Source organism: Chiloscyllium punctatum, chromosome 40, assembly GCF_047496795.1.
Source record: "Chiloscyllium punctatum isolate Juve2018m chromosome 40, sChiPun1.3, whole genome shotgun sequence".
Taxonomy (NCBI): Eukaryota; Metazoa; Chordata; class Chondrichthyes; order Orectolobiformes; family Hemiscylliidae; genus Chiloscyllium; species Chiloscyllium punctatum.
This window is the reverse complement of record NC_092778.1, coordinates 55,349,676-55,638,033: the sequence shown is the minus strand read 5'-3', so window position 1 is coordinate 55,638,033 and position 288,358 is coordinate 55,349,676. Positions and strand designations below refer to the sequence as shown.

Here is a 288,358-nt window from a genome sequence, read left to right as displayed (position 1 = left end):
CACCCTGGGGACTGAAATGCCACCATTCACACCCTTGTTACAGTGAAGTAATTTCTCCACACCTCTCCTTGTTCAGATTTTAGTTCGCAAACACAGAAGAAGAACATTTACAAGTAATTGCAAATCAGGTTAGTGTAATCAAAATGCTACAAACTGTGCAGAAACAGGAATAGGTCAGTGAATCCCTTGGGTTTGTTCAATGGGTGACAACTGCATTTTAGTTTCTCTAAGTATCCAGACAATACGAACTGTAAATTCCTCAATTGACCTTGTATAATGAATATTGCTGTATCTTGAGTCACAATCGCCTTCTACCTGCACCCACCTATCACCATTTCACCCTAGCCCTACACCCCCTCCCCTATTCATTTCTCAGCCCCCTTCACCCTTCCCAGTCTTGATGAAAGGTTATGCCTGAAACGTCAACTCTCCTGCTCCTCGGATACTGCCTGACCTGCTGTGCTTTTTCCAATGCCACACTTTCTCAAAATTGTCCATATGCCCATGCTGTTTTTTTAAGGTAAGTTAGAATGTTCATTGTCATCATGCATTCACAGGCACGAGAGTGAAGTGATTAAAGGATTTGTTAGGGTAGACAGAGAGCCAATTCTTCCTCTGGAATGCCGGCTGGATGGACATAACCTTCAAATTAGAGGTATCTGTTTTGAGTTGACACCAAGAAGCATAAGCAGCTATACCCCAAATAAGTGCGGGGGCTGCAGGAGGAGAGGTCAATTGAGAAATCCAAAACCGAGATTGATTGATATCTCTTGGGTCAGGGTATGAAGGAATATGGAGCCAAGGTAAATGGAGTTAAGATCCTATCAACAGGTAAAATTATCATAGTCCCAGAGTGCTGCCTAAGGGTTGGTGACCCTCAAGTTAACCCCACTACCATCTTGTCTCTCTCTCTCTCTCTCTCTCTCTCTGATTTGATGTATTATCACATGTGCCTATATACAGTGAAAAGTTTTGTTTATGAGCATTACAGGCAGATCATAATAAGCAAGGACATACAGATCTTAGGGTCAAAAATAAATCTTGGACAGAAGCATACTGATTACCTCAAACAACGCGTGCGCTAGGCAAGATCAACATTAACAAGTGGGCGGCACGGTGGCACAGTGGTTAGCACTGCTGCCTCACAGCGCCGGAGACCCGGGTTCAATTCCCGCCTCAGGCGACTGACTGTGTGGAGTTTGCACATTCTCCCCGTGTCTGCGTGGGTTTTCTCCGGGTGCTCCGGTTTCCTCCCACAATCCAAAGATGTGCCGGCCAGGTGAATTGGTCATGCTAAATTGCCCGTAGTGTTAGCTAAGGGGTAGATGTAGATGTAGATGTAGACTTAAGGGTATGGGTGGGTTACGCTTCAGCGGGGCGGTGTGGACTTGTTGGGCCGAAGGGCCTGTTTCCACACTGTAAGTAATCTAAATCTAAGATCAGCATGATTTGAAGTTAGTGAATTCATTCATCAGTCTGATAATGGCAGGGAAGAAGCTGTTCTTGAACCTGCTGGTGTATGCATTCTAGCTTCAGTATCTTCTCGAAAGGTGTGGTGCTGGAAAATCACAGCAGGTCAGGCAGCTTCTGAGGAGCAGGAGAGTCGACACTTCACACATAAGCTCTTTATCAGGAATGTGAGGAAGGTGTGGGGGCTGGGGAGGGAGCTGAGAGTTAAATCGAAGGGTGGGGTTGGGGCTGGGGGAAGGCGATAGGTCAATGCAGGTGGGGGGAGACAGTGATAGGTCGGAGAGGACAGTGGAGTGGATAGATGGGATAGAAGATAGACAGGTAGGACAGTTCAAGAGGACGGTGCTGTGTTGGAGGGTTGGTTCTGGGATGAGGTGGAGGCAGGGGAGAAAAGGAAACTGGACAAATCAACATTGATGTCATGTGGTTGGAGGGCCCCAAGGCAGAAGATGAGGCGTTCTTCCTCCAGGCGTTCTTCTGCTTCTTCTTGATGAAGGGCTTTTGCGCAAAACATCGATTTTCTTGCTCCTCGGATGCTGCCTGACCAGCTGTGCTTTTCCAGCGCCACACTCTCGACTCTAATCTCCAGCATTTACAGTCCTCACTTTCACCTAGTTCTTCCTCCAGGCGTCAGGTGGGTTGGATTTGGCGTTGGAGAAGGCCCAGGTCTTGTTTAACCTGGGCAGATTGGGAGGGGGGGGGTTGAAATGGTGGGTGGGGTTGTTTGGTGTGTGTGTCCCAGAAAGGTTCCCTGAAACATTCCGTGAGTTGGCGTCCTGTCTCCTCAATGAAGAGGAGATTACATTGACAGTAATGGACACAGTAGATGAGGTATTTGAATATGCAGGAAAATCTCTGCTGATATGAAAAGATCCTTAGGAGCTTTGGACGGAGGTGAGGGGGGAGGTGTGGATGTATGGTGCCAACTTTTGGAATGTTTCAGGGAACATCTCTGGGACACACACACCAAACAAACCCTCTGCCCTGTAGCTGACCACTTCAATTCTCCCTCCCTCTCTGCCAAGGACATGCAAGTCCTGGGCCTCCTCCGCCATCAAATCCAAGCCACTTGATGACTGGACCTGTCCTACCTGTCCATCTTCCTTTCGATCTATCAGCTCCACCATCCCATCTAAGCCATCACTACACATGCACCACCTTCATCTACCTATCACCTTCCTGCCTACCTTCCCTTCAACCCCACCCCTTAACCCCTCCCCCACTCCTATTTATCTCTCATCCCCCTTTCCCCTCCCCATATTCCTGATGAAGGGCTTATGCCCAAAACTGGGAGAAAGTGAGCACTGCAGATCAGAGTCGAAGAGTGTGGTGCTGAAAAATCACAACAGGTCAAGCAGCATCCGAGGAGTAGGAGAATCAACATTTCGAGCATAACCTCCTAATTCCTGATGAAGAGCTTCAGCTTGAAACGTTGAACTCCTGCTCCTCAGATGCTGCCTGACCTGTTATGCTTTTCCAGCACCGCACTCTTTGACTTATGTCCAAAACATCGACTCGCCTGGTCTTCAGATGCTGCCTGATCTGCTGTGTTTTTCCAGTGCCGCACTTTTCGACTCTGATCTCCAACATCTGCAGTCCTCAATTTCTTCAGTGCTTTCTGCCTGACGGCTTAGGTTAGGGGAGTTCATTGAAAAGGGTGAAACGGCACAGCGTTTCATGCCGTCTTTAGCCAGTCCAGGAGTTGAACCCATGCTGTTGGTGTTATTCAGCGTTGCAAAGCAGGACTGGGCTAATGGAACAGTTGAATGAGTTCAAGGAGGTAAAAACAATGACTGCAGATGCTGGAAACCAGAGTTTAGATTAGAGTGGTGCTGGAAAAGCACAGCAGTTCAGGCAGCATCCAAAGAGCAGTAAAATCGACGTTTCGGGCAAAAGCCCTTCATCAGGAATACAGGGAGTTGATTGTCATTATCATTGATGAGCCTACTCCTGTTTTCTGTACTATTTTGATTTAACTAAACTGATTCACAATTACTTGTGCATCACCACAGGAAATGACATCACCAATCCAAAGAAACCCAAACATGTAAATATGAAGCAGGAATCAACAGTGCTCTACCTAGTATAGTGACGAAACGTCTAGAAATGAACCTTCCAGCTCAGCGAGCAAACCTACATTCAGAACCTCAAGCTGAGCTACAAATCTTCTCAAAACTTGCTACTTGTGCATTTTCCACTCATGATCAACCCAGAGAAGGTGCCCAATAGGAGAAGTCAAATGACATTTGTGTTAATGAGAAAAACGTTAAAATAATTAAGCTGCTATTCGAATTACAAATATTAGATTAAATTGAAGTGAAATCTGTGTATTTGCAGTCACCATTTATAATGTTTCAAGTTCGGGTATCAACAAATAATGCTCATGCCTTTGAGAGGTCAGTTCGGCCACCAAAGGGAGTAACTCGTGTTAAGTTTTTCAGTGCTGTGTCTGACTTGGGTTACACTGAGAGCAGAGCCACATGACTCAGGAAGATTCCAGATTTTATCCTTGTCCTAGTGAATTACCTGATCCCAGTTGATGTGACAATTGGCTTTAGTGGCCTACTCATAGGAAAGTGTTAACTGCTGAAGACTGTCTGAAATTTGCACTTCTTCACAATCACTGTAAATTTATTCGCAGTGAGGATACTACTAACTGTAATGATTGGATGATCTTTTAAATGTATTTATTCCTAGAATGTGGGCATCACTCTCTACAAAAACATTTATTGCCCATTCCCACTTGCCCTTAGAGAAACTAGTAGTGAACTGCTTTCTTCAACTATCTTGGTCCATGTGGGCTAGACAAACCAGGGTTTTGACTCAGTGATGGTGAAGGAACAATGATATGTTGCAGGTCAAGATGGTGTCTGTGACTTGAAGAGGTATTTGCAGGATATTGGTCCAGCTGCCCATTAATACACCTCTCCTGATCATTTTGATTTGATAGCAGCTGCTTACAGCTGAAATGACCCCCTTCACTAACTCCTTATCTGTCAAAAATAGAAATGCTTTTAAAGACTGGGTTCAAATCCATTGACAATCTTTCTTAAAGTGTCAGCTTGGCATTTTCTTACGAGTATTTACGAATCTGACGTGTGTCCAGTGGGATGTGAATCAATATTAACCAATGCTGCATTTAATCGCTGAATCTAAGATGTGACAGTCCTGCTCTGTACTGCTAAAAACCTTCTCAACAACCTAGTTCTTAAAAAGATCAAGTAATGTTTCTGGAAAAAAAGTGGTTTATTCTACATTCAGACAGGACTTGTTGTTCAAATGTTGAAATTTCACAAAGACTCAAATACATTGCAGCATTAACTTTGGTCAGAACTGCCCATTGGTCAGATTTAAAAACATGTCTGTAATTTTGTGATCAGCGGTCTCATCTTTTGATCACAACTCATTTCAGGTTATCAGAAGACCTGGTAAAACGTGACTGCAGAACCAGTTGGAACTGTCAGTGGCTGCTGCTTTTTGAAGATTTGCAGTGAGGCTTTGTACTATTTTTACATTGTTTTCACACTTCACTGTCTCAGTGGTCGCATACAGCTGCCAGTACAAAGCTTGTCTTTCCATTGCCTGTTATAATGTGCAATCAGCAAAGCAAGAGAAACTGCTGTGAAGATGACACGTTTGTTATAATCTTTAAATTAATGGACCACTGTAATTGGGAACTTCCTGCTCGCCGTCGTGAATATCCTGACAGGTACAGCTGAGCAGACAATCTGTTAACAACATGGTGGCAGGTTCCTAATGTCACACAACCTTCTCAATAAGTCGCTTAGAGTATTTGGACTGGCAGCATTTATTAACATGGAAAGTATCGTGAAGTAAAAACCCCTTTAAAAGAGAATTGCAACAGTCAGGCAGACCAATCTCTTGCCAGATAGTGTGGTTGTTATTGGTGATGACTAAGTGGTGGCTGCTGCAGTGGTTCATGGCTGTGGTAGGCCCGGAACAGGGACTCCTAGTGATTTCGGCAAGGCCGCACAGTGGACCCAGATTGGGACTCCTGACAATGTTGGCAAGACAGCAATAGTGGAGCTGGGTGTTCATGGGTCATTGGCTAAACTTAAAATGGGGATTCATTGCGGCCTGGAAGACCTTATGAAAACCTGGAGCCATGCTTGACTGTCGATTTGAATATTATTTCTTATTTTTCTGACTCCATATTTTTCTGTCAATTGAAAAATGATTCCCTTTTATTTATTTTGTAATCCAAAATGGTGCCAGATTGTGACGGCGAAACCCGTTTCACTATATTTTCCCAAATACATGTGACCATTTATTAAGACGTCAACATACCAACAATGACGTAAATCATTCACAAACAAGTCCTTGTTTTCAGAGAAGTAGCTAAGTCCACATTTCCAGTTGAAGTTGAGTTGAAGCACGCTTGTTTTCATTTTAAGTTCCCTCAATTCTCAGAGAGGTCATCAATTTTGCTTCCTTTTTGGAAGATTGGACATCTCGAGCAGAGAGAGAGTTTGCTTCAGAGAGAGTGTGTGACAGCTATTTCCATTGGTCCTCTTGCTCTGAGATAGCAAGCTTGTAGTTTTGAGGCTCCCCCTCAACAACCAGTATGTTGCAACAGTGCGATGGGTGATTTAGATATTGAATGGGCCTGGGAACTTATTACCATTAGCTCCAAGTTGGATGCTGGGGCACTATCGAAACATGCTCAGTAGTAGTTATTGTAGCTCAACATGTTGAGGCATTTTCAATGTTTGGTATTGTTCCCACGTGCATGAGGTTATGAGGGCCATTGGTTGCGTTTTTGCTAATCCAGCAGTTCAGTGTTTTGCATTTTTGCTACCAGGCTTATATGGATGGTCAATTTGTACCAGTTCTTGTTGGAATTACTTACTCAGATAGAGATATCTGATGATAAATGTGGTGGAAAGATCACAGTGACAGTGAATCATTAATTCAAACAAACTGTGAATGGATTTGTCTGGCTGAGCACAGGGATATCCAATCATGGAAAGTGATTACAAAATTATCACAATGGCATTGATTTTTTAAAAAATGTCACATTGCACTGTGACTGGAATTCCCACTTTGGACTTAATATCACAGTATTATTATCTCGCCTGTTTTGAAGAATGAGACTAGTGCCTTTATAATCCCAGTCCACATGTCAAAGCTAGGGAATACGCCAAGTTTCCCACTATTGGTGCAATTATACTCACACTTCTTCATTGCTCTGCATGGAGTTCAATTTACAGAGAGATTAAAAAGAGAGTATAGCAATATTTGAACTCATTCAAACCCACAGACCTATAGTTAGTTCTTTTATCATGCAATGGTTGTGTTCTTGTGCAACACTGCATAATAGAAAACCCGTGCTTTAGAAACAGTGCTTAAAGCATTGGCGATGTAATCACGTTACAGCCAACATGCATTTTAAAAGTTCACGCTTTGGCAACAGTGACCCCAATTTCTCAATCACGTTGTAGCAAATCTGTGTTAATGAAATGCGTGTTATAGCAGAACAACCTGTTATCTACAGAATTGCAATGCAAGCTGACTATGGAGAACTGCATAACTCCCTCTCCCCTTACTTAAGTATCAACTTGGGCTCGACATTGTATGGCATGTGACTCCAGTCTGATGGGAAGCCGGCTCAGAAAGCGCTCGGTACTCCATTGAAGCTCTTCATAAATGGAAACAGACATTTCTTTGCAATGCTTGAGGAAGCAGAGCCCCACTGCCTACACTCACCCTCCTTCATAGTGTTTGTGACGACATAATCAAAATCCCCTCTTTGAAACTCACAGTCTAAAGTATATAACTTACGGTTATAATATAAGCATGCGATGCCAACCACTGTGGTTGAGTTGAGAGCTGCCACCATCCTCATTTTCTGAGCGGGTCTACAGTACCTAATTTGTCTTGTCTGGTACAGAAACTTGCTAAATAATCTAACAAGAAGAGACTTCTGTTGTAAACAAGATGCAACTTATTGCAGGATAGAAAATCAGACACAAATTATATTGATAACAATAGATATTATTACTCAGGCTATTGGGAGAAACCTCTGAGATCCCAAGGTCCTCTACCTTTCCCAAGCAGAGACTTGATGATATTGCCAGATTAGGTGAAATTTAATGCAGTCTTCAGAATCCTTTCAGAATCGTAATCATATACAGCAGAATTTCCCCCACAAACGTTCTTCCCCATGATTAATATTTATACATTAATGCATTTAATTATGTTCATCAATGTCCTTGTTCCAAGTTTCAAATCAGTTCCAAATTTCAGTTGGCTGGAGGTTTGACTCTCTTTCCAAAATACATTCTCTTCAGACTTGGGAACTTGGTAGCTCTTTGGCTTGAGGACTGTGATCTGGAGCCTGTGCGTCATGTAAAGCGTCCCACCATTGGAGATTCTTTCATTCTTGGATGTCCTTTGTGGATCACATCATTCCTGCGGAACCAGGTAATTGGTTCATTACTTCAACAGGAAGACCCTTACCTGCTTCACTTGTCCCCGCTGAAATAGATTATTGGCCTCCAACACAATCTGCAGAACTGTAAATCTCCCAAACTATATTCACAGAAGAATGGCTGCCCTGATGAAAGTTTTTTTTCCCTCCTTTTTTTGAGGTATCCTGGATTTCTGTGCCAGGTAGTTTGTTCTTGACCATGTCTTGAATCTGTGTTACTCCCATGAAGTCTTATGCAACCCATCTTCAATCTGTGCAAATGGATGACACCAAAATTGACAGAGTTACAGATCGTGAGGAGGATTGTCAATGTATACAAATAGATTGCAGATTTGGGCAGAGAAATGGCAGGTGGAATTTAATCCTGACAAATGTGAGGTGATGCATTTTGGAAGATCAAATTCAGGTGCAAATTGTAAAATAAGTGGTAGAGTTTAGAACATTACAGCACAGTACAGATCCTTTGGCTCTCGATGTTGTGCCAACCTGTGAAACCAATTTGAAGTCCATCTAACCTACACTATTCCATTATCATCCATATGTTAATCCAATGATCATTTAAATGCCCTTAAAGTTGGCGACTCTACTACTGTTGCAGGCAGGTCATTCCATGCCCCTATTCTCTGAGTAAAGGAACTACCTCCGACATCTATCCAATATCTATCACCCCTCAATTTAAACCTATATCCCCTCATGCTAGCCATCACGATCCAAAGAAAAAGGCTCTCACCATCCACTCTATCCAATCCTTTGGTCATCTTGTACATCTCCATTATGTCATCTCTCAACCTTCTCTCTAATGAAAGCAGTCTCAAGTCCCTCAGCCTTTCCTCATAAGACGTTCCCTCCATACCAGGCAACAAACGGGCATATCTTCTCTGCACCCTTTCCAATGGTTCCACATTCTTCCTGTAATGTGATGACCGGAACTGTACACAATACTCCAACAGTGGCTGAATCAGAGTTTTGTACAGCTGCAACATAACCTCATGGCTCCAAAACTCAGTCCTTCTACCAATAAAAGCTAACACACCCTATGCCTTCTTAACAACCCTATCAACCTGGGTGGCAACTTTCAGGGATCTATGCACATGGACACTGAAAGTTCTCTGCGAATCCACACTACCAAGAATCTTACCATTAGCCCAGTACTCTGTATTCCTGTTACTCCTTCCACAGTGAATCACCTCACATTTTTCTGCATTAAACTCCATTTGCCACTTCTCACCCCAACTCTGTAGCTTATCAATGTCCCTCTGTAACCGGCAACATCCTTCCGCACTGTCCACAACTCCACCAACCTTAGTGTCATCAAATTTACTTAACCCATCCTTCTACTCCCTCATCCAGGTTATTTATAAAAATGACAAACAGCAGTAGCCTCAAAACAGATCCTTGTGGTTCCTCACTAGTAACCCAACTCCAGGATAAAACTTTCCTGTCAACCACCACCCTCTGTCTTCTTACAACGAGCCAATTTCTGATCCAAAACTGCTAAATCACCCTCAATCCCATGCCTCCATATTTTGTGCAATAGCCTACCCTTTGGAACCTTATTAAACACCTTCCTGAAACCCATATGCACCATATTAACCGTTTTACCCTCATCTACCCATTTGGTCACCTTCTCAAAGAACTCAATAAATTTTGTGAGGCACAAAACCATGTTGACTATCCCTAATCAACTTATTTCTTTCTAGATGATTATAAATCCTCTCTCTCATAATCCTTTCCAAGAACCAAAGTAAGGCTTACCAGTCCACAATTACCAGGGTTGTCTCTATTACTCTTCTTGAACAAGGGGATGTTTGCTATCCTCCAGTCTTCTGGCACTATTCTTGTAAACAATAACATAAAGATCAAAGCCAAAGGCTCTGCAATCTCCTCCCTAGCTTCCCAGAGAATCCTAGGATAAATTCCATCCGGCCCAGGGGACTTATCTATTTTCACGCTTTCTAGAACTGTTAAGATCTCCTCCTTATGAGCCTCAATCCCACCTCGTCTAATAGCCTGTATCTCAGTATTCTCCTTGACAACATTGTCTTTTTCCTGTGTGAATACTGACAAAAAATATTCATTTAACACCTCTCCTATCTCCTCGGACTCCACGCACAACTTCCCATGACTGTCCTTGACTGGCCCCAATTATTTTATTATTTTATTCCTGACATTCCTATGGAAAGCTTTAGGGTTTTCCTTGATCCTACCTGCCAAAGACATCTCATGTCCTCTCCTGGCTCTTCTTAGCTCTCTCTTTTTAGCAGGGGGATGGGACCCCCAGTTGTAGCTCCAGAGTCCAGGAGGTTGAGAGTAGTGAGGTCAGAAATAAGGTTTCAACATCGCAGGAGTGTACCAGGAGGCAGGAAGATGGTTGGAACTGTGTCTACTTTAACGGCAGGAGCATCCGGAATGGGGTGGGTGAACTTGCAGCATGGGTTGGTACCTGGGACTTCCATGTTGTGGCCATTTCATCCTTCCTGTCTAACTTGTAAATCTCAAGCACCCGAACTGAACCTTCATTTCTCATCTTTACATAAGCCTCCTTCTTCCTCTTAGCAAGAGGTTCAACTTCTTTTGTAAACCACGGTTCCCTCCCTCGCCCACTTCCTTCCTGCCTGCTAGGTACATACTTATCAAGGACACACTGTAGCTGTTCCTTGAACAACCTGCACATTTCAATCATACCCATCCCCTGCTGTTTCCTTCCCCATTCTATGCGTCCAAAATCTTGTCTAATTGCATCAGAATTGCCTTTTCCCCAGCTATAACACTTGCCCTGCAGTTTATACCTGTCCTTTTCCATCGCTAAAGTAAATGTAACCGAATTGCAGTCATCACCAAAGTGTTCATCTACCTCCAAATCTAACACCTGGCCTGGCTCATTACCTAGTACCAAATCCAATGTGGCTTCATCTCTTGTTGGTCTATATACATACTGTGTCAGGAAACCCTCCTGCACACATTGGACAAAAACTGACCCATCTAAAATACTCGAACTAAAGAATTTCCAGTCAATGTTTGGAAAGTTAAAGACTCCATAACAACTATCCTGTTACTTTCACTCCTATCCAGAATCATCTCTGCGATCCTATCCTCTACATCTCTGGAACTTTTTGGAGGCCTATAGAAAACTCCCAACAGGGTGACCTCTCCTTTCCTGTTTCTAACCTCAGTCCATATTACCTCAGTAGATGAGTCCTCATCAAACATAATTTCTGCCACTGTAATACTGTTCTTGATAAACAATGGCACATTTCCTCCTCTTTTACCACCTTCCCAGTTCTTACTGAAACATCTAAACCCCAGAACGTGCAACAACCATTCCTGTCCCTGTTCTATCCATGTCTCCGAAATTGCCACAACATCAAAGTCTCATGCTGCAAGTTCACCCACCCTATTCCGGATGCTCCTAGTGTTGAAGTAGACACACTTCAAACCACCTTCCTGCCTGCTGGTACACTCCTGCAACCTTGAAACCTTATTTCTGCCCTCACTACTCTCAACCTCCTGGACTCCAGAGCTACAATTTGGATTCCCATCCCCCTGCTGAATTAGTTTGGGTCCTTAGGAACATTGACATACAGAGGGATTTGGGCGCATAGGTCCACAGATCCCTGAAAGTGGCAATATAGGTGGATACAGTGTTCAAGAAGGCATACAATACAGCACACTTCATTGACTGGGGCATCAAATATAAACATCAGCAAATTATGTTACAATTGTACATTTGGAATATTGCGTACAGTTCTGATTGCCACATTATCAGAAGGATGTGGATAGGGTGGGAGAGAAGGTTTATCAGGATGTTGCCTGCTTGGAGAGCTTTAGGTATGTGGACAGATTAATTCAACTTGGATTGTTTTCACTGGAAAGACTGAGGCTGAGGGGCGACCTGATAGAGATCTACAAAATTATGAGAGGCATAGATAAGTTGGATAGTCAGAGGCTTTTTCCCAGGGTGGAAAGGCCAACTACAAGAGGGCACAGGTTCAAGGTGAGAGGGGGCAAGTTTAGGGGAGTAGTGCAGGGAAAGGTTTTCTCACAAAGGATAGTGCGGGCATGGAACACACTGCCAGTGGAGATGGTGGAAGCAGGCATGTTAGCAATGTATAAGAGGTATCTTGATAGATACATGAACATGAGGGGAATAGAGGTATAAATACCACTCACTGGTAGCAGGTCTAGATAAGAACTAGGTATTGGCACAGATTTGGCTGAAGAGCCTATTCCTGTACTGTATTGTGTTGCATTATTGTATTAAATCTTCATTGTCAATCTGTCAACCAATCTGTGCTAAAATATGTGTACTGTACTTCAGCTTCTGGGTGGCACTGTGGCTCAGGGGTTAGCACTGCTGCCCCACAGCGCTAGGGACTCAGGTTCAATTCCAGTGTTGGGCGACTGTCTGTGTAGAGTTTGCACATTCTCGTCATGTCTGGATTTCCTCCGGGTGTTCCTGTTTCCTCCCACAATCCAAAGATGTGCAGGTTAGGTGAATTGGCCATGCTAAATTGTCAGTAGTGTTCAGGGATGTGTAGGTTAGGTGCATTAGTCAGGGAGAAATGTAGAATAATAGGGGAATGGGCCTGGATTGCTTACACTCTGGAGAGAGTTGGTGTGGACTTGCTGGGCCGGAAGGCCTATTTCCACACTGTAGGAATTCTAATTCTAATTCTTGTTGATGAGGTTGGTTGCCTGCATTTGCTTCCAACATAGACATAGATTACCTGCAGTGTGAAAGCAGGCCATTCAGCCTATCAAGTCCACTCCAACCCTCCAAACAGCATCTCACCCACAGTCCCTACCCTATCCCTGCAACCCCACATTTACCATGGCTAATCCACCTTCCATGACTGCTTTACTGGTGAACTCAAAATGTTCACCTCCTTCATTATTCCACTTGAGGATTTCTGCTTACTTATTTTCTCTGTCACTGGCATTAATGATTCTTCCTTGGGAAATGAAGGATTAAAATGTTCTTCAGAGACTTACATCATCTCAGTATCAAGTATGGATCTTCTCTATCTGTTTGATGTCATGTTGCTTTGTAGCACTGACATAATTCTGCACAAGTTCTGGAAGTGACCAATTGTTTTACAGATATAGAAATCTTTTTTATTAGCTGTGCACTGTTTGAGCCTACTTGAGGTTTTCTTGCTGTGCAGCAATAATTTCTGACTTCTGCTACCTGGCCTATTCTCTGGACTGGTTTTTCACATGTGTCTTTAGGATTTTAACTTATTGTAAACCGAGTGGATTCTGCAGATTTCCTGTTATAAGACTGATCTTCTCCTCTTAGGATTGGTCTGTGTTACTTCCGTATTTCACTTATATTCCGAATTGCTGTTTCCAAAGTCAAATCTTCTTTGGACTGTAATAAATCTGAGAAAGATTCTTCAGTTATTACAGCAACTATTCTGACACTCATGCATTCTGATGTCAAAGCTTCATGGACATAGTAACCATTCTCCACTAACCTCCATTCCCCTAGACAATGAACTTGACGATTAAATCTTGATGTTTCAAGAATTTTATTTCTTCGCAGTTCAAAATAATTGTCAAAAACTTCTTCATTGAATGTATCTGGGCACTGTACTTTGTCTTGGCAAGACATAACATCATCAGTTATTGTCCCATTTAAGTAAAAAAAACTTGTTTATTCGTTCACCTTCCAAATTTAGCATCTAGTTTGGAAGCGATGTCCGATTCTGTTCTGAAGAAGGGTTCTGGACCTGGAATGTTAACTCCGCTTTTTCTCTGCAGATGCTGCCAGATCTGCTGAGTTTCTCCATCAATTTCTGCATTTGCTCCGATCCTGTGTTCTATTTGGCACATCTCTGAAAGTAAATCTTCCCAGCAATATTATTTCTGCTTTTCTTCTTCCTCCTAATGCGATAGTTTCTCCTTTTTGCTTTGAGTGTTTTCAGTTCTGCAGGGTGTCGGTGGTGCTCCACTGTCTTTGTTTCAAAGTTTCTCAATCCTGCAATACATCAATGCTGCTTTGTTCTCTTTGTCCAGAACGTTCTCCCCGTGTCTGCGTGGGTTTCCTCCGGGTGCTCCGGTTTCCTCCCACAATCCAAAGATGTGCAGGTCAGGTGAATTGGCCATCCTAAATTGTCCGTAGTGTAGGTAAGGGGTAGGGGTATGGGTGGGTTGCGCTTCGGCGGGGCGGTGTGGACTTGTTGGGCCGAAGGGCCTGTTTCCACACTGTAAGTAATCTAATCTAATCTAATATGAGGGTTGCCTAAAAGATTCGAGAGTAAGTTGTCTGAGTAAAAACAGAGAATGCAAGATAAGACAAAAAAACTTTAAAATGCGTTTGTCTGAAATCTTTGATTTCCCTCTTTGAGTTGTGCATTTGTACACCACAGGAGGAAGCAATATGACCTAATGCCTAGTTGTGCCTTTTCGAAAGAACCATCCATTTAGTCTCACTTCCCCTGCTGCATCTCTACGAAACAACAAAGATATATTTTTCTGCTGTCTATCCAATTCCTTTTGAATTATTGTTACTTGAAGCTGCTTCTGTTGCTCTTTCAGCCTGAGCAATTGAGGACAGAACAACCTTTTGTGTAAAAAATGAATACTTTCCCCCCATCCAACCCCACCATCTTGCCTCTGCATACTTTCTCAATTTCTTTACCCGTGTCCTCACTGTCATGGAGACAGTTTCCTCCTTTGGATTCCATCAATGCCGCATCCAAGTTTGGCCAGTTTACTTGGTGAGCGATTGTACAGATCCTGAGAAAGGTTCTGAAAGGAATGACTGGAATAATGCCTTCCTAAAGTGCTCTAAATGTTTCTAATAGAGAATGGGAAATTTGTGCTCAAGAAAACAAATTTGATTGAGATAGTAAAAGCAATGACTGGACTAGATTGTGTCACTGCTGGTAGTCTGTTTGAATGTCATGTTTAATGGGGGGATATTTAAATCAGTGACCCAGTCATGAAAGTGATTTTCTTGCCATGAATGCTCACCCTTGGTTGGCAGCTCATGCACTAAACACAAACTCTCATCAAATTTTCAAAATAAAGATGAGCAAGTTCTTGGGTAGAAATTAATGCCCTCCCCCTGTAGTAATTGGAATCATGGCCAGGTGGGTCTCACTGACGATGAGGTCCTTGATTGCGGTTGTTAACCTTGGCCAACCAGGGAGCCCTGCCTGACAGACATAAACAGGCGACAGGTGGTGCGCCCTGGCGACGTATTTTTTCCGCCCGGTGCGTAACCTCAACTACGACACGCAGCTCCTGTTCGTCGACCGTGACGGTTTGGAGGTCTCCCTCAAGGTGCTGCCTGTCTTTTACCAGGACCTGATCACTGTCTGGAACATGGTCGAATCGCGTCGCGCCTACCCTCCGGCTGGAGTAGCAGCTGTCGTCAGGGAGCCGTTGCTCAGGAATCCGCACCTCCGTACTCGCGGGTTCGAGTGGCTGTCGGAGGGGAGGGCCGTGGCGGCGAGGGCGACCAGGGTCGGGGACGTGCTGGGTGCCGGGGGCCTGGGCTGGACGCTGCCGCAGGACATAGCTAGCAGGGCAGCGGTAGACGTCCGGTACGTGGCCACCGCCATCCGACGCCTTAAAACGGCGGTGCTCGGACCCGGCGTAGTGCACCGGTTGGAGGACGCTCAGGTGTGCGGTGGGATCCCGTCCGCGCTCACCCCGGCCCGGACGGAATTTCACATTGGCCCCAAGGTCCCGTACTTCCCGCGGGAGCCTGTGCCCCACAACCTGAGCCGCCTCCGGAATTTTAATTTTGTTGCTTTTAGGGACATAAAAAGGAGGGCCCTGTATCGACTGCTGCTGCACACCGTCCACCTCTTCTCCCTCATCCACCGTCCGGACACGCCTTGGCGTGCCCATTTGCTACCGGGCGGCGGAGATCCCCAGTGGAGGGCTCTCTACGCGGGAGTCCTCCCCCTTTCTCTCGGGGATCTGGGGTGGAGGGTGCTGCACGCAGCAGTCCCCTGCAACCGCAGGTTGCGGTGGTTCACGGACTCCCAGCCCAACTGCTTGTTCTGTGGCGCTGTGGAGTCCGTGGACCATGTATACATTGGGTGTGGGGCGTTTGCACTCCCTTTTTGATTTCCTCAAAAACCTTCTCCTCTGTTTCTGGCTGCACTTCAGTCCCACGCTCCTGATCTTCGGGCACCCGGTACGGAGGAGGGAGGGCAGGTCCGAGGACCTCCTCGTGGGTCTGCTCCTGGGCCTGGCCAAACTGGCCATCAACAGGTCCAGGCAGCGGGCCGTGGAGGGGGTCGTTAGGGCCGACTGCCTGCCCCTCTTCCGGGGTTACGTTAGAGCCCGGGTGTCCTTGGAGAAGGAGCACGCGGTGTCCACCGACACCCTGGAGTCGTTCAGGGAGAGGTGGGCGCCGCAGGGAGTGGAGTGCATCATTTCTCCCTCCAACTCTATTTTGATTTAGTCCCGACCCTCCCCTTCACTGTTTTGCTCACACAGCATTGCCCTGTGGTTTGAAGGGCAGTGCTTGTCACTGGCCACTCGGGTGTCTTTCCTATCTTCCTGGTGGTGGAAATTGAATAAAGATTCGTGCACTTTGTGTCTTTTCACTGTGTCTCACACCTGCACACACACACCATGGGTGCTGGGGGAAAAAATAAGCACTACCGCACTTAGGCGGTAGTGTGGGGGTTAAATAAAAAAAAAAGAAAAAAAAAAGAAAAAAAAAATAAAATAAACAGGCGACAGGTGGTGCGCCCTGGCGACGTATTTTTTCCGCCAGGTGCGTAACCTCAACTACGACACGCAGCTCCTGTTCGTCGACCGTGACGGTTTGGAGGTCGCCCTCAAGGTGCTGCCTGTCTTTTACCAGGACCTGATCACTGTTTGGAACATGGTCGAATCGCGTCGCGCCTACCCTCCGGCTGGAGTAGCGGCTGTCGTCAGGGAGCCGTTGCTCAGGAATCCGCACCTCCGTACTCGCGGGTTCGAGTGGCTGTCAGAGGGGAGGGCCGTGGCGGCGAGGGCGACCAGGGTCGGGGACGTGCTGGGTGCCGGGGGCCTGGGCTGGACGCTGCCGCAGGACATAGCGAGCAGGGCAGCGGTAGACGTCCGGTACGTGGCCACCGCCATCCGACGCCTTAAAACGGCGGTGCTCGGACCCGACGTAGTGCACCGGTTGGAGGACGCTCAGGTGTGCGGTGGGATCCCGTCCGCGCTCACCCCGGCCCGGACGGAATTTCACATTGGCCCCAAGGTCCCGTACTTCCCGCGGGAGCCTGTGCCCCACAACCTGAGCCGCCTCCGGAATTTTAATTTTGTTACTTTTAGGGACATAAAAAGGAGGGCCCTGTATCGACTGCTGCTGCACACCGTCCACCTCTTCTCCCTCATCCACCGTCCGGACACGCCTTGGCGTGCCCATTTGCTACCGGGCGGCGGAGATCCCCAGTGGAGGGCTCTCTACGCGGGAGTCCTCCCCCTTTCTCTCGGGGATCTGGGGTGGAGGGTGCTGCACGCAGCAGTCCCCTGCAACTGCAGATTGTGGTGGTTCACGGACTCCCAGCCCAACTGCTTGTTCTGTGGCGCTGTGGAGTCCGTGGACCATGTATATATTGGGTGGGGGCGTTTGCACTCCCTTTTTGATTTTCTTAAGAACCTTCTCCTCTGTTTCTGGCTGCACTTCAGTCCCACGCTCCTGATCTTCGGACACCCGGTACGGAGGAGGGAGGGCAGGTCCGAAGACCTCCTCGTGGGTCTGCTCCTGGGCCTGGCCAAACTGGACATCAACAGGTCCAGGCAGCGGGCCGTGGAGGGGGTCGTTAGGGCCGACTGCCTGCCCCTCTTCCGGGGTTACGTTAGAGCCCGGGTGTCCTTGGAGAAGGAGCACGCGGTGTCCACCAACACCCTGGAGTCGTTCAGGGAGAGGTGGGCGCCGCAGGGAGTGGAGTGCATCATTTCTCCCTCCAACTCTATTTTGATTTAGTCCCTACCCTCCCCTTCACTGTTTTGCTCACACAGCATTGCCCTGTGGTTTGAAGGGCAGTGCTTGTCACTGGCCACTCGGGTGTTTTTCATATCTTCCTGGTGGTGGAAATTGAACAAAGATTCGTGCACTTTGTGTCTTTCACTGTGTTTCACACCTGCGCACACACACACACCATGGGTGCTGGGGAAAAAATAAGCACTACCGCACTTAGGCGGTAGTGTGGGGGTTAAATTAAAAAAAAAGAAAAAAAAAGAACAGGCATGTAGAGCCTGGGTGTCCTTGGAGAAGGAGCACGCGGGTGTCCACTGACACCCTGGAGTCGTGACAAAAAAGAAAAAAAAAGAGAAAAGAAAAAAAAAAAAATTAAACAGGCGACAGGTGGTGCGCCCTGGCGACGTATTTTTTCCGCCAGGTGTGTAACCGCAATTACGACACGCAGCTCCTGTTCGTCGACCGTGACGGTTTGGAAGTCGCTCTCAAGGTGCTGCCTGTCTTTTTACCAGGACCTGATCACTGTTTGGAACATGGTCGAATCGCGTCGCGCCTACCCTCCGGCTGGAGTAGCGGCTGTCGTCAGGGAGCCGTTGCTCAGGAATCCGCACCTCCGTACTCGCGGGTTCGAGTGGCTGTCGGAGGGGAGGGCCGTGGCGGCGAGGGCGACCAGGGTCGGGGACGTGCTGGGTGCCGGGGGCCTGGGCTGGACGCTGCCGCAGGACATAGCGAGCAGGGCAGCGGTAGACGTCCGGTACGTGGCCACCGCCATCCGACGCCTTAAAACGGCGGTGCTCGGACCCGACGTAGTGCACCGGTTGGAGGACGCTCAGGTGTGCGGTGGGATCCCGTCCGCGCTCACCCCGGCCTGGACGGAATTTCACATTGGCCCCAAGGTCCCGTACTTCCCGCGGGAGCCTGTGCCCCACAACCTGAGCCGCCTCCGGAATTTTAATTTTGTTTCTTTCAGGGACATAAAAAGGAAGGCCCTGTATCGACTGCTGCTGCACACCGTCCACCTCTTCTCCCTCATCCACCGTCCGGACACGCCTTGGCGTGCCCATTTGCCACCGGGCGGTGGGGATCCCCAGTGGAGGGCTCTCTACGCGGGAGTCCTCCCCCTTTCTCTAGGGGATCTGGGGTGGAGGGTGCTGCACGCAGCAGTCCCCTGCAACCGCAGATTGCGGTGGTTCACGGACTCCCAGCCCAACTGCTTGTTCTGTGGCGCTGTGGAGTCCGTGGAACATGTATATATTGGGTGGGGGCATTTGCACTCCCTTTTTGATTTTCTGAAAAACCTCCTCCTCTGCTTTTGGTTGCACTTCAGTCCCACGCTCCTGATCTTCGGGCACCCGGTACGGAGGAGGGAGGGCAGGTCCGAAGACCTCCTCGTGGGTCTGCTCCTGGGCCTGGCCAAACTGGCCATCAACAGGTCCAGGCAGCGGGCCGTGGAGGGGGTCGTTAGGGCCGACTGCCTGCCCCTCTTCCGGGGTTACGTTAGAGCCCGGGTGTCCTTGGAGAAGGAGCACGCGGTGTCCACCAACACCCTGGAGTCGTTCAGGGAGAGGTGGGCGCCGCAGGGAGTGGAGTGTATCATTTCCCTGTCCAACTCTATTTTGATTTAGTCCCTACCCTCCCCGTCACTGTTTTGATCACACAGCATTGCCCTTTGATGTGAAGGGCAGTTCTTGTCACTGGCCACTCGGGTGTTCTCCTATCTTCCTGGTGGTGGAAATCGAATAAAGATTCGTGCACTTTGTGTCTTTCACTATGTCTCACACCTGCACACACACACCATGGGTGCTGGGGAAAAAAATAAGCACTACCACAGTTAGGTCGTAGTGTGGGGGTTTAACAAAAAGAAAAAAATAAAAGAAAAAAAAGGATAAACAGGCGATTCAGAAGGTCTTCTCACTCAAGGGATTAGCTCTGAGCTTGCTGGTAAGAGCCCATGTACTGTGTATGTGTAAATGAAGAGTGGCTTAGTGATGAGATACTGGCCTCTGTAGTTATGTCAACTCCTATGGTGAGTTTAGTGATTGGGGCTGTTTAAGCAGGGGGAAGGGTTACAAATGAGAGCCCCTTGTTCAGTATCTATTAAGATACTTTGCCTCAGGAAAAGGGAGGCCCACTGAAAGCCAGCCACCTGTCCTTGGTGCTAACCCTCCTTCCGTGATGCCCACTCCATCCTGTGACTCCCCTCCCACCATTGCTCACCTGTGGCCTGAAATCAGCTCTATAACAGTTTGGGTGGGTGGGGTAGCAGCAAACACCACCAACCCTTGGTGACATTGCTGTTCAACAGAGCTACTGGCATCTGTTTGGCCTGCAGCTCTCCAATGGTAGGACTTACATCCCCAAGGAAGACCTATGATTGACAAGTTGAGTGCCTATGTGGCGCTTAACATAGTAGGTTTTCCACAAAATAGATAATATAGTGTTCTTTAGCCAGCGGCTGAGACCCTTCGCCTCCATTAAATGCTGCAAAGTGAATCATTCCTGCTTGCCAAACGTGGGCTGGTGAAGAATGGGATTTTTGCTCCAGTCTGTTCTGCCTTGCAACATCAACTTAAAAGGATGAAAAGCCAAACGTGAAATAATGACAGTCTTCGTGCTGGCTGCAATAGGTTTTCTCAATGTTCTGGTGTCTCTCACCTTGCAATGTGGTCTCACTAATGTTTCAGCAGTAGCTTTTCATCTATTAAAGAGAATCAGATTCAGAAACGTAATGCCAAAGAGCCAGGTCTGTAGAGAATGCCAAGCCGGGGGTTGGGGGTGGGAGGGGGGGTGGGATGGGGGCGCTGGCAGGGGGATGAAAGCAGGGCAGTGCAGATGCTGCAGAATCAGTTGAGAAAAACCTCATGTGGGCATGCAGATGAATGAATGAATTGTAGTGCAGATGAGTTTTAAGGGCTGTGCGTGGGAAAGGAAGATGAGTGTCTTATGACTGTATAAATGGTACTAAAATAGCTAAAGATAAAGTTGAACAAAACCTTGTAGTGTCAGCCGACCAGAGATTCAACATGCTCAATCAATGCATAGTAACAGTCAATAAGACCGCTAAATATTAAACCACACTGACAAATCACTAAGAGTATAAGTCAAAGGGAGTCACGATCAAAATACAATTGGCTATGCTCAGACCACGGTGTGAATTCTGTGCCCAGAACCGGTTGCCAGGAAACACAAGTGCTTTTTGAGTGCTGGAGACAGTGTAGAGGAGAGCAGTTAAACTGGTCCATAATGCAAAATGCACTGGAAAATCTGAGCTTTCCAATTTGGAACAAAGCCACTTGAGAGGTGATCTGGCATAGGTAACTCAGCTCCTGGGAAAGGCAGATCTACAATATTCCTTTCAGTTAAACTGTGATTGTAGAGGAAGGGTCACTAGGTTAAACAAGTAAAAGGAAATCTGAAGACTGCTCATAGCAGATGCATCTTCACTGTAAGTAATAAACACATAGAATGAATTTCTAAATGCATAAAAGAACATTTGGAATTGCTTAACCAATTATAGATACCACAATAGTGGTAGTGTGTGCTCTGTTGGATAAATAACTAATAGTTAACTGCTTTGACAACAAATGAAGTACAAGAGGTTCAGGAGTTTTGCTACTAGACAAATATTGATCCATATCTGTACCAGGTGTCTCTATCCTTTACTCAAGTCACTGTGACAATATTATCTGCCATTATTTCTGAAGGAATTTGCTGTGAAACAGAGCTAACATTCACTTCTGCCACTCCAAATCTGTCATTTCTGCAGAGTTTCTGAATATAGAAACCTCCTTCATTATTACATCTGCTTGATCTCCAGGCAATCTCAATGGCTGCATCTGAGTTTGAAACCCAAAACCATTGGCAAAGACTCCATTCGTGTAGAAAAGTGAGGTCTACACTCTAATGCGTGAACACTAATACCTTTATTGAACATAAATATGAGGCATGGGGAAGGAGGGCCTGTTGCTGCAGCCTTACTGAATCATGCTCCAATTCCATGGGACTGTTGCACATGCTCTGTGGCCGTTTCTAGAGTAAAGATGCAATTAACCCTTTGCTCCACATCCCTCCAAAGTCTTTATCCTCACTGAGTCTATGCACTGTTTACGATATTTTCACAACACCCCAACCTATGCCAAATTCTCTGGGTTTATAGTAAAATTCCATATGAAAGGGACGGAAATAGTTAATAATGAGTTTAGTAAGGACCATCCATGAAACGGACATCACATGCAAAAAGAGGAGCTTAAGATCTCAAAGGAGTAGCTCGTAATAACTGACCGTCCTCAAGTCCCTGTAACAATGTCTATCATATCCAGGAACCTGTAATGAGTTGCTAATGTACAATAATTTATATCTTGCTAACTATAAGAAATGCTTCTAGTTAGATCAGGGATGGTTTTACTTTTCCCGATGAGACCCTGTAGCTTCCTGCACTTAAAGAAGATGGTGGCAATAATCTTCATCACAAGCAGCAGCTCATATAGTGTCATGAGTCAGAGTACCCCCTACAATATGGTGAGCAGCGATGTGAGATCTTCAGACTTGGCTTTAAGTTGCTTGCTCATAGGACATAGTCAGCAGCAGGGAACAGCTGAAGTGATTTTCCTCCACCACAGTAAACCAAGTAGTTTCTGTACCTTCCTACTCAGGATGGTGGCATCAGCAGCAGCACATGTAACATTATGAACTGTTATGAGCGTACAACAGTCTGCGCAATGGTTTCATCAATTTCCCTGAAATGTGCACAGATTTCTATTGAGATTGCAGGGAGTCTGTGTACTTCAATCCTCTCCTCGTGTGACTTTAGATAAATGAACAATAAACCGCCTAGAGAGATAATTGTGAGAGTGTGTGCTCATCCAAGTGTTACAGAGACAGAAGAATGTGCATTCTGATGGAAACAGGGTCTCTCCAAGGGAACAGCTTCATAACATCAGAGGAGCTGTTGTTAACAATCCAAGCAATCATGGTTGGTAGAAGCATCTAGAGTTGCCAGGAAGAAAGCCAGACATGGAAGACTACAGGAGGTGCCAGAAGGAAAGACTAAGTTGTTGAAGATACGAAGTTAAGGAAACCCATGTTAACTAGAAAGTGAGCTGAGTTAGCAGCTTGTTTAAGCGTATTAGGAAGAGACATTAAATGGAGAATATAGCATCAGGTGAATGCAGACATTTGATGAAAAAGAAACCACTTTCATTCATGCTCCCAGCAGAACAAAATTTGAGTGTCTATACATTTTTGCTGGAGTCAGACTATTGAACTTTCCCTTTTAATATTAGTGATGAGACTATTCCAAATAGATCTTAAACAGTGTAACGTAGTTTGTGTGCTTCCTTGGTAGAATAAAATTTTATGCTCTTTCATGAAAAGTATATTTGCAGCCACTTCTGATTATGTTCAGACACTGATCACCACAGTCAACAAAAAGAAAAACAAAGCTTGTGATCTATCAAGCCATATCTCATTCTATCCACCAACTGGGAGCAAGTATCAATGATGATGAAGAGCTTTTGTCCGAAATGTCAATTTTCCTGCTCTTCGGATGCAGCCTGACCTGCTGTGCTTTTCCAGCACCACGCTGATCTAAACTCAAATATCAATGATTTTTAATTGATCTCCATCTGCATGGAATTGAATTGTTGACGTTGTAGACATTTTTTTGAAAAATAAACTGTAGCTTGTGGAAAATTGATTTATTTCTTCATAATCCCTTTGCCTGTCTTGACAGCTATTACACAATTTTCACTTCAACCTTTCTTGTTAAATCGTCAATGACTTTTCTTTTTGCCAGGGTAACGTGTCAGTGTACACCTTAGTAACTACTATTCAGCTTCTTCCTATTTACATGTGTGTCTGATCTTCCTTTAAGACCCACCTTTGTGGCTTTGCCTTGATCTCTCTCTCAATTGAGTAAATTTTGCTGAGACTCTTGACAGACCCTTGAGTACTTCAAACATTTCCTTCAGTACTTTTTCAGTCACTCTTTGCCAGGCTTTTAACTGAATTTGCTTTTGAAGCTTTTGATTTAATCATTACGCATTTGGATTCTTCTAAAAGTTTAAGATCATGACCCTTCGGTTAGCTCTGAATTTAATCAAATCATCTACACTTTAGCTTCTGTTGCGTATCTTTTGCTCCTTATTGCTTGATACAGTTCCAAAACAAGATGGCATGGGAGCTTGGTGGTCAGCACTACTGCCTTATAGTGCTAGGGACCTGGGTTCGATTCTACTCTTGGATGACTGTCTCAATGGAGTTTGGACATTCACATTCTCCCTGTGTCTGTGTGCTCTTGTTCCGGGTGCTCTGTTTTCCTCCCATAGTCCAAAGATGTGTGGGTTAGGTGGATAGGCCATGCTAAATAGCTCTTAGGGTTCTGGGACATGTAACCTAGGTGGATTAGCCGTGGGAAGTGTAGCGTTACAGGCTGGCTCTGGGTAGGATGCTCTTCAGAGGATTGGTGTGGACCTGATCGGCTGATGGCAAAAGTGAGGACTGCAGATGCTGGAAATCAGAGTCTAGGCTAGAGTGGTGCTGGAAAAGCACAGCCGATCAGGCAGCATCCAAGGAGCAGGAAAATCAGGACTAAGCTGATGGCCTGCTTCTATACTGTAGGGATTCTATGAAGTTATTGTGGCACTTGACTCCATCACCCACAGTGACTTCTACATTTCCTGCAAAATGTTTTCTGCCATTCTTCAACAAATTCCAAAACTCCCACAGGCGGGTAAACAGATATAGGTTTTTTTTTTAGATTACTTACAGTTAAGTGGCTCAGCAATTGCTTGAAGAAATTTGAGATTCTATTGCACCACGTTGTGAATGGTTCTTTTCATCTTTATTTCAATGAACAAAATTTTATTCTTTGGTATCACAAATTTCCATGAATTTCTCACAAATTTGATGCTGAAGTACTGCAGAGAGGCAGGCACCTTTCTTGTGTTTCGCACGGCAGGGAAATATGAGCTCTCAGTTAATTAGAGAAAAAACAAATTGGTTGTTGTGCCAGTAGGAGAGTTGATATCTCAGGGTGTAAGTCATTTGGAAAGAGATCACAGTTAGTAAGTGCTGCGCTGCTGTTAATCAAGAAACATCTGGTACTATATATTAGCAAAAAAAAACTTTTTTTGACTTTACAAAAATATGAAGTTATGGAAAATATAACTAATACCAGAATAATAAAAAAAATGCAAATTACAATACAGCTACCATCTACTAACTACTAACCCACCCTATAAAACAAAACAAAACCAAACACTGTGCAAAACAGCACCAATAAACAAGTAAGTGACTGAACAAAATCAAAATAACACACAAGAACACAAAATAACAATGCTTGTTGCAGAGCTCCCAAACAAAAAAAATGGGAGTGTTGCATATGTATATGGTGGCACAGTGGTTAGCACTGCTGCCTCACAGCGCCAGAGTCCCGGTTCAATTCCCGCCTCAGGCAACTCTCTGTGTGGAGTTTGCATATTGTCCCTGTGTCTGCGTGGGTTTCCTCCCACAATCCAAAAATGTGCAGGTTAGGTGAATTGGCCATGCTAAATTGCCCATAGTGTTAGGTGAAGGGTTTAAATGTAGGGGAATGGGTCTGGGTGGGTTGTGCTTTGGTGGGTCGGTGTGGACTTGTTGGGCTGAAGGGCCTGTTTCCACACTGTAAGTAATCTAATCTAATACCATTATTACCTCAGGGGTCCCCCTTCCAGTTGCTTAACAACCCTGGTTAAACAAACACCCTAGTTAAGATAGCAGACAAATCTGTGTCCAAATAACTCAAAAAAGGGCTGCCATGTCTTGTAAAAATGGACTGTTGTGTGATGCACCATGTTTGTTCAAAAATCCAAAGGAAGGTGCTCCATAATTAATTTCCACCATCCCAGCAAGCTAGGTGGGTTATCAGACACCCAATTCATCAGAATATTCTTCCATGCACAGTAAGTAAGAATATTGAATAGTTTCTTCCCATGCCTGATATTAAATTCGGCAGACCTAGAAAGAGAGATGTCGGGTCGACTGTAGCTTCGGTCCTCAATACTCTCCCGCCACAGTGCTCCAATAAACACGGAGCCTGTGGCATGTCCACAAGCAATGGGTAAGAGTACCTACACTTATTTTACATTGGAGATGCGCCTTTTCTAAACTTCGCCAGACAGTCCAGTGCCAAATGAACCCTGTGCAGAAGCGTATGTCCTATTACAGATTGAGATCTTTCACGCATTCTCCCATATGTCCACCCACATTTCAGAAGAGATCTCCACTCCTAACTTTCGCTCCCAAACTTCACATAACCGGTTAATATCCTACAAGGCCCTGCCACCAGTAGGTTATAGAGGGCACTAACCAAAAGGGTGCTTGTGGCATGTAACAACAACCTCTCTGTATCGGGCTAATAGGGCTCAGTGAGAAGTGTAGTCTTCATCTGGATGGAATCCCTAACCTGAAAAAAATAGAAAAGATCTGTACTGGGAAGCCCGTATCTGCAGCTCACTTGCTCGAGAGATATCATAACCTCCCCCTCAAACAAGTCTCCCAAATTAGAAACTCCCCTCGCTGCCCATAGTTTGAACCCTGAATCCATCATTCCTGGTCGGAACCCTAGCATACCAACTATGGGGGTGAGTGGCGAAGTCTTGGAAAAGCAACCCTCACTCTGACACATCGCCCTCCATGCCTTGACTGTACTAATGACAATGGGGTTCCAGCAGTGGTCCAAAACTGTCCTCATCTTATGAACAACAGGTTAATAAGAGGGCACTTTGCCTGGGAGGCCTCAATATCCAGCCATATTGAGCCTGGACCGTTACCTGCCCAATCACAGACAAAGGACAGCAGGGAGCTCAATTGATACCTTCTGATGTCTGGGAAATCAACTCCTCCCCCCGTCCTTGAGGCAACTGCAAGTTGTAAGTTTGATGAGGGGCCGCCCTCGACACCAGACGAAAGAACTAAACCCACCCGTAAGTTTCCGCAGCGTTGACCTGGGAAACATTATAGGGAGCATACGCATGGGATAAAGCAAATGAGGAAGAACATTCATCTTAATAAGCGCTATTCGGCCCAACCTCGAAATTGGAAGAGCCTCCCATCTCTGGAGATCCCACCTAATATTGTCGAGCAAGTGAGCAATGTTAGTTCGAAATAATCGATCAAACACAGGGGTAATAAAGATACCAAGGTATCAGAAACTCACCCACGACCACTCAAAGGGGAAACTAGGGCCACCTGCAACCGCTGGCCCTTCCTATAGGTCCCCCAAAGGCATAGCCTCCGACTTTGCAAAGTTGATCTCATATCCTAAAATAGCCCCAAATGAATTAATACATTGTATCAGCTGGGGTACGGAGGTCATCCAGTCTGATAAAAACCGAAAGACATCATCCGCCTACAGTGTAATCTTGTGTACCCTCAATCCCACTTGCGGAGCAGTTATGTGGATGTTCTGACGAATGGCCTCTGCCAGCGGTTCTATCACCAACGTAAACAACAGTGAGAGGAAGCAGCCTTGAACACTACCCCTGTGAATCCTAAAGTTCCCAGACTTCGCCCCGTTGGTGATGACAGCGTCCAGAGGGTGACGATATAAAACCTCCACCCACCTAGCAAAGACTCCACCCAACCCAAACTGCTCTAAGACATAAAAGAGATGCGGCCATTCCACCCGGTCAAATGCTTTCTCTGCATCTAAAGAAATCACCAACCCCTGAATCGATCGTTGCTGACATACTTGGACCATATTCAGCAACCTTCTAATATTATTAGAGGACCTACGGCCCCTTATAAAGCCTGTCTGGTCCTCTTTGACAATATAGGGCAACACCTCCTCTAATCTCAGCATTAAAATCTTAGACAGAATCTTTAAATCTAAATTTAATAGAGAGATGGGCCTGTATGAGACACAATCCTCAGGAACCTTTCCCTTCTTAAGAATGAGGGAAATATTAGCTTCTCTCAAAGATGGTAGTAGGCATTCATACATATAGGGGTGATTGTACATCTCCAGCATTGGCCCTGACAGAATCCCTATAAACTCCTAATAAAACTTACCCGGAAGACCATCAGGGCCAGGCGCTTTCCCACTCTGAAGTTGCCTAGCCGCCTCCTGCATTTCCTGAATTGTCCTGAATTGAGGAGAGAGGCCTGTTCCAAGGTTACCCCTGGGAGGTCCAGGCTCTTAAAAAAGGTTTCCATTTTGGCCCACCCGTCCTCGCAACCTTCAGACTGATACAATTCAGAGTTAAAAACTCGGAAAGCCTCATTAATCCTTTGGGCATTGTATGTAAGGACACCAGTGCTGTCTCTAACTGCAATAATGGATTGAGGATCATGCTTTTTCCTAGTCAGGTACGCCAAATACTTGCTTGACCTATCCCCATACTCAAACAGCCTTTGTCGAGCAAAAGCGAGTTCTTTCTTTGAGGTTTGTGTAAGTATTCACAATTCAGGTAGCCCGGAGAGCCATGATCCGCTGTAGCTTGGTCACCGAAGGCCTCGCAAAATATGCCGCCTCAGTGGCTTTCAGCCACGTCTCAAGTAGACGCTGCTGTTCCCCCTTCTGTCGTTTCCAGCTAGCCGAATAGGAAATACTAATCCCCTAGCAAATAATCTCCCATAGCATAGACGGACTACTAGCTGTGCCTGAGTAGATAGTCAAAAACTCCTGAAATTCCCTCAAAAGGTATTCCACAAATTTGGAATCCTTGAGGATAAAAGGATCCAGCCGCCAATGTCGTGAACATAACCCCTCACTCTTGGCCTTAGCCTCCAAATATAACGCTGCGTGTTCAGAAATAACTATGTTCCCAATTTTACAGCCTGTAATCAAATTCAGAAGGGTCGAGGGAGCCAGAGAAAGATCAATTCTCATGTGACATTCATGACGGTTTGAAAAAAAGGTGAAGTGCCTGCTGGTAGGGTGAAGACATCTCGAAATGTCCACCAGCCCCAACTCCTCGCATTAGTCAGCCACCTGCTTGGCCTGCGAAGAAATAGTTGGGAGCCCACAAGGCATCCTGTCCACTGTCAGAACCTAAAGGTAATTGGAATCCTCCTGTATAATAATGTGCCCTGTTCCAAAGGCAATCAGCTTAGAGAAGGCACTAATCAAAAAATTGAAGGGATGAGCTGGGGGACAGTAGACATTTAAGATGCCACATTCCTCCTCATGTATCAGGGCCTTAAGTATCACAAATCGTCCCTGCTCGTCTTTCACCTGCTCTAATAATGTGAATAGAAGATTTTTCCGGATAAGTATAGCCACTTCCCTACTTTTAGTAGTAAAGGATGAAAAGAATACCCAAGTCATAACCCCCCTGTTGTAGCTTCAGGTGTTCCCCATCGTCAAGATGGGTTTCCTGCAACAAAGCGATATCAACCCTTTCCCTCTTAAAGGCTAGAAAGCACTTTTTTCCTTTTAACAAGCAAATGACTTCCCTTGATGTTCCAGCTGCACCATTTAACAAGACACTTAGCCATATCCCCTTTCAGACAACCTTGAATCCCAGGGAGGGAGAACTTTGCAATGCGCCACGCACAAGTAAATGAAGACTCAGAGTCGTAAAATTGTGTATACAAAAACTACTCTAACATAACTACAAACAACTATTGGTACCAAAAAACTACAAAGAAAACCAACTATAAAACCTTGAACGGGAGACTTTCCCCACTGCCCATAGGGGGCACTCGCCTTATTAACCCCCACCTCACAACTCCTTCTGGACTGGACTGTGCCCCAGCCTGATGCAAAAATGAATAAGTAAACAAGGAGATGATCCTTAAATCAACAAAAGACAAAGTCAGGATAAGCACTTTGCCCATTCACTGCTCTCTGTCAACCCCAATTACAACGAAAAGAGAAAAAGAACAAAAAAAAGAGGAAAACAACAAAGGGCACCCATAAACTTTCCCATGATAAAATCCACTCTTAAAAGTATAATAAGAACAACATATTCCAAGACTTTTCTTTAATAAAAAGAAAATTATGACAGAAAGAGAAAAAAAAGGGAAAGGGGAAAACACAGGGAAAGAAGGAAAAGAGGACGATCATTAATCGTATTCTTTAGATCAGTCAGACTATTTAAAAATGTCTACAAAGTTCTTGGCTTTATCCGCTAAGTCAAATGTATAAATTGAATCCTTGTGGCTGAAACGGAGCACTGTGGGGTACCTCATGGAGTACTGGATGCCTAAGTACCTCAGGCTCTTCTTAACTTCATCAAAGGACTTCCTCTTTACAGAATTACAGCTGCCAAGAAATCTTGAAAAAACATGAGCTGTGACCCCTTGTGCAGCAGTGCCTGTGTATCTTTCCCCAGTGATCTGGAAGCTTCTATCACTCTTTGTTTGTCCTTGTATGTGTGGAAGTGCACTAGGACCATACAGGGCCCTGTACCAGCCTGGACCTGCGCACCGCCACTCGCTAGGCCCTTTCGATCTGCAGCCGGCTGGACTCGATTTGAAGGCCCAGGAACTGCAGCAGCCAGTGTTCAAAGAAGCTGACTGGTTGACCACCTTCTTCACCCTCCGGGAGTCCGACAATCCGTAGATTCATCCTCGGACCTTGATTTTCGAGATGGTCGACCTGAGCTCACAAGGCCCGTACTTGCTGTTCCAGGGTCTGGTTCAACCCTCCACCCCCTCCACCTGTGCCCCGAGCCCCTGGAGATTCCTGTTCATGCTTTCGCAGCATGGGCACGATGGGTTGGATCTGGGCACGGGTCTCCTCGATCGCAGCCTCAACCTTCACGGTAAGTCTCACCATCACCACAGCCAATTCCTGCTGGTCCCTGCAGTCCCCTGGGGGTTTGGGAGAGGCTGCTGCTGTGGTCTCTGGCGTGCCCGGTGCTGTAGGGGAGTGTCCTCCCTGCTTATATTTGCTCACTCCTTTTCCCTTTGGCATTCTTCCCACTCCCAAATATTAACAAATATGCATTCCCAAGGCTTGAAATGAGCAACTCTCTCATAGGAGTTAGTCAGGGATGGCAAAAGACACCAATATGCCTTGGCTGCAAGGCAGAGCTGTCCACGGCAGTGCGACTGAATCACTGCCATCTTGCCGAGTCCCCATCAGGTACTCTTTAAAAGTTCTGCTTGTTGTTCTAGCAAAATTAGACCTTGCTAAAACTAATTATAGAGACTTCCTTGAGACAACTTCACATCTAAAACAAAAAGTCCCAAGCAGTAAATGGAAGAAATGACCATGCTATTATCATCTGACCCTTTGCAAAGCAGTGTCCAAATGTCGTATCCAATGATACATTGTCATAAAATATCTCTGATGCCAGCAGTAAAATCTATTTTGTGCTTGTATATAGGTTTTGGAGCAGTTTCGTCCAGTGGTACTGCTCTCTGCTTTTGAGCTGGAAAATTATAGGTTTAAAATCAAACAACTAATTTGAGAACATAATCTAGTTTGACATGTTTCCACATCCTCTGGAAATTCTTCCTTCTCAGGCACCTTTTAGGTGAGATGCCCTTTAGGTGAGATGCCTGAAACTTCACACTGTACAGTTCAACAAAAGACAGCGAGTTTCCCTATTGTCTAGGCTAACATTCCCTCCTCAATGAACACCAGTAAAACAGGAGAGCTGGTCTTTTATCACATTGCCATTGCTGGGATCCTGCTGTATGGAGGTTGACTGCTGCACTTTCCTACATAACAAGAATAACTGCACTTCAATAATAATTCAGTTGGCATTGAAGAGCTCCAAAATTCACTAAAGATATGATTGACATTCTGTAAATCCGAACATTTAAAATATCATAGTCAGGAAAAAAATTAATTAGCCCATGCAGCTTGTCCCATACAATATTAATACCTCATATAATTCTTTTCCTTTCATGAGACATGTACTGCCCTACATACCAGGACCTCATGCTCCCCGACCACATGGTGGGACAATGTGAGCTCCCCTTGTCTGCCATTGAGTTCACCAAACTGTGTGGGCTACACAGGAGAGTTCCAGGGCTTGCCTGGGTGCACAGTAACCTTTTGAATGTGCCCCCGGCACCAAGGATGCCGATGTATCCCAGGATACCTCAGCGGTGGTGAGTACATCCAGAGCCGGTGAGCTAGCATCAGACAAGAGGATTGCCTGTTGGGTGTGTTCAGTAGTTCATGAGGTCGGTTTGGCTCAATCACACAAGAAAACCTTCTGGGCGTTACGGAGAGAAAGCTTACATGAAACACAATTAAAATAGCACAGCAAAAGTATGAGAAGATTCAACCCTGTGGGATTCCCCTTTATTTTGGCTGCCAGTCTTTTGACACTTTTTCTTTTTTATTTTAATTTCTATCTTCATCTTCTTGATTGATTTGCTCTTTCCCCCAAGATCCCTTCCCCTTTACTCGATACCTGAACCATCTTTCTGTTCAGTTCCAGCTTCTCCTGTCAACCTTTGGTTTTGGGCTATTTGGCCCAGCTCAGATCTTTCCCCTTTTGTGTCAGCGCTTGTCCACTCGAGATAGCCTATTGTCTTTTTCTGTGATCAACCTTAGCCTCATAATACAACAATACTGTCACCTAAATGTTTCCCTACTGATACTTGATCAGTATGATCCACACCATACGCAAGAATGAGGTACAACAGTGCTTCCTTTCTGACCAGACTGAGCACATAGTGTTGTAGGAAATTATCCTGAACACAGATTTGTCCCTTCTGCCCTTAAAACTAATGTCATTGCAGTGTACATTCTGGCAGTTAGGGTCACCAATTATAACCATTCTATAATGTTGGCATCATAAGACCAGACCTTAGAGTGAAGGCACAACCTTTTGGAACTGATATGAGGAGGAACATCTTTAGGTGGGCAATTAATCTGTGGAACTCATTGCCACAGATTCCTGATGAAGGGCTTTTTGCCTGCAATGTCGATTTACCTGCTGCTTGGATGCTGCCTGAACTGCTGTGCCTCTCCAGCACCACTCTAATCTTGACTCTGATCGTAAGACCAAAGGCTATAGGAGCAAAATTAGGCCATTCAGCCCATCAAGTCTGCTCCACCATGAGCTGAGATATTTCTCCACCCATTCTCCTGCCTTGATTCCCTTAGTAATCAAGAAATTATTTACTTGTTTCAAATATATTCAATGTCTTGGTCTCCACAGCCCTCTGTGGCAATGAGTTCCACAGATTCACCACCCACGAGCTAGAGATGTTCCTCCTCATCTCAGTTCCAAAAGGTTGTACCTTCACTCGAAGGTGGTGCCTCAGGTTCTAGAATCTCCTGATGGTGGAAACATTTTCTCCATATCCTGTCTATCCAGGCCCCTCAGTATTTTGTAAGTTTCAATGAGACCCTACACTAATCCTAACCCTGACACTAACCCTAACCCTAACCCTGACCCTGACCATAACCCTGACCCAAAACCTAACCTAGTTAGATTCCCCCTTATTCTTCTTAACTCAGAGTACAGACTCAGAGTCTTCAATTGCTCCTCATATGATAAGCCCTTCAATCCAGGGATCATTATAGCAATACTCGTCTTGACGTCTCCAAGGCCAGTACATCCTTCCTTAGGTATGGGGCCCAAAACTACTCACAATGTTCCAAATGCAGTCTGACCAGAGCTTTATATAGCCTCAGTAGTGCACATCTGCTCCTGAGCTCTAGCCCTATCAGAATGAATGCTATTATTGCATTTGCCTTCCTGACTGCCGACTGGACATGCATGTTAACTTTGAGAGAATCCTGCATGAGGACTCCTAAGTCCCTTTGTGCTTCAGATTTCCAAAGTCTTTCTCCACTTAGAAAATACCCCTATTCTTCCCACCACTTGCATACCCACATTGCATTCCATCTGCCACTTCTCTGCCCACTTTCCCAGCCTGTCAAAGTCCACTGCAACCTTCCTGCTTCCTAAAACCATCTGTCCCTCCACCTATCTTTGTGTCGTCTGCAAATTTGGCAACAATGCTACCAGTTCCTTTGTCCAGATTGCTAATCTATGATGTGAATAGGTGTTGTCTCAACACTGACCTCTGTGGACCTCTTCTAGTCACCAACTCCCAACCTGAAGAAGACCCATTATCCCCAGTCTCTGCCTTCTGCCCGTCAGCCAATCCTCTATCCATACCAGTACTTTGACCCTAACACCATGGATTCTTATCTGATTTGGCAGTCTCCTGTGTGACACCTTGTCAAAGGCCATTTGGATGTACAAATATATCACATCCACTGGTTCTCCTTTGTCTAACTTAATTGTTACCTCCTCAAAAATTTCTAACAGATTTGTCAGGCATGACCTCCCCTTAAAAAAGCCGTGCTGACTCAACCCTGTTTTACCATGCACTTACACGCACTCTGCAATCTCATCCTGAATAACAGACTGTAAAATCTTAGTGAAGACTGAGGTAAGGCTAACTAGTCTACTGCTTCCTTCCCTTCTTAAACAGGGATGTTACATTAGCCATTTTCCAATCCTTTGGGACTGTCCCTGACTCCAGTGATTCCTGTGAAAATCACCACCAAAACCTCTATAATCTCCTCAGCTAGCTCCTTCAGAACTCTGAGATGTAGCCCTTCTGGTCTGGGTGATTTATTCATCTTCAAACTTTTCAGCTTCCCCAGCATCTTCACCTTATTGATGACCACGACACTCACCTCTTTCCCCTGACTTTCTTGTATCTTATATCTCCCTCTAATTACCTGTTCACTTACATCCTTCCCATTTAGTGGGTGATCTATAGACTGCACCACCCACTATCTACTCTTCACAAACTACCCAGAGACATTTTTAAAAAAATGTTTGGCTTGTTCTACATTCACTTGTCATTTCTAATCTGCACATATGCATGTAGCACCATTATTTCTTCTTGTAACTAGTAAAATAATAACTAAGTCGCTCCTAAAATCACTTCTTTATTGACTCAAGAAAGTCTGATTGAATTGGCTTTTTTTAAAGCATAAGTTTGCTTGATCTGGGCGAAAACAAGTAATCCTTTGCAAACTAACTTTATTGTGGGCAACTGAGGGGGTGGGTGAATAAAGAAAGGGAGTCAGTTCATCCCTCCTTATCAGAGAGCTTCACAATTTGGGATGTCCTTTCTGAAACCAGAACAAACTGGGGAACCTCTCCCGTGGTCATCGAGGTCTGCAGTAGAGGGAAAGGCCCTTCAGCCTATCGACTAGGAAGAATTGAGGACTGCAGATGCTGGAGATCTGATGAAGGGCTCTTGCCCGAAATGTTGATTCTCCTGCTCCTCAGATGCTGCCTGACTTGCTGTGCCTCTCCAGCACCCCACTGTTGACTACCGCCTACCAAGTCTGTATCAGTCAAAAGCAGCAACCTGTCTATTCTAATCCCATTTTCCAACATTTAGAGTCACAGAGTCAGAGTTGTACAGCACAGAACAAACTTTTCGGTCTAACTCATCTTGGTAGAGCTGCTTTTTTGGTGATTAGCTTGTATCTACTGGCTTGATGTTACTTGGTACTCTACCCTCTGACTACTGCCCTCCATAACCTCATAGGGGCATAGAATATCAGGGCAGGACAAGGCCATTCGGCCCTTGCAGCCTTCTCCAGATCAGAGTTAATCTGGTCGCGATCATTTCTGTCTGACTTCTGTAATGGTGACTTCCCTCTCTGGTCAAACTGAACCCAGAAGAGAAGGGTGACCTGATATTAACAGCAGACTGTCAGTGGAGATCTGACAGCAGGTGTGAACATTGGCTGTAGACTGGAGAGAATGGAATTCTTTTTTGTCTGCCTCACGTATCTCCGGGCACGGCAGGTACGAAGTCAAAGTCTATGTAGGTAAGGGCCCAAAATCGGACGAGGAGATTAATGTACTGATGCAACATGCTGTTTGATTCAGGGATGAATGCTAACTAGGACATCGGGAAGATATCCCTGCTCCCTTCTTCATGTAGTCCATCCAATGGTTCACGTTTGAATGAAAACACCTCCAACAGTGCAGCACCAATATGTTCGCCATGACTATGGATTTAAGATGTGCAGCATCTCCAATAAGAGACAATCCAACTGCTACCCTCTGACAGTCAATGACATGACCATCACTGAGACTCCCACTGTCAACATTCTAAGGAATACCATTGACCAAGAACTGAATTGAACTAGCCATATAAATACTGTGTCTACAAGAGCAGGTCAGAGGCGAGGAATACAGCAGTGAGTAATTTATCTCCTGACTCAGAGCTATACAGCATGGAAACAGACCCTTTAGTCCAACCAATCCACGCCAACCATTATCCCAAACTAAACTTGTCCAACCTGGCAGTGTTTGACCCACATCCCTCTAAATATTTCTTATGCATGTATTTATCTAAATGATTTAAATGTTGTAACTGAACCTGCATCCACCGCTTCCTCTGGAAGCTCATTCCACACACGAACCACAAAATTGCCCCTCATGTCTTTTTAAAGTCTTCCTCCTTTTACCTTAAAAAGATGCTGCTACTCAAAAATATTCCTCAAAACCTGTCCACCATCAGGAGTGTGATTGAATACGGCCCACTTGGCCTGGATGCATGCTGTTACAACCATCTCAAGAACCTTGACACCAAAGCAGCCGGCTTGATTGACACCACATCCACAAACACCCACTCTCTTAGAAGCAGTAGTGTGTCCAATCTAAAAGATGTGTTACAGAAATTCATCAAGTTCCTAAATCCAATTCCACCTAGAATGATAGGGGCTGCAGATACATGGGAACATTAGCAAGGTCACCTCCAATCCACTCATTATTGGTGAATTTAGCCTGACGGTCTCCATACTTCAGGAGATGGGCGAGGTTGAGAAGACAAAACCTTTCTGGTGACCTCAGCCAGAGTGGGATTGTCACTTTGTATCACAAACCTGCCGTCCAGCTAACTGAGCTAACTGAAGCCCTGTAACTGTGTGAATGGAGGAAAGCAGTCAGTACTTTGCAAAACCAATGTATAGTGCACAAAAATGGACACAACATCATGCATTTGTCCTCCTGAAGTGATAGTTCATGAGTGGCACATTGGCTAGCACTGCTGCCTCACAGCATCAGGGATCTGGGTTCAATTCTGGCCTCGGGTAACTGTCTGTGTGCCGTTTGCACATTCTCCTTGTAAGTGCATGGGTTTCATTTCAGTTCTCCAGTTTCCTCCCACAATCCAAAGATGTGCAGTTCACGTGAATTGGCCATGTTAAATTGCCCATAGTGTTAGGTGCATTAGTCAGAGGAAATGGGTTTGGATGGATTATTCTTTGGAGGGTCGGTGTGGTGTTGTTGGGCCGAAGGGCCTATTTCCACACTATAGGGAATCTAATCATAATCATGTGCAGGTTAGGTGGATTGGCCATGCTAAATTGCAACGTAGTGTGCAGGCTAGTTGGATTAACCAACGAGAAAAGCAAGATTTCAGGAATAGGGTGTGTCTGTATGGAATCCCCTTTGGAGGGTTGTTGGGATTCCTGATGAAGGGCTTTTGCTCGAAACGTCGATTTTCCTGCCCCTCGGATGCTTTTCCAGCACAGCTCTAATTTAGACTCTGGTTTCCAGCATCTGCAGTCCTTGTTTTTGGCCACCTGATGAGACCTGCAGTTTACAGGATGCTTAATGGTTTAGCTAGTGGATTTCCATCAATCTTGACGTAACTCCCAGAGACACTATTGGACACTTGATAAATTACAGTGCGCCCCTTTCTCACTTCCCCAGGGGCAGATAAATCAAGCCTGTTGATTGCTCAACCTTATGTCCTTCACTTTATTTTTAACACATGGATCTGAGCTGCTCTATTAAAGAGCTTGACGTTTATCACTGTCACACTATATTCACCTCGCTCAAAATAGCGCAAGCTAAAATTAACCAAGGTATAAATCAGAGGTGCAAACATAAATAATGGCAATTCTGACCAGGAAGCGTTCATTTTGTTTTCGAAAAATTTCAGTGTTTTTTTGAACAGGACAATATTTTGACAAACCCAAACTGACATCACTGAATTTCATCGATGTTTAAATGAGTGCATTTTTTTACCAGCTCCCAGTTTATGAAATGATCTTGGATCCACCTGTCATTTTTGCATATTGTGTACTCGATGTCACTGGTTTGTTTCAGACCTGTTTTCCCTCAATATTAGCATCACCTTCGTTCTATTGTCACCTGCTCACTGAACAAGCTGGGGCTATTTTCCCTGGAGCATCAGAGGCTGAGGGGTGACCTTATAGAGGTTTGTAAAATCATGAGGGGCATGGATAGGGTAAATAGACAACATATTTTACCTGGGGTGGGGGATTCCAGAACTAGAGGGCATAGGTTTAGAGTGAGTGGGCAGAGAGTGGTGTGTGTATGGAATGAGCTGCCAGAGGAAGTGGTGGAGGCTGGTACAATTTCAATATTCTACAGGTATCTGATTGGGTATATGAATAGGAAGGGTTTAGAGGGCCAAGTGCTGGCAAATGGGATGGACAAGTTGGACCAAAGGGTCTATTTCTGTGCTGTAGATTTCTGTGTCTCTATGACAGGAATGAAGGGAGTAACGAAACCTGCAAATTGTTAGGAGGGATAAAACAAACAAATGCAGACAACACACAAGAACAGAAAGCGCTGGATAAACTCAGTCGGTCTGGCAGCACCTCTGGAGAGAGAAAGAGTTAATATTTTAAGTCCAGTGACTGTTCTTCAGAACATTGTTCAGTTCTAAATAAGTTCAGAAGACCATTAGGAGGGGTTTTAGAGATGCCTGTTTATCAGTGTAATCCACCCTGAACATTTATTTTCCTGCTTAGGGATAAGTGCAGACTGCCAGGGCAGCACAGTGGCTCAGTGGTTAACACTGATGTCTCACAGCACCAGGGACACAGGTTCGATTCCACCCTTTGACGATTGCCTGTGTGGAGTTTGCACATTCTTCCTGTGCCTGTGTGGGTTTTCTCTGGGTGCTCTGGTTTCCTCCTACAGTCCAAAGATGTGCAGGTTCCGTGGATTGGCCAGGCTAGATTGTCCATAGTCTTGGGGCATGTGTAAGGTAAAGTCAATGTGGGTTGGGTCTGAATGGGATGCTACTTGGAGAGTCAGTGCAGATTTCAATGGGTCAAATGACCTCTTTGCATACTGCAGGGATTCTATGATTTCATTTATTCTTTCAGGTCAAGATCTGATAAAATGATTTCCTTCCCTTCATCGTGTCTTCTACAGCAACATCCAGCATTGGCGTGGAACTGGATTTTTGGGAATCGAATGAGAGTGGACTTGGGCTTCATCTGTTTCTGCTGTTCTTTCTCTCCTGTGGAGCCTGGCCTCTTCCCAGCATCTATTTACAGTGACATTGAGGGGGTTGGTTAGCTCAGTTGGCTGGATGGGGTTGGTTTGCGATGCAGAGTGATACCAACAGTGTGGGTCCAATCTCCCCCCAACTCTGGCTGAGCTCACCATAAAGGTTCTGCCTACTCAATCCACCTGTCACATGATGGTGCGGTAGTCCTCAGATTAAGTTCACCAACGGTCATGTCTCTCTAATGAGAGAGCAGCCTTTTGGGACTAGGGTGACTTTACAGTGGCATTACCAAGTCTTGGAATTCATCGCAGGAGGACAATGGCACTTCTATTGTTGTGTTCATCGACTGCTTGCTTCCATTCGCACAGTTACTTTCTGGTCAACATGGATGCTTCAACAACAACTTGCCCTTCAGTAGCAACCTGAACGTAGTAAACGGCCCCAAGGCTCTTCAAACGGGCAGGATCCAACAACACATTGACACCAAAAAGGGAGCACTCGGACAGATGACCGATTGTTTAATCAATGCGGTAGTTTTAAATGACTGTCTTAAAGGAGGAGAGGGTGGTGGAGATGTTTTAGAAGAGAATTCCATCAATTAGGACAAAGGTAATATTTCCATAGACCCAGAGCACTACTCTCTCATTAGACAGAGACAATCAGTGGTAGTTTAACTTGAGGGTCAGGTGAAGAGAGAGGTGCAGAAGGCAGAATCTGCACAATGACTTTGGCTGGTGCAGGAATTGAGCCCATGCTGTTGATATCGGCCTGCATTACAAACCAGCAGTCTAGCCAACTGAAGTAACCAGTTCCCTTCATTCCACAGATTAGGGTGCGGCGACTGAGGTAAGGCAGCCACTGATGTAGTGGAGGAAGCTGGAATGAACAAGAGGACAAAACTGGAAGGGCTTAGACTTCTTGAAGGGTTTGTTTAAAATTTGTACACAAGATGTAGGTTAGGCCAGCATTGTTTGCCTACCCATAATTGTCCAAAGGGCAGCCTAGAGTCAACTACATTGCTGTGGATCTGGAGGCACATATTAGAAAAAAGGAGATGGGGGGGACATGATTGAGGTCTACAAAATCATGAAGGGTATAGACGGGGTAGATAGAGATAAGCTTTTTCCAAGGGTGAAGGATTCAATAACGAGAGCTCACGCATTCAAGGTGAGAGGAGAAAAATGTAAGGGGGAATATATGAGGCAAACACTTTACACAGAAGGTGGTAGATGCCTGGAATGCGTTGCCAGCAGAGGTGGTAGAGGCAGGCACGGTAGATTCACTTAAGGTGTGTCTGGACAGATGTATGAGTAGGTGGGGAGCAGAGAGATATAGATGCTTAGGAATTGGGTGATAGGTTTAGACAGTGGATTTGGATCAGCTCAGGCTTGGAAGGATGACAGGTCTGTTCCTTTGTTCTTTTATATTCACTGGACCAGGTAATAAAGTCATAGAGTCATACAGCACGGAACATAGCCTTCGGCCCAACTCGTCCATGCAGACCAGGTTTCCTGAACTGAACTACTCCCATTTGCCTGCGTTTGACCCATATCCCCCTAAACCTTTCCTATCCATGTACCTGTCCAAATGTCTTTTAAATGTTGTAATTGTACTCACCTGTGGCAGCTCATTTCATACATGCACCACCCTCTGTGTGAAAAAATTGTCCCTCAGGATCCTTTTAAAACTTTCCCCTCTCACCTTAAACCTTTGCCCTCTAGTTTCCCCTACTTTGGGAGAAAGGCCTTGGTTGGCTATTCACCCTTTCTATGCCCCTCATGACTTTGTAGGACTGTACACTCAGCCCCCTACGCTCCAGGGAAACAAAGTCCCAACCTCAAACCCTCCAGTCTTGGTAACATCCTTCTAAATCTTTTTTGCACCCTTTCCAATTTAATAACATTCCCCCCCCCCCCCCAAAAGCAGTGCAACCAGTAACTTTACCTGACAAAGGAGCAGCACTAAGAAAGCTTGTGATTTTAAATATACCTATTGGACTATAACCTCGCGTTGTGTGACTTCTGACTTCATTTAACGTTGCAACAAATTAGCATAGAAAGAAAGAGAGCTTAGCAAACCTTTACTTCTGAAAGAAGACTAAGTTCACAAGTTTGCATCATGTTTGATTTTAAACAAGGTCCAAAGAGGTCAGGCTTTAAAATGTGGAAGAAGCAGTTACACTGTGAAAGCTTTTTAAGCTGTGATGATATGTTAGTTTCACACCAAGGGAAAGAGTCAAATGGAATTCAATGGAAATTCACCAGCATTTGTGTAATTTGTTCTACCTTTGAGTTTCCAAAATGGTTTAATATTCTCACTTTGTACAATGCTGTAATTTGCACCAAGAATCACTATCACATCACAATAGAATGGGATTGTGACCAAACAGAAGTGAATCTCTTTGGGTGTGTATCTCCTCACAAACAAGTGACATGCCGAATTCTGTATCCTCATGATAAAGACCATCTAGTGAAATAATCAGTTGGCCACAATACCTCAAACATCCACCTGTATAAAGTATGTTGCAAGAAAAATACAATATTACACTCCATCATCTTGGACAGTGTGTTCAAAGCTCAAAGTTACTTAGCACCCACTTAAGTGAGTTACAACAATTAATTTAAAATGGTCTGAATTACAGTAAATACATTAACTTTAGTTAGGTTTAGATTAGGTTTACATTTAGTTTTAAATTTAGATTTAACAGTCGTTGTTTTGCTGGGAACAGATCCCAGTTATTTTTATTAATGTTGACGAGATGTCTGATAGGCCACCGGAGAGGCCAGCATTTATTGCCTATCTTTAATTGCTTTGGAGAAGGAGATGGTGAGCTTTCCTCTTCAACTGCTGCAGTCATGGAGGGAGACCTACAGTGGATTCCACGATCTTGATCCTGTGACAGTGAATGAACAGTGATATACTTCCAAGTCAGGATGGTGAGTGGCTTGAAGGGGAACTTGCAAGTGGTAATGTTCCCATGTATCTGTTGTTCTTGTCCTTTTAGATGGCAGAGGCCACATATTTGAAAGGTGCCGTGGAAATAACCTTGGTAAGATATTGCTGTGCATCTTTTAGATGGTACGTACTGTTGTCAGTGGTGAAGACAGTGAATATTGAAGATGAAAGATGGGGAGTCAATCAAATGGGCTGCTTTGTCCCGGATGGTGTCAAGCTTCTTGAGTGTTGTTGGAACTGCACCCATGCAGACAAGTGGGGAGGATTCCATCACACTCCTGACATGAGCTTTGTAAGTGGTGGACATACTTTGGGAGACAGGATGTGGCTTCAGATGATAATAAAGCAACTTACACTTGCATTGCCTTTTTCGCTAAAATTATCAACAGGAGGAATTTCCCATCCATTATGTTATAAATATGTTGTAATGACCTAGTGGTAATATTGCTGGACATAATTTTGGACAGAATGTACCAGTTAGGCCTCAGGGATCCAAGGGTTAAAAAAAAATGCTCCATTCTAGAAATTTGATTTGTGTTCTGTTGGATGACGGTTGTGTGTACTGGAGTAGGATTTGAGGAATTAAAAATCACACAACACCAGGTTATAGTCCAACAGGTTTATTTGGAAGCACTAGCTTTCGGAGCGCTGCTCCTTCATTAGGTGGTTGTCTGAACAGCGCTCCAAAAGTTAGTGCTTCCAAATAAACCTGTTGGACTATAACTTGGTGTTGAGTGATTTAATCCAGAGAGGTGAAAGTGAGGACTGCAGATACTGGAGATTAGAGTCGAGAGTGTGGTGCTGGAAAAGCACAGCAGGTCAGGCAGCATCCAAGGAGCAGGAGAATTGATGTTTTGGGAAAAAGCCCTTCATCAGGAATGAGGCTAATTCCTGATGAATGGCTCTTGCCCGAAACGTCGATTTTCCTGCTCCTCGGATGCTGCCTGTCCTGCTGTGCTTTTCCAGCAACACACTCTCGACTTTAATCCAGAGGCCTAGGTCATGTTCTGGAGACCTGAGTTAAAAGCCCACTGTGAGAGATAGTAGAATTTGAAATCGATAAAAATATGGAATTAAGAATCTAACAATGGCAATTGTCATTTTTTCAAAAAGCAGAACCATCTGGTTCATTAGTGTCCTTTAAGAAAGGAAACTGCCATCCTTACCTGGTCTGTCCACATGTGACTCCAGATCCACAGAAATGTGGTTGACTCTTAATTGCCCTCTGGGAATTCAAGTCAAGTCACCACAGCCATCTTTACCAGGCCACAGGGCAAATCTCTCATCAGTGAGAGACAACTGGTGACAACTTAACCTGAGGGCCTCCACATCTCAGGCAAGGGGAGATGTTGAGAAGGAGAGTCCTTCATGGCAACCTAAGCTGGTGTGGGAACTGAACCCATGCTATCAGCATCTCACTGCTTTGAAAACCAACCATCCAGCCAACTAAGCTGAACCAAAACCCTCCTCCCTGAGCGATAAATGCTGGCTGAATGAGTGACGGTCTTATCCCATGAATGAATTAAAAATAAATAAATGACAGACTATGTGCTATGGATGTAATTTTGGGCAGAATGTACCAGTTAGGCCTCAGGGATCCAAGGGTTAAAAAAAATGCTCCATTCTAGAAACTTGAATTGTGTCTGTTGGATGACGGTTCTATGCACTGGAGTTGGATTTGAGGAATTAAAAATCACACAACACCAGGTGATAGTCCAATAAGTTTATTTGGGGACAGTAGCTTTCGGAGCACTGCTCCTTCATCAGGTGCTTGTCTGAACAGTGCTCCAAAAGCTACTGCTTCCAAGTAAACCTGTTGGACTATAGCCTGGTGTTGTGTGATTTTTAACTTTGTATACTCCAGTCCAACACCAGCATCTCCGAATTTGAGGCGATGATTGTTGCAAATCACCATAGCCATTTAACCTACAGTTTGGGGGTTTTCCTGAGCCAACGTAGCAGCAAGTCAACCTTCCTTACCTTCTCATTTCGACCATTACAATTGACGTAAGTGAGTACATTTCTGTGGATTCCTACAGATTTCCCCAGGGAGTGCTGAGTGGAAATGGCAGAAGTGTCAGAGAAAAAAAATGGAGTAATCAAACGGACTTGGCAGCTCAGTAAAATTCTGAAAAGTGATCGGTGATGCTATTCCCAAGAGCATCATGACTACCTGGAATAATGGCAAGGCAGCTTTATACAAGGTTTGGGCACCAAATGAGCCTTCCTTGTAACAACAGACCTGTTTGAAGCTTGCATCTGTAGAATGGAATTAAATAACAGCTGTGAAATTGTATTATTCTAATGTTAAAAGAGAGCAACAAGGAATTAATTCATTTTGGAGTCTGTTTTAGTGGTGGTGTGCCTACAGAATCCATTCCACTTCATTCTGCAATGTTATTTGTCTAGGACAGTTAATGAATGTGGTGTATGGCCGCCAATTCATCAAAAAAATTAATCTGTGTCAGATGAATTTAATGTCCAGTGTAAATGTTATATTAGCTAATATGTCAGCAATGATGGATTGGAACATAGGCATTACAAGCCAGGGAAAGGTCAAAGCGCAGCATTGTTCTAATTCTACCATTCTGGGGACTGAAGCAGAGTTTTCATGTAATAGCAATCCAGAGGCAGACCGAGAGCTCCTGAGACATGAGTTCAAACCCCACCTCAGCCAAATTCCCAAATAAAATTGCTAGTTTCTTAATAATTTGAGCTGGATTTCACCACGTGCCAGGACCCCTGCTGACCTGAAGACAACATTCCAGCAATTTGTGCCGCCATCATTTAACATTCCCATGAGCGTTAATCAGCTTTAGTTGGAACATTCTTCCCCACCCCCTGGGTCAGAGAGTTGCTGGCCTCTGGTCCCAGCAGCATCACCAGGAGCAGTGGTCACAGATAGGACTGCAATAGACTGGTTGACTCTCCAAAGCCCTCCTGATCAACTGGGGGCCTTGTCCCAAAATTGGAAGAGCTATATACAGATTGGTCAAACAAGAGCTTGACAAAGTCACACTCATGGAATCAAACCTATAGCATACACCGCTATCACTCTCCCTGGATATGTGCTTTCCCAATGGCCAAACAGACCCAGCAGAAGTGGCAGAACAGTAGTAAACAGATAAGAAGCAGCCCTCAGCATTGATTCGAAGCTCCATGAAGGCTCATAGCATCACATCAAACATGAGCAAGAAAACCTACTGATTATTATGTACATAACAGCCCCACTTCTTCCTTTGCTGAGGAATCAGTTCTCCTCCATCTTGAACACCACCTGGAAGAAGCAGTATGGGTGGCAAGGGCACAGAGTGTATACTGGGTAGGCGATTTCAATGTCCACCACCAAGCGTGGCTCAGCGGCACCAATACTGCCCATCCTAATCAAGTCCTAAAGGGCACAGGTGCCAGACTTGGACTGTGGCAGGTAGTGAGAGAAAAACATATTTGATCTTATTCTCACCAATCTGCCTGTCACAGATGTCCACAAAAGCATTGATAAAGATGACTGCCCATGACATTAAGGCAACATTCAATCATGTATGGTATCAAGGAGTCCTAACAAAACTGGAATCAATGGGAATCAGGAGTGGGGGGTGGGGGGGGGGGGGGGGGGGGGTGGGGGGGGGGGGCGCGGGGTTGAATTCTCCACTTACATTCTTACCTTACTCAAAAGAAAATAGATGTTGTTATTGGTCAGTCATCTCAGCTCCAAGACATCTCGGCAGGAGTTCCCCAAGGTAGTGTCCTAGGCCCAACCATCTTCAGCTGCTTCATCAATGACTTTCCCTCCAACATAAAATTGGAAGCGGGGATGTTCACTGATGGTTTCATAATATTCAGCACTATTTACGACACCTCAGATACTGAAGCAGTCCATGTCCTTAAGCAGAAAGATCTGGATAATATCCAGGCTTGGACTGAAGCACCAAAACAATATTCACAACTTACAAGTGCCAGGCAATGACCAAGAGAGAATCTAAACATTGCCCCTTGACATTCAATTGGCATCACCATCACTGGGATCCCCCATTATCAACATCATGAGTGTTACCATTGACCAGACACTGAGTGAACCAGCCACTTAAACATAGTGGCTATAAGAGAAAGTCAGAGGCTAGGAATACTGCAACGAGTAACTCACTTCCTGATTCCCGAAAGCCTGTCCACCATCAACAAGGCACAAGTCAGGAGTGTATTGGAATACTCCCCACTTGGCTGGATGGGTGCAGCTCCAACAACACTGTAGAAGCTTGACACCAATCCAGGACAAAGCTGCCTGCATGATTTGCAAATTGTGCCAAAGTTGCACAGGGTGGACAGCATTTGGTTCCTGAGCGTGGGGCTCATGTGGTGGGTTCTGCCACTTCCACGCTGCTACATTGGTATCTTTGGCCATGTGTTTTTGTTTTGGTTGCCCTAGGGCCTCCTCCTGATGTTCTCCTGTGGGACCCTAGGGCCCCGTGTATCTCCATCCTCGCTCTATCTCAGCTGGCAGCATCGGAAGACCAGCCAGGACCCCACTGGTCAACCCAGAACCAGGAACCGTCAGTCAATGCCCAGCGTCAGAGGAGGTTGTGGGACCAGGGCGAGACTGGAGGGAGCAGACAAGGAAGCAATGGTGTCAGAGGCAACAGGAAAGGAGCACATTGCTGGGAACAATGTTGGACAGTGGTGACTGGAGGTGCAGAGAGGGTGAAGTCTACGGAGCGGGAGAGATGAACTTCTGAAGCTGTTTCAGTCTTAATATTAATATTAATAATTTTAATGTTAATTTATTCTGTATGTTACCATTTATGCAATTCATTCAGTAACTTATTCTGTAATCCAAGGTGGTGCCAGAATGTGTCAAAATTATCCACTTCTCATAGTACCTAGGTATATGTGACAATATTAAATAAATCAAAATCTGAATCAAAGCATCACCCATCAACTTAAACATTCGCTGCCCACATTGCTGACAGACATTGACCGCACTATGTAAAAGATAAGTGGCATCAAAGAACTGAGGCCCCTTTGACAGCACCTTCCAAATCTGGCACCTGGGAGGACAAGGGCTGTAGATGTATGCTAACACCATCTCCTACACCTTCCCTCCAAGTCCCACTTCCCTCCTGTCTCGTTGGTCCTTCATTGTCACTCGCCTAAAATCTGAGAACAGCATGTAGGAATCCCTACACCCCAAGGACTGCAACAGTTCATGAAGGCTACTCACCACAATACTCCCCAGGGTAATTAGCGATGGGCTGAAAATACTGGCTTAGCTGGCAATGATCAACATTGCCTTAAATGAATAAAACAAACTTCCCATCTAGGCAGAGCTGAAGAGGAAAGACAGTGATGATGAGCTTTCCCATGGTGTCAAGGTACCTTGAGGAAGCGACCCATTTACTTCCCTTCATCTGGCCAGTGCATTGAGAGCTATTGGCCTGGATACTTGGCATGGACTTCTCATACTGTTTGTTATAAATCCAACTGACTCTGGATTGGGGCCATTAATTGGTTTGTAGCTAGTAAAATTGCAGTGAGGTAGATGTTGCAATCAGGGAATTATGTCATGGCTTAAAACTGATTAGCTCAGTTGGCTGGATGATAATACAGAGTAAAGCCAACAGCGTGAATCAACTAACTCCTGTACTGGCAGAAGCTACCATGAAGGAGTCTGCTTCTCAACCTTTTGCCTTCCTGAGGCATTCTGACCTTCACCACCAGTTGTTTCTCTCTCATGAGAGAGAAGTCATCTGTTCTGTAAAGGCAGATGACTTCATTATCATTCTCTTCAATGGTGACTTCACCATCACTGCCTCCAATGGGAGGTTAGGCTCAATTGGCTGGATAGTTGACTTGTAAAGCAGAGTGGTACTAATGGTGTGGGTTCAATTCCCATCACGAGCTGAGGTTACCATGAAGGACTCTCCTCCTCAACCCCTCCCCCTTGCCTGAGGTGTGGTGACCCTCAGGTCAAATTACCACCAGGTATCACTTTCTCTCTCCCTAATGCGAGAGCAGCCCCATGGTCTGATAGGACGATAACAACTTACACAATCTCCTGCCAAGCCATGTAACATTAACAATATAGAGAAGGACCTGGAATGAATGTACATTTTAACACCAATAATTGTGGCAATCCATGAATTTGTTTGGTGGGGAAGAGTCTCAGCTACTGGAGGGGTCAGCCTAGCGTGAGCACTGCAGCTCTGCAGTAGGCATTTGAACAGCAAGCCCCTGACTGTGAAACAAGGGAGTTAGCTGTGAGTGGACACTGAGAGCTGCAATTGCTTGCATGTGAAATTAGGGTGTGGGTGAAATCCTGGACCTGTGTCCACTCCCTTCAATGTTAACCTCCGATCCTCCCTCCCACTGCTTTGAGTTTGCAAAAGACTGCAGAAACTAATGAAAATCTGCATAAGCACATCCCACGAAGTCTCTTCAAAGCATAGTAAGGTGCCCTTAGCACTGTGTATGGCTCAGATAGAACCTAAATCAACAGATTGTCTGGAATTTTTAAATCTTTCTAAAGTTGCATACTGCATCCTCTAACCAGCTCAAGGTAACAAGCAACACGAGAGATTCGTGCATTCAGGATTTGCAAATTGTACCAAAGCAAAAGCACAGATTAGATGGGCCGATTGATCTTTTCCTTCCCATTTTCTTAAGACTTTACTGTTGCTATTTGCTTTGCTTGTGACAGTTTTACAATGTACAGGGAACCTGGCAGGCCAAACTATGGTATTTGGACAAAAAGACAAGCCAATGTTTCACTCAAGAAATCTCATATTCTGAGACTGAGCAGTTCCAACTATAAGAGATATGGTGAGCAGATATATGGACTCTCTCTGGCATGGAAACATTAGTGAATAGCTTCACACAGACATCTTGACATTCAGAATGATGGATAAGAAAATAAAACCTCCAGCACTGACAATCCAAACATCTGACAAAATAAAACTCCTTTTATCTCTTTCTGTTTTGCACTTTTGCCAAAATTCTGGGACGATTTTAGAGAAATTTCTGTTTCTCAGTTTTGAGAACAGATCACAGCGTGTACGCTGCCAATAATCCACCTCTTTCATATCTTTGCGAATGCTTTCTTGTCACAAATAAAAGAGACCCTTGCACTGTGCACTGACAACAAAGTACCGGGATTACTTCTTAACTCATCCTTGGTTAACCAGTCAGCAGGGAACAGATTGGATGATCAGGGATGTGAAATAATGTTTCAAACATTTTCCTGCTGCCCTTGCTCACTGCAGACATGCACTGGCTATTCCCAAATGTCATCTTGTCCAAAGCATGTTATAACAACAAGAGCACCTTGCATTTCCATAGTCTCTTTAATACAGTAAATGGTTGCAATGTGTAATGGACAAATGTGTAAAATTTGATCGAGCAACATTTAGGAATTAATGGGGAAGCTTGGTCAGAGAGGTAGGTTTAAGGGGCATCTTAAGTTTGCAAGTGTTGCTTTCAAGGTAAAAAATAAACTAGATGATATGAGCACCTTCCTCTACTATTGCCTCATTTCCTTGTGGCTTTGTTCGACAGTATGGAAAAGGTCAGAGAATCAACAGCCATCTGCCTCCATTTTTATTTCCATCAGAGTGAATGGGCTGAATCTTATGTTTCTTTTGGCTAAATATCAGTTTTGTCAAGTTTCATACAAGGTTTCTCTCTGTGAGACGTCGTGAGATCTTTCAGCATGTATTACCAGAAAGCAGGAGAATGGGATTGAGAAACATATCAGCCATGATCAAATGACAGAGTCGACTTGATGGACCGACTGGCCAAATTCAGCTCCTATATCTACCAAATTTGCTTCACCAAATTACCTACCCTGCTCCTGTGATGTTACTTTCATCATCTACTAACCCCAGTCAACCATTTGCACAACCCATCGTGACCAGGATATCCTGGAACAGACCAACTTCCCTGGCACCAGTGCCATCTTTAAAAGACTTGTGCGCCTGGCCAAACCTTTTTTGCGCAAAGCTGCCCTCGCCACAGTCTGCCCCAGACATGACAGAGGAGGTGAATTGGTGCCATCTTTGCAGGCAGAGAGCCAGGGGGGTATTGAGGCCCCATGTCCTCTTCCCTGGAGCAGTAGAAAGGGTAACAATGCCACAGCATGCCAACCTGGTCCAACGTTATTACCCAGGTCAGTGCAGTCTCAGCACGGCCCTGTAGGAAGAAGGTCAATGACCTCCACTCTGCCAAGGTGACTGCCACCATCTTCTCTTCTCTCTGATACTTCACACTCACTCTATCTCTGCCAATGTACCCACCTCCCACCAGGTGATGCACTCCTACACTCACTATTGCCTGCACCATCTTCCCTCACTCACCTTCACCCATCTCAACATCTGGTGCCACTAATCCTGCATATCCACTGTGCTGCCACATCATTCACTCAGGGCACCTCCCCACCTGCAGCAAAAATAACAGTTGAACCATTCACATTCATCCTCCTAAATACCTACAGCTTTCATTCCAGGAGGTTAACAGTCCCCAGCAGAATCATGATGGGTGTTGGGTAGCGTGACATTCAGCTCCTCGCCTTAATGAGGAGAGGATCCTGACTATGATGGCGGGAGCAAGCCCTTGATTGAATGAGTTGGGATCCCCTGTATGAAGGATGCCTCTCTTGACTTAACTGAGGACTCCTGACAAGCTTCCTGGCTTTGTGACTGTGCTAAATTGCAAAATAATACAACAGGTTTGTGAGCCTGAAATCTCTGCCTAAGGGCAAAGGCAATGCATGGCAGGGTTGCTGTGAGTATCTAGGTAGCCTCAGTGTGAGTGAACATGAAGAGAGCAAGTGTATGGGGCTAGAGATGCAGCTTGGTCCAGTCTATGAGCTGGGTGTGAATCCCTGAACACAAAGTGATCTTGCTGCGCCATTACAATGATAGTTGCCATTGCACCATGAGGTGCATCATTTAAGTACAGAACCATCCTGTAATCCAACCCGGCCAATTTCTAGCCCATCGGCCCACTCTTGATCATTAGTAGAGTGATGGAAGGTGTCATCGATAGTGCTGTAAAGCAGCACCTGCTCAGCAATAACCTGCTGATGCCCTAGTTTGAGCTCCACTCAGCTCCTGACATCATTACAGCCATGGATTAAACATGGATAAAAGAGTTAAATTGCAGAATTGCGGTAAGAGCCTTTGTTTTCAAGGCTGCATTCGACCGAGTGTGGCAGCAAGGAGTCCAAGCAAAACTGAAATCAACGGGAATGGGGGGAAAACTCTCCATTGGTTGGAGTCATACCTGGCACATAGGAAGATGGTTGTGATTGTTGGAGGTTAATCATCACAGCTCAAGGACATCTCTGTAGGAGTTCCTCAGTGTAGTTTCCTAGGCCCAACCATCTTTAGCTGCTTAATTAATGAACTTCCCTCTATAATAAGGTCAGAAGTCAGGATGTTCACCGATGATTACGCAATATTCAACAGCATTCACAATTCCTCAGGTACAGGTTGACATTCAGTCCCTTACCTATCTGGTACACTGGGCTTGAGCAAGTCATTGCTGAGCAGATGCTGCTTGATAGCACGATTGATGGCACCTTCCATCACTTTATTGCTGATTGAGTGTAGACTGATGGGGTGGGAATTGGCTCAGTTGGATTGTCACTGACAGGATGCTTCTGTACTTAAATGATGCACCTCATGGTGCAATGGCAACTATCATTGTAATGGTGCAGCAAGATCACTGTGTGTCCAGGGATTCACACCCACCTCATAGACTAGACCAAGCTGTATCACCAGCCCCATGCACTTGCTCTCCCGTACTGCTTTCTAGGTGTAATTGTTCTTTAATTGTGGATCAAAAACACCCTCCAAATTAACCTGACATCACACATCACTACAGAAAGCAGCAAAGGGGTTTGATTAGCTCAGTTGGCTGGATAACAGCCAAGTCATACCCACAGCATGGGTTTATTCCCACACTGGCTGGGGTTTTTAGATTAGATTACTAAAAGTGTGGAAACAGGCCCTTCGGCCCAACAAGTCCACACCGCCCCGCCGAAGCACAACCCACCCATACCCCTACATTTATCCCTTACCTAACACTACGGGCAATTTAGAATGGCCAATTCACCTGACCTGCACATCTTTGGACTGTGGGAGGAAACCGGAGCACCTGGAGGAAACCCACACAGACACGGGGAGAACGTGCAAACTCCACACAGTCAGTCGCCTGAGGTGGGAATTGAACCCAGGTCTCTGGCTCTGTGAGGCAGCAGTGCTAACCACTGTGCCACCGTGCCACCCCTATTGTTATCATGAAGGTTTCTCTTTCTCAATCTCATCCCTCCCCTGAGGTGTGGCGACCCTCAGGCTAAACCACCACCCGTCATCTCTCTCGAAAGAGGGTGTGGTATTAAGGTGGCTCTATTTTTACCTTTGAAAACAACTGTCATCATATATAAGAAGGACAAATTAGCACTTTAAATCTTTCTGTGGAGAATTGCTCGGATTTGACTCCTGCAGTTCATTGAGGAGGCCCAGAACTGTGAGGATTGATGTATTTATGCTGCATGCCCACCTCCACACAGAGCCTGTGTGAGTCAGGGCAAACTCGGTTAATAACTTCATTTTGACAAAATGTTGGCAGTAGGTAGGACGAGTCTGGTAACAACGTTAGAACACTTGTGTTCCTTTGAGCCCCTCTGTTCGATGCTATGTTTAGCTGACAATCATTACTGGGAAAAAGATTACAATGGCTTCAGTTGTCAAGGAGAACAGGAGCTTTCTAATTATGGCTGATTTTAATGATTACAAGACCGAGTGGAGTACTTGTGATGATCTTTCAAGGGACAAGGAGCGAACCCATCAATATCACGCAGAATATTAGTGCAACGTGTTTCAAGATGTACAAAGGAAGATGGAACGCTGTTCTGGAATTCAGTTAGGTTGAGGGAAATGCAGAGATTAGACAGCACTGGCGAAACAGCAATCAGAATGGTGTCAGGTTTGACCTCACAACGTTGGATGAAAAAAGGAATAATTACAAAATGTGTCTCAGCAACAGGGAGGCTGACATGAAGCTGTGAAGATGGAAAATGTGGAGAGAGAAAAACCTGAAACTACTTGAATGCGTAGTGAATATGTAGAAAAGATATATTGAGTTAAATGCAGATATGTTTGATATAAATAAAAGGATGGTATTAAATCCCAAGATTAAGCAATGATGTTTTATAATCATTAAGTTGAAATATTAATTAAAATGGACAGTTTCAGAATGTGAAAATAATGTGCAAAAAAGGTTCCTTTATCAGAAAAGGGATACCAAATGCTCAGATTTTTCTGAGAAAAGTTTTTTTAAATGTGCAAATGGATAAATAACGCTGACGAATAATGCATAAATCTTATAGTCTTAAGAAGGGGGATACCATTCTAACAAACCCGATGCTGCAGAGAGCTTTCTTGTAAGTGGTACACAGGACAGAAAGAAGCCATTTGGCTGACGATATATTCGATGGCTCTTTGGTAGAAGAAGTAAAGAAAGCCTTCCATTTGTGTAAGACTTCTCACAGTTTTAGGATGTGCCAAAGCAGCTTACAGCACGGTGAAGTATTTTACCAAGTGTAGTCATGGTTGTAGTGTGGGAAAGATGGCAGTCAACCTCCTGCACACAGCAAAATGATGGCCACATAGCTTATTGTAGTGATGAACATTCCTGATGAAGGGCTTATGCCCGAAACATCAACTCTCCTGCTCCTCAGGTGCTGCCTGACGTGCTGTGCTTTTCCAGCACCACACTCTCAACTCCGATCTCCAGCATCTGCAGTCCTCACTTTCTTTCTTGCTGTGGTGAAGTTTGTTTGAGAAATCCAGGGAATCATAGGAATAGGAGTAGGCCATTCAGCCCCTGGACAGAAGTGGGGACTGCAGATGCTGGGATCAGAGTCAAGGTTAGAGTGGTGCTGGAAAAGCACAGCAGTTCAGGCAGCATCCGAGGAGCAGGAGAATCAACATTTCGGGCAAAAGCCTTCATCAGGGCCTCATTCCTGATGAAGGGCATTTACCCGAAACGTCGATTCCCATTCAGCCCCGAGCCTGTTCCACCAATCAATGAGATCATGGCTGATCTGTGGCCTAACTCCTTACACCTGCCTTTGGCCCACGCCCTTCAATACGTTTGCTTAACAAAAGATATCTTTCTTGGATTTACAACTATCAATTCACCTAGCGGTAACTGCTGCTTATGAAAGAGATTTCCAAATATCCATGAGCCTTTGTATGTAGAAGTTTCTCCTGAACTGTCTGGCCCTAATTCTCAGACTATGCCCCACAGTTCTGAAATCTTCAACCAATTGAAATAGTTTATCTTTATCTACCATGTCTTTTCCTGTTAATATCTTGAAGACTTCGATCAGATCACCCTTCTATATTCTGAAAGAAACAGGCTAATTTGTGGCAATTTCTCCCCATAAATTAACCCGTGAAGTCCAGGTATCATTCTTGGAAACCTACATTGTATTCTCTCCAAGGCAAATAATATCCTTTCTCATGTCCCCAGACTGACTCACAAGGCTCCAAGTGTAACTGTATCAAAACATTTGTGTCGCTATGCTCCAGTTCTCTGGATATGAAGACCAGCACTCCATTAGCTTTCTTGATTATTTTCTGTACCACGTACATTCAGGACACCACCCACACCCTCTTCCTCCTCCATGACTTTCGTTTCCCTTGCTCTCAACGCCTCATCTTCACCATGGACATCCAGTCCCTGTACACATCCATCCGCCATGACGAAGGCCTCCAAGCCCTCCGTTTCTTCCTCTCTCTCCGTCCCAACCAGTACTCCTCCAGCGACACATGCATTCGATTGGCTGAACTGGTCCTCACCCTCAACAACTTCTCTTTCAAATCCTCCCATTTCTCCAGACCAAAAGGGTAACCATGGGCACCCACATGGGCCCCAGCTATGCCTGCCTCTTCATTGGATACATGGCACAATCCATCCTCTGCAGTTACACTGACACCATTCCCCACCTTTTCTCCGCTACATTGATGACTGTATTGACATCACCTCATGCTCCCACAAGGAAGTTGAACAGTTCATCAACTTCACAAACACCTTCTATCCTGACCTTGAGTTCACGTGCACCAATTCGGACACCACCCTCCCCTCTTCCTGCACCACTCCGACTCCATCTTCGACAACTGACTCAGCATGGACATCTACTTCAAACCCACCTCACCTGCTGTGTCCATTGCTCTTGATGTGGTCTCCTCTACAGGAGACAGGATGCCAACTCGCGGGATGTTTCAGGGAACATTGCCGAGACACACAGACCACACAACCCCATCGTCCTGTGGCCGACCACTTCAAACCCTCCTCCAACTCTGGCAAGGACATACAAGTCCTGGGTCTCCACCACCACCAAATCCATGCCACCCAATTCCTGGACAAAAAATGCCTCATCTTCTGCCTTGGGATTCTCCAACCACACAAGATCAAAATCGACTTCACCAGTTTCCTCATGTCCCTCCCTCCACCTCATCCTAGATCTAACCCTCCAACTCTGCACCGCCCTCTTGAACTGTCCTACCTGTCCATCTACCTTTCCACCTATCCGCTTCACCCTGCCCTCCAACCTATCGCCATCGCCCTCCACCTGCATCTACCTATCGCCTTCCCAGCTACCTCATCTCCAGCCTCACCCCCACCCTCCTATTTATCGCACAGCCCCCTTCCCTCCACCCAAATTCCCAATGAAGGGCTTATGCCCGAAACATTGAAGTTTATGCCTGAAACATTGAAGTTTGTTTGAGTAATCCAGGGAATCATAGGAATAGGAGTAGGCCATTCAGAGAGTACATTTTCTTGCTGAATGCATTGACAAATACATCCTACTAATTATTGCCCCCATCAATTGCTACACTTCCTTCATTGCTGGAGTTGATGCATAACTAATTAAAACAGATTAAGGAAGGGGTTCCCAAACATTCTCATTACTTGCATTCAGCTCCCAGCTAAAGACCACTGAACTTTGTGCTAGGTGAAAGTGGGTACTGCAGATGCTGGAGACTAGAGTCAAGATGAAAGTGGTGCTTGGAAAAGCACAGCAAGGCAGTATCTGAGGAGCAGGAAAATGATGAAGGGCTTTTGCCCGAAATGTCGGTTTTCTTGCTCCTCGGATACTTCCTGACCTGCTGGGCTTTTCCAGCACTACTCTGACCTGAGCTTAGTGTTGGCTAACTCAATGTTGGAGGACATAGAGTCATACAGCACAGAAACAGACCCTTCGGTCCAACCAGTCCATGCTGACCATAATCCCAAACTAAACTAGTCCCACCTGCCTGCTTCTGGCCCATATCCCTCCAAACCTTTCTTATCTTATAGAATCCCTACATAATGGAACATGTACTCATCTAAATGTCTTTTAAACATTGTTATTGCACTCACATCCATCACTTCCTCTGGATGTTCATTCCAAGTGCGAACTACCTTCTGTATAAAAGAAGTTACCTCTCATGTCTTTTTTAAAGCTCCCCCTCCCACCTTAAAAATGTGCCCCCTAGGGAAATCCTCCATTCTATGGAAAAGAAAACCACCATTACTCTATCTATACCTCTCATTATTTTAGAAACTTCTATAAGGTCACCTCTCAACTTCTGTGTTCCAGTAAAAAACGTCCCAGACTATCCAGCCTTTCTTTATAACTCAAACCTTCCATACCAACGTCCTGGTAAATCTCTTCTGAACCCTCTCTAACTTAATAATATCTTTCCTATAACTGAGTGACCAGAACCGGACACAGTATTCCAGAGGAGGCCTCACCAATGTCCTGTACAACCTCAACATGACTTCCCAGCTCCTATATTCAAAGGACTGAGCAATGAGGATAAGTGTGCCAAATGTCTTTTTAACCACCCTGTCTATAGTGACACAAACTTCAAAGAACTTTGAATATGCACCCCTAGGTAATGTTCCACAACATTACCCAATGCCCTATCATTAATTGTATCAGCCCTAACCTTGTTTGTTGTACAAAAATGCAATACCTCACATTTATCGAGATTGAACTCCATCTGCCATTTTTCAGTAAATTGACCCATTTGATCAAGATCCTTTTGTTAACTTAGAAAACCTTCACTGTCTACTTTATCACCAATTTTGGTGTCATCTGCAAACTTAGTAACAATGCCTGCTATATTTGCACCCAAATCAATTACAGAAATTTCAAACAAAAGAGGACCCAGAACCGATCTCTGTCAAACACTGTTGGTGACAGGTCGCCAGTCTGAAAAGCATCCCTCCACCACTACTCTCTGTCTCCCACCATTAAGCCAATTCTGTATCCAATTGGCAAGCTCAGCCTGAATCCCATGTGACCTAACTTTACTAATTAGACTACTATGCGGAACCTTAGCAAACACTTTACTAAAATCCAAATAAACAATGTCAACTGCTCTGCAATTATGAATCCTTTTCGTAACTTCCTTACAAAAACTCTATCAAACTTGTGAGCCATGATTTTCCTCACACAAATTCATACAAGGACAAAGCGTGTCTGATGGGAAACATGTTTGACAAATTTATCAGCCTTATCACCTAACCTTTGAAGAAATTCTGTAATACTAGTGACGATGATGTTAAAGGTGATATAAAGCAAACATGTGGAAGAGGGAACAAAAGAACAATAGTATTTAAATGGAGAGAAATTGCAGAAAGGTACATCACAACGGGACTTGCACGGAACACAGAAAGCTAGCACACAAGTTTGCAACAGGAAATCAAGAAGGCTAATGAAATTTTGGCCCTGATTTTAAGGGAGAGTGAGGAATGGAGATACTAGAGAGTCGGAGTCAAAGCGTTTGGCGCAGGAAAAGCACAGCATCCGAGGAGTGGGAGAGTCAACGTTTCGGGAACTCTTGATGCTGCCTGACCTGCTGTGCTTTTTCTCCAGCACCATACGTTGCAAACTTTATTTCAAGGGAGTTGGTGTATACAATTAGGGAACTCTTATCACACTGTACAAGGTGCTGGTGAGACCACATCTGGAGTGCTGTGAGCAGTTTTGACCCTCTTACTTAAGAAAAGATATCATTTCATTGGGAGCAGTTCAGACGCAGCTCACTAGAATGATTCCTGGCATAAAGAGATTGTCTTCTGGTCAAAGGCTAAATAGATTAGGACTCCACTCACTGGAGTTTAGAGAAATGAGAGGTGACCTCATTGAGTTATAGAGGATTGTTAAGGGGCTTCACAGGGTAAATGCAGAGAGGATTTCTCCCTACATGGAAGAGTCCAGGACCAGCGGGTATAGTCTCAGAATTAAAGGGTGTCAATTTAAGACTGAGATGAGGAGGAATTTCCTTTCTCAGAGGGTTCAGATTCTTTAGAGCTCCTTGCCAATTAGGCAGGAGAGTCCTTGTGTATATTTAAATCTGAGATAGATAGATTCTTGATCAGTACACGAATTAAGGGTTAAGCAGAAAGGGCAGGAAATGGACGTGAGAAATCTCGGTTCAGCCATGATCCTATTGAATAGTGGAGCAGGTATGTGGGGCCGAACAACCTACTCCTGTTTCTATTTATATTTTCCTTATCTGTTGACCAAGATTTTCATTTACCACGGATAATGAATTCCTGATGATATTCATTCTCAATAGAGTATGATCTTTTCATCATACCATAGAGTCATAGAGATGTACAGCACGGAAACAGACCCTTAGGTCCAACCCGTCCATGCCGAACAGATATCTCAATCCAATCTAGTCCCACCTGCCAGCACCTGGCCCATATCCCTCCAAACCCTTCCTATTCATATTCCCATCCAGATGCCTTTTAAATGTTGCAATTATACTCACCTCCACCACTTCCTCTGGCACCTCATTCCAAACACATACCACCCTCTGCCTGAAAAAGTTGCCCCTTAGGTCTCTTTTATATCTTTCCCCTCTCACCCTAAACCTATGCCCTCTAGTTCTGGACTCCCCAACCCCAGGGAAAAGACCTTGTCTATTTATTCTATCCATCCCCCTCATGATTTTATAAACATCTATAAGGTCACCCCTCAGCCTCTGATGCTCCAGGGAAAACAGCCCCAGCCTGTTCAGTCTTTCCCTATAGCTCAAATCCTCCAACTCTGGCAACAATCTTGTAAATCTTTTCTGAACCCTTTCAAGTTTCACAACACCTTTCCGAAAGGGAGGAGACCAGAATTGCACCCAGTATTCCAAATGTGGCCTAACCAATGTCTTGTACAGCTGCAACATGACCTCCCAATTCCTGTACTCAGTATTCTGACTAATAAAGGAAAGCATTCCAAACGCCTTCTTCACTGTCCTATCTACCTGTGACTCCACTTTCAAGGAGCTATGACCCTGCACTCTACTCAGCTTGCTTAAATGTTTAGGTCCATCCTTCCTACAATACATTGATATTTATAATCAACCTATTAGGATCCACCTCTGGAACAAGTGGGCTTAAACCTTAGCCTTCTTGTTCAGAGACTGGGACACTGCCATTGTGCCACAATAACCCTTCGCTACAATATATAACCGGTTGCATATACATTTCCTATATTCTGTGTACTCTTACATGGGATGTGAGGTAAGGCCTGTATTAGCCGTCCACCCAATTTGCCTTTGATCTGAATTGTTTGCTGGGACAAAAACAGAGGGCAGTTTAGAATCAATCATGTTATGCTGGTCTGGAGTCATATGGAGGTAAAGATGGCAGATTTTCTTCCCCAAAGGACATTCGGGAAACAGACAGGCTTTTCATCACAATTGGTAGAGTCATAGAGATGTACAACACAGAAACAAACCCTTCGATCGAACTCATTCATGCCAACCAGATATCCGAAATAAATCTAGTTTCATTTGCCAGCATTTAGCCCATATCTCTTTAAACCTTTCCTATTCATATACACATCCAGATACATTTTCCATGTTGAAATTGTACCAGCCTCCATCATTTCTTCTGGTGGCTCATTCCATACACGCACCACCAACTGCATAAAAAGGTTGCCCCTGAAGTCCCATTTTTATCTTTCCCCATCTCCTTAAACCTATGCCTTTTAGTTTTGGACTCCCCCATCTCAGGGAAAAGTCCTTGCCTATTTACCCTATCCATGCCTGTCATGATGATATAAACCACTATAAGGTCACCCTCCAGCCTTCGACGCCCCAGGGAAGTTAGCTCCAGCCTATTCAATCTCTTCCCTATAGCTCAAAACCTCCAACCCTGGCAACATCCTCATAACTTTTTTCTGAAGTTTCTAGTTTCACAACATCATTCCTAAGGGAGGGAGACCAGAATTGCAATACTCCAAAAGTGGCAGAACCAATATCCTCTATAGCCACAACATGATCTCCCACCTCAAAATTCCGATATGATTAGCCTGATGGTTACCGTTACTCAGACTGGCTTTCAATTCCAGAATTTTCTTTTAAATCTAAGTTCTATCAGTTGTTGAAGTGGAATGAAGGTAACAGTGCACTGGTGAAGTTCCACCCACATACTTATGCAAGAGATATCATCAATACCGATTCTTTCTCTCACCAGACTGAGGGATGCTCTTAATTCAAGAGAGGATTGGATAATAAACAAATTAAGAGTCTAATAATAACCACGAAACAATTATTGATTGTTGGAAAACTACCTGGTTCATTAATGTCCTTTAGAGAATGAAATTGCTGTCTTTACCTGGTCTGGCCTGTATGTGACTCCAGACCCACAGCAATTAGGGATGGGCAGTAAATGCTGGCTGAGACAACAATGTCCACATCCTATGAATGAATGACAAAAAAACACAGGAACAATGCATCTTAGAATAATAACCGTGTAAAGGACATCCTGCTTTATCCTTGCTGTAGAAACATGACATTTTGAATTAAAGGGTGTGCATCAAGTTTTACAGCCATCTGAAAAAAGTTATGGGCTTGTCACAAGAAAATGAATTAAAGAAAACAAATGCTTCCATCTCTAACTCCTTTTTAGGACCTCAGTGTGCAACAAGGCATTTTTCAAACAATCAAGTCCCTCTGAAGTGTAGATGGTGTAATGAGAGAAATGCAGCAACCAAATTGGGCATGGCAAATTCCATGCCAAACATTATGATTGTAGCATGATCATGATTTGAATTTACCGATTAAATAAAAGATAAGCATGTAGCTGTTCTTCACAAGATTTAAAGGACATGTAATCGTGATTCAACATCACAATCTCTAAACCTATTGAAAGACTGATCTTCCACAGCCCTCTGGTGTACAGAACTCCAACGATTCGCCACCCTCTTAGTAACATAAAATTGTCCTCATCTGCACGGCATCCTGTTTAGTTATAAATTGTGTCCCTGGGTTCTGCATTCCCGAACCAGGGGAAACATCTTATCTGCATCTACCCTGTCCAGCCCTTTAAATATTTTGTAGGTTTCAGGAGATCACCTCTCATTCTTCGAAGTTCTAGAGAATACAAGTGCAGCTTGTCTAATTCTTCTTCTTAGGAAAGTCCTGCCATCCTGGGAATGAACCTGGTGAAGCTTTGTGGCATTCCCTCTATGGCAATATTATCTTCCTTGAGATAAAACCGTGAAACCATAAGATGTAGGAGTAGAAGTTGGCTATTCAATGTCTGCTCCACCATTTAATGAGATCATAGCCCCATTCAATGTGGTGGCACGGTGGCTCAGTGGTTAGCACTGCTGCCTCACAGCGCCAGGGACCCGGGTTCAATTCCTACCTTGGGCGACTCTCTGTGTGGAGTTTGTACATTCTCCTCGTGTCTGCTCTGGTTTCCTCCCACAGTCTAAAGATGTGCAGGTCAGGTGAATTGGCCATACTAAATTACCCATAGTGTTAGGTGCATTAGTCAGGGGTAAACGTAGGGGAATGGAGCTGGGTGGGTTGCTCTTCGGAGGGTCGGTGTGGACTTGTTGGGTCGAAGGGCCTGTTTCTACACTGTAGGGAATCTAATCTGTCTGCCTCCTTCACCTCATCGAAACACAACTCGTGGATATGGGGTCACCCTGTAGTTATTTGTTGCAATTCATGTTCCAGAACTCTCTGCAATCTTTCTCTGTTTAAATAATATTCAGTTCCTCCATTCTTTCTCCCAAACTGCATAACCTCACATAAATTCCATCTGACAAGTTTTTTGCCCATTCACTTAATCTGTCTATATCCCTCTGCAGACTCTTTGTGTCATCCTCCCACCTGGCTACTGTACATTCACTTTCATACCCTAAATCATTAAATAAATTTTGTAAACATCTGCTATCCCCGCCTTTATTCAAATTAACACACTTGACTGAGCTACCTCACTTGCTAGTCTCCCTAGCAACTTTGTAGTTCCAGTTGCCAACTTAAATGCCTTCAAATTTCAGTTGCCCCTCAGGTACTCATCCTGGACCAACTAGTTTATTCCAGGATGTTGATTTAATCTCATGTGTGTTTGGAAACATGTAATGATCATTCAGTAGGAGGCCATTCAGCCAATCAGCAATTGGAGGATCTCGCTTATGTGCAAACTATTTACCTATATTACAAAAGTAAATCCTTTCTCAATGTAATTAACTAGCATCGAAGTAGGCCCGAATCGCCGATTCTCCTGCTCCTTGGATGCTGCCTGACCTGCTGCGCTTTTCCAGCAACACATTTTTCAGCTCTGATCTCCAGCATCTGCAGTCCTCACTTTCTCCTAGCGAAGTAGTTTGATATGAATGATGATCTCTGAAGGAGATGCCCATGTGTGCTCTGATGTCCTCCCACAGCCTAATGATGTGAGGTTAGGTGGATTGGACATGCTAAATTACTCATAGTGTCCAGGGATTTGCAGGCTAGGTGGGTTAGCCATGGGAAATGCAAGGTTACAGGGATAAGGTGGGCATTGGGATGAGTCATCTTTGGAGGGTTGGTGTGGACTCAACGGGGTGAATGGCCTGATTAGACACTGTCAGATTCTATGACTTTTATGATTTGGCAATTTTGTATGTATTGTCTGTATACAGTTTGATGACACATTAAGGGCAGTACTCAGAGTGAACTCACAGCCAATAGAATGAGGTGGCTTTCACAGCTGGTAGTCAAAGGCGATGCTAAAAACATCATGGGATGTGGGAATACGCGGGAAAGTTGAAGATCAGCTGTGATCCCACTAGATAACAGAACAGGCATGAGTGGCTGAATAGCCGATTCCTGCTCCTACTTCATATGCTCACCTCAGCAGGGGGATTGGAACACACACCCCAAAGGCAAGAGATAAAGCAACTGCATGCTCACCATCCCACCTCATTTGCATCTGTTAATGTTTCATGAAACAATAGCTTTCCCTATCTCCTCCTTCACCTGAAAGCATTGACCCAGCAATGACTTATGATCCCACTGGTTAAAGCACAGACAAATGCTCTTTGGCCCAGTGCATCCACATCAGTCAAGAACAACCATAAGACATAGAATCAGAAATTAGGCCATTCAGCCCATCAAGTCTGCTCCACCATTCAATCATGGCTGATAACTTTATCAAGGAGGAGAAAGTGAGGACTGCAGATGTTGGAGATCAGAGCTGAAAATGTGTTGCTGGAAAAGTGCAGCAGGTCAGGCAGCATCCAAGGAGCAGGAGAATCGACGTTTCGGGCATGAGCCCTTCTTCAGGAATGCTCACTCTTGAAGAAGGGCTCATGCCCGAAACGTCGATTCTCCTGCTCCTTGGATGCTGCTTGACCTGCTGCGCTTTTCCAGCAACACATTTTCAGCTCTGATAACTTTATCAACCCCATTCTCCTGCTTTCTCCTCATAACCCTTGAACCCCTTTACAATCAGGAACCTATCTATCTCCGTCTTAATTATACTCACTGACCTGGCCTCCACAGCCTTCTGTGACAGTAAATTCCATAGATTCACCATTCTCTGGCAAGAAGTTTCTCCTTATCTCCATTCTAAATGATCTTCCCTTTACTCTAAGGCTGTGCCCTTGGGTCCTAGTCTCACCTACCAATGGAAACATCTTCCCAACATCCACTCTGCCCAGGCCATTCAATATTCTGTAAGTTTCAATTAGATCCCCCCTCCCATCCTTCTAAACTCCATCGAGTATAAACCCAGAGTCCTCAAACATTCCTCATAAGTTAAGCTGTTCATTCCTGGCACCATTCTCGTGAACTTCCTCTGAATCCGCTCAGGGGCCAGTACATTCTTCCTGAGGCATGGGACCCAAAACTGTGCACAATACTCCAAATGTGGCCAGACCAGACCATTATACAGCCTCAGAAGTACATCCCTGCTTCTATATTCAACAACCTCTCGAAATAAATGCCATCATAATATTTGCCTTTCTAACTACTGACTCAACCTGCAAGTTTACCTTGAGAGAATCCTGGACTAGAACTCCCAAGTCTCTTTGCTGTTCAGATTTCTGAATTTTCTCCCCATTTAGAAAATAGTCCAAGCCTCTATTACCAAAGTACATGACCTCACACTTTCTCATGTTGTACTCCATCTCCCACTCTCCTAACCTGTCCAAATCCTTCTGCAGCCTCCCCACCTCCTCAATGCTACCTGTCCCTCTATCTATCTTTGTATCATCTGCAAATGTAGCCAGAATGCCCTCAGTTCCTTCATCTGATCGTTAATGTATAAAGTGAAAAGTTGTGGTCCCACCACTGAGCCTTGCGGAACAGGCTGCCATCTTGAGAAGGAACCTTTTATCCCCACTCTCTGCTTTCTGCCAGACACCCAAGTTTCTATCCATGCTAGCACCTTGTCTCTAACACCATGGGCTCTTATTTTACTTAGCAGCCTCCTGTGTGGCACCCTGTCAAAGGTCTTCTTGAAGTCCAGGTAGATAAATCCACTGACTCTCCTTGGTCTAACCTGCTCATTATGTCCTCAAAGAATTCTAGCAGGTTTGTCAGACATGACCTCCCCTTGATGAAACCATGCTGACTTTGCCCTAATTTACCATACACCTCCAAGTATTCATAAATCTCATCCTTCACAATTTTCCAGGATCTTACCCACGACCGAGGTTAGGCTAACTGGTCTGTAATTTTCCATCTTTGCCTTACTACCTTTCTAATCCCATTTTTCAGCACTGGGCCCATGGACTTAACACAACAAGTGCACATCTAAATACTGTTTGTGGGGGTTTCTGCCTCTCCAGCCTTACAGGTAGCAAGTTCCAGATTCCCACCAGCCTCTGAGGGAAAAAAAATATTCCTCACATCTTAAATCCACGTTGGTGGCCCTGCAGAATTTAATCCAACTGATCACCCTTCTTCCGGCACCTGGAACACTGTGCTATTCCACTGTGGAGGCCATCACAGTGGAGGCAGATCTGTCCTCAACTGACAGCCACATAGATGCATTTGCTATTGGAGTCCCTGCTTAATGAGCAGAAGCAGAGATCTGGATTTTTTTTATCGAGTTATCATTGACTCATAGAGATGTACAGCATGGAAACAGACCCTCCAGTCCAACTCGTCCATGCAGACCAGATAGCCTAACCTAATTTAGTCCTGTTTACTTGAATTCAGTTTCACTGCTCCTGAAACAAAGCCAAGTCAGTAAAGATGATGAGTTTAGTTTGGTTCTTTTCTGTCTGATATCACATCTGGCAAAGTCTTTCCCCACTAGTCACTGAACAGCTCATCGTTTATTTCCCAATGGCTGTAAAACTAAGCACCATCTATCATTACCCACATCCATTGACTGAAAAGATTATAAAAATGTCCGGTGGTGTGAAAAATGCTTTATAAATGCAATGATTTGGAGGTGCTGGCGTTGGACTGGGATGTACAAGTCTTTCTATTTTTATTAAAATTATTTCAGAAAAATGTCCAGCTATAGGACAGAGCGTATATTGCAAAGATAGTGGCCAATTCTTGAGACTGCAGTATGTCTGAAAGACTAATAGAAGCTGCTTTTCCGAGTTATCTTCACCTATTTACTAATCATGGACTCCCTACAGCGTGGAAGCAAGCTATTTGGTCTATCAAGTCCACACCAACTCTCCAAAGACCATCCACCCAGACCCACCCCCACCCTTTCCCTGTAGCCCTGCACTTCCCGTGGCTAACCCACCTAACCTGCACATGTATAGACTGCAGGAGGAAACTGGAGCACCCAGAAAAAACACACACAGACACGGGGAGAATGTGCAAATTCCACACAGACAGTCGCCCGAGGCTGGAATCGAACCTGGATCCCTGGTGCCATGACGCAGCAGTGCTAACTACTGAGGACCTGGAAACAATCATTATCACAAACAAAGTAGTGTTGGGCAAGTTAATGGAGCTAAGGGTAGACAAGTCTCCTAGCCTCGATGGAATGCATCCCAGAGTACTAAAAGAAATGGCAGGAGAAATAACAAAAGCACTTGTGCAAATTTTCAAAAATTCAATGCACTCTGGGGCAGTTCCAGTAGATTGAAAAACAGCAAATGTGATGCCACTGTTTTAAAAAGGAGGTAGACAAAAGATGGGGAATTATAGGCCAGTTTGTAGTGGGGAAAATGCTAGAATCCATTATCAAGAAAGAAATAGCAAGACATCTAGATAGCAATTGTCCCATTGGGCAGATGCAGCATGGGTTAATGAAAGGCAGGTCATGCTTAACTGGAATTCTATGAAGACATTAAGACCTCAGTGGACAATAGGGACTCAGTTGATGTGGTGTATCTAGGCATGTGGCTGTGTTGTCCCTGTCAAAGTGGTGTCCTTCCTCATCTGTATGGAAGGATACTAGTGAGAGTGAGTCATGTCATTTTGTGGCTAGTTGGTGTTCATGTATCCTGGAGGCTAGTTTTCTGCCTGTTTATCCAATGTAGAGATGACTTTGATGTAGGGGAGCTGAAATTGCATCAGAATATTATTTCAGCGAGCCAACACACACTGCAGCACAGAAGAACTGCACAGAGCAGAGGAAAATCACCTTTACCGTGTATTCAAAAGATATGGGGACCCAATGCATACAGTCTGCCGATTTCTCAGCAACAAACCCAAACAAGCAGACAAAACACGTCCAAAAACCTTAGCCACTCTCCCCTACATCAAAGACAACTTGGAAATGACTGCCAGACTACTCAGACCCCTTGGCATCATTGTAGCCCACAAACCCACCCAGCTAATAAACTTGAAAGACCCAATGCAGTCAACAAGCAAAACTAATGCCATTTACAAAATATCGTGCAAGGACTGTAACTAACACTACATTGGACAACCAGGCAGAAAACTAGCCACCAGGATACATGAACACCAACTAGCTACAAAACAACTAGTATCCTCACATACAGATGAGGACGGACACCACTTTGACTGGGACAACACATCCATCCTAGGACAAGCCAAACAAAGACACACACAAGAATTCCTAGATCATAAGACCATAAGACATAGGAGTGGACGTAAGACCATTCAGCCCATCGGGTCCACTCTGCCTTTCAATCATGGCTGATGGGCATTTCAACACCACTTACCCGCACTTTCCTCATATCCCTTAATTCCTTGCGAGATTAAGAATTTATCAATCTCTGCCTTGAAGACATTTAATGTCCCGGCCTCCACTGTGCTCCATGGCAGTGAAATCCACAGGCCCATCACTCTTTGGCTGAAGAAAATGTCTCCTCGTTTCGATCTTAAATTGATCCCCTCTAATTCTAAGGCTGTGCCCACGGGTCCTGGTATCCCTGCATGATGGAAATAAATTCCCAGCGTCCACCCTTTCTAAGACATGCATTACCTTGTAAGTTTCAATTAGATTTCCCCTCAACCTTCAAAACTCTAATTAGTACAATCCCCGGATCCTCAGCTGTTCATCGTATGTTAGGTCTACCATTCCAGGGATCGTCTGTATGAATCTCCGCTGGACACACTCCATTGTCAGTATGTCCTTCCTGAGATGTGGGGCCCAAAACTGGACACAGTATTCTAAATGACCCCTAACCAGAGCTTTATAAAGTCTCAGTAGCACATTGTTGCTTTTACATTCCAACCCTCTTGAGACGAATGACAACATTACATTTGCTTTCTTAACCACGGACTCAACCTGCAAGTCAACCTTTAGAGAACTCTGGACTAGAACTCCCGGATCCCTCTGTACTTTGGCTTTATGAATTTTCTCACCGGTTAGAAAATGGTCCATGCCTGTATTCTATTTTCCAAAGTGCAAGACCTCGCATTTGCGTGCATTGAATTTCATCAGCAATTTCCTGGACCACTCTCCTAAACTGTCTAGGTTGAGTCGAAGTTGAGAGGGTCGACTTATAAGGAGGGATTGAGTCAACTGGGATTATATTTGTTGGAATTTAGACGAATGAGGGGGAAATTTTATAGAAACATATAACATTATGAAGGGAATAGGTAAGCTAGAAATACAGAGGATGTTTCTACTGGCAGGTGAAACCACGGCAAGAGGGCATAGCCTCAAAATTAGGGGGAGCAGATTTAGGACTGAGTTGAGAAGGAACCTCTTCACCCAGAGAGTTCTGAATCTAAGGAATTCCCTGCCCAGTGAATTCATCGTTTAATTTTTTAAAAGCTAATATAGATAATTTTTGAACAGTAAAGGAATTAAGGGCTATGGTGGGAGGGCGGGTAAGAGGAGCTGAGGCCACAAAAAGGTCAACGGTGGTCTCATTGAATGGCGGAGCAGGCTCAAAGGGCCAGACGGCCTACTCCTGCTCCTGGTTCTTGAGTTATGAGCCGCCTCATGCACTAGTCCAATGTACAATCTGGTCTTCAATCTGGGAAAAGAAATGAGCATCTGGAGCCAAAATTCTTGATTATGACCCTTAATCTGATGTTTCCATTTTTATACAGTGGTGCCTTGAGGAATGGTTGTTTTCAGTCACATCCCTCAGGGTAGTTACATGATGAATGTGAGGAATGTGGGTTAAGTGAAGAGCTCTGATAAATCTGATACTGCATTGGTTTGGGGCATTTTCCTGACTGTATCCTTTCTGTCATCATTCCTACTGTTGCATTTTTCTGGAATTGACAGTATGCTTACTGACCTGAGAACATACTCTTGAGAAGTTTTGGACTTGAAAGGGAGATATTAACTGCTAAATGCTGGTAAGATGAGTTGGAATGCTGCTGTGACTGTATACCTGATTTCATTCCTGATTTCATAGTTTTCTTTTTATGAGGAGGCTTACATAATTGTTTTTTGAGACCTCATGCCTAAAAGATTGATTCATTTGGAGCAGAGAGGAGATAGCTGGACAAGTTTTTTTTAAGGTCGTTGTGGAAGATACTTACTGGAAAGCAAATTACTTCAGTAACTGCCTGACCAACTGGAAGTCACATGTCTGAGTTTATGACTGCCAAGAGTGTGGCTACTTGAATAAATAAAACAAAGAACTGTGGATGCTGGAGATCTGAAACTTCTAAAAAACCCAGAAACTCATCAGCACACGTGCATCAGAAAAAACAGTTCACTTTTTCACCTCGTGCTCCCGCGAGGAGGTTGAGCAATTCATCAACTTCACCAACACATTCCACCCTGACCTTAAATTTACCTGGACTATCTCTGACACCTCGCTCCCCTTCCTGGACCTCTCCATCTCCATTAGTGACGACCGACTTGACACTGACATTTTTTTACAAACCCACTGACTCCCATAGCTATCTGGATTACACCTCTTCCCACCCTATCTCTTGCAAAAATGCCATCCCATATTCCCAATTTCTCCGCCTCCGCCGTATCTGCTCCCAGGAGGACCAGTTCCACCATAGGACACACCAGATGGCCTCCTTCTTTAGAGACCGCAATTTCCCTTCCCACGTGGTTAAAGATGCCCTCCAACGCATCTCGTCCACATCCCGCACCTCCGCCCTCAGACCCCACCCCTCCAACCGTAACAAGGACAGAACGCCCCTAGTGCTCACCTTCCACCCTACAAACCTTCGCATCAACCAAATCATCCACCGACATTTCCGCCACCTCCAAAAAGACCCCACCACCAGGGATATATTTCCCTCCCCACCCCTTTCCGCCTTCCGCAAAGACCGTTCCCTCCGTGACTACCTGGTCAGGTCCACACCCCCCTACGACCCACCCTCCCATTCTGGCACTTTCCCCTGCCACCGCAGGAACTGTAAAACCTGTGCCCACACCTCCTCCCTCACCTCTATCCAAGGCCCTAAAGGAGCCTTCCACATCCATCAAAGTTTCACCTGCACATCCACCAATATCATTTATTGTATCCGTTGCTCCCGATGTGGTCTCCTCTATATTGGGGAGACTGGGCGCCTCCTAGCAGAGCGCTTTAGGGAACATCTCCGAGACACCCGCACCAATCAACCAAACCGCCCCGTGGCCCAACATTTCAACTCCCCCTCCCACTCTGCCGAGGACATGGAGGTTCTGGGCCTCCTTCACCGCCGCTCCCTCACCACCCGACGCCTGGAGGAAGAACGCCTCATCTTCCGCCTCGGAACACTTCAACCCCAGGGCATCAATGTGGACTTCAACAGCTTCCTCATTTCCCCTTCCCCCACCTCATCCTAGTTTCAAACTTCCAGCTCAGTTACTGACTCCTTGACTTGTCTGACCTGCCTATCCTCTTTTCCACCTATCCACTCCACCCTCTCCTCCTTGACCTATCACCTTCATCCCCTCCCCCACTCACCCATTGTACTCTGTGCTACTCTCTCCCCACCCCCACCCTCCTCTAGCTTATCTCTCCACGCTTCAGGCTCACTGCCTTTATTCCTGATGAAGGGCTTTTGCCCGAAACGTTGATTTCGCTGCTCGTTGGATGCTGCCTGAACTGCTGTGCTCTTCCAGCACCACTAATCCAGTAGTTCACTTTTTCAGTCTACTGAGTCTTTGTCAGAGCGGAAGGCAGCTGGGAAATGATAATATTTCTGCTGATTACGGGATGGGGGTTGAGGAATTGGGTTGGGGAGGAGGAGTGAGACAGATAGATGGAGACAGTGCCCTGAGACAGAGAGAGAGTAAAAGGGGTTAGACAAAAGGGTTGTTGATGGTAATGCAGGGAAGTAGAAGTGACAATGGGGATCGTGGATGGTGGAAAATGGGTTGTCTGTGCCCAGAGCAACACATACAGGACAGGGATCTGGTGATATGGGGGTGGTAACATTACTGGAATGAAATTGAGGACAGATATGTAGGAAATAGAACAGACATGGCTGAGGGCACTGTCATTCATGGTAGTGGGGAATCCTCCATTGAGGAGAAAGGTGGACATGTCTGAGTCCTCCCTTTTCCCTCACACAACAACAAATGTCCTCACTTTCCACCCCATCAGCCTCCACATTCAAAGCTGCCATTTCTTCCACCTCCAGGGGGATGACACATATTCCCCTCCCCTCCCTTCTCAGCTTTCCACAAGGGCTGCTTATTCTGGGACACCCTGGTCCACTTTTTCTCCAATCCAATCAACTCCCCGTACCCCCGAGGTACCTTACTATGCAATTGCAGAAGGTGCAACATTTGTTACATTTCTCCCCTTCCTTCTCCTTTCAAGGTCCCAGACACAACTTCCAGGTGAAGCAACAACTTACTCACACTTCACTCAATCTTTTCTGCTGCAATCGCTGCTCACAATACAGCCTCATCAATATTGGGGATTACAGATGGAGCGACAGCCTTGCAGAACACCTACGTTCTGTCTGTAATAACCACCCCAAGCTTCCAGTCACCTGCCAGTTCAACACTTTCCATGCTAACATTTCTGTCTCAGGCCTACTGCAGTGCTCCCCACAAAACTCAATGCAAGTTGAAGGAACAACACCATGTCTTCCACCTAGGTACCTTCCAGCTTTCAAGACTCAACGTTGAGTTTAACAATTTCGGAGCTTGAATATGTCTGTCTGCTTCCCTTTTCTTCGTCTGTCTCCAGATATTTAAACATCTATCTGTCTCACCTCCCCCACACCTCCAGTCATCGGAATAAATACCACCATTTCCGAGCTGGTTTCAGTTCTGATGAAGGGTCACTGAACTCGAAACCATAACCTTTTTCCTATCCACAGATGCTGCCAGACCTACTACCTTTTTCCTGCTTTTTCTGCTTTTGTTGTGGCTCTTTAAGACTGTTTTGGGTTCACTTGTGGTGCGGTCTGTGAAGAGATAAGGTGTCCAGCTCAGCCTTTTCCACTTCCTGAAAGACCTCTTGAGGATCCTATGTGAGTAATGAAAAAGCAAAAACAGTTATTCTCCCTAAACAGCAGCCTGAACAAAGTATATCTGAAGAGATCCCAGAGAGACGCTGTATGTGTATCGTGACAATGGTGAGTGAGCAATCTGCATGTTTATTCTCTGAGAATTAACAACTACTCAGGCCAAAGCTTTTGCTTTCCAGAGCTAATCTCTGCAGAGAAAGCTTCCTTGTTCTTTTTTTTTATCTTGTGAATGTGTGTGTCTATGTGTGTGTGGGGGAGGTGGGGGTCGGTGGGGGGGGGGGGTTGCCTGGGTGTGTGAGTGTGTGTGTTTGCATGAGTGTACAGGTTTGTGTACGTGTGTGAATGTGTACATGTCTGTGTGTGTGTATGTCATAAAGTCATAGAGATGTACAGCATGGAAACAGACCCTTCAGTCCAACTTGTCCATGCTGACCAGATATCCCAACCCAATCTAGTCCCACCTGCCAGCACATTGCCCATATCCCTCCAAATCCTTCCTATTCATATACCCATCCAGATGCCTTTTAAGTGTTGCAATTGTACCAGCCTCTACTACTTCCTCTAGCAGCTCATTCCATACACATATCACCCTCTGTGTGAAAAAGTTACCCCTTGATTCTCTTTTATATCTTTCCCCTCTCACCCTAAACTAATGCCCTCTAGTTCTGGACTCCCCCATCCCAAGGAAAAGACTTTGTCTATTTATCCTATCCATGCCCCTCATGATTTTGTAAACCTCTATAAGGTCACCCCTCAGCCTCTGACGCTCCAGGGAAAACAGCCCTAGCCTATTCAAACTCTTCCTATAGCTCAAATCCTCCAACCCTGGCAACATCCTTGTAAGTCTTTTCTGAACCCTTTCAAGTTTCACAACATCCTTCCGATAGGAAGGAGACAGAATTGCATACAATATTCCAATAGTGGCCTGACCAATGTCCTGTACAGCCACAACATGACCTTCCAACTCCTGTACTCAATACTATGACCAATAAAGGAAAGCATATCAAATGCTGCCTTTACTATCCTATCTACCTGTGACTCCACTTTCAAGGAGCTATGAAACTGCACTTCAAGGTCTCTTTGTTCAGCAACACTCCCTAGGACCTTACCATTAAGTGAATAAGTCCTGCTAAGATTTGCTTTCCTAAAATGCAGCACCTTACATTTATCTGAATTAAACTCCATCTATCACTTCTCAGCCCATTGGCCCATCTGGTCCAGATCCTGTTGTAATCTGAGGTAACCTTCTTCACTGTCCACTACACCTCCAATTTTGGTGTCATCTGCAAACTTACTAACTGTACCTCTTATGCTCACATCCAAATCATTTATATAAATGATGAAAAGTAGTGGACCCAGCACCGATTCTTGTGACACTCCACTGGTCACAGGTCTCCAGTCTGAAAAACAACCCTCCATCACCACCCTCTGTCTTCTACCTTTGAGCCAGTTCTGTATCCAAATGGTTAGTTCTCTCTGTATTCCATGAGATCTAACCTTGCTAACCAGTCTCCCATGGGGAATCTTGTCGAACACCTTACTGGAATCCATATAGATCATGTCCACCATTTTGCCCTCATCAACCCTCTTTGTTACTTCTTCAAAAAACTTGAGTGTGTGTACGTTGGGGTTATTCACAAACGTACTTCTTTACATTTTAATATTTCAAACTGCATGTTCATCAGTTTTGATTCTTTGGTGGCTAATTATAATCAATCAATAATTTTGTTTAATTAAGAAGCTTTGTTGATGGACTTAATACAGATAAGTTAAATAATCTGCCATGTCAGTTACTGTGTAAAACATTTAAATATATTTGATGGCCAATGGAGTAGTGGGTTTAAAAGGAGACAGGACCCTCCTCTAGCTTGATCATAGCAATAGATTAAAGTTTCGTGAATCAAACCACGAGTCTATTGCAAAACCTTTACAAATCATTGTGGTCAGTACTGGCTTCCATTAATTAGGAAGGATTTCAGAGTCCTAGACAATATGCAGAGGGAGTTTTCTACAGCTGTACTAAGGATGAAAGATTTTGGTTTGTATGGAGAGTTTAGTGAAACTGGGGCTAGCAGGGAGATTTAACAGTATTACTCCACAATCTAAACGGTTTTGAAGATCAGACTATTCCAAAAAGGTCCGTAAGCAGAAGGCACAGATGTACCTTAATTGGCAAAAGAGCAGGAAGGCGATGAAAATGACTTTGTTTTAGCAGCATTTTATGATAAATTTTGGGGGCACACCCAGAAGGTTGGTGGATTTAGATTCAACCATGACATTGGAAAGGAAATCGAGTAAAGGTTTGAAAAGGCTTGTCAATGGGAAAATGTTCAAATCAATATTAAAGACATTATAGCAGGGCACTGGGCAAAGTTGAAGATAATCAGGCAAAGTTAACATGGCTTTGTGTAAAAGTAGTCATGTTTAATTAGACAATTGGAGTTCTTCAGAGAAGTAATGCGCTGTGCATGAAGGAGAAATGTTGGATGTACACTACTTGGATTTCCAGAAGACATTTAATACGGTGCTGCGTCAGATGCTCTTGCAGAAAAAAAGTTTCTAGTGTCGGGGATATAATTTTGGCAGAAGACAGAAGATTGGCTAGCTAATGGGAAACAGAGGGTAGCCATAGATGTATTATTTTCTTGTTAGAGACAAATATTATGCCAAAGGAATTGGTGCTCAGGTCTCAACTTATTACAATGTATGTAAGTAACAAAGATAAAAACATCAACTGTATGGTGGTTAAATTTTCTGATGATACAAAGACAGTGAATTGTGCATGGAACGATAGGAAGCTTCAAAGTAAAATAGATAGGTAAGTAAGTGAATAAAGACCTGGCAAAAGGATTATAAAGTGGGATAATGTGAAATTGTCTAATTTGCCAGGAAGATTAAAAAGAAGCATATTATTTGAATGGTGAGAGTTTGCAGAGTTCTGATTTGCAGAGGGACCAGGATGTACTGGTGCATGAATTACAAATGGCCAGGGTGCAGGTACAGCAAGTAATTAGAAAGGTTAATGGAATGTTATGTTTATTGCAAAGATAATTGAATACAAAATTCCTGTCAGGATGAAAGGGAAAGCTGGTAGGTTTGGGGAATGCTGGATGACTAAAGAAATTTAGGGTTTGGTTAAGAAAAAGAAGGAAGCATACATCAGGTATAGACAGGATAGATCGAGTGAATCCTTAGAAGAGTATAAAGGAAGTAGGAGTATACTTAAAAGGGAAATCAGGAGGGAAAAACAGGGACATGAGATAGCTTTGGCAAATAGAATTAAGGAGAATCCAAAGGGGTTTTGCAAACACATTAAGGACAAAAGGGTAACTAGGGAGAGTATAGGGCTCCTCAAAGATCAGCAAGGTGGCCTTTGTGTGGAGCCACAGAAAATGGGGAAGGTACTAAATGAATATTTTGCATCAGTATTTACTGTGGAAAAGGATATGGAAGATATAGACTGTAGGGAAATAGATGGTGATATCTTGCAAAATGTCCAGATTACAGAGGAGGCAGTGCTGGATGTCTTGAAATGGTTAAAAGTCGATAAATCCCCAGGACCTGATCAGGTGTGCTCGAGAACTCTGTGGGAAGATAGAAAAGTGATTGCTGGGCCTCTTGCTGAGATATTTGTACCATCGATAGTCACAGGTGCAGTGCCGGAAGACTGGAGGTTGGCAAACGTGGTGCCACTGTTTAAGAAGGGCAGTAAAGACAAGCCAGGGAACTATAGACCAGTGAGCCTGACCTCTGTGGTGGGCAAGTTGTTAGAGGGAATCCTGAGGGACAGGATGTACATGTATTTGGAAAAGCAAGGACTGATTTGGGATAGTCAACATGGCTTTGTGCATGGGAAATCATGTCTCACAAACTTGATTGAGATTTTTGATGAAGTAACAAAGAAGATTGATGAGGGCAGAGCAGTAGATGTGATCTCTATGGACCTCAGTAAGGCGTTCAACAAGGTTCCCCATGGGAGACTGAATAGCAAGGTTAGATCTCATGGAATACAGGGAGAACTAGCCATTTGGATACAGGACTGTCTCAAAGGTAGAAGACAGAGGGTGGTGGTGGAGGGTTATTTTCAGACTGGAGGCCTGTGACCAATGGAGTGCCACAAGGATCGGTGCTGGGTCCTCTACTTTTTGTCATTTACATAAATGATTTGGATGCGAGCATAATAAGTACAGTTAGTAAGTTTGCAGATGACACCAAAATTGGAGGTGTAGTGGACAGCAAAGATTACAACAGGATCTGGACCAGATAGGCCAATGGGCTGAGAAGTGGCAGATGGAGTTTAATTCAGATAAATGTAAGGTGCTGCATTTTGGGAAAGCAAATCTTAGCAGGACTTATACACTTAATGGTAAGGTCCTAGGGAGTGTTGCTGAACAAAGAGATCTTGGAGTGCAGGTTCATAGCTCCTTGAAAGTGGAATCGCAGGTAGATACGATAGTGAAGAAGGTGTTTGGTATGCTTTCCTTTATTGGTCATAGTATTGAGTACAGGAGTTGGGAGGTCATGTTGCGGCTGCACAGGACATTGGTTAGGCCACTGTTGGAATATTGAGTGCAATTCTGGTCTCCTTCCTATCGGAAAGATGTTGTGAAACTTGAAAGAGTTCAGAAAAGATTTACAAAGATGTTGCCAGGGTTGGAGGATCTGAGCTACAGGGAGAGGCTGAACAGGCTGGGGCAGTTTCCCTGGAGCATTGGACGCTGAGGGGTACCTTATAGAGATTTGCAAAATTATGAGTGGCATGGATAGGATAAATAGACAAAGTATTTTCCCTGGCGTCAGAGAGTCCAGAACTAGAGGGCATAGGTTTAGGGTGAGAGGGGACCGAAGGGGCAACTTTTTCACACAGAGGGTGGTACGTGTATGGAATGAGATGCCAGAGGATGTGGTGGAGGCTGATACAATTACAACATTTAAGAGGCATTTGGATGGGTATATGAATAGGAAGAGTATGGAGGGATATGTGCCGGGTGCTGGCAGGTGGGATTAGATTGTGTTGGGATATCTGGTCGGCATGGACGGGTTGGATCGAAGGGTCTGTTTCCACGCTGTACATCTCTATGACTCTCTGACTCAAAAAGTAAGGAGGTTATACTTTATCGAGTCATAGAGATGTACAGCATGGAAACAGACCCTTCAGTCCAACCCGTCCATGCTGATCAGATATCCCAACCTAATCTAGTCCCACATGCCAGCACCTGGCCCACATCCCTCAAAACCCTTCCTATTCATACACCCATCCAAATGCCTCTTAAATGTTGCAATTGTACCAGCCTCCACCACATCCTTTGGCAGCTCATTCCATACACGTACCACCCTCTGCATGAAAGCGTTGCCCCTTAGGTCTCTTTTATATCTTTCCCCTTTCACCCTAAACCTATGCCCTCTAGTTCTGGACTCCCCGACATCAGGAAAAGACTTTGCCTATTTATCCTATCCATGCCACTCATAATTTTGTAAACCTCTATAAGGTCACCCCTCAGCCTCCGACGCTCCAAGGAAAACAGCCCCAGCCTGTTCAGCCTCTCTCTGTAGCTCAGATCCTCCAACCCTGGCAACATCCTCGGAAATCTTTTCTGAACACTTTCAAGTTTCACAACATCTTTCCGATAGGAAGGAGACCAGAATTGCATGCAATATTCCAACAATGGCCTAACTAATGTCCTGTACAGCCGCAACATGACCTCCCAACTCCTGTACTCAATACTCTGCCCAATAAAGGAAAGCATATCAAACACCTTCTTCACTATCCTATCTACCTGTGACTCCACTTTCAAGGAGCTATGAACCTGCACTCCAAGATCTCTTTGTTCGGCAACACTCCCTAGGATCTTACCATTAAGTGTATAAGTCATGCTAAGATTTTCTTTCCCAAAACACAGCACCTCACATTTATCTGAATTAAACTCCATCTGCCACTTCTCAGCCCATTGGCCTATCTGGTCCAGATCCTGTTGTAATCTGAGGTAACCCTCTTCGCTGTCCACTACACCTCCAATTTTGGTGTCATCTGCAAACTTACTAACTGTACTTATTCTGCTCGCATCCAAATCATTTATGTAAATGACAAAAGGTAGAGGGCCTAGCAACGATCCTTGTGGCACTCCACTGGTCACAGGCCTCCAGTCTGAAAAACAACCCTCCACCACCACCCTCTGTCTTCTACCTTTGAGACAGTTATGCATGCAAATGCCACTTCTCTCTGTATTCCATGAGATCTAATCTTGCTAATCAGTCTCCCATGGGGAACCTTGTCGAATGCCTTACTGAAGTCTGTATAGATCACATCTACTGCTCTGCCCCCATCAATCTTCTTTGTTACTTCATCAAAAATCTCAATCAAGTTTGTGAGACATGATTTCCCAAGTACAAAGCCATGTTGACTAACCCGAACCAGTCCTTGCCTTTCCAAATACATGTACATCCTGTCCCTCAGGATTCCCTCCAACAACTTGCCCACCACAGAGGTCAGGCTCACTGGTCTATAGTTCCCTGACTTGTCTTTAACACTCTTCTTAAACAGTGACACCATGTTTGCCAACCTCCAGTCTTCCAGCACCTCACCTGTGACTATCGATGGTACAAATATCTCAGCAAGAGGCCCAGCAATCACTTCTCTAGCTTCCCACAGAGTTCTCGGGTACATCTGATCAGGTCCTGGGGATTTATCGACTTTTAACCATTTCAAGACATCCAGCACTTCCTCCTCTGTAATCTGGACATTTTGCAAGATGTCACCATCTATTTCCCTACAGTCTATATCTTCCATATCCTTTTCCACAGTAAATACTGATGCAAAATATTCATTTAGAGTCTCCCCCATTTTCTGTTGCTCCACACAAAGGCCGCCTTGCTGATCTTTGAGGAGCCCTATTCTCTCCCTAGTTACCCTTTTGTCCTTAATGTGTTTGCAAAACCCCTTTGGATTCTCCTTAATTCTATTTGCCAAAGCAATCTCATGTCCCTGTTTTGCCCTCCTGATTTCCCTCTTAAGTATATTCCTACTTTCTTTATACTCTTCTAAGGATTCACTCGATCTATCCTGTCTATACCTGACATATGCTTCCTTCTTTTTCTTAACCAGACCCTAAATTTCTTTCGTCATCCAGCATTCCCTGTAGTTACCAGCCTTCCTTTTCACCCTGTCAGGAATATACTTTCTCTGGATTCTTGTTACCTCATTTCTGAAGGCTTCCCATTGTCCTGCTGTCCCTTTACCTGTGAACATCTGCCTCCAATCAGTTTTTGAAAGTTCTTGCCTAATACTGTCAAAATTGGCCTTTCTCCAATTTAGAACTTCAACTTTTAGATCTGGTCTATCCTTTTCCATCACTATTTTAAAACGAATAGAATTATGGTCACTGGCCCCATAGTGGTCCCCCACTGACACCTCAGTCACCTGCCCTGCCTTATTTCCCAAGAGTAGGTCAAGTTTTGCACCTTCTCTAGTAGGTACATCCACATACTGAATCAGAAAATTGTACTTGTACACACTTAAGAAATTCCTCTCCATCTAAACCCTGGCAACATCCTTGTAAATCTTTTCTGAACACTTTCAAGTTTCACAACATCTTTCCAATAGGAAGGAGACCAGAATTGCATGCAATATTCCAACAGTGGCCTGGCAACATCCTTGCAAATCTTTTCTGAACACTATGGCTTTGGAAAGTTAAAATCCCCTACCATAACCACCCTATGATTTAGTTACATAAGGCACTGGTTAGACCATAGTGTTCCAGTATTGTGTCTCATTGTGGACCCTGTATGTAGGCGAAAAACTGAATACATTGGAAGCAGTTCAGAGAAGGTTTAGTGGACTAATACTTGGAACGGGTGCGTTGTCTTACAAGGAAAGGCTTGACTGGCTCGGCTCATACCTGCTGAGGCTTAAAAAGGAAAGCGGTGATTTGAATGAAACAAATGAGATCCTGGGGGGTGCTGACAGGATAAATATGGAAAGGTTGTTTCCTCATGTCGGACAATTTAGAAACAGGTGTCACTGTTTTGAAAATAAGGATTCACCCATTTGAGAGAGATGCAAAGTTTTTTTTCTCACATGGGATTGTGAGTCTTTGACACTCGATTCCTCAAAAGTTGGTAGAACAGAGTCTCTCAATCTCTTTAAGACAGAGTTATATATATTTTTGAATCTTTGAGACTTGATTCCTGAAAAGTTAGGATCCTGGGGACTGTTGCTGAACAGAGATATGTAGGTTTACAGTTCCTTCAAGATGGAGTCAGGGTAATGAAGAAGTTATTTGGTACGCTTTCTTCATTGGTTCGGCATGATATGGAGGTGCCAGTGTTGGACTAGTGAGCCAAGACCTTCCCTACAACTCCACTTCTCGCCTCCACACTCACACCCATGCACACACCCTCTTACAGGTTTATACTCTGTCATACTCATGCACACACTCTACCAAATATGCACACAGGGAAACACACACACACACACTTTCTCTCATTCTCTCTGCCAATCACACACACACACAGACACACACACACACACTTTCTCTCATTCTCTCTGCCCATCACATACACACACACACACACACACACATGCACACACACACACACACACACACAAACTTATAAGTCTATGAGGTGAATTTGCATTTGCAGAATTGTAATTGCAGACACAGTCTATTTTGTTCAAAACACACAATCTGCAGGCAGTCAATGCAGGCTGTCAATCCATGTAACATTTTGTAAATTCCTACTTTGAAAATAGAACCAGTCTGACTCAGACAGACTCTAACCTCACACCTTTATTGCATTGTCTGAGCTGACTTTTTTTTATAAAGCCTTAAGTTATTTCGAGAATATGACTTGAAAGAAGTTCTGGGATTTACATATTAATGAACTGAAACCTGCAATCTATTCTGAAAAATGAAAGACTTAACAGCAATTTAGGTCTGTTCAATATATTGTATCAGTTGCATTACACTGTGATCTTTTGCTTTAAGTTCTGTGTCTTATGATCCTGCTCCACAGCTACCTGTTGAAGGAGCAGCGCTTTGAAAGCTAGTACTTCCAAATAAACCTGTTGGACTATAACTTGGTGTTGTGTGATTTTTAAATTCATTGGTGGTTTCATTGAGTACAGGAATTGGGAGATCATGTGGCTGTACAGTATACTGGTTCGGCCACTTTTGAATACTGCATTCAGTACTGGTCTCCCTGCTTTAGGAAGAATGTTGTTAAACTTGAAAGGGTTCAGAAAAGATTTACAAGGGTGTTGCCAGGTTTGGAGGCTTTGAGCTATAGGGAGAGGCTGAACAGGCTGAGGCTATCTTCCCTGGAGTGTTGGAAGCTGAGGTGTGATTTTGTAGAGGTTTATAAAATCATAGGGACATGGATAGGGTGAATAGCCAAAGTCATTTTCCCAGGGTAGGGAAGTCCAAAACTAAAGGACATAGGTTTAAGGCAAGAGGGGAAAGATTTCAAAGGGACCTAAGGGATAACTTTTTCATGCAAATGGTGGTACATGTACAGAATGAGCTGCTAGAGGAAGTGGTGGAGGCTGGTACAATTACAACATTTAACAGGTATCTGGTACATGAATAGGAAGGGTTTAGAGGGGAATGGGCCAAATGCTGGTAAATAGGACTAGATTAGGGTAGGATAGCTGGTCAGCATGGTTGAGTTGGACCGTGTTGTACAAGTCTAATATTCTATGACTCTATGAGGTGGTCAAGTAGAGTCTTTGAATCTCTTTAAGACAGAGGTATGTATATTTTTTGAAAAGTAAGGGGGAGTGATAGCCAGGAATATGGAAGCATCAGATCAGCTATATTCTGAGCCTAGAGAGCAGGATTGATGGTGTGAGTGTCTCAGGGCAGGAAAACCCAGCCACACATTGAGGATAGGGGCTCGACGGGCACTGATGCATTTACTATACCTTTTATTTTCCTTTATTCTTATGTAGTGTGACAAGGCCAGCCCTGCCTTAATTAGAGTCGAGAGTGTGGTGCTGGAAAAGCACAACAGGTCAGACAGCATCTGAGGAGCAGGGAAATTGACATTTCAGGCTAAAGCCCTTCATCATTTCAGAGGGCAGTTAAGAAACGTTAGGCAAAAGTGAGGACTGCAGATTCTGGAAACCAGAATGTAGATTAGAGTGGTGCTGGAAAAGCACAGCAGGTCAGGCAGCATCAGTGAAGCAGGAAAATTGACGTTTCGGGCAAAAGCCCTTATGAGACGTTGCTGTAGGATTGGAGTCACATGATGGCAGATTTCCTTCCCTAAAGAGTGAACCAGTTTTGTTTTAATGAGAATCATTACATCATTCCAGATGTTCTGTTTTCATTCAAATTTCACCATCTGTGATTTGAACTCATTCCTTGTCCACTGGCATTATTACTAAGGCCACCCACACTGTAAGTAATCTAATCCTTCAAGGAGGAACCCATGTCAGGCCCGACAGTGGTGGGTTCACTTTGAGTTAGGCATCTGGAAGTTTATGCCCAACTCTGTACAATAATGTGACTTGTTATGTAATATTACAAGCGCAGCTGCCTGGAAGACTTACTGAGTGTCAGGCTGACTGTCAACTGAATCTACAGAGAGTCTAATCTTTTACACGAGAGCATCACATCTCATGGTTTCATCGAGCTGCTGTCTTAAAGGTATTGTGCCTTTCTGCGATCTGTGCAGAAATGTTACAGGAACACCATCAGGTGCCCCACCCGGTGAAAACAGCCTCCCCAGCTTCCCGGCCCACCGTCCACATTGACATATCGAGATAATGACACCCCGCTCAGAACTTGGTCAAAAGTCTAAGTTGCTTTGAAAACCAACAGTGGTCCTTGAAAACAACTTGATCGTTAAAAATGCCAACGCAGTAAGTGAGTGAGGCGTCGCCCATTAACCTCCCTGATATATTTCAGATGTACAAAGCTCCCAGTGAAAGGCAGTAGATTTTTCACGCTTTTGGTCGCTTTTGCAACTTGTCGTGCAGACTGTAGAATGGAACCCTCAAGTACGTTGAGGACACGGTAATAACTGATCACTCACAGGGGGGTCAGACTGATGTCGATTGTCCCAAGCATCCTGCTGTGTGTGTGTGTCAGCAGTTGCTGAGATTATCCTGCAGGAGGCGGTGCGCCGCCTGCAATGTGAAAGAAGCGTTTCCAGTGCAATACTCTTTCTTTAGTTTCTTTTTCCACCCCGTCTCTCTTTCCTTTTATTTTGAGCAGGCTGTTCTCTGACGTTTCACGACCAACACCGAGTGTGAAGAAACACACCGTCGATGAACTAGTCGGGAAGAGAGAGATAGGAAAAAAAAGGCAGAGGAAGAGTTAAAGATACGGGAGCAGCGCGTAGACCTGAACTGGAGGGGGGGAAGCTGGTCAGTCTCTGCTTCGCTGAAACCTCCAAACGGCTCAGAATTCAGGGAAAAAAAGAATGCAAACTGATCGCCCCTGCCAGACAGCAGAATCAGGAAAGTTTGTGCTGTTTTCTGCAAACCAGAACATGCATCTTTAAGAAGCAACTGAAGGCATCCTTATTTATCCATTTATTTATTGTCTTCCCAAATCTGCTGGGCTCGGGACTGAGTATTGGGAAACTCCCCTTCCACAAGCTGGCGGCAAGATCGAAGGAAAACCCAGCGGCAGAACAACGTTGAACTTTTTCCCAATGCGGAGGATTCATCCGAATGGGAGACTCTGTCTGGTGAATTGAGTGGAAGAGGGTGAGTCTTGCTTTCTTTGAAACATGTGCGGTATTTAGACTGCTTGCTTTGTGTGTGTGTGTTTGCAGTCAAAAGTATAGTGTTTTTGAGTCAGGATACAAACCATGATTGCAGCTCGTGTGGGTTTTCATAACTGACGGGTTTTTTTTATGAGTAACGTGTGCACAGATAACCTAGCTGCCCCTAATTTGGGATGCAAAGTGTTGTTTATCTGAGTTTAATGTACAACAGCCCAGTGCGCTAGTTGGGGTGATTAAATTAAAGTACAGGACAAAAATATGTATTAACTCTACACAGTGTTCTGGCATGGGGCTGCTGCGATATCAGATTGAAATTGTTTTTCAAAGGGTTAACTCTGCACGTTGTGAAACATGATCGATTATATAAATTTGGTGAGTTTTAGTCATTTCGAAAACTCTACAGTGTTGGGTTATTTTGTTTGCAGCTTGGAATGTATTTTGGCAAATTGACTGTTCAGGAAGGAAGCTACTTGGGTTGAATGTTGACAGAATCCACTGCACGGTGAATATGCGTTGGTCACTATAGCAGGAGGTGAAATTCCCTTTCTCAGTGAAAAGTGGTAGTTTGCCTTTTTTTTTAAAAGGAATTGCGTGGTTAGTGCATCTCAGAGCTGCAGATTCCTGTAAATATTAGCGGTTTAGAAAAGAAAGCAGTTCTTTTGGAGAAAATAGACAGCCTTGTCTTTTGCATTCTTCACTGATTGGATTTTTTTTATTGCAAGTCATAGAACTACAGGAATTTTTAATCGGGAAAACAAACTTGGGTATAGTTGGTGATAAAGAAAAACTTAAGGACAGTTAGGTTGAATCGGAATGTGTTCAGCAGCTTGTTATTAGCTTGCTCAATTGGCTTTTAAGTATATTTTCATTAAGTTTTATGTTGTGTACAACATGGGGATTTTTGAAATGATTAAGGTGACAGGAAAATGCAAATGAGGGAGCAAGGGATAGGAGGCTACACTGATTGGGTTGTTGAAGGTGTTGTGTGGAGTATAAGTACCAGCATACATCCATTAGTTGGGCCAAATGGCCTGTTTCAACACATTTTATGAAAATCCACACCAAGTAGCCCAAACATGTACAAAATCCAGTGCTTAACTAATAACCTCCTTGCAGCACACTTTATAACTGTGAACACCGGCATACTGAAAGTATGGAGCTACTTAAATCCTCAGCATTGTGCAAGAATTACACCAAAGCAGGGTGATTCCCAAATTATTCAACCTTTGCAGAGGGCCTGACCATGAATGTGAACTACATTTACGGACAAGAGCAATAAAATTCTGGTGCACATCATTTATTGCAAAAGGTTATTTAGTAAGCATTATTACTGCTTTTCCTTAATAAATATCCTGGACATTTTGAAATAGCTCTAGTGCACAGGGAACACAACATTGAGCTGGAATGACTATACTGAATGCTCAAGGGACAGGCTGAGTTTTCAATGGAGTATCACTGTTGATGTGCTTTTAAATCAATATTGATTTTTTTTCTCTTTTGAGCTATTGATAACTAATATGTCACATTTGCCGAAGTATTGCAATTCTGCAATCCATTTAGTAATATAGTAATTGTGTGTAATTACATGCAGGTTGAGGAAACTAATTGAGGTCTTATTTGAGCAGAGAGAGAGACAGGCATGGAAGCTGGTTGAGTTTGGAGGTGTATGCTTGTAATGCTCCACACCGTAAATTAATGTTGCCCTCTGTAAAGATTAGCACCAGTACTATCCTTCACCAACTGGCTTTCTTGAATTTAGCTTACTTGAGACAATTTGAGCTAATTTTCACTGTAGCTAGTCTTGTGAAGTGAGACAGAATGATAGTGAGTTCAGTGGTAATGAATGACACTATTGTACCAGTCTGAGAGCTGGTCTTAATCACACCATCTAACCCTTTCTGCCAACAAGGCATATTTATATCTGTAACAGCATTATAGTTAAGTATTACTATATTAATTTTTCATTAAATATCTTTAACACACAATGGAATGGTATTTTTTCTTAATTTCAGCACTTGCCTATTTAAATTAAGTTTGCATTTTCCCTTTTTCCCCACCCAGAAAATAAAGTAGATCTTTGAATCCTGAATTTGCGGACCTTGCCACACGAGATTTGGTGATTGTGGTGTTTTGCTGCAGTACTTCAGGCCAACAGATCGTGGTGTGGACAGGACTGTTTTTGTACCTTCAGCTGGTGAGAGGACTAATGTATGACCTCAGTTAACCATCAGTGGTTTCAGAAGTGATCCTCTCCAAGTGCCTTCAATACGTTAGTACTTCATCCAAGCTGAAGCATCATTATGTTGATGAAAGAGTACAGGATCTGCATGCCTCTCACTGTGGAAGAGGTGAGTGGTTTCCTTTGTTCATTGTTTAGTCACCAATTTCTTTGAGAGCGCTAGAACAAGTCCTTAAAGTTCCTCTGTGGTTCAAATTAAAAACATGAATTTGGGACGTAAAAATCTTCAGAACACTCCAGTTCCTTTGGAGTTGAAAATGCTCAATTCTTGAAGTGGGTTGTTTGAAAATACATGACGTGCCTCGTTACAATGTGACCCTTGGGAAAGTGACTACTGAACATTGTGTAAAGTGCACACTGCTCTACCAAGTGCAGTTACTTATCAACAGCAGCAGTACTATAATTAGTTGCATTTTCATGCGTGTGGAAAGATAATTTTGTGCTATTCTGTTATTGGTAGTAAAACGTAGAAAACAGCCCATCTGTCTCTGTCCATCTATGAGATGGTCACGAGTAAATACAAGTTGGATAATGACCCATTTTTGTCCTGTAAATTGCATGTAATTTTATCTAATATTTTCACTTTTAAAAAAATTTTTGTGTCACTTTATTTTTAAAACGTTTTAGTTTTGGTTCTGTGACTGAAAGCTAGAGAGCGTAATAAATGACTGAGCATCTGAGGGCTTCTCATTTCAAGAAATCTGTACTTTGTCCTGTAACCTCCCAGTTTTAAAAGGAAATGTTTAACGTCAGGAAGAAGCAAGTAATGGTGAGAATGTATGCATGAGTTTCAAGAATTATACTTGCAGTGTTGTCAGTTTTTGTTTAATGTTCTTCCACCTACACATCAGGCGATGTGAAGTCCAGTTTTGTGCCAGTGACAGTTGCCATTTGTTCCCATGCACTTGTTGGATGAGTGAACCTTGTAGTTAGGCTGCAAATAGACTTAATCCTGCATTTGGTGAAGTAAATGTAACGCAGTGCAAGGCAGGCAGTGTGCCTTGGTAAGGATTGCTTTTGACTCGTTGCTGAACTTAACCGTGTTTCAAAATCTCCATAGCAAGCTGATAAGAATTATGTACCTTCTGCAGCTGCTTGGTAGGGTACAAATGATCTTGTAGAATGGCGCCAAGGCACTGAATGGCCTCCTTCTGTTCCAGGAGAGTAGACCCGTTCCCTGGAGGATCACATCTCGCGGTGATAAATCTTTAGAGGTCAAGAGAATTTGAGTTTCCCTGAGAGTGGGCTGGAAGTTGATCTATTCAACTTGGGTGGTGGCAATTTCCAGCTTGTGGCAGTTTTCCTGTTAAGGATTTGGTGAGAGTACTCTAGAGCTGAGCAGAAAGGAGCCCAGTATTGATGGAGCTCCTTATCCAGGTTTATAAGAATGAGTCAAGCTGCCTGGTTGGTCCTTAGCGAAGGTTGCAGACCTGCCTGTGGATTGCAGCTTTGAACATTCACGGACGGTGTCAAGGGTAATTTGGCCCCTCACTAGATGTGCAGCATATATCAGGGGATGACACAACTGTGTTAAAGAGCAGAGCTACATGCTGTAAAATGACTCTGTGCCTTTGAAGTTCCTCGGGATATTTTGCTATCTCACATGCACTATATAAAATTGTATTGGAATTGTTGTTTTAATGGGAGAATAGGTGGCAGTTTCACCTATTTCTCTAACTCGGACCTAGACGCATGTCATTTTGTCGAGTGCTAACCCCACCAGGTGAAGGGTCCAAGCTGGCCTTTCTGAAATCCAATTCTAGTTGGCAAAGAGTCCTCTGTACGTGTGAGAATTTACTTTTTATGTAACCTACAGCCCAAACCTCCCTCCAGCTATCATCCCAAGTATTACTGGTAAAGCTGACATAATGTCTTCAGAGTGTTGAAAATGCCTGCACAGAGCATTTTGCAATGTGCCAACAGTTGTAATATTATGAGCATCAAAGTTTATTTCATTGTTATATACAATCCTTAATGATCCAAACTGGGGATGACCAATGGCAGGCCAGCATGGAGAGACTTAAGGATTGAAGTATCCCTGGCCTTGCACCCTATCAGACTCCATCCAGAGGATGTGGAGGCAAGCTTCTTGTGGGCAGCAATGGAGACTTTGTTCGCTCCAATTCCACAAAATAATAAAAACATTCACAACTTTTTGGGGTGGCCTTTGTGGGACCTCCAGCAGTTGATTTTCAGCATCTCTGGCCTGGTTGCTCCATACACCAGGTATTATAATTTCCAATGTGGAGCTGATGGATTTGATCTGGGTGAATTGAAGCCTGCATTCATTTCCAGAGAGCCTGCTGTGGTTCGCAGTCCCTCGATGCCTTACTTTTAAATCAACCTCAATATCAAATCCCTCCACAACCCTTGCCCTCTCCCTTTCTCTCCTCCATCCTCACAAATCTCCCCAATCTCAGTGCTCCTCCAACTCTGGCGTTCTCAGAGTTCCCACTTTTCATCACATTGTGCCTTTTGCTGCCTAATCTTAAAGCTTTGGCTTAAAGTTTTGCTATCTCAAACCCCTCATTTATGTATCTCCTTCAAACCTATTTCCTTCACCATATTTGAAGCTGCTTTATGTAGCTTCACGTTGAATTTTGTTTGACAGTGCCTCAAGCCAACTTGACTTTGTTCATATATTTACATGTTACTTTTATCTTCATCTTGGGATTAGAATATAAAGCAGTCTAGAAATTCCCACTAGCACCCTGGGGGGTTAGTGCATTGATAAACTGTCTCCTGTACTAACCATCGGGACTCCAATGGTGCCTTGTGTAGGATAGCATCCTGGTAGTTATCATTGACCATAAAATGACTGGGAGCTGCCATATAAATACTCTGAATCTAAGGACAGGCCAGGGACTGGGATTTTGCAGTAAGTAACTCCCTTCACATCCACAGGATATAAGTCAGGAGTGTGACGGAACACCACCCACTTACTTGCATTGGTGCAGCTCCTACAACACTCAGGAAGCTCAACACTATCCAGGTCAAAGCAGTCTGCTTGACTGGTATTCCATCCATCACCTTCAACCTTTGCTCCCTCCACCATTGGCTGCAGTGTGTGCCATCTTCTAAGATGAGCTGTAGCAATGCACCAAGGCTCCTTCAACTGCACCTTGCAAATCTCCCAACCTCTACCATCTAAGAATGGCAAGGACAGTAAATGTATGGGTTACACCAATACCAACAAGATCACCTTCAAATCTCACACTATCCTGTTCCTTCAGCATTATTTCATAAAAATCTCCACCCCCCCACCCTCCCCCCACACCACACGGACTGTGGCAATTCAAGAAGACAGCTCACCACCACCACTCAAGGGGCATTAAGTGTGAGCAATCAATACTGGCCCAGCCAGCGCATCTCACACGCCATGGAAACTTTTTAAAATTCCAGTTGTTTCCTATCTGGGGGACGCTACTACTCACTTCCTGCTTGAGTTTTGGAAGGAACTGGAAAGTGAGTGAATCCCGCAAGGGAGTTTCAGAGTTGTCCTAGCGATGGTTGATTCTGTGATGTGTCCAGCAAAAGATGAACGTTAATAATCATAAAGCATGAATGCAATTCGTGTGACATTTGTGAAATCTAATTTTCATCAAAAAAGAATAGAATTAAAATGAATGTGACCTGTGCGTGAGATTGAGACTTGAGCCATGTAATTACAATGGCACAATTAAATTTACATCACAAAATATCACTTTGAGAGAGCTATTTATATAATCGCTGTATCAGTCTGTTGACAATTTATTTACAATATCCAGTAAATCACTGAACTTGTTATGCAATATGATTTGAATAACTGGTTACATTTTAATCTTATATGGGATGATATACCCCTCTTCTATTTCATGTTGCAAGCATTATTCTAATTTTTAAAATGTGCATAATTAAAATTTGACACCTCTGCTGAGTTGTTTTATTAAAATGGTTCTCTGGTTTTTTATAACTCTTAATAGCATTTTTTTCCCTTTCTCTCCCTTAATTATGCACATAATATCATCATGAAAATGATTGGAAGAAAAAGTTGCATGTATATGGATTAGTGTCTCAGATCAGTCACCTTTTCACCTGTCCCAATGGAGGGTCATTACCCCGAAATGTTTGTTTCTCTCCACAAATGACTTGCTGAGTTTTTTCCTTATTTTAGATTTTCATTTATGTTGTGTCTTACACATCAGAACATCATAAAGTAGTAGGAGTAGACCATTCAGTCTCTCTATCCTGTCCTGCTGTTTCAGTGCAGTCATGGCTGATTTGATTTGTTGCCTTTGCTTCACCTTCTTGCCAACCATGGCTTCCTTGCCAATCAAAGATTTGTCTTGCTCATCCTCCACCCATCTGCTCAAACGGTGGCTCAGTGTTAAGGGTGGCATCCCTGGATGCTATGAGCAATTCAGCGCGGCCAATCCACCTAACCTGCACATCTTTGCACTGTGGGAGAAAGCCGGAGCATCCAGAGGAAATCCATGCAGACTCTGGGGAAGCTTAGGGCTAAGGGTGACACAGTGGCTGTGGGGTTAGCACTGTTGCCTCGCTCTGCCAGGGACTTGGGTTCAATTCCATTGTTGGTTGTCTCTGTTGGGTTTGTACATTCTCCCTTGTGTCTTTGTGGGTTTCCCGTGGGTGCTCTCGTTTCCTCCTACAGTCCAAAGATGTGCAGGTTAAGGTGGATTGGCCATGGGAAATGCAGGGTTATGAGGGTGGGATGTTGTTTTAGAAGGTTGGTGTGTTCCAAATGGTGTGCTCCTGCACTGTAGGGATTCTATAATTTCAGTATTTTCAATTACCCCGCCCTCTCTGATCACTGGAGAGGAGAATCGCGAAGAATATCCACTTTTCGAGAAAGGGGGAAAAAAATGTCTTCCTAATCTCAGTCTGAAGTGAAGGACCCCTCATTTTTTAATGATAACTCTTAGTTCTGGACTGTTTTATGAAAGAAATCATCTTCTCACCTACTCTAATAGATCCCCTCAGAATATTTCATGTTTCAAAATGATTACATCCTACTCCAAATGATTATAGGCCCAATCCTTCAACCTTGCCTGATATATCAAACCCATTACCACCAGAATAAAGTCAGAAACTGCTGTGAAAGCTCAGTGGGTCTGGCAACATCTGTGGAGAGAAAATCGAGTTCTCATTTCAGGTCCAGTGACCCTTCTTCAAAAGGGTCTGTTCTGAAGGTTCATGTACAAAGACACCCACATCTCTCTGTACCTCTGCACTCTGCAATCCGCCTTCATTTTAAGTAATATATTGCTTTTCTGCAATGACATTTCAAAGCACTTTACAACAAATATTTTCTGGTCTTGTCACTGTTATAATGGAGGGAATGTCAGCTATCTCGGCTTCCTCCAGTGGTCCCCAGCATTATAGATAACAGTCTTCAGCCAATCTGATTCACTTCTCATGATACCAAGAAATGGTTGGAGGCACTGGATGCTGCAAAGGCTACGGACCCTGACAACATTTCAACAATAGTACTGAAGAATTGTGCTCCAGAACTTGCTGCTCCCTGAGCCAAGCTGTTCCAGTACAGTTCCCACACTGGTATCTACTTAACAATGTGGAAATTTGCCCAAGTATGTCCTGTACATAGAAAGCAGGACAAATCCAACCTGGCCAGTTACCACCCAGTCAGTCTACTCTCGATCATCAGTAAAGTGACGGAAGCTGTCGCCGACTGTGCGATCAAGCAGAACCTGACTTGAAAATATATTGCCATTCCTTCACTGTGGCTAAGTCAAAATCCTGGAATTCCCTCCCTTACGGGCATTGTGGGTCAACCCACAGCAGGTGGACTGCAGCGGTTCAAGAATGCAGCTCACCCCCACCTTCTCAAGGGTAACTTGGGACAGGCAATAAATTCTGGCCCAACCAGTGACGCCCACATCCCACAAATGAATAAGGAAAGATGTGCCAACCCATCTACATATAGCAAGGTTTCAGGTACAGCAATGATCAGACAACCTGTTTTATTGATGTTGCGGAATTAATATTGTCCTGAACAATCCTGCTTTTCTTCAGAAGGGCAACATGGTGCCTTTTCCATCATTCTAAGATGGCGGCAGAGTAGGACTCCAGAACCTGAACTCGTTAGCTCCATCCATTTCTTTTGTTTTCTCCTCTCTTTCTTTTCGTTTTTTTTCTTTCTCTTTTGACCTTCTGTCCTCAGGTGGTAATGTCTAAGGTGAAAGCCAGTGTGGAGTCCCAGCCTCAGCATGGATTTGACTCCCAGCCTCAAGGTGAGGCCCAGCGTGGTTTGGGTCTGAAGGACTGATATTTTGAACTCTTATTTCTCTTTTTTTACTAATTTATTGCTGGACTTCTTATTTCTTTATTTTTCTGTCTTTTTTTTCCCCTAAGAATTTGGACTTCAGAATCTGTACCTGGCTACCTTGATACCTAACATGGCACCATAAGTGGCAACTTGTAAACTTTACTCATGTGAGTACATGAGACAATAAAGCTAATTCAATTCAAACCATTGAGCATTGGTTCGGCTATTGTCTTAAAATTGCATTTGACAAGCAGTTCTTCCTCAGTATTGTGTTGGCAAGCCTGACCATAGATTTGATAACATTTCTGCAGGTGAACCTCTTATCCCCTGTGACTCAAGTAAGATTGCTAAGAGCTGAGCCAGAGCTATATAGCACCAGAGTGACCAGGACGAGGAAGGATCTACAGCAATGTTGCACAGTGGCTCAGTGGTTAGCACTGCTGCCTCACAGCATCAGGGACCTGGGTTCAATTCTATCCTTGGGTGACTGACTGTGTGAAGGTTTTACATTCTCCCTCTGTCTGTGTGGGTTTTCTCTGGGTGCTCAGGTTTCCTCCTACAGTCCAAAGATGTGCAGGTTAGGTGAATTGGCCACGCTAAATTGCCCAGGGATGTACAGGCTAAGTGCATTGGCCATGGTAAAAAAGAAACCCATGCAGGGTTATGGAGTGGATGTGTGTTATTAAGATGCTGTTTTGGGGGGTTGGTGTAGACTTGATGAGCTGAATGGCCTCTCTCTGTATTCTAGAAGTCTAGTATAAGACCACGAACTAATTAAGATGTGAATGTACAAGATGGACAGACAGCAAAGTGGAAGTTAGGAGAGTTGAAAGGGAATAGTCTGGCAGACCAGAAAGGTGTACAAGTATTGACAAATTGGTGACTTAGCGTGTGGGAGAGACAAAGGGTTAATGGGGCCAGAGTTTGGTGAGCACTTGGAGAAATGGGTGATGAGAGAATTTGTGGTGAGAGGGCCTCCATGTGGAGCATCAAGCTCTGGGGAGCAGCAATGAAAACATTGACTTTGGCACATGCAGGGTGGGCGAATTGGCCTCCTTCTGTGTGGCCTATGACAGCAACGATACAAAGTGTTTCTGCACAAACCATTATACCACAACAGTCATTGTGAAAACACATTCTGATACGGCGACATTGGGCAACTCCTCAGTCATGTTACATTAATAACAAAAGCAAAATGCTGAGTAAAGTAGTCCATTAGACAAGGCCTCTTGCCTTAAACTTGAATATCTTCTGCATGTCTGAGAATGACAGCATAATTATTCATCTGGCCTTGTCTGCGTTTCAGTTCTGCTGCTTGGCTGATTTGATTTGTTTTGTGTGTTGCATTCAGTGCTAAGTTGCTTCACACTGGCTAAAAACCAACTGGTTTACTGCCAGTGCGCCATCTCCTGCCCTCTTGTATTTCTCAGGCATTTGGATTCCTACTTCACCTCTTAAACATGAGACTTTCTCTTGAAGCTTTGCAGCGTCTGAAAGTGTGATAATGTCCTAGCACACCATGAGGAAGCTCCCTGTTCTTCAAGGGGAGGACTGGTGCACGAAGAATGGAAACGATGAGGCAGGCAAGGGGAGAGAACTGCTGTGATGTGGTGGCAGTAATGTCTCTTGCCAGAGTATGGAATGTTCCCAGGTAACTACTCCTGGTACCTTGTGGAATTTGTGCTACAGTTATGTGATGCCATTCTTGGTAATTTGCCGCTACAAATCCTTCTTTGTCTTGGGTCAATCTGGTGATTAATGGTCGAGCATATACTACCATGTTCCTCTTGTCTTTTGTTCTGGGCACCCTCACAGTCTGTTCAAATCATGACGCCATCTCCTTCTGTGAAGAGCAAAAAGAAAATTTCAGTTTGAAAGAAGAATCGTACTGCACTCAAAACATTAACTCAGCTTCTTTTTCTACAGATGTTGCCAGACTTGCTGAGTTTCTCCAGCATTCTCTGATTTCATTTCCGATTTCCAGCATGTGCAGTATTTTGCTTTCAATTGCCGTTTTGTTTGTCTTTCTCTTTTGGGCAATGGTTCTGTCTGTTTATGTGATTTGAGGAAACACTCATGCTCTCTATACTAACAATTGTGTTGTGATTCTGTTTCTCATTCATTCATGGGATGTGGGCAATGCTGCCCAGACCATCTTTTATTACCCATCTTAAATTACCCAGCAGAGTCAACCACATTGCTGTAGGAAGGAGTCACGTGAAGGTCAAACCAGATGAGGACGGTGGTTTCCTTCCTAAATAACAAGTGGATATTTCCCCTGACAATCGGCAACTGTTTCATGATCGTCATTAGCTTCTTAATTCCATCATCTGCTATGGGCAGGACTCAAACCCAGAAACCTCCAGATTACAAGCATAATGGTAATACCACCATGTTCCTCTTGTCTTTTGTTCTGGGCACCCTCACGGTCTGTTCAAATCATGACGCCATCTCCTTCATGTGCCATCGTGACGCATTGGACTTCCTAAATATTGTCAGGACTGGATAGAATCCACCATGGAGACCCTATGGCCAATGCAGGCACTGGCCTCTCACTCACTGGCCCCCAAGAGGAATTAATGAATGGAAGAATGAATGAAAGCTGGTCGATGGCTTTTGAAAAAGATAGCTCACTGGAGACTCGTCAAAATCACCATAGCATTGATATGAAATTGCAGTATTGATTTTTTTTCTTTTGCTGCCACCAGCTTCAGTTGATGCAAGTACATTTCGGTGGAGTTATAGCAGATTTGAACTTGCCTCAGCAGAATTCACTTGGTTAATTTTTTTTCTTTTGGTCTGAAGGGTAGATTGACTTGCGGTCTGCAAGTGTGAGATTCTGCCTTTCTCTGGGTGGAGGCAAATTATCTCTCTGGCCTGTTGCTTTATGTCGGCAAAACAGCTTCTGTTCTACTGATTAGCTTTTTCTTCAGTGGCTAAACCCAGTGGCCTCTAGTTCGCTGGAAACTTAAAACAGTTTACACAGCAAAAGAGCAGCATGAGGAAGCCAATCTGTTAGCAAATAGTGCCTGTAGTTACATACGTCATAAACAGGCAAAGTAGTGGGGGATGTCTGAGGTTTTGTAAATGCCTAACTGTGTGTACAGAACTATTAGGAGAAAGTGAGGACTGAAGATGCTGGAGATCAGAGCTGAAAATGTGTTACTGGAAAAGCGCAGCAGGTCAGGCAGCATCAGAGGAGCAAGAGAATCAACGTTTCCTGAAGAAGGGCTCATGCCCGAAACGTCGATTCTCCTGCTCCTTGGATGCTGCCTGACCTGCTGCGCTTTTCCAGCAACACATTTTCAGCTCTGTACAGAACTATTGTCTAGTATGGTAAGCTTGGCTTATTACTGATATTTTCAGTTCCTCCCTGATGCTTACTCTGAACCGAAGCGATCAACTCTCAACCCTTGGTTAAAACTGTTTGCATTAACCTGTCACCTGTTTAACACTTGCACTATACTTTTGTCCTGGAAACTTTTTTGTTGCAAAAAAAAGCACTTTGTCCTACTTTAATAAAACCAAATGTGAAGACACGATATGGAAAGGATCTTCATTTCAGCCTCATCTTTGCGAAGAACCTACACAAGAGAAAGGGGGAATGTTAATTCTGCTCCCTGTTGCATTGATAAACAGAGATGGAAAGGTAAAGAGTTGGGGCAGGGGGTCATTACATTGTCCTTTTACTTCAGTATGTATCCAGGCTGGGTCAATGGGATGAGCATTTGGCCTCTTCACTGGTTAGGAAGTATTTTAGGAGAACATAAAATATAGAACAGGACCTTCAGCCCATCATGGTCTGTGCCAACCATGATGCCGTTTTAAACTAATCCCATCTGCCTGGATTTGGTCTGTTTCCCTCTATTCCCTGGCTGTTAATCTGTCTGTCTAGAATCATAGAATCCCTACGGTGTGAAAGCAGGCTGTTCAGCCCATCGAGTCCAGACTGATCCTCCCAAGAGCATCCCACCCAGACCAACCCCATCCCTGTAGCTCTGCATTTCCCAAAACCAGTCCACTGATTTTTAGACTGGGAGGAAACCAGAGCACCCAGAAGTTAACCAGAGGGGACATGCAAACTCCACACAGGTAATCACCTGAGGTAGGAATCGTTCCCAGGTCCCCACTACCTTGAGGCAGCTGTGCTAAGCACTGAGCCACCCTGCCTATCCAGGCATGCCTTTTAAACATTGCTATTGTATCTGCTTCTACAACTGTTCCAGGCAGCATGTTCCAGATACTGGATTAGTGGTGCTGGAAGAGCACAGCAGTTCAGGCAGCATCCAACGAGCAGCGAAATCTTCCAGCACCACTAATTGGATGCTGCCTGAACTGCTGTGCTCTTCCAGCACCACTAATCCAGTATTTGGTTTTCAGCATCTGCAGTCATTGTTTTTACCTAGCATGTTCCAGATACCTATTGTGTTTAAAAAAAGGTTACCTCCCACATCTCTTTTAAACTTTGCTTCTCTTGCTTTAAATCTATGCCCCTGTAGTATTTGACATTTCCACTCTGAGCAAAAGACTCCAACTATCCACGCACCTCATAATATTATATCCCTCTAACAGGCCACACTTTCACCTTTGACACCCTAACAAAACTGAACTCATTTTCTTCTGGCATAGAATGGGGTTAGGGTGGCTTGAACATGTGACCCTTTGACACCCAAGGTGTGTATGACACCCATGGCTGGCACACCTATTTGTACAAGCACTGAATGCAAGGTTTGAGAATAGTGGAATGCTGGAAATGGCGAGTGGGAGCTGCCCATGTTTTGATACGCATTTAGCAACGTTGACTATTGGTCACATTTTACATTCGGTTTCGGCTCTGCGGGAGCCTGAGTTTTAAAGTCTGGTCGCCTATCCCGAACCTGCACTTCCAAAGGGATTTGTGTTCTCAAATGTACTGGAGATGGTACTGAACACAACGTGACGCCAATGATAGAATATCTGTGTAGGGGGATGATCTGTTTGCATTCCCTCCCAGTTAATGAATGAGGAAGTTTTAGCAATGAGGAACCCAGAGGTTTAAATACTAAGAGTTTCAGTGCTGAGAGATAGTTATCATTGTCTTTTTCAGTGTGAAATTGCTTTTGAAAGTGGCAGCAGCAGCAGAACCAACTGAGTCACTTTGAAATCTTGTTCACTTGGGTCAACACTTCTGTGACATCTCTCTTTGTAAGGGCTCCCCTCTGTCATGCCGACTTGGCTACGCTGTACCCCACTGCCTGAATGCACCGAGCTCAGCATGTCATTTATTTTACGCCTCTTCAGACGAAGGGTTTATCTGAGCCGATGAAAGTTTTAACCCTTGTTGCAACACCAGCAGCTCTTGGGGTTGGACGTGAAAGGGTCTCCTCTACATTGGGGAGACTGGGCGCCTCCTAGCAGAGCGCTTTAGGGAACATCTCCGAGACACCCGCACCTATCAACCAAACCGCCCCGTGGCCCAACATTTCAACTCCCCCTCCCACTCTGCCGAGGACATGGAGGTCCTGGGCCTCCTTCACCACCGCTCCCTCACCACCAGACGCCTGGAGGAAGAACGCCTCATCTTCCGCCTCGGAACACTTCAACCCCAGGGCCTCAATGTGGACTTCAACAACTTCCTCATTTCCCCTTCCCCCTCCTCATCCTTGTTTCAAACTTCCAGCTCAGTAACTGTCTCCTTGACTTGCCCGGACTTGTCTGACCCGCCTATCTTCTTTTCCACCTATCCACTCCACCCTCTCCTCCTTAACCTATCACCTTCATCTCCTCCCCCACTCACCCATTGTACTCTATGCTACTCTCTCCCCACCCCCACCCTCTAGCTTATCTCTCCACGCTTCAGGCTCACTGCCTTTATTCCTGATGAAGGGCTTTTGCCCGAAACGTCGATTTCGCTGCTCGTTGGATGCTGCCTGAACTGCTGTGCTCTTCCAGCACCACTAATCCAGTATTTGGTTTTCAGCATCTGCAGTCATTGTTTTTACTGTGAAAGGGTTCTGTTAGGGTGGGATCAGAAGCCATTTCTGCTGGTGAGTGAAATCGAATCTTAAAACTGGACTGTAATCAGTGAGAATCTTTTCTGCATGCAGAATAATAGAACTGAGAATCTTCCTCCCCAGCACACATGTGATTGTTCAGTGTTAATGCCGATAGGGATGACTGGCTCTGGAGGATTAATTTTGAGGTCAAACACCAATTGAATCAAATGATGAAGCTGATGGTGTAGTGGTAATATCATTGAATTAGTGATGCAGAGTCCCAGACCAATGTTCTGGGAGCTATGTTTCATATCCCACTAGGGTAGATGGTGAAATTTGAATTCAATAAGATATAGAAAGGATATTGTTAAGCTAGAGAGGGTTCAGAAGAGATCTACCAGGATGTTGCTGGGTGTGGATAGTTTGACTTTTAAAGTACTTTTCTTCACTGAAGGTGACCTTTTATAGAGGTTTATAAAACCATGAGGGGTATAGGTAAGGTAAATGATAGTATCTTTTCCCTGGGGTGGGGAATTTCAAGTCTGGGGGGCATATTTTTAAGATGAAAGGAGAAAGATTTAAAAAAGACATGAGGGGCAATTTTTTACACAGTGTAGAATGAACTTCCAGAGGAAGTGGTGGATGTGAGTTCAATTACAACATTTAAAAGACATTTGGATAAGTACATGAAGAGAAAAGGTTTACAGGGATATGGGTCAGGAGCAGGCAGCTGGGATTAGTTTAGTTTGGGATTATGTTCGGCATGGATTGATTGGACTAAAGGATCTGTTTCTGTGCTGTATGGCTCTATGAAAAAGAGCGTTTTACTCCAAACGAATGCCAGTGAATTGGTAACCATGTAGCCAGTGCCAATTATGTTGTTTAAAACCTCCAATTGGTTCAGTAATGTCCTTTTTAGGGAAAAAAATCTGCCATCCTTGCCTGGTCTAGCCTATATGTGACTCCAGACCCACAGCAAATGTGATTTCCTCTCCAGTTGCTCCCTGGGGAATTATGAATGAACAATAAATGTCAGTCTGCACTTCCTTTTTTAGAAAGATTTTTTAAAAACCCGAATGTTCTACATTGTCAGATTTTGGTCAGGCCACTGATAGTGACCAACAAGGGTTGAGGTTTACACTCTCCCACTCCTCGGCAGCTTTGAATGTGGTGGGGTTGGGGATGTGTGTGGGGGAAAGAAAGGAGAAACTTCTTAAAAAATCCTTTTGAAGAGTCTTCTAGCCACCTAATTTCAAAATGTCTGGAATTTTAGGTGGGGGAAGGGTCAGGGCTGGCTTCAGGAGTCTTTCCCTCCCCGAGTTCCTAAAGTGGCCAGTTAATTGCCCTATCTCCAAGGGGTGATATCTACTTGTTTGCAGATGCAGAGCCAGTGGCTAGGCCTGCAGGTATGTAACAGTGTAAGGGTAGGAGTGGAAGTAAGGGGAAGGGTTTGACCCTTTGAGAGAGGCTGGATCAGATGGGGCTATTTTCCATGGAGGGTCAGAGGCTGAGGGTTGACTTTGTAGAGGTTTATAAAATCATGGGGAGTGTGAATAGGGTGAATAGCCAGTGTCCTTTTCCCAGGGTAGGGGAGTGCAAAACTAGAGGATATAGATTTAAGGTGAGAGGAAAAAGGGACCTAAAGGAGAAACGTTTTAACACAGAGGGTGGTGCATGTGTGGAATGAGCTGCCAGAGGAAGTGGTGGAGACTAGTACAATTACAACATTTAAAAGGCACCTGGATGGTTATATGAATAGGAAGGGTGTAGTGGGATATGAGCCAAATGCAGGCAAGTGGATGGAGATTAATTTAGGACGAATTGGGCCAAAGGGTCTGTTTCTGTGCTGTACATCTCTGACTTTGAGTGGCTGTGCACTGTGGAGATAAGCAGACCTATCTCCCTTTATCTCCTTCTGTCATCCAGCAAAACTTGGTCTGTGATATGTTAGTGGATTGTTGCTGATAGCAACCCCAGCATTCATTTTAATTTGACTTTACCCCTGCCAAAGGATGTTTTACTTTCACATTCTGCTGGTCTCCCATGGAGATTTGGATTGCCAAAGCTCACTTTTTCAGGCATCCTTTGTTTGCTCCATTGCTTTTTCTGCACTCCTGAAATTTTTAGAGTGATTTATTCAGCACCCACTTTCTGATGATGTTCAATGGTATTTTGGATTCCACATTATCCACTTGCACAGCTCAGAATCCTATCTATATGCAGAAGTTCGTGGATGGACAGGTTTTTCATTATAAAGACAAAAATAAATGACAGATGCTGTGTGGAAAGTCTACTGTGAAACTAGGTGCCGGAGAATTGTCCAATTACAAATCAAGGCCACAAACGGGTCTAGTGAAATTGACGAGCACTGGTTTATTTCTCCCAAGATAGTGGGGAGGAGAAATTGACTGGACTGGTACAAAATGTACACTTAGCACAGTTAAGTCAAGGATTCTCCTCCCTGAGCTTCAGATACAGACAGTTCTTCTAGGGTTACAGTCGTGAAATGTTAATTACAAGACAATGCTGTTTCAATTACAGCTAATAGAAAACAATTGCTTGTCCAGCAGTATCCATCAGTTAACAATTGTAACAGGAGGTTTAGCTAATTTGCAGAAATGGGTGCCAATGGCTAGCATCCTGGCTTCATTAGGTCCCTAGTGTAGTGTTCATTCCCGTCCGGTATCTTGGTGCCACCTAGTCTGCATGGTGCTTTGTGGGGATTGCAAAGTTAAAAATCACACAACACCAGATTATAGTCCAACAGGTTTAATTGGAAACACTAGCTTTCGGAGCGCCACTCCTTCATCAGGTGGTTGTGGGGATTGAGTACCAGGGGAGATGGGGAATGCCCTCGGGGTGTCAGGGTTTCTGTCGTGAGGGAGGGAAAGCAGTTAGCAGATCATCTAGGTATTCCTTCAGTCAGGGAAACTGCCTACCTAATGTCTCATTTCACTGTTAGCTCCTGAGCTGAGTGGAGTCAAGTTGAGGTGCCAGTGGCATTATGGGTAGGCTCTGTTTGGCAGAGAACAGACATGGTTTCCATGAGCAAGGCAGAGTGGATTGTCTTCTCCCACACTTGAAAAGGTGAAACATTCATGAACATTCGAGAGCTCTGAATGTCCAAGAGTCCACATCTCAGAGCTACCCCAAGTCCACTTTAATCTACATTTCAATCAGTATTATCAGTTGGATGAAATAATAGCTCACTTTTTTTGTTGTGGGATCGTTTTCAGTTGGTCCAAATGACTGCACTCAGAACTGAAGGGGCACAGATCCAGTAATATGATGGATCGAGGTGAGATATCTTAAGTCTTTAATCATGGCATTGACAATCAAAGTTACAAGTGAAAGGCACCTGAAGCATTTTGTTTTCATTCAGCGTTTTGGTGAAGAGTGCATTAAATTGCGCATTGATTTGCTTACCCCTAATGGCATTTGTTTCAACCAGAAGAATTTTCCCATTTCTGTAGCAGAGAGAGAGTGTTCAGCTCTTGCAAAGACTTTTCTAAATCTTCACGCCCACCATATCAAACAGGAGTAATAAACTCCTTAGCAAATGGAAGCTTGCCAAACTATTTTTCATAAAACCCACTTTTGGGTAGCTTACAGTGAGATGGTTGGATCCTCTTGTGGTGTGATGGTAGTGCCTGTACCCCTGAGCCAGGAGGTCTGGGTTTAGGTCCCACCGGCCCCAGAGATATGTAAAAATATCTCAGTGCTGATTAGAACATTTCTACATTAGGTAGTTGGGAGTTCATGTAGTGCAGTGATAATGTCCATCATCTCAGAGCCAGAGTACCTGGGTTCAAGTCCCTCCCGCTTCAGAGGTGAGCTTTAACCCATGTGAAGAATCATAGAATCCCTACAGTGTGGAAGCAGGTCTTTCAGCCCATTGAGACCACACTGACCCTCCAAAGACCATCCCACCCAGTCCCATCCCCTTCTCTGTAACCCTGCATTTCCCATGGTCCATCCACCTAACCTGCACATCTTTGGACTGGTGGGAGGAAACCCACATAGACACGGGGAGAATGTGCAAACTCCAAACAGACAGTCACCTGAGGATGGAATCGAACTGGGGTCCCTGGTGCTGTGAGGCAGCACTGAGCCATCATGAAATTAATTGTTATAGAAAAAGTATACAATTAGGTAGTTCAGTGTGCTATAAAATCCCTACACTTGGATTAAAATCTATTGCATAAACTGCACCTTTTCGATCAGGATTTCCTATCAAGTAATTTTTGCACACACTTACTGTTTGTGAGAGAATCATGGGGATTAATTACTTTTACATCAGGCTAACATTTGTACTGGTTGTCATAGCAATACTTATAATATACGTTTGTAAAGCTGAGATTTATTCACCGTGCCTTGTAGGATTTAACATTTATATTTTATCTGACTGCCTGAACATTTTAAGATTTCCTTTAGGATGGAGAATTTGGCACTGGAAATTTTTTTCGAGGGTAGTTTTTTAAAAAGCTCATTTCATTTCAAGTTGCCACTGTCCTTTTTATGATGTATGAGTGTGAGGTAATATTTAAAATTGCCAAGATTTAGTACGCTGATGTTATTTTTCCGCTGACTCATCATTTTCTGTGCTAATTGCCTATTGTGTTCTGCATACTCAAACTGCCTTGAGTTTGCTGTGAATTGTAGGCAACAATTACCTTGACAACGGAGGGAGAAAGCAAAGGATCGCAGATGCTGGAGGTCAGAATCGAGAGTGTGATGCTGGAAAAGCACAACAGAAACGTCAATTCTCCTGCTCCTCTGATGTTGCCTGATCTGCTGGGCTTCTCTAGCACCAGACTCTCTACGACTACCTTCACAACAGAGTCTCTTCTAAAAACTGCTTAATATTAGAATCTTTAACTGCAAGCAAGGGAGCAAAGCAATCTGATGGACTGAATAGCAGTCTGCCCAGTAGGAGTATTGGTGATAGGTTTTGAGTTGCAATTTTGAAGGAAGGTGTTGCTTTCACACCGTTAAACGTTTAACATGCTTCTAATGGACTGTGACAATGGTGGCTTCCAGTTAATAGTGAGCATCATTTTTGATTTTCATTTATTGTTCATTGGACATCGGCATCAATGGCAAGACCAATATTTATTGCATGCTTCTGATTGCCCTAGAGAAGGTTGTGATGAGCTGCCATCTCAAACTGCTTGGGGTATATGGACAAGCTGTATTACTATAGGGAAGGGATTTTCAGGGCACTTGATCTGCTGATAGTGAAAGAACAGTGATATTTCCAAGTTAAGATGATGTGTGGCTTGGAGGGGGACTTCTAGGAGGTGGTGTTCCCATGCATCTGCTGCCCTTCTCCTTCATAAATGAAGCCAATTACTAATTGTTCAAAATTTGTTTGTGTGTGAGAGAGAGAGAGGAGGAGAGGAAAAAAATGTAAGACTACATATAAAAAATAGACCTTTTATGGTCTACATTTGTAGATGTAAAGTTTGTCTGTTGCTGTGGATCTTAATTAAGGTGGTCTGTACTTACCAAAAGTAGTCAATTATAATGTCTATGGTAGTTGCTCATGAAGGAATCTGAATGGTATGGGTTCATACTGCACTGTTCAAGGCTTTTGAACAAACTCTCAGCTGACCTTCTGGTGTAATGCTGTGAGAGTGCTGCACTGTCAGGGGTGCTAACTTTCAGATAAGATGTTAAACTCGGTATGCCCTCTGCAACAGACTGACTAGATCCCATTGTGTTGTTCCAAGAAGAGCAGGGAGTTCTCTGGGGTCAAAACCCCTGAAACGTCCTTTCTAACACCACTGTCGGTGTAACCACACCTTAAGGAATTGTAAAGTGCTGGAAAGTGAGATCAGTGCAGGTTGAGAATGGTGTGCCAGTGAAGATTGAATGGGCCAAAGGGCCTCTTCCATCATACAAGATTCTATGACTGCAGCTCACCTTGTCAGGGGTAATTAGGAATGGGCTATTAATTGTTGACCTAGCGAGCAATACACATATGCCATGAAAAGACATAAAAGATGCCATTTTGCCAGCAGTGAGTTCAATCTCAGCTTGAATTCCATTGATCTTGATGTAATTGATATAATCATAGAAGCCTTACAGTGTGGAAACAGGCCCTTCAGCCCAACAAGTCCACACCAACCCTCTGAAGACTAACCCACTCAGACCAACTCCCCGACCATGTTATCCTATATTTACTGCAGACTAATGTACCTAACCTACACATCCCTGAACAATTCACCCTAACCTGCACATCTTTGGACTGTGGGAGGAAACCGGAGCACCCGGAGGAAATCCACGCAGACAGGGGGGAAATGTGCAAACTCCACACAGACAGTTGCCCGAGACTAGAATTGAACCCGGGTCCCTGGCGCTGTGAGGCAAGGGATGATCTGGTCATTTAATTCATTGCTGTTTGTGGAAGCTTGAATATAAATTGGATGTTTCCCTGCATTGTATCAGAACAGTTACTGTTGTAATGTAAATTCCTTTGGGGTCATATTTTAAAATGCTACGCATCACCATCCAGTTTGAGACGGAATGTGATGGAAAATCCCATGACTTTGTTGGTAGAATACAGCAGCTGCCCTACAGGTCAGATGTGTCAACATAGTCTCCTGCTTAATGTTATCTGTATCTGGTCTCATTTTCAAATAAAGAAGCGACATCAGTGCTTTGCCAGTTGCTACAAGCAGACACTGGGTGAGGTTACCCCATTTTGTTCTGGTTTCAAATCAGTTACCGAAAACTGTTATACCCCCGTTGAGGAAGGATGAACCGGGGCTTCTCTACTTTATTCTTTTAACCCATACCTTCAATTAGTTGCCAGAAGGATTATTTGAAATGAATCTATTTCCTTTTCAATTCCTTTCCCCATGACAACATGAAATGTGTGTTTCAAAAAGAGCCAATTTAACCAATCTCTCTTGAATTAACAAAAACAGTGAGTTTATTAATTAGTAAAAGATAAAATATTAATCCCTTGTTCTCTCCTCTTCCACCCTTTTAAAGCCCTTCCCCACCTTCGTCCCCTCTTTCCTGCACTTTTCCTACCTCCTACCTCCCCACCCAGTCTTTCTGGACCTCTTCCCCACCTATTCCCCCCCTTTTGCCCCCACGCACACCTCTGTCACTGTCTCTCTATTGCTCTGTCACTCTGTCGCGCTCTCTCTCTGTCATATACACATGCATTTGAAATAAGTGGTGGGTCAATAAAGATAAAAGTAAAAGAAATCACACAGATCAGTTTGAGTTCTTTATGAAAGCAGGTAGGACAATATTATGAGCATTATTAAGTTGGATCAGGGTTATTCATGTTGATATTTGAACAGGCAGATATTGAGATTCTTAGTTTTGCAGGTAGATTGAAATCCCTTTGTCCTAATTCCTTTTTTAACATGTTTGTAACAGTTGGAGCATAGGTTGTTACTTACTTTTACCTGTGGTGCAAGGGTGCTTACTGGCTGTTCTCAAACTGTGGCTTCCACAGCAGCCTAATAACAACACACAGCCCAACTAGTATTGAAATTTTATTTTACTGCCTCTTTTGTTTATTCTTGGAAGAAGACATCTCAAAATTGTCTGCAAGAGGTTACTATCTGTTGAGAAGGGTGGGTGCAAGGAGAATGATATTTAGCTCCTCATTTGGTCAAGTCACACATGCTCTCTCTTTTCAAAGTTTCTTTGACACCTCACATTCAATTGGTCCCCTACACACATTTTGCCAGCCTATCGCCGAATTTATACTTGCTGTCATTTTTGTCCCTGTAGCAGACCTCTTTCTGAAAATAGCACATTTTGAAACTAAGGAATAAAAGTGGCCATGGTGCTTTGGGATTCTGACCTGTCATTGTAATCCTTAGATGGTCTGTTTGCAACAAATTGAACATAATAGTGATAGACGTAACACATTAGATATCCTGAGGTTTAAATAGATGCCAAATAATAACAGGTCTATATTTCATAAATGTTAGTGAAAGAGCTGAGAATATTCTAACCGTTTGTAGCAGAGGTCCGTCATGTTTAAAACATTCTCACCTAACAAAAGTCTATTAAACTTCATTTCAAAACTTTCAGTTCATCCTGAACTTCTTCAGTAGCCTGCAGAGTGTTCCAGATTTCAGCTATCCTTGTTGGGTCAAGGTGTCACATCCGAATGGTCTAGCTCGGATTTTAAGGCTGTACCCACTTGTTCTGGACTCTACCCAGAGGCAATAGTTTCTCTGTATCCATCCTGTTGCATACTTCAATAATTTTAAACATCTCAATGAGATCTTCACCGAATCTTCTAAACTCGAGGGAATACAAGCCCACTGCTTGCAAGCAGTGCTCAAACACTTTCGTCTTTGTACCTTCCTGGTTGAGCTATTTGCAAAACCGCTAATGTTGTTAACTTAGCTAACCACTGAACTGATTAATAGGAGTCGTTAGACTCGGAAAGCCATATGATACTAGACACCAGGATCGACAGAAATGAAAAAAAGCAATCTGCACTTTCCCTCTGCCCACCTTTGGAAACCAGATTGCTCAATTCAAACAAGATATTTTGACCTGAAAAGGCTTGTAATTCAAAAATGCATTGGGAGTAACCAGGCAATCAACTTTGTTTTTCTTAAGTGTTTGAGGAATACTTCCTGTTTTTGGGAAAATTCCACTGCTGCTAATATCAATAATGGAGCAGACTGCAAGTCTTTGTACACAATGGCTCTGGAATTTTTTTTTCCCTTAATTTGCATTCTTTGTGGTTTTATCTGATCCTGGCATCTCACTATTGGCTTTACTCTTTCGGATGTAATTCTCAAGTGCTTCCTGCAATTTTCCAATGCAGTTTTTCCTGGGTGTATTTGCTGATTACTATTCTAGTCCATTGGATTGATGCACAGGGATGCTTTCAGAGTTGGGAAATGAATTGTTCAAGGTTGAATTGAGAAAACATTTTCCTAGAATAGCACACGAAAACAAACCCTTTGGTCCAACCAGTCCATGCTGACCATAATCCCAAATCAAGCTAGTCCCATCTGCCTGCACTTGGCCCATATTCCTCCAAATGTTTCCTATTCCTGTACTTATCTAAATGTTTTTTGAAATATTGTAACTGTACCTGTAATCACCACTTCCTCTGGAAGTTCATGCCACATACTCTGTGTTTTAAAAAAAAAATGCTCCTCACGTCTTTCTCCTCTCACCTTTAAAAATATGCCCCCTAGTCTTGAAATTCCTCATTCTAGGGAAAAGATACCTCCCATTAACCCTATCTATACCCCCTCATGATTTAATAAACCTCTATACGTTAACCTTCAGTGAAAAATGTCCCAGCCTTTATAGCTCAAACCTTTCATTCCCAGCAGCATCCTGCTAAGTCTTTTCTGAACCCTCTCCAGCTTAAGAATATCCTTCCTGTGTCCTTTCCCTTAGGCTTGTTGGTATTGACCTTGAGATTATATTAACCCAATGGGAAATCCATGGCATTGATGAGATGCATCCTGTTCCGTATCGACACCAACAGACTGCAAATCAGGGAGGGGAGGAAGCGGGATGTAAAATAATTGTTGTACCAACTCCTGCCAATTTTGCATTTAGCACATTTCGTTTAAAAGAATCCCTGTTTTCTCTATGTGAATGAAACTGTGGACGCTCTGAACTTCCTTTGAAAAGTAGCATGCTTGGGAATATCACCACAATGCAGCAAATGACCTAGCACATGAGATCCCACAGTTGTCACTCAGAACATTTCAAACAAGCAGTCATCCTTTCAACAGGGCACTGAGGGCTCTGTGTTCCGCAGGAGTCAAGCGGAACCTGCCTAGAGTGGGTTTCCTCCCAATAATGTACTTCCCCTGATATGCCAATGTTTGTTATCTCCGTAATGTAAGGAACTGGGTATGAATATCATTCTTGAATAATACAATGGATAAGTATTATTACTGACTATTATGTGGTTGAGGAATGTAATGTTTGTGTGAGTGTGTGACTGTGCTTTAATTATATTAAACTGTGACGTAGAAGTATGCTTTCACTAGAGTGTCATGCTTCAATATGAGACCTTTATGCCTTTATGTCACATGGTGTTTTACAGTGGTGACATGAGCATTTTTCTTAAAGGAACATTGACATACTGATCATGAAACATTAATACAATAACATGAACCAGTTCTGTCTCAAAGATTGAACAGCTAGATAGATTGAAAGCTGTTTTTGTGTTGCCACCTTTTAGTTGCTCAGAATTCATTCTTTTCCTTAGTCAATGTGGGAAGGAGAATCGAAAACTAGCGACCATTGTTTAAAAACAAAAAGAAAGTGTTAACCATTTAAGATAGAGGTTTTGATTTAGATTAGATTCCTTCGGCCCAACAAGTTCATACCAACCCTCTGAAGAGTAACCCACCCAGACCCATTTCCTTCTGACTAATGCACCTAACACTATGGGCAATTTAGCATGGCCAATTCACTCTAACCTGCACGTCTTTGTGACTGTGGGAGGTACCGAAGCACTCAGAGGAAACCCACGCAGACACTGGGAGAATGTGCAAACTCCACATAGACAGTCACCTGAGGCGGGAATTGAACTCTGGTCCCTGGTGCTGTGAGGCAGCAGTGCTAACCACTGAGCCTTGAGATTTTTTTCTGAGTTGCGACCTTTTGGAACTCTCTTGCTCAACTGATGTTGGAAGCAGAATCTTTGACTAGTGCAGAGGTGGGTAGAGTGCTGATAGGTGAGTGGTGAAAGGCTTTCAGGGGTAGCTGGCAATGTGGCATGATCGGATCTGCCATGATCTTATTGAATCATAAAATCTCTACAGTGCGAAAGCAAGCCATTCAGCCCATTGAGTCCACACTGACCCTCTGAAGAGCATCCCAACCAGACCGGCCCCATTCCTGTGGGATCCACTACGACAGAAAGTGGTTGAGGCCAAAACATTGGTGGATGTTTTCAAGAGGGTGATAAATATCATTGTTCGGGCTAAAGGGATCATCAAATGGCATGGAGAGAAAATGGGAACAGGTTACTGAGTTAGATGATAGGCTATGATTATACTGAATGATGAAGCAGGTTCAAAGGGCCGAATGGCCCACTCCTGTTCTTATTTTTAATATTTCTATGACTCCATGTGGTTGTCCCTTTTTATTTTCCATGTGTTATTTAATTCTGGTAGTACTTCAACAGGATTTAATTTCCTCATCACACCCACATCCTGCTCCTAATTCTTTCTTACCCGTTGGCCCCAGTGATAATCAGTTCATTGCCATACAGGGGGACGAAAGACAATCACTGAGTACAGACAATCTGAATTGACTAAAAACCCCACCATGGACTGGAATCCCTATCAGACTTGGAAATCTATTATCCATCCTCGGGGGATGATTGACAGGAAACCGTGTTTCAATCTTCTTTGATGAGTCAGAACAGTTGAAAGTTTTGCCAATATGTTATTTTTTGCTACTGCTTTCCCTGGCTTAAGTGGCACTCTGGGAGTTGTGTTCCGGATCCTGTCCTCCCTCTCCGGCTCTGTGTAACATTGGCGTAAGCTGTTGATCTGACGTCCCAGATTTTCATTGTTTCAACATTTTAATGGCCAGGCCTTCAGCTGTGTAGATGTGGTACCCTGGAATTCTGTCTTTAAACGGCACTTCTACCCCGCGTCAGTAAATTACGAGTTTGTTTGTAATATCCGCAAATCATCACCATCACAATTACACCACACCTTAACATGAAACAATAAAGAACAATGTTAAGCATTCAGTTCCCATCTCCTGTTACAAACCAAGGCTGGTCAGAATACAATAAGTAAAGGCCAATTGTTTCAGATCTGACTAGGACCCATGTTACACCTTTTGGGCTCTCTTCTGATGACACTGTCTTAATGGTGGATTTCAGCTGGAATTTCCTTGTTCTGAACTACTCGAATCACTGTCTCTTATTTTTATTTCCCTGATTGGGCGATGCCGGTGTTGGACTGGGGTGTACAAAGTTAAAAATCACACAACACCAAGTTATAGTCCAACAGGTTTATTTGGAAGCACTAGCTTTCGGAGCGACGCTCCTTCATCAGGTGGTTGTGAAGGAGCGTCGCTCCGAAAGCTAGTGCTTCCAAATAAACCTGTTGGACTGTAACCTGGTGTTGTGTGATTTTTAACGTTTTATTTTCCTGGAGAACATGATGACCTGTGACCTCTCTGTCACAGCAACTTTACACAAATTTTAATGCTGTGAGGTAAACTGTGGGATTTATATATTGCGTAATATATTTAATATTGCTAATTTGTAAATTTTGAGTTTCTGGATCTTGGGTTAATAACCTGTGTGCTTTCTGTGTTTTCAAAGTTATTGATTAACTTTATAAGTTTTTTTTAAAAAGTTTTAACATCTTGTGGCCGTCATGATTTAAAACCGATTTTGTGGCCTGGGTGTGAAGTGAATGGGTTTTTGTGCATTCTTTTTTTGTTTATTTTTGGATTGCTTTGCAGCCCAGCAAGATAAATAATATTAGGTCTTAAACTCTGAAACTTCAGCTTTTATTAAAGCTTAAGGGAAACACCCATCTTTTGGAGAGGGAGATTTTTCTTTTTCAGTTTTACTTTTGGCAGTCTTGTGAAGTCCCTGGAATAAGACTTAGGCCACAGTTCAGCCCCACTCTCAATGAATGGTGGAGCGGACCCAAGGGGCTGAATGGCCTCCTTCTGACAGGAGAAAGTGCATATGTTGGAGATCAGCACTGATGAAGGACTTATGTCCAAACCGTCTCCTCTCCTGCTCCTCGGTTGCTGCCATGAGCTGCTGTGCTTTTCCAGTGCCACACCTTTTTGGCCTACTTCTGATCCTATCTTCTGTGTCTTAAAGAGGGAGAGGCTTTCATCTTGCACAAGATGTTGTTTGGTATGTGATGGCAATTGTAACATTGTAGCTACATTGTAACTCAGCCTGTGAGGAGGCCTAGATGACAGGCCTGTTCTTGTCAAGATACGACGCTGTTCTGTCTTTTCCCCACCTATGTCCCCTTAATGACATCATGTTGGGTGGAGGTAGAGGCAGTCTCCAACGCTACCCTTTTCGGAACCATTACAGTATACTTGATAATGAGATCGGGGCAGGGGAAGCAGAGGGCGAGCTTGACTCAGGTGAAGGGAACAACGAAATGAAGCGCAAGTCGGTGTGAAGGCTGTGGTGCCTTGAGACAGAAAACAAAGGCGGGGGGGGGGGGCGGCAGCATTGACTCTGGTCTGTGTGGAGGAGGAACCTGGAGTAGACTTGTGTTCAAAGGTTCCCTTGCATTGACAGTGCGTTACTCAGAATGAGTAGTGGTAGTGAACTGAACTGATAGGTGTGTGGGCTTGTCATTGTGACTGGTTCTTGTTTGGTGAGAATCACAATGTGAACCCAGGCATTGAGAACAGCTGCAACAACAGCTGCCTGATGTTTCAGCCTGCCAACCACAGAACATTTCGAGCTGCTCACAAACGCGTAGGTCAGAGCTCACTCGCACAAGACCTGGCTGGGTTGGAACATTCAAGAGAAGTGTACCAAGTGCAAGTTTCCTTAGTAGCAGTTCTTTTGGCTTCGAGTCCTGAGGGTAGCGCTGCTTAATAATAGGTCAGTGATTCCTTTTTAAGAAGGCCTTCCTCTGGAAAGGAAAATGCCTCCTCTGAAAACCTTTCACATTAGTGGCCGAGCTGGCTTCCATCCATTGAGTGTTGTTTTTCCTCAGCTGAAGATGACTACAATCTGATGAAACAGTGACCATCATTTTACTTCCTTTTGTCATTTTTGACGGGTGGTTGGTGAGGTGAGCAGCCAACTCATGCACAGATGAGGAAGTGAGTTCGCAGCATGGGCTGTGTTGCTCTGTCGACAGTTCATTTCCTGCCAACTCTTGGATGAAAATGGGGTAGGCTGTGGTCTTCCACGGAGTGGGATTCCCAGCCTCTTCCCTTAGAGGCAAATGGGGGTAGGGTTTGGGAGGAAATACACAGCATTGAAGAACACAGTTTCCTTCGTGAAGCCCAGGTGAGCAGTCCAGGTGGAAAGTGGAGGAACCCTGATGGGGAAGGTGTACCTCCAGGTGTTGGACGAAAACTGCAGGCTTTAGGACCTGATTTACACACAGATAAAGTCAGGCCCAATCGAATTGGGTGAGGATTACTTGCTGCCTGTTTTGTAAATCCTGCTTTACTCCTGGATGGGTGAGTGACTCTCTGTTTTTCCCTACCTGCCTGTGTTCTAGCAAGAATGTATGGGTCAAATCTTTCCTCATTATCTTTGACCAGTGTTTTGGGCTTGCTCATTCAGTTTGACTATACCCTAATTATGGAAATGGTGATTCCACCTCAACTGTGCTCGGCTCTGGATCAATGTGAAGGCGTTTGCAAAGGTACAGAAAAGATCCACGTTCGAGGGAAGAGGAACTTCAGCCACGTGGATAGATTGGAGAAGCTGCAGCTATTCCCTGTGGAGAAGAGGGGAGTTGATGGAAATGCTCAGATTAAAATGGAAGAAAACATTCCAGTTGGCAGGAGATTAGCAAATTAGACAGTCCCATTTCAGGTGATGGACAAAGAAAGCAGCAGCTTGTTTTTGAAAGTGGTGAGTGATTAGGACCCTGAAGACACTGGCTGAGACTAGTGGAGGCAGACTCAATATAACATTGCAAAAGGGACTTGGATATTTATCTGAAGAGAAGAAATAATCAAGGCTGCAGGAAAAGGCAGGTAAATGAGACTGGGTGAGTTGCTTGCAGAAACACCAATGAGCTGAACGTCTTCCTTCTGTGCAGTGACCGTTCTCTGATCAGAGATCACATGGCTCAGTAAGCAGCACATCTACCTTTGCGCCAAAGCCTCCAGCTTCAATTCCCACTCCAGGACTTGCTGTTCACTATGGGAGTTAGCTGGCGAGGTTCATTATGCTAATCCTTCTAACATGTCCCCGGTATTTTTCCCATGGGAGAAGATTGTCTGTGAAGCTACCAAACAAACACATTCTGTGAAGTGGTAATACATCCATTAAAAATTCTCTCAACCTACGAAAGCTGTTCATTCTAGTGCACCTGAAGTGGCATGCCTGTGAGAGTTGGCTGGTCAGAAGTCCATTTACACTGTGCAAAATCAAATGTAACACTTTTGAAAGAAAATAACTTTAACCTATTACTAAAGTGTAAAACTTAGCGTTGTTATCCTCTACTTGTTAAAAGCCCAGAGACACTTCAAATGCATCGCAACAATAACAAACACTTCATTATCTGTGGTGCACTTTGGAATGGTTTGTAGTCATGAAAAGTGCTATTTAAATAGTGGCGCTCAATCCCTCCAAGAAACTTTTGCTTTGCACGGTGGGTGGGGAGGGTAATTATTTAAGATGTCTTTCTTGAAGTTTGAGGGGCTGTGATTTGAGAAAGTCTGCTCCCCTCCATGATATTAATCTTTTTTAATCATGACCACGTGCGTAAAAGGGAGTAAAGCAAAGCCTGCAGATGCTTGGCAACCTGTAACAACAAAAGCCGAAGATGCTGGAAGCGCTCTGCAGGTGAATTGAAGATGAATTGATGTGTCATCATTCCTGACGTAAGTGAGATCAGAACTCACCATGGCACTAATCTTGGCGAGTTTGCCTGGCATGCTGTCTCCTGGGTTGTTGCAATGTAAATGCACCAAAAAGGAGAGGAGATCTAATTGCAGTCTGTAACGACCTATAAAGGATTTACACTGTCGACATGGAAAGGATGTTTGCAGGGCTATGTAGAATGAGAGATTGTAATTTTAGGATAAGCGATGGTAAATTTTAAACAGAGATGAAAAGGAATTATTTCTCTCAAAGGGTCATGAATCTGTGGAATTCACTACCTCCAGAGTGGGACATTGAGCAAACTTAATATGGAGATGGACAGATTTTAATTAGTACTGGGTTAAAGGGTTATGAAGAGTGGGCAGGAAAATGGAGTCGAGGCTGAGATGAGATCAGCCACGGTTGTGTTAAATGTTGGAGCTGGCTCCAGGGGCTGAATTGTCAACTCCTGCTCATAGTTCTTTGTATTGTTCAATAGGCAAGTCCAGCAGTGAAGAACTGTACCAAGAGCCCTGAATCCCAGTAGATTTCAACCAGTGGATTCACTGGTCTGTATGTGCCACACTATCCTTTCTGGAGCTCAGTGTCAAACTGTTGTCTAGTTGTTGCTTCTGTTAAAAGTACTCTACAAATGCAAGTTGTTGTTGTTATCATCAAAAAGACCAGGATTTTCAGTGGAATCCCATGCCTTCCTTTTAAATGATAACACCGGTTCGTTGATTGTTCTTGTGAACAAGCGAACACGGTTCGGCTTTATTGTCTCGTCACGTGGAGATGATACAGCACTGCCCTGAAGTGCCATCTAAAGCAATGGGCCCTGCGACCTTTCAACCCTCGACCTCAGGTTTTACTTCCTTAGGAGAAAATGGGCAGGACCTGATTCCAACGACTGATTCTTGAGTTTGGGGTAAATCCTGTCAAATTCCAGCACTGATCATCACCAACTTCTTAATAATCTTCCAAGGGGCTGTTAGAAACCAAAAGAACTGCAGATGCTGGAAATCAGAAACAAAAACAGAAATTGCTGGAAGAGCTCAGCATGTCTGGTAGCATCTTTAGAGAGAAATCAGAGTTAATGTTTCGGGCCTAGTGACCTCTTTAGGAATTAGTAATTTCTGTTTTTGTACAATGTTAACCTGCCTGGTTCAGTACTTTTGTGATATTGCTGTGAAACACATTGGGTCATTTTCCAAGATGGAAAGTATGTTGTAAAAGCAAATAGCCATTATGGTTGATCGCTCCACTGTAGAATCGACAGAGTAAAAAGTAAAGATTTCATTGCCGAACTCCATCAGAGAGAGAGAGAGAGAGATGGCTGATTGTTGGTTTAACTTGAGGTCACCACACTTTAGGTGAGGAGAGAGCTCGAGTCCTTCATGATAACCTCAGCTGTTGCAAGAATTAGACCCTCGCTGTTGGCATGACTCTGCATAGCAATCAACTATCCAGCCACCTGTGCTAACTAACCTCACTGCCTTGCTAGTTATACTGTTTCTCCGATGATACATAAAATGTCAGTCAGGCCTGCCCTCATAAAGGGCATGAGATTTTCAATTACATTGGTTTGAAGATGATCTGGAGTTCTTCTCAGTCTCCTTGGTAGCACGGTTGCTCAATAGCTGCACCAGGGACCCAGGTTCAACTCTAGCCTCTGGTGACTGTCTGGGTGCAGTTTGCATATCCTCCCTGGGTTTCTTCCCATAGGACAAAGAATGTGCAGGTTAGGTGGATTGGCAGTGCTAATTTACCCATAGTGCCCAGAGATGTGCAGTACCTTGTATGGCTTGGCTTTGCAAGAGCAGGTCTACATACTAGATTAGATTAGATTAGATTCCCTACAGTGTGGAAACAGGCCCTTTGGTCCAACAAGTCCACACTGACCCTCCAAAGAGTAACCCACCTAGTCCCATTTCCCTCTGACTAATGCACCTAACACAGTGGGCAATTTAACATGGCCAATTACTACTTCAATGTTGTGAGAGTTACTGCCTCTGTCACCTTTTACAGGTGGATTAACATAGGCAGTGCAGGGCTACAGGGATAGGGTAGGCGGGTGGGATGCTCTTTGGAGGGTTGGTGTAGAATCAATGGGCCAAATGTCTGCTTCCGCACTATAGGGGTTCTATGATTCAGTGATCCTGGGTAATTCTAATCCCTCAATCAGCATTATGAAGGCAGATCATATGGCCACGTGGTATTGCTGTTTATTTGAAAATTATCTGTTGTGTGGGCTACATTGCAATAGCGGCACTACATTTCACGATATGCTTCGCTGGCTGAGAAGGGCTTTGAGACAGTCAGACAGCCGCAATAGGAGCGCAGTCTTTTTTTTTTTCCTTTTTGTCTGTTCTTTGTTTGAAGCAGTTACCCTCATTTAAAGGGCACATTTCCAGAACCAGAAAACATAGTAACCAGCAAGGGAAATGTAGCAGCAGACTTTACAAGGACACAGGCAAGGATATCGAAATAGCTGGGCTGATGGAATTCAGCACAAACAAGTGTGAGGTGAGACTCTTTTGTTGTGGGATGAATGAGGAGTAGCAGTACCTTGTATGACTTGGCATTGCAAATGCAGGTCTAAATACTACCTCAGTGCTGTGAGGGTTTATGCCTCTGCCACTTTTTATCGGCAATGAGTTCCAGATTCCCACCACCTGTATGCAGCTGAGCTGATGCAAAGTTATGGGCATGGCACTGTTTGCTAGAAATAAGACATTGGGAGCAATGATGTGCTTTGGCAACTCGGGGGACCCTTGTGTGGAGACCCTGGAATCTGCTGCTGCATCCCATTCTCAGCTATAGCATTTTGATTGTTAGTGAGAGCTTATTTTGATCTGCGCATTGGAGCTGGCAGATTCATGAGCAGTAGTTGCAAGGTCTCGTATGTGCAGCAAGTCAATTTTCAAATTAACCCTCTGTGGCATCACTCCTCCTTATCTCTGTCACCTCCTTCAGTCCTGTAGGTGTTGGAGAGCCAAGAATATCTCCTCTGCGTCCAACTTTAGTCATCTGTTTACACATGCCCTTCAGGAAGGGAAATCTGCTATCCTTGGCTGATCTGGCCTCCATATCACGCCAGATCCACAGCAGCATGGTTGACTCTTAATTCCCCTCTGCAATGGTCCTAGCAAGCCGCTCAGTTCGAGGGTAATTAGGGATGGAAAACTGGCTTTGCTAATGACGCCCACACCCTATGAAAGAAAAAGTTGGGGAGAAAGATCTAAAATACTTGTCATCTCTGGTTTAAAAAAAGTACCTTTTGTGTTTAGGATTGCAACAGTGGACAGATGTGTAAGGAAAGGGATTTAAAGAGACAGTAACAGTTGGGGAGGGGGGAGCTGAGATGCAGGAAGACCAGATTATAGCCTTAAAAGGCACACTGTCATGTTGACACCGTGTAGCTCAAATAACCTTGAAGAGCAAGCTAAAGGATGTATAACAACATGCGGTACTATTAACACATGGATGTTACATTGTCACTGACTGTGTGCCTTGGGCTCAGTGCATTACTAAAGGGTTATAGCTATTCCTTCTGCCTGCTGACTCTCGAGATGAATGAGGCATACAGAGCATCTGTCAGTGTTCAATATGGACAAGTCAGCTTTTCACCCCATCTGCCAAGATGCAAATGTTTCACGGCAAAACCCAAAAGAACCGTGGATGCTGGAAACTAGACACAAAAACAGAAAATGTTGGAAAATCTCATTCTGTGTGACAGCATCTGTGGGAGAGATATCTAAGTTAACATTACGGGTCCAGTGACCCTTCTTCAGAACTGATGGCAACTAGGAAAAGGATGGTGTTAATGCAGAAGATAGGGAGGAGGTAAGGAGTAAATGCTAAGTTGAGATGGAGCTCAAAGAGGGAGATGGACAGTTGGACGGACAAAGGAGTGGGTAACAGTCTGATGGAAGAACAAATAGCTGCTAAGGGGGATGTTAGTGGTGAGTGATGAAACTGTAAATGCTCCACCAAGCAGTTCAATGGTCTGCATTTGAATCAGAGGTTCCTGGTGTCAACCAACTGAACTCAGTTGTTGGGCAGGACCCATCTGAGGCCATCAAATGGACATTCGTATGGTCAGTGAGAGAAAATACTCTCATTCGCAGAAGATGTGAAGGATGTTCCACTTGAAGTTTACTAAACCCTGTGAAGTATCTAGGGTCACATCACATGGCTTCCAGCCGGAATATATGACAGACAGAACCTAGATTAAAGATGCTGAAAATGCAAAGCAGGTTGGGCAGCATCTATGGAGAGAGAAAGCAAGGTCAGATTTGAGATGGAGATCGAAGACAGCTAATATCAGCTCTAGCAAAAGGCGTGGCAGGATCTTGACTTTTGGCAAAGTGACAATGATTTAACAGGAGCAGCTGGAGGAGATTCCTGGCATTGTTGCTAGTTCGCATACTAGGAAGTGAAATGAGCACCTTTTTGATTACAAATCTCTTGACGGCCCCCTTCCCCCATGTATATCTCAACAAAAACAGAAATTACTGGAAAAGCTCAGCTGGTTGGGCAGCATTTGTGAAGAGAAATCAGAGTTAATGTTTCCTTAGAATCCTATCTCTTAATCCTGTTCAATGTTCCACCCCTCTGGATCCCTCCCTGTTCTAATCTTCACAAACAAGCCTAGGCCCTGCAGCTCACTGCCTTTATTCCCGATGAAGGGCTTTTGCCCGAAACGTTGATTTCGAAGCTACTTGGATGCTGCCTGAACTGCTGTGCTCTTCCAGCACCACGAATCCAGAATCTGGTTTCCAGCGTCTGCAGTCATTGTTTTTACCTTCCTGAGTTCCTGAAACCAATTCTCAATGTCTCTCCTACTCTTTCCTCTTTTCAAGACACTCTGTAAAACCTACCTCTTTGACCAAACTCTGGTTCACCTGCTCTTGCATCTCTTTATATGGATTGTGACACATCTTGTGTGATCTCAAGGATGCCATCTCAATGTGGGTCGTGGTTATTCACCTCTTCTGTGCAACATCTTCCACTGTCACAGAAAAGCAGTGGCTCAAACAGAAATGCCTTCTTGCTGTAGGAAGTGAAGGTAATGGAATCCTTTCTGGCATTTTACATGTACTGCAGCGTGTTGGCCTTGGCAAAAAAGAAGTTGAGGCACCAGATTTGAATGAATTGGAGACAGATGGTTTTTGATTGTCTGTCATCCCTGTGTTCACTGATCCACATTGGCACTTGGTCAAGTGACATCTTTTTAACATTTTCGTCCTGGCTTTCAAATTCCTTTGTGGCCTTACCTCTCCTAATCTCTGAGATATCCATTGTGTTCCTTTTAACTCTGGCCTTTTGTCCATTCCTGGCTGTGATTGCTCTGTCATTGGTGTCTACACTCTGGGTTTATCTCCTTGGAAGTCTCTACTTAATTTTCTTTCTTTTAAGACGCTTCTTAGACCTTATTTGATGCAGCGTTTAGTCATTTGACTGAATAGCTCCGGATGTTTCTGAGCATTCTGTTTTAGAGTCATAGTGATGTGCAACACGGAAACAGACCCTTCGGTCCATCTCGTCCATGCTGATCAGATATCCTAAATTAATCTAGTCCCATTTGCCAGCATTTGGCTAATATCCCTCCAAACCCTTCCCATTCATATACCCATCCAAATGCCTTTTTAAATGCTGTAATTGTACCTGCCTCCACAACTTCCTCTGACAGCTCATTCCATACACGTACCACCCTCTGCATGAAAAAGTTGCCCCTTAAGTCCCTTTTAAGTCTTGCCCCTCTCACCCTAAACCTATGCCCTCTAGTTCTGGACTCCCCCACCCCAGGGAAAAGACCTTGTCTATTTACCCTATGCATGCCAGATTTCTCAAGTTGTTATGAAACCACCTTAGGCTGTTTCACTACCTTATAGACCTCTTGCACAACTCCAGTTAGTTGCTCTAATCACAACAAACCTTTCTGGGTGGGGCACGTGGAATGGGCTTTGTGAACTCACACTCTCATGATGTTGTGAGAAATGAAAGAATGGGTGGCACTGAGTATGGCATTCCAGTATGAAGACAGCACTGTAGTGTTTAGGAAGAATTTTCTTCAAACGTTTTGTAAAACCCACAACATGAAAACCCAGCAGGAGGGATATTGATTTTGCTTTGGACATATAACGTGGGTGAGAGAAATGGGCACAGATCTGAAAGACATTCATTGGAAGTGCACAGCACATTGAGTAGTTTCCCCAGGTTCAACAGTGCTTCCTTTACCCTATAACATTTTGTTCATAATTATGTCAAGATGCAGTGCTACGTTAGCTGATTTCTCCCCTGGGATAGTTTCTATTGGCAGGTTAGCTGGCACCCAGAGACACTGATTTTAAATTAATTGGCAAAACAAATGACGTTACTATCCGCTAATCTGGAATGCTCTGCCTGAGGGAGTAATGGAAGCAGATTTGCTGGTAACTACCAACAGAGAATTGAAGCCTAAAAATAACAACATCTGCTTGTGTGTGGGGTAAAGAGCAGAATTGCAGGATGCTGTTCAGAGGATCGTTAGAGACTCAGTGGGCTGAATGGCCACGTTCTGCACTATTGGGATTGTATTCTATGAAGTTTGCCTTTCGTCCACTCCATCTGGGTGAAGTAACTTGTCCTAGTCCATATTTATCAACTAATCCACTGGCATCATGGCTGCTCTGACCCTCAATTCCACTTATTTGCCTTGAGTTCGTGCCCTTGCCAATCAAAACTCTGTCCATTGGTGCAGTTTTCTATTGCCATCTCAGTTTGAATTTAGCACAGGTTCAAATCTCTCTATATCATGCCGTGTGCTGCTTTTATTGTCTGAATTAGAATAAATGTAGGACAGTCTATCTTCTATTGTGAAAAGTATACTTTTTTTTAACATAAATTTCAACACTCTGTCATGAGATCACACTGACCCCTTCAAGAAATGGTAAAATTGACACATAATTGATGTGATTTTTGTATCACTTGCATCCAGCTTCAGCATGAGATATTGTGTGGCATAAGACACAGTACATCCTGGTCTCTGAGCCCACTTACTGATAGGTCAGCGCAATATCAGGAGAAACTTATGAAGGGCTTTTGCCCGAAATGTCGATTTCGCTGCTCGTTGGATGCTGCCTGAACTGCTGTGCTCTTCCAGCACCACTAATCCAGTATTTGGTTTTCAGCATCTGCAGTCATTGTTTTTACCATGTAGCTTTAAAGGTTCCAATTCAGACTTACAAATGCATCGTTCCAGCTGCCTTTGAAACTTCACCCTCATTGTGCTTCAGGAAACACCTTTGACACCATATCCTGTTCAGAAGCAATCTTCAATGTCGTGACTGTGCATCATGGAAACCCACGTCAACCAGTGGCTCAGTCGAGTCATGTGATCTACAAATGGATTGGATGGTTACGCAAATTGATTTAACTAAAGGTGATGTGGTACATTGACCACACAGTATGTGCAGCTTGATTTCACACAGCCCCATAACAATTGCATGATGTAGAGCCAGGAACTAATGCTCGTTTCTAATGTGTAGTCCCATGGGCTGTTTGTCATCTACACAGTGTACTTGATAATGTTGGGGGAGGCAGTGTTGTAGGGGTAATATGACTGGACTAAAGCCTGGGTTAGTTCTCTGGGGACATCAGTTCAAATCCCATGACAACTGGTGGAATTTAACTTCCATTAATAAAAACATTGATTCTTTTTCAGAAAAACCTATGTGGTTCAACTCCTCCCCCTTTTTAGGAAGGAAAATCAACCATCCTTACCTGGGTTGACCTGATAGATCTGACACCATATATATGTGGTCTACTCTTGACTGCCACTCAGTTCAATGGGGATTGAGAATGGACAATAAATGACGACCCAACCAGGGAGCCCACATTCCATTTACAAGTAAAGTTTAAAGAAATGGTTCCCACATTTCAATATCCATTGTAGTACGGAGAGGCCATTCAGCCCACTTTAGCCTGTTGAGCCAGAAAGGTAGACTGTGGCTGGTACTGCTCTCAACTCCATCTATCCACTTTGGTTCTGTAATCTCTAATAACTTTGTGGAGGTGCCGGTGTTGGAGTGAGGTGGACAAGGTCAGAAATCACACAATACAAGGTTATACTCCAACAGGTTTATTTGAATTCAGCTTTAGGAGAAACTTCTTCTGCCAGTGAGTGGGGAATCTGTGGAATTCACTGCCACAGAAGGCTGTGGATACCAGTTATTAAGTATATTTAAGATAGGTCATTGATTGCCAAGAGGATCAAGGGTTACGTGGAGAAAGCAGGAGAATGGGGTTGAGAAACTTATCAGCCATGATTGAATGGTGGAGCAGACTCAACAGGCTGAATGGCCTAATTTCTGCTCCTATGTCTTATGGTCTTCTGGTCTGTTGGGCTATAACTTGGTGTCATGTGACTTCTGATTTAATATTCTTGCCTAACTTTAAAAAACTATCAGTCTTTGTTTTTGATATTTTCAATTCACATTGCCCACAGCAGGGTGAGGGAGTTACTGATATTTGCCATTCACTGGGCAGAGGAATTGGGAACAGTTTCTCCATAAACAATAATGAATCTCAGCTGGTTCTTCTTTTTAGGAGGCAAGAGCTGATGGTAATCCTAAATAAGTGAGCATTGTGTCCTGTCTGGATGAATGTTTAAGACAATTAATTGAATTGAGACCTCCATGGACAGTGATTGATAAAGCCTATGACATAGTGTTGGGAATCTTAATAATGGAATTAACATTCATTTAAAACAAATACAAAGCTGTAGAGTTTTATGGTTCACATCCATTACTGTATTATTTCCACAGATAGGTCAGCCTGAACCAGACCAGGGGTTTTAGATGCTGGTTAAGTTGCTGTATGAATATGTCAGACCATATTCAAAGGGGACCCAGAGGGAAGGCATGCCCCTTGGATCTGAGCAGCTTAAGACCCCAAAGATCCAAAGACTTTGAGCATGTGTGTTGCTTACCATGTGGACCATGCATGACGTCTTTATTGTCAATTGAGGAACCACTGTCAGAGAAAAGAGGCTTTGCCAAAAACAGCAACTGGTGCTGGTTCTGATGAAGGGTCACTGGATTCCTGATGAAGGGTTTTGCCCAAAATGTCGATTTTCCTGCTTCTAGGATGCTGCCTGCCCTGATGTGCTTTTCCAGCACGACACTCTTGATTGTAATTTCCAGCATCTGCAATGCTCACTTTAGCCAACTGGATTCAAGCCATTAACTCTGCTTTCTCTCTTCATAGATGCTGCTAGACTTACTGAGTTTCGCCAGCACTTTCTGTTTTTGTGTCCGATTTTCAACATCTGCAGTTCTTTATTTTTATTGGAGTTTTGGGAACTGATCTTTAAAAGTCATTGCAGAAAACAATTCGATGGAAGAATTATAAATAGGTAAAGGATTGGCAGATGCCAATTCAAGCTCCATTCATTCATGTTACCCAGTTCTGCTTACTTAGTGTCCTCCTTGTTGTAGAGTACATTATGAAACCTATGTTGGCATTCGTGTGGAAACCAACAACTTTAAAAGAAGTTCTAACTTTCAATTGAAATCTTGTTTCAAATAAAATCTCCCTTTTTTAGTTATCAACTTTATGAATTTCACTGTAATAAACAGACTCAAAGCATGATTGACTAAACACTTCTTTTTGTGGGAGCAACTTGTCATTTGGCTGAGATAACTTTCCCATTTTTTAACTTCTAACATCAGAGACTTCCAGCTCAAGCTTCTCTCACGCTCTCTCACTTATTCTCTTTTCTCTGTCTCCTCTCTCTTTCTCCTCTTCTCTGCCTCCCTCTCCTTCTCTCCAGCCTGACGTTGGAGGGAATCCTGAGGGACAGGATGTACATGTATTTGGAAAGGCAAGGACTGACCAGGGATAGTCAACACGGCCTTGTGTGTGGGAAATCATTGATTTGAGTTTTTTAAAGAATTAACAAAGAGGACTGATGAGGGCAGAGTGGTGGATGTGATCTATATGGACTTCAGTAAGGCATTCAACAAGATTCTCCATGGGAGACTGGTCAGCAAGGTTAGATCTCATGGAATATAGTGAAAACTAGCCATTTGGCTACAGAACTGGCTCAAAGGTAAAAGACAGAGGGTGGTGGTGGAGGGTTGTTTTTCAGACTGGAGGCCTGTGACCAGTGGAGTGCCACAACGATCACTGCTGGGTCCATTACTTTTTGTCATTTATATAAATGATTTGGATGTGAGCATAAGTGGTATAGTGAATAAGTTTGCAGATGGCACCAAAATTGGAGGTGTAGTGGACAGCAAAGAAGATTACCTCAGATTACAACGGGATCTTGATCAGATGGGCCAATGGGCTGAGAAGTGGCAGATGGAGTTTAATTCAGATAAATGCAAGGTGCTGCATTTTGTGAAAGCAAAGCTTAGCAGGACTTATACACTTAATAGTAGGGTCCTAGGGAGTATTGGTGAACAAAGAGTCCTTGGAGTGCAGGTTCATAGCTCCTTGAAAGTGGAGTCGCAGGTAGATAGGATAGTGAAGAAGGCGTTTGGTATGCTTTCCTTTATTGGTCAGCTTATTGAGTACAGGAGTTGGGAGGTCATGTTGGGGCTGTACAGGACATTGGTTAGGCCACTGTTGGAATATTGCGTGCAATTCTGGTCTCCTTCCTATCAGAAGGATGTTGTGAAACTTGAAAGGGTTCAGAAAAGATTTACAAGGATGTTGCCAGGGTTGAAGGATTTGAGCTGGAAGGAGAGGTTGTACAGGTTGGGGCTGTTTTCCCTGGAGCATCAGAGGCTGAGGGGTGACCTTATAGAGGTTTATAAAATCATGAGGATCATGGATAGGGTAAATAGACAAGGTCTTTTCCCTGGGGTTGGGGAGTCCAGAACTAGAGGGCATAGACTTAGGATGAGAGGGGAAAGATATAAAAGAGACCTAAGGGGCAACTTTTTTTATGCAGAGGATGGTACGTGTATGGGATGAGCTGCCAGAGGATGTGGTGGAGGCTGGTACAATTACCATATTTAAAAGGCATCTGGATGGGTATATGAATAAGAAGGGTTTGGAGGGCTATGGGCCGGGTGCTGGCAGGTGGGACTCGACTGGGTTGGTATATCTGGTTGGCATGGACAAGTTAGACCGAAGGGTCTGTTTCCATGCATCTCTATGCCTCTAAGACTCTCTCTCCTCTATGCCTCTCTCGCTCTTTCTCTCTCTCTGTCTCTTTTCTTTCTCTCTTTTCTCTCTCCTCTCTGTCCAAATGGCATCCCAGGGAAGACTACACATCAAGCATGGGACAGGCTGGTACAATTACCATATTTAAAAGGCATCTGGATAGGTATATAACTAGGAAGGGTTTGGAGGGATATGGGCTGGGTGCTGGCAGGCGGGACTAGATTGGGTTGGGATATCTGGTTGGCATGGATGGGTTGGACCGAAGGATCTGTTTCAGTGCTATACATCTCTATGATTCTATCTCCCAATAAATATAGAGTTTGGTTAGTTACCTTGCCTTAAGTAGATGTCAGTCCCACCCTCGGGCTGTTCATCAGCTCACTCCAGGGAACTCAGGGGTGAGTGTCTGTTCCTGACTTGGTGATCCCTGGGAGTCTAGCGTTTGGGTTCAGAGACCTATGGGATAAAATCTTGCCCCTCCTTCAGATCTACTCCAAAGAAGGGCTTTCAGCAAAGGAGCGAGAAAATACTTAACAGAAGGTACAAATAGGAATAGCCCCAAATGAAGGCTCTGATTAACGTTCCATTCTGTTTAGCTATACTTTATAGGCTAGTTTGAATCTAATCGTCTTATGAGGATTCCAGCATTACTGTGATTAAAGCATCATATCTAATGACTTGTGTTTTGTGCATTGGACCAGAGTTAAAAATGTACCCATTTTATTACAGTCTGCATTTCAATTAGTCTGAAGTGGTGATTAATAAGTTATAATTAAGTCATTTATTTTATTAACATATGGTGTTCGTAGGAGGCATCCCAATAAGTAAAACTAAATAACCTAATTACTTGGTAATTTTAACAATTTCAGGCATGGTGGGAAACTGCTGATTTTAATGTGATTAAGTTTTGCAAACCATTAAGATAACCAAATAAATCTTGGCACTTTGAGCAAGTTCAGTGTCTTTCGAAGCTGTTCAAACTCCCTCACAAACTGTCCATGCTGGTTTTGTTGTTACAATAATGTCCTGACTTTGAATGGCTACCTGTTTTTTTTTCGGGGAAGCGGGATTTCGGTGACGTGCTCTGTCGTGTTTTATTTTTCCTGCTGTGGTTGCAGGATTGACTCAGAATTGGAGCAAGGGCACCTCTTCGGTGCCATCGGCTGCCTATGGGGTAAGGGCACCAACTGCACATTGCGAAGACCGGGAACCAGAGGTTACAGTCTGAGGGTACGGCACAAGCCGTTTAGGATTGTCATGAGGATAAAGTTAATCGCCCAGGGAGTGGTGAGCCTGTGGAATTCTCAGCCATGGCATACATGTTGAGGCCAAAATATTTGGAAAATGTAGATACACTGCATAGGATTAAAGGCATCAAAGGGTAAAGCAGGAACAGGGTGCGATGATCAGCTGTGATCATAATGAATGACAGAGCAGTCTCGAAGGGCCACATGGCCTACGCCTGCTCCTATATTCTATGCTTCTATCACCATTTAGGTGAGGTGATGGCCTAGTGATATTATCACTGGACTGTTAATCCAAGCATCCTAATGTTCTGGTTACCTAAGTTCAAATCCCACCATAGCAGATGGTGGAATTAGAATTCAATTTTTAAAAATCTGGTTGTAAGAGTCTAATGATGACCACGAATCTATTGCCAATTGTTGGGAAAAAAACCATCTGGTTCAATAATGCCCTTTAGGGCAAGAAACTGCCATCCTTACCTGGTCTGGCCTACATGTGACTCCAGACCCACAACAATGTCACTGCCCCTCTGGGCAATTAGAGATGGGTAATAAATACTGGCCTAGCTAGATGCACTCATCCTGTGATGAATGAATAAAAGAAAGCTACCAGAAGGATGCAGCCTGGGCAGATGGTGGCACTAACCATGTATAATACTATTTGGCATCAGAGCGGCCATTTTGATCACCCATCTGTGTCTGTTCTTCATTTCGCACAACTCGACTCCTGCGGGCAGTAGCAGTGAACACTCCCCATCGGTGAGATTTAAAGGGATTGTCTAAGTAATTGCTGAGGTCTGTAGGAAGTGGAGCAGTATGTTCAGGAGGACTTTGCTCTTATTTGAAGAATTCTGCACTAACCACCTGCTCCCACATGTATGCACTACAACCCTGGACTAATTACATGGACTCAGACAATGCACAGGGCTAACACTGGGCCCTTATTCCCCTTCAGGGCAGAATCAAAAACTCTGGTCAAAATTTAAAAATAAAAAGGTCACCCATGCAATACAGAGACAAGGAATTTCTATTTTTATTTCCAAGAACTGTTCATCTTTGGAATTCTTTACCCCGCAGACCAGCAGAGGATGAGCCATTGAATCTGTTTAAGACTGAGTTAATGTTTCTGGTCCAGTGACTCTTCCTCAGAACTTGAACTGAAATATTTGCTCTGATTTCTCTCAACAAATGCGGCCAGACCTGCTGAGCCTTTCCAGCAATTACTGTTTTTGTTTCTGATTTCCAGCATTCACAATTCTTTCGTTTTTTTTTAAATTTAGTGAGTTTGAGTTTTTCCAATAATTCTCAATGCTCTTGTGGTCATTGGCCTCAATGTAGTCTCTTAATTCCAGATTTCCTTTTTAATTGAATTCAAGACCTGCCTTGAGAGAATTCAAACCCAGGTGAAAGGATGAGTAGAGAATCCTAATGAAGGCTTTTGCCTGAAACATCGATTTTCCTGCTCCTTGGATGCTGCCTGACCTGCTGTGCTTTTCCAGCACCACACTAATTTTGACTCTGATTTCCAGCATCTGCAATCCTCACTTTCACCCTGAAAGGATGAATAGTTGAGCGATAATTCCGCTAGGGCATCGCTTCCCCGGGTTAACATTGCCAATGGGGTGCTGAGGAAAAAGAAGCCCTCCTGATGAAGGGCGTATGCCCAAAACGTCGACTCTCCTGCTCCTCGGATGCTGCGAGACCTGCTGTGCTTTTCCAGCACCACACTTTTCGACTCTGATCTCCAGCATCTGCAGTCCTCACTTTTGCCTAGTACTGAGGGGGGGGCCGTATGGTTGGAGGTCTTTCAGATTTGCAACTCAGATTTTAGAATGTTAATTGTGTGGGCAGGTAGCAAAGGTCAAGCGATACATGGTGAACTCCTCTGTGGTCTGGGCAGTACATACCCATTTAAAAGCTTCACCAAAACCAATCCTCACATTGTGGATTGGGGAAGCTTGCTGTGCAGATTGACAAATGTATTCCCTGTACTACTGCACCTCAGATATATCCCAGTGACTGTAAGATGCTTCCGGAAGCCCCGAGTTTGTGGAATTTGCTGTATAAACAGCAAGGCTTTCTTGTATAATACCAAGCTATCAAAGACACAGATTGTTGTGATTTAAGCTATGATTCTGGCTTGTTGCAAGGATGGTCAGTCCTAGTTTTTTTTACACCTTAAAAAGCACTAGTTATTGTTTCTGCATATGGATTGCTGTTCGGGTTAGGAAGCCGCCGACCCCACTCCCATCCAAGGACAAACCAGTAGCTATCAGGTCTGATTCCCCATTTCTCACTACCTTACAATGCCCCATTGGCACTGTGACTGCCCGAGCCGCTTTGAACAGTTCTGATCTGAAATGTTTAAATTCTGGTGTTTCTCCAAAGCTACTGCCTCACCTGCTGAGTATTTCCAGCTTTTACTTAAGCCAGTTTGAACAAGCCTGGCAGAGAGAAACTCAATAGCTGTAAACTGATTTTGACAGATGGATCAACTAAAATATAACATTTTACTCCATCAGAATGTTTAGTCCACTTGAACAAGATGCTCAAAGTGTTTGTCTGTAGTAATGGTTTGAAATGTGGACAGATGCAATGGTATTAGGTAAAAACAATGACTGCAGATGCTGGAAACCAGATTCTGGATTAGTGGTGCTGGAAGAGCACAGCAGTTCAGGCAGCATCCAACGAGCGTTGGATGCTGCCTGAACTTCTGTGGTCTTCCAGCACCACTAATCCAGAAGATGCAATGGTATTGACAGCTGATGTTTCTCTAAGTGCAGTATCATTTCACTTTCCATCCTACTTTAGCCTGTGAAGCGCTGCACATTGAAATCATGAAGGTATCAATCTCTGAACTATGAGGGTAAGTAACCAAACATGCAGTGTCCTAACACTTTTTCCATTTTGGATGTTAAAAGTTCCCTTCATTTTTGCCCCCCTTTTAACATGCAATGTTAATGATGGAATGTGCTCAAACAAACTGCGTTATTAAGTTAGTGTGGTTAATGCCAGTACTAAAATCAAGCCAATTAAATCTCAAGGCTGTTTCCTTTCAAAGGATTTTTTCCAAATCTGCCATGAGATGTTCTTTCTAAAATAAAGGCCCATTATTTCAATTGGAGGCTTGAAATGCAGTGGTGTCTTGTGCTTTGATGGCTTGCAGTCGTCACGAGTCAAGTGTTGGACTGGTTTAAATTCTGGCTGCGATTAGCCTTCAAGTAAAATGTTACATTTTAGTTGATCCATCTGTCAAAATCAGTTTACAGCTATTGAGTTTCTCTCTGCCAGGCTTGTTCAAACTGGCTTAAGTAAAAGCTGGAAATACTCAGCAGGTGAGGCAGTAGCTTTGGAGAAACACCAGAATTTAAACATTTCAGATCAGAACTGTTCAAAGCGGCTCGGGCAGTCACAGTGCCAATGGGGCATTGTAAGGTAGTGAGAAATGGGGAATCAGACCTGATAGCTACTGGTTTGTCCTTGGATGGGAGTGGGGTCGGCGGCTTCCTAACCCGAACAGCAATCCATATGCAGGACAGCAAATTGTTAAGACTGAAACAACATTTGCTTCCTATCGTACAGCGTGGGGCAAGCTGATACCAGGTGTGGCAATGTCAAAGCTCTTGGCCTTTGACCTCTTGCTTACTGGGGTGATGTGTTGCCAGCTTTGTATTGGTCTTTTAACTTGCCCCAGTCCTCTGTCAACACTCCAAATATTTAGGGCTGCTGTGAGTAAAATATCGTTGGCTAAACTAGTTAAACTAATAATAACCCAACAAACAATGAAAGGCAAATGGCAGCTTTGGAAAATCAAGACCCAAAGTTGTTTTTAAAAAGGATCTCTCATTGCAGCTCCAGCAGGAGAACATTAGGATTGTGCACATTTAACTCAAATAGACAAGGAGTTATATGAAAGCTAATAGAATGGTGGTCCCTATATCTACAAGACCTGGAGTACAAGGATGCAGACATTATGCTATAGTTACCTGAAACCCTGGTCAGACCCCACTTGGTGTACTGAGAGCAGATTTGGGCATCATACCTTAGGAAGAATAGATTGGCCTTGGAAGGGGCCCAAAGTAAGTATACAAGAATGATGACTTAACCCCTGACATCCAGGTATAAGGTGAGATTACACAACTTTGACCTGTTTCCTGTGGAATTTAGAAGGTCAGGGAATCATCTGATCAAAGTCTTTTAATATTTTAACAGGAAAAGACAGGGTAGTTAAAGGTAAACAATTTCCACTGGTTGAAGGTTCTAGAACTAGGAGACAGAGTCTGAGAATTAGAGCCAGACCATCCAGAAGAAACGGTAGGAATCACTTTTACACACAAAAGATGGTAGAGGTTTGGGATTCTCCTCCACAAGTGGCAGTGGATCCTGGATCAGTTGTTTAATTTTAAGTCTGAGATGGATAATTTTTTTGTTCAGCATACGTTTAAGGGATATGGGCCAAAGGCAGGAGTGTGGGATTAGGGCGTGGATCAGCCATGATCTCATTGAATGGAGGAATAGGCTGGAGGGGCTGAATTGCCGACTCCTGTACCTATATTCCGCTGAAAGTGCAGTGGAATGTGTGTTTGTCATCACAAAATGTGTCCGGTATAACTGACGTTCGCCATTTTGTTTCACGGAGGACTGTTTGCCTCAATAGTTGCTGAGATTTTCTGGTCCATGGTATCACTTTGTTGATATCACTACATCCTTGATGGACCTTATTATTGAATCATTCCCAGATAATTTTGTCATCTGTCACAAAATGTTATGAAGTTACTTTCTCTTCAACCAGGTAGTTTTGCTCCCCCCCCCCCCCCCCCCCCCCCCGCTCTCTTTTCAGTGAATTGTGCTGCTGCATAGCTAAGGTGATTTCTCTGCCCTAAAGCAGCTCTGATCCATGATATTCCCAGAGATTTCCAATCCTGTTCCCCAGACCCAGTGGGTCATTTACCACAACCGCTAGTGAACCTTGCTGCTTTTGGGTATAATGTTTTGCACCACAGCTTAATGTCACTGCACGAACAAGTGAATTACTGTGAAGCAGGCCAGCACTTTTTGCCCTGTTAATTATTTTGATTAACAGCAAGTTGAGCACCAGAACAATACCTTCATTTAATCAAACCAAGGCAGAATAATTGGCTGTCATCACTCGCTCTGGCAAACTGCCGCTGATTCAGTAGCGTGACCATAGTTCGTTTTTCCTTAGAAGAATTCTCCTAGCTCTCTCTGAAATACTAAATGGCAAAATTTGAAGATTTGTTTATTGCTGTTAACTTGAGGGTAAGAAAATGGTCAACCAGATTTGTGCTATTTGTCCATCAGGTTTACTGCAGCTTTATCTCTGCCAAGCTACCAGGCTCGAAAACAGCATCTGAATAATGCCTGGTTACTCGGGGGGGATTGAAAGGTGATGATATTTGTTAAGTGTGGTTTTATATTTAAAAGACGTGCTCCCTGATTGGAGGTAGATTTATTGCTACTTCCTATTCCATAAGCAGCGTAGGAGTAGAAGTGCATCACTGAGATTTTTCCATGACAATAGCAGAGTATTATAGTGCAGTGAATGTCTAGCTGCAGAACCCACTTGGCAGTGTATTCCCGGAGGTAGTTGCAAGGACAAAAATGTGTTCCTGGCGATGGGGCCAGCAATGCTTTTTAAAACCTCTTTCTCAAGAAGTTGTCACTGAACAAGTGCTGCCCATTCCTGGTTTGCACCAGTGGAGTCATTGTGCGCTGGAATTGCTATCTGGGAAGAGTCAGTCTCATAGACCAGACTGGGTAACCTGTCCCCGTGGTACTGTGGATCTAAAAAAAAATTAAATCTAACTGCTTCATGATACCAATTTGTTTAATTTGTTTTCATTTTTAACTGAATTCACATTCTCTTACCGATAAGATATGAACCTTCTCCGGATTGTTACCAGCAGAGTAACGTTGACTCTATTCCTTGGCCTTGCTGCCTGAGAGGGAAAGGGCAAATGAGTTACTAGCATCCCCTCATGAATTGCAAACCAATCTGTAAATTCATGTGGTGTTTTAAAGCAAGGTTAGAAAATAGAAGTACTGACTTCTCCGTGGAGGGTAAGCAGCCAGCAGTCATGTTCCAAGTTGATCTGAACCACATAGCATTGAGGACCTGCAAAAGGTTTCAGGGAGTGAGGGAGGAAGTTGAAAAGCATAATCTCTAGGTTGTATTTACTTCCTGTGTCATGTACTATTGAGGTGAGAAATAGGAAAATAATGCAGTTGAATGTGTGGCTATAGACCTGGTGTAGGAGAGAGCTATAAGTAATCTAATCTAATGTAATCAGGGCTTCAGATAATTGGATCATTGGATTGGGCAGGAGTGGCCTGTACAACAAGAACATTCTGGGTCATGTCAATATTAAGAAAGAGGATGTGTTGGGTATCTTGAAAAGCAATAAGGTCATTAAGTCTCCAGGGCCTGATGAAATCAATCCCAGGATACTGAGGGAGGTGAACGAGAAGATTGCTGGGGCCTTGATGTGGTCTTTGCATTGTCTTTGCAACCACAGGTGGATCCCAGAAGACTGGAGAATAGCCAGTGTTGTTCCTTTGTTCAATAAGGGCAACTGGAATAATCCAGGAAATTATAGGCCAGTAAACCTGACATCAGTGGTAGACATTATTGGAAAAGATTCTGAGGTGCAGAATTTACTTGCATGTGAAAAAGAATGGACTTATTAAGGGTAGTCAATATGGGTTTGTGCAGGGGAGGTCTTGTCTTACAAACATGATTTTTTTTGAGGAAATAACAAAGGTGTTTAAGGGTGGGGCAGTGGATGGTGTTTACATGGACCAAAGCATTTGGCAAGATCTGGATGTAAGTTTGCTCACTGAGCTGGAAGGTTTGTTTTCAGATGTTTCCATACTAGGTAACATCAGTGAGCCTCCGGTGAAGCACTGGAATTAGTGACCCGCTTTTTATTTGTGTGTTTAGGCTTCCTTGGATTGGTGATGTCATTTCCTGTTCCTTTTCTCAGAGGGTGGTAAATGGGGTCCAAGTTGATGTGTTTTGTTATTGAGTTCTGGTTAGAATGCCATTTCCAGGATTTCTTCTCTATTTGACTTGCCCTAGGGTGGATGTGTTGTCCATTTGAAGTGGTGTCCTTCCTCATCTGTATGTAAGGATACTAGTGAGAGTTGGTCATGTCTTTTTGTGGCTAGTTGATATTCATGTATTTTGGTGGCTAGTTTTCTACCTGTTTGTCCAATGTCATGTTTGTTACAGTTCTTGCGAGTTCTTTTGTAAATGACATTAGTTTTGCTTATTGTCTGTATATAGGGTCTTTCAAGTTCATTAGCTGCTGTTTTAGTGTGTTGATAGGTTTGTGGGTTACCATGATGCCAAGGGGTCTGAGTAGTCTGGCAGTCATTTCCGAGATGTCTTTGATGTAGGGGAGAGTGGTTAGGGTTTCTGGATGTGCTTTTGTCTGCTTGTTTGGGTATGTTGCTGAGAAATCAGCGGACTGTGTTCATTGGGTAACCGTTCCTTTTGAATGCACTGTATATGTGATTTTCCTCTGCCCTGCGTAGTTCCTCAGTGCTGTAGTGTGTGGTGGCTTGTTGAAATAATGTTCTGATCCAGCTTCATTTGTGGGTGTTGGAATGATTGCTTCTGTAGTTCAGTATTTGGTCAGTATGTGTTGTTTTCCTGTAGATGTTGGTTTGAATAAATGAAACCAGATAGATCCAACACACCACGCTTCTAAGGATTACCCAAAATTCACAAACCAGGAGCCCCCCTCAGACCCATAGTCTCGCTATCTGGAACAACAATGGACAGATTAACCAAGGAGCAACATCAAAACACTTAGTAGAAGACTCACACCACTCCATCCACTCCACCCAAGAATTCCTGAACACCAAAGACACCAAGATAGAAGAGGATGAAATAATGGTCTCCTTTGACATAACAGCCCTGTTCACATCAATCAATATCAACCTGGCCAAGGAAACACTGACTACACTATTAGAAGAACCAAAGACACAATCACCAAACACCACCAACTTCATCAACAAGGACAGTATCGTCAAGCTGGTGGACCTATGCCTTACCACCCACTTCACCTTCAACAACAAAACCTACAGACAAACCAACGGCACACCCATGGGATCTCTGATATCAGGGTTTTAGTAGAGGCAGTAATGTAGAGACTCGAACAAGCAGCTCTGCCAGCCAACCATCCAACTCAAACTTTGGGTCCGCTATATGGATGACACCTTTGTCATCATTAAATGAAACAAATTGGATGAAACCTTCAAGGCCATCACTAATACCCTTACTGGCATAAAATTCACTAAATAAGAAGAAAACAATAACAATATTGTTGTAATAGAGCGAACAGCCTGAGGATGACCTGACCAAAGTATATAAAATTGAGATAAGGTGGCTAGTTGGAGTCTTTTTCCCAGGGTGGGAATGTGAAATTCCGGGGGGATTGGTCTAGGGTGTTTAAAGGAGATGTGCAAGGCAAGGTTTTTTTACACAGTGCAAGTTAAGTGCCTGGCATGTGCTGCCAGGGGAAGTGGTAAAGAAGTACAATTGCCAGTTCCTTGGATGCTGCCTGACCTGCTGTGCTTTTCCAGCAACACACACTCAACTCTGATCTGCAAACCTCACTGTCTCCCAGACAGATGTACAGGCAGGGAATAGAGGGAAGTAGGCTATGTGCAGGTAGATGGATTTAGTTTAGAATGGCATCATGGTTCGGTCAGACATCAAAGCATGTTTCTGTGCTGTACTGTTCCGATGTTCTATGACTGTGTTTTTAAAGGAAGAACAATTTTTTTGAAGCTGTGAAGTTTGGGCCACTGTTGAAATATTCTTTTGTCTGTGGTTGTTCGGTTTTGCTGTTGAATTGATGTATAGTCAAAATCTTGCTGAAACGTTCCCGCAGTTCTGACCCTTGAGTGCTGGTGTCTTTTAGACAGTCAGTCACTCTATTCAAATGGTTCTAATGTAGACTGTGGACTGAGTGGCATCTAGGAAAGATCACTGTGTGATTTGTGAGCATTGTGTGTGGTGAATGGCTTGCTTTTGGAGTCAGGGCTTCTTTAAGGACCAAGTTAAAAATCACACACCAGGTTATAGTCCAACAGGTTTATTTGGAAGTACAAGCTTTCAGAACACTGCTACTTCATGACGTAGCTGGTAGGCAGGATCATAGAACGCAAAATTTAGACTAAACAATTATAGTGTCGTACAACTGATGTGATGTATTGAACAAACCCAGATTGCTGTTAAATCTTTATTGCTTAGAATGGGGTTGCAGGTTTCGATTCATTAATATGTAAATCCCAGTACTACTTTTAAGTCACATTCCTGAGATAACTTAAGGTTTTAAAAAGGAAAAAGTTGACATCTCAGCTCAGACAATTCATTAAAGGAATGAGGTCCGAGTCTCTGTATCCCAATCTTGAGTCAGACTGATTGTATTTCCAAAGTAGGAATTTATAAAATGTCACGTGGTGCTGTGTGATTTTTAACTTTGTTCACCCCAGTCCAACACTGGCATCTCCATATCATCATCTTGAAGGACTAGCAAATGGTGTGTCAGTGTGTGTCTGTGTGTGTCTGTGTGTGTCTGTGTGTGTCTGTGTGTGTCTGTGTGTGTCTGTGTGTGTCTGTGTGTGTCTGTGTGTGTCTGTGTTGTGTGTGTGTTTGATATGCACAGGTTGAGTATAGGCTGTACATTCCTACAAAGGGGGGTTTGGAGTCCACAGCCCTTCAGTCTGTCCACACACAAAATCTTGCTTTTCTCTGCACCTCCCTCCTCATGACGCCATCAGAGTAAATGGGCCTTATTTACCTCCAAGTATTGACCCTCTCCGATCCCTCTGGACTGGCCTGGCTGTTTCTGAATGAACTCAGCAAAGTCTTGTTTGTAGACTGCACACTTATTGAAGTGGAATTAGAGGTATGAAAGCACAATGATTAATCAAGCCCCCTTTTTGGAGAACGGAAGATGACTGCTGCGGTTTTAATGTGAAGTAACTTTCCTTGATGAGTTTGTAAAATACTGTAGATGGCTTCATCCATTTCACAATGAGGGCATGCTATCACCAAAATTTCTCAGGCTGTAAAGGAGAACATTTATATCTTGAAATTTAGAATCTTCTGAAATAAATATGTGTGGTTTTCAAAGACCATATGTGCACCTCATAATTTTCAATGTCTTCTCAACCTTGTTCCCTTTCCACTTGAAGGTTATTTTCTGGGAGTATGTTCACAACTTGGGAGGTGAACAGTCACCTCATATTAACAGAACACCCTGGCAACCATTGTTGTTTCAGTACGGAACCACAGATAAATGGGTGGCGCGGTGGCTCACAATGCCATGTACCCAGGTTCGATTCCAACATCAGGTGACTGTGTGTGGAGTTTGCACATTCTCCCTGAGTCTGCGTGGGTTTCCTACTACAGCCCCAATGATGGGTTGCCCATGGGGATATGCAGGGTTACAGGGATGGAGTGGGTCTGGGAGGGCTGCTCTTTAGAGGGTCAGTGTTCGATGGGCCAAGCAGCGAGCTTCCACGCTAGGATTCTATGATGCTTTGTTCTCAAATATCCCTTGGAACATTGCAACAGGAGTAGGCCATTCAGCCCATCAAGCCTGTTCTGCTATGCTGCTAGCTCGCGGCTGATCTGTATCTTTACTCTACATACCTCATTGGTTCCAAAACATCTCAAATCGATTGCTCCTTGATCATCTAGCCGGTACAGACACGATGGGATGAATGGCCTCCTCCTCTCTGTGAAATGAAGAAATGCAGGGGGCTCTGATGGCACAGTGGTAGTGTCTTTATTTCTGAACCAGGAGGCCCACGTTCACATCTAGAGGTGTGTAAAAGCATGTCTGAACAGGTTGATCTGAAAATACCTACACGCCCAGTTAATGCAACCCATACAGTGTTAGATTTCAGGACATCATTAAGTTACATTTTGCACACATCCTAAACTGTAATGATTGCGATTGCTGCCTCTGTGGCAAATTCTGTATTTTATAATTAACAAAGATATTAAGCTGTCAATTACTGATTAATTAGGCACCATTCCCTTGGCACGATATTCTAATTGGCCCAAACTGCAGAAGCACGTACAGTACTGGCGAACCGAAGCTTGCAATGTCTTCAGCATATCTTGTGTGATCGCTCTCTAATGATATTGTGTTAACGTGAATTGTTAGGTCAGTCACCTCTCAGTCTCCATATAGGTCCAGTAAAAAGTCCAAATGATCATGAAACCCCACAACATCGTTTGGCATCTTCACAGCTCAATTTAGCAACTGCCATAGAATCATAGAATCCCTCCAGTGTGGAAAAGGCCATTAGGCCCAACAGGTCCACACCGACCCTCTGAAGAGTAACCCACCCTGACCCATTCTCCTACCCTATTAGTCTACATATACCCTTAACTAATGCACCTAACTGACACATCCCTGAACACTGTGGGCAACCTAGCATGGTCAATTCACCTAATCTGCTCATCTTTGGATTGTGGGAGCCATGTTTTGTGGTAGAGCTGTAGGCTGTGAACTCACCACCTTATTTATAAAGAAATGCTTCAGCATGGAAGTTTGGAGCCTACGCTTGAAGGGACGGCAACTTGCATGTGAGGCAACCCCCTCCATTTCTTACAACTTGAAAGAAATGCAGGCGGTACCAATCAATTGCTGTGACTCCACTGAACACGTGGAATCTGACTCCATGGAATCGCTGTTGCACAGGGGCAAGGAGTGGGTAAGTAGCGAGACCAGGACTGTGGGGATGGAGAGAGTTGAACCCTTGCCAGAAGAGAGAAATGCCGAGAATGTGGGAAATCGAATGCAAAATCTTGGAAAATGCACAGCAAGTCAGGCAGAAACAAAGCCAGGAATTGCTGGGGAAACTCAAGCAGCGTCTGTGGAGTGAAAGCAAAGTTAACATTTCAGGTCTGGTGACTGGTCTTCCGAGCTGGTCAGGCAGAGTGAGTCAAGTAGCTTCTGTGGAGAGATGATTTGGAGATGCCGGTGTTGGACTGGGGTGTATAAAAGTTAAAAATCACACAACCACCTGATGAAGGAGCGGCGCTCCGAAAGCTAGTGTGCTTCCAATTAAACCTGTTGGACTGCAACCTGGTGCTCTGTGATTTTTAACTCTGTGGAGAGAGAACTTCTCAGGTCAATGACACTTCTTCAAAACTGATGAACCATTGGGTTAAATCTACCTTGAACATTCCAATACGACTACTGTGGTAAAGTGCTCAATGCAGAACCTTGATGTTGCTCTTTTAATTAGCCATCACTATGCCCCCAAATGGCTGCAAAAACTGATCGTTCTAAAAGTGGAATGGTTTGGAGAGCTACTCTCTAATCAGGGAACACTTTTTTTTTGCCTTATCTCCAAATACAATCGCTCTTGAAAAAAAACGATGATTTACTAAGACAACAGCCTGCTGTATCCCAGATGGTTGTCACACAGGTTTGTAAGTCTTTATTCAGCTTTGGTTTATTTATGGTGCAAACACTAAATAAATACGCCTACAATTACCACTCAGAGAAACCATCAACTTTAATCTGATACACTTCAAAAGGAACTGATTTATTTTCAAAAGATAATCTCGTTCTAATGCTGATTTGCATATGAGTACAGAAATGTTGGACTTGAGGACCTCCTAGATAAAAACAATGACTGCAGATGCTGGAAACCAGATTCCGGATTAGTGGTGCTGCATCCAAGGAGCAGTAAAATCAACGTTTCGGGCAAAAGAAATCAGGCAACTTGTATTCATCTTGTATTCCTTCATCAGGAATACAAGATGAAGGGCTTTTGCCCGAAACGTCAATTTTACTGCTCCTCAGATGCTGCCTGAACTGCTGTGCTTTTCCAGCGCCACTAATTCAGGATCTTGATGACCTCCAGTTCCATTCTTGACATGATCACTTATTTGGTAAAAACAAACCCCTATGACAGAAATTGTTGATTCTTTCCTTCTTATGAAACACAGACAAAACAGCATGTGGGTGAAGTTCTGATGGCTTGCAGGATGATGGGGCCAGTTGGTAATTCTTTATTCCTCCCCCTTTTGTCCTTGTTCAAAGGTTTCCCTCACTCTTGATCTCATCACTTCATTCTTTAGCTTCCACATTCAAAGCCCCAACACATCCGCAACATGAAAACCATTGAACAATATTCTTCCCCTCCTCCACCCCCCCCCCCCACCCCCCCCCCCCCCCCACGACCTCAGCATCCCGCTGGTATTGAGTTAGTTACCTCAGCTGCTCAATGATAACTGTTAGAGAAATGTCATTTAAACTGTTAGTGCACATGTTTCTGCTGATTGGAAATGCCCCCAAAGGAATTTTAATCACCAGTGTCAGATCCCAATGAGGTGCTTCTATCTCCGAAAGGCTTTATCTCTGTAACTGAATACACTCAGCGAGTGCTTTAATGGAAACCCAGATGCGCAGGAACAGTGAGAATTTATTTTTGATTCTCCTTTTATATGAATGTACAAAGGCTTTGTACAGGATTTGATCAGGCCAGAGTCCCCTAATGCAGAGAAAGGAAGATGGTTTTTTTTTAAAGTTTCTGTTCTTAAATTACAAACAAATTTATTATCCTGTGGAAGATGTGATTCACCCGAGGAAAGCATTAACAGTAACATGCGATCTGATTGAATTTCGTGTCTCATAGCTGCTCCACTGTGTGTACATCCAAGCTGATTGCAGCTGCCTCAATATCCTGCTCAAGCACAGATAATTAATGTTTCCCCAGTGCTGATCAGATATTAAAGGTTGCTTTGAGCGACATTAATAGTATAATTTACTATTATCAACAATGATCACTTTCATTGCACACACACAATGCAGGAAGTGGCAATTAGGGCAGTAGAAAAGGAAGATTCATGTTCCTTTTCTATTGAGTGACTGCAAGGAATTAAGTGTTTTCTTCAAGGTGCTGGTAAGTCACTGATGACACAGGGCTACATCTGACATCTATTGCTGCTCAATGTCTGTCCCCCACCCCAGTTAATGAAAATCAGACTAGTCTAAATGGATGGGCGATCTGCTTTGTCAAAGTAATGGCCACTGAGTGCAAAAGATAACTTCCGCCCGTTTCATAATGTCTTTCTTTGATACAAGATCTTACTCCGTGAAATTGGCCTTGCAAGTAGATAGAGTGGTAAAGAGGGCAGGGCAAAAGTGAGGACTGCAGATGCCGGAAGCTAGAGTTTAGATTAGAGCGGTGCTGGAAAAGCACAGCAGGTCAGGCAGCATCCGAGGAGCGGGAAAATCAACGTTTCAGCAAAAGCCCTTCAACAGGAATGGAAGCAGGGAGCCTCCAGGGTGGAGAGATAAATGGGAGGTGGGGGGGCTGCTGGGGAGAAGGTAGCAAAGAGTACAATAGGTGAATGGGGGGGTGGGAATGGAGGTGATAGGTCAGAGGAGAGGGTGAAGCGGAGAGATGGGAAGGGAGATTGGACAGGTCATGAGGATGGTGCTGAGCTGGAAGGTTGGAACTGAGGTAAGGTGGGGGGAGGGGAAATGAGGAAACAGATGAAGTTCGCATTGATGCCATGGCGTTGAAGGGTCCCAAGGCGGAAGATGAGGCGTTCTTCCTCCGGGCGTCTGGTGGCGAGGGAATGACAATGGAGGAGGCCCAGGACCTGCATGTCCTCGGCAGAGTGGGAGGGGGAGTTGAAATGTTGGGGCACAGAGCAGTGGGGTTGATTGGTGCGGTTGTCCCAGAGATATTCCCTGAAGCGCTGTGCAAGGAGGCGTCCAGTCTCCCCAGTGTGGAGGAGACCACATCGGAAGTAACGGATAAATGACATTGGTGGATGTGCAGGTGAAACTTTGATGGATGTGGAAGGCTCCTTTGGGGTCTTGGATGGTGGTGAGGGAGGAGGTGTGGGCGCAGGTTTTGCAATTCCTGCGGTGGCAGGGGAGGGTGCCAGGATGGGAGGGTGGGTTGTGGGTGGGTGGGGGGGGGTGGTGGGGGGGGGGGGGGGGGGGGGGGTGTGGACCTGACCAGGTAGTCACGGAAGGAATGTTCTTTGCGGAAGGCAGAAAGGGGTGGGGAGGGAAATATATCCCTGGTAGTGGGGTCCGTTTGGATGTGGCGGAAATGTCGGCGGATGATTTGGTTTACGCGAAGGTTGGTAGGCTGGAAAGTGAGGACTGGGAGGGGGGGGGTGGTTCTGTCCTTGTTACGGTTGGAAGGGTGGGGTTTGAGGGCAGAGGTGCAGGATGTGGATGAGATGCGTTGGAGGGTATCTTTAACCACGTGGGAAGGGAAATTACGATCTCTAAAGAAGGCATATGGCATGCTTGCTTTTATTGTTGGGGAATAGAGAACAAGAGTCAGGATGAACTGTTGCAGTTTTATAAGACTTTGGTTAGGACACACCTAGAATATTGCATTCAATTCTGATTGACACATTACAGGAAGAACGTGGAAGCTTTGGAGAGGATGCAAAAGAGATTTACCAGGACGCTGCCTAGGTTGAAAGATGTGAGCTATAAGGAGAGGCTAGAAAAACTCTCACGTTATTTTCCTGGAGCGGCAGAGGCTGAGGGGAGACTTGGTAGAAGTGTATAAAGGTATGAGATACATAGATAGGGTTGGCGGTCAAAGTCTTTCCCCAGAAATATCTAAAACTAGGGGGCTTGAGTTTAAGGTGAGAGGGGAAAGTTCAAAGATGATGTGAGGGGCAAGTTCTTTTTTTAACCCAGAGGGTGGTAGGATTCTGGAACATGCTGCCAGGGGTGGTTGTGGAGACAGATACAATAGGGGTGTTTAAGAGGCTTTGAGCTAAGCACATGAATATGCAAGGAATGGAGGGATATGGACCAAGGGCAGGCAGAAGGGATTAGTTTAATTTGATGTCAGGTATGGCACAACATCTAAAAATCGGAATTCCTTGTGTTCTTCACTTTCTCTGGGTTAGAATTGTTATGGGACAGAAGGAGGCCATTCAACCTACTGTTTCTGTACTAGCCCCCTTCAGATGAACATTACTGCCTTTTTCCCCATGATCCTGCACATAGTTTCTGGTCAAACAATCATCTAATGCATCCCTCAAGTGGCTTGATTGAACCTACCCACTAGCTCACTTCTGGGGAGTGCACATCAGAACTGAACTACTTACTATGTAAAAGGTATTTCTCATCCTGCGTGCTCCTTCCTGCAAATTGACATTTAAAACCATGCCCTCTCATTCTCAATCCTTTTACGAGGAGGAGCAGCTTATCTACTCCGTCCAGGCTCCTCATGCTTTTGAAAACTTCTATCCAAGCTTCCTCTGTACTTTCTCCTTTCCAAGGTAATCAGTCCAGACCGCATCCAATCTATCTTCAAAACTGAAGCTTCCACTGGCAGAATACAAGTTTGAAATGGGAATTGTATCGGTTAACTCAGCTGGCTAGCTGGATAGAGCACCATGCCGAAACATCGATTTTACTACTCCTTGGATGCTGCCTGAACTTCTGTGCTCTTCCAGCACCACTAATCCAGAATCTGGTTTCCAGCAGTCATTGTTTTTACCACCATGTGGAATGATGCCAAGCGTGTAGGTTAGATTCCCTTTCCAGCTTTATGGTGGTTAGCTCTGGTGCCTCACAGCACCAGGGACCCGGGTTCAATTCCACCCTCAGGCAACTGTCTGTGTGGAGTTTGCATGTTCTTCCCATGTCTGCATGGGTTTCCTCTGGGTACTCCGGTTTCCTCCCTGGGTTAGGTTGATTGGCCATGCTAAATGTGGGGTTACAGGAATAGGGTGGGGGAATGGGTCTGGTGGAATGCCCTTTTGGAGGGTCAATGCAGATTCGATGGGCCAAATGGCCTCTTTCCACACTGTAGGGATTCTATGATTCTCGTGGAGCGTTCCTCTGGAAGATGTTTCTTGCATCTCAACCATAGTCAATACATAACCACTTGTTCCCCTCCAAAGCGGAGGCACCTGCTGTCTCTTGTGGACTGTGGTTAATGAGGCAGGAGCATGAAAGAAATCTCTCCTTTTTAATACCTTTTCTAAGGAATTTTCCTTGCATGATAGAGTTTCTGCCAGATTGTTTTGATGCAGTTCATCAAAATTCAAGAAAATTATGCAAAGGATTGATGAATTTCAGTTGCATGCTAAGTTCAGTGTTCTCATCACCTTTTACACAGGTTTTAAAAAATGCTTTGAAATTGCCCAACCCCAAACATTGCTAATATCTTCCTTTTCTTCTCCTTAGTTCAACTCTTCGCTATTGAGCAAATCTCCAAACTGCGCCCATTTGCAGATCTTAAATGTTAAAACTTTTTTAGGTACTTTTAGAATATTGTAAATATTAAGCAAAGTTAGTTTACTCAGAAACATATTACTAAATGCCAGTGAAACTAAATATTCTTTTAAAGTTGTTTTCAGTATTTAAAATCAATAAATTCACAGGAAATGGGCTGGAGTCTCCTTTTCTGATATAATCTTAGAATTAGCTTTTTTGTCACACGTACTCAAATGAGTACAATGAAAAGTATACAAGTCGCCACTTGCGTCTTAGATTCAAAGTTTCCCAGGTACAGATTCTTAAGGACAAATCTGAGGGGAAACAAAATTTAGATAAATCTAGAAATAGTGAGTCCAGTGTTACAGGTTGTAGGAGTATATTCTAAAAATAAAGAAATAAAAAGTTCCGAATAACAATCCTTTTAACCCACACCATCTGGCACCTAGCCTCTAGTCCATGCTGGGCCTTGACTCCAAATCGCATTGGGCTTCACCTCGAGGCTTTCGAGGCCAGGCGATTGCTTCCAGAATCTTCTCAAGGCCAGAAGTCCATGCTGAGGCCTACTCTGCCGCCATCTTGGATCTGACAGCAACCCCTTTCACAGTCGCATTCAATACATGGCATCAGGTTACCAGGTGAATTTAATATTGAAGGATTTTTAATGCAAAAGGAAAGAATGCTTACCCTGCTGGATTTGGCTGGTTGATGGGATATCTTCTGTTGTATGTGAATATATTTAAATGAGAACTGGCACCATAACTCGAAAAAGTAACACAATTCTGAGCAGTCTGCACCCAGAATGTTGTTTGCACCCAAAATGGGCATGTGATTTGGACAGGAAGTAAATCCCTAATTGCTAAAAATAAACAAAAATATAAGACAAACCAGACCCTCTGTGCAGTCAACCTCCACTACAGAAGCCTCAATACGAACCCCTTGTGCACTTGTGGAGAGATGCAACCAATGCAGAGTAAGTGGTGGATTAATCTCCTTCAACTCAGCAAATGAGGAGGTGGTCACTTGACTGTGGCGATCTGTATTTGCTGAATAAATATGTGCAGCACAACTGTGATGCCACATCCCCTGAGACCAATGTTACAGCTAGATACATGTGTATTCTCAGACGGGATAGAAGGTGCCAGGCTGCTACCTTCCGACCTGGGGAGCAGAATCTCCCTCCTGTGAGATTTCTGCAGTGCCTTGGCAAGCACCCTGGTGCCTTTACACAGTCAACCTTCACTTGTGACATTCCTGGCCTCTGTCCTGACGATTCCTGATTCGTTCTGATCCTTGCGTGAGGTCCCTGAAACTGAAATAGACTGATCGCTTTCACTGCTGCGTTGCCTCAAGTGGGTGTGAAAGTTACAATTTACCCTTTTCTATAGTCTGAGATCAGGTCTTAAATATTTTTGCATTCTCTCCCAAACTGTGTTGCTTTACATAAACTTTAACATAAACTTTTACATAAATCTTTAACATAAAGAACAATCCACACTTTAAAAAAAAATCCACAGGAAATTTTCCTTATCTACAATGTGATTCAAATGTGAAACCATATGGATATAATTTATATATGAGCAGTACAAGTGTGGTTAAAGAGAGGAAATAACAAAAGGTTAGTGATATGGTTGTGGAGCTTAACCACTGGTGCAAATCAAATGGGCTGAATAGCCTGTTTCTGTACTGTGAATTTTACGTAAAATTTACCTGTTCTTCAATGGCAAGCCAGCATTGCAGCTAAACTGCTTCTATCTCCGTCTCAGTGTGGATAATGGTTATTGATGCCTTTTATGTTATCTTCTCTCAGACTGTAATACTGAGACATGGAACTTTTTTTTTTGGTTTCTCAAGTTCCGAACCAAGCTATATACATTAGCAACTCAATACATCTTGTGGCATTCATTTTGAATATCTAGTCATCAATAAAAGAATTCAGTGTGGAGGTTTGCTAGCGCTGCTCGGGAGGATTTAAACCAGTAAGGTGATGTTGGGGGTGGGATTGGGACCCAGGGACATATTGAGGAAAGAGATCAATCTGAGACTGGTACAGTTGAGAACAAAGGCGAGTCAAACAGTCAGGGCAGGCAGGGACAAAGCAGAGAATGAGGTAGGACTGATAAATTAAACTGCATTTATTTCGATGCAAGGGGCCTAACAGGGAAGGCAGATGAACTTAGGGCATGGTTAGGAACCTGGGACTAGGATATCATAGCAATTACAGAAACATGGCTTAGGGATGGACAGGACTGGCAGCTTAATGTTCAAGGGTATAAACGCTACAGAAAGGGAGGCAAGAGAGGAGGGGGAGTGGCATTTTGATAAGGGACAGCATTACAGCTGTGCTGAGGGGGGGATATTCCCAGAAATGCATCCAAGGAAGTTATTTGGGTAGAAATAAGAAAGGGATGATCACCTTATTGAGATTGTATTATAGACCCCTTAATAGTCAGAGGGAAATTAAGAAACAGATTTGTAAGAATAATAGGGTAGTTATGGTAGGGGATTTTAACTTTCCAAACATAGACTGGGACTACCATTGTGTTAAGGGTTTAGATGGAAAGGGATTTGTTAAGCATGTGCAAGAAAATTTTCTGATTCAGTATGTTGATATACCTACTTGAGAAGGTACAAATCTTGACCAACTGTTGGGAAATAAGGCAGGGCAGGTGACTGAGGTGTCAGTGGGGGACCACTTTGGGGCCAGCAACCATAATTCTGTTAGTTTTAAAATAGTGATGGAAAAGGATAGACCAGATCTAAAAATTGAAGTTCTAATTTGGAGGAAGGCTAATTTTGACGGTATTAGGCAAGAACTTTCAAAAGCTGATTGGGGGCAGATGTTCACAGGTAAAGGGACGGCTGGAAAATGGGGAGCCTTCAACAATGAAAAAACGAGTCAAGAGATGTATATTCCTGTTAGGGTGAAAGGAAAGGCTGGTAGGTATAGGGAAAAAGAAGGAAGCATATGCCAGGTATAGACAGGATAGTTCGAAAGAATCCTGAGAGTATAAAGGCAGTTGGAGTATATTTAAGAGGGAAATCAGAGGGCAAAAAGGGGACATGAGATAGCTTTAGCAAATAGAGTTAAGGAGAATCCAAAGGGTTTTTACAAATGCATTAAGAACAAAAGGGTAACAGAGAGAATAGGGCCCCTCAAAGATCAGCAAGGCGGCCTTTGTGTGGAGCCGCAGAAGATGGGTGAGATACCAAATGAATATTTTGCATCAGTGTTTACAGTGGAAAATTACATGGAAGATATAGAATGTAAAGAAGTAGATGGTGACATCTTGAAAAATATCCATATTACAGAAGAGGAAGTGCTGGATGTCTTGAAACGCATAAAAGTGGATAAATCCCCAGGACCTGATCAGGTGTACCCGAGAACTCTGTGGGAAGCTAGGGAAGTGATTGCTGGACCTCTTGCTGAGATATTTGTATCATCGATAGTCACAGGTGAGGTGCCGGAAGACTGGAGGTTGGCAAACGTGGTGCCACTGTTTCAGAAAAGTGGTAAGGACAAGCCAGGGAACTATAGACCAGTGAGCCTGACGTCAGGGGTGGGCAAGTTGTTGGAGGAAATCCTGAGGGACAGGGTGTACATGTATTTGGAAAGGCAAGGACTGATTCGGGATAGTCAACATGGCTTTGTGCGTGGGAAATCATGTCTCACAAACTTGATTGAGTTTTTTGAAGAAGTAACGAAGAGGCTTGATGAGGGCAGAGTGGTAGATGTGATCTATATGGACTTCAGTAAAGCGTTTGGCAAGGTTCCTCATGGGAGACTGGTTAGCAAGGTTAGATCTCATGAAATACAGGGAGAACTAGCCATTTGGATACAGAACTGGCTCAAAGATAGAAGACAGAGGGTGGTGGTGGTGGAGGGTTGTTTTTCAGACTGGAGGCCTGTGACCAGTGGAGTGCCACAAGGATTGGGGCTGGGTCCACGACATGCCGTCATTTACATAAATGATTTGGATGTGAGTATAAGAGGTACAGTTAGTAAGTTTGTGGATGACACCAAAATTGGAGGTATAGTGGACAATGAAAAAGGTTACCTCAAATTACAATGGGATCTTAATCAGATGGGCCAATGGGCTGAGGAATGGCAGATGGAGTTTGATTTAGATAAACGCGTGGTGCTGCATTTTGGGAAAGCAAATCTTACCATTAACTGTATAAGTCCTGCTAAGGTCCTAGGGAGTGTTGCTGGACAAAGAGACCTTGGAGTGCAGGTTCATAACTCTTTGAAAGTGGAGTCACAGGTAGATAGGATAGTGAAGAAGGCGCTTGGTATGCTTTCCTTTATTGGTCAGAGTATTGAGTACAGGACATTGGTTAGGCCACTGTTGAAATATTGTGTGCAATTCTGGTCTCCTTCCTATCAGAAGGATGTTGTAAAACATGAAAGGATTCATAAAAGATTTACAAGGATGTTGCCAGGGTTGGAGGATTTGAGCTACAGGGAGAGGTTGTGTAGGCTAGGGCTGTTTTCCCTGGAGCATTAGAGGCTGAGGGGTGACCTTTATAGAGGTTTATAAAATCATGAGGGGTATGGATAGAATAAATAGACAAAGTCTTTTCCCTGGGGTGGGGGAGTCCAGAAGTAGAGGATTTGGTTTAGGATGAGAGGGGAAAGATATAAAAGGGACCTTAAGGGACAACGTTTTCACTCAGAGGGTGGTGCGTGTATGGAAGGAGCTACCAGAGGAAGTGGTGGAGGTTAGTACAATTACAACATTTAAAAGGCATCTGGATGGATGTGTGAATAGGAAGGGTTTGGAGGGATATGGGCTGGGTGCTGGCAGGTGGGACTGGATTGGGTTGGGGTATCTGGTCAGCATGGATGATTTGGACCTAAAAGGTCTGTGTCCGAGCTGTGCGTCTCTATGACTCTAAAGTATATTGTGATTTTAATTTGGTCAAGTTTATTCTGCCATCTGATAACAGCTATGCTCTGATGATGAATTACACTGGCACGCAATTACTCTTGTGTGATTCTTAAAACCATTTCTTGTGGTCTTTCCCTGGAATTGATTGAATTCCTGTAAACAATAATTAGTAATTGTGCATCAAAGCTCCATACTCTGGAGTGCACCGCCGACTTCAAGCATTATGTAGCGCATGTTAAAGCCCTATACCAATGTTTCAATATATTTTGAATAAGTGAATTATAAATGGATGAAAAAGAATTGGGAATCGTTTAGAAGTGACTTATATTAAAAGAAAACTGGGTCAAAATGGAAGAGAAGAGAAATTCAGCAAGAGAATTCTGTGGGGTATGAGAACCAAGCTGGAGAATTAATTAGCTTTGGATTGTCCTGGTAAAGACCTGACCCAAATCCACTGGGCCATCCCTGAGATGACAATAGCAACAGTATGGATTTATTTAGCATCTTTAACACTGGAAGATCTCCCAATTTGACCCCTAACCACGAAAATAGGTATTAGGGACAATAAAGCTTGTTCAGTGAAGTAGCTTTTCAAAATGCATTTCTTCCAAGAGGAGGAAGAGGTAGAGAGATGGAGAGGTTTGGGGAGGGAATTTCTGATCTCGGGGCCTGTGTAGCTGAAGGCTCAGCTATCAATGGTGACAGTTACAATTGCACAAAAGCCCACCATGGAGAAGCACTAAAATAACTCCACAGAAGTGGAGGTGCTGGTGTTGGACTGGGATGGACAAAGTTAAAAATCACACAACACCACAGGTTATAGTCCAATAGGGTTATGTGGAGATACTAGCGTTCGGAGCACTGCTCCTTCGTCAGGTAGCTGTGGAGCAGGATCATAAGACACAGAATTTATTGCAAAAGATCGCACTCTCATGCCACTGCAGACGAAAGACTTAACAGCAATTTAGGTTTGTTCAATATAGCGTTTCAGTTACATGACACTGTGATCTTTTGCTGTACATTCAGTGTTCTATGATCCTACTCCACAGCTACTTGATGTTGGAGCAGCGTTCCGAAAGCTAGTGCTTCCAAATGAACTTGTTGGGCTATAACCTGGTGTTGTGTGGTTCTTAACTTTGTCCACAGAAGCTGGTATCCTGTCACCAAGTCATCTTTTATTTGCATGTGGAAAGTCTTTGACACTGGTACTGCCTCAGCAGAGTCCATTCCCAGAGCCAACTCCCAGGATGTCTGCAGTCATTGCAAGTATTTTACCTCTGAGCTGTGGGACTGTAGGAGATGACAGCAACAGAGTAGGGCTTGGCCATGGCAGGATTTCAAAACAAGTGAGATCAATTTTTAAGTCAAACTGTTACTTCAATGGGACTCAATTAGGCCAGTGAGTAATGGGATGGGTGGTAGCTGAGCAGAACTCAGTACACGACAGGATTTGGGGAACAGAGGTTTGGGTATACAGAGAACAGAAACCGGAAAACATTAACTTTGCTGGTTAATGCTAAGAGCTTCTAAGGAGAGCAGACATCATTTTCATTAATCTGGAATTATTTTTTCCCCTCAGCAGCTGTGAGGTACCATAATTCTTGCTTCTGCAGAATTTAGTTTGGCCGTTGATTTATTGCTCAGTTATGTTCTGTACTTTATTAATGATATTGTGGTGACCGCAGCATAAGTATTGATAATTTTGCACATTGGGCCAATAAGTGTTTCTTGTTGAACATGAATATGTTGAATGGTCCAAATGTATTGTACATTTGTGAAAAACTGTTTTCAGGTTGAGTGCACATTAGAAGCACTTTTTTTTCCCCCCTAATTTATAGAGTAATCCACCATAATGGTATGTGATTGAACTATTATAGTTGGTCAGTGAGTGAATTGATGGCATTGTTCCTCATGCTCAGAGCTTGAGGGTGGCTGGAGTCACTGTTGGTGCATCCATGAGGTTGACTGTTACACGGTTAGAGGTCATCGCATCACACCACAGCTACAGACCCTGGAGGCTGGAAGGGTGGGTGACCACCAGGCAGTCCAAAAGGAACAGGCCTCTGCTGTAAGAATCTCCTGGGTCGCAATCTCTGTATTCCATTTTGGAAGCTAATGAGGATATTGGTCCTTGAGGGGAAGGCAGATAATGCCCCAAATGTGGCTGCATGAGCAGCTCAGCTATAAGGTGGAGGTTAAGAAGGAACCAAGAACAATGTAAGAAGGATCTTGATCAGATGAGTCAATGGGCTGAGGAATGGCAGATGGTGTTAATTTAGATAAGTGTGAGGAGCTGCGTTTTGGAAAGGCAAATCAGGGCAGATCTCATACACTTAATGGTTAGAACCTAGGGAGTGTTGCTGAACAAAGAGACCTTGGAGTGCAGGTTCATAGCTCCTTGAAAGTGGAGTCTCAGGTAGATAGGATAGTGAATAATACATTTGGTATGCTTTCCTTTATTGGTCAGTGCATTGAGTATGGGAGTTGGGAGGTCATGCTGCGGCTGTACAGGACATTGGTTAGGCCACTTTTGGAATATTGTGTGCAATCCTGGTCTCTCAACCATAGGAAGGATGTTGTGAAACTTGAAAGGATTCAGAAAAGATGTATGAAACTGTTGTCAGAGTTGGAGGGTTTGAGCTATAGGGAGAGGCTGAATATACTGGGGCTGTTTTCTCTGGAGCATCAGAGGCTGAGAGGTGACCTTATAGAGGTTTATAAAATCATGAGGGGCATGGACAGGGAAATAGACAAGGTATTTTCCCTGAGTTTGGGCACTCCAAAACTAGAGTGTGAAGGTTTGAGGTGAGGGGGAAAGATTTAAAAGGGACCTGGGGGCAGCTTTTCCATGCAGACGGGGATGCATGTGTGGAATGAGCTGCCAGAGGAAGTGATGGAAGCTGGTATACATTTGAAAGGCATCTGTATGGGTATATGAATAGGAAGTGTTTGGAGGGATATGGGGCCAAATTCTGGCAAATGGGACTCTATCTAATTAGGATATCTGGTTGGCATGGACGAGTTGGACTGAAGGCCCTGTCTCCATGCAGTAGCTCTCTATGACTCAAAGACAGTCATTCCTGTGCACATGGAGATGACTCCATGAGGGTGTGTTGCCAGGGTTAAGGATGTCACAGAACAGCTGTAGGACGACCTGGGGCAAGGCAAACAACCAGGGATCATGGCGCACATTGGTACCATTGACCTAGGTAGGAAGAGGATTATGGTCTTGCAATCTGAATTCAGGGAGCTAGTTAGAAAATTAGTAAGCAGGATCTCCAATGTTGGAATCTCCAAACCACTCCCAATGATACATGGAAGTGAGTACAACAAGAGGAAGATTGAATAGATGAGTACAAGACTGTCGAGAGAAGGGTTTATATTCCTGGGACACTGGTACTGACTCTGGGGCAAGTGCCACCTGTACAAGTGGGAAAGGTTGCTCCTGAACAGGACTGGGACTGGCTTACTTGCAGGGTATTTTGCTACTGCTGTTGGACAGACTGCAAACTAACTTGGTAAGGCATATGGGAAGCAAGAGAGAATGTTAGACAAGAATTCCAGGGTGGGCAGAATACTTTGACATTTGTGATGTATTTCTTTACATTTACGTCCATCTCTTTGAAGCTTCCTTTTAACACCTTCTTCAAACGTGACATTTCAGTCTCTCTCTCTCTCTTCCATCGTCTCATGCAGCTCTCTGCAGCACTAATGCATCAATGTGGAATTTATCCGTGAGTGTCTGAAACCACTCAGTCTGAGAGGCCTAACTGTGTGACTGCTGGTGATGCTGGAAATCAGAGCAGAGATTAGAGTGGTGCTGGAAAAGCTCATCAGGTCAGGCAGCATCCGAGGAGCAGGAAAATCGGCGTTTCGGGGAAAAGTCCTTCATCAGGAATGAACCTGATGAAGGGCTTTTGCCCGAAACGTCGATTTTCCTGCTCCTCGGATGCTGCCTGACCTGATGGTTTTTTCCTGACTGCTGGTTAGGCTGTCTCTCCACTCCAAGCGCTCAATATAATTGAATTGCTTGTTCCAATAATTGATGAAGAAGGTGCACTAAAACAAGACGATTTCGCAAAACTTTAACAAAGCCCTGCGTGAGTGAAAGTGACCTCTGACTGAACCAAGGCTGTGTGCAACTGGAAACCTCGTTGTTTGTAGTTTGTCTATTTATAAGTAGTGATGTATGTCGACCACAACGGAAGTGTTGTATGTATAGATTGTCAGTCGATCCATCTTTCTTCCACAGTGGTCTTAATTGGAGAGTGTCAGCAGCAATTATTTGTGTGTTTTTCACTGAAAACTCTTCTTAGATTTGACCCGTCATGCTCACACTTGTTCTAGCAACCATAAAGTATCACTCTTTTCATTTTCCATGGCCCTACAATTTGACTTTCTTTTCAGATCATTGTCCAATTACCTTTTGAAAACCATTAAAGAATCTACTTCCACCACATTCTCAGCTGGACCATTCCAGAATCCGAACCACTTGATGCAAAAAAATGTTTTTCCTCCTGACCCCTCAGCTTCTTTTGCCAAAGCACCTCAAATCGGTGACCCCCCCCACCCCCCGTCCCTTTTGGCCTGTTTTGTCCTTCCCATGTATTCTATCCAGACCCCTCATAACTGTGAACATCTTTACCAGGTATCCTCTCCTCTTCCCAGGGAAATTGTCCTAAAACATTTACTGCACTGTACGGAAAATACTGTCAGATTTCAATTATTAGGAAAACGGGTGGTTGCGAGTGGAACGTGAGTGCAGAGTTTGCAAGCAGACCCCGAACGTTTCATTGCTTTCTGCAGATCTTTTCCCCCACCCCGTGGTTTCATTATATCAAAGTTACAAAGCCGTCTGGGTACTTTGTAATGAAAAGTAATAACCTACATCGCTTCGAGTTGTCAAATACAGGATACTGATTCAGTTATTTTGTGAGCTTCGGAATCCCAGTTTCCTGACGTAAATTCTTATTGAATTTATGAAAATTGAAATGGTTTGAAGATATGGAGCCGGTGGCCCAGCTAAGAAATGAAATGTCAAGAGTTGAGCTCACTACACAATGTCTTCGTGGATGGAGGGAAAGACTGGTGTTTATTCATCTCACAATGGGAAGGTGGGACAGAGATTGACGGGCATGGGTGTGTTATACAAAACTTGAAACCTGTTATGTGGATTGAAGGAGGTTATCTCTGCTCCTCTTTAGAAAGCAGGGTTGCTGGCTCGCCATAATTGTCAGAAGTCCAAGAATTCAAAGTTAATCTCCTGGATACTGCTGCAAGCAACCCAGGCGGAAAACTGTAGGGATTTGTGTTTCATTTACATGAAGTGCTTGGCTGCAGTGAGTTACAGAAGTGGCACAAGAGGTGATTTTCTCTTTACCTTCGGAATGAGCTGTAAGAACCAATGCTCAATTGCATTGACGAGAAAGGCCTGAGTTTCGTCAATCAACATTGGCATTACAAACAGTGTTGACCCTATCCAGTTTTGCAGTGAATTTGATAGAATCCTAATTTATCTGTATTTCTTATGTATTTTAACTACATTGCGAATCAAAGGAAACGTCTTTTCCTCTTTCTCCCCCTTCATCTCTATGCAAGCATTGGCAAGAAAAATTAAACCAGTCGTATGGCACCTGGTTGGCGTCATGTTGAGTTGAAAAGGCCACTTTTTGATGAATTGGTGTTGAAGCCTCTCTATTGATTTTAATAATTGATCAGTCTTCCTTGTGCAGTGCGTGAAATGAGGCTTTACTGTTGAGTCAGCAAAGTAATGCAGGCTAATAATAACTTATTGACCATTCTGTGAAGGAGAAGGTAAGGATTAACACCATTAGTATAGCAGGCTTGTCATCTCTTAGGTCTGTTGCAGTGTGATAGAATTGTCAGAATCTTCCACTTCAAACGAAGACTTTTCTTTCAGGCAATGTGGATGGATAAGGTATGGTAAAGTTGGACTTGTTCTTCCTATTCCCCTGTATCATCTTTGTGTTTGGCTCCTGAGTTAGGAAAGTAGATGAAGGAAAACACCACCATTTGCCTTATACCTCATGGGTTGGCCTCAGGACTTTGGCTGATGTGAAATAGAATAAAGTTTGAGCATCTATTGTTAAATTCACAATTGAAAACAAATTCTGATTTTAAAAAAACGTTTGTTACATTTATATTCCTTAAACTAGCTAATCCCTTCTTAAAAAGTAGCGTTGATATTTATAAGCTCAATACAAAATCTTTCGTAAGCATTTGGAACTGTGAGTTGCAAGATGACAGGCACTCCACTGTGATTATGATTGATTGTGAAATAAGTCATGCAGCACAAATACTATAGTAACCTTCAGGCTTATGTCAGCAAACAGAGTGAAATAGGACCATTTAAAGATTAGGAGTTTTAAATGTCTTGATCGCATGGCAGTTCTCTGAACAATTTCGTTATATTTTTCCTATTTTTCCATGCTAACATGTCAACCTTAACAACCCCCAAAGGGCACATTAACTCTCCCAAAGGTATCCTTTGATTTATCCAAAACCTACCCACTCCCAAACACCTCTAGTAACTTTAGAGCTCCTTGTGAAAAGTGTCAGGTGCCGAAAAGTCTTGTGTTAATTCCCCATGGGTATGGTTGAGAGGAGCTGCACTTCATGTGATTCCCAGATGTACAAAGTCTAACAAATTTCCGTTCCACCCCCTCCCATGACAGTGGTGGGTGCCAGATTTTGGGGGCAAGACCTTTGAATTTGGGATTCTATTTCCAAATTGGCTCAGCTGGGGTATATCTCCAGCATTGCGAGAATTTACGTCCTAGTACTTCCCACACTTTGTGTTGAGACTGACGGGGAGGGACAGATGCAGCGATAGAAAGACAATATTATACAATCTGTTATCTCGGAAGGTCATTGTTGGTTGGACAGGTGGTTTGCAATGCAGAGTTGAGGCCAAAAGCGCAGGCTCAATTCCAATAACAGCCAAGGTTACCATGAAAGACTTTTCTTCTCAACCTCTCTCCTCACCTGAGGCATGGTGACCCTCATGTTAAACCACCATCAGTCATCTCTCTTTCTTTCTTTCTCTCTCACTCTTTTTCTCTCACTCTCTTTATAGACAATAGACAATAGGTGCAGGAGTAGGCCATTCTGCCCTTCAAGCCAGCACCACCATTCATTATGATCATGGCTGATCATCCTCAATCAGTATCCTGTTCCTGCCTTATCCCCATAACCCTTGATTCCACTCTCCTTAAGAGTTCTATCCAACTCTTTTTTGAATGTATCCAGAGACCTGGCCTCCACAGCTTTCTGGGGCAGAGCATTCCGTACACCCACCACTCTCTGGATGAAGAAGTTTCTCCTCAACTCTGTTCTAAATGGCCTACCCCTTATTTTTAAACTGTGTCCTCTGGTTCGGGACTCACCCAGCAGCGGAAACATGCTTCCTGCCTCCAGAGTGTCCAATCCTTTAATAATCTTATACGCCTCAATCAGATCCCCTCTCATCCTTCTAAACTCAAATGTACACCAACCCAGTCGCTCCAATCTTTCAGCGTAAGATAGACCCGCCATTCTGGGAATTGACCTTGTGAACCTACGCTGCACTCCCTCAACAGCCAGAATGTCTTTCCTCAAATTTGGAGACCAAAACTGTGCAGAATATTCCAGGTGCGGTCTCACCAGGGCCCTGCACAGGTGCAGAAGAACCTCTTTGCTTCTATACTCAATTCCTCTTGCTATGAAGGCCAGCATGCTATTAGCTTTCTTCACTGCCTGCTGTACCTGCATGCTTGCTTTCATTGACTGATGTACAAGAACACCTCGATCTCGTTGTACTGCCCCTTTACCTAACTTGACTCCATTTAGGTAGTAATCTGCCTTCCTGTTCTTGCCACCAAAGTGGATAACCACACATTTATCCACATTACACTGCATCTGCCATGCATCCATTCACTCACCTAGCCTGTCCAGGTTACCCTGTAATCTCCTAACATCCTCCTCACATTTCACCCTGCCACCCAGCTTTGTGTCATCAGCAAATTTGCTAATATTACTTTTAATACCTTCATCTATATCATTAATGTACCTTGTAAAAAGCTGCAGTCCCAGTACTAATCCCTGCGGCACACCACTGGTCACCGCCTGCCATTCTGAAAGGGAGCCGTTTATCACTACTCTTTGTTTCCTGTCAGCCAACCAATTTTCAATCCAAGTCAGTATTTTGCCCCTAATACCAGGTGCCCTAAGTTTGCTCACTAACCTCCTATGTGGGACTTTATCAAAGGCTTTCTGAAAGTCCAGGTATACTACATCCACTGGATCTCCCTTATCCATCTTCAGAGTTACATCCTCAAAACATTCCAGAAGATTAGTCAAGCATGATTTCCCCTTCATAAATCCATGCTGACTCTGTTACTGCTATCCAGATGTGTCGTAGTTTCGTCTTTATAATTGACTCCAGCATTTTTCCCACCACTGAGGTCAGACTAACTGGTCTATAATTTTCTGTTTTCTCTCTCCCTCCTTTCTTAAAAAGTGGGACAGCATTAGCCACCCTCCAATTCGCAGAACATTGGCAAATGATCACCAATGCATCCACGATTTCTAGAGCCACCTCCTTCAGTGCCCTGGGATGCAGACCATCAGATTCCGGGGACTTATCAGCCTTCAGACCTAACAGTCTCTCCAATACCATTTCCTGCCTAATATAAATTCCCTTCAGTTCAGGTCCTTCAGCCACTATTACATCTGGGAGATTGCTCATGTCATCCCCAGTGAAGACAGATCTAAAGTACCAATTCAACTCTTCTGCCATTTCTTTGTTCCCCGTAATAAATTCACCCATTTCTATCTTCAAGGGCCCAATTTTAGTCTTAACCATTTTTTTTCTTTTCACATACCTAAAAACGCCTTTAACTATCCTCCGTTATATTTTTGGCCAGTTTACCTTTGTACCTTATTTTTCCTTTGTGTATTTCCATTTTAGTTATCCTCTGTTGTTCTTTAAAAACGTCCCTGTCCTCTGTTTCCCACTCATCTTTGCTATGTTATACTTTTTCCCTTTTGTCTTTATATGGTCGTTAACTTCCCTCGTCAGCCATGGTCGCCCCTGCCTCGCCTTAGGATCTTTCTTCCTTTTTGGAATGAACTGATCCTGCATCTTCTACATTATACCCAGAACTACCTGCCATTGTTGTTCCACTGCCGTCCCTGCTAGGGTATTACACCGTTGAATTTTGGCCAGCTCCTCCCTCCTAGCTCCATCGTTCCCCTTATTCAACTGAAATATTGTCACTTCCAATTCTACCCTCTCCTTTTCAAACTGCAGATTAAAGTTTATTTTATTGTGGTCACTACCTCCTAATGGCTTCTTTACTTCGAGGTCCCTGATCACTTTTTTTCTCTCTCTCTTTTTCTCTCTCTCTCTCTCTCTCTCTATCTATTTTTATCTCTCTCTCTATCCCTCTGTTTCTCATTAGAGAGCAGCTCTATGATCGTCATGTTTGTATGTTACTGTCCCAGTGTTAGAAAGGGTGCTATACAAGACCAATTCTTCGTGTTCCCCTCAGATTAAAAAGAGTTATAAAGGTAAAGTTGAAAGCCATATCTCTCTGATGTTCCTGGGAGTACCCCCATCTAATTTAGTTCTCTGAAGTTCAGTCACTTTGTAGACAAAGTGGCAAACATTTTGACGATAGCAATTGTTCCCCACACAGCCATAAAATGAACAAGCAGTTCTTTTGTTGTTCAACGTTGTGCAGGAATTCTTCGTGGCTGAATATTGATGGAACGCAGCACAGTCACAAACCAATAAATGCTCCGACTGCCCAGAAGGTCATTTAGTGGTGTAGGTGTGGGGTCATTCAGGGTCAGATGAAAGGGTGATCGACTGTTAGTCTCCCAATCTCCCTGGTAGTTAACTGTTTTTGTTTCCTTATCTCCAATGTCAAGCAGGTTATTTAGTCCTTGGTTTCCCTTCAGGCAACAATTGATAAAGACTGGCAACATTTTGCATTGTCTTTCTGACTTTGAGTCATCACCTGGTATTTCTTGATGAAGATTAGTTTTTGAGGCAACATTATATCAACTGGGTTTGGAATTTGGAACGCCAGGGAGTGAACTGTGGTGTCTCAGGATTTTGAGGGGAATTGGTTAAGTAACTGGTAAGAGAAGTTGTCCGTGGATGAAGGAGTCAAGCGCAAAGAGGCATCACCTTATAATCAGTCCATTCAGGAATGCAGTTGAGAAATACCTTTGCATTAAAGAGGGAGACTTTTTTTAACCTGTTTGAGTTGTGATGTGGAGTGTGCCACCTAAAAGGCCAGGGGAAACAGATTCAGGAGGACCTTTCAAACGCATTTTTATTTTTGCCTTTCTTTAATCACCCTTGAACTGAGTGGCTTGCTAAGGCCATTTCAGAGGCCAGTTGCAGAGTTAACCACATTGCAGTGGGTCTGGAGTCAGGTGTTGGCCAAATCAGGTAAAGCCGGCAGATTTCCTTCCCGAAAGAACGTGAATGACCTGGAAGGACTTTCGCAGCAACAAAATAAAGCAAAGAACTGCAGATGCTGGAGATCGGAGACCCAGCGGAACAGAAATTGCTGGAGAAACTCAGCAGGCCTAGTAGTGAGGAGAGAGAAAACAGTGAACATTTCGAGTCCAGTGACCCTTGTTCTGAAGAAGAGTCACACTGGACTTGAAACATAGAACAGTACAGCACAGGGACGGGCCCTTCAGCGCATGATGATGTGCCGAACATGACACCAAATTAAACTAATCCCTTCCACCTCTTGGTCCATATCCCTCCATTCCTTGCATGTTCATGTGCTTCTCTAAAAGCCCCTTAAATGCCCCTATCTTACAGGTTGTTCTGCTATAACGAGCCTTTTGTTAGTGCGAATTGACAAAACACAATTGACGAATTGCAGACACAGTTTCTATCACGCAAACGCTTTAAGTGTGTTTTGGTTATAACGCAATTCCGGCCCCAACAGTTTAAATAGTGCTGCCATTACACAATTTTCTTATGGCACACGGGGTTGCACAGGATGGCACTACCACTTTACAGCAGACCAGACTGTATCAGCAAACATTAACTCTCTTTCTCTCTCCACGGACACTGTCAGATCTGCTGAGTTTCTGCAATAATTTCCGATTTTATAACAATCAATTATTACTTTCATGTTCAGCCAAGACTAATTTACAGATAAATTGCAAGTTTATAAATTGAAATTAATTCCACCATGTCCCAAGGACATGGTACCTAGGGACCTCCAGGTGTAAGTGAGGACTGTGGATGCTAGAGATTAGAGTCGAGAGTGTGGTGCTAGAAAAACACAGCTGGTCAGGCAGCATCTGAGGAGCAGGAGAATAGAGGTTTTGGGTAAAAGCCCTTCATCAGGAAGGGCTGTAATACCGAGTCTAGTGACATTGCAACTGTGCCTACATCTCCCTTGTTTAACCCTGAAAGGTGGAATTTAATTGAGGGGTTCGATATAGTTTATATACAGAACAACATATCTCCGGGTGTTTGGCAGGTAAAGCAGCCAAGGTGTACAAGTATTGTCTTTTATCATGCATTGATGAAGTGTTGATCACTCTGCATCTCACTTGTAGCATCACTGGGTATAACCAGGTGAGCTATAAGTGCAGTTGTTCCATCCTGGAGCTGAGAGAGATTTGGGGTGTCTTTAGGTTAGATGAGCTTTTGCTTTGTTTTGGCTGCAGGTGGCAACTTGCCAAAAGCCCCAAAATGGTTACAACAGGAGCTTTGTTTCTTATGGAAGAATAATTAGGATCACTCATGATCATTCCTGTTAGTGGAGGAGAGAGTTTATCGAGATGGTGATGGGGGAGGCGTGTGAGTGGAATGTGAGCTGCTGAGCAAACTGCTCTAATCTTAGAATTTAAATGGCCCAGTATTACTCACAAGAAGCAGTTACACACCGCTCAGCTCAGGGTATAGGAAGCAGGCAATAGCAGATAAATTGCTTGGACTCTGCCTGGCCTTGAAAGTGGCAGAGGCCAGCTGCAAAATCAAGAAGAAGCCCTCATAATACTGAAACGCTTTTTGTAAAAGTTGCTTTAATGTCAGCCTGGTAAATTTCTTAAATACACCGTTTAATCTTCCTTGTTCATTTCTTAGACCATTTAGTGTTTCTTTTAAGCAAGCTGCTATTTTCTTTTTGACTCTGTGTCTCATGTCTTTGAAAACATCCATCTTTTAATTTATTTCCACTATTGTACAATTTTCTTTTTTACTGAGTTCATCATATTTCATCTTGTGAGTTTCCTATGTGTGGGAGACTGCTGCCAGGGAACTGGAAGGGGAATGAAAAGGATGGGGATCAGCAGGCAATTGGTTAGATTCCTTAAAGGGTCAGAATCCTCTCTTATCTGTTGGGTCCGTCCATTGCCTCCCTAAAATACACACTGCTTGTCACAGCTTTGATGCTTATTCAGTAATATTAATTGTATCTCACCTGCATATTGAAAGGGCGTTCATTCAGATTGGTGAAGAATGCAAGAACTTGCATTGACTTCGTGACAATTTGCTTTTGCGTTATCGTTTCATCAGCTTCCCAAGATGCCTCACAGGCATTTTATCAAACACATACAGTCAGCAGGTCCCTGCAAAGGACAAATGAGCAAGCAGTCTGTTTTTGATTTTTTTTTGCTGGTCATGGAGGCAGATTCAATTACTCATTCTGTGTGGTGTGAACTGCACTGTGATGTGCATGAAGCAAGCTGGAGCTTCAGAAATAGCTTCGGTTAAAGAGACTCTCTGCTAATTGAATTGTCAGAGTGATTCGTGTTCCAGTGTTTGTTTTTGTTTCTTCACAGGCTACTATACAGAACTGAACTGCCATAGTGACTATGTATGTATATAAAGATATTTTTATGAATAAAGTACATGGTTGAAATTTTAAAAATGCAGTTGCTGGGTTAAGCACTAAAGCTTGGGGCAGCTGCTGCCAAGCTGCAGTTGAGCAAGACCACTGTCTAAAGTCTTTCTGGACCCCCCCCCCCCCCAAAATGAACATGAATAGTTTCCAACAGAAGTAGGAAATGCCTTTGTTTTTGCAACAAAAGAGAAGCTAAGAAATGTCAGAATTTTGATGGGCTTGTTTTCTGAACTGATTTAGAACCTTTGTATCTACGACTTGTTGTTGTTTTTTTAATGAATAAAGTATACTTTGAAGTGGTAGATTTTTTGGGTTCAGACCATAAAATAAGACATACACATCAGACTTCTTTTAGATCAGCAACATGGCCAACCAATCAGTCTCTTCACTCATTAAGAAGTGAAGGGTGACCTTATACACATGCTATTGGGTAACCTGGGCATTAGGCACGTCTTTCAGTAATTGAAGATCAATCCTCTACCTGATTATGACACTTGAGCTATAACCTATGAACTCAAGCTACCTGAAGGGAAAGCCAAGCAGGACCCCCTTCAAAGTAGATTTCAGCACCTACCTTGGAAATCTTTAAGGCACTCCAAAATGACTTCACTGAACCTTGGCAAGTGTATGCAGCATAAAATCCATTCACAAGGTTGAGTCCACCTACCGAGGCTTCACACGTTTCCCCCTTTCCCCCTGTAGTTAGGAAAAACTGAGCGAGGCAAACCTGCTACATTTTGTTTTTTGCCTGGGCACAAAGCCTTTCCAGTGACATATTCCCCAAGAAATATCCCTTTGGACGTCCCGGCTGTGTGAAGTGGGTTAATGAAGTTCTGATTTTGGAGGCATCTGAAGTTATTACTCAGCAACCGCAAGGTACTGTGGATAGCTGATGGTATTCCAACCAGCCTGGATGGGGTGGCACTTGTTTCAGTGATTAGCACAGAGTCCAAAATAATGATGATTTTGCTGTTCGCTTGTTCACAGCCACTGTACTCCAGCAGCTAACCTCTCATGGCTAGAGTCTACATACTCTAAAGCTGTTTCATAGAATCCCTACAGTGTGGTAGCAGGCCATTCAGCCTATCGAGTCCACACTGACCCTCTGAAGAGCACTCCATCCAGACTTTCCCTATCCCTGTAACCCTGCATTTCCTACAGCTAGCCCACCTAGCCTGCACATTCCTGGAAACTATGGGCAATTTAGCATGGCCAATCCACCTAACCTGCACATCTTTGGGCTGTGAAAGGAAACCGGAGTACTTGGAGGAAACCCACGCAGACACTGGGAGAATGTGCAAACTCCACACAGACAGGGGTGGGAATTGAACCCGGGTCCCTGGTGCTGTGAGGCAGCAGTGCTAACCACAGACCCATGTGCTGCCTAGTGATATTATTACACACGTTTTGGAGCAGGTGAACCTTGAACCTAGGCCTCCTGGTTCAGAGGCAGGGACACTACCATAACACAACAAGAGCTAGCATCAATGTTGGGTACATTGAAACGCTGCAGTAACCTGCCAAGGCTTCACTAACAGCCTTCACCAAACTATGACCTCCCCCACCCAGAAGGACAAGGGCAGCAGATGCATCAGTACAGGGTCTCTTTGAAGATCACTTTCAAGTCGTTGAAATATATTTCATTGCTGGGTCACAATCCTGCGGCTTCCCTATTTAACAACATTATGAGAGCACCATAACCACGGTCTGTAGGAGTTAACGTGTACAGTTTCCTATCACCACCTCAATCAGAAATTGGCCATAAATGCTGATCTTGCCAGTGAAGCACATAACCAGAAAATGGTTTTGGAAAAAGACATGAGAATGCGGCAGATTTGATTATTCTTCAGCTTTATTAATCACTGTTTCAGTGGGGAGAGGGGAAAAAGGGCAAAGAAAGTTCAAATCAAATCAGGGGGGAGTAAAATCAACTCAGTTTGACTTCTACGATATTGCATCATTACATCGACATGTTTTAAGGCAGGAAGTTACATTTTAGAAAATATTGATCAGCTCTGTGAACTAACTATGGGACATATTTTATAGTCAGGTCTTGACTTGTGTTAGTTTTAATAACAAGCTCTGCCATTTGATGCTTGCTATTGATTTTTGACAAGATTGCTGCTTCATTTGTTTCAGTCCCAGAAATTGGGTAAAGGGTGACCGTGGACTTTATCTCTCAAAATAATGCTCTGAAATTGTAGAGGTTCAGCAGAAAGGTTTGTGCAGGTTAATAACCTGAAGACCTAGATTTCTGCTGGGTTGGCTGCTCAAGATTTAATGTTCAGTTCAAATGTTAGAGCTGTCACTTCCAAGACTGTAATTTTAGATGACCAGCTCTCGAACTGATGAACAATCGTTTTCATTTTTCTTTTGTTTCTCCCCATGACCTCTTGAACTCCCACGCTCAACATCAGATGATGGGAAATCCAGCATTTTGAAGGCTGATGCACTGCTGTTAATCTTCGAGGGTTAGGACGCACATTTGACATCCACTCTTCCCAGCTTCCCAACTTTAGATATTCTGTTGTGAATAACAGAGGAAGAGACGAAGCCTCTTCTGATCAGTGGGAATAAGGAGACCTTGTACTGATTGGCTGCTACTGTTATGTGTGCTTCTGCCTTCATACCTCGATACAGTAAAACAACCACATTTGAGTTAATGTGACTATGGCAAATCTCCAATGCATGGCTCCAAGCAGAGATATATTCTACATTGCAGCATTCATCAGACTTACAAAAGTGCTTCTGCAAATCTTTCTTTATTTTGTCCATGGATCGTTTCTGAGTATTGCTTTTCAATCAGAACATCATTAATAGAGCCTTGGGAAAGAGCCTTATCCTCTTGCCTGGAGCATGTTCCCAATATAAGCTGATCAAGGAAAGCAACACTACCTTCGTGTAACCTTTAGATTATTCCTGTTGACTCTCTCATTTAATCAGCAACCTTTTCACAGGTTTAGCATCTTTAGAAATGGTACTGAGAAAATTCAATGACTGTGTAAGTTGAGCTTCAATTATCAAAGTTACTGGGCCGTACAGCTGGGAGATATTGCCGCACTGTGCTGTTGGTGGAGGCACTGAGTGTTTATTCACCATAGAATCACGGAATCCCTACAGAGCGGAAAGAGGCCATTTGGCCCATCGAGTCCAGATTGATCCTTTGAAGAGCATCCTGCTCAGACACCTCCCCCCCCCATCCCTGTAATGCTGTACTTTCCACGGCTAACCCATCTAACCTGCACATCCCTGAGCATTATGGGCAAATTAGCACAGCCAATCCACCTAACCTGCAGATCTTTGGACGATAGCATAGGGAACATCATGATTCTTGCATCTAATAATTCTGCAGTGTAGCACTTAGAGGATTTTGTCTCTAATATTCATCCTTTCTATTGGTTATACTTTTTATTTCACAAGCATAGAATCATACAGTATAAAGGAGTCCCTCCAGCCCATCCAGTCTACATCGTCAAAGACATTTTTCTAATGAATTAGTTTGTATTTTCTCTCTGTAGCAGTTGTCTCTTAACGCCTTAATGTTGTTTAGGATGGCCAGGTCGAATGTTAATGTGGGATCCTCAGGAGAAAGCTTAGTTTGTGAGATAACCTTTGACCATTCTCTCACTGGACTAGGAGAAGTAGTTGCCTCAGTATGTTGTATTTTAAATAAAGGTGCATATGTGCAAGTAACAAAGGGAGGTTGGAGCTGCTTGGTAGTTAAGATGCTAATGAGCTAGCTCTTATATTGCTTCGGAATAGATTGCAAACAATAAGAAATGTCTTCCCTTATCTCTGTGGTTAATGATGTTCATTATCTTGGATACTCTTTGATCCCTTTGTGTGTGTTAACAAAAGGAACAGTGACAGGTTCACAAACAACGGTAGTGAAACAATGTGTATTTATGCGGAGCATTTATAATGTAGTAGAATCTCCCAAGGTGCTTCATACAAGCATTTTAGAACAAAATATGACATTGAGACCACATCTAATGATCAAAAATCTGGTCAAAGTTGACAGGTTTGAGCAATGTCTTAACAGAAGTGAGGTGAGGCAGTGTGGTATTCCAGAGTTTGCAGTCCTGAGCCACTCATGATGGAATAGTTAAAAGTCAGTAATGCACAATTCGCCAGTTAGAGGAGCAGCAACAGAGTCATAGAGATGTGATGTGTGGAAACAAACCCTTTAGTACAATTCATCCATGCCGACCAGATGCTCTACATTATTCTAATCCTATTTGTCAGCATTTGGCCCATATCTGTCTAAGTCAGATTCATATCCCCATCCAGCCTTTTAAATGCTGTAATTGTACCAGCGTCTATCACCACCTCTGGCAGCTCATTCCTTAAACGCACCACCCTCTGCAGGAAAAGGTTGCTGCTGAGGTCCCTGCTAAAATTTTCCCCTCCTCACTTCAATCTACACCCTCTCGTTTTGGGCTCCCCTACCCTGGGAAAAAGACCTTGCCCCTGATGATATTATAAACCTCTATAAGGTCGCTCCTCAGCCTCGACGCACCAGAGAGAATAGCCCCAGCCAATTCCGCCTTTCCCTCGACCTCGAACCCTCCAACGCTGGCAACATCCTTGCAAATTTTTTTATGAAATCTTTTGACTTTCACAACATCTTTGCTACAGCAGGAGTGATATGAACTCACAAGCATCTCTGGACATTGGAGTTCGGTCCAAAAAAAAAACGATATTTAAGGGCTGGACGACTTTACAAAGGTGAGAAGAAGTGAAGCCACAGGGAGGTTTGAAAGAAAGGGCATGAATGTTGAAACCAAGGAGTTTCTTGACTAGGAGTTCGTGTAGTTCAGCACACCCATGGGTAATGAGTGAAGTGAACTTGTAAAATTGAACTTTGCACATGGAGTCAAGCTTTTGAATAAGACTAACTGAAGCACTGGAGACCTGGGGGAAGGATAAAAGGCAAAGAACAGTTCAAAGTGTTTTTTTAAAGAGACAAGGCTATCTTCTGATGCATTATAGCACAGTATGATGATTGTTTTTTGTACCATAATGTGAAGAACACTTGAACGGAGTGAGATCTATTATAAATATCGCTCTGCATGCATTCTCATGCTGAAATAAAGCAGTATAATGATTCGGATCTATGCACCAAGTTGTTCATCCAGGCCACCTGCAGAGGAATTATAAGTCAACACGTGCAAAAGACTCAAAATCCACTTCAGATCACAGAGGGATATTATGATTATTGTTGTGTCCCTGGGCCAGGCTAAGGGACGCTTAATTATATAAGTCAACTCCTCTTAAAAACAACAGAGAGGGTGGGGAATTATAGCATTGAACCCAGCAAATATATATGTATATATCTGTGTGTGCTGGCCCTGGATTTGAAAAAGCCTTCCGTCTTCTTGCTGGTCTTGATACAAGCATTATTGGAGTTGCTATCATTGGACTATGCAGTAACCACTGTTACAGTATACTACAACAAAGTGAGGCATATTTAAGCCGAGCAGCTTTGACGTCAGTGGAAATGAGAATCGCTCAGTTTCCACAACAGGCCCCTTCCATAATGCTAGTTGTAATCATGGATGCCAAGCTAGTGATCTCTCCCTGTATTGGACATCAGATATAATGGCCTTGATTTATTTCAGTAATTTTAAATAATGACTTTACAGTAAGAGGACACAAGACATCAAAACATTTTGTTTTGCACTCATCAGGACTTGGATGCTAGAAATCTACTTGTAAAGGAACACTATCATTGCTATGGCAATACAGCAAGAAGTTAACTGCGAACTAAGATTGACAGTTAACTGTTCTTGCTGCATCTCCATGCCAATGCTGACTGACTACTTAGCACCACCTCATTTTGTATAAATTGGTAACCCCTTTTTCCAGGCCTATCTTACCTTCCTATTCCTGATGATTGCAGGATGATAAGCTTCAATTTGTATCTCCTTTTAGCAATGTTTAAGATTACTTACTGTCATCCCATGTACTAGGAATTGTCCATCCCCTCTCAAAGTAGATTGTAGAGTGCCAAAAGGAGGCCATCAGTGCGATCAAGCAGCATTTGCTTCTCACAACCTGTTCACTGATGCTCTGTTTTGGTTCTGCTAGGACCACTCACTTCCTGGCTGTTTGAACTGGTGTGGTACCCCACAAAACTGGAGTCACTTGGAATCAGGGGATCATTTCTTTGCTGGTTGATGCAAAAGAAGATGATTGTTGGAGGTCTGCCATACAGTCATGTAGAATGGAAATGGACCCTTCGATCCAACGTGTTCCAGCTGAACATATATGCAAAGTAAACGAGTCCCACCCCTCTGCATTTGACTCGTATCCCTCCAAACCATTCCTATTCATGTACTTATCAAATGTTTATTAGGTGTTGTAACTGTACCTGCACCTATCACTTCCTCTGGCAGCTCATTCCACAATTGAACCACCCTCTGTGTAAAACGTTGCCCATCCTGTCTTTTTTAAAGCTTTCTCCTCTCACCTTAAAAAAAAAAGCCCCATAATTTTGAAATCTCCCACACTAGGGAAAAGACCCTTGCTGCTCCTCTTATTTATAACACCTCATGATTTTATAAACTTCTGTCAGGTCACCCCTCAACTTCCTGTGCTCTGGTGAAAAAAGGTCCCGGCCTATTTTTTATAACTCAAACCCTCCATCCCTGACAATATCCTGGTAAGTCTTTTCTGAATCCTCTCGAGTTTAATGATATCTTGTTGTCCAGAACTGCACACAGTTACAGAAGAGACCTCACCAATATCCTTTTCAACCTCAACATGACGTCCAAGTCTATACTCAAAGATCAATGAAATCAGCTCAGCCCTGCATGTGTTCACAGTGTAGTGTCCTAGGCCCAACTGCCTTCAGCTTCTTCATCACTGACCTTCCTTCCTTCCTTCCTTCCTTTATAAAGTTATAAGTGGAGATGTTCCCTGATGATTGCACAATGTTCAGAATCAGTTGTACCATCTCAGATAGCGAAGCAGTCCATACTCCAATGCAGCAAGACCTGGACACACTTGAGATGACAAGTGACAATTAACATTTGCGGCACATGCAAGCCTGGCTGTAACCATCGAGAGAGAATCTAACCACTGCCCCTTGAAAATCAGTGGTGCTACCATCACTGAATCCCACACTATTGACATCTCGGGGTTACCATGGTCCAGAAACCGAACTGGACTAGCCTTACAAATACAGATATTACAAGACCAGGTCAGAGGCTAGGAATCCTGCAGTAAGTAACTCACTTCCTGACTCTCCAAAGCCTGTCCACCATCTACAAGGCACAAGTCAGGAATGTGATGGAATACTCCCCCCTTGCCTGGATGAGTGCAGCTCCAACAACGCTCAAGAAGCTTGGCACCATCCAGCACAAAGCAGAAAGTTTGATTAGTACCACCTTCACTAAATATTCACTCCTTCACCGACACTGAGTAACAGCAAATGTGCACTATTTACAAGATGCACTGCAGAAATGCACCAACCCTCCTTATCACCTGCCAAACCTATGACCACTTCCATCAAGAAAGTCAAGGGCAGCAGATATATGGGAGCACCACCACCTGCAGGTTGCTTTTCAAGCCACTCACCGTCCTGACTTCAAATATATTGCTGTCCCTTCAGTGTCGCCGGGTCAAAATCCTGGAATCACTCCCTGACAACTTTGAGCGTCTACCTACAGTGTGACCATTCAAGAAGGCAGCCTACCACCCTAAATTACCTTGAGGAGGTGATGGGTAGCAAACGGGTTCCAAACCAATGACAGCCACACCTCTTAAAGGAATTATTAAAAATAATGGGAATATTACAGGGAACACTAAAGGAAATATTTGTTGCACAGCTCGTGCAACAAATGAACTAAATTCAGAGATTGTATCTTCACATTGCAACTCTTTATAAGGACGGCCATTGAGTGTATGTTGGAGTAGAATATTATCAAACAACAAATGACTCATGAGGAGGTTTGAAGGGATGTGGCTGGAAGCTTGGTGAGAAGCAGATTGAGGAGCACCTTAAAGCAGAAGAATGAGTATGAAAAGCAGAGAGGTTTCAGTAAGGAAATTCCAGGGCTTAGGATCATGTCAGTTGCACACACAGTGACTGATGACTGAGGGAAGGAAATGTGAATCCACAAGAGACCAGAATAGAAGAACACAGAGCTTGTGATAGAGTGTACATAGATGGGGAGCTTGGGCGTCATGGAGTGATTTGAAGGTCCCGTTGAGATTGTCACCATCTATTGACACCAAAAGGGATCATTCCTATAATAAACACCAAGTCCATTGGTGGGCACACCCAGTCTGATGGACACAGCGCTGCACCTTGGCACAATAAATCAGCAAGAGCATTTCACTTTTTGTTTGTAACTCTTTGAGGTTTACATGACTTGGAAGAGTTCAGCAAAGATTTACAAGGATATTGCTGGGTTGGAGGGATTGAGCCAAAGTGAGAGGCTGGATAGGCTGAGGCTATTTTCCTGGGATGGTCAGAGGTGAGGTGTGACCTTAGAGAAGTTTATAAAATCATGAAGGGCATGGCCAGGGTGAATAGCCATGGCCTTTAATCTTGACTCTTAAGAAAGTTGACAATTGGGCCCATCTGTGTGATTGCAATGTACCACAAAGTTCCTTCTTTAACTCCATGTTCCTTTTCTCTCCCCTGTGATTACACCGATGTGGAGTATTTTTGGACATATATCAAAAAACAGCTGCATTTGTATAGCACCTTTACACGACACCTGGACATCTCAAAATGCTCAGGGACAGGAGAAGTATCTTTACAGTGTATTCACTGATGTAACACACGAAATGTGTCAATGAACACCACAAGGCCCTGACTAGATAATTTGCTTTTTGTGATGTTGAGTTTAGGAGGCTGAGGGGTGACGTAATAGAGGTTTATAAGATCTTGAGGGATATAGGTAAGGTGTATGGCAGGTGTCTTTGCTCTACGGTGGGGGATTTCAAGGGTTGCATTCTTAAGGTGAGAGGAGAAAGATTTAAAAAATTCATAAGGGGAAACTTTTTTTCACAGAGGGTGGTTCACATGTGGAGTGAATTTCCAGAGAAAAGGGTGGATGTGGCTACAGAACCAATATTTCAAAGACATTTGGATAAGTGCATGAATAAGAAATGTTTGGAGGAATAATGGCCAGGAGCAGACAGGTGGGACGAGTTTAGTTTCGGATTATGGTTGGCATGGACTGATTGGACCAAAGGGTCTGTTTCTGTGCTGTATGACTCTGTGAATGAACATTGTCCATGGTATCCAGGATAGTTCCCTGCTCCTCTGACAGATACACCCACCTGACAGAACAGGTACGGCCTTGATTCAATGTCTGGTCCAAACGATGGCAACGTAGACCGTGTAGTGACCCTTCAGTACAGAGGAACCTCAATTATCCGGCGATCAATTATCCGAATTTTGGATTATCTGGGAAAGGTTGCAAGGTCCGGATGCTTGGCTAAACTGTGTTACCTGGCATTTGATTGTCCGAACATTCGATTGTCTGAACAAAATACTCCCCGCCCCGTGTTGTTCGGATAATCAAGGTTTCTTTGTACTGCAGATCTTTGGACTCCATCTGGGAAAAAGATCCCAAGCCTCCACAACTCTGAACTCAGAGGCGAGAGTTTCTCCAGGCAGGTAAAATGTGTTTACTGTGTTCATTCAGGTTCTTTTGTTTAATGTTATAGAGATCTCAACGATGTACACAATGCTTTCAGATTGCCCAGAGAATGCAGTGCAGTCCTTTTTGCCCGATTGTGTGGAGCAGCATAGCAAATTGTGAAGCTAATTGATAACCTCTCCTTGTACATTGGAAGATTTATTGGCGAGTCTTGCAGCCCTTAGCACTTTTCTCTGGAGAATGTGCTTGAACAGCACTGAAGTGTGGCCAGTTTTCTCATTTGCAACCAAATCATTAACTGCAACAAAGCAGGCAGCTATTTTTAGCTGGCTCTTGACATCAAAGTGACGTGGCTGCCTCACTTGTGTTATTTTAGGAGCCCAGGGAGGAAAGAGCTCATCTGTTAAACATCACACTGCCTGGGTGAGAGGGGAGTTAGACCCTGGTCGAGATGATGGATTGTGTGTGTGTGTGTAGAATATTGATAGGGGCAGAATTGGAAAATTTGGCTCCGAGCTCCCATTTGAAGAATGAATGAATGAATGATTTTTTATTGTCACATAGATTTTACAGTGAGAAAAGCAGTAAAATGCAGTGGAAAGCTTTTCCACTGTCACCACGATCGGGCACCATTTTGAATGGTTTTAAGAATAAGAAAAGATGGCAAGATATGTGGATATGGGCCAAAGGCAGGCAAAAGGGATTAGTTTATATTCAGCGTCATGTTTGGCACAACACTGTGGGCCCATTCGGATGCTGTACAATTCTATGTTCTATAGCGTAAAGAGATGCCATCAGTCCGAACCACTTTATCATCAATGACACCTGCACTACCATCCCTCCTCCCACCACCTCGTCACCGTCTACACCGTACCCAACCAGTATTGAAGTAGCCAAAGTTCAGGTGCCGTATTTCGCAGCTGAGCCGATTCTCCTCTGCCCACTGCTTCACTGCAGCCTGCACCACGCCCATCAATGTCAGAGCCCACCTGGATGTCACTGTGATGTTCCCTCACCACTGCCAGTGCCGGACCCAACCAATCACGATTTCGTCGATCCTCAGGAGCCATCTTTCATTGCTGGGCCTACCTCGCCAATGTCACCAATGTCGCAGGCGCTGATTCCAATGTCAGGCCCAGTGCTTGACCTAGAAACTCAAGTAGGCCCCTACTTATGTTTCCAGGCCAAGCATGAGTCCTGGCATTGGAATTAGCGCCTGCTACCTTGGTGACGTTGGCGAGGTAGGCTACCATGAGGCCTGCGCTGGGCCCACTCATATCCGCACTGGGATTCCTCACCACTGCCAATGGGAAGGGACGTAAGTCAGTTAGTAAAGTCCAAAATAATGCCAAGAAATAAAGAAGAGTGAAGCGATCGGAGGACAGGAGCCCTGCTCCCGCCACCAACTTGATGACGTGAAATCTCATATGCACACGTCTGAACGAGCCATCTGCTCCTTTGCAATCTCCCAAAGCGTAAGTTGCAAAACCTTCACATGACATTGTCAGTTCATTCTCTTGTTAGTAAAAACACTCGCTAACCATTGGATTTGACCCCATTGCGCGCTGAATTGTTTCAAAATAAGTTCGGCCCACTTGAAACAAAGGCGTGCATTTATGTAGCATCTTTTATAGCCCCAAAATATTTCAAAGTGGCGGAGGCGGGTGCTGCAGATGCTGGAGATTAGAGTCATGGTTAGAGTGGTGCTGGAAAAGTACAGCAGGTCAGGCAGCATCCCCGGAGCGGGAAAATCGATGTTTTGGGCAATGATGAAGAGCTTTTGCCTGAAATGTCGATTTTTCTGCTCCTTGGATGCTGCCTGACCTGCTGTGCTTTTCCAGCAACGCTCTAATCTAGACTCAAAGTACCTTATGGCCAGTGAAGTACTTTCAAACGAGATGTTGAAAGCAGCCAAGCAGCACTCTCCGACAGAGAAACAGAGCTATTTTGGGAAGTGACATTTCATCAGATTTGGGGAAACATTAGAGGTGTAACTGGTTTTAAACAAAGGACTGGGGTGTGGTTGACGAGTGTGTGAGAAAAGGAATGAACCAGAAAGAGGATGTGATCTGAAATTGTCAGACTGGAAGTTGAGTCTCAATTGCTGTTACATGTATGGGTGAAGATCAATACCTTTATCATTTGGATTAGCCTTTCTCAACATGCTGCCTGTCACAGATCCCTTCCTGCTGTTCTTTCTTCCCCTTCCCTCCCCACATCCTTGCCTCTGCATTTGTTTACAACCCCATTCCATCTCTCAACTTTGCGCCCCCCCCCCAGCCCTGAAGAAAGACCATTGAGCTGAAATGTTAACTCTGACTCCCTCGTGACCTGAGCAAGTCCTGCGTCTCTACTGCAAAAAGGGCACCATTCTCAGGCAGTAATCAATTTGCACACTGCAAGCTCCCACCAGCAGTAAAATAGCAATGACTCAGACAGCAGGGAGTACAGGACTGGTGGAACTTCAGTGTAAAGTCTCATCTGTGACACAGCAGCTCAGACACATTGGGGCACCCAGCCTAAATTTTGTACTTGGAATGGGATTTGAACTCATAACGTTCTGATCCAGGAGCGGGAATGCTATCCACTGAGCCACAGCTGATGCCACAGACATCTCATTGCAGCCTCATCCTTAGAAGGATGGAGCTCTCTTGCTGTTCCTACTCCATACTCCCTGTCAATTAAAGTGCTACCTCATCTCCCAACCTTCTCCTACCTCAGCCCAACCGTCGAGCTGAGCGGATTCACCTGGAGGTTAACGAAACTAGATTTCTGGAGAGAGCTCGGAGTTTTATCCTTGATCATAATTTACTGATCTGAGTTAGTGAGTTAATGACAGGAAAAAAGGAATTTAAACGTTTACGGCCGCTTAAAATGAGTTAGGACATCCTAACTGTCTTTGCAGTCAATAAATGAAGGATTCTGAAGTGTGATAGAATCATGGAAACCCTATAGTGCAGAAGGAGACCATTTTAGCTGTTGGGTCTGCACCAACCCTCTGAAAAGCCTGCCATCCAGACCCACCCAAATTCTGTAACCCTGCATTTCCCATGGCCAGTCCACCAAATCTGCACATCTCTGGACTCTATGGGCAATTTCCCATGGTCATTCCACCTAACCTGCACATTTTATATGCTTCTGTACTTTTGTACCTAAGATGACGTGCAGGACTGTGTGATGCTTTCAGGATGGTGGCAGAGTAGGGCTTCTGAGCCAGACCTTGTCTGCACTGAGTACTGGAGGGTAGAGGTCCAGCGTAGACCTTGAGTGAGCCCTATGTGGATCTCGAGTGAACCCAGCATTGATCTCGAGTGAGCCCAGTGTTGAATGCAAGTGTGGACCTCGAGTGAGCCTTGACTTCGTTTTTCAGGATAAGCATAGGACCTGGCATTAGAATTGACGACTGCAACACCAGTGGAGGTGAGGTTGGCAAGGTAAGCCCGGCGATGATAGATGGAAGCTGAGGATCAGCAACTTTGATGTTGGTTGGGTCCAATGTGGATGGTAGCAGAGGGATGGCCATGCAGCCATCATTGGTGATGAGCTTGCTCGGGACTGATGAATTCTGGTTCAGCTGTACTTTTCTACTTCTTTCCCTTATTCTTAAATTATTCAAAATGGTGCCAGATTGTGGCGACATTGGAAATACTTTTCACTGTATTTTACTGTTCTCGTTGTAAAATATATATGATGACAATTCAATTCAAGTTCTCAAATATTTTTCCGTAGGAATTTATACCTAAAGATTGGATTACTTACAGTGTGGAAACAGGCCCTTCGGCCCAACAAGTCCACACCGACACTCTGAAGGCCAACCCACCCTCCTACATTTACCCCTTCACCTAACACTACGGGCAATTTAGCACAGCCAATTCATCTCACCTCATTTTTTGGACTGTGGGAGGAAACCAGAGCACCCGGAGGAAACTCACACAAGCACTGGGAGAATGTGCAAACTCCACACAGACAGTTGCCTGAGACAGGAGTTGAACCTGGGTCTCTAGCTCTGTGAGGCAGCAATGCTAGCCACTGTGCCACCGTGCCGCCCGTAAAGGTGCTGTAACTGGCGACTTGCAAACGTTTCACTTTACATGTAACAATAAGGTTAATCCAAATCTAATGTGGGAGGAAACCCATGTTGACACGGTGAGAATGTGCCAACTCTTATGCAGTCGGTCATCCAAGTCTGGAATCAAACCTGGATCCTCGGTGCTGTGGGGTAGCAGTGCTAACCACTGTGGTCACTATTATAACATGGGATGAAGTGGATCTGTTTTAAGCATCAACACCAACCAATTCTATTGATTAATTTTCTAACATTTGGGACAGTTTAAGGCTGAAAAACAATCTGTGACTCATTATGGCTTTGATTATTTTGTATAAGGACAGGCATGGTCCATTCAGCTCATCAAACCTGCTCCACGCTCATTAGGACAATGCTCGGTCATCTACTCCAATGTATTTCTCCCCCACACAATTGCCGTTGGTGTTTAGAAATTTCTACTTTGAAGTATATTTCCAGATTGCACTTCCCCAGCCCTCTGGGTAGAGAATCCCAATGATTCACCGCCCTGGATGTCAAACCAAATGAAAGTTCTCCTCATTTTTGTCTTAAATAAGTTTCCCCTTATTTAGAAATTACATTCATGGTCAGAGAGTCTTTACTCTTTCATGAGATGTGGGCATTGTTAGCAAGATCAGTATTTAGTTGAATGTCGTTCCTTTTCCCCCCATTATAAGGTCAGGCTTTGGATGTTCATTGATGATTGAACAGTATCCTACTCTGGGGAAAGACCCATGCTGTAGAAAAGGTGAGTAGGGGTAGGGGACTCCAAAACGAGAGGGCATAGGTTTAGGGTGAGAGGAAAAGCTTTAAAAGGGACCTGAGGGGCAACGTTTTCATACAAGGTGTGCTGCATTGAATGAGCTCATTGCCAGTTGTTCTGGTGCAGAGTGGCTCGTTTACCCATTTCAGACGTCCATCTGCAGTCACATATTGACCAGACCAGGCAGGGACAGCAGATTTCCATCCTTAAAGGGTATGACTGAACCAGATTGGTTCTTGCTGTAGAGTTCATAGTAGTTTCACATTCCCTGTTACTGAAAGTAGCTTTATCTTCCAGATTATTAATTAAATGTACCTGGTAGAATTTAATCCTGCATCCTCGAGCATTAATCTGATCTTCTGAAATATTAGAGCAATGATGTTACCTCCTCCCACCATCCCACATCTCTGGGACACAAGAAGCCGTTCACCTTGAGTCGCTCCATCAGCTTTCTGAAGGAGGTTTGTATTTTCCCAATTACCCTTCTTGTTTAAAAAAATTTAAACAAAGCTGCTAACAAACTCATTCTGCTCCCTTCACAGTTCCTGGATGGCTATCACTGCTGAGTCAGACAAGAATTGAGCAATGTGATACTGAAATGGTTTTTTTTTCTCTCTTTCCTGCTCACAGTACAGGATAGGACAACTGTACACCATCAGCAAACACAGTCACGAGCAGAGCGATAAAGGCGAGGGGGTGGAGGTGGTTAAGAACGAACCCCATGAGGACCCTGTACACGGAAAAGGACAGTTCACGGAGAAGAGGGTCCACTTGTCCAGGTAAGCTGTCAGTCACCTGCGAGGGAGAGGAGCTAGGTGTCATTGGAACCATTCTGAGGTTTAACAGGGGGAGACTCCAAGTGGACCCCAGAAACACCGGAAGATTAAAAACCTGGGAAATGAAGCATGTCCATTGCTATCTTGAGACAGCCATAATGCAAAGTTTTTAATCTGAGGTGGTTGGAAAGAATGATAACATTGGTTAACAGAGAGGATAGATGCTATAAAAGGGATGGAAGGGTTGAAGGTTACTTATTTCCAGAGTTCACCTATGAATTTCCCTCCATCATAAGGTTAGAGGTTGTGATGTTCATTGATGATTGCACAATATCCTACCCAGAGGAAAAGACTCTGGCTACAGATAAGGTAAATATCCAAGGTCTTTTCCGCAGGGGAGGGAAGTCCAAAACTAGAGGGCATAGGTTTATGGTGAGAGAGGAAAGTTTGGAAAGAGACCTAAGGGGCACCATTTTCATGCAGACGGTGGAATGAGTTGCCAGAGGAAGTGGTAGAGGAGAGCACAATTACAATGTTTGAAAGACATATGGACAATTAAATGGATTGGAAGGGTTTAGAGGGATATGGGCCAAACACAGGCAAATGGGACTAGTACAGGTTGGTAAGCTTGGTCAGCATGGACAAGTTGGGCCAAAGGGCTAATTTCCGTGCTGTATGACTCTATGTCTTTATGAATAAGTAAGTACTGACTACAGTTTTGGACAGAAGGTGATGGGAATGCTCCCGTGTTGGTTGCTGCAGTCTTGTCTCCTTTTTGAAATCCCACTTGCGCTTTCATGGAACTTAAGGGAATTGGAAGCTGGCGTAACTTTTTATTTTCTTTTCAGTGTTTGTGAACTGGCAAATAGCAGAGTTTTGTGATCAGGGTGTGTAGTACAGTTGTGGCAATCAACTCCAATCAATTCTGGAGCCAAGATTAACATGTGTGCCAGATGTTCAGTCCCATTCAGGAATGCAACCTCCTGTTTTCAAAACAAAGTAAAATTATCTCTGCTGCACACATTTCTCCTTCTGTACAGTTCAAACCAATGCACTTTACAGTTTAACCCAAGTGTGGCTGCCAGACCTTAATCCCACGTTCTAAACCCTGCCAGAAAATCTTTGGAATTCTCATTGTTCTTCTTTTTTCAAAATTATCTATAACTCAAACTTTGAGACAGGGAGCAAGGCATCCGGATGATCCAACTCAATTGGCGTGCTGTTCCATCTTCCAAGCAGATAGAGTTTTGAGTTTGCTTCAGAATGATTCATACAATCTAATCTTCCAGATGTTAATAGTTACACTCACAATGGGAGAAATGTGCCAGTGGAAAGCTCATCAGACACTGAGAGAAAAAAATCCTCCTGTTCCTAATTCCCTCTCCCTTCCCATTGTTGATTCCGATTGCCTCATCATTAATCTGTCCCTGTTTTTGCCTGCAGTACACAGGAATCATTTCGACACATCAGTCAATCTATGTAGTAAGAAGCTATTGGTACCTGTAGTCGGCTTAAGTCTCCTGTGTCCCTTTTTTGACTCAGAATTAGTTTGCGAGATTTTCTGATCCTGCCTTTTTTGTGCATTTTTCACCTCCTGCACTGTTTTACAATGTTATCTTTCAACTGCCATCTTCCCCACTTGCAAAGGCCATGTTTTCTGGACATGTTAGCTCTTGGATCACTATGTCTGAATAGCCTCCACCATGTCTCCATTTATGAACACACTAATCCGAAGGACGTGTACTGTGCGTTTGACAGTTGAGTCCATATTAGCAGCAAGCTCCGGAAAAACCGAAATAACTGTGGATGCTATAAATCAAAAATAAAAGCTGAAATTGTTGGAAAAGCTTAGCAGGTCTGGCAGTATCTGCAGAGAGAAATCAGAGTTAACATTTCAGATGAAGTTCTGAGGAAAGGTCACTTGACTCATAACTTCTTTTTTATTATAGCATCCCTACAATGTGAACCATTTGGTCATCGAATCTACACCAACTCTCTGAAGAGTATCCCACCCAGACTCATCCTTCACCCATGTATTTCCATGGCTAACCCACCTAGCTTGCTCATCCTGGACACTATTGTTAATTTGGTAAAAACAATGACTGCAGATGCTGGAAAGCAAATACTGGATTAGTGGTACTGGAAGAGCACATCAGTTCAGGCAGCATCCAACGAGCAGCGAAATCGACGTTTCGGGCAAAAGCCCTTCATCAGGAATAATTCCTGATGAAGGGCTTTTGCCCGAAAAGTCGATTTCGCTGCTCGTTGGATGCTACCTGAACTGCTGTGCTCTTCCAGCACCACTAATCCACTATTGTTAATTTGGCCATTCCACCCGAACCTGCGCATCTTTGAACTGTGAGAGGAAACCAGAGCACCCAGAGGAAACCCACACAGCCCCAAAGGGAAATATGCAAACTTCACGTAGACAGTCGCCTGAGGATAGAATCAAAACTGGGTTCCTGGTACTGTGAGGCAGCAGTGCTAACCAGTGAGCCACCACTTGACCATTGTTAGCTCTGATTTCCCTCCACAGATGCTGCCAGACCTGCTGAGCTTTTCCAGCAATTTCTGTTTTTTGTTAGCAGATCTTTTCCGCAATTGATTTGTCCACCTTCAAGGCCTTTAACCAGTCAGAGTGATGTGTTTGGGCAAAAGAGATGAGGTGCAAAGGGCGACAAAAGTGCAGGAAGTGAAAAGTGAAAGCGTGCATATAACGGGCCAAAGGTGGATGAACACATGGAGTCATATGTCTCTCTGAAACCTGACATTACAACCCAACACTGAGATTGATCCATTTTCTCACAAGGGGAGCCTGGAAGACTGACGGGCCATTTGGCCAGCACGTCACTCAGGCCTGGTAAGACCACTGCATTTTTTTTGCAGGAAGAAAGGGCCCTTGGTTTAAAGTGAGGTGCCCTTGCTTGCCTTTGCCAGCTCCTTCTCTGCCTTTTTAAAATTTATTCACTCATGGGATGTGGAAATCGCTGGCTGGCCAGCATTTGTTGCCTGTCCCTAATTGTCCTTGTGAAGGTGGTGGTGAGCTGCCTTCTTGAACCACTGCAGACCTTGTGCTGTAGGTAGACCCACAATGTCCTCAGGGAGGGTATTTGGTGAATTTCTGCAGTGCATCTTCTAGATAGTACACACTGCTGCTACTGAGGGTCAGTGGTGAAGGGAGTGGATGCTTGTGGATGCAGTGCCAATCAAGAAGGTTGCTTTATCCTGGATGATGCCAAGCTTCTTGACTGTTGTTGGAGCTGCACCCACCACACTCCTGACTTGTGCCTTTTAGATGGTGGACAGGCTTTGGGGAGTCAGGAGGTGACTTAATTGCCACAATATTCCTAGTCTCTGATCTGCTCTTGTACCCACCATGTTTATGTGGCGTGTCAAGTTCAGTTTCTGGTCAATGGTAACCCCCAGTGTGTTGATAATGTGGGATACAGTGATGGTAACATCATCAAGGGGCAGTGGTGAGATTGTCTCTTGATGGAGACAGTAATTGCCTTGTGTTTGTGTGGTACAACATTACTCCTGCCTCTTAGACTGAGAATTGCCTTAATTCAGCCACCAGCACTTCCATAAAGTGATCATCCAGTTTCATTTCCCCTTTTGGACGTGTAGCCACCTCCTGTCAGTGACTCCATTCCCTGAGCTCAGATTATCCTACTGGGACTGCCCTCTTGGGACCCAGTGACGTTTATGCTATTCTCAAAGTAGGAAGTCTGTAGAACTATGGCCCTGGTACCTCGGTGGACTCGGCTGGTGGTCTCGCCCTGTCAATGGACTGAACCTCACACATTAGCTTTCAGTGTGGTGACCTGTTACAGCGCCATGGTTGTAACAGCGCCCCGTTGGTCCTGAACCTGTCACTTTAATGAAGTCCTGCAGTTTTCACAATTACTCTTTCCAGCGAGCGGTTTCAAGTGAACTGTTTAGGGGTCAGCAGCCTTTTCACACTGTCCTGCTCTACTGAGCGTCAGTACACAATAGATGACAGAAGGCTGAAAATGACCGAAGGTGTGGACAGACCACACTCACCGAATGGTTCGGCAGTTCTACTGTCACCTCCGTTAGGGCTGACTGACAGAGCTATGCAGAGTTCTAAGGCTCTGGATTTTGAGAAGCCTCAAACCACTTCCTGCCTTCTGTCTCCATGGGTCTGCTGGTGGAGTTTGCAAGATGAATTGTGCACAGGTTTGGGGAGGTGACTGCCTAGTGCTATTATCATTGGGCTGTTAAACCCAAAACCCAGACAATGTTCTGCAGATCCAAATCCCACCACCACAGATGGTAGAATTTTAAACCAAATAAAAAAGTCTGGATTTAAGAGTGTAATGAGTTCATTGTCAACTGTTGGGGAAAACCTCCTCTAGTTCACTAATATCCTTTATGGAAGGAATCTGCCATCCTTACCTGATCTGGCCTACACGTGACTCTGGTCCCACAGCCATCTGGTTGACTCTTAACTGCCCTCTGGGCAATTAGGGATGGGCAATAAATGCTGGCCTGGCCAGTGGTGCCCACATCCCATGAATTAATTTAAAATCTATAATGTCCTGTCAGTGGAACTACTTATATCAGTAAAAGAAGAATTAGAATTAAGGAGAAATCATTACAGTGCAGGAAGAGACCAATGCTGGCTCTCCCCAAGAGCCGAAGATTGATGAACAATTATCATGGTCTGACAGCAGTCCCCACTGATGGCCAAATATTGGTTGGAGAGCACTGGCAGGATTCAGGTGAGAAAGATTACTCACCTATATGTAAATATTTTATAATATTTAGATGCAGGTGTGTAGAAACAATGAAGGTACCTGGGAATGGGAGTATCATAGATTGCAATGCAGAAAGCTCTCTGCAAGAATAACTCAAGCTAGCCTTACTCCCCAGGCCTTTTCACATAAGCGTGTCATCAGATAATGATCCAATTCCCTTATGGAAGTCACAGTTGTATCTGCTTCCACCACACTGTCAGGCAGTGCATTCCAAACTCCTCATGTTGCCATTGCTTGTCTTGTCATTCACCTGACGTCAGTGTCGTCTGATTCTCCACTCTTCCTCCAATGTGTCCCTATCTATCCTGTCCAGGCCCCTCCTGACGGAACGCCTTCATCAAATTTCCTCTCAACATCTCTTTTTCTTTCTCACCAACAGTCATGCCAGCTTTTCCAATCAATTCACATAACTGAAGACTCTGTTCTCTGAAGCCATTCTCATGAATCCGTTCTGCATTCTCACTGATGCTTTCATATTCTTCCCAAACTGTAGTGCCCAGGATTGGATGCGGTGCTACTGTTCAGGTCAATCCAGTATGTTGTGAAGGTTCAGTCTCCTATTGTCTTTAGTTAGTTTTTGACGCTGTGACTTTTGCAGTCAATCCATTTCTTATTCTTGAATTACAACCTGTGCTTGGCTTTCCATCTATACCAAGTGCTGCAACATTGAGAAATCTTGACAGATTTCATTTAAGGTGTCCATGTGATATTGATCGAACCGTGCGACATATGGTATGTTGCAGGAATGGCTGAACTTTGTGTCAATTGTCGGGTTGATGAGGAGTGGGGAGAAAAAAGGTTTGTAAGATATGTGTTTACCAGCTGTTCCCAACACATTGTGATAATTAATTTATCACCTTAAATTGCTGACTGGAAAACTGATGCTCAAGTGATTTGATCAAATTCATTTGGGCTGACCAGTAATCCTTCCTAGATTATAAGGAAAACAAGTAACAACAATGGAATACCTGCAAAAATAGTGCACCAGAACAGCGAAAACAGGTACAGTAGAACTAGCTGGAGTTGTCTGTTTTTCTGCTCATTTAGAATAGACTGATAAAAGGCTGTTTCACTCTAAATAGGACTGCATATAATTTTTTTAAGTTTTGAAAATTGCAGTTTAAAATACACTAAATAAAAGCTTTAATGAAAGGTGTACTCTTACATATCCCAAATGACAGCTCTGAACCTTTAAGTGGCTGAAATTACAGTCCACTGTGATTATATTGCATGGGTTTCATGTTTTTCTCAACTTGGACTCCTCCACCAGGAAAACGTGGGAGAATTTTCATCAGCGGCCTGCTTTAAATCTGCAGACGGCTTTATAATCTCCCCTCGTGACACAAGGCGAGTGTGAACAGCTGAGGGGCTTCCATCTCCTTCTCCTCACTTGTGAAGCAGGCCAGAGGCCAAGAGCTGCACTGGTTGAGTTGTGAGTTGCTCAAATGTACAGAATATTTCACATGAAACAAAAGAAATCAACCTCACAGCACCAGAGTCCAAGGTTCGATGCCAGCCTCGCGCGACTGTCAGTGTGGAGTTTGCACATTCTCCCGTGTCTGCGTGGGTTTCCTCTGGGTGCTCCGGTTTCCTCCCATAGTCCAAAGATGAGCGAGGCAGGTGAATTGGCCATGCAAAATTGCCCATAGTGTTAGGTACATTAGTCAGAAGGAAGTGGGTCTGGGTGGGTTACTCTTCGGAGGGTTGATGTGGACTTGTTGGGCCGAAAGGCCTGTTTCTGCACTGTAGGGAATCTAATCTAATCTAAAAAGACTGCAAAGGTCTAGATTATAAGGAAAACAAGTAACAACAATGGAATACCTGCAAAAATAGTGCACCAGAACAGCGAAAACAGGTACAGTAGAACTAGCTGGAGTTGTCTGTTTTTCTGCTCATTTAGAATAGACTGATATGTTTCCTGGTGGAAGTGTTCAACATTTTGAAGGTTTGATAGGGTGAATGCAGAAGTGCTTCCACTTGGGGCAGCACAGTGGCTCAGTGGTTAGCACTGCTGCCTCACTGTTAAAGGGTCGCAGGTTCGATTCCAGCCTCGGGTGACCGCCTGTGTGGCGTTTGCACATTCTCCCCGTGTCTGCATGGGTTTCCTCCAGGTGCTCCGGTTTCCTCCCACAGTCCAAAGATCTGCAGGTTAGGTGCATGAGTACGGGGTAAATATAGGGTGCGGGAAATGGGCCTGGGTGCGCTACTATTCGGACGGTTGGTGTGGACTTGTTGGGCTGAAGGGCCTGTTTCCATGCTGTAGGGAATCTAATCTAAATTTGAGCAACTTAAGTATGACAGTCTCTAATAATCGTGTGGAGAATTTGGGAGGAATGTTTTCACACAGTGAGAAGTGTAGAATGAGCTACCATAAGGAATGGTTGAGGCAAGTAGCATGGATGCATTTTAAAGGAAATTAGATCAGGGAGGGGGTGCAGAACAGAATAGTGGCGTTTGCTGATAGCTTGGAAGGAGGTGTGTATAGAACAGCATAAAACACTTAGGCTGAATGACTTGTGTCTGTTCTGTAAATTGTATGTCCCTAATATATTGTCTCTGCTTATTTCCTTGTTAAAGAATTGCAGACCAGTAGTTGAAATACTCTGCACCGGTTGACGCACAAGATATGAGGAAGTCCATGGCCATTCATACTTGCAGCTTAGCACTGTCTCTTCAGTGTATTTCAGGGCCTGACCTATATACATGGGCAGATTCTACTGTCTGTAGGCCATGTCTTCCCTTCAGATGTGTTACTTTTATCAGGGCTATATCCTCAAATAATTTTCTTTGTCAAAGAGATCCACCTTGAGAAGCCATGTTCAACATCCAATAACAGTCACTGCCTTGTTAGCCCAGCCACAGAAATGGCCCTACAGTGGAGCATCTCTGTTGTTGAAAGCTGGAGTAGCCCTTCCTGTTAGATACCACATTGCTTAGAAAAGAGACTTGATGTCTGACCAGCTAGATGCTGTCACTACCACTTTGATCTTTGTACCTTTTTTATCTCGCCAAAGATCTGTGTACTTTGCTGCGTGGTTAAAAAGGTTCAGTGTTTTGCAAAAGTGAGTCGTAATTTTTCCATTACAGATGTAAAGGTCAAATGACTACATTTAATTGAAGGAGGAAATTATTACTATAATCCTCACAATTGCACGAATGCAACATAATTATCAGAGTATGCAGAAGCAATGGAATCTGCTCACTCTGGGCATATTAGTAACTTTAATTAGTGCTTAATGGCTTGTTTCAGTCGTGCCCTGGTTTTGTTTTGTTACAGTAAAGTATACTGAAGAAAGTTCTCTTTAGGGCTGACTGTAATCTCCCTGGTATTTTAATCAAGTTGTTTCAATAGAATGCTTATCTTGTTAAGTGTTTCTTGAATCAAGATCTTTGTTGAATTCCTTACTTGCTGTGAAACCAGTATATAAAGGCCAAATCTTGACTACTTGGTGTCAAGTGTGATAACGAGTCAATGGCTGACTCTTTTTGCATAAGAACAAAGGAATTGGGATCAGGAGTAGACTCTTTGACCCCTCCAATCCACTTCACCATTTAATAAGATCATGGCTGATCTTTCATGCCAATTCAACTTAACTTTGCTTTTAATGTACTCAGTGATCGAGCATCTATGGCGTTATGGGTGGAGAATTCTGCGTAAACAAGTTTCTTTTCATTTCAGTCTGTAATAATTGTCTCTGTAACCCTTCTGGCTGAAAGCTGATTCACTGGCGCCTATTTTACCTTGGTTCCCAAACGCCAGGTTGATTCGCAAGAGGGTTAGAAATGGTTGTCTTTCAGCAGGGGGTAATCTTCTCAGATACATCCTGGCCCTTGTCTCACGACTTATCTGTCCAGTCATTAGGTATTCAGCTACCTATACTGACTGTGTCCATTAATTTGGGATGAATTTTTTCGACAACATGTGGCAAAAACAAAGGTGGATAAGCATATACCTGGGAGGGGTGATGAGGGGGTAGGTTTCGGAGGGTGGCTGGGGATAGGAGCTAAGGCTTTCACAAAGGCATCAAGGCAAAGGACAACAGCCTGTTTATATTGAATGAAAAGAGCATGTTGATTAGTTGCCAAGTAGGATTGAACAGTTAGATAATGACTGACAGTTAACTACCACGAATAAAAACAATTTGCTGGAAAAGCTCGGCAGGTCTGGCAGCACCTGTGAAGGGAAATCGGAGTTAATCTGAAATGCTAACTCCAATTTCTCTTCACAGATGTTGCCAGACCTGCTGAGCTTTTCCAGCAACTTCTGATTTTGTTTCTGATTTACTGCATCCACAGTTCTTTTGTTAACTGCCACACTTTGTTTTAATTTAATCCAAACTGGCTGACTCTAGTCAATATTACCCTGAGGAATGATCACATATTATTTTGATGAGTTGAAGTCAGCACAGTGTGTGGAAAACTTCTTTTGTCTGCAAAGCATAGATCCCTTTGTATTAATGTGCGCAACTTCCAGTTTGCAAAGTGTGCCATAAATGAGCCCAACTAACACCCTTTAATTGTCAGCTTAATTCTTAACACACTCTGGATTGTTTAGCACATGCTGTCCATTATCAATGTGATAATCATCAAGGGCTACATACTGCCACCATCACAATGGTCCTCCATTATTCTACAGGGTTTGATTCCTGATGAAGGGCATATGCTTGAAATGTCGATTCTCCTACTCCTGGTAAACACAGGAATGATGTTCCCAATGAGTTCAAAACCAGGGGGTCACAGTCTGAGGATACAGCGTAGGCCACTTAGGACTGAGAGGAGGAGAGATTTATTTCTTCATCAAGAAAGTGATGTTTCTGTGGAATCCTTTGCCACAGAAAGCTGTTGAGGTCAAAACATTGAATGTTTTCAAGGAAGTGTTCGGGATATAGGGATCAAAGGATTGGAAGAGAAAGCGGGAACAGGATAAGTTGGTTGATCAGCCTGAATGGCTGAACAGGCCCGAATAGCCTACTCCTGCTCATATTTTCACCGTTTCTGTATAAAATAAAACCCTATTTGTAAATAAACCAATTTTTCCGATCTGACACTTGATATTTGCTCCCTGTTAGAGTAGTTTAAGATGGTTTAGAGTGCTTTGCAGCACAATGTCTTGAGATGGTGGCATGGTGACCAGGTACTGGGTTAGTAGAACAGAGACTGAAGCAACAATCTGTGTTCAAATCCCAACATGTCAGCTGATATAATTTAAATTCAATTAATTTATCTAGTGGCAGTAATAGTGAGCATGAGGCTATCATTGATTGCTTCACTCATGTCCTTTTAGGAAAGGAGATCTGATGTGCTTACCTGGTCTGGTCTACATGTGACTCCAACCCGACTGCTCTCTGAAAGGCAAAACACAGCTCAAGGAGCCACTAAGGATGGTTAACAAGTGCTGGGCTTGCCAGTGATGCTGTCGCCTTGGGAGGTGTAATCTCTAAGGAGATGTAATGTTTAATAGCGAGTTTGCAATATTGTGCATCCAGTAGCTGCCTATCTGCTGTCCACCAAGCACATCAACACCAATTGTGACACCTCTAATGACATCAGATGACTGAGAGTATCTCACAAACATGAAGGACTTCAAAGATAAAGCATTGTCCTTCACAGACAGCGTTAAGTTACTGCTGGTAGCTGTGATTTACTGAGTGTCTATTTTCATTCAATTTGTTAACTTTTTTTAATATTTGATTATCTCCATGCTCAGGGATTTGCCTTGAAAACAAGGCAATCACCTGGGGCACCAATATTTGGGGAGGGCAGCAAAAGATTGAGTGAAGTATTTCTGGAACTACGCAAGTAAATAAACAGATTTCCACAGTGGGACTGCAAGATCTAGAGCTACTGATATATACATCCACACATACTGCCTTGCAAATAGATTTCCACTGCAATCTTCCCCAAAATTTCATACTAGACTCCTCATTCTGTTAATGCAACAGTTTTGCATGCGTTTAAACTGCAAACTAGTAAAACATATCAGAAAATGTAATTTCCTCTAGCTTACTGTGTGCATTGTACATGAAATACATGGTAACTGTTGCAGGGATACACTGCGTTACATTATACGTGCCATAACATAGATTCTAATGTGTATTACACCTAATCTGTATCCTGTGGAAACTGACAGCTGTGAGTATGTCAAGTTCCATTAAGTTCTCATTCTTTGTGTAGAATGAGTCTGCAATTGCTGTTCCTGCTAAGGTAATTGTTGGCATAGTATGCAGTTCACCTTTTCCTTAGGCCTTCCTTGAACATTCATCATCTGCAACTGTGATCTTCAATCACGCCTGGATCAAACCCGCTTTCTTCAGTCCTGCACTGAGTCCTCTCAACCTCCCCTATTGTCAGTGTTCATTCTTGTCAATTAATTTGAGGGTGGTGTTGGTGGCCCTTGTTGATTGTCATAAAAATATTTGACTCACTAATGTCCTTTAGGAAAGGAAATCTGCTCTCAATTCCATGATCTGTACTACGAGTGACTCCAGACCCACATCAGTGTTGTTTCCTCCCTCAAGTGGCCTAGTAAGCTACTCCTGTGTATCAAGCCACTACAATGTCTATAAAAGAGATTTAAACCAGAGGGGCCACTTGGCATTTTCCGAGCATTGCAAACACCAATGGTAATCCCAACCCTATAGCCCCAGCAGAATCTTCCTTGGCGACACCTGGGGACTTGTGACACCATTGGGAGAGCTGTCTCATGGATCCGTCAAGCAATAGACTGACATAGACGTATCCATGGAATCTCAGCTTGCGGTGTCATCAGCATTCACTCCCTCCATTACCAACACACAGTGGCAGTGTTGTATACCATTAACTCGGATGAATTGAAGCACTCACCCAAGCTCTTCTGATAACACCTTCCAAATCCTTGACTTCTGCCATCTAGAAGGACAAGGACAGCAGATACATGGGAACACCAACACCTCCAAACCTTTCACCATCCTGACCTGGAAAAATATCATCACTCCTTCACTGTCACTGGGTCAAAATCCTGGAACTCCCTCCCCAAGAGCATTGTACCTGCTCCCATGGGTTTGCAGAAGTTTCAAGAAAGCAGCTCACCACCACCTTGGGGCAAATAGGGATGAGCACTAAGTAATGGTCTGGTCAATGATCCCCAGATCCCATGAATGAATAGATAAAGAGATAAAGTTAAAAATCACACAGCACCAGGTTATAGTCCAACAGGTTTAATTGAAAGCACTAGCTTTCAGAGCGCCACCCTTTCATCAGGTGGTCCTTCATCACCTGATGAAGGAGCAGTGCTCCAAAAGCTAGTGCTTCCAATTAAACCTGTTGGACTACAACCTGGCGTTGTGTGATTTTTAACTTTGTACACCCCGGTCCAACACTGGCACCTCCAAATCATAGATAAAGAGAGCCAGTCAGATCTTGATCTTATCCACCAATCACACTTCAGTTAATAGCAGAAATCTCTGCTGGGTCGTTCAGCGGGATTGTGGTGAATTTTCATTTCGAAATGATATCTCTATAATGTGAACATTTGTAATCAAAACATACAACACTGGAAATACTCAACTGGTCAGGCCGCATCCAATCAGAGAGAGATAGTTGGCAGTTTGGGTCAAAGATCCATTAGCGAAACCCTTGCTAACATTTACGGCTGTCACTTCAGACCACCATCAGTATTTTTCTTTGAGTGCCTTGTTTATTTTGGTTTCTAAACCCTATCTTTGCTTGTATCTTTATTTTTCAATTGTATTTTCAATTGGAACCACTCCCAGGAGGGTTATACACAATGCATTGTCAGTATGAACAGAGCTATATTTTGACAGTGTGCGAATTGCCAAACCTAAGCAGTGCATCCCTGTTAACATATACTCTGATTTTCACATTCTGTAGCCAGCTACATGGTGCCTTTGTGGTCTCTTCCTCAGCAATTCCATTGGACCTCACCCTGCAAATTGCACCACAGGGCGAAACTGTATCGAGCCAGATTACAGTGTCAGTCGTGATCAAACAGTGCTATCTAAGCCAGTGATGGGCAGGAAGAGTTTCCTGGTCAGCCAGGGCCCTGTGTTAGCTGCAATGCAGCCTTCCCATGTTAAAAGACTCCACACACCTGTATTTGGCATCAGCTGTGATGTTAAACAGTGGCCAGGTGCAGGATGTCCGACAGATAACTCCTGTGATTCGCGACACCAACGGTGGAGATCCAACTGATTGGTTTGGTTGTGGTTAGTTAACTCTGCCCTGGCTGGCAGAAATATCTGAGTTTCTCTGATCTGGGTGGTTGAGTTACACCCCCACTTTACAATCGAGTCATTGCAGGAGCTAAAGTGCCAGGGATCTGGGTTTGATTCCACTATCAGACAACTGTCTGTGTGGAGTTTGAGCATTCTCTCCATGGGTTTCCTTCAGATGCTCCAGTTTCCTCCCACAGTCCAAAGATGTGCCAGTTAGGTAGATTGGCCATGCTAAATTGCCCCTAGTGTCCAGGGATGTGTAGATTAGGTGAATTGGTCATGGGAAATGCAGGGTTACAGGGATACAATGAGGGTGTGGGTCTGGGTGGGATGCTCTTTGGACAGTCAGTGCGGACTTGATGGGCCAAATGGCCTGTTCCCACATTGTAGGGATTCTATGATTCTAAGCAACTCCATCAGCAATGAAATTATAAAGTGCACTGTTTAACAAAGATCAAAGTGCTCTTCTTTGCAAAACAAAAAAGGCAGCAATCAAATAAATAGGCTAATCTGAGCTCTTAGGATAATTATTACACAAAGGCTTATTCTAAACGTTGTGAAGGGCAAAGGAAATGTTAATGAAAAACTGAAATGCATACCTCAAAACATTGATTTATTACACCACTTTATTGTGACTAAAGATTTCAAAGTTCGGACTCGGTGTGTGCTGGTTTCTGATTTTCCCGCTCCTCAGATGCTGCCTGACCTGCTGTGCTTTTCTCGCACCACTCTGATCTAAACTCTGGTTTCCAGCATCTGTAGTCCTCACTTTTGCCTGGTTTCTGTCACCGTCAGGACCAATACAGGCTGAAGAGGGAAAACAGTGCCTTGTTTGTGTTCACCAGCAATTCTCCACTACATCATTCTCCCCATACCATTCTCCCAACATTTCTTGGAGACTGGGCGCAGGGATTGACCCTTCTCTACTTCTCTCTAATTCAGTGGATTCTTCATTGGGATACTGATCCTTAAGCCTGGCACCTAGAGTTTTCTGACTGGGAATGAAAGTATCCCTTTTGTCAGGATCCCAAACATCCGCAATTATCCTGGTATCTCCAAGAATAAAATTAATCCATAGGACACCGTGGTGGGAGGTCATTAAAAGGGACATTAAAGAATTGTGTTTTAGAACCATTTTATTGAATTCTTTTGCTTGCCATTTAAAGAATAGAAATTGGGGCAGCACACTGGCTCAGTGGTTAGACCTCTCTACACCCTGGGTTCAATCCCACCCTTAGATGACTGTGCGGAGTTTGCACATTCTCCTCATGTCTGTATGGGTTTCCTCTGGATGCTCCAGTTCCCTCCACAGTCCAAAGATATACAAGTTAGGTGGATTGGCTAAATTCCCCACTGTGGATGTCAGGGATGTCCAGCTAGATGGACTGGCCATGGGAAGTGCATGGTTACAGGGGTAAGGTAAGTGGATGTGTCTGGGTTGGGACGGTGTGGACTGAATGGCCTGCTGCCAAACTGCAGGGATTTTGTGAATTATGAAATACATTGGACGTGGAAAATGTGGTGTGAAAGTGATGGAATGATTCTTGATTCATGAAAGGTCCAATCATCTTCTGAGATGGCAGTGTTATTTGAGTATGACTATGTTCAGTTGCCGGTGATGCTGTTTGGGGGGTGGGTGCAGAGCATTTGGAGGCAGTGGGTAATGTGAAGGTGCATATTCAGCCAGAATTGGCAACATTCCCACTTGGGGAGAAGAGTATCCTTTTTAATCTTCTGCATCTTTAACTGGGCAGACATTAACATTCTGAAAAACTTCAGTGCATTATGAAGTCCAAATTGGTTATTAAGCTTTACCAAGATGTTGTTTACACACTTTGAAATGCAAGCGCTTTGTTTCAGTGAATGTTGGTATGCTAGCAATCTATTACAGTCCTCACAGAATTGATTTGTTGATACCAGTCCATTTCTGATGAAAGAATCACAGCCATCCATTACTGTGAGGTGAAACATATTTAATAACTCCCTGGATCTAATCTGAGCAGGTCTTTCCATTCTTTAGTGTGAATTTAATAATTAATAATGTTGCACTCTGGTATTCTTTCACTCTAAAGAAGCACAGACTTCTCAAAGATAAGTCTTCTCAAAAACCTTAAAGCACAGACCTCTCTATTTAACAGTCTGTCCTTTTATTAAGTCTTGAAGATTTACTAGGTGAAGGATGACAAGGGATGGATTGCATAAGCATTCATTGGTGACATGTGCAATTGGTTTCTTCATTAAGCAGACATTAATCTCTGCAGCTAAATATAGAAGTGTTGAAGCCCATTATCCAATTATTTTTGTCTCGCATTTCCCTAGTGCAGTTTTCCAATTTAAAATCCGAGGCTGCTATTTCTGGAACCACATTATTCAAAGCTGCCTTGAAGCCTTGTACAGGGATTTGACAATATTTTGCACGATGTTAATAAATTGCTGCCGCCATTTTTGTCAGAATTGTTTAAGTAGCAATTTGACAAGATGCTCTGGTCCTGCATGTGTTATTGGGCCTTATTTTAGCACTTTGGGGTCAGACGTCACTATGTGCTAAACTGGAGTCAAGACTGCTGTGTCAATACATCATGTGGAATTCACAAGACCGTCCAGAGCTGAACAACAAAGAACCACAGAATACTTACTTTTATTCACAGAATGTTATTGAATGAAAACGTCCCAAGTTCAGGATGGAGAATTAATAAACATTTACTAGTAAATGTTGTCAGGACTGTGACCTCCATTTGTTCCAGCCAACTTGCTGGAGTTGACCTGCAGAATAAATGCAACTATATAGAACATTTTATTCACAGATTGCTTGTATCTTAATTGTATGCAATTCCAGCCATTGAAAAAGCCAGTAGCAACCAACACATATTTGGCATGGTTTAAATTTGCAATGACTCTCCTTTGCTGTCCTTGAAAATATGACTACCAGTGGTACGTGGAGGATGGTCAGTTAGTATTGCTAGCAGTGGTGAATCCTGAGTTAGAAGGTCGAGAGTTCAAGTCCTATTTCAGAGAGTACAAGATTGGGCTTCCTACAACTGAGGGTGTTGCTACACTGTCAGGAGGTTCCTCCTTCAAGGTGAGAAGCTAAACTGAGGCTCTGTCTATCCTCCCAGAAGGATGTTAAAGGTGCCATCGTACCATTTTGAAGACGAGCAAAGGAGCACTTCCCAGCTTTGTGATATCCCTCAATCAACACCACGAGCACACATTATCTTGATGCTGCTGATGGGACATCTTGAAGTTCTGACAGGCACTGTATGAGTGCAGGATCTTTGTTTGAAACCTTTGGTGGGTACAATGCAGAAAGGCAATGGCCTAATGGTATTATTGATATACTATTTACCCAAACAACAAGGTAATGTTCTAGGAACCCATGTTCAAATCCCACCACGGCAGATGGTGAAATTTAAATTTCATTTTTTAAAAATCTGGTTGACCATGAATCTGTTGCTGATTGTCAGAAAAACCCATTTGGTTCATTAATGTCCTTCAGAGAAGGAAACTGCCTTCCACCCTTTAGGCTCGGTGGGCGGCATGGTGGCACAGTGGTTAGCACTGCTACCTCACCGCGCCAGAGACCCGGGTTCAATTCCCACCTCAGCCAACTGACTGTGGAGTTTGTACATGCTCCCCGTGTCTGTGTTGGTTTCCTCCCACAATCCAAAGATGTGCAGGTCAGGTGAATTGCTAAATTGCCCGTAGTGTTAGGTAAAGCGGTAAATGTAGGGGAATGGGTGGGTTGCGCTTCGGCGGGGCGGTGTGGACTTGCCGAAGGGCCTGTTTCCACACTGTAAGTAATCTAATCCAATCTCTCTCTGCCCGTATTCCTGATGAAGGGCTTTTGCCCGAAATGTCGAATGTCGATTTTCCTGCTCCTCGAATGCTGCCTGAACTGCTGTGCTTTTCCAGCACCACTCCAGTCCAGAATCTGGTTTCCAGCATCTGCAGTCATTGTTTTTACCAAGGAAACTGCCTTACCTGGTCTGGCCTACGTGTGACTCCAGACCCACAGCAATGTGGGTGACTCTCAACTGCCCTCTGGGCAATTAGGGATGGGCAATAAATGTTAGTGATAAGCAATAACCAGTGATAAAAACAATGACTGCAGATGCTGGAAACCAGAGTCTCGATTAGAGTGGTGCTGGAAAAGCACAGCGGTTCAGGCAGCATCTGAGGAGCAGGAAAATCGATGTTTCGGGCAAAAGCCCTTCATCAGGAATAGAAGCTGGGTGCCTGCAGAGTGGAGAGATAAATGAGATGGGGATGGGGGTGGGGAGATAGTAGCATAGATTACAATAGGTGAATGGGGGTGGGGATGGAGGATGATAGGTCAGAGAGGAGGGTGAGGGAAGGTAGCAAAGAGTACAATAGGTGAATGAGGTGGGGATGGAGTTGATAGGTCAGAGGGGAGGGTGGAGTGGCTTGATGCCCTCATACCGAGAAAAACTAAACAAAAATAAGGTTTAATCTGTTGAGAAGTGAAATGACTCAGTAGTATATTAGGGACTGTGAAATGGCACTGTCTATTTTAAGATCATAAGATATAAGGGCAGAACTGAAAAATGTGTTGCTGGAAAAGCGCAGCAGTTCAGGCAGCATCCAAGAAGCAGGAGAATCGACGTTTCGGGCATAAGCCCTTCTTCAGGTATCAGGAAGGGCAGAAGTAGGCCATTCAGCCCAACGAGTCTGCCTCACCTTTTGATGAGATCATGGCTGATCGGATAACCCTTAACTCTTATTTCCCAGCCTTTTCCCTGTAACCTTTGATTCTCTTAATGATTAAAAATCTGTCTAACTCACCGTAAATACACAGTCTCTGTAGACCTCTGCAGTAAAGAGTTTCATTGATTCACTAGCCTCTGAGAAAATCCTCCTTATCTCTGTTTCAGGTGTGTGACTCCTTCTTCTGAGATGATGCTCTGTGGGGCTGGTCTCCCACAAGGGGAAATATTCTTTCTACATCTACACCATACCTCGCGCTGTAACAGTGGCTTGCATGATTTCAAATCTTCCATTTTCTGAGCATTAAATGTCAGGGAAAGGCTCACAAGAAAGAAAGAAAGATAAAGTCTCCTGTTAGCCACCTTAGCAGATGACCATAAGTAGAATTTTCATCTTGATGAGCGAAATAGCTGGGGAACCGTGTCTGCATACTGAAAGGGGGGAAAATGGGTAAAGCCTTACACAATACAGTTCTGGTCATCCTGTTAAAGGGAGGATATTATTACGCTGGAGAGGGTTCAGAAAAGATTTACTAGGATGTTGCTGGATGTGGAAGGTTTGAGATATAAGGAGTGACTGCATATGCTAGGTCTTTTTTCACTGGAGCATAGGAGGTTGAGGGGTGACCTTTTGGCAGTTTAGAAAATCATAAGGGGTAAGATAGGGTTAATAGTCGGTATCTTCTCCCTAAGGTGGAGGATTTCAAGACTAAGGGTTATATTTTAAAGGTGAGAGGAGAGACATTTTAAAAAGACATGTGGGCAATTTTTTTTTACACATGTGGATGACCTTCCAGAGGAAGTGGTGGATGCGAGCACAGATACAACATTTAAAAGTAGATAAGTAGATGAACAGGAAAGGTTTGGAAGGATATGGGTCAGCAGCAAGCAGTTTAGTTTGGGATTATGTTCGGTATGAACTGGTTGGACGGAAGGGTCTGTTTACATGCTGTAATACCCAATGACTCTATAACAGGAGTAACTGGGAGATATCGTTTTCCTGTGTATGAGGCTGTACAATGGGGTGGAATGCAGTACTGTTTGCTGTATAGAGATTGTGACTTTGTATCAGAAACTGGATTGCTGTCAATTGCAATCTTGAAAGTTTATGTAATCACATTTTATAACTCCGCGTGCCTGGAACATTGAATTATGCCTTTTCAGTGAAGTTGATTCTTGCAGAATACGCCACATAATTGATTATGAAATGTCTGTCAAAAGGCAGCCAACTGAATACACACAGTCCCATTTTGTCACTGTTCGGTAAATGCTTTGACTGAGTCCCTTGCTTATTATCTGTGAAAGCAGCATTGTATAGAATTGCCTTTGTTATTCCTATACTTCCTTGTGGCTGTATTTCCATAATCTGAAAGCCAAATGTCAGAAACCACGTTTGTTCTTCTTGACAGGTCCTGCTGCTAATTGGTTTAAGTGTCTGTTTGCTTTTCATTTGCTGTCATTATTTTCTTAGTCTCCCAATTAAAGTTGCAACTGAGGATAGCCGGTCAGGTGATCGTTATCAAAGCTTCCATCAGTACCACTGTGTTTTGACGATTACCTTGTCAGAGCCAGAGAGTATTCGCTCACCTTCTCATAGAAACCTGGAAACTAGGAGCAGGAGTAGGCCATTCAGCCCATCGAGCCTGCTCTGCCATTTAACGTAATCATGGCTGTTCATCCAACTCTGTACTCTCTCCCACTTTCTCCCCAAACCTTTTGATCTCTTTAACACTAAGGATCTGTTTCCGTCCTGTCTGTCTCTTTGACTACAGTGTATGTATGATTCTATTACAATGTCTAACTCCTTCTTGAAAACAATGTTTTGGCCTCAGCTGCTTTCTGTGGCAGAGAATTCCACAGGCTCCTCAGCCTCTGGGTAAGGGCCTTTCTCATCTCAAGTCCTAAATGGCCTATACCATATCCTTAGACTGTGACCCCTCGTTCTGGATAGGGCAGACCTGTCTCAACACGTCTTCACAGTGGGATTGTGGTCAGGAGCTCAGCAACAAGAGGGCTTTTAAGGAAACCAATCAATTTGCCATCACTGTGGAGCCATTGTCACTGTTATTATCTGAAACGAGGCCCAATTTCTTGGTGCAATGACAGCATCTCTTCTTTTGGTCAGAAGCTCAGTGTTCAAGTCTCAGTGCTTATTGGTTTTGAGTAGGGCTTCCTGATGCAGTTCAAACATACTTACTGTTCCCTAAAAGCTAAAAATAGTGTTTACAATCTGGATGAATCACTGCTTGGTATGGCAACTGCCCTGCCTAGAAGTAGACAGTTCTGAATACAACCCATTCCACCACGCAAGCCAACCTTCCATCCACTGACCCCATCTATATTTGCTGCCTTGGGATGGTAGCCAATGTCACCAAAGACCCCTCTTACCCAGTTATAATCTCTTCCAACCTCTTCCATTGGGCAGAAGGTACAAAAGCTTTAAACACACATACCAACAGATTCAAGAAATTTAATTTTGGTCTTGTTCTTTGTGCACCTTCTCTGCAGCCATAACATCATATTCCTTACTTTGTTAGACCATAAGACCATTAAACATAGGGGCAGAAGTTAGGGCATTCAGCTCATTGAGTCTACTGTGCTATTCAATCTCCCCGTAACCTTTGATCCCCTTGGCAATCAAGAACTTAACTATCTCTTTAAATATACTCAATGACCTGGCCTCCACAGCCTTCAGTGGCAATGAATGCCTCAAATTCGCCACTCTCTGGCTAAAACATTTCTCCTAGCTCCATTTCAAAGGGTCTTCCCTTTTACTCTTAGGCTGTGTCCTCTGGTCCTCTTCTGTCCTGCTATTGGAAACATTTTCCCAAAATCAGGCCGTTCAGTATTCTGTAGGTTTCAGTCAGAACCCTCCTCATCTTTCCGAAGTCCATCAAGTATAGTCCCAGAGTCCTCAAACATTCCTCATAGGTTAAGCCTTTCATTCCTAGGATCATTCTCGTGATTCTCTTCTAGACCCACTCCAGGGCCAATACATCTTTCCTGAGATATGGGGCTCAGAATTGCTCACATGCTCTAAATGTGTTCTGATTAGAGCCTATAAAGCCTCAGAAGTAAATCCGTGCTTTTATATTCTAATCCTCTCAAGATGAATGACAACACTGCATTTGCCTTCCTAACTACTGACTCAATCTGCAAGTTTACCTTAAGAGAAAACTGAACTAGGACTTCCAAGTCCCTTTGCACTTCAGATTAATGAATTTTCTCCCCTATTTGAAAATAATCCATGTCTCTATTCTTTCTACCAAAGTGCATGACCTCACACTTTCCCACATTGTATTTCATCTGTCACTTGTTTGCCCACTCTCCTAACCCATCTAAATCTTTGTGCATCCTCCCTGCCTCCTCAATGCTACCTGTCCCTCCACCTATCTTTAAATCATCTGCAAACTTAGCCAGAATGCCCTCAGTTCCTTCATCCAGATCATTAATGTATCAGCTTTTTGCACTAGATTACATTTTTGAGAAAGCAATCACTTCTCCTTCATTATATTACGTTTGGCCAGGTTCCATAAAATCTCACTTTCACAAATTTATCTATCCCCCCTATGCACTTTGTATGGTATGATCTGCCCATACTACATGCAAAACAAAACTTTTTACTCTACCAAGTACATATGACAGTAATCAATCAAATCAAATATATACTTAACATTGAAGATTAGGGGAAGTGACTAGTGAAGAAATATAAAGGGAATCTGGCATTAATACTTTCTGTTTGAGGGTGAGACGAATGGACCTAAGACTAATGCTTTACACTTAAATGTGGCAATAGTGAGGATATAAAGACAAAACTGGCTAAAGTAATGCGTAAAAATAAGTTAAGGGATAGGTTAGTAAAGATGCAAGGGCAAACACTTAATGAGATGTTTCATAAAATTCAACAAAAATACATTATCTGTGAGTACCGAGGAAGAGGAAAGATAAAGTGTGGCTCTGGATAAAGCACAGCAGCGTGACCTGCTTTGCTTTTTCCAGGGTCACACTTTATCGACTCTGACGTCTCCAGCATCTGCAGTCCTCACTATCTCCAAATGAAAGGTTATGAGGACAATTTGCCAAAGATGAGTGACATATCAGAATTTAAAAACAGGTTCTTTAACATATATTTGCATAGGAAAGCAGTAGTAAAGTGAGTGTTAGTCATCTGGAGGGTCCAGGAAATTAATAGAAAACAGGAAACGGCGATGCATAGCACAGTGATTCCTGGATACTTATAACACAGAGGGAGGCCATTCAGCCCATATTGGCCATACTAATAAACCACAATCTGATTGTGTTTCCAGCTCTATGCCCATTGCCCTGCAGGCTGTGGGAATGCAAGTGAATACTTAAATGCTGCTTAAACGTTACGAACATTTCTGACTCAGCGTCTTTTCAGGCAGTGAGTTCCAGACTCCCACCACCCTCTGGATGAAAAACATTTCTCTTTAAATCTGTTTCTCCTTGTTATTGACCACTCTACTAATGGAAATTAGTAGATACCTTCCTATCAACCCTTTCTATGCCCCTCATAATCTTAAACACCTCTATCAGGTCCTGTCTCAACCTTCATTGCTTCAAGAGAAACAACGTAGACAGGCAGGAGGCTGGAAGAGCACAGCAAGCCAGGCAGCACCAGGAGGTGTAAGTGAAACCCTTCTTCACTTCCTAGCTCAGACTATCCAGACTAGGCAGCATCCTGGTAGATCTCCTCTGCAATCATAACCTTCCATATAATGTGGTGATCAGAACTGCATATAGCAAAAACCAATAAAACTGCAGATGCTGTAAGTCTGAAACAAAAACAGAAATTGCTGGAAAAGCTCAGCAGATCTGGCAGCATCTTTGGGGAGAAATCGGAATTAATATTTTGGGTTGAGTGACCCTTACTCAGAACTGATGGAGCTAGGAAAATATCAGTTTATATGTAGAAGGGGGTGGAGGGGGGCGTGAAGGAGTAAACGATAGGTGGGAATAGAGCCCAAAGAGAGAGAAGAACAGTTGGACAGACAAAGCAATGAATAACAATCTGGTTAGGAGGGTGAATAGCTGTTAATGGGGACTGTCAATGGCTAACAATGGGTTGTGTGATAACAAGATCTGATGTCACCTCCTTGTCTCTTTTTGGTTGCACTTCAGTCCCACGCTCCTGGGCCTGGCCAAACTGACCATAAACAGGTCCAGGCAGTAGGCCGTAGAGGGGGTCGTTAGGGTCAACTGCCTGCCCCTCTTCCGCAGTTACGTTAGAGCCCGGGCGTCTCTGGAGAAGGAGCACGCAGTCTCCACCAACACCCTGGAGTTGTTCAGGGAGAGGTGGGCACCGCAGGGAGTGGAGTGCGTTATTTCCCCCTCCAACTCTATTTTGATTCAATCCCTGCCCTCCCCTTCACTGTTTGATCACACAGCATTGCCCTTTGGTGTGAAGGGCACTGCTTGTCACTGGCCACTTAGGTGTTCTCTTCCTTCCTGGTGATGAAAATTGAATAAAGATTTGTACACCTTGTGTCTTTCGCTGTGTCTCACACCTGCACACACACAACATGGAAAAAAAACAAGGCCTGATGTGTGGGGGTTGGGATAATGACATGGGGAAACTCAAGCCCTAAAGTCATTGAACTCTATATTGAGCCCAGAAGGCTGCAGGGTCTCCAAACAGAAAATGAAGTGTGGTTCCTCCAGCTTGCACTGAGCTTCACCGGAGCACAGCAGCAAGCTTGAGACAGAGAGGTTGGCCAGGGAACAGAGTGGTGTGTTAAAGTGGGCAGGCAACTGGAAGCTCAGGGTCTCACTATTCCAGTCATGGTCTCGTCAGGGTAGCTGCTGAGATAGTTGCGACAGTTTTTAATCTTCCAAATTCTGGAAGGGTGCAACCAGGTTGGAAAATTACAAAATGTTATTTCTGATTTCCATAAAGGAGTTAGACACAAGCAGGAAACTGTAAATCCATTAGCCTAACACCTAGCATAGGGAAAATGCTGGAATCTATTATTAAGGAGCTTAAAGTGGTGGGGCACTTAGAAAATCTGAATGCAATCAGGCAAAGTCAGTGTGGTTTTCTGAAAGGAAAATCATGTTTGACTAATTTATTAGGACACTTTTGAGGAAATTACAAGCCAGGTGAATGTATCATCAGAAGGCAAGGAGCTATGGACCTGCGCTCAGGCAGTGCACACAATGTGCTGTCTGATAACTTGGGATGTATTACATCTTGTTTGGGATTCTGAGGTCTGTGGTTGTTAATTCAAAAACACAAAAATATAAATCAGCTCAGCCTATCTTGGGTATTGCACACACTTCATCCTCAGTGTGGGATTCTAACGCTAACAATACTGTTTTTACTTTCCTCTTTCTTCACAGCAAACTCCCAGGCTGGGCAAGGGCTGTGGTACCCCGAATATTTTATATCACAGAAAAGGCATGGAACTACTATCCTTATACCATCACAGGTAAGAAGACGCTCCAAATACTTCTCTGGCTATTCAAAATCATTATTAATCATTAGAAAATGTACCAATTTACCTCCAAGAGTACTAGGAATCATAAACCTATATTCTTGATGAAGAGCTTTTGCCTGAAACATCGATTTCCCTGCTCCTCGAATGCTGCCTGAGCTGCTGTGCTTTTCCAGCACCACTCCAATCTTGACTCTGATCTCCAGCATCTGCAATCCTCACTTTCACCTATCATAAACCTATACCCATCTAAACAGCTTTTATGATTATGTTTATAATTTGCATTTTCCCCCAGTGTTCATTTTGGGATACCTTTGCTTCCTGCCTGCCCTTTGGATATGAGTTGTTACTCTGGACAAGAGGTAGACTGCATTCAGCTGGAAAACAAGCTCAAAGAGGGGAAGGTGTTTTGGGACAGATTGATGTGGGCAGAAATGATGGCCCAAATGGCCTCCTCCTGCACCATGACACTTCTGCAATTTTTCGATAAGCCATGATAAATGGCTGGTACAGGCACAAAGGGCTGAATGGCCTCTCTCTATGGCTTCAAGTGGTCAGATTTTAGCATTTGCTAAAAGCCACAAGTTCACCTGCATCAGTATTGGCAAAAGTGAGTACTTCAGATCTGGAGATTAGAGTCAAGATTAGAGTGGTGCTGGAAAAGCACAGCAGGTCAGGCAGCATCCAAGGAGCAGGAAAATCGATGTTTTGGGCAAAATCCCTTCATCAGGATTCCGCCTAGCAACCGGATTGTGAAGAAACAGATTCCCTTCAACTTTACTAAAGCTGGCAAAGGGCATAATTATAGTGACACCAACATGTCATATCATTCATGGGATGTGGGTCTAGGCTAGCATTTACTGCCCATCCTTAACGCCCAGAGGTAATAAGAGTCAATCACCGTGCAGGTCAGGAGTAGGCTAGCCTCAGTAAGGACAGCAGATTTCCTTCCCTTTATGAACTAGATGGATTTTTACAACAACTGACAGTGGTCATCATCAGACTTTTAATTCCAGACTCTTAATGAAGGTACATTCCACCATCTGTCGTAGCAGGATTCAAACCCAGGACCCCAGGGCATCAGAATCAAAGCAAAATACTGCAGATGCTTGAAACTTGCAGCAAACACACAATGCTGGAGAAAATCAGCAACTTCCACAAAGAAAGCAACGCCATCAATATCTTGAGTCGAGAATGGCTCCTCTTCAGAACACCTTCTCCAGCTGTGGATTCAAAACGTTAGCTCTGTTTCTCTGTCTTTTGAACCTGCTGAGTTTCTCCAGAACTCTGTCTTTGTCCCTGGAGCATTAGTTTGCATTGCTAGTTTACCTAGACAATACCATTGGCCATCACCTCCCCTAAGGAGCACCATATCCAAGTGCCTTGGGGACCTTATCGTATGAGAGTTGAAGGTTCTGATTAGATTAGATTCCCACAGTGTGGAAACAGGCCCTTCAACCCAACAAGTCCACACCGACCCTCCGAAGAGTAACCCACCCCACTCTGACTAATGCACCTAACAACTATGGACAACTTAGCATGGCCAATTCACCTGACCTGCACATCTTTGGACTGTGGGAGGAAACCAGGGCACCTGGAGGAAACCCACACAGACATGGGGAGAACTCCACACAGACAGTCACCCAAGGCCGGAATTGAACCTGGGACCCTGGTGCTGTGAGGCAGCTGTGCTAACCACTGAGCCACCGTGCCATTCTTTCAGTGCAGTCTTTGTAGGGCTACCAGTTTTTAATTCTGCTGATGATTGATTGAAAGGAACACACCTCCTTTGTGCTGATCAAGGATCATGCTTGGAACGTTATCAAATTCTCAAGCATTTCTCGCAAGCTAAATGCCACGAAATTTGATTAGCAGACTTTTATTTTGAGTCGCGGGTTTGTTTTCCTTTTTAGCTTGTACTACAGTCGACACTGAAGTGTGAGGTACAGTTCCACGCTGAATCAAAACTGGAAAATATGATGCTGTTCTTTCTCAAGACCTTGCTACTAGGCAACCACTCTTTGTTCTCGATTCGTAAAGGACTGCAAAGTCCTTTAGGCGCAGGGTGAACCTACTTGTTCAAGCATTTTCAAATCCGTTTATATATTAGACATGTTGATTGAAATTGCCTTCTTGGGTAACTTTTGGAGGTGACGTCACCTTCAGATCATTTTAATTATTTATTGTTCCTTTTTTTTTCCCTCTTCTCTCCCTGTTCGTTGCCTCTGTTCCATCCTGTGCAACTAGAATACACTGTAAGTACTTTCATGTTTCATATTCTGTACATGAGTAAGTAATATCGTGCGTAATGTCAAAATGGGTAAAAAAAGTCTGTAAAAGGGAACTGCTCTACACTGTTACACTGCCCTGCTAATGGATGGCACCACTGTTTACCTGCAGCTCTCCTGAATAAGTTATCCAAGTATGAACAGACTTGTATAATTTAGCACGAGATACCTGTCTGTGTTAAATATGTCAGTGTCCCCCATACCTGTCTTTAGAACAGTCACTGATTCAGGGGTTTTTGGAGTGATGTACAGTATGATGAGGGATTTGGGGCAGGTAAGTCAGGAGAATTATTTTGACTGGAATCAGGGTTGGTGACCATGTGATGTTGGTTTTAATATAAAGAACAAGAGATGAGGTGAAGAGACAAACCTTTCATGCTGTGAGCTGGATTGTAGCGCTTAAGTGGCCAGTGGAAGCGGATTCAATACTCAGTGTCAAAATAAGAGTGGGAGAAATACTTGAAAAGAACTTTGCAGGGAAGAGCAGAGAGTGGAGCTTATTGGAAAAGCGTCAAAGAACAATTCGGTTATCTCATATGTGCTGGACTTGGGAGCTGTATTTTTCTGTGATATCGCTGTATGATTATTATAACAGCTCCCATGTTGTTGGTTTGTTGTCATGCTGTTCATGCTGTCACCATCAACCAGTTAGACAATCCGTTTTCAAACCCAGAAACTCAAACCTACTACAATTACTGACACATGGCTCCAAAGCAGAAAGAGGTAAGGGGAGTAAAACAGTTCACTCAGGATTTTCCAAGACTTTACCTACTCACTAGTTCTTCAGATCCTGTTGACTTATTCCCCTCTCCATCTCCTACTTCCACCTTCTGTGTCTAAAACTACCTCTCACCTCCACCATCCCTTGTGAGTTCCTCTCCAAGACACACACTATCCTGACTCAGGACTATATCACTGTCCCGTCATTGTTGGGTCAAAATCTTGGAACCTCTTCCCTATCAGTATTGTGGGTGCAACTACATCTCATGGACTGCAGCATTTTCCACAACTTGCTCAGCTTCATGAGGACATTTAGAGTTGGTCGAAAATGTTGGCTTTGACAGTGATGCCTTTGTCCTGCAAGCAAGCTTTTAAAGAAAATCCTGATTGCTCAATTGTGCAACGAGTTGGGACGTCATGTTGAGGTTGTATATAATGTTGGTGAGGTCTCTTCTAGAGTTGAGAGTGTGGTGCTGGAAAAGCACAGCAGGTCAGGGCAGCATCCAAGGAGCAGGAGAATCGATGTTTCGGGCATAAGAGCTTTATCCTGATGCTGCCTGACCTGCTGTGCTTTACCATCACCACACACTTGACTCTGATCTCCAGCATCTGCAGTCCTCACTTTCTCCTAGATCTCTTGTGGAGTACTGTGTGCAGTTCTGATCAATCTGTCAGAGGAAGGATATTTCTAAGCTGGAGAGGGTTCAGAAAAGATTTGGAGGCTAGAAAAAAATGGAGGGTTTGATATATAGAAATAGGCTGGGACTATTTTCACTGGAGTGTAAGAGGTTGAGGGGTGACCTTATTGAGGTTTATAAAATCATGAGGGGCATAGAAAAGGTGAATGACAAAGGTTTGTTCCCTAGGGTGGGGGAGTTCAAAACTAAGGGACATATATTAAGATGAGAGGAGAAAAATTTAATAAGGATATGAGAGGCTACTTATTTCCACAGGGAATGCTTCATATGTGGAATAAATTGCCAGAGTAGTGGATGCAGGTACGGTTACAACATTTAAGAGACATTTAGGTAAGTGCATGACTAAGAAATGTTGGAGGGATATGGGTCAGGAGCAGTCAGCTGGGACTAATTTAGTTTGGAATTATGGTTGGCATTGACTGGTTGGACTGAAGTGTCTGTTTCCGTGCTGTATGACTCTATAACTGACTAAAACTCCCTGATGCAATGAACGGAAGCAGCAGAAGATACCCTTTTCTCTTGCTGAAAACACAAACAAATCTTCCACAGTTAATACCACATTAGGTTAAGACACAAGTTAAAAAATACCCAGTCTCTATAATTAGATCAATATCTTTCTCAGTTATTATGACTAAAAAGACTTACAGTAAAGAGTGTATGTCGAAGCAATAAATAACTGACATTGAACTTGCATAGAGGAAATCATTTTGAGCAGAAAACTTTATTTTAAAAATAATCTCCTCAGCTTCTCATCAGTTCTTAACATAGCTTTTCGAACTTCCTAATGAAGTGTTATGATGGGATTTTCGGAACATTTATACCATATTAAGACATGTTGGGCTAGAAAGACCTGGCTTACTATAAATCCTCAATTTAAGTCACCCACTTAGCATTATTTCATTTTAAAGCTGTTTTACCTCTAATGCTTTTTCCCTCAAATTACATTGGCATTTCTAGTTTGCCACAACCCTATTCCATTTGCTATGGACCCAAATTGGTGGGCATTGTGCAAAGGTTGTGTGGTCTTAACTACATTACGCCAGGGATAGTGCGACTTGATCTTTGAACTTCTGACCCAGAGTCTGGGACACTACCACAGGACCCCTCACCCTTCTACTACTCTACCTTCTCCCTACTCCCCCTCTAACCTTGAAGCTGCTTTTCCCTGCCTTGCTTCCAATCCCCTGGCTTTGGTTCTCTCGGGCATTGCCTCCCTCTGACTTTGCCTCCAGTATTTCCCCGCAACCGGCCTTGCCTCATTCTGACCTTGTCTCGCCAATGCTTCTGCCCTCTGTCCTTTCTTTAGGCTTCTCCCCATTGATGCCCCTCCCTTGTCCTGGCTGCCATTCTGAACTCATGCAGAAGTGCCTCATCTAGTGGCAGAAGTTGGTCGATGCAGTCCGATGTACTCTGACCAACTGTGACTCAATGGAGCCTGGTCAGTCTAAAAGCACAGACAGATGCAGTTTTGAAAATACTTTCTAAAACATTGTGTGTGGGAAATACTATATTGTATTACTATTGTATATCTTACGTCGCAAGTTATTTCAGCCAGAATTGCACAGTGCTGGACATATATGGGACACTTATTTTCTTACAGGCAAAAAAATGTCTGAAGGAACCTAACTCTAACCTTATCATTATTTCTTATGAGAACCTATGATTCACTTAAAATCATTTTAGTTCAAGTCACAATTTTCCATAACTTTTGCGAGGACTTGCTATAATTGAAAACAACTCCATTATCCAAATGTGCCCTGGTCAATGTGACTAATTTTGAAATGAATCCCTCAACTATGCATCAGGGACAATTTTGAAATGTTCAATAGAACTAGTGCCTGTTCTAAGGAAATATGAATGGGTGAGGGGTCTTGTGGTAGTGTCCTAGACTCTGGGTCAGAGGTTCAAGGTTAAGACACTCCCTCCAAGGAGATAATGTAATTAAGGAGACACAACCTTCGCTCACTGCCCACCAATTTGGATCCAAAAGAAATGAAATTGATTTGTAATGTCTCCGTCATTGAAAACTACAAGATTCTAAGCAAGGTTGACATGTTGCTGGCTGAGAGGATGTTTCCACATGTGGGGAAGTGGAGAATTAAAGGGCACAGTTTCAAAAGAAAGGGCCTCCCACTTAAGATGAAGGAATGGAAGAATTTCTTCTGGAAGAGGGTCACTGGTATCTGGAATCCTCTCCCACCGTGAGCAGTAGAGCTTGTATCGTGAAATATATACCAGGTTGAGGTAGGCAGGTTTTTGATTGAGTGAGTAGAGAGAGATGTGGGCAAGTGGGTTAATGCCAAAATCAGATCAGCCATGATTTTATTGAGTGGTGAGAGGTTCAAGGGGGCTGAATGCCCTACCTCTGCTTCTATGTTCCCACAAAATGCAAAGTATCAGGTGGTTAGGTAAAACTTGGTGATCGTGTTGAGTAGTTTCATTGGCAAGTGGCTGTGACCGTTTTGCTATAATATGATCATAGACTGCTTACCATAAAATGCTAATGTCGTGGGTCAGTCTACTCACTAGACTGGTAACCGATTCCACTGGGTGGTGTTGCAAGATTAGTAAGTTAGTTCTATCATCTTCTTGGGAAATGGGAGCCACGTTGTTTGCAGCAGTGAATCTCTCCCGTACAAAGTGCAGCAACCCAGAATTCTCATCTCTTTAAACCCTCAGTTGAATCCATCGGTAAGGAGTTGCTTTTCACTGTGAATCCCTATTGTCTGCTGTTTGGGTTAAATGTGCTGCATTTAAGTCACTTGTTAATCCTCCTTTCGCACTATGACCAGCTGCAGAGTACATGTTCGCTGTGTTTATCGAGTACAAACCTGCCCGCTTGTTCTATACTTTGAACTTCTCATCTGGTTCAGCATTATTAGAGCTATGAACTGCCCCATTTTGGAGAGATTAAACTTTGACAGCGAGCCTAAGTAAATCTGAAGAACTGAAATCCCAAAGGATGCTATTACTGCAATCTGATACTGATTGAATTGTTACACAAAGAAACCCATGTTGTTCATGGGATTGGAGGTGGTTTTCAATTAAACCAGAGATTTCCAACACAAGATTCAGTTAGAAACCTTGTAATAATGTCAATTGTCACAAACAGCTGTAGTCATTTAAGAATATTGAATACTTGTGAGAAAGTATAGCATCCAGTGTTTAAACCTTTTCTTCCCAATTGCATTTTCCAATGTACTTTATTTTTTGTTGTAATCCACTTCTTCACAGATAAAGAGTCTCTATCATGGTATTAATTGGGAGTAGGAGGTTAACCTATTTAAGGAGATTGGGTGCTTTCTCATTTGTGAAACTGATGCCACAATGTTAATTGGATAGGGTTTACTGCTTGCTTTCAGTGGGATAATTAAACTCATTTCTCTCTCTGTCTTGTGGTGTGGGCTTCCGCTGAACAGAGGTGGTTACAAGAGGCAGCCCACATTAAACAGCCCTGATGGTAGCTGGGGCAGTGAACAGGCACCTGGCACTTGGACTGTTGGCACTGCTCAATGATCTGGTGAATCGTAGGTTGTCTACAGTGTTTCTATATAGTCAGCTCATGGCAATGTCAGTGATGCAGTTCCCTAAGGTGTATCTAGTTATAGACGAGCTCAGAACATTGATCCCAAATTTAAAGGGAAGATCTTGCACGTTTGCAGGATGTTGCACATTTGATCTCAGCCTGAAACCTCCAGTGTGTCATTCAATATCGTTCGCTGCTGTGCTGGTACTAATTGGAAACGTTTCCTTCATTAAATCTCCAACACCTGATCTGATGAAGAATTGAATGCTCATTTGAGAGAGTGTGTAGCGACTGTTCAAACAGTAGCAGCAATGGTATGGTCTTCATTAAGGACCTTGTCTAGGTCCTATCAAGTAAGCTTTATTCCAGCCCTTTCCCTGCTTTTGTTACTCCATCTTTCAGGGCAGGAAGAAGCACAGATCATTAACCCTTTAATCCCAGTTTGATGTTACTTTATTCATTTAAATGTAAAAGAAAGCACAAATACAGTTAGTCACTGTCATTGAGAATCCACTGAGTCTGAGTCTGGATGTAGATCCTTTCTGACCACAGTGCATTATAAATGTGTTTAGGGAGCTAATCTGACAGGATCACAAGAACTCTACTGACAGTGAAAGTCTTTTTCCTAGGATGATGACGTCAGCTTTTACTAGGGGTCATAACTACAAATTGAGGGGTGATAGCTTTAAGACAGATGTCAGAGGCAGGTTCTTTACTCAGAGAGTGATAAGGGCATGGAATGCCCTACCTGCCAATGTAGTTAACTCAGTCACATTAGGAAGATTTAAACAATCCTTGAATAAGCATATGGATGATGATGGGATAGTGTAGGGGGACGAGCTGAGAATAGTTCACAGGTCGGCGCAACATTGAGGGCTGAAGGGCCTGTTCTGCGCTGTATTGTTCTACGTTCTATGTTCCAAGTTTAGAAAGAACAAACCAGAAATTTGCTCAGTGAGTAATGGAGAGGCAGTGGTGTATTGGTTACATCACTGGGCTGTCAACGCAGATCCCTACGCTAATGTTCTGGGGACATCGGCTTGATTCCCATCATGACAGATGGTGAAACTTGAATTCAATTTTTGTTTTTTTTAAAAAAGCCTGCACATCCCTGGACACTGTGAGCAATATAGCATGGCCAATCCACCTGCAAATCTTTGTACTGTGGGAGGAAACTGAAGCTCGCAACTGTAACCCACAGAGAGAATGTGCAAACTCCACACAGACAGTTGCCCTAGGCTGGAATCGAACCCAGGTGTGTAGTGCTGTTAGGCAGCAGTGCTAACCACTGAGCCACTACACCACCCCAAGGATCAGTCGTTTGGTTGTTGGCAGGTGAAAGGCCTTTGTCGTTGATAACTGGTCACTAGTCCATTGACCAGTCCTTTTCTTACCAACCAAAACTCCATCTGTACACAACCCCTCAACTCCAGTTTGTCTGCAAACACTTCTGTAACCCGCAGCTGTATGAACCATGCTCGCTTGGGTATCTCGCTTTCCAACCATGCAACAACCCTTGGCTTTTAAACAGTTCTTTTGTCATTGCAATTCATTATTAAAAAACACAAAATAAAAATACACGGTCTTTACACAAGAGCACGGTAAAGAGTTCTAGGTCATCTAAAATTTAAAGTCTGTTTTGCCTCAGATATCCCATGTAGTTTATTGGTTTTTCAATTATAGATTTCTTAAAAAAAGAAACAAATCATCAAAAGCAAAAATAATCCCTTAATATAGGGCAGAAATATCTCCAATGTTGGGTTTAGGATTTTGCTAGCTTGTCAAGTTAATGTTCAGTTCAGTTGGCAGTTGCGTTATGATTTGGATACTTGATCTCTTGAATAAGAATCCTCTGTTGAAAGTGTGATTGGTACATTAGGTATATTCCCTGAATAACATGCTGCCTATTTGATTGACTTGATTTGATTAATTATTGTCACATGTACCTCGGCACAGTGAAAAGTTTTGTTTTGCATCCAGTGCAGGGAGATCATACCATACAAAATGCTTTAGAGTAATAGAACAGATGGAGGAATACAGTGTTACAGCTGCAGGGAAGGTGCGCAAAGAGCAGGGTTGACATTAAGTTTAAAATTTGAGAGGTCCATTCAGAAGTCTAATAACAGTGGGGAAGAAGCTGTTCTTTAATCTATTGGTATGTGTCTTTAGGCTTTTGCATCTTCTGCCTGTCAGAAGAGGTCAGAAGAGATTAAAACTGGGTTGGTTATAGTTATCATTTAGTCCAGTTGCTGAGTATTCTCAGCCTTTTAGAAACAAATGGCTGCTTCCTTCCCACTCACCTACCCTCTTGTCCACTGATATGTAAAAGATGACTTGTTAACGGTCTGAAATAGGTGCCACATCGATCAGTCAAGAATGAAAAGTCTATGATTCCACAAACAGTGAAGTGGTAGTAGGTAGGAGCTATCTTCTCTCCTGTTGTTCTCCATAATATTTCATCTCAGATACAGGCAGGATGCTGCCAGACTCGTACTTAGACCTGAATTGAAAGAAAGAATAACTTCCATTTCTGTAGCAATTGCCACAACCACAGGACATTCCAAAGTACTTTACAGACATCGAAGTACCTTACTGAAGTCTAGTCATTGTTATCCTGTAGGGCACCTGATTTGCACATGGGAAGCTCAAAACCAGCAGCATCCATAATAGCTGGATCATCAATTTGAATGCATTTTGGTTGAGGGAAAGACATTGGCCAGAATGCTGGGGAAACATCCCCATTCCTCCTGCTGTCGGATCTTTAACATATGCCAGACAGGGTAGACACGTCCTCAGTTTAACCAACTGTTTATGCTGTCTCAGTGCTTCCTTTAGTGTTTTGTTTTAAGCCAGAATACTGACGCTGAGGCCTCCTGAGCTTTAATGTTAACAAACATCTGTTTGAAATAAAAGCTCTCGGGTTCGACAAAGTTCTTTAAAATTGTTGTGTAGGTGGCAGTGAATGACGACAGGGTGAATGTTCATCATCAGACCCACACAGTCTCAATCTCAGCCCAGCCTTCTGCAGAGATCCTGGATGAAGGCCAGGCACAGTGTGACAGGCAAGGGGTGGAGGTAAATTCAGGAACGGATCACCTCCAGGATCTTGCAGCCCCCCCAGCTCGCCAAGTGAGGCATGAACACTCCAACCCTTAACTCGAGTCAAAGCTCTCTCCACTGAGAGAGGGAAACCAGCTGTAGAGGAAATGGGGGATTAGAACTAACGATACAACATATAGTCATTTGAGATGTGTGAGCAGTCCTTTCACCTTGGGTGGAATGTGCTGTAAACTGTAAATAGGCTCCCTCCAAATGTCTCCTCCATGTACAGCAGTGGCCTTTATTAATTCAGGCAAGTGGGCGTCACTGGCTGGGCCAGCATTCTTTATCTGACCCCAGCTACTCCAGATCAGTATTTTTAATTTAAATTCACTCACAGGATATGGCCAGGCCAGCATTTATTGTCCATCCCTCAATGCCTAGAGAACGGTTAAGAGTCGGCCACATTGCTGTGGGTCTGGAGTCACATGTAGACCAGACTCAGTAAGGATGGCAGATTTCTTTCACTGGTTGGTGAACCAAATGGATTCTTCCAACAATTGACAATGGCTTCGTGGTTCGTCGTTGGACCCTTAAATCCAGATTCTTTATTGAACTCAGATTCCAGCATCTGCCATGGTGGGATTTCAACCCAGTTCCCCAGAACATTAACTGAGTTCCTGGAATTAATAGGAGAAAGTGAAGTCTGCAGATGCTGAAGAGTCAGAGTTGAAAAGGGTGGCGCTGGAAAAGCACAGCAGGTTGGGGAGCATCTGGGGGCAGGAGAGTTGACTTTTCGGGCTTAAGCCCTTTGTCAGGATGCCCTGATGAATGGTTTATGCCACAACGTCGACTCTCCTGCTCCTCGGATGTTGCTTGACCTGCTGTGCTTTTCCAGCACCAACATTTACAATTCTGGGATTAATTGTCTACCGATGAGATCACTTGGGGCTTCCCTTCTATGCATTGACTGCAAAGCATTTTGGGATAGCCCCGTGATGCAAAAGGAGCTATATAAATGAAAGGCAGCTGAGGTAAAATGAACGGAAATTTCCCTGAGGATAAACGATTGGGCAGCCAGTTCAAGAAAACTGGCTGAACTTGGACAGGTTTAACTGTGTTCTCTCAACCCATTTAGCGGTGTGCGGCCCAGGAAAGGTTGAAGAATCTTTTTGCTGAACTTGAGTGGTGTGGAAGATTAGAATGTTGCCCAATCACCTGAATCACAGCTATCAGAATAGTTCCTGAAGTTTTATTCAAGACTGTGTGTAAAACGTCTACAATTTCCATTTAGACACGATCCAGGCACCGTTAGTGGTGGTGACTGAAGCTTTGTGAGAAGCTGACTTAAGTAGACTTCAAGGGCTACCTTCGGAAGATGGTTACATAAAGTTTGTGCTGCCTTAAATAGACAAGGTTTAAGAAGTGAACTGATTTGAAGTGCTTCATGTGGTTCAAGGACTTGCCTGGACTTGGAGAGAGAGAAATGATTTCCGTTGATGGCAGAATCCAGCGCAAGGGGCTTGGCTTTAAAATTAGAACTAAATTGTTCATGTGTCACATTAGGAAGCATCTCTTCACGGGAAGTATGATAGACATCGGGAACACTCTGCCCAAAATGCAGTTGAATACAAGTCAATGGTAAATTACAGAATGGAGATTGATTTGGTTTGTTATTAATCAAGCATATTAATTAAAGATATGGATTTGAGTTGGATGGATGTGAGTAACAGTCAACCATGATTTAGCAGAGTAACAGAAGCAGCTTGAGGTTTGGAATAGCCTCCTGTTGTTCCTATAAATATCAAGCAAAAAATTAAGAATTAAAGTCTCCATAGTCTGGTCGGGCTGCTCTTTCATTGGAGAGGGGTGATGGTGGTGCTTTAACCTGAGGGTCTGCATGCCTCAGGTGAGGGGAAAGATTGAGAAGGAGAGCCCTCCATGATAACTCAGTTGGTGCAGGATTTTTTTTTTAATTTCAAAAATATACATTATTTATAAAATATCTTTTTGTACATAGTTGCTGAAGCAGTTCGGTTCTGTACAATACCATGCGAAGAAAATAAAACAGATATTGGAGTTATCCAGCAAATGAAACAAAGGCATTTCTTACTTGTACAAAATAATATTTGAGGCGTCACTGAGCTGATAACTGAACAGACCTCTATTAATATCAGCAGAAAGACCTGAGGCTGGTCTTTCCCCACTGTGCCTTGGCGGTAGCTGCCTCAAGCCCTAGTGCGTCCCTCAGCACGTAGTCCTGGACCTTGGAATGTGCCAGGCTGCAACACTCAATCAAGGTCAACTCCTTCAACTGGAAGACCAACATGTTTCAGGCAGACCAAAGAGCATCTTTCACTGAGTTGATGATTCTCCAGGCCCGGTCAGGATTTGAATCCACACTGTCAGCGTTATTAGATTGCAAACTGGCCGTCTAGCTGTATTGTTTAGGTCTAAACAATACCCTTTAGGAGGTTAAGCTTGTTCTTAGTTTTGAGTAAAAGATTTTTTTTTGTCTGAGCCAGTCAATTTGCTGCTGTTACGGGAGTGATTCTCGTGAACCTTGAAATAAAAAAAAGTGTTTCAGTCTTCAATAATAACACCTCGCGTCTTGATGAATTTGTTAACCTCCTGCCCAAGCCAATCCTTTAATGTATAAAGATTAATGGAGAACTTGCTCATTGACTCTGGATGTATTTTCACAAGAGACATATGAAGGTTCTGTGCTTATGTTTTACTTACTTATTTACCCAACTAAAGCAACACATCAGTGTCACCAGAACACAAAATAACCCTGCTATAATGGATATTGGGACCCAATCTTTGCCACCATGTTTAATAGCTACTGCAATAGCAGAGCGACATCAGAACACGCAATATTTCTCTGGGCAAAATACCAGGTAGAAGTAGACATGGCTACATTATAATTATAGCTGGTTTCAACTGGCATTTTCTTTCCACCAAGTGGTACTTGTGTCCCTAAGCCACAACTCAACATGGTCCTTTAATCAAATGTGTACATGGGAGATTTACCAGCCCAGTTTATTTTGTTTCAGTCTATTGCCTTGACAGAATTGAAAGAAGCATTAAACAATCCTTTTGTCAAATCCACTCATGAACTCATCATTATAAACCAAAAAACAACAAGTTTCATCGCCTTCTCAAAAGGTGTTAAAATATTTGGTGTGAAAATGCTTTGGTTAGCAACAGTCAATAATGTGTGAAGGAGCGAGCTTCCTTACTGAATTGCTGGCTCAAAGTTATCGTACCATATTCAAGTTGGTTTCAGAATAAATTAGTGCTCTGATGAGCGGCCAAATCCCTTTCTTCTGTTGCAGGATTATCTTCATCACGTGTGAGTGAAAACCAAAGATAATTGATCTCTTCCCACATGATCAAAAGCAGTCAGTTACTTCAGGGTGTGAGAGCTAACCCCCAAATGTGATTTGACCCAGGTATATTGGAGCACGGGAATACTTAAATTAATTTCTGTCTTTATGACCCTGCCTCACCTCAACACATACCCTTCAATCCTTCAAATCAATTTTGGTCAATTCGGAATCAAAGTAGTATCTATTAAAGGATGCAAAACAAATACCAAATGGAAAACAAGTTCATAATGTGAGTCACACAGATAGTGAGTAATGACTGACTGTCTCTCCAGTCCATTGTGGTGAATGTAGGTCATAGAATTGCTACTGGGGGGAAGCCAGCTATTTGGTCCATCAAGTCCACACCAACCCTCTAAAGAACATCCCCTCTAGACCCACCCCATCCCCGTAACCCTGCATTTCCCATGGCTAATCCACCCACCCTGAACATCCCTGGGCAATTTAGCACAGCAGTCCACCTAACCTGTACATCTTTGGACCATGGGAGAAAGCAAGAGCACCTGGAGGAAGCCCACGCAGACACACGGAGAATGTGCAAACTCCACACAGACAGTCACCCAAGGAAGGAATCAAACCTGGGTCCCTAGCGTTGTGGGGCAGCAGTGCTAACCACTGAGCCACCATGCTGCCCGAAATGAATGTGACTAGCTGCTACTGAGTGCTTGACAATTTTTTTCTAACTGTGGTGCAGTGAATGACTTGATCTGAAATCAAAAACCTTTAAAAGTAGTAAGTTGAAAGTGAAGATCACTCCAATGTCTCAGTACTCACTGGAGCTTGAAAATTAAATACTATTCGAAAATTCAGTGGTGACAACTGAGAGATTGTGCTCAGCAATTTCACAATCTCATACTCGCCCTTTTCTTCCAATGTTCAGGCTTGCAGTTTTCTTGAAGGAAACCATTAATGTATTAATGCAAAAAGTTTCTCTTTGCAACAGAGAAAATATTGAAGTCAAATAGAGAAAAGACCTTAGACTAAACTTGATCAGTTGAGTCAGTGATCTGAAGCACGGCAAATGGAGTTTAATTTGCATAAATGTGAGGTATTGCATTTTGAGAAAAGCAGACAAGGGCAGCACTTAGACAATTAAAAGTAGGGCCCTGGGTAGTGTTGTAGAACAGGGAGACCAAGGGCTTCAGGTACATAATTCTTTGAAATTTGCATCAGATATCGACAAGGTGGTTAAGAAGACATTTAGCACACTTCATTGCTCAGACCTTTGAGTATAGGAGTTATGTTGAGTTAGTACAGGGCAGTGGTGAGGCCTATTCTGGAGTACTGTGTCAAGTTCTGGTCACCCTGTTAAAGGAAGGATATCATTAAGCAGAAGAGGGTTCAGAAGAGATTTACCAGGATGTTGCCAGGAATGGAGGGTTTGAGTTATAAGGAGAGACTGGATAGGCTGGGACTTTTTTCAATGTGTGTAGGAGTTTGACCTTAGAGGGGTTTATAAAATCATGAGGGAATCACATAAGGTGAATGGCAGGTGTCTTTACCCAGTGGTGGGGGATTTCAAGATGAAGGGGTACATTTTTAAGGTGAGAGGAGAAAGATTTAAGAAAGACATGAGGGATTTCTTTTTACACAGACAGTGGTTCGTGTGTGGAATGAACTTCTAAAGAAAATGGTGGGTACAGGTACAGTCACAATATTTAAAACAAATTTGAGTAAGTACATGAATAAGGAATGTTTGGAGGGATGTGGGCCAAGTGTAGGCGGGTGGGACTAGTTTAATTTGGGATTATGGTCAGCATGGACTTGTTGGACCGAAAGGTCTGTTTCCATGCTGTATGACCCTAAACCTTCTAAGCCAAGGAGGGATTTAGTTTCGGTCTTCCTGACCTCAAGTAATGGCTGGGAATGTTAAAGTTGTTTTTAGTTTGACAATGTCTGCTGTCAGCTCCTAACTCAGCATTTCCTGCTCACACATTTCTCCTGCACTCACTGGTCTACATTGGCTCTTGGTCCAGGAACACCCTTGAATTTAAAATTCTCGTCCACGTTTAAATCCCTCTACTGCTGTAATTTCCTCCAGTCCTGGGACACGCTGAGATCTGTCTGCTCTTCCAAGTCTGTGCAAACCCTGACTGCCATCACTCTATCATTATCAGCAGTGACTTCAATTGCCAAAGCTTTAAGTTGTAGGATCCTCTCTGTAAACCTCTCCATCTCCGTACCTCATTCCCCTCCACAAAGACACCTCTTAAAAATGACCACTTTGACCAAATGTTTAGCTCCTGTTCTAGCGCCCCCTATCCCATGTGGCTGTGTCCATGTTTTCTTCAACTCTGTTCCTGCAAAGTTCTGTGGAATGTTTTCCAATGTCAAAGACAGTGAATAACTCCAAATTGTTGATGGAAGAAGATCCACACGAATGTTGAATTGAGACGATCATTCTCAACTATCCTGCAGCCTAACAGCAGTTCTGTAGGTAATCCGGTTTAGTCATTATCTGTTTCACAGCTCCTGATGAGTAAAGGAAAACTGTGCTAGTCAAGGCATAGGGCATAATAAATTTTAGCAGGTACAAAGTTGGTACCCCATAAAATGTATGAGGAGAAAGTGAGGACTGCAGATGCTGGAGATCAGAGCTGAAAATGTGTTGCTGGAAAAGCGCAGCAGGTCAGGCAGCATCCAAGGAGCAGGAGAATTGACGTTTCGGGCATAAGCCCTTCTTCAGGAAGAAGGGCTTATGCCCGAAATGTCGATTCTCCTGCTCCTTGGATGCCGCCTGACCTGCTGCGCTTTTCCAGCAACACATTTTCAACCCCATAAAATGTACTCAACCCCCATATTGATATTCCTAAGTTCCCTTTCCATCTTAAGAGTACTCCATAAAGAACCAAATTTAGCGATTTAGATATGTTATGCGCATCAAAGATGGAGGACAACATAAGGTTGCCAATCCTTCAAGATTGACCTGGTGTCTCCAGGAAAATGGGATTAAAATTCAGTGCACTGTTGTGAGAAAATACAGGAGAGAAAACACCACAGGGCATTAAAAAGGAATCACGTATTTTTCTTTGTATTTTTCTTCATATTTTTCTGTTGAATTGTGATGATGTTTGGGGAAATCCCACCAAGAATCTTCCCATTGTATAGTCAGCATTTTTTTTTTCCCCAGTTGAGTAGATGGGCACTACAGGAATGGACAGGTCCGACAACCAATGGCAATTATGTGAAGTGGAACATTCGGAGTTGGGAAGTCAAACAATGATACCTGTTTGAATGTCTCCCACCAGAATTGTCCACCTGAGAAGCATGTAAAATATTGCTGTATGGATGATACAATGCAGTGGTGCATGGTGGGAGGCAGATTAGCATGAGCCATTAATTCTTAATGGCTGTACTATCTTTAACCCCAACACCAGGTTAAAGTCCAACAGGTTTATTTGAGGCATATGACCCTCTGGGTAAACCACCACCAGCCATCCCCCTTTATTGGGAGAGTAACCCTATGGGCCAGTAGCATTATTACAACTATTGATCATAATTGCCCTGACAGTCTTTGAATATTCAGTAGATTTTGGTAGTTTTTAAGATTCTGTTTAAATGTGAAGCAGAGTTTTCATGTGATAACTATCTTTAGTTGAACACATAGTCAAAATTCCTCAAGGGTGTGTTGCTCCTTCATCAGGTTCACTTCCAATTAAACCTGTTGGACTATAACCTGGTGTTGTGTGATTTTTTAACTTTGTCCACCCCAGTCCAACACCAGCATCTCCACACCATCTTTATCCCTGACGTGGTGCCTATTCAGTTGAACTTCTTGTCATTAAAAAAACTTAGTGAGTCTTGATAAGTATTGTCTTTATCCTGAATGCAATAACATTGCTCTGAGGAGATTAGCAAAATACCTCGTGCTGGAATATAATTGCAGGCACGTTAAAGCAAATATGACTCATCTGAATTAACCAATATTAGCACGCGGACTTCTGCCTTCTGAATTCTAGAATATTATTTATTTAGTTGGGTCCCTGAGGAATTAATTATGAGCCAACAACCTTTTAATAAGAGCTGAAGAATATTTACCGTAAGAATCAATTCACGGATTATGTTATAGCATTGATTCCAATATCAAAGAGAATAGAGTAATTAAAGATGGTCAATTTTTGTATAGTAAATGATCTACATGGAAGTGAATAGTTAATAATGTTCTGCCCTTGAGGAATTTTGACTATGTGTTCAACTAAAGATAGTTATCACATGAAAACTCTGCTTCACATTTAAACAGAATCTTTAAAACTACCAAAATCTACTGAATATTCAAAGACTGTCAGGGCAATTATGATCAATAGTTGTAATAATGCTACTGGCCCACAGGGTTACTCTCCCAATAAAGGGGGATGGCTGGTGTTGGTTTACCCAGAGGGTCATACGCCTCAAGCAAGGGGAGAAGGAGAATCCTTCATGATAACCTTAGTCACTGCAGGAATTAAACCCACTTTCTCAGCATCACTCTACATTGCAAACCAATGGACTGAGCAAACTGATCCCCTGTCTTTCAACTTTTGTTTAAGAGGGCATCCTGACAGACTTTGACTTTCTGTGCTGAGAAACCGTGGCTGTTCTGCTGCTGCTTTATCACGCACACTGTTGCCTTGAGTTAGGTTTTTGCCACTTTGGAAATGTCACTCTTAACAACAATATCCTTTGTTGATTATTCATGGTCTAGAATTTGAGAAATCAAAAAAAAACATTATTTTCTGTTCAGGCAGCTATTACTTTCCAGCGTTTAAAATTATTGACAAGTTTGTGTTTAGCAAAATTTCTGATGCCTATTCTGCCTAAATCCACATTTAAATTTAACACTTTCATTGCTGGTTTAATCTCATAATTTTATTTACATCATCACAGTGACCTCACACTCTTAAGATTTTGAAAGCTTCTTAAATTGAGAGGGCGAAGAATCTGAGCGTGAATCACTGTGGATCTGTCTGAGGCAATTTATTATTTTCCTCTGGATTTTGGAGAACAGTTAAGAGAAAGGAGAGAAATTAGGAGCTCAGAGACAACCCATTGCTATTTGTGAAAAAAGCGTCATTTGAATTGAAATTATTTCAGCCAGTTTCCAATTATCGTAGCCACTCCACCAAACACAACTATCTGATTTTTTTTTCCCAGTGTTGCTTTCACTAATTAGTGTTTCCAATGTTTTAGACTCCAAAAATCGTGACTTCCAATTAACAGAATGCGCACACATGAGTAGAGATGGGGGCATGTCATTTTTGAGAGTAAGGTTTTGGCAGCTAATACAGGCACTTCACCAGTGTAGCATGGTGGTTGCCATGACGAACTTTGAATTGAAAAGCACAACCCAGCTCACTGAACCTTGCCAGTGATATAATTAGAAAAAGCCGTCCTTTTGTTCAGCTCCATTGAGTTGATAGAAAATGGACAAGTCACTCTCTATCTTCCGAAACTTGGCGCGTATCAAAGTGTCAGTCCACTGCTTGTACTCTGAGGAGTTCAACCATTTGCATCTTTCCCCATTTGCAACCTTTGCACTTTTTTTTAACCCCAGTGCGTACTTTCCCTGCAACACTGCTGTTGGAAAAATAATGCTTGTTATGTGGCAGAATTGCAAAGCTGTCAGCATGGTTCCACTGGATGTTGCAGTTGAGAGCTGATCAGAGATGAATGATGCACTTATAGGGGACTGTCGTAGCTACTGTAAATTATAGGGGGAGGTCATGTTGCGGCTGTACAGGACATTGGTTAGGCCACTTTTGGAATATTGTGTGCAATTTTGCTTTCCCTGCTATAGGAAAGATGTTGTGAGACTTGAAAGGGTGCAGAAAAGATTTACAAGGATGTTGCCAGGGTTGAAGGGTTTGAGCTAGAGGGAGAGGCTGAATAGACTTGAGCTATTTTCCCTGAAGTGTGGAGGCTATAGGGTGACCTTATAGGGGTCTATAAATCATGAGGGGCATGGATAGTATAAACAGATAAAGTCTTTTCCCCAGGGTGGAGGTGTCCAAAACTAGAGGACATAGGTTTAAGGTGAGAGAGAAAAGATTTAAAGGGACCTAAGGGGCAACCTTTTCACGCAGAGGGTGGTGCGTGTATGGAATGAGCCGCCAGAGGAAGTGGTGGAGGCTGGTACAATCACAACATTTAAAAGGCATTTGATGGGTATATGAATAGGAAGGATTTGGAGGGATATGGACCGGGTGCTGGCGGGTAGGGATAGATTAGTTTAGGATACTGGTTGGCATGGATGTGTTGGAACGAAGGATCTGTATCTATGCCGTGCATCTCTATGGCTCTATGACTTAGTTTTTGCTTCTTCCATCATATGATTCGGCCACAGAAATATTGGTCAGCATCGACATGACATTCCATTCGTCAAAAAAGCTGAGCAGGATGTAAATAGATTTCTTTTTGCTCCATCCCTGGACATAAAATACAAGGGATTAATATAAAATGAAAAGAGCCATATGAATCGGAAACATTGTGATCAGGATTCATCTTGCAACCGTGTTTCCCCAGACAATTAGACAATTGACTCATTATCCCTCGATATCTCTGACTAATGGAAGCCCACTAACTCTGTATTGAATGCTCCCATTCACTCGTGTTCTTGTGGCACAGTGGTAGTGTCCCTGTCTCTGAGCTGGGAGGGCTAGGTTCAATTCCCACCTGCTTCAGAGGTGTGCCCCAGCACTTCTGAACACTTTGGGTGTTTGTAGTCATTCTTTAACCGGTATGATTTGGTTATTATCATACTGTGGGATCTTGCTGTGCATGTACCTGGTAGCTGCGTTGCGTATGTTAACAATAGTGACATCTCTTCAAAAAGTATTTCATAGATTGCAAAACCCCTTTGGGATGGGGTGGGGGAGGGGTCCTGAGGTTGTGATAAAGGCAACTTTTTCTCAGTTTATTAAAACAAAAATATGGGCTGAAACATGACATGTTTAGTCTAGCTTTAGCATCTGGTGCTCATCAGGACATTTTGCAAGAATAGCAATGAGAAAAGATGAGTAACATTTTTTACATGTTAGCTGTGCTCCCAGCTCCAGTTTACTTGGGAAACAGTGCAGCCTGTATATTTGGTCAGCAGTCTGGCCCGAGTGACGGTCACCCCTCCCAGCAGCTTGTTGAGTGCCTTGCCATTGTACATGGCCAACTGGAGAGGTCTGGGATTGAGGTGGGTCGTCTTGTTGTCCATTTTATACCTTTGTGAGAGGAGGATGCTGAATTGTTGGCCAGTGGGCCCTGATTGGTAGAGATGTTGCCATGGAGAATTCACACCAATCAATCAACACTCTCTTCTTGTGCAGTTGAAAATATTGTTCCCCTCGACAAAGAAACTAGGTGCGGAAGTAGGCTATTCTGCCCTACCATTCAGTATGATCATGGATGATCCTATACCTCAGTGCAATATTCCCAGTGCAATTTGCCTCCATAGCCCTTGATCCCTTTAATATCTAAAAATTACTCGTTAATTGCTTTCTTGACATTGCCATTCTTGATGAGCACAAGATGGAAAACCTCAAAAAAAGGTCTTTTGTTTTCCAGCAATACTCAAAGTCTGCATTACCAAACAAAAACAAGAGAAGTTGGCTCTCACCGTGCTTTGTATGTTCCCTATAGGTTGGTGAGCATTGGTAACTGCTACAGGAGGGCATGTCTGATGAGGCCTCATTTACAGCCCTAAACACAACAAGTGAATTAACAGACTTAGAGTTGACAGGTCCTCAGCAGTGAAGAAGGTCCTTCAGCCCATCGAGTCTGTGCCAGTCAAAAAACAATCGCCTAACTATTCTAACCCCGTTTCCAGTACTTTGGTCCATAGCTGTGGCATTGCAAGTGGACATCTAAATATTGGTGGAAATTTAGGGGGGTTTCTGTATCTACCATTTTCACAGGCAGTCTCGTGCACTGGGAGCTAGATCTCTCTCTTTTCTCTGTCTGGCACCAAGAGTTCCAGATTCCTATCACCCTCTGAGTTTAAAAAAAATGATTTCATCTCCTCAATCTTCTGCTGATTACTGTCAATCTGTGACCTTCTGGTCACTGATTCCTCCATCAGTAAGAAGGTTTCCTTACTATCTACACTGTCTAAGCTCCCCCTACCATGGTTTTATGCATGTCAATCATGTCCCAACCCCTCTCAGTCTCCTGAGCCTCAAAGAAACTAAGTAAGTCTATATTGTGGTTTCCTACTGATGGAGAGAGACCAGATTCTACCCTGTTGGACATTCTGGAAAGGGTGGTCCAGCATTTTCACCAAATAACAAACCGTCATCGGTGTGGAGATTGACCATAGTGCTGGATCCACCAGAGCCCCCAGAGGGAGCAGCCTGGAGCTGCAATTGGGATAAAGAAGAGAGGGGGGATTTAGTGTAACAACCTGCAGCCCATCAACATTCCCCGGAGACGGGTAGAAAGAATTTAGAAACATTCACTAACATGACACGAGTAAGTCATCCGCAATGATAAAGATTACTCCTTGTGTGATGAGATCCACTGAATCTAAAATGGAACATACCCTGACCTAAGATGTAACACCTTCTCTCCAACACATTTTGTGATTTCAGTGTCCCCAGGTGCCTTACAGCTAATGAAGATGATAGTAGAGGAAAACATGACAGTCATTATGTGCACAGCAAGATCCCACGATGCAATAAATGGCCAGATTAAGACATTTTAGATGTTAGTTGAAATATTGGCCTGTAGGATGTTGGGTAGAATTTAGCTATTCTTGTTCAGGTAACGCCACAATTTTTTTTTTTTTTACTTGATTGAAATTGTAGATAGGACCTTGGGTTAAGGTCTTATCTGTAAGACTGCCCTTGGAATTGAACTGAAGTGAACTTACCAGTGCAGGCATGATGGGCCAAAGGCCTTTGTGTCTGAGATTCCCATATACATACCATTTGAGGCATGCGAGTTCACTGAATCACTTTACTCTTTCTCCTCCCTTTTCCCCAGTGCTCCTTTTTGCCGAAATTCTCCATTTACATTGAGACAAAATATGAAGACAACAACGGCTGCAATGATCATGTAAGTCCTCGTGTGGGTCAGAGCATTAGACACCGTCACACCAAAACCATTGCACTGTCGAGCTGAGTACATATTTATTCTAATGTTTGTTTTTCCTGATTGAAGGTTGATCTGCCCTGACTTACATTTTCCATGTTTGTGTTGCATGACTCGTTGTGGTGCTGCTAAGCTACTGGGGGCAAAGTCTTTGTCATGCAATCACGCGTGACATTGGGAGCCCGATCTCTCTCTATGCCCGGTCTGGCACCAGGAAAAGTAGCCAATCCTGCTGGTCAGCCCCAAAAGGCCGCACCACCAAACTCAGTCCGGAGAGGGGAAATATTAGCCGTTCTTGCTATCTCCTGGCCCCTTTGCCAGTCCTGACAGAAATGGAGTCAGGGATTAAGATGGATCTGTTCCAGTTGTCACACAGTTGTAGCTAATTTTAGACATCGAGTAAGTTTCGCCTTGCCCCCTACCTAATGACTTTTGCCGCCTGCCTGAAACCCGAAACCATCTGTTCCTGCCCATCCACCAGCCCCTGCTTTCTGTACCCATTTTGGAGGTGAAGGAAGGGTGCCATTAGTTAAAGGGTGGTGTGTGTAGGCATCAAGAACCGACAGTTCGCCTCTCCAATGTTATAGAGCTCCAGTAGATGCCTTAAGAGAAAACCTGTTTGGGACAACACTGTAACAGAGCCGGGTGGGCAACTCACATTAAACTGTGTAACCGATGCCCCAATTACTCCATCCATGTACAGAGGAAGGTGTGTGCTGTATCCCCTGTGTAGACTGGGAGGGTAAAAAATCTGAAAGAAGTGCACACAAAGATGTGCAGGTCAGGTGAATTGGCCATGCTAACTTGCCCATAGTGTTAGGTGCGTTAGTCAGAAGGAAACGCGTCTGGGTGGGTTACTCTTCAGAGGATCAGTGTGGATTTGTTGGGCCAAAGGGCCTGTTTCCACACTGTAGAGAATTTAATCCAATAACTGTGTTCCCAAATGCTCCGTTATGGTGGAGACACTTACCGACTCAGAAGGAGCACTTCTGAAGAAGAGTCTGTGTTCGTTCTGTTTCTCTCCTCCAGCAATCTGTGTTTATTTCAGATTTCCAGCATGTGCAATATTTGATCTTTAATCACTCAGCCGATTCCTCTCCTGTATCCCGACAGATTTTCAACTCGGACAAAAACCACACGGATCACGAGGTGTGTTTCCTGGACATCGCTTATGATGAGATTCCGGACCGTTACTACAAGAGTTCAGAGGTGAGTGTCCCTTCGTGGGTCCAATCCCAACAACAACTGGGAGTTGATGCTGACCGACCAGCTCACAATGCTGCTTATTCACAATGCATTTTCCCATTTTGTTGATGTTTTCACACAGTGAGGCCGCTGCACCTTAGAAATGAGCTTTTCTGCAGTTGTGTTACTCAAGAACTTACGCTCGGAACGTTGACACTCCTGCTCCTCGGATGCTGCCTGACCAGCTGTGTTTTTCCAGCGCCACACTCTTCGACTCTGGTTTCTGTGTCCACCATTAATTAAGCCTCTCTGCATAAGTCAATCTGCATTGGGCGGGGGAAGGGTGTGGTGAATGGGCTGGTTCTGTCATGGGCACACTCATGTCTGTGTACACTCCTTTATCATTGAGCTGAGCTTACCTTTTCATTGGTGGATAAGATGCTGCGCAATACTGTTTGCCAGCATGCAGGCTGTTTGATTCTCAGCAAACTTAATTTGGAGTAGCACAAGCAAAATCTTTGTTGTCCATATTCCAGGTTCCTTTATTCCTTTATTCTGTGAGGTGACTCCGCTTGTTGGAACTGGATTAATAATCTGTGGAAGGGCAAGAACTTGTTGGGGGAGGATGCAGAATGGGCTATGTATGTCACCTAGGATCACCGTGAAAAGAAAAAAATGATTTGTATTTAAACAGCACCTTTCACATCCCCAGAATGAAACATCTTTCAGCCAATTGGTGCATAGCGAGGTCTCAAAAATAGCAACACACTAAATTGTTTGAATGATTGAGGGACATAAATGTTGTTTGAAAAGTGTGGCACTGGAAAAGCACAGCAGGTCAGGCAGCATCCAAGGAGAGTCACTGTTTCAGGCATTAGCCCTTTCATAATGTTGACAAGGCACTGTGGGGTGGGAAAAGGATCTTTTATGGCTCCACTGAACCCAAAAGACAGCACCATCGACCATGTGGCCCTCCCTCAGTGGTGCAGTTAAGAATCAGCCTAGATTGATCATCCAGCTCCTGGAGTGGCATTTGAACCCAGAACCTTCTATTTCTGAGGGAATAGTGATGCCCTCCAAGCTATGGCATCCCAATAATGAAGGGCACTTTGGCTCGATTGTGTGAGAGTGGTCTTCTGGATGCCGGGATGGAAGGGAAGCAGGGAATGTCAGTTACTTCATTTCTTAATATCATTCATGGGACATTCCTGTCATCCCTAATTGCCCCAGAGGGCAGTTAAGAGCCGATGACATTTCTGTTGGTCGGGAGTCACACGGAGGCCAAACTAGGTGAGAATGGCAGATTGTCTTTCCCCAAGGCTATTAATGAACGAGTTGGGTTTTTCCTGACAATGGTCATCATTCCAGATTTTTATTGGATTCAAATTCTACCATTTGCTGTGGTGGGATTTGAACCCAGGTCCCCAGAATATTTATTGGTTAATAGTCTAATGATTAATACCTTTCCATTACCATTACCTCTCCAATACACAACATCAGCTAATGACCTTCCCCACTGTCTAATACTGATTCAGTTTGTTTCACTTCCACTTGCCCTTTGAAAACCTTTAACATCACCCACTGCTTTTCATCAGTTCCTACACTTCATCAAATGAATGTCTTGTACCAACAGGACCTCCGATATTTTGCGTCGGTGAAGACTGGACGGGGTCCACTGAAGGAGGGTTGGAGGGATGACCCCTCCCCCGTCATGTGCTCATACAAACAAGTGACAGTCAAGTTCGAAGTCTGGGGTTTGCAGACAAGAGTGGAGCAGTTTGTTCAAAAGGTGAGCAACACCGAAAGGTGATTGTGTGCCTGTTGTGATTGTTTCCTAGGATCACTCACTTCTGTTTGCGTTTGATGTGTTCAGATTACCTCAGAGTAATTATCTTAATGATACTCTTAACCTCCCCATTGCACCTCAACGTCGTAAAGATGAAAGCTATAACCAAGAGCAGAATCAAAAGTTGCTTCTGTAGATTCTAAGCCCAATTTTCATCTTGCTGTGCTGGCAGTAAACAGGCAGGCACACAGTTAAAATATTAAAATGTTAACATTGCTCAGATCGTTGAGTATAGGAGTTGGGATGTTACGTTGAGGTTGTACAGGAGGTTGGTGAGGCTTCTTCAAGAGTACTGTATCAGGTTCTGATTGCCCTGTTATAATATCCTTCCTGTTAAGCTGGAGAGGGTTCAGTAGAGATTTACCAGGACATTATTAGGAATGTGGGCGGCACGGTGACGCAGTGGTTAGCACTACTGCCTCACAGCGCCAGATACCTGGGTTCAGTTCCCGCCTCAGGCGACTGACTGTGTGGAGTTTGCACATTCTCCCCATATCTGCGTGAGCACCCCTCTGGGTGCTCCGGTTTCCTCCCACAATCCAAAAATGTGCAGATTAGGTGAATTGGCCACGCTAAATTGCCTGTAGTGTTAGGTGCAGCTGTAAATGTAGGGGAATGGGTCTGGGTGGGGGTGGGTCAGTGTGGACTTGTTGGGCCGAAGGGCCTGTTTCCACGCTGTAAATAATGTAATCTAGGAATGGAGGACTTGTTATAAGGAGAGGCTTGATACATTGGGACTTTTTTTCACTGGAGCATAAGAAAAGAGGGATATTTGAGTGTCAGGGGTTCTGTTCACTCTGAGCTGGCTCTACAGGAGTTGGATCAGTGTCAAGTCCTCTCCACATGTAAATAAAGGGTGACTTGGTGACAGGATACTGGCCTCTCTGGAGTTATTTCTGTTTTGAGAACTCAGAACCTTCGGTTGCACAGTGAATGCCTTAAACTGCTCAAAAATGATGAGGTCATCAAATGCTGTTGCAGGGGCAACATTGTCCTCGGTTTCCTTACTGAAATAGATCAGTAACGGCAAATATCTGAGTTATTCATTCATGGGATGATGTTAGTCCACTTCGACAGGACTCTGAAAATGGTCATTTTTTTTCTCCACATAAGGTCAGGTTTTAGTTGCTGAAGTTGTTTGGTGTTGAATCATTTCCACTGGCTTTATCATCTGCTTGAAAAGTATGTGATTGGATTTGAAAGAAAGCCCTCAAGATTTTTCTGAAGCCAACGTTTACAAGCCAGAAAATGAAACCACTTTATGGGATTAAGGGAGCACTGATTAAATATAAATGTCTTCATGGCAGCTTGACAAAGAGCTGATTTACTCACTCATCTGGGATCTATGACAGCTGGCTTCATGGAGTTGAGCGTCACACACATATTCACTGAGCTACCATAGAATCCCTACAGCGTGGGAGTAGGCCATTTGGCCCATTAAGAGCCAAAAGAGCATTCTACCTAGACCCACCCCATCCCTGTTACCCTGCATTCCCCATGGCTTATCCATTTAACCTGCTCATCCCTGAATACTATGGGCAATTTAGCGTGGCCAATCTGCCTGATCTGCACATCTTTGGATTGTGGGAGGAAACCGGAGCATCCGGAGAAAGCCCACGCAGACATGGGGAAGAACGTGCAAACACCACACATGCAGTTGTCTGAATCGAACCTGGGTCCCTGGCTCTGTGAGGTGGCAGTGCTAACCACTGAGCCACCATGCTGCCAGGAACAGGAGGATCCCAGGTTTGATTTCCCAGTCTTTGCTGAGGCATAGTGAGGTGATTCATGTTAGCATACCCCCCCCCCCCACACCCCTCACCATTTGATCTGGGGAGGAGCTAGGCTTCCTACTAATCCCCTGCTTGACAATATGTCTAGATAGAGATCAAAGGCAGCAGTTACATCTGAGCCACTGGGGAGAACAGTCCTTGAGTCTTTGGATCTGAATGCTGGTTTTCCACCCAGTCTGATATCTCTCGCTGTTGATTCACAGAGAGTTAAGTGAGGCAGGAAAGAAAGCAATCCATCTGACCCATGAATTTTCAACCCTTAGACCAAGACACAAGGATCAAACTCCACTAGGACACCTTCCTGGTTTGCTTGCCAGCTTCTGTACATGAGTAATGGGGAAAAGGGCAAGGGACTGTGCATCACAGGAAAGAACCTGTCAGGAGAATAATTGCAGGAAAGAAGAGGGGCAGGATGCTCTGATGCTGGCGGTAAGATCAGGAAAAGACTGATTGATGATCTCCCAGCATTTATAAAGGATTTATTCTCCGAGTGATGCATGCAGGAAGTATGGGTGGATTCTCAATGACCTCATTTCCATTCTCACAGTTGCTGCTGGGATTTGGAATGTGCCAAACTCCTCAATGGTGTCCTGCAAACCGCGTGAATGCCAGAGATACTCAACAGGTCTAGCAGCATCTGTAGAGAGAGAAATGGAGTTAATGTTTTAAGTCCTGTCTGACCCTTCTTCAGACCTGATGATAAGGAACTGGGACAGAGTGAACAGGAATAACCTGTACATGTTAACAGAGGGGTCAGTGTCCGTAGGGCGTGGATTGAAAATAATCGGGAGAAGGATTCAAGGGAAGTTGAGAAACTCTTCCACCTGGATGACGTTGGGGGATCTGCAAGTCGCTTACACAGGTTGGGAGAGATGGAAAACCTCAAGAAATTTAAAAATTGTTTGGTAGAGCCTTTGATGTACCATAGGCTACAGGGCTACAGGTCAAGAGCTGGAAGGTGAGAATAAGACTAGATAGGCCCAATGGATGGTTTTTGGTGCAGTTAATATGTGATGTTCCTATAAATCGATCATTACTCACCTGTTTCTCCCACAGCCACCCAAACCCTGTCGGTCTCTGGTAACATTTTGCACTTTTGGAATCAGTTCCTTAAATGGTTATTGCTTTGGTCTCTTTCAATGCAACAGATATGAGTTACTGGTCTGACTTCTTATTTTCACATATTTGTTACCAAAGAGTAACTGAGGACACTTGCAACCTGCAAAAATGGATTGGAATGGTATTTAAACCAACTGTACTTCTTTAAAGAGACTGACGGATGTCCGTGTCAGAGTTAGACACTAGACTGGACCGAAACAGAACGACTCCGAATCTGGATGGAGTTCCTTGGCAGTCAGGCCATGAACTTTGTCCATGTCCAAGAACCACAGTGGAGCCCCCTGCTGGTTGTTCTCATGCATTACATTGGGTGAAAGTAAAGGGTGGATTTTAATGCCCTCCCTCAACCCTGATTAAGTAACTGGTGGGAAGGGTAGTTTAAGGTCCTATCTCATTGCGACACAGATTGCAGTGGTTGGGAGTGGCACACTAACTGTGAGAAACAAATCAGTGTCTGGATTGTGGGCAACCAGAAGCAAGAATCTGTCAGTCGCAGGCACTCAGTGGCTGATTGAGAGACGCCACTACCCTTGCTGATCAACAATGCACCCGACCTATGAAGATATTAGACGTGGAATGGTGGTGGTGCTTCCTACAATAGAGTTGTTATCCTGTCATTCTGATAGACTGACCTGCAGAAAATAATCAGGAAGGCTAATGGAATACTGGTCTCAATGTCTAGAGGGCTGGTGTACAAGGATGCAGACATTATGCTGCAGTTATACAAAACCCTGGTTAGACCCCACTTGGAGTAGTGTGAGCAGATCTGAACACCACACCTTAGAAAGGAGACATTGACCTTGGAGAGAGTACAATGTAGGTTTACAAGAATGATGACTAGACTTTAGGGGTGAAGTTATGAGGAGAGGTCATACAATTTCAGGCCTTGTTTTCTCTAGAATTTATAAGTTTAAGGGATGATCTGATCAAAGTCTTCAAGTTATTAATGGGAAAAAGAGAGTAGATAAAGATCTACAATTTCCACTGGTTAGGGATTCTAGAACCAGGGACAATAGTCTGAGAAGAAAGCACTTCTACAGATAAATGACAGAGAATATTTTATCAGTTCATTTTAAATCTAACTTTTTTTTAAGCAAAGAGATTTGGGTCAAAGGCAGGTGTATGGCGATAGGCCACAGATCAGCTATGATCCCATTGAATGGCCTACTCCTGTTCCTGTATTCCTCCTCCTAGTATGATGGATGCCTGCACATCAGGAGTCCTTGGTTCCAGAGAAAGCTTGCTGCTGGTCTGGCAATTAATCTGAGGCCAAAAGAGAAAATACTGGAAAATCTCAGCAGGTCTGGCAGCAACTGTAAGGAGAGAAAAGAGCTGATGTTCAAGTCTAACTGACCCTTTGTCAAATCTGAGGGGCTTCTCTGAAAGAGGCAAGACTTGGTGGGGGGGGGGGGTGGTGGGGGGGTGCAGAATTGGCTAGCCCTGGTTTGTGAGAGGGAGAGCAGGTTGAGAAGGAGAGTGTTTCATGGTAACCTTAGCTGGTGTGGGAATTGAACCCATGCTATTGGTGTTTGCCAACCAGCCAACAGAGATAAACTCCATCCTCAGCTTTGAATGCCAGCCTTGATTTGGAATAGGAACGATACCTTCACATCAATAGACTTCAGACCCAGGGGTTGCTTTGGAACCTTTTCTGTTGAACTTTTAAGGCCCTTTTGTATTTGGCAATTAAGGTAAACCACTACAGGGATTTTCAAACTGCCTATATTGAGCTGTCATAATTGTGACACATTTGTCTTTATGCTGAATGTTTAACAGTCCTTTATTGTAATTGATCCTTGCAATCAAATGAGGGCTTTTTTTTTGAACATGTTGCTGTGGAGATGAAAATCCATTTCTGCCCTTGGCTTACAGTTTGTCTTCTCTTTTGAAAATGTAATTACTTGAGCTAGAAAAGGTGTCATTAGTTAAACTCGTCTAACTGTCGATCTATGGGAAAATAAAATCACACTTCATATTATCACGATTTGTTTCAATTTAAAAATAGCTTTGTAATGCTCCAGATGCCCTGCTGTTAATTACTATGAAAATTCATAAGGAAAAGCAAACTGCTGTAGTTTGCTGGGAACATGCAATAAAAATGGGAACTGCTCGAAATGCTCAGTAGGTTTGGCAGCCTCTGAGGAGACAGGAATAGAGGTAAATCTTTCAGTTAATGAGCTTGTGAGAGTTGAAGGAAATTGCAGATTTTAAGCACAGTTTTTAGCATCAGTAGAGACTTCTCAAATATTAAAGTAGTCCGAACCTACATTCAGCAAGACCTGAACAACTTCCAGCTTTAGACTGATTTATAACGCAAACATCAAAGCAGTTCCCAAAGTTCCAGGTTGACCGTCTTCAACAGGAGAGAATCTAACCATCTCCCCAAGGCATTTAACAGTGCTGAATCCAACATCAGCAACATCCTAGGGGTCACCACTGAGCAGAAACTGAACTGGACCAGCCGGATATGTCATGTGGCTACAAGAGCAGGTCAGAGGTTGGGAGTTCTGAGGAGATTAACACATCTCCTGACTCTCCAAAGCCTGTCCACCATCAACAAGGGACAAGTCAGGAGTGTGATGGAATACTCCCCACTTGCCTGGATGGGTGCAGCTTCAACAACATTCAAGAAGCTTGACATTATCCAGGACAAAGCAGCCCATTGAACAACACCTCATCCAACACGTTCAGCATTCTCTCCCTCTGCCAGCAGCACACAGTGGCTGATGCTTGCATTATCTGTAAGATACACTGCAGCTTCCTTCAACAGCACCTTCCAAACCTGTCACCTCTGGAAACACACACAGCACAGTGGCACAGTGGTTAGCACTGCTGCCTCACAGGGTCAGAGACCTGGGTTCAATTCCCACCTCAGGTGACTGACTGTGTGGAGTTTGCACATTCTTCCCGTGTCTGCGTGGGTTTCCTCCCACAATCCAAAAAATGTGCAGGTTAGGTGAATTGGCCATGCTAAATTGCCCGCAGTGTCAGGTGAAGGGGTAAATGTAGGGAGGTGGGTTGGGCTTCGGCGGGTCAGTGTGGACTTGTTGGGCCGAAGGGCCTGTTTCCATACTGTAAGTAATCTAATCTTTAAAAAAAACAACTCTGTGGCCGACCACTTCAACATGCAAGTTCTGGGCCTCCTCCTTTGCCAAATCCTAGCTACCTGACACCTGGAGGAAGAGTGCCTCACGTTCCACCTTGGCACCCTCCAACCACACGGGATCAATGTCAATTTCACCAGTTTCCTCATTTCCAGAGCCAACCCTCCAACAACTCAGCACCGCTCTCTTGAACTATCCTACCTGTCCATCTTCCTTCCCACCTATTCTATCCTACCCTGCTCTGAACTATTGCCATGACCCCCCACCTGTATCTACCTATCACCTTTGCAGCTACCTTCCCCCAGCCCCACATCCCTCCCATTTATCTCTTAGCCCCCTTGCCCCCCCCCCCCCAAACATTCTTGTTGAAGAACTTATGCTTGAAATGTCAACCCTGCTACTCCTTTGATGCTTTTCCAGTGCCACACTTTTCAAACTTGTCACCTCTGCCAATCTAGAAGTAACATTTCCCTCAAGGACCCCCTTCCACATAGGGTACTGCATCTCCTGCTCTCTGCCTCCCAGAAGCACCCTCTCCCCAACTATTTGTTTTGATTTGATTTATTACTGTCACATGTACCGAGGTACAGTTAGAAGTGGTGCCTTATATGCTTTACAGGCAGATTGTATGATACAAGTGCATCAAGGTAATGGAACAGAGTGCGGGATACAGTGTTACATCTGCGAGGAAGTGTAGAGAGAGCTCAACATTAACATTAAAGAGGTGCATTCAAAAGTCTGATAACAGTGGGAATCAAGTTTTTCTTGAATCTGTTCATACGTATATACAAATGTATGTATCTTCCTCCCGACAGAAGATGGTGGAAGAGAGTATAACCAGGGTGGGAAGGAGTCTTTGATTACATTCGTTGCATTCCTGAGACATCAGGAAGTATAAATGGAGTCAGTGGAAGATTGGTTTGCATGATGGACTGGGCTGTGTTCACAACACTCTGTACTTCCTCTCGGTCTTGGGAAGAGTAATTGCCTATCAATCTGTGATGCATTCATCCATGGTGCATGATAACAATTGGTAAGGGTCATTGTGGACATGCCTCCTGAGAAACTAGAGGCATTGTTGCACTTTCTTAGTGTCAATGTGGTTGGACCAGGACAGTTTGCTGATCACTCCCAGAAACTTGACGGTCTCTGCCATCTCCGCCTCAGCATCATTGATGCAGACAGGGCGTGTTGTCCGCTCCACTTCCTGAAGCCAATGACCAGCTCCTTTGTTTTGCTGATGTGTGTATAAGGAGTATAGTGTGGGGCTGAGTACACAGCCTTGTGGGACACCAATGATGAGGATTATCATGGGGGGGGGGGGGGGGTGTTGTTGCCTATCATACTGACTGTGGTCTGTTCGTCAGGAAGTTGAGAATCCAGTTACAGAGGGGGAGAGCAGAAACCTGAGTGTCGGTGTTTGCAGATGAGTTTGTTTGGAATTATGACGTTGAAGGCAGAGCTGTCGTCAATAAGTAGAAGCCTGACGTAGATGTCCTTATTGTCCAGATATCCCAGGGATGACTGTAGGGCCAGGGAAATGGCATCTGCCCTGGGTCTGTTGTGCCAATAGGCGAATTGCAAAAGATCAAGGCAATCTGGGAGGCTGGAATTGATGCTTGCCATGAGCAAGCACTTCATAACGATGGAGGTCAGAGCCACTGGGTGGGTATCATTGAGGCACGCTGCATGATGTTTCTTTGGCACTGGGATGATGCTGGTCTTTTTGAAGCAGGTGGGAATTTCAGATGGTATTAAGGAGAGTTTGAAGATGCCTGCGAATACTCCCGCCAACTGGTCCACACAAGATCCGAGTGCACAGCTAGGAACTCCATCCAGGCCATTCGATTCCCACAGGATCACCCTTAAGGAGGTTGATCTAACATCTGCAGCAGTGACTGTGGGTACATCTGAGGCTGAAGGGATAGGTGATATTGTTCCACTGCCCTTCTGCTCAAAGCGAGCGTAACCTAGCTAACCTCTGTGCCAAGGTGCCCAGCTCATGCTCCCACTCCTCCTCTCCTCGTACCAATGACTTCACCCCTTCCTTTCTCCCACTTTTCCTGGTCAAGAAACTGGGTACTGTTTGTAGTTCCATTTCTGGCGACTGATGGCACTGGTGGGACAACAGAGCTGCAGTCCAATCAGATTGGCCAACAACCTTGAGGTGGGACTTTATCTGGGTGTGACTGGCGGCAGTGAACTTCAATCAGTTAACACTCCTCAGGGTGTTAAATCGCTGTGGGACAGCCAGTATCCCCACTGACTCTCATAGCAAGGTGGAAACCCTATTCGTGAGAAAATATTTCTGTGACTCCTCAACACCTTCTAATCACCGGCACAGAGATGTTATTACCCACCAGTGACGTGGGTGGGACTTGAATCTGGGTATCCTGGTTCAGAGATAGGGACAATACCACACCACACGAACCCTCTGGTGTGTTTTATACTCTTAATCCTTTGAGAATTTCCTGGATACATTGTCAAGTTCCAGGATGGCTGAATGTGACAGACCATAAAGTTCAGCTGCAACTGAGACCCTGTTGACAGATATAAACAATACTCTTCCCACAGATAATAATGTCTGATTAATGGGAAGCAGCAGGACACAGGGTTATTTTGAACAGCACAGAATTATACACGGTGGCGACTGCTGATATTTTCTTCTGCCTTGATTTCTGGGACATTGCCCAGAGTGAGGCAGTTTTCCACAAGGATGTTTATAGAATGAGAGCTGGGAGCTAAGGACTCGACTTTGAGCAGTCATTTTCATTCAGATAGACTTAGGTGTGAGAGCCCAGCGTTTGGAAACTTTATACAGATTTGTTACATTGTTGATTGTTTAATATTCCATTACTATTGATCAAATTGTTGGAGAGGAATGATTAGATCCCCTACAGTGTGGAAACAGGCCCTTCGACCCAACCAGTCCACACCAACCGTCTAAAGAGTAACCCACCCAGCCCCATTTCCCTCTGAATGATTTACCTAACACTATGGGCAATTTGGCATGGCCAATTCACCTGACCTGCCCATCTTTGGATTGTGGGAGGAAACCCACATAGACACGGGAGAATGTGCAAACTCCACACAGACAGTCACATGAGGCTGGAATTGAACCTGGGACCCTGGTGCTGTGAGGTAACAGTGCTAACCACTGAGCCACCATGTCATGCAGGCAAAGCTGACGAGAAGATGAGCAACAGTCCCTCAAACTGCACACATTTGTTTAATTGATCCTTGTATATAAACCAACGGGATGCATTTATATAGCAACTTTCATGTAGTGACGCTTCTTGTGATGCTTCACATGTACATTCTCAAACAAAATATGGCGCTGTCATGAAATATTAAACAAGTGACCAATATATTGCTCAAATAGACATAGATTTTATGGAAGCTGTTACTACTCTCCAGCAGATCTAGGCAAGCCATTTTATATTCACATCAGAACAATATTTTTCAGAATTATTATGGTGTAGTAGGAGGCCATTGGGCCCATCATGCCCGTACTACCTCTATTATCTAGTGCCAATTTACTGCCTCTTCCCCATATCCATGCACATTATTCCCATCCAAATAACCATCTGAGGCCTCTTGAATGTCTCCGTTTGAACCTGCCTGCACCTCACTTCTAGGCAGTGCATCCCATACCCTAAAACTCTCACCTCACATCACTCTGGTTTCCTTTTCAAGCTTCACCCTATCTAATGTATCCAGCCCACTCATAATTTTAAAAACCTCTAACAGCTCTCATCTCAACTGCCTTCTGTCCAGGGGGAAAAAGTCCCAGCAGTCAATCTGTCTGCGTAGCTGAAGTTTCTCATTCATGGAACATTCTAGTAAATCACTTCTGCACTCTCTCTAGAGTACTTACACCTCTCGTATAATGTGGCACCCACAACATTTTCCATCTGTTTCCCAAACCTGAGACCTCAGCTCTTATTCCCGAGGTTGACGACAAATTCTGAGGACCAGCAGTCACCAGCGCACAGTTTGCTTTGCACCAATCATTGGGGTTGATGGGATTCAAAGAGGCAACTATCCATATTACCTGCAAATTCTCCCTCCCCCATACCAATCATAGCAGCAACAACGTTGGGCATTTAAGACTCATCAAGGTACTTCTGAGGAGCAATTATCAACCACAGTTTGATTTTGAGCCACACAAGGAGCTGTCGACAGGCTTATGGCATGTGTCCCTTCCTCTGAGCCAGGAGCTCTGTGTTCAAGTCCCATCTGAGGATTTGATGGCTGACCACTGCAGATTCTTCCAATACAGGAGATGGTGCCACAACCATCATACCTCTGGCGCAGGCTGGTGGTAGGAGGGTAAACATGGGTTGAAATCCCATCATGACAGGAAGTGAGATTTAATTTAACTGTATGAAGCTTGAATTAAAAGCTACTCTCAGTAATGGAGCCCCTGAAACTGTTGTCAGTTGTTGTCAAAAGTTCATTCATGCTCCCCCTATCCTGGGGATTATCATTGACCAGAAACTGAACTTGACTCCTCATATATGATAGGGGTCTTTAAGAGACATTTAGATAAGCACATAAATATACAAGGAATGAGGGATATGGTCCAAGGGCAGGCAGAAGGGATTAGTTTAATTTGGCGTCATGTTCAGTACAACATCATGGGTCAGAGGGCCTGTTCCTGGTCTGAATAGTTCCATGTTCTATAAATACTGTGGCTACAAAACAAGTCAGAGACGAGGAATCCTGCAGCAAGTAACTCTCCTCCTGCCGCCTCAAAGCCTGTGCACCATCTACAAGGCACAAGTCAGGATGGAATACTCCCCACTTGCCTGGATGGGTGCAGCTCCAATAACCCTCAAGAAGCTTGACACCATCCAGCACAAAGCAGCCCACTTGATTAGTAACACATCCGTAATCTTCCACTCCCTCCATCACTGATGCTCAGCAGCAGCAGTGTGTACTAGCTACAAGATGCACTGTAGAAATTCGCCAAGACACCTTCAATAGCACTTTCCAAACCTGAAACCACTACCACCTAGAAGGACAAGGGCAACAGACATATAGCAATCTGCAAGTTCCACCCCAAGCCACTCACCATCCTGACTTGGAAATATATCGTCATTCCTTCACAGTTGCTGGGTCAAAATACTGGAACTGTCACTGTAATGGAATAGTGCGTTTACCTAAAGCACATACACTGCAGCAGTTCAAGAAGACAATCAAGAATGTGGTGCTGCAGGTCAGGCAGCATCCGAGGAGCAGGAGAATCGAAATTTCGGGCAAAAGCCCTTCATCAGGAAGATTCCTGTTGTAGGGCTTTTACCAGAAACATCTCCTTCTCCTCGGATGCTGCCTGACCTGCTGTGCTTTTCCAGCATCACACTCTCGACTCTAATCTCCAGCATCTGCAGTCCTCACTTTGGTCTAGTTCAAGAAGACAGCTCACCTCAAGGGCATCTTGGGATAGGCAAAAATGCTGGCCAAGTCAGCAACACCCACATCCTATGAATGAATATTTTTTTCAAAAATGTCTTTTAGGAAAGGAAATTTGCTGTCCTTATCGAGTCTGAGCTATATGTGAGTCCAGACCTACAAGAATGTGGTTGACTCTTAAATGCCTTCTGAAATGACCTCACAATGATCCAAATTAATACTGGCCTTGGCAGTGATGCCCACACATCAGCAAAATGGGGTTTGTTTTTGAAGTGGCGGGCAGTAAGACTGGGAAAGACTCCTAGACAGCCGTGTGAAGGAAAGGATATCGGAGCCCACCCCATCTTATCCACAGCTCCTGAGGACATCATGTGGAATTAGTAAGGAATCTGGAAACGCAGACCCCATGAGTGAAATGTCTCACAGCATCATGTAAGGACAGTGACCGAAAGCATGGATCACGTCAGGGCCCTTAAGGGACATCTTAAACTTAAAGAGAGAGATGGATAGGTTTAGGGAAGGATTTCCAGAGTTTAGAATCCAGGCAACCAAAGGTACGGTCGTCATTGGTGAAGCAATTACACTCTCAGATGCTCAATGGTAAGCAATTGGAGGAATGCAGAGCTCACAGAGCAGCACTACAGTCAGGCAGTGAAAAATGTTTGATCAGAAATTCCAATTCCTTCCAAACTAAAGAATTCCCATTGGGAGATGCCATGCAATAGGAGGAAGTGGGCAGTAATTTTCTTTTATTCTTTCATGGCATGTGAGCATTGTTGGCAAGGTTAGCACTTACTGTGTTGCCTACCCAAGGAGGTGGTGGTAAGCTGCCTTATTAAACTGCTGCAGTCTGCCCTGTAGTGCCAGCAGAAAGGGAGCTCCAGGACTTTGGATCCAATGACATTGAAAGGTGATGTAGTTCCAAGTCAGGATGCTGTGCAGTTTGCAGGGGATCTGACAGATGATGGTATTCTTAATTGTCTCAGTGGTGGAAGTTGCAGGATTGGACGGTGCTGTGTCAAATGAGCCTTGCTGAGTTGCTGCAGTGCATCTTGCCAATGGTACACAGTGCTGCTGGTGGAGGAAGTGATGAGTTTAAGATGATGAGTGGGGTCCCAGTCAAATGGGCTACTTTGTCCCGATTTCTGTCCACCTTCAGTTGAATGAGACAATGGGATACCCGAAAAGTGATTTTAAAAGGGAGGGATTCATAATAGAGAAATGTTTAATCGGTAAGGGAATCCAATGTTGTGGGGAATAGGCAGGGAAATGAGAATTATCAAGTCAGCCATGATCTCATTGAACAGCAGCATAGACTCAATGGGCTGAATGGCTTATTTTTGCTCCTATTACTTATGGTTTTATTCCGCCTCAGTGATCCACTTTGCAGATACTTTACACTCTGTGAGAGTTGAGCTTATCAAAGATTCACCTTCACTAGTCTGAGACGAACCAGATAAATTGTGTTAAAATGTTTCATTGTTCAACAGAAAGAGGGATATTCAGCTGAATAAAATTCTAAATAAAATGTTATCACCAGTGCTGCAGTGCTTAAGCAAAGAAACAACTGCAAAAGTGATCGCAATCATGATATCTTCTTTGGTTTCAGGTTATCAGGGATATCTTATTAATAGGCCATCGGCAAGCCTTCGCCTGGGTTGATGAATGGTGTGGTAAGTCCATCTAAGTAATTGTACTTGTTTTTAGCACTACATATAGTACTTCATCAATATCGTGTAACCAGAGCTCTCTCTCGTATTGTAAGTGGGAAAGGACAAGCAAGATGTTTGGCCTCATTGCTGGGTGGATTAGGATTTTTTTGCAGATTTGCTGACGATAGTACATGTCCATTTTCCAATAAATCCCAACAGTAGCAATCTGGCACTTAGTGAACACAATAGCATACATATCAGTGCTAGTAAACACTCCATTAGTTTTGGATCATCCATTTTGATTAAGGTTATTGTGGTCTGAAACGTTCACTCAGTTGCTCATCACTGTTGCTGTCTGATCCGTAACTACTCCAGCATTTTCAGATTTTGAGCAGTATTTTGCCTTTGTTTAAATCTAATTTAGCTTGGAATTAAAAATCCAGATCTGTCACCCTCACTGCAACTGAGAGGGCTACAGGCTTGTGATCGACTCCTGGTCCGAATTCACGTGTTCAATTCTTATATAGCTGAGTGCATTCAAATAAACAGATTCCTTCTACACTTCCATAACTGAGAGATTAATCCAATGTTAATTTCCAAGATGAGAAACTGATATTATTTATGTTTTACTCATAGATGGGTATTCTCTGTACTTGCTGCCAAGATACCCAGCCTCCATGCTTATCATTCATGTTTTGTTTTAAAATAATATTCTAAGAAAGAGGAAATACATGACTAGACACTTATTTTGACTGTCAATTCGAAACAAGAAGGGGAACATTTAGCAAATTCAATTTGCTAAACCCTTCAGACCATTTCAATAAGGATTCAGACTGCAGTTTGAAAAGGTCAGTAGGTTTACTGACAGCACTGCTGCATTTTGTTGCAATGGATCAACTGTTTATAAATGAACTTGTGTGTTCCATTAAGTTTTAACTGGAACACTTCGACAGCATGGCAAAATACCATGGAAAGCAAGGTAATGGTCTGCTCGGTGTGTGCCCTGACTTTGCAAACAAAACCATTGTAAGAACATCAGAATGAGGAGCAGTAATAGGCCATTCAGCCCCTCAAGCCTGCCCCACCATTCATTACAATCATTGGCTGATCTCATCTCAGCCTCAACTCAAATTTCCTGCCCTTAGCCCATAGCCCTTCATTAAAAATTTATCTCTTTCTTAAACTTACTTACTGTCCCAACATCCATCACACTCTTGGGTAATGAATTCCACAGGTTGATGAGTATTTGAGAGAAGCATTTTAATAAAATTATGAAGGATAGAAGCAGGCGGGTTGTTTCCACTGAACTAGAACTAGGGGGAATAGCGTCAAAATAAGGGAGAGCAGATTTAGGACTGAGCTGAGGAGGAACTTCTTCACCCAGAGGGTTGTGAATCTGTGGAATTCCCTGCCCAGTGAAGCAGTTGGGACTTCCTTGTTGAATGTTTTCAAGGCAAATTAGACTTTTAAACATTAAAAGTTATGGTAAGCAGGTGGGTAAGTGGAACTGAGTCCACAAAAAAAATCAGTCATGATCTTGTTGAAAGGAGCAAGCTTGATGGGTCAAATGGCCTACTCCTTCTCCTATTTCTTATGTTGCTCATCTCTGCTTTAAATTGACAATGCCTTCTCCTAAAACTATGACCTCTTGTTTGAGATTGCTTCACACAAGGATACATCCTTTCCCCATCTATTCTGTTAATCCCCTTCAGCATCTTATGTACTTCAATTAGGACACCTCTCATTCTTTCAAATTCCAAAGGGTTTCGGCCTAAACATTTTTCCTCATTAACCTCATCTCTGGAATCAATCTTAATGAATATCCTCAAAACTGCCTCCAATACAAGCACCTCTCTCCTCAAGTAATTTATGTGCAATACTCCAGATGTGGTCTCATTAAAACCTCATACAGTTGAACAACACTTCTGTACATTTATACTCTGTTCCTTTAGCAATGAATGTCAAAGTTCCATTTACCTTATTACCTTCCATACTTAATATACGAGCTGTCTGTCATTCATGCACAAGGGCACCCAGATCTCTCTGCACTGACACACTCCAAAGTTTTTCTCCATTTTGGTAATAATTTCCGATTTATCAGTGATAAATCTCATCTGCCACATGTTGACCAATTCACCCACCTAACATTAGTGAGGTCTCTTTTGGAGTTCTGTATCCAGTTATGGGTCATCCTGTATTTGAAGAATGTGGAGTGGGTGCAGTAGAGATTTACCAGGATGTTGCAGGGAATTGAAGGTTTGAGTTGTAAGGTGAGGCTGGATAGGCTGGGACTTCTTGCACTGGAGTATAGGAAGTTGAGGGTTGACCTTATAGAGGTTTATAAAATCATGAGGGGCATGGATAAGGTAAATGGCAGGTGTCTTTTCCCTAGGGTGAGGGATTTCAAGACCGGGGGCATATTTTTAAGGTGGGAGGAGAAAGATTTTAAAAAGACGCAGAGAGTGTGTGTGGGATGAACTTCCAGAAAAAGTGGTGGATATGAGGACAGTGACAATGTTTAAAAGATACTCAGATAAGCGCATGTGTAAAAAGTGTTTGGAGGGATATGCTGCCTGACCTGCTGTGCTTTTCCAGCGCCACACTTTTTGACTCTTGCTCTCCAGCATCTCCAGTCCTCACTTTCCCCTTGGAGGGATATGGGCCAGGAGCAGGCAGGTGAGACTAGCTTAGTTTGGGATTATGGTCAGCATGGACTGGTTGGACTGAAGGGTCAGTTTCCATGCTGAATGGCTCCATGACTCTATAGCCTACTCACGAGGAAATCCCAGTTACGTACTTGCTTCACAGTAACCACACACGTCACAAATAGGAGTTGTCTCAGAACATGGAGAGGGAAAAGATGTTGAATATGGCTGTGGGGTCAGGACCCCAACATTGGGTGTCTTTGTGAGTCATGATCCACATTGCTTGATGCCCAAAGTGAGTTTCAACAAACAGTCCATTTAAATGGAGAGTGTGTCTGATCATTGTCATATTATAGACGGCGGGATAATAGGAACCCTTCCAATGCTGAAAGACTAGCAGTCCGACCGTCTGAGGTAAGCAGGAGGGTACAAGGGCCGAAATACCCTTGAAGAATTTTTTTAATGTCCGTTCCCCCCCCCCTCCCCCAGGCTAATTTCACCTCCAGGGGCCCAGCAGCCTTAGCTGTGGTCGTGTGACCAAGGTGGGTGAGGGAGAAGGGGAGACAGGTTTCCCAATTGGAGCATCTCTCTCATTCCTCTGTCTGCCTCCAGGGGTCTGCATACCAATTGGAATTTAATCAGCATTTGGAGCGTGACCTTAATTGGCCCTATAATCGGCACAGTGAATTACCCTGTGCACAGGTAACTAGATCCTCTCCTAGAAGTGGAACTGCGACAGGATCAAAATCTTGTTCAAAAATTCAGCCCGTTGAATTTGTGGTTTCAGTCAAAGCTAAAGGATTGGAAGTGTTCACGCTGCCTCCCCCTGCACTGCCACTGCCTTGTCCCACTGTGTGCTCCTCGTGATTTCTGTTACCATTAGTAAGGTGGCTGGCTCGCGAGATGCCAGAGACATGAAATCATCTCGAGTGCAGGTTGCCAGGGCAACCGAATCGGGAAAGAAGTGACTTTGACGAATTCTCAGTAAAAGTGCTGCAGGTTAAATTGGGACATCAGCAATGTGAAGTCAGGATTAATTTGCAGCTCTTTGACATTTCTGCTAGTCCACCTGTCCCTGAAAGTGCTGAATTAGCACTGTTTATTAAACTGTAAAATGCATACACACCAATCTGTTACTATTATGAAGAGCTGTTGTGGTGCAATGGTAGTGTTGCTAGCAAAAAAAGGCTGGTTTCAAGTCCCACCTTCCCCAGAGTCGTCATCGCAGGCTAGTTGAGAATAATTTAAAACCAGTTGATACTTTCTGCCATGTGGAGTGTAATATACCCCCTTGGGGTGGGGTAGAGGGGGTTGGTGGTTAGACTGGTGGGACCATTGAAAGGTTAAGGGTTTGGAAAGCGAACTCAAGAGGTTCTGTTACAGGTAATAGCTCTGCCCAATAATTCTGAAGCTCATCAACAACAACTGCATTTGTCTGGCACCTTTTTATTACAGCAGGCTCTTGCAAAAGTGCTTCGCGAGCGATGATCAAATAAAATGTGGCATGGGGAGATTTGGCCAACTGATCGAAAGCTTGCTCAAAGGTTGACATTTGAAATAATATCTTAATTGAGAAGACTGAGGGAATAATTTTAAGAAGCCTTTGGCCTGTTAAGCCTGTTCAGTCACTAAGATCATGACTGAGCTCATCCGCGGGCAACATTTTCATGCCCCAATCCCAAGATCTCTGTTTTCAATGATTTGTCACTCTCACTGTTGTCTTGACTGAGCATCCACTGGGCCCTTAGGCAGAGAATCCCTACGATTCACAACAGTCTTGATGAAGACATTTCTTCTCTCAGACCAAAATGGCCGACCGCTTACTCCGAGACTGTGCTCCCTGGGTTCTAGAACAGCACTTCCCAACATCTGACCCTTTACCGAGGCTTGAAATGCTCAGTGGAAGGGAAAAAGGCTGTGAAAGCGAGATCATAGTTGTCATAACTCATTTCGAGAGCCATGGTAGCTGTGCTTGGCAGCTCAAAATTTCAGAACCAAACCAATACCCTCCCCAAAGCCCTTCCTCCCCCACCTCCTCCAAGCTTTGGGAAGCTGTTGCAAGTTTTCCAGTTGGGACAAAACAGCCTGTCACTCCATCTTAGAAACGTTATATGTTTCAACGAGAGCCCCTCTTGTCCTTTTGAAATCGAGAGAATATAGGCTCATTCCACTCTGTCTCTTCCCAAATGGCCCTCTCATCCCAGGAAGCAGAGAGGCTGAGAAAGGGGATTGCAATGCTGAGAGCCCAGGCAGCCAAAAGCCTGGTCACCATTGGCAGAGCGATGGCAATTGGGAATGTGCAGGAGACCTTAATAATCAGCCAATGTGCCATCTCTGGGTTCACTGAAACCAGGACCTTTGGTATTGAGGGATACATCCCAGTAGATCAGTAAAAGAAGACTTGAGGATCAGGAAAGGTAAGCCCTCATAGGCCTTTTATTCCTTCTTTCAGAACAAATTACTGAGACGTGAAATTAAGGGGCCTGTAGATAGTTTCTAAACTGAGGTGTTATGGAACAGATGGTACTTGACTCCAGACCTCTTAGCCCAGAGGTAGTAGTGCTACCAGTGTGCCACAAGACTCCTCAACGTGATTAACAATTTGATCGGGGTAAAAGACTGCTGATGCTTGCAGTAAGGAAGAGGAAGTGAGGATAAAGTCTTAAACCTGATCTAATATTAATTCTGGTTAGTGGGACTTTCTGATGATCCCAGTGATTATAAACCGCTTCAGTCCTATATGCCTATTGACAATTTCATTTCCCCAAAGAATATAAATAATACTGTGGTGTGTAGCAATGCTGTGTCATTATTGATTTGCCTCCAGACCACTGTAATTGATGGAATCGTGTTAAGACCTCATAGCCAAGGCCATTTTCCTGGTCTGTTTTCGGATATCTGGGCTGACGACCATTGATTACGCGCTGTAATGGACCCCACCCTCAAAAGCATTTGTGAAAGACTGTCTTATTTTGGAGGTTCTAGTTGAACTGCTTTCCCAACTCGAGCCGCATGAAGATGCCAAATGACTTTCTGTTGCAATCTCCCAGACAGGGTCGCCACCTCTGGTTGGTTGGAGGTGTTGCATCGAATGAGTGCCATCTTCCAGTCAATGAACACCTTTCTCCATTGGTTGAATCTGAAAATGAAAACAGAGGCTTTGTTGTTTTTAGATTAGATTAGATTCCATACAGTGTGGAAACAGGCCCTTTGGCCCAACAAGTCCACGCCGACCCTCCGAAGAGCAACCCACCCAGACCCATTCCCCTTCATTCACCCCTGCCTAATGCACCTAACATTACTATTCCTATTTTACACAAGAGATGTTTCACGCAGTGTTACCCAGGTCACTAGTCATTGCTTGCATTTCATGTTTCACAGTTCCCAAACTAACACTAACAAACATTGTGGACTTCCCAGGGTGCAGGACAATGAGTTAGCTGGAAAGCAATGGGGAGAGAGAAGATGGGGGAAAACATTGAACGATGAGGAAAACTTGAGTTGTTTTAAACTCACAGGGAAACATGGGAATCCTCTGTTTCAGGTTCTTTTCCAGATCCAATTTTTCTGGATGGTCTTATGGCTAGATCATTAATCCAGGGATGTAATAATGTTCTATGTTCAAATCCTGCCCTGGAAGAAGATGGAATTTAAATTCAATAAATATCTGGAATTAGAAGTCTGATGGTGACTGTGAAATCATTGTTGGTTGTCAGGGGAAAACACTATCTGGCTCACTAATATCGTTTAGGGAAGGAATCTGCCATCCTTACCTGCTCTGGCTGACATGTGAGTCCAGACACACAGCAATGTGGTTGACTCTTAACTGCCCTCTGGGTAATTAGGGATGGGCAATAAATGCTGGCCTGGCCAGTGATACCCACATCCTGTGAATGAAAGTACGTGGTGGATTAAATGTGTTTGTTTTTGAAACTGTGCTTGACTTGCTGAGTTACACTAATTGACACGTTTACACCACCAAAGTAACAACCAATTTAAACATTGCTATTGCTGTTTAGATTTAGCCACGTTCCCTTGAGTTCACTGTCACGTCACTGTGGTGTGTAATGAACTGTGTGCGCATTATGCAAGGTCTTTTTCTCAGAAATATTTGCATTGTCTTGGCAAGACGTACTGCATTTAATTGCTTACGCACTCGATGTTCTCCATGTTGGTCTGAGATCTGATAATCCCACTCGGCAGATGGTGGTGCTGGGGGAGGTCCTGACTCTTTGTGAAGCGTTTCTGATTGTGTACGTAACAATTTCTTTCAGTCTGAAGGTGACCATTTATATCTCACTGGGTTGTGACTTGCAACCTCTGACCTTGCCTCTCACCCTCGAATTCTGCAGGCCCAACCTCTAGGAGAATGAGCAGAAGCAACCTTCTTGCTTTTGGATCACCCAAAGAGTAGGCCTCACCTGGCAGGCGTTAGACCTCAGAATCTACTGACCCCTGATGAACCTGTGGTTACTGGTGACCCAGGGTCATGAACTGCCAAGGTCTGTGATAAGGCCTTGGCTCCTGTGCCTGTCAGTTCTCAATGGGCTGATTGGACAGCTGAGTTACCTTGCTTCTGGGTGGAAGGGGAAATTGCCACCAAACATGCTAACGGAGCAAACCTATTTAATTCCAATTAGGTTGAGGCCTCAGTTAGAGAAAATGATGAAAGGCAGAACAATGGAATACAATATTCAAAGCAACTAACATCACCAACGCTAACTGCTAATTGAGCCTAAAAGATGTCATTTGAGGCACCTCCTCCCCCCACCTTCATGTATACCTGTTTCTCAAGCCTTGTTTCAAAAGCTACCAATATGATTCAGAGGCATCATCCCATTATTTGTACAGATTATACTGCACAGAGCAGTATTACCAAAAATAGAACATTGTGCAGTTCCCCCCGCTGGCTCCGTTGGGCAAAACAAAACCTTAGTCAGACACTTTTTTTGTTTCTTGAAGCCTGCGGCCACTTTAAATTGCAGCACCTTGAGCTTTCACTCTGTCCTGCCCTTGCTCCACCTTGCCATAGTGCCCGATGTTGATGCTGAACGGTGGTGAACAGCAAAGCAACATTTAAGAAAAGCATTCAGGCCCACATCACCAAAACAGTTTGCAAAAGAGAAATTCAGATCCTACAGCATCTTAAACATTTCATCGGCTGTACGAGGGGGTCCTGATTTACAAATGTTCAACTAACAGCACTCGTATTACGAATGCAGCCGCATGTGGTTTTAAAATTTGAAGACTCCAGCGTATTAACATTTCCTGTACTTACAAACAATTGCTTCATATTGTTTTCTACCTTGTGTACAAATCGACTTCATAGAATCCCTTCAGTACATTCAGCCCATCGAGCCCACAACAACCCTCCAAAGAACATCCCATCCAGACCAACCCCTACCTACCCTATTGCCATAACCCTGTATTCCCCATGGTTAATCCACTTAGCCTGCAAATCCCCAGACACCATGGGCAATTCAGCATGGCCAATCCATCTAACTTGCACAGCTTTGGACTGTGGGAGGAAACTCATAGGATGGAACCCATTCACTGCCCAGAGACTGTCTGTGAAGCTCTGTGGGATGTCCTAAAATGATGACAGACACTTTTACATTTGTTTAAGGATTTCACACTGAATGATTATTTTTTAAAGTGTGGTCACTATAATGTAGGGAAAAATTCAATGTTACTTTTTGATCAGCAAGGCCTCATGTCACAGAAATCCCTACAGTGTGGAAGCAAGCTGTTGGGCCCATTGAGTCCATACCAACTCTGAAGAGCATCCCACCCTACCCTTTAACCCTGCATTTCCCATGGCTAATCCACCTAACCTGCACATCTCTGGACAATTTAGCATGGCTACTCCACCTAACCTGGACATCTCTGGACAATTTAGTATGGCTAATCCACCTAACCAGCACATCTCTGTACAATTTAGTATACTAATCCACCTAACCTGCACATCTCTGGACTGTGGAAGGAAACCCTGGCAGACGTGGGGAGATTGTGCAAGCTCCACACAGGCAGCCACCCAAGGGGAGAATCAAACCCAGGTCTCTGATCCTGTGAGGCAGTAGTGCTAACCACTGAGCCACCATGCCGCCCACAAATGGGAAATGAGCATATAGCAGCTTTTCATGAGAAAGGAATGTTGCTTGAGACTCCTGTGCTTCTTTGAGTAGTGTGTTGGGACCTTTTGCCCTTGAGCATTCAGGTTGTCATTGGATCACTTTGTGAAGGACAGCACCTTAGCCCAGTTGGTATGTGTCCAGTATCCGTGTCTATCTACCAGATTTGCTCAAGTCCTAGTGAAGGAAGAATGATTGGAATGAGCGAAGTGAATGTCCTTTAACCTAGTTGCAGATGACACAAAAGTAGCTGGCAAGGCAAATGGTGAGGATGACACAGAGTCTGTAGAGGGATATGGACTGGTAAATCGAGTGGGCAAAAACTTGGCAGATGGACTGTAATGTAGGAAAATGTGAGGTGATGTGCCTTGGCAGGAAGAATAGTGGAGTTGAATATTATTTAAATGGATAAAGACTGCAGAGAGCTCTGGAACACTTGGGCGTCATCATTCATGAATCACAAAAAGCTAACATGGAATTCATTGCCACGGAGCGCAGTGGAGGCCGGGACATTAAATGTCTTCAAGGCAGAGATTGACACATTCTTAGTCTTGCAAGGAATTAAGGGATACAAGGAGAGTGCGGGTAAGTGGCGTTGAAATGCCCATCAGGCATGATTGAATGGCACAGTGGACTTGATGGGCCGAATGGCCTAACTTCCACTCCTATTTCTTATGGTCTTAACATCCAAGTTCAGCAGGTAATAGAGCAGACAAATGAAACGTTGGCCCTTATCTCCACTAGAGTATAGAAGTAGAGAGGTTTCTTGAATACTGTGAACAGTTTTGGCCCTTTTATCTAAGGAAGGATATACTGGCATTGGAGGCAGTCCAGAGTAGGTTCACTAAGCTGATAGCAGATACGGAGGGAGGGCCTTATGAGGAAAGGTTAAGTTAGGCCTGTATTCATTGTTACTTAAAATGATGCGAGGAAATCTTACTGAAAATGACAAAATTCTTACGGGGCTTGACAAGATAGATGAGGAAAGGTTGCTTCACCTTGTGGGACAGTCTACAACCAGAGGGGACAATCTCAGAATAAAGGGATCATGCATTTAAGACTGAGACAAGAAGGAATTTCGTCTCGGAGGTCAATGAATCTGTGGAATTCTTTACTACAGACAGCAGTCAAGAGTAGCCAAGACTGGAATGGGAATTGTTTAGTCAGTTAGGGAATCAAGGGTTCTGGAGAAAAAGCAGGAAAATGGAGATGAGGATTATCAGATCAGCCATGACCTCACTGAATGGTGGAGCAGACATGATGGGCTGAATGGCCTACCTCCGCTTCCAAGTGGTCTTCCGGAAGTAAACTCCATGGAGCCCCCAAACCAAGTGAAGCATGATACGAAAGTTATTTGTTGCGATCGTCAAGAACATTTATCAGGCTAGGACACTGAACCGTGGTTTTCCTCCAATTAGCAACTAAGCACCTTTTTAAAGGTAATGAGGACCAATTCATTAATACATGCTCCCAGCTGGGAACTGCAATTAAGCAAAGCTGTCCTGTTTGTATTGTAGCTGTGTCTGGAAAAAGCACTCTGTGTGAAAGGAGCTGCCTGCTGCAGCTTTGACATCAGGGAATGTCTGTTCCGTTGAAGTGGAATATTGTTTTGTGTTTCTGATGGATCCCATACTGACTTTGAAAGTTGATGAATCAAATTTCGCAATCTTCATGTCTTTCACCGCCCCGTTCTCAAAGGCAACTGCTCACTTCATGGTGAGAGCATTGCCCAATACCTAACCCAGTCAGAGCTTTGACAGTTCAATTTCCGAAACCATTCCACGACCTGTCTCTGCAAATTGGACAGATGAGGTTGTTTGTGGACTGCCAAAGGCCTGTTTGCCATGCAGGTCCATTTATTTTTGTTTAATTTGAATCATGGAAGCTTAAGGTTTTGTTGACTTACAAAGCTCCTTATTAATCATCCAATCGATGTGTAACCAGGATGTTGTGGCTGAGTGATAGGCTCCCTACCTCTGGGCTAGAGTTTTGGATCCGAGACCCATCCAAACCACAGAGATGTGCGAACAGAATGAATAAAAGTTAGTTTAGAACCAAATGCAAAAGCCTTTCCTTTTTTAAAATATTTCTCCAGTCAGTCACCGTCCAAGTGATCAACATGTGTAAATTATACTGCATGCTACATTATTTGCATGGCAGTCCCTTGCTTTCAGTAACTGCTGGGTGTTTATTACCTATTATTGGTGTCCAAGGAATGGCTGTCAGGCTTGTCCTTGTTTCCAAAGCCTGGTCCACGGATCTCCCACGAACCCTGCTTATGACCATAATCCTGCTGTGGTTTGCAATTACCTCCTGTAGGGTGGCCGAACATGAGACTCTCCCACTCCTTCCACCTGCCCACAGCCATCGTGAAACGTACAAAACAGGAGTAGGCCATTCAGCCCCTTGGGCATGCTCCACGCATCAACAAGATCATGGCTAACCTGAATGTAATCACACTTCCACACCCGGTGACCTTTTACCCCCTTGTTTAACAATAACCTATCTGCCTCCATTGAGGTTGATAGCATGGAAACAAGCCCTTTGGCCTAACTTTTCCATGCCACCCAGTTTCCACTATTAATCTAGTTCATTTGCCTGTGTTTGGTCCATACCCCTCCATACCTATCCTAACCATGTACCTGTCCAAATGTTTTTTAAATTACAAAATTGTACTCGTCTCCACCACTCCCTCCATTCCAGACACTCGCCACACTCTGTGAAAAGAATTGCTCCTCAGGACCCTTTTGTACCTCTGCCCTCTTACCTAAACTTGTGCCCTCTAATTTTAGACTCCCCTACCATGGTGAAAAGCTGCTGGCTATCTACCCTACCCACTCCTCATGATTTTGTAAGCCTCCATTAAGTCACCACTCACTCAAGATCTTGACCCAGTGGGCAAGAGGTTCAGTAACAGACACACCAGTTGCAACTACGAAAAGGGAATTCACAACAGGTATCGGAGCTCAATTTACAAGGCCACCTGTGTCTAGGGGAGTGCTGGCCATAGAGACATAGGAAACAGGAGCAGGAGTAGGCCATTCGGCCCTTCAAGCCTGCTGCATCATCCAGCTCTGTACCTTGTTTCCACTTTCTCTCCATACCCTTTGATCCCTTTAGCCCCAAGTGCTTTATTCCACTCCTTCTCAAAAGCATTCAATGTATTGCCATCAACTCTACTTTGTAGCAGAGAATTGCACAGGCTCACCACTCTCTGGGTGAAAGTAGTTCTACTCATCTCAATCCTAAATGGCCTACCCTGTATCCATAGACTGTGACCTTGGTTCTGGATTCCCTAGCCATTGAGAACATCCTTTCTGCAGTTACTGTTCTAGTCCTGTTAGAATTTTAGAGGTTCCTATGAGATCCCTCCTCATTCTTCTAAACTCCAGAGAGTATAATCCGAACCGATCCAGTCTCTCTTCATACATCAGTCCTGCCATCCTGGGAATCAATGTGGTGAACCTTTGTTACATTCCCTCCATCACCAAAACAGCCTTCCTCAGATAAGGAGACCAAAACTGTGCATAATACTCCAGGCCACCCATTGGCTTGCCTGGAAACCAAGTCATGTGGGTAATATTGAACACTGATTGCACTGTCTCCCATTAGCCAGAGTAAAAGGAACAGTCATTAAAAGTCATTCCCAGTGGCACAATGGAAATTAGGAATGTGGTGGGATGGAGAGTATTCTTGTTGGAGTAGATAGAAAGAGACTGTTTCCACTGACAGAAGGAGTCAGAGACCAGGGGACAGAGGTGAGCATTGATTGGGGAAAAAGCTAATTGGGGAGAAAAGATCATGTGGCTGCCATGTCACCACTAGGGGGAACACTACACACTCATATATTAAATTGATGTGTTGCTTTTGAACTCACGTTCAGTAGCTCAGTGCCATTAACCAAACTAATCAGCCAATCCTCAATTTGATAGACAAATATTTAAACCTTCCACTGTTATAGTGAATCCATTTGGGGCAGCATGGTGGCTCAGTGGTTAGCACTGCTGCCTCGCAGCGCCAGGGATCTGGGTTTGATTCCACCCTCGTGTGTAGAGTTTGCACATTTTTCTCATGTCTGCGTGGGTTTCCTCCGACAGTCCAAAGACGTTCACGTTAGGTGGATTGGCCAAAGAAAATTGCCCATAGTGTCCAGGGATGTGTAGGCTAGGTAGATTTGCTATGGGAAATTCAGGGTTACAGAGGTTAGTTTGAATGCTCTTCAGAGGGTCATTGTGGGTTTGATGGGCTGAAGGGTCTGTTTCCACATTGTAGGGATTTAACAGGAACAGCTGCTCATTCTCATGAGACCCATAAAGAATGAAGTCTCTTCTTCATCAGCAGTGGTAGCTGCTTACCAACAACAAGGTCTGCAACCAAGTATAAAAACGCAGCTCTTGTGACAGTGCTCGTGCCCCTGTCTCTGGATCAGGAGACCTGGGTTCAAGTCCCACGTGGCCCCGTGGTCAGTCATAGCATCTCTGAACATGTTGATTAGAAAACTTCTTAAAAACCCAGTGATCAGAGTACAGCCCGCTGAATTTCAGATTGGTCATGTATTCATCTCCATACAGAATGTAGGCAAAGGTGAGGACTGCAGATGCTGGAGATCAGAGTCTAGATTAGAGTCTGGAAAAGCACAGCAGGTCAGGCAGCATCTGAGGAGCAGGAAAATCGACGTTTCGGGCAAAAGCCCTTCATCAGGAATGAAGGCCTGATTCCTGATGAAGGGCTTTTGCTCGAAACATCGATTTTCCTGCTCCTCGGCTGCTGCCTGACCTCCATACAGAATGCGTTGCAACGATCATTTCACATCCAGAATACCCCTGCCTGTTGTAACTGTGTTATGGCTCCATCTAAATAAGTGTATGTGGATTACAGTGGCCACTTTCAATCACAGCACCCTGCCTTGTGTGCTGGGAACAGACACTGCGTTTTTGTTTCAGTGAATAGTTATGTTCAGTCACGTACTTAGAGAAGGATGTTAATGCCGTTGGAAGCAGTTCAGAAAAGATTACTTACTGGACTAATGGCTAGATTGAGCAGATTTCCTTATGAGGAAAGACTAGACAGGGCTCGGTCTTTATCCTCTGCTTTTTTTCTCTCAGAGGGTTGAGAGTCTTTGGAAATCCCCTTGCTCAAAAGGCAGTAGATGCAGAATCTTCAAATATTCTTCAGACAGAGGGAAATCGATTCCTGATTCCCAGGGGGATGGAAGATTATCTGGGGGACAAGCAGGAATGTAGATTTACGGTTAAAATCACATCAGCCATGACCTTATTGAGTGGGAGAGCAGGATTAAAGGAACGAGTGGCCTAATCTTGTTCCTTATTTGAATGTTCTACAATACACTACCTGAGAGGGTAGTGGAGACAGATTCAATTGTGCATTTAAGGGAGAATTGAGTAGGCAGCTCGAGAAAACATGTATAGGGCTGCAGGCAGAAAGGTTAGAGTCATGAGGGAACTGGTCACTTGCTCTTGTAGAGAGTCAACACATCTGAAAGGGCCAAATGGCCACCTCCTATGTGGTAGCTATTCTATTACTCCATGATCTGTGTCACCATCATGTAGTTTCATGCTCCCTTGCTCACATTCCTGGCCAGACATCTGAAAGTTAAGAAAACGACGTCAAGGATTTTAGCCCGAGAACCTGACTCAGTGAGTATCCCTGCAAATTAACTAGCCAGTAAAGGTCATTCATCGCATCGATCACTGCGCACAGTTCTCCACAAGTCCAGCCTAAGGCCATTTTAATAAATGCCAGTCATGATAGGCTTCGCGTGGCACACAGGCATTTTTCATCTGTGCGTCAAGTAGAAGATGCTCACAGCAGAGAATGTGATTTGTCTGTCTCTATATTCAGGGGGACTGTCTACAAGCAGGTCTGTATGACCACACTCCATTAAAAACCAAAAGCCGGAAGGTTCTCTTTCTCATAGTATCCCTGTAGTGTGGGAGCAGGCTATTCATCCCATCGAGTCCACTCCCACCCTCCGAACAGCATCCCCACCAGACCTAGCCCCATACTCTGTCTCCCCCCCCCTACCAGCTCAATATCTAATGAGCCAGGAAAGCTAGAACCCAGGGGCAGATGGGGAAGGGTAGTTTTTGTCAGGTCTCCAAATCTGTGGACAGAGTGCCTGGGCCTGAGTTGTGCTTCTACATCTCCGAAGGTGGTGGGCAACGACACACCAATCCTTTAATGTCAATGGACACTAAGTTGTACCCCTGGGTCTACACCACTCTTCTGCCAAGTTTATGTCTCATCTGTTTGGTCTCCGAGAGGGCACCCTGGGCCCAGCTTGCCAATTCTGGATTGAACTGGATAGAGTTGCCATTAGGCACACCTGACTGAGCAGCCTGGTGAATGGGAGAGAGAGAAGCTAACCTGCCCTTGGAAGACCTCAGTCGATGGTGCTTCTGTATTTCCTGGTCTGAGGAGCAGCAAATCCCCTCCTGACTTCACCAAAAACAGCTCGAGCCATGAACACTGAGTTTGCCCTGATCGTTTGAAATAATGCATGTCAAAGTAGGATTGCCAGTATTTCTCTCATATTCTCCCTCCTATCTCGCTCATTCTCTCTCATATTCTCACTTTCTCATATTCTGTCTTTCACACTCTCCATCATTCTCTCATATTCGCACTCACTCTCACATGTTCATATCCACTGACTCACTTTCATATACTCTGTCTCACTCTTTCACTCTCTCTCATTTCCTCACTTTCTGTCACTCCCTCAATCTCTGTCACTCCCATTCACACCCTCTCACTCTCTCTGTCATGGTCTCTGATAGAAATATAAACAGAGAGACATGCAAAGTAGGAGCAGAAGTATACCATTCGGTCCATTGAGCCTACTCTGCCGTTCAGTATGATCATGACTGACCATCGAACTCAATAGCCTGTTCCTCCTTTCACCCATATCCTTTGATGCCTCTGGCCCCAAATGTCATATCCAACTCCTTCTTTAACTCATGCAATGTTTTGGTCTTGACCAGTTTCTGTAGTAATGTATTTCACAGGCTCAATACTGTCTGGTTGAGGGAATTTCTCCTTACCTCAGTTCTTAAATGGTTTACCTCATTTCCTCAGATTGTGACCTTGGTTTAGACTCCTCAGGAACATCCTTCATCATCCATCCTGTTGGAATTTTATTGATCTCTGGGAGACCTTCCGAACTTCAGTGAACACAATCCTAATCAATTCAAGTTCTCTTCATTAGAGCATGACCTGGAAGTGCTTGTGTTGTACTGAGGTGAACAAAGTTAAACATCACACAACACCAGGTTCATGTCCAACAGGATTATTTGGAATCACTGCTTCCAATCACTGTTGGAATCACTGTTGGACTATAACCTGATGTTGTGTGATTTTAATTTCATTAGATCAGCCATACCATCTCCAGAATTAGTCTGGTAAATGTTGGCTGCACTTCCCCTGTAGCAAGTGTATCCTTCCTCTGATAGGGAGACCAAAACCGTAAACAATACTCTAGGTATGGTTTCCCGAAGGCCCTGTACAATTGCAGCATGCCATCCCTGCTCCTGTTCTAGAATCCTCTCGCAATGAAAGCCAACATCCTGTTTGCCTTCCTTACTGCCTGCTACACCTGCTAGCTCACCTTTGGTGACTGGTGCACAAGGACAGCCAGGCTTTGTTGCACATTCCCATCTCTCAGTTTGCAACCATTCAGATAATAACCTGCCTTCCTGTTTTTGCTACCAAAGTGGTTAACCTCACATTTATCCACATTATACTGCATCCGCCATGCCTTTGCCCACTGACTCAGCTGGTCCAAATTACACTCGAGCATCTCTGCATTTGCCACACAGTTCATCCTCCTACCCAGCTTTGTGTCACTCGCAGATTTGGAACGATTACATTCATCATCCATATCATTAAAATATATTGTGAAGAGTCGGAGATCAAGCACTGATCCTTGTGGTACCCCAGTAGACACTCCTTACAGTTCGGAAAAAGGCTTATTTATTTTTAGTCTTTGTTTACTCCATGCCAATCTGTTTTCTATCCATCTCAATGCACTTCCCCACACACCCCCTTCACACCTCCGCTGCTGTCTTAAAGTCTCAGAGGGTCACTCGACCCGAAACATTAAGTCTGATTTCTCTCCACATATGCTGCCAGACATGTTCAGCTTTACCAACAATTTCTGTTTTTGATTTGTGATTAACATGTGTGACACTGCTGGGAGCAAACTACGGGGAAAGTAAACATCCTGGGGATTTTAGAGGAAGACAATATGTTTCACTTGTGTACTTTGAATGAGCAATGCCAGTGATGGGAAACAAGGCTGATTGCGTGGGGTAGAGTGCTTGAGAGAATCATGTAATGTGATTTGTACAAGTCAACAGCAAATAGTTAGCAACTTTAGTGAGAAACGTCCGAATCGAGAAGTAGGCCTCTCATTTCCTCTTGCCTGTGCTCAATTCTTGAAATGAAGAGCTTGGGCATATCTCCATTTTCCTTTTTCTGTTCTCTGACATTGTGGTATAATAGTTACAGTGGAGTTTGCTCGAGCAATGTTTGTGGTTACATTTAGAATTCAAGGACGCGGTGATTAGGGAAGGTGACATCATGCCTTTTGGATTGTGCTGTTGTTACAGTACACTGTATCACCATGACAACAAGGCTATTCTGATTTAGACTAGATAATCATGACCACTTCAATCAAGAGCATGCTAATCCATTTTCAGTCATGACCAATTGAGATATTATACCCCCAACCACCCATCCTGGCCGAACCTCAGTCTCAAGTTGGTCAGTGAAGGGCACCATCTTTGTGTTGTCCAAAATGTAATTGCGAATTATATGAGCATTATTTCCACAATCTCAAACACTGAATTTACATGTAAACAAGAGGATGTGGGCGTGAACGAGGGTTTATAACAACTGATCCTCATCAGTGAGGTAGGACTAGGAAGGATAACAGGTAACAGGAGCTTACAGACAGAAATAATTCATACATTTTGATGTAAGAGCATTCAGAAACTGAGGTTCTGCAATGTCAAAAAAATAGCTGAATGAGTTATTGTGGTGCTGCAGTCTAATTTATTTGACTTAAAATCCAGGAACAGATTATTCCAGTTTATTAGTCCCATTGCCTTTAAACATGATTCAGTGAAGAAAATGGAAAATCAAAATTCACATCAGTACATTTTTACCTGATAGTTCTTGCTGTTCTAAATCAAGTAAAACAGAAGCCGTGTCATGACTATTCATTGCCATTTACTTTCTTGCAGTCTAAAGGAAATGGACTAATGAGATGTCACACTGAATAGCTCGCAACACCAGAAATAACAGCCTTGCTTCTTGCATTATAGTTGGACTAAAATCCCTCCATAAGCTTCCAAGAAACTACTTTGCAGGTAGATTTGTCTTAAAGTGGATGTCTGCATTAATTCATTTTTCCACTCGGATAGCTTGACAGACCAAATGTTGATCTGAGTCACAGCTCATAAACATTATTCTAGACTTCTGATTTTACAAGAGGAAGTATTTACATTTCAGCACACGAAAAGGCAAGTTCCTCTGTATCATCTTGCTTTCAGCCTTACATACAGGATTCACTGGAAAATGGCACCTGAACCTTTTGAGAGCTCTGGTTAAAATGAAATTGGTGAAACTGTAATCGAATTGTTCTCAATGTATTCTTGCTCATTCTCAAGTCCCCACAGTAGCCCTCGGGTGATTTAAACTGTGGTTAATATTGTCTCCTGTCAAACTGCTCTGGCAAATTAAGCAAAGCTCTTAACCATTCTCTGCTGCTAATTGCTCACTTACACAAAAAATGTCAGCAATCTGGCTGTTTGAGTTGCTGTCAAAGTATTCTACAGGAATATGGGATGTGAAAATCACAATGCTGCCCCTTTCTTAGATATGACATTTCCTCCGAGATTTTGAAATAAATATGGTTCTCGTCTGTTCTTTTCTTTCCTGACCTTTACTAACAACAATGCTGGGTCATCTTGACAATCGTCCCAAAATGGGCACTGCACAAATCTGATGGCTGTACCACTTCCATTGAATTTGCTGAGTTCGTCTGTTCAAAACAACTCTGGAGTTACAATACTGTGACACTGAATTAAACAAATGCAATCCTCTGTTACTTCAGTGTGCCACTTCTTAGAATTTGAACCTGTCGCGCCAGGACGAGAAACCCACAAGATTGGGTGACGCCAGCAATTCGAATTGGGAGGTTGTAAAGCTGATCCAGTTGGTCTGGTTGGGTTGGGCTAATGTTTTGTATTTGAGAAGTAGATGAAGTTTATTCTGGATTCAACCCACCATTTGACTTGAACGACAGGGCAGTTAGTGTTCTCTTAGAATGAAACAGTCCTGCGGTAGTTCCAGCTGAAAGGAGGTTTTACTCTGTCAAAGGATTGGACAAGAAAGGTCCTGTCCTTCCTTACATGGCAGCAGTGCTTCCATTGGGCCAACTGACTAACCATGTCTCAGTAGTGAAGGTGCTGTTGAACATCAGATGGATGTAAATTCTTCATTTGCTGTCAGGGGAGGGAGATGGTCCTTCACTGTGTCCTTGGGTGGTTCAGTTGGTCATCTAATGGGTGATTGTACTCCCAGAATCCCCACCATTGGCTATATGTCATGGCAACTGGAAGTCATTAGGCTCCCCAATAACTTAGACTGTTGCTTGACCATGAGTGGAGGGTTATGAGAGAACAGACCCAATGGGGCAGAAGGCTTGATGGACCAGTTGGTATACTCCTGTTTCCCAAGATTAGATGGACCCAACATCTTCCACTGCCACATTGCCCATTCTCCCACCTCGGGGCAAACTCAGTTCTAAAGAGTGTAAGAGTAACAAGGTTGATCTGACATGCTGCACATTCCTGATCTTTTGCCACCTCCTCCCTGTCACTGCCTCTTGGAAATCGGGAGACGCTCCTTGTGTGCGAATAGAATCTCCTGGAGAAGAAGGGCAATTCCCCTGGACCAGCAAGATATGAAGCATGAATTGGCCTCCATTTGTAAGGAGCTGTCTTCGTTCTGCTGTAATCGTTGGAAGGAATTGTCCGGGGGAGGAAGCATTATGAGTGACAAGGAAATGCACAGAGGAGGTTCAAAGCCTTCTGAAGTTGACAACTATGGACTGTCCAAGGGAATGGATGACCTGAGTAGAAGAAGGAATATGACTCATGGTCTTCCACAGGGATTTTATGACCTGTTCCAGGATTATGCAGCATCTGACACGAGGTCCTTGCTGCTGACATTGTTGTGATGCCAGTACCTCACATTCCTGCAGATCTGAATCAAAAACAGATATTGCTGGGGAAACTCAGCCGGTCTGACAGCATCTGTGGAGAGAAAGCAGAGCTAATGTTTCAAAGGAGGGTCACTGGACCCAAAATGTTAACTTGCCTAACTGCTGGGTTTCTCCAGCAATTTCTGGTTTAGTTCAAACAGGTTCTAATTGTGCCTTTCAGTCCTTCCACCATCCTAGAGTAATTGTACCAAACACTGTTTAGAATGAACTGAGGTATATCACCATTGATTAGACCCAAGCTATGTGAATCGACCTCAGTTCAGAGTGTGTTACGTGACTGGCGAGAGGCTGAAAGTATTTGAAAAATTAAGTGTTCTGTTTATTTTAGGCCTATCAAATGAAAAATACAGATATTTAAAGGGGACTGGATCTATAGGTATTTATTTAAATAAAAGTCACCATAGTCTTACCAAACAATAGGGGTGCTCTCTTATTAGAAAGATGCCAGGTGGCAGTTTAGTCAGACAAAGAGAGAGGTTAGGAAAGAGTTCTTCATGGCATCCTCAGCTGGAGTAGGAATTGAACCCATGCTTCAGGTGTCACTCTGCATTGCAAGCCAGCTTTCCAGCCAATGGAGCTACACTGACCCTTGTTTAATTAAAGTAGGTTACCCCCTTCAGTGGGAAATATTTGGAAGCTGTTTGAGGATGGACAGTGCTGTTCAGAATCTGAGGAAGAGCAGTTAGTGGCAGCAAGAGCAAGTCAGAGGCTAAGAATTCAGTGGCCAGTAACTCACCAACTGACTGTGTCCCAAAACCATCTGCAAAGGTCAATACAACAGGGCAACTCTCCACTTTCTTGGACGAATACAACTCAAACAACTATCAGGAAGCTTGATGCTGCCTAAGGCTAGGCAGCCGACTTATTCACCATCAGGCACAGTGGCAGCACAGTACCATCTGCAAAAGGCTTTCAAAACCCTGTACCACCCAGAAAGATGAGGGCAGCAGAACACATGGGAATACCAACATCTCCAAATTGCCCCTCAGATCGCACACTGTCCTGATATTACTGTGTGCCTTCACCATTGAGGGATCAAAATCCTGGAACTCCCTCCCAAGCAGTTTGCGTTTACAGCCCAGGAAGGTGAAGAAGGCAACTCGCCACCACCACCTTAAGGGCACCCAGGGATGGGCCAGTAACTGCAAACAGAGCTAACGATGCTTGCAGTTTTTAGATTAGAGTGGTGCTGGAAAAGCACAGCAGGTCAGGCAGCATCTGAGGAACAGGAAAATCGACGTTTCAGGCAAAAGCCCTTCACCAAGAATGGAGGCAGGGACCCTCCAGGGTGGAGAGATAAGACCATAATAACGATAGTCCAGCAATGAATAAAAATCAAATAAAATTTATTTCCCACCAATAGCTAAAATGGAAATGAATGGATTTAATACCTTTACATCGTTGAGAGATATAAATAACGGCATCATGCAATGGAACAAATCTCATAGCAACCAACTCCCACAGCAAAATTGGTGCTGAAACTGGAGGTAACAAGCTGTCTGCTCGGTTTAGGTTGCACTGTGTTTTCAACGCTACTTACAGCAAAAGACTTGGACACAGGATTTGCAGCTTTATTGCCATTCCTCAATGCCACTGTGTGAAAATATTGGCAATCCCCTCCCTGTGGATGTATCAGGTGCTATAGCAGTGCACCAACACCTTCTTGAGGGCAATTAGAGGGGTGAGAAATAAAAGTTGACCTTGCTAGCGACACTCCCCTCCCAAGAGCAAATAAAAAAGTTAAATGGATCAAATGTTAAGCCTTTCTAATTGAAAGGAACCTCAGGACCAGCCTAATCCTTAATGAGCATTTTTATGAAAATGCAATTATAGTGCAGAAGACAAGGTAACACAACAAAGCAGATTTGTAAGCAGCAAATGAGTTGGCTAGTTAAATATCAGCAGCTTTAAGCTGCTAATGCAAATAAGAATAATTTGATCTCCTTACGAAGCCAGACATTTATGAATTTGTGAGGAAAGAAACAATTAAAGGTTTAAACCATACAAGTCGTTTTCTATGTGATGCATATTAAATTAGGCCGATTAATAGCAGCATAATCAGATTGACAATCTTGCTAATCATCGTGCCAATTATATTGTTGTATCTGGACCTCCATCCTTCCCACCCTTTGGCGCTCAGGCCAACTCTACAAAGTGGGTTTGTCCTCATGCAGTATCCAGATCCCCAGCTGCCTTTGTGGGCAAGTCCTCAACCCAGCTGTGAACACAGTTCCTCACAATGACCTTTCATCCTCCTCTGTCCTTGTTCAAAGGGAGAGGCAGGAAATGAATGTCCATGTGGCTCAGTGGTTAGCACTGCTGCCTCACAGGGTCCCAGGTTCGATTCCAGCCTCGGGTGACTGTCTGTGTGGAGTTTGCACATTCTCCTTGTGTCTGCGTGGGTTTGCTCTGGGCGCTCCAGTTTCTTCCCACAGTACAAAGTCCAAAGATGTGCAAGCCAGGTGAATTGGCCATGTTAAATTGCCCATAGTGTTAGGTGCGTTAATCAGAGGGAAATGGGACTGGGTGGGTTACTCTTCAGAGGGTCGGTGTGGACTGGTTGGGCTGAAGGGTCTGTTTCCATGCTGTAGGGAGTCTAATCTAATCAAATGACAAACAAGAGATCACCAGAGTAAGAGTGTCACAGTCTGATGCTTAGTTGAAGCTGCCTTCCCCTTTTCTGTTTTCACGAATGAGTCATCCCATTTGTTTGGAACCCTAGTGTGGGATACCAGAGTTGCCAGTGGGTGCTCCAGCAGTTGCCTGAGGTAGGAGTGGAGGGTGGGGGATTGGTGTCTGACACTTGCCCTGAGGGCTCCCTATATATTACAGAGAGGTAACATTATGCAGCATTCCAAATGTCCCACTGCCCAGGCCCACCCACAGCAAACGTGGCTCCCATCAACTGTGCATCATTGTGGACTTGTTGGTCCGTCTTTGGGAGGCAGTAGGTCCTACCATTTGAGCACCTGGGACCTTTGTGTCCCGGCAGAGCATAGGGAGAAAAATACCCGACATCAGAGCTGTTTGGAAGGAGCTTTGCCAACACTGACAGCTGATCCTTCAAAGATCCCTGAAGACTGTGCCGAAGGAAATAAATTTCTGTGAATTGCAGCTATTCCCACATTTTGTATACATTTCACCAAGCTGTGTCACAATAACACAGTTGCTGTTCGATAAACAGTACCTGGACTCTGCTTGATATCGAGAATATATTGTAAAGGGATCACTCCATCCAAAACAATACCTTTCTAAATGGTTGTCAATGTTTTTTTTAAAGAAAAAGGCAGTTTTATTTTGTCAGTCTCACAATGTAATTATCATTAGCAAGGCTGTCATGTATTACATTCCCAGCTACCCTGAGATGGTGCTGTTGGATTAACTGAATAGCCCATCTGACCTGTTCAGAGAGCAGTACAATTTCATGTTGCTATAGGATTAGAATCAGACTGGATCAGGTCAGCAGCTTTCATTCTCTCAAAAACATTTGCAAACGTGTTAGACATTTTCTTATGATGATCTGACAAAAATTCCTTGCTTTTACTGACTCCAGCTTTTGGTTTTAAGACACTATTTTTGATCGCACCCTCAGGAGACTGCCTGTGTGGAGTTTGCACATTCTCCCCATGTCTGCAGGTTAGGTGGATTGGCCATGCTAAATTGTCCATAATATGGCAGGCTAGGTAGATTAGCCATAGGAAATGCAGGGTTACAGGGATGGAATAGGGTAGGATAGGGGATGTGGGTTTGGGTTTAACATTCTGCAGAGGGTCAGTGTGGACTTGATGGGCCGAATTGCCTGCCTCCTCTCTGTAGGGATTCTATGAAAAAGCAGCTGAAATATTAGCATTTTGGTGTTTTTGAGTAACTGTGTTTGGGCAAGGAATTGCTTAATGTGCCAAACTGAAACCTCCATATACAGAGGCTATATTTAATTTGCCCTCAGTTATTAAAAGGAACAATTTGTATTTATATTGTACCTTTCACAGGCTTAGGACATTTCAAGTACAGAAGACAATTAGCACCCAGAAACAGCCATGTGATCATGTCCAGTTTTTTGGGCAAACTGTGTTGAATGAGGGATAAAATTGACCAGAATAAGTGAGACAATACGTCATAGGATTATTCTTGTAACTTCATGTATTCACGTGATGAAGGAGCAGTGCTCTGAAAGCTAGTGCTTCCAATTAAACCTGTTGGACTATAACCTGGTGTTGTGTGATTTCTAACTTTGTATCCTTATTCAAAACATTGGTTGATGAAGCAAAGGTGCTAGCAATGACCACGTTTGAGGCACTAATGTGAAATTTCACGAGCACCTGGGAAGTGATCTAACCAACTTGCCTGTTGAACAGCACACTCGACTTCGCTGCAGACAATAATCAGCATCAATCCTCCAGATTCCTGGGATCTGCACCTCTACTCAGTATTCACCCAGTTATTGATGTGTGAGATTGCATATAGCTGCAAGGAACATGAGTTAGAGGAGGAAGGTGTAATTTCAGAGTGAGTCAGATTCTTGATGAAGGACTTATGCCCGAAATGTCGATTTCTCCTGCTCCTCGGATGCTGCCTGACCTGCTGTGCTTTTCCAGCACCACACTCTCAACCCTGATCTCCAACATCTGCAGTCCTTGCTTCTCCTGAGGTAGACTGATATCTAATTATTAAGGTACTGAAGCAGGAAAGTGGAGTTGAGGATTATCAGATCAGCCATGGTCTCATTGGGCTGAATGGCCTCGGGTGTTTTGTCATGTTGCCATGAGTATTGTGAGATGTGAGACAGGTCTGATCAACCATGCCTGCCAATCCTACCTGGTTGCGCGAGAGGTATCTATTAGTCTGGGTCCTCAGTAAGTCTGTGACTGTCGGTCAGTGTATCGGCGGCGAATTATTCCTTACGGATTGCTAAATGCGCAGCTTTTGCCTCCACCGACTAACCTGCCATTGCATCACGCGTGTCGCAGTCTTCATGCTGCACATTGGCCATCGCTAGATACTCACCGTGTAATCGCTCGCCCATCACCCTTGGCTCTCTTGCTTTCTCCTGCGGTGGTTTTGAACTTCTTTCCAATAAAACATACTAACACCCTGATCCAATCTCACCTGCTGGTTCTACCCTAACCCTTGCTGCTACTCACTGTTGTCATTCTCGATAGCCCACCCTAGTGAACCTACGGAAGGAAGGATTACATTACTGCAGTCAGCACCTTGTTTGACCTTTTCCACAGATTTGACTTTGGAGGAAGTCCGCAAATACGAGTGCCAGATGCAAGTTGAAACCAACCAAAAAATTGGATCCCAGACCCCTGCCACCCCCGACCCATAAAGTTTCTGTTGGACAAATGTATGTTTTTTTAACGATTTCTTTGTTTCCTTTATCATTTTTATGTGTGTTTACATATACATTTTATTTTACACAGTTTTTTTCGAAATGATGTTTAAGACCTGCCCTTTCAATGTATGTTCGAACTGTAAGTGTTGTCTGTGTATCAACTCAGCAGTGTTCAACTTTATAGTGTTGAGGCATCTGAGCCTCTGAGACATTTATACAACAGCTCAAGGCAGAGAAGTAATGTTCTGAGGCTTCCTGAACTTCTGAAACTAACAGTAACCATCCAATTTGGGAACGAAAAATATTGCTGAGATAAAGCTCTTGAAGCTTATTGTCTTGCCTTCATCAGGACAGATGCAAAACTGCAAAGGGAGCAACAATTTATACTGCATAAGAAAAGGGTGCTGATTGGGTGGCAAGTCAGTTCTGATTGGTTAAAATATTGTCATAGCAAATGTGTCAAGGAGCTATTGTCCTCCATGCTTTCGTTATTCCAAAACGGCCTTGTGTCTAGAAAGGGGAAGCGGTGGCATAGTGGCTATGCCATGGCATCGGTAATCTGGAGGCCCAGGCCAATTAATGATCAGGGACGCAGGTTCAAATCCCACTGTGGTAACTGGTGGAATTTAGATTCAGTTCATAAAATTGAAAACGATCATCGTTTTTCAGGAAAAGGTAATCTGGCATGCTAACATCCTTTGGGGTGGGAATTCTGTCATCTTTATGTGGTCTGGCCTACATGTGACTCCAGGCCCACAGTAATGTGGTTAATTCCTAACTGACCTCAGATGTGAACCCTTAACTTGCTCATCGCATCATATAGTGAGCCATTCAGTTCAAGGACAGTTAGGGAAGGTCAACAAGTGTTGAGCTCGCCAGCGATGGCTACCTTTCCTGAAAGAAACCAAACATATACCTTTTGCCTGCAGAGCCTGGTTCATGTGTAAGAATATCCATGTAGCTTCTTGCAAACATAATGAGCCCAATTGTTTACCTGACTGATGATCTTAAATTGAATGTTAGTGTAATTCCCAGCACATTCATGTTTAACAAATGTTATCCAATAATGGAACCCTCCTGCAATATGCACTACGGCTGAGAATAAGTAAGATTCCACAGCCAGACTTTGCAAGGTCTGAGGTTGGAGTCAATCCTTCCTTGCAATCTGGGCTCCTCTGAATCAGCAACTCAAATTCTCTGCAACTATGAAAATGTCTTAGTCCTTGCACAGATTTTTACTTCAGGGAACAAAGTTTGGTGTAGGAATCATGGGAATAACCCTGCCCAGGTAAGAGGATTGGTCAACGTGAGGTCAGGTCCAGTGATGTATAAAGTCTAGGAAGGTGGTGATGGTCCTGAACAAGTGTTGAAGATACCTCAGAGACTGAGATGATCACAACGAGGGTCATGGCATCGACGCCTTTGCTGCCTGAAGAGGAGAGTGAATTTCTTCCGAGAGTCTCCAGGCGCAAGAGATGAGCTACCGTGCCTTACACGCCCCCCGTTTGAGAGGCAGAGCTGGAGGAACCTGACCCGGTGCTAAAACATCCTGGCGGAGCTACAAAACAATGAACCAGCCCATGTCCTCGGACCCGGGGGGGTGAGGGGAAAGGGGCACAATAACTGTAATGAGGTCACGCAGGTGGGCCTCATAGAATATGAGATCCCTGATTGGACCAGGTTCACAGCCCCAATCAGGGAGCCTTGGCTGACAGATAAGAACAGGATGTTTGGGGTACTGTTCACTCAGAGCTGGCTCTAAGGGAGTGGATCACTTCAAGGGCTTTCCACATGTAAATAAAGAGTAACTTTGAGACAGGATACCAGCCTCTCTGGAGTTATTTCAACACCCAATGAGGTACTTTAAAATGTAGTCAGTGTGGAAACATGACAGCCAATGTGTGCACAGGACTCTCCCAGAAGTAGCAAGATGATAATGACCAGATAACCTGTTTTCTGAGGCTTAAATACTGGCTAGGATACCCAGGAGAAGCCCTTGTTCTTCACCATCATCCCATGAGATCTTTTACATCCACTTGAGAGTGTAGATCAGGCCTTGGTTAACATCTCTTTCCAATTATGGTATCTCCATCAGTGCACCATTGGCAAGTTCCACACTGAGGCAGTGACATTGCTGTTTGTGCTAAAACGCAGGAGCACAACTTGAATTTGAATGGTTTAAAGGCAATAAAGCTGCCAGCTGGACCATTACTGACACTGGGGTCAGTACTATGCTCTCTCCTTCTGGTTCAATGTCTTGTATGAATGCAGGCTGTAGAAGGAGCAGCAGGAAGGTTTACCTATGCTTTGCTGCCCCTGGCTTTTGAGTTTTTTGCCTTGACTTGACCCTCCAGTATTGGTAAAGGTAAAAACTAGGTAAAAATAGGTAAAAACCCTCCAGTATCAAAATCCCAGAGCAAACGGAATGTCTATCATCATGTTTGTAACTTGGCCGTGCCCTGCCTGTCCTTGGTTATGTCAAATATATTACATGCCTTTTCTACATAATTGTGCTCAGTTTCCGCATTCCCAGGTCAAAATCTCCCATGTTCCAAATTGTTAAGGATCAAGGCCCATCTCCTGGTATCCCAGCAACTTCCATGGCCCGGACTCTCAATGCATGGCCTCCATATTGACACCATAATTTTTGCCATTCTGTTTTGTTATGACAATAGACAATAGGTGCAGGAGTAGGCCATTCTGCCCTTCGACCCTGCACCACCATTCATTATGATCATGGCTGATCATCCTTAATCAGTATCCTGTTCCTGTCTTATCTCCATAACCCTTGATTCCACTATCCTTGAGAGCCCTATCCAACTCTTTCTTAAATGAATCCAGAGACTGGGCCTCCACTGCCCTCTGGGGCAGAGCATTCCACACAGCCACCACTCTCTGGGTGAAGAAGTTTCTCCTCATCTCTGTCCTAAATGGTCTACCCCGTATTTTTAAGCTGTGTCCTCTGGTTCGGCACTCACTCATCAGCGGAAACATGCTTCCTGCCTCCAGAGTGTCCAATCCTTTCATAATCTTATACGTCTCAATCAGATCCCCTCTCAGTCATCTAAACTCAAGGGTATACAAGCCCAGTTGCTCCAGTCTTTCAGTGTAAGGTAATCCCGGCATTCCAGGAGTTGACCTCGTGAACCTACGCTGCACTCCCTCAATAGCCAGAATGTCTTTCCTCAAATTTGGAGACCAGAACTGCACACAATACTCCAGGTGTGGTCTCACCAGGGCCCTGTACAGCTGCAGAAGAACCTCTTTGCTTCTATACTCAATCCCTTCTTCACTACCTGCTGTACCTGCATGCTTACCTTCATTGACTGGTGTACAAGAGCACCCAGATCTCTTTGTACTGCCCCTGTTGGCTTTGGCCTGTAGGCACAAGCAGGCCATAGGCTTCAGCCCAGGCCCAGGCCAAGTCCCTGCCATAGCACACACACACACCTCCCAACTCCAAAGGTTCTAACCAAGTAACAATCCAGTATTACAAAATCCTCGTAGTGTGTTCAGCCCATACCAACCCTCTGAAGCACATTCCACCCAGACCCATCCCCATCATCCTGCATTTTCCATGGCCAATCCACCTAACCTGCACATTTTAGATTCGATTCCCTACAGACCCTTTAGCTCAACAAGTCCTCACCAACCCTCTGAAGAGTAACCCACCCAGACTCATTCCCCTACCTTTTACCCCTGACCAATGCACCTAACCTACAAATCCCTAAACACTGGGCAATTTAACATAGCCAATTCACCTGATCTGCAGGTCTTTGAATTGTGGGAGGAAGCCCACACCGACAAAGGGAGAATGTGCAAATTCCACAGAGATAGTCCCCTGAGGCAGGAATCGAACCCAAGTCCCTGGCGCAGTGAGGCAGCAGTGCTAACCATTGAGCTACCTGAGATTTCTGAGATTGAGATCTATTCATACTGAAGCAGTTAGATAAATCCACACTGACTTTCTTGCTCAAAACTGCCCCGTCTCTGGTTATAACAGAATTTGGAAATAGTAAATCACCCCAATAACAAAGGGGTTATTGTTCGCAAAATGAAGGCTGTAACCTTCTGTATTTTGTATCAGATACCACAGTTAGGTTAAAAACAGCAAATTAATAACGACTTTGGGTGACTGAAATATTCCGTACAATTTTAACCAGCTTCAAAAACTGAACTGTTAACCTCGACAAGGAAATATTGAGTTTCAGACTCATAAAATACAGCAAGTGGCCACTCGGTCCAATCTGTCTATACTGGCTGCTTCAAATTACTGTCTAATTAATCCCTTTACAAATTATGCCCTGAGCTTTCTCCACAGTCCTGTGATTTTGTTTTTCTCTTTGTCAGCTCTTCTATAATGCAATGGTTACATTCTTGTGCAACCCCTTGTTGTAGAAAAATCACACTTTAGAAACAGCGCTTAAAGCGTTGGTGCTGTAATCCCATTACAGCCAACGCATGTTTTAAAAGTTCAGGCTGTAGAAACAGCGTCCTCAGTTCGTTAATCACATTACAGCGAATTTGCGTTGACGAAATGCGCATTAAAACAGAACAACCTGTATTTGTTCAACTCCCTGTCGCAAGTTACCATTGAAACAGTTTCCGTCACCCTTTCAGGTGGCACGTTCCAGATCGCAACTCACGCTGTTGAGAAAAAAAAAATCTTGCTTCTCTTCTTTTTAAGTCAGTCACCTTAAAATGGTTACACCTTCCAGCATAGAATCCCCACAGTATGGAAACAGGCCATTCGTCCCATACTAACCCTCCAAAGAGTTACCCATGCAGACCCACCCCCCCCCACTGTATCCCTGTAACCCTGCGTTTCTCATGGCCAATCCACCTAGCATCGCATAACTCTCGACACTATGGTTAATTTAACAAGGTCGATGCACCTAACCTGCATATTGTTTGGACTGTGGGATGAAACTATAGCACCCGAAGGAAACCCACGCAGATACTGGGAGAACGTGCAAGCTCCGTGCAGATAATCACCCAAAGGTGGAATTGAACCTGGGTCTCTGGCACTCTGAGGCAGCAGGTGCTAATCACTGAACCATCATGCCCCCTTCTCCTGGTTTGCTCCTTCATCACTGCAGGATGCAGTGAGCTTAACATGATTCCTGTACACTAAGGTAATCCTCTTATTAGTAATATTCCTTTTCACAGCATTAGCGTTATACAGTTAAGCCTTACTTAATTCAATCACAGGATTGTATTTCCTCGGATGGTGATGGCTAGCACGAGGGGACATAGCTTTAAATTGAGGGGTGATAGATAAAGGACAGATGTCAGGGACAGTTTCTTTACTCAGAGAGTAGTAGAGGCGTGGAATGCACTGCCTGCAACAGTAGTGGACTCATTAACTTTAAGGACATATAAATGGTCAATGGATAGACATATGGACAAAAATGGAATAGTGGAGGTTAGATGGGCTTCAGATTGGTTTCACAGGTCGGCATAACGTCAAGGGCCGAAGGGCCTGCACTGCATTGTAATGTTCTGCTTTCTGTGTGGATTGGCCACAAGCTAAGCCATCATTTATTGTCCATCCCCAATTGTTGTGGAGTCCCATGTAGGCCAGACCAGGTAAGGATGGCAGATTTCCTTCCCTGACAGGGATTTGGGAACCAGATGGGTTTTTACCACCATCAACAGTGGTCACACTGGCCAGCTCTTTATTTGAGACTTTATTTTCCCCACATTTCACCATTTGCCATGGTGGGATTCAAGCCATGTCCCCAAAAAAAAATACCGCGGCTTGGGGTTCAGGATCCCTATTCCAGTAACACCACCAATTCTCATAAATGGGGCAGAAAATTCCAGTTTGTCATTTTGTAGAGGCAGAATGAACATGAGCTGATGTATTCCAAAGAGCTAAAGAATCGGGGGAGGGTAAAAATTAGTCAAATCATTTCTCACGTCCAGGTCACTCCATGTCCCCACTGATCAATAGAATTGCAAACAATCTCAGCCTTGAGTGCACTAACCTGGATGGTTGACAAACACAGCGTGTTCAGTGATCAGCCTTTGATGAAAGATCTATAAAGGAAAATTCAGAGCTCAGCTGGAACCAAACCTCAGTAATACATTGCTCGTTAAGAAGAGAAGGTAGAGAAATGAAGGGAGCATGCTTCCTCAGATTGAATTACTGTGTAGCAGACTTTTCTTTTAGCAATTTCCAAAAGAAGGAAAAGCAACAGAGATGGAAGTAGTTTTGACAGGGCCTGTAATTATCTGATGAAATGCTCACACAGCGAGTGATCTGTCAACGATTAAGCTCCTTTTGAGGCAGTGACAGAAACTATCATGCGATGTTTACATACCTAGTTCTTCTGCAGTGATTTGTAAGAAACAGATTGAATTCTACTGACAGCTGTGTTCTGTTCAGTTTAATCGAGATTTGGTTCGTGGTCACTCACATGGTCCTGTTTCCAGAGAGTAGGTGATAGTGCTCTGCCTTCAGTCTTTATTCATCCATGATGGGATCTAGAATTTCCTCCCAAGGAAATGTTTATTGCCCATCCCGAATTGCCTCGGAGAAAGTGATCCCATGCATCTGCTAATCTTTATCTTGTCAACAGATCGAGCGAGACATGTTCAGCAGCAACCTGCTCGTTGATGTGCAGTTTGGGTTCCATCACAACTACCGGGCCTGGCCCTGAAGCCCAAAGGTGCATGGGAACGCCATCTCCTCCAAGCCACACGCTATCCGCACTTGGAAATGTCTCATTGTTCCATCAGTGTTCCTGGGTGAAAATCCAAAAACTCCCCACACCAACAGCTCCGTGGACGTATCTGCACCCCAAGCATTACTGAGGATCACCACCATCCTCTCCAAAGGCATTTGGGGAAGAGCAAGAAATACCTGCCTTGCCAGGAATGCCCACATCCCAAGAAAGCAGTTTTGAGAAAGATGGTAGAGGCTGTGGATTTGGAAGATGGTGTTAAAGGAGTCTTGGCCAGCTGCTGCTGTGGGCATCTTGTATTAAGTACACATGTCTGCCATTGTGCATTGGTGATAGAGGAGGTGACTGTTTAAGGTGGTGAATGATATGTCAGTCAAGTCCAGCAGGGCGTTGACTCTCGAGAGGCTTCTTGGAGCTGCATTCCATGCAGAACATTCAATCGCAGTCCTGACTTCTTGAACCACTGACATGACACATTGTCTGGTGGCACCACGGTGCAGGACGAGAGTCACATTTTGGTGTGCACAGAAACGTGTGCACATTTCCTTCACAAAGCGGTGAAGTAGCCCGACTTGAAGGCAGCTTCACAATTACTTTAACTGGCTCCTGTTTTAATTGTCCGAGTCTGCTTTGACAAATCCAGTTCAAATTCTTAAACTATTTGGAATTGAACACACTGGGTTCCTAATCTAGTATCACCACCACTGTGTGCTCTCTACCATCTGACTGACTCATCAAGTGAAACTCCGTCTGAAGGGGGACAGCTTGTGGGAGACTCCGGTGAACTGAGGAGACCATCATGGAAGAGCTGGAATGTGTAACTGGAACATTGGCACAAACTGGTAAATGTGGTGTTACTCACACAGGGCTGGGGTGAGTCAGGTTCATCCCGCGGGTCCAAGTCTTTGCTGGTTTCCTGGCAATGCTGCTGGAGAAGTGATCGAGCTATTGCCATTCCTTTAGAGAAAATGAGATCAGATTTCAATGGAGCATGAAGCCAATGGCCTTGGAAAATGGCTGAAAGACAAGTAAATGGGATCTCCCACATTCTGTGAGGTTTGACAATCCACCCTCGCTCAAACTTTCACTGGATTGTCTCATTCTTGGAGAATTATATTCACAGGCACTGACTTTAAAAGGATTCCTCATTGGTTTCATGTCCTATTTGTGGCTAGAAACCACAGCCATGCACTCTAACAATAAAGGTCATCGGGTCATCTCCGAAATATTCGTCTGTACAGACTTGACTATTCTTTCTTTTCCTATCATCTACCCAGAACCGTTTTAAAGAATTCAGCTGCAGTGCCTGCCATCTTCCCATTAATCCCAGCAGAATTCAATGCCTCTCAGAAACGATCCCCAGGTCTTCTTACTCACACCAGCAGCTCTTTTTGAATCTCGACAGCGAGAGAGAGGAACCTGCCAAAACCCAGCGGATTGGATAGAATGCTCTCTGCAAATTCCGAAGATACCTCCATAGCTTTGGTTAACGAGGAGAAAGTGGGGACTGCAGATGCTGGAGAGCAGAGTCGAGAGTGTGATGCTGGAAACGCACAGCAGGCCAGGCAGCATCCGAGGAGCAGGAGAATCGACATTTCGGGCAAGAGCTCTTCATCAGATTAATGAGAACCTGACTTCCAATTTTTTTGAGATAGCCCATGGGAAACCCTTTCAATGATTAATGATGGCATATAGCAATAATAAATATGTTTGAGGGTCATTTTGCTGTAATTTCACATCCTTGTAAGCCAACACAATAACCTACTTATTGCACTTCATCTATCTAATGATCATCTCATCTTCACAACATCATAATCCATTTCTGTAGCAGTCCTTGATTGCGCCAAAGTGGCTTCAAGGAATGTTTTAAAAGCCCTCTGCTTTCACCTTCTTTTCAGAGTTGCATAAGATAAGTAAGAACATTTTCAGTGTTCTGGTACAGCTTGCGTGCAAATATTATTCCAAATACCTAATTCCAAATATTACTCTCTGCTTTTCTGAGATCAGCTTTCAATTTGCACTCCATGTTTTGTCTTCCCCATTTTCTATCGCTCGCCATTTAAAACCTTATCACCCCTAACAAAGTCTGTCTTAATCTTAACTATTTCTGTTCTGGAGAATTGAAACGTCCCTGGTCCTTTCTTATGCTTCCTAGCTTTCACATAGGGTCTCAGTCTTCCTGGAGTATAGCTCAGCGTAGTCTATCCTTTAAAGTGTGGCAATGAAATATATGCCTAATTACAGGAAGGATGTTTTGAAGCTGGAGAGGGTTCAGAAGAGATTTACCAGGAATGGCAGATTTCAGCTATAAGCAGAGGCTGCATCAGCTGGATCTTCTCTCACTGGGTACAGGAGGTTGACGGGTGACTTGACAGAGATGTATAAAACCATGAGGGGTATAGATAAGGTGAATGGCAGGGAATCTTTCCCCAGGGTGGGGGATTTCAAGATGCAGAGGCATATTTTTAAGGTGAGAGGAGGATGGGTTTAAAAAAGACCCAAGGAGCAATTTATTTACACAGAGTGTGGTTGATGTGTGGAATGAACTTCCAGAGGGAGTGGCAGGTGCAGGTACAGTTAGAACATTTGCAAGTCTAGATTAGAATGGTGCTGGAAAAGCATAGCAGGTCAGGCAGCATCCGAGGAGCAGGAAAATCAATGTTTCAGGCAAAAGCCCTTCATCAGAAATCATTCCTGATGAAGGGCTTTTGCCTGAAACATCGATTTTCCTGCTCCTCAGATACTGCCTGACCTGCTGTGCTTTTCCAACACCACTCTAATCTAGACTCTGATCTCCAGCATCTGCAGTACCCACTTTCGCCTAGAACATTTAAAAGACATTTAGATAGTACATGAATATGAAAGGTTTGGAGGAATATGGGCCAAACACAGGCAGATGGGATGAGTTTAGTTTGGGATTATGGTCAGCATGGACTGGTTGGACCGAAGGGTCTGCTTCCGTGCTGTATCACTCTATGACTCAATGTTCCAGTGTTGTCTTACCACAGATCACAGAGGTAATCTCTTAAGAGCTGAAATTAGTCTTGGTTGTCAGTGCAAGATTGGAGATGGTGGCTCAGCTGGCTGCTGTATATCCCACGCATGTTTCTTTTCCACGATCAGGTTTATAACAGAACTAGCCATACATAATTGCATCCAGGTACACTTGTAGTAGCTGATCATGACAGAACTGAATTAGTCATATGGTCTTTCTTTTCTGTTTCCTTTTATTCCCCATTTAGTTCAGATAAATCAACATTTACGTGATGCCAGCAAAACAACATGCGTCCCTTTAAAGGATTGAATCCTTCATAAACATTACATACCATAATTATTATTTCTTGAGTGCATTTTAGTTTGTGTAGCACAGCTGCAGTTTAACAGCTGAAAGCTTACCAGCTCGAGATTTTGTATTGTGGATCCTTGCAGAGGCTAATCTGCTACTTCAGTTCTGACAGTTAATGTGAAAAGTGATGTTTCTCGCAAAGAGGGCACATCTTTTTCTGTGTTCTTCATCTCAAGACAAGTTGACAGCCTAATTTTACAGTTTTGTGCTGAAAAGAGGAAATGCATTTGGAGCCGCACAAGTGTTGCTGAAAGATGGCTGAAGAAAACTTTTTATTCAACTGTCATCCCTATTTCTTGTTGGCTGTTATTCTAATCGCCAAAGGAAATTTGATTACATTTGACACTAATACAGAAGAAGCAAGTGCGTCAGTAGGTCAGTCAGACTCTGAACAACCCTATTATGGTTTTTGATTGTCACTTCAACAAAGGTTTCAGAAGATGCTGAAATGTTCAAGGATTGTTGTCTTTGAATAGACCTGGTGAACATTCCCTTTGTATTTCTGTTTATCTCTACACCAAGTCATTTTTAGTGAGAAACAATAGAATTAAAAGCAGTTTTCTGTTGTTTCAATCCCTTGAGATGTAACATTGCAGGCAATTTCATCTTCTATTCTCCCATCTCTTTTCTTCGTATTATTAAAACTAAATTGCTAGTTTTTTTCTTCTTCAAGCTATTCAGCAAACACTTATCGGACCGAGCTGAATCTTTTGTAATGGAAATCACATCTCACAATGCAAGTTGAAGGAAATTTCGAGCTGACAATTTTTATGCTTCTCATTTTAACTTCTTTCACCCACATTTTCTGCAAACTCATTATTTCATGGAATGTGTGAGATACTGGCGCGATCAGTATTAGGTTCCTGCCTCTAATTGCCTTTGAATAACCTGGCTTGGTGAGGACAGAGTAGTCGGAATCAACCACAGTTACTGTGTGTTTGAAGTCCCATACAGAGAATGCCAGGTTAAGATGACAGATTACCTTCCCTAAAGGGCATCTGTGAACCAGATGGATTTTTAAACAACAATCGATGGTCACCATCACTGAGATCAACTTTAATAGCTCAGATTAGTTTATTAAATTTCACAAGGTGCTGGGTGGGACTTGAACCCATGGTCCACAGAAAATGGTCTGGGCTTATTCGGTAGCATGGTGGCTCAATGGTTAGTACTGCTGCCTCACAGGGTTCAATTCCACTCTTGGGTGACTGTCGATGTCTGGGACACATTCTCCCATGTTTGTGTATGGATTCCTCCCTCAGTCCATAGATATGCAGGTTAGGTGGACTGGCCATGCTAAATTACCCATAGAATCCAGCGATGCGTAGGCTAGGTAGATTAACCATAGGAGATGCAGGATGATGGGGGTGGAATGCTCTTCAGAGGGGTGGTGTGGACTTGATGGGCTGAATGGCCTGCTTCCACACTGCAGGGTTTCTATAATACTGGATTGTTACTCGCATGAAGTCGCCACTACTTTAAAGTTTCTGTATATAACATGCTGTGTTATGTCATACTTACTTCGACCAAATCCTCATTGTTGTGAAGGAGACCAAAACTGGGGGCTAGAATTGGAAGGTAGTAAATCCAATTAAAAATTTAAGAGAAACATTTTTATTCTGAGGCTGGTGAGAATGTGGAAATCACTGCCACATGGGGCAGTTGAGGCAAATAGTACAGAGTGTATTTAACAGGAGGTTGGATAGAAGGCAAAGAAATGAAGTCATGTTTTGGATCATTTGCACCATCCACCCCCTTGAGCAGAATGGCCTTTTTCTGAGCTGTATCATTTTTATGTGAAGCCCAAGGCTTTGGGAGCCCCCTACTGGAATTCAATAGGTTTGCGCCCAAAAAATATCAGGGTGAGCACTTTCAAAGGTCGTGAACAAGCAACGTTCCACATGACCGGCACGTTTCAAAACAGTTGCCAAAATAAATCTCTTGACTGAAGCTCTGAATCTTATTTGGATGGTTTAGCGCACCTTTTGAAATTTAGTTTGGTTCCAGTGGGTGCTTTTTTAGTCCAGGTTATTCAGTATTAATGTCTTTGTTCTGGATCTCCTGTCAGGAATTCCCTGGCAGCCACTTACCAGGGTTTCCCCTGCAATAATGGCAAAGCTGTAGTGTTGGAGTGGCGGTAATCCTGAGGGAATTCCCAGAATGTGTTGCATTCTATGCAGCAGTCATGATAAAGGTGCCACAATCAAATCAGGCAATTGGCTTGCTCTTTCATTCAAGAGAAGAACGCACTGGTTTAGCCTGCAGGTCATCACGCCTCAGGACTGGGGGGGCATTCCGAAGGAAAGGTGTTTGTTATAACTGCAGCTGGTGTGGGAATTGAATCACTCTGCATTGCAAACTAGCCATCCAACTGACTGACCTAGTCAATCTCCGAAGGTAGTGATAGAAAGATTTCTTTTTGAAGTGCACTCATGAGACGTGGGCATCACTGGCTGAGCCAGCATTGATTGTCTGTCCCTAGTTGCCTTTGAGAAGTTGGCGGTGAGCTGCCTTCTTGAACCATGATTTGGAGGAGTCGGTGATGGACTGGGGTGGACAAAGTTAAAACTCCTGATGAAGGGTTTTTGCCCGAAATGTTGATTTTCCTGCTCCCTGGGTGCTGCCTGACCTGCTGTGCTTTTCCAGCACCACTCTAATCTTGAAAGTTAAAAATCGCACAACACAGGTTATAGTCCAACAGGTTTATTTGGAAGCACTAGCTTTCAGAGAGCCGCTCCTGATGAAAGACTATAACCTGGTGTTCTATGATTTTTAGCTTGTTGAACCACTGCTATGGGTTGACCCACAAGGAGGGAATTCCAGAATTTTTATTCAGCGACAGTGAAGGAGTGGCGATACATTTCCAAGTCAGGACGTTGAGAGGATTGGAGGATGTTCCCACCAATGTACTGATATATTCATATAGGGTGGTATATGCTGAGGCAGTACAGGTCATCTCATTCTGTTGTTTCAAGTTGTTCAAATGTCCATCAGTAATAATGAGCTGCAGAAAAAGCCAATTAAGTCATGAAGGAGTGTTTATTATTTAAAATGTTATGACATTTTATGATTTGGCGATGCCGGTGTTGGACTGGGGTGCACAAAGTTAAAAATCACACAACACCAGATTATAGTCCAACAGGTTTAGTTGGAAGCACACTAGCTTTCGGAGCGACACTCCTTCATCGGGTGACATGGTGATGTGTGATTTTTAACTTTATGACATTTTATAATATTCTGGACTCATTTATAAAAGCAGACACAAAGAGGAATTAAATATCTGCCCCACTGAGTAAAAATAGATTCAACTTCATTCAGGTGATATACTCATGTCTGAGTGAGTTATACAAATATTCATGTCCGCCTGTGCAGTATTCTCCTGAAAGAGCAGGGTGCTAATCTAAAGTACATAAAACATATTTTCCAAGTGCTTTTGTTCATTAGGTTCCAGATATCTTTGAAAGTTGCCACTCAGGTGGATAGAGTTTGTAAGAAGGCCTATGGAGTATTATCGTTCATTAGCAGAGGGATTAAATTCAAGAGTCGTGAAGTGATGTTGCAGCTGTACAGGACTTTGGTTAGGCCACATTTGGAGTACTGTGTGCAGTTCTGGTCGCCTCACTTTAGGAAAGATGTGGAAGCTTTGGAGAGGGTGCAGAGAAGATTTACCAGGATGTTGCCTGGAATGGAGAATAGGTCGTATGAGAATAGGTTGAGAGTTCTCGGCCTTTTCTCGTTGGAACGGCGAAGGATGAGGGGTGACTTGATAGAGGTTTATAAGATGATCAGAGGAATAGATAGAGTAGACAGTCAGAAACTTTTTCCCCGGGTACAACAGAGTGTTACAAGGGGACATAAATTTAAGGTGAAGGGTGGAAGGTATAGGGGAGATGTCAGGGGTGGGTTCTTTACCCAGAGAGTGGTGGGGGCATGGAATGCGCTGCCCGTGGGAGTGGTAGAGTCAGAATCATTGGCGACCTTTAAGCGGCATTTGGATGGGTACATGGACGGGTGCTTAATCTAGGTTAGAAGTTCGGTACAACATCGTGGGCCGAAGGGCCTGTTCTGTGCTGTATTGTTCTATGTTCTATGTTCTATATATTCATCTGGATGCAGTGAAGCTTTAAGACTGAGGAATTATGGTGCCATGCACTGGTTCAGAGCAATGTTTTCTGTCTCAGTTTTTTGTTCCACGGATGGAGAATGCCATATCCTGATGCGAGACCTCACTTTGATTTATCAGTGTTCCTGTGCCTGCATTTGTCTGCACAGTTATTCACTGTTCCACTGTCTACTGTCAGTCATGTAGCTTGTTTTAAAGTAAGGAGAACTTGCATTTATGTAGTGCCTTTCACAATTGCAGGGTCACCTCAAAGCATTTTATAGCCAATCCAGCACTGCTATAATGGTGGAGATACAATAGTCAAGTTGTACACAGCAAGCTCCTTGCAGAGGTGCCAATCAAATCATCAGTTTTGAAGGGTTGCTAGACCCGGAACATTAACTCTGATTTCTCTCCACAGATGCTGCCAGACCTGCTGAGCAATTTCTGTTTTTGTATCAGTTTTACTCCTGTTGGTTGAGAGATTAATACAGACCAGAACACTGGGGAGAAACCAACACTATTCAAATAGTACCCAAAAAGGAAGACAGAGCGTCAGTTTAAAATCTTGCTCAAAACACAACAGCTTTGGCAGTATTGCATCTCCTTAGTGCTGCACTGGGAATGTCAATTTTTAATATGTATATGATCCTCTGAACAGGGACTTGAAACCACAATTTATTGAGTTCAGAGAGCCATCGCTTTGGGGAAAAGTATTTGGACTGCCTTTTTCCATTCATTGATACTGAGCTGAAAATGTGTTGCTGGAAAAGCGCAGCAGGTCAGGCAGCATCCAAGGAGCAGGAGAATCGACGTTTCATAATGAGCCCTTCTTCAGGAATCCTGAAGAAGGGCTCATGCCCGAAACGTCGATTCTCCTGCTCCTTGGATGCTGCCTGACCTGCTGCGCTTTTCCAGCAACACATTTTCAGCTCTGATCTCCAGCATCTGCAGTCCTCACTTTCTCCTCCAGGGAAAGGATCTAGAAGGGAAACAAGGAAACTGGTGTTTGTGTTCAACTATAAATTGACAATAAAACACACAAATCTTTGAAAGATGTCTGATGCCTAATTCACTTGGATATCAATCTGTTTAACATGATATCGAAAGATGAGGTTCTCTATACAGAGTGGGATTTTGTTTTGACTGAACAGGTGGAATTTGTCTTGATCTGATCTGACGGGTTTTCGAAGATGATGGTCGTAAAACCTGCAAAGGCTGCTGTACATGAGAAGATTTTTTTAAAATATGCAGCTCACCTATTATTTGTTCATTCCACCACCTTCCCCCCCCATCCCACCCGCCCCCACCACCGTTTCCTTTGGCAGATATGACAATGGACGAGGTTCGGCAATATGAGAAGCAAACGCAGGAAGCGACGAACGAGAAGATCGGAATTATGGCCCCCACTATCTCCGTCAGTGAAGCTGCCCAGCCTCCAGCTACCCGCAGTGCCCCTGCCAGTGCGCCATCCACACCACTCAGCGGAGACCCGCCCGATTTCCTCACTGTGCCAAAGGACAGACCACGGAAGAAGTCTGCCCCAGAAATGCTGACACTGCCAGAGCTCAGAGAGCGTTCATCCAATAAGTAATGCCACCTCCATGCCAGCCTGGAGGTTCTGTTCCTATGAATTTCCAGTTATTTGAATTCATCTAACGCTACTTAACTGAGAAAACTAAAAAAAAAGCCATCTGTTAAGGGGTTCTCTAAAGCTTTAGCCTGTAAAGATGTTGGGCAGTGATCTTTACAACAGCAAGCCTGCATTAATACTGACTGGCCATTAAGATTTGCATTCTGAATTTGAGATAAGGATTTCAGATGAGGCTATGTTCTTTAACAGTATTTTACTACACTCTCTTTATCATTCCTTGTTAGGACTCTTAGGCAGACTCAGGACTTAGTGTTAGCATGATTGATAGTGTACGCTGTCACAGTTTATAATCTAGCCATCAATGGTAGAAAGGAGAAAGATGGAGTGAACCACTATCTTGCTGCTCTAAAGTGATTCACTCACGGTGCAAACTTACTCCTTGTCTGTAAGCATTAAGGAAAGCAGAATTAAGTTTCTCTTGCTAAAAGAATGATACGTCATGCCACACACCCAATGAATCAAAATCACAAGTTAGCTACAGCATGATATTCCGAGTTGGTTATTAAACATCTGATTTTATTGTTACTTCACTTTCCAAAGGTATTTGCAGTAAAGCCATTTCATTACTGTGTATGACAAACTTCTCTTCCCACACACAGCATCTCCTTGCTGTATAAAAGCCTCAATCTTCTTGAGGGTTACGTTATGTTCCCATATCTGGGCAAGCATCTCTAACAGCCCATGGGAAAGGTTTTGGTGATGTTTGACACTTGGTTGACTTGGTTCTCACTCACCTGACCATCCACTTCTCACTTTACATTTTGGATCTTTTTTTAGTGGCTGCCTCCAATTGCACCATCCAATCTGTCATTCAAACGGGATATTTCCCTTTCTGCAGTGGAATAAACCTCATTGCAATTGATTTCTAATTGGAATTCATTTTTTTTCCAAGAACTGTAAAACTCTGCACCTCCCTCAGGCCTCCCTTCTATCTAGAATCATGAATGCCTTTAAGATCCATCTGATAACCGGAACCAAGTTTCTCACCAACCGCACCCAACCTCCAGTCACAGGTCAACCTCTCCAGGATTTAAGTAATGTCAATAGGTATTGGGGTGGAATATGCAATTGGTTTGAGTCAGCTGAAAGGAGTAGGTTTATGGTTGTTGGAGGCCAATCTCCTGTCTTCATTTCTCATTCAGTGTGCATTTTACAGCTGTGGTGGTCCACGCTTTGTAGCATGCAAGTGAACTAAGCCAGCCGTGCAATCTCTCAAGAACTTGTAGTCACTCCACTTTGCATAACATTCCAAATATGGCAGCTCCTGAGTCACCATCACTTGCGACACACAGAATGGAAACGTGACAAGACAAGAGCAACAGTGGATCATGAAGGGGATTTCTGTTCGACCTGCCTGAAACAGTACTGTTGGGCTATCTGTTTTCCATGAAGAGACCTGCAGCTAGGTTAACTGCTTAATCCCAGCACCTGGATTATGATTTTTTTCATCACTTAGAGTTGATGGACCAATAAACATGGTCGATATTGCTGTTAATGCAGTGCGGTAGTCCACATTGCTCACCCAGACTTCACATTTAAGTGATCAAAGTATTCTCCTTAATAAAATTAAATGGTTATTGTTTGGGTCAGAAGTAGCATGATTGCTTTTGTTTGTAATGTTAATTTGCGATATTTCTATAAAGTCTTTGAAAAACACAATTAACTTGAATTCCCACAGATGGCAGAGCCTGTACTGTACAGTAACTGTGGGAAGTTACCAAGTGCTGGTTCAGGACCTTCCTTCACAAAAGCAAGAAACTCCAGCTTTTCTCAACAAACAGAGGCAATCCTAAGTAATTGGTCTAACAAATCATGATGTCAGCCAATTATTCAGACAAGGCATGACATCTTAGGTAGATCCAAGGGGATGAAGATAATCATTTTTTTAAAAATCACGTTTTTTTTTCCCTACATGACTCAACAGCAAAGAACATTTCGGTGTACCGAGGCCAATTAATAGAGAAGTCTGCAAAAGTTCAAATGCAGCTCTAATTATTAATTTACCTGGAACACTAAGACTTGCAGGAAGCTCCCTGGCAACATTTTCTTTAAAAATCTGATCTTACTTTCTGTGCTGTTGAAACTGCTGTTTATTCAGAGTGACTCATGTTGAAATGCATCTGTGCTATTTCTTTATGAAACAGACTGTACAATCAATGGCACTTGCTACCTTCTGCAAAAACACTGCCTAACCCACTGAAATCATCATGCAAGGCTGAGTTAACATTGTGTATATAAGGAAATATAAGCAGTTTTGAATGGCCTTCATATGAGTGTCTGTTGCAGTAGCTGTAAATAGTACAGAAGATGTATAATTTTAGTTGAATGCATTGACATCACAGGAAGTGAAGGAATGTCTTAGCTTTCTACATAATAAATGTTGTTCATGGTGGAAAATGAATATATTACTACATATTAATGGTTCTTGGTTCTGAACTTTAGGGATTAAGTTATAATTAAGCTTCATGAAGTGTACTGAAGAATAAGGGTTTGCTTATATTCATTAAGACCATTGTGTAGTTACTCTTTTAATAAAAGAAATGTGCAAAGCAATGATTTTGCAATGAGTTGTTTATTGTATTTGAAGTCACTGTGCTACTCAGTGTATAAAACAAAGTTGCAAACAATTTTTGGTTGTTATTGAAGCAATTTGTTATTATAAAGGCTCAATCTGTTGTCATCTTTGATGGGTCAAAATCCTGGAACTCCCACCTTCAATAGCACTGTCTGTGTACCTGCACCAGAATGATTGCGCTCAAAGACAGTTGTAGAATCATACAGCACAGAAACAGACCCTTTGGCCCAACCAGTCCATGCCAACCATAATCCCAAACTAAACTAGTCTCACCTTCCTGCACTTGGGCCATATCCCTCCAAACCTTTCCTATTCATGTACTTATCAAAATGTCTTTTTAACATTGTAACTGTAGCCACATCCACCACTATCTCTGGAAATTCATTTCACATATGGACCACTCTCTGTGTTAAAAAAAAGCCCCCACATCTTTTTTTAGATTTTTCTCCTCTTACCTTAAAGGTATGCCCCCTAGTCTTGAGGTCCTCAACCCTAGAGAAAAGACACCTGCCATTCACATTATCTATATCCCTATATCTTATCTATATTATTTTACAAACCCTCTATAAGGTCACCCCTCAACCTCCTACACTCTAGTGAAAAAAGTCCCAGCCTTTCCAGCCTCTCTTTGTAACTCACACCCTCCATTCCTGGCAACGTCCTGGTAAATCTATTCTGAACCCTCTCCAGCTTAATAATATTCTTCTTATCATAGTGCAAACAGAACTGGACACAGTACTCCAGAAGAGGTCTCACCAACATCAGTGAGTGATGGGCAGTGGATATTGGCCTCGCCTTTGAATGAATCAATGCAAGAAATAAAAGAAGATTCTAACAGAAGCTGGTCCCACTTGGCAAGGCCAAGTGACCCAACTGTGTTTCCTTTTAGCATGCATCTCTATGAGATCAAAATTAATTTCAGTCCCTAGGAAGTAATGCACATGTGGAACAAGCTGAGTGAAAACAATGATTGTCACATTAATTCAACTCTTTCCACAAAAATTATAGATGACAATTGGCTTCAGAATGGGGTCAGTAATTTAGGATGATTCTGAAACTGCTGAGATGGTAGAAATTCATGAAGCTGAAATTTGGAGATTGTATTTTGGCATTTGGGGACGTAGGAAAGAACTATAAAGGACTTTCAACATATTGGCCTGGAATTTGTATTAAAAATGATGGCCAGGTAAGGGGTTATTACAGAGTAAATCAAACAGCAACATCCAGCGTACACAATTGTGCAGTTAAACACAGTAATCAGAAGGTTACAAACTGTACCACACCAATAACTTCACCAGGGACTTGTCTTTGAAATGGACACAACACGTGAGAGCTACCTTTACCCATGTGTTACCCATGGAGCATGCAAGTATCAACAGCTTCTCCATTTGAGAGTAAGTTCATATTTTAACCAAATACCAACACTGAAAATTAATATTTTAAAATAGGAAGTCTCATTCCTTAAGGTTTTAATTATTGGTGGAGATTTAAAAGAAAATAACAATTTTAAAATATTTATTTCCAGCATTTTAACATCAGTCGTCCCTGTCTTTTATTTCACTTTCTGTAAATGCTTTGACAGTGAATTTCTCTAACTTCTACATCCTAGTTCAGAGTTTGCAGGCCTCAGTAAGGATTCTTCCAATGATCAGTTGAAGATATACACTGTTGTTCATACAAGAGTCATGTTTGCTATAGAGAGCAGCGCACCATGTCAGACATTAAATTGCTGCTCAGAAGTCCACATGAAGTCTAAGCATAACGAATAGTAAGCACCATTCCTTCATTACTGACTACAAAAGCCAATCCATTAAATTTGAAATGAGCTGGTTATTCCTTTGGACAAATCACCCTCGATCATTTGGAAGACCAGACTCAATAAGCTGTAAGATCTATTATCATCACATATTCTGAAAACCCACCTGAATGGGTTGCTCTTACAGCGACTTGCTTCATTTAATGCTACAATTAGTCTTTTCAGTTTTCAGCTGACCTTTTGATTACCCCATTTAAAACTCCATGGGTACAACAACAAAACAGTCACAAATTGGTCAGGAGTTGCTTAAGCTGCCCCTTGGCCTTATTTCAGAGTTGAAAGTTTGCTCTGATGGAGATAAATCTTGCACTCATCTATTAGTGCCTACCAATTCAGGCTGGAATGGCAGGTTCAGGAGCTCCTGTGTTGTCAGTGTAGCGGACTGTGAAAGACAGACTTGTTTTCCAGGCCGGACAACGATGTCAACTTTGCCCGCAGAGATGCCAGTCAGAATGAGCGAGTCCTCAGGTATGTACCTCTGGCTCCCTTCCAACAGTTGCATTGATCTTTTATGAGTGTTCGTCAACCACATTGGTACCCACTCAACGTGGAGTTGCTGTGTAACCACAATAACGATTTCTGTGCAGATGCACACAAAATTCTAAGACAGCTATCATGTTATGTTGTCTTGCACAACAAGTTGAACTATCTCAATGCCTACACCACTGAAAACACTTCAGTAGCTAGCTGCTGTTCACTAAAGGATATTGACTCGGTTATTTTATGCCCTTTAGAGAAGGAAATCTGCCATCCTTACCGGGTCTGGTCTAACAGCGACTGCAGACTCAAATGTGGTTAATTCTTAGTTGCCCCATTGCATAAAATATTGGCCCAGCCAGTGACACCCACACCCCATTAATGAAACTATTGGGGTGGCACGGTGGCTCAGTCACTGGCACTGCTACCTCACAGCATCAGGGACCCGGGTTTGACTCCAGCTTCGGGCGACTGTGTGTGTGGAGTTTGCACATTCGCCCCGTGTCTGCATGAGTTTCCTCCGGGTACCACAATCTGAAAATGTGCAGGTTTATTGGAATGGTCATGCTAAATTGCCCATAGTGTCCAGGGATGTGCAGGCTATGTGGGTTAGCCACTGGGAATGTAGGGATAGGGTAGGGGGATGGACCTAGGTGGGATGCTCTTTGGAGAGTCAGTGCATACTCGATGGGCCAAATGGACTGTTTCCACACTGCAGGGATAATGTGATTTTATTTTTAACTGTGTCTGTAAGGTAACCTGAATTCTTGATCCATTTCTATAGCATCCAGACAATTTCGCAGCAAATTAACCTTTTCTTTTGCAGAAAGGCTGCTTGTTTGAGTAGTGTGTGTGCTCTCTGCTGTTATGTTTGTGTTGCCTCAGTTGAATTTGAATGATAAATTTTTTTGGTGATGGTTCCTTCCTTGAGGACCAGGGGTTTCCAGCCTCAGGATAAACTGGTCAGCTATACTAGAGAGATGAGAAGATTCTTCGTTCAAGTTGGTGAAGCTTTGGAATTCCCTGCTCCAGAGGGAGTACATTTCTGGGAATTTAGGGGAATTAAGGAATTATGGGGACTCCGCTGGGATTATGGAGTTGAGATGGGAGATCACCTGGTTGAATGGCAAAGCAGGCATGAGGGGCTGAATGGCTGATCAAGCAGGAATTTCTTCAACCAGAGTGGTGAATCTGTGGAACACATTGCTGTAGAGGCTGAGGACGCCAAGATATTGAGGTAGATAGCTTCTTGAATCGTAAGGGGTTTAAGGGTTATGGTGAGTCAGCAGGAGGATGGGGTTGAGAAACATATCAGGGTAAAAACAATGACGGCAGATGCTGGAAACCAAAGTCTTGGTTAGTGTGGTGCTGGAAAAGCACAACTGTTCAGGCAGCATCCAAGGAGCAGTAAAATCGACGTTTCGGGCAAAAGCCCTTCATCAGGAATACAGGCAGAGAGCCTGAAGCACCATTCTAATCTAGACCCTGAGAAACATTTCAGCTTTGATCGAATGGTGGAGCAGATTCAATGGGCAGAATGACCTAATTCTGCCCCTATATCTTGTCCTTCTCCATTTTTTTAAGTTCTTCTATTCTACTGAAAAAAAAATCATTCACGATAACAGATAGGCTTGAAATTAAGACACTCTGAGGAATGGGGAACATGGTCAGCAGGGACCAGTTGGACCAAAGGGTCTGTTTCCATGCTGTATGACTCTATGACACGGGGACAGGAGGAGGCCATTCCACACATTGAGCATGCCCTGCTAAGGGGAAGCTTTTTCACGGTGAGTGCAGTGTGTATGTGGAACAAGCAGCCAGAGGAAATGGTAGATGCAGGTTACAACATTTCAAAGACCTTTGGAACAGGTACTTGAACAGGAAAGGTTAGAGGGATATGGGCCAAATGTAGGCAAATGGGACTAGGTTAGTTTGGGAAATTTGGTTGTTATGGAGTGATTGGACTGAAGGGCAAGTTTCTGTGCTGTATGACTCTGACTGTATGAATGAAAGCTTGAATAACTTAGTTTTTTATAACTGTGAGTCCTGAACTAAAAGGTGTTGTTTCAAAAATAGGGGTCATCGTTTAGGACAAGAGATGAGGAGCATCTCTTTCTCTCAGATACAACTGTGGAACTCTCTACATCAGGAGGTAGTGGAGGTAGGGGTTCACTGAATATTCCTAAGGCAGGGGTCAGTAGATTGACGATTCGGAAGGTGCTGTCAAAAGAGATCTTGGTGAGTTGTTACAATCCACCTTTTAGTTGGGACACACTGCTGCTACTGTGCATCAGTGGTGAAGGGAGTTAGTGTTTAAGGCAGTGGCTGTGTTGCCAATTAAGAAGGGTGAATGATTTCAAGCTTCTTGAGTATAGATGGATGTATGGAGCAGGGAAATCAAAGGTTATTGGAAGGAAATGGGAATATGGAATTCGAAACGCAAACAGATCAGACATGATCTTATTGAATTGAGGAGCAGACTCAAAGGGCCGAATGGCCTAATCCTGATTTTTGTATTAGCCACGGATGGCAGATACACCGAAAGCAAAATGCTGCCTAGAAATCTCAAAACAAAAGGCAATGCTGTAAACAGCAGCTTGTTCTTGTACAGAACCTTTTTACACAATAAAATATTCTTAAGTATTTAACAATGATGCCATCAAGCAAAGGGTGCGTGCTGTGTGATCAGATGATAGGATAGGTGAC

General features: G+C 43.7%; 1 protein-coding gene across 1 annotated transcript; it reads left to right on the top strand.

Moving 5' to 3' along the window:
* The first annotated feature begins 83,204 nt into the window (after nucleotides 1-83,204).
* On the top strand, nucleotides 83,205-283,337 carry LOC140464631 (cytoplasmic phosphatidylinositol transfer protein 1-like). The gene is made up of 10 exons (XM_072559958.1): nucleotides 83,205-83,855; nucleotides 85,937-86,223; nucleotides 176,431-176,579; nucleotides 200,655-200,743; nucleotides 202,997-203,004; nucleotides 223,356-223,427; nucleotides 224,577-224,672; nucleotides 226,282-226,437; nucleotides 239,535-239,598; nucleotides 280,459-283,337. Exons 2-10 carry the CDS (start codon nucleotides 86,176-86,178, stop codon nucleotides 280,722-280,724), a joined length of 948 nt encoding a protein of 315 aa, XP_072416059.1. The 5' UTR covers nucleotides 83,205-83,855; nucleotides 85,937-86,175; the 3' UTR covers nucleotides 280,725-283,337.
* The last annotated feature ends 5,021 nt before the right edge of the window (nucleotides 283,338-288,358 follow it).

Bases quoted from the DNA above. Each gene is read 5' to 3' on its own strand.
- LOC140464631 (XM_072559958.1), top strand. From the start codon at position 86,176: ATGTTGATGAAAGAGTACAGGATCTGCATGCCTCTCACTGTGGAAGAG. The intron at 176,580-200,654 runs GTAAGCTGTCAG...CTTTCTTCACAG, and splicing joins AAGAGGGTCCACTTGTCCAG to CAAACTCCCAGGCTGGGCAA. The intron at 226,438-239,534 runs GTGAGCAACACC...CTTTGGTTTCAG, and splicing joins TGGAGCAGTTTGTTCAAAAG to GTTATCAGGGATATCTTATT.